At 39.6% G+C, this 288358-nt stretch overlaps 1 protein-coding gene across 3 annotated transcripts; it reads right to left on the reverse strand.

Moving 5' to 3' along the window:
• Positions 1-22910: 22910 nt before the first annotated feature.
• On the reverse strand, positions 22911-215148 carry KHDRBS3 (KH RNA binding domain containing, signal transduction associated 3). 3 transcript variants are annotated; one of them, XR_012920138.1, is made up of 11 exons: positions 214631-215148; positions 151024-151142; positions 133099-133215; positions 128023-128169; positions 116059-116198; positions 100477-100672; positions 76507-76589; positions 43482-43540; positions 41446-41595; positions 39988-40046; positions 22911-30493 (listed from the first exon to the last, which is right to left on the reverse strand). XR_012920138.1 is itself a non-coding variant. In XM_020289028.2 (9 exons), the coding sequence occupies exons 1-9, from the start codon at positions 214716-214718 to the stop codon at positions 41504-41506; spliced, it is 1041 nt and encodes a 346-aa protein (XP_020144617.1). In that variant the 5' UTR covers positions 214719-215148; the 3' UTR covers positions 40991-41503. The 3 variants fall into 3 exon arrangements, 2 of the variants coding, with proteins under 2 accessions (XP_020144617.1, XP_075861115.1); XM_020289028.2 differs by lacking the exons at positions 22911-30493; positions 39988-40046 and having other exon boundaries at positions 40991-41595; XM_076005000.1 differs by lacking the exons at positions 22911-30493; positions 39988-40046; positions 214631-215148 and adding an exon at positions 213621-214423 and having other exon boundaries at positions 40991-41595.
• Positions 215149-288358: the final 73210 nt, after the last annotated feature.

The following is a 288358-nucleotide window of genomic DNA, read 5'->3' on the forward strand; positions in this document are numbered from 1 at the left end:
AAAGAGATGATTCTCTCTCTCTCTCTCTCTCTCTCTCTCTCTCTCTCTCTCTCTCTCTCTCTCTCTCACACACACACACACACACACACACACACGTGGTAATAGTGACCCTTGGGTAGGAGGGACTGGCATATCCACCTGCTGGTGCAGGAGGGGGTTTGTTAGCCTGGACGATGCTTTCATGGGTCTGGGAAGGAGCAGATAAATGGGACCATTCAAAAATACTAAACCATCTCTAAGTTCTTTTCTATTCTAAGATTCTAAAATTCTCAAAGATTTAATAACTTAGGTGTCAGGAGTTACTGGGGCAAAACACTGTAATCTTTCTTGGATTTAACTGGAAGTCCTCCCCTTTCATTCCTGTGCTAGACAGACTTCTAAGATGAGCCCTAAGATTCCTGCTTCCCGGTGCACACCCAGGTCCTTCTGATGTCAAACAAAGGCCGGGCTATTTTCAATTCGCCCCACACTGCACAATTGTATAATGCCATTGTCCTAGACTCCCATTATTTTCTTTGAAATGCTATTTGCAGGTTTGCATTAACCTGTTGGCAATCATATGTTTAAAATTGTAAAAGTATTACAAAGTCTTTCTGAAGATCCTACTTAAGCATTGACAGAAATGTTAGCATTGATCAAGTGCTCACAGCTTGGTGGGGTATCATTATTCACACACTCAATCATATGTACTGAGCACATACTACATGCTACACACTATTGAGGACTGGGAAAACCTTCAGAGACCCAGAAAGACAAGGTCCTGGTTTTTCAGAAGCCCGTGGTCCAATGGAAGAGAGAGATAAGTAATCCCACAATGAAGTCAGGACGTGAAATGCCAGAGAAGGGCACACACTGTGGGCTCCAGGGCTCAAAATAGCCTCAGCAAGGTGAGTGAAGATTTCACAGAGGAGGCTCTTGGGGAAGAGCTAGGAAAGGCTGGGAAGAAGGGCTATTAGGGCAAGGGAACAGCACAGGCAAAGGCAAGGAGGTGTGCAAATATTTCAGTGTTCAGGGAACCACAAGTGGTTGTTATGCCTGAAACTCAGGGTATGAGTAGAGGAAACTCAGAAGATACCCTGGAGGCCAGGCCAAGAGGACACAATCTTACATATGAGAGACATATTTGGCTAAATTTACTGTGTGTCTTCTAGAACAAGGGTCAGTAACCTTTTTCTGTAAAAGGCTAGATAGCATTTTAAGTTTGTAGGCCACAGGGTCTCTGTTCCAACAACTCAACACATAGCACGAAAGCAACACAGGCAGTATGAGGACGAATGTCCTTGGCTGTGTGGTCAGTAAAATTCTATTTACAAAAACAGGCTGCAGACTGGATTTAGGGGGCAGGCCATTGTTTGTCAACTCTTCTAGAAGTATTAAGCTGTTTGGGAGCTTTGCCATTTTGATATGCAGGCCCAATTTCTAACAATGAATGAAGATCATTTACCTGAACACTCTGCAAGCAGCTTCTGTGATTTTATGATGGTTTTTCAATTATATGATGATTGTAATTACTCAATTGCAATCCCATCCCATCCTGCTTGACTTTTGTTATAACAGAGATGATCAGGCACTACTGGACAGACAGAACTATGGCATGTCAGGGCAAGAAGGGAAGTGTGACTTGTGCAATCCCATGCACTTCACAGATGAGGAAATGGGGATCCAGAGAGTGGAAGGGACATCCCAAGGTCACAGAGCTAGCATGATGCACACAAAGTGGCCAGGGCCTGGCCTGTTGGCATAGGTCCCTTTTCAAGAGAAGGCTCAGGCTCCATCACAGCATAGCAGATGTGCCCCCTGGACAGGTGCAGATTAACTCATCCCGACCTTCACTGCGGTGTGTCACCTTCTTGTGGGCCCTGGGTCCCGCCCCTACTTGCATTAACAAGACTTGCATCGGTGTGATGCCCACCTGTGCCAGGGACCGTCACCCACTGTGCAGCCTCTCCTGCAGATGGTTCTCAGAGAGTGGGCCTCAAAGGAACTCTGCATCCTAAGATTTGATTGATCAGTGGAAATGAAATTTCCACATAAGATATTGGGTGGAAAAGTGCGTATGCCAGAGAGGCACTGGAGGAGAGCAGCCTGTCTGAAGGCCAACTGAAGTGCTTAGCACCCAATTCTGGCATTTTTGGGCAGCATGATCCAAAAAGGGGATTTTGCCTCTCTGAGACTAATTGTCTTCATCTGCTCATTGAGAATAATGGAGTCTATAGCCATATCACTCTGAACTCACCCAATCTCGGAACTCACCTGATCTTGGAAGCTAAGCAGGGACGGGCCTGGTTACTACTTGGATGGGAGAATAATGGAATCTATCATGTATGGCTGCTCTGATAGTTAAGGAAGGTCCTATACACAGATCTCTCCTGCTGTGCCGGACACCCTGGAGCCACCACCCCCAGGGACAGGGACAATGATGCAGCCTAGGGAGCCTGTGACATACATGATGTTCAGCAGCATCTTCTGTGCTGGATGGTTGAACAGCTAGAAATTGTTCGGTGTGAATATGGGCCTTCAAGAACTCCAAATCCATCTAAGCCAAGTGACTTAGGAAGTCCCTCCTTCACCCACAGAACTCTTCATAGTGCACTTGCTGAATGTCAGCCAGGTTCGGACTCAGGCTGGGGACTGTGAATTTCCCACAGTTTAGAAGTGCTCTGGCAAGATGGTTTCATAAAGGATGCTCATAGGATGTGGGCATTGATGCCAGCCTGGAGGTGTCAAGAGGGGCTGGAATTATCGGGCCAGGAAGGACACCGTTCATCTCTCTTGGGCTGGTCTTCTGCAGCCTGAGGTGCCTGCAGTGTGCTGAGAACTCTGCAAACCTTATCTCCTCTGGGCCTCATCATCCCCTGAGGGTCAGTGTGATGCTTAACTTTAGGTCTCAACTTTACTGGATTAAGAGATGCCCACATAGCCAGCAAAGCATTATTTCTGCGTGTATCTGGGAGACTGTTTCTGGAGGAGATTGGAGTGTGAGTTTGTGGACTGAGTGAAAAAGATCCACCCTCAAAGTCGGTGGGCACTATCCAACCATCTGGAGGCCCCCATGGAACAAAAAGGCAGAGGAAGGGTGAATTCTTCCTCTCTTTTGGAGCTGGGATGCCCTCTTCTCCTGCCCTTGGATGTCAGAACTCCAAGTTCTTTGGCTTTTAACTCCACAACTTGCATCATTGACCCCACTCTGGGGCCTTTGGCCTTGGACTGAGATTTACACTAGGCTTCCGTGGTTCCAAGGTTTCAGAATTGGACCGAGTCACACTACTGGATCCCTTGGTTTTCCTGCTTGCAGATGGCCTGTCATGGGACCTAGCCTCCATAATGGCATGAGCCACTTCCCCTAATAAATTCTCTCTCACACATCTATCTAGCTACATCAATATATCCTGTTGGTTCTGTCTCTCTGGGAACCCCAACTAATACAGTCAGACCAAAGAGGTTGAACAACTTATCCAAGGCTATAATGAGCACTAACTGAGGCCAGCTTCAGGAATACACTCCACTTAGGTTCTTGGAAAACAAGAAGGCATGAGATACAGTTCTTCCCGCAGAGGAACTCGAAGTCTAATGTGAGGGGCAGACACAGAAGGATTTTATGTCATTCTAATGGAGTAAATAGGAATTGAGAAAAGGCTGCTCTATCTGCAGGTGCAAGAGATCTTCGTGGAGCTGGTGGCACCTGAGATAAGCCCCGGCATCCAGGGAAAGGCTGGGGAGCTGTTAGAATGAGTGGTGTGGCCTTGAACTTGCTGGACCCACTAATCAGCTGAGTAACCTTAAATGCATAAACTCTGTGCTTCAATTGCTGTGACTGTAAAACGGGCTAAAAGTATAATCTGCCTCATAGAGCTACTGCAAGGATTAAATGAGATAAGAGTTGAGAAGAGTTAATCCATGCTCGTTGTTTCTGGAGAAGGGGTGGAGCAGGGGCAGGACCCAGGGCCCACAAGCAGGTGGCACGCCAGGGTGAAGATCAGAAGGAGTTAATCTGCACCTGTCCAAGGGGCATGTCTGCTGTGCTGTGATAGAGCCCGAGCCTTCTCTTGAAAAGGGACCAATGCCAACAGGCCAGGCCCTGGCCATTTGGTGCCTGACTATGATCCCACTGGCTGCAGGTAGGTGGACGGCTGCCAGTCTGGGAGCAGCCCAAGACTCCTTGCAGCCACTCGTGTCCAGAACCTCTGCTCTGCCACTCTGCGACGCCTCCCTGTGCCAGCCACCGCACGGGGCAGGCGCTCTGCATGCAGCATCTCGTTGAACTAACAGGGACCTCCAGGCCCCGTAGACTCCCCTCAGCTCAGTGCTGCGGCCAGGTCATCCTTCATCATTACAGACTGGCTGTCCTGCCCTCTGAGGCCCTGCTCTGGAAGCTTCTGAAAGGAGCCGGACTCCCGACTCCTAGATCGATTCTGCAGCCTTGCCTGTTCTTTCTAATAGAACAATGCTGCACGACACCAAGTCCGCTCTTCTTACAGCACACGGGGCTTCTGAAAGGTGCACGGATGATGATGAATTGGGGCTCCAGCCCGGCCTAATCAAGTCCATGTGTCTTCATAACCCGGGAGCCGAGCGGAGAGAACGGGCTGAGCACACGCCTGGAGGCAGGACCCGAGTGTGGGACCTTGGCTTCATCAAAGGTAAAAAGAGGAAGATAATGATTCTACTTAACCCAAAGAATGATCAGGATCAAGTGAGCTAATTCAAGGAAAGCTCTTAGCCTGGTTCCTGGCTTACAGGCAGGGCTGAACAAGTTTTACTTAAGAAAGAAAAAACAAATTTAGTGCCTACATAGGTGAGGAGGCCTGTGGAGAACACAGACTTCCCGCATTTTCTCTCCACTGGGGTATGTACCAATGCATCAAACGTCCTCATGTGAGCTCTCGCATTTTGTTTTCACATCAATCTTGCAAATAAACATAATTAGCTCCCCTGTGACTCAAGAAAGGCAAGCTGAAAAGTGTGAAGTGACCTGCCCAAGGTTACCCAGCAAGGTCCCTCCTACAGCACAGTGGAGACAAACCTAAGGGAACAGCTCGAAAGTAATTCATGGTAGATTTAGGGTTGAAAATCAACCACAATAAAAATGGATAACTGTAGCTATCATAGAACATGTTACTGCCGACAAAATAATTATTATTATTACAATAATCCCACTGTGTTATTTGACTGAGTCCTCCCAACAATCTTGGGGACTCTTAGAATTAGATGCTCCACAAATGCTTAGTGGGCAAATTTGACTTGAGGTGGTTTCCATGACACACGGGCAGGACCCGAGTCTGAGAGACCTAGGTGACGTGCTCAGGATCACCCAGCCACCCAGGGTGGGAGGCAGGACTCCAAGGTGGGTCTGTATGGGTTCTACGCTCAAGATCACATAAAGCATCCAGCTGAACTCCTGTGGAGGGCACTGGGGCTTTGGCCTCCTGGGACTTCTGTTGCCAGCTCGTGGGGACGAGCCCAGGAGTGTGTGTTGGCACCAACAGCCTCATTCACTTCTGAGCTCATGCCCAGCCTTGGGCTGCCCTGTGGGTGTTTTAGAGAACACAAGCTCTCCCTGGGAATGGTCAGCACGTAACTGTAGGGAAACCTGCAGGGAATTTTTCTTCACTGGGCAAATTCTCACACTTCCTTTCTTATTTTTTACCCTCTAAGTACTTTTTAAAAATTCTAGGAGCTAATTCCGATGTAAATATTGGAAAGAGAGATGCATCTGAGTTCCAGTATATTGTCCAGCCAGGTTTTGAGCCCTTTCCTTTTGCAGGTAATCGTCAAGTCAGAGCTGGGAGAGCCTGTGTCATCCTGCAGTCCAGCCTTATTGTGCAGGTGAGGAAACTGAGGCTCAGAGCTAAGGGGACTTGACCAATATCACACCTTTGGTTAGTAACTGACACCCCAGGCTGTACCAGTTCCCTCCTCTCTCTCTATCACAAACTCACACCCTTAGCAGGCACAGAGGATAACACACCTGATAAATGTAAGAGACTGACAGTTGTCTGCCCAGTGTCCATGGCGTCCCCCCAGTGGTTCTCCAAACATTGACCTTGGACCAGCAGCAGCAGCACCTGGGAGTTTATTTGAAATGCAGATTTTCAGGCCCCTTCTAGACCAGCTGAATCTGAAAGCCTGGGTGTGAGGCCCAGCTATCTGTGTTTGAAAGCTCTCAGGTGGTCCCAATGCAGAGAAAGTTTGAGAACCGCAGTTGACTAGGCAGCTTTTTGTGTCCCCCATGGCTTCTTGGCCATCTAAGGTTAGCTATGGCTGGCTGGGGGTTTCCCGGCAGCTTCCCATCTCCCATGCCGGCCACAGCACTCAGCTTGCCAATCTCTGGGGCTTGTCCAGAGCTGCAGCTGCTTGTCCAGGGCTGGGCAGAGTATGGGGGAGCTCACATCCCTGGAGCCACCTTCAGCCACTGAAGATAGGTGTCCATGCTGCATGTCCCAGCCCCCAGCTCACAGCAGCATCAACTGAGACACGTTTGTGCCACCCATGCTCATGCTCCCCCTGCCCTCGCTTCTCCCCTCAGGAGACTGCCAGTGCTCACATCTTTCTTGGATCTACTTTGGGGGAACCCAGGCTAAGACACCTGGCCGTAGGTAGCAGAGCTCAGGATGGGATTCTAGCATCAGGTCACTGGTTGGTCAGACAGTAACAAGCCCACAGTACTAACATAGTGATGTGATCTAAGATGAGCTACCAGTAGAAGCACGAATGTTCTAGCCATCTACTGCTGCATTAAAAACCATGCCAAACCTCAGCAGCTTTAAACAGGGGTCAGCAAAGCATAACCCTTGTGCCAAATGTGGCCCTCCACTTGTTTCTGTCAATAAAGTTTTATTGGAACACAGCCAGGCTCACACTGCTTTCACACTACAATGGCGAGTTGAGTAGTTGTGACAGAAACTGTGTGGCCTGCAAAACCTAAAATATTTACTACCCTGCCCTTTACAGAAAAAGTTTGCTGACCTCTGACTTAAAACAACCTTTATTTTGCTCTTTAATCAGCAGTTTGGGGATGGCTCTGTGGGGACAGCTTGTCTGTGTTCCACACAGAACCAGCTAGGTGACTCACAGGCCAAGGTGGCAAAATAATGGGTGCGGGACTGTGGGATCTACTGGTCTCGCCTCACATAGCACCAGAGGCAGCCGGGCTCAGCTAAGACAGCAGCCAAGCAGCAGCAGGCCAGGGCTCTGTCCTGCAGGCTGCAGTGTGTGCACTGAACCAGCGGCCGATATGCAGGACTCTGAGCCCAGCTGCTGGAATACGCATTTCCAGGTCCCTTTACATTACTCCCAGTGAACTGTTTACAGAAATTGACTTCCTGTCCCTGCAGCTTTTCTGTGTGCTGGAGTCAATATACTGTTCCCAGAGAGGGATGCTCCCACCAGGGGACATGGTAAGGTTTCTGCCGAATCTAAACTGTTCCTGCCGCCTGGTCTCTTCGGGGCCTCATGCTGGCGGGCCAGCAGGCCGAGGAAAGGGTTACCATGTGGTGTGGACGGACAGCTCTGAGGACCATGAGAAGCTAGGGCTGGCACACTGTGCTGGGAAGGGGTAAGCATGCGGGATTTGGTACATTCACTGGGGGTTCCCTGACACTTCCACGCCCAGGGATAGCAGGGAACGTGTGACCAACGCCTGAGAAGGACAAGGCCACCAGGACTCAGCCCACCAGAGAGGGGAGGTCTGGGGCCCTCCACCAGCTTGCCTGGTGATCTGAAGTGCAGGGCAGCCCCAACCAGCAGATGACGGCCATCACCTCTGGTGGGACAGCTCTGGAATATATCCACCTCCTAGGATTGGGGAGGGACTCCACCTACAGCCAAGTCTATGTGTGCAGTTCTGTTTTGGGGGAACCCAAACTGAGAACTCAGACCCCACTGGGCCTGCACTGTGCCTGTCTCTCTGGCAGCAAGGAGTGGTCCATTGCGTGCTCTGGCTACTGGACTGTAGTTAGAAGTTAGGAGGTGCGGCTTCCAGTAACGCTCTCTGACGGGGGCTGTCTCGGTCAGCAGACATCCTTGGCCACAGGACCTTCTCCCTTTCCCAGCTCAGACACAATGGCCAAAGCTGCCATGGCCCTTCAGAGACTACCTTGAGACCACCTTGAGAACAGAAGCCACCTGCCAAGGACTGTGGAGCAGGGAATGGAAGGAGCCAGGCCCTTTGAGCACAGTGGAGCAGCTGCGTTTGCAGAGTGGATTCTGGAACCCAGAACCTGACCACTTGCAGCAAGAACCTCAGCTCCTCGGTTAGCAGCCAGGTGGCCTCTGAGCATCCGTTTCCCCACAGCAGAGCGGGGCTTACAGAGTGGGGCTTCGAGAACCTGCTCGAAGAGTGGTTTGAGAATTAAATCAAGTGGTTAAATATCAGAGCAGCCCAGTGCCAGGCGCACAGCTAGTGCTCTCTAGGGCTTATTGTTGTAACTGTCACTCCACTTCTGGACCAGGGACCTCCAGGGGCAGCACTAGGAGAGGAAAAATGACTAATTTTTCCTAACCTATTTTTCAGGTTTCTTCAAGGCTAGCAGATACAGCTTCTTACTTCTTTCAGGAGCTTATTCAAAATGTAAAATGCATGTGCATTTTCTGAGCACCAGGTCTTTACAGTTACCATCATTATGTTCCTCTCCTAGACAGTAGGGCTCCATGTCCACATGGCAGAGGCTGCCGTGGGCCTCTGCTGAGGCCACCCAGCAATATGAGAAGAGGCCAGGAGAGTGGGAGGCGCAGGGTCTCCCGCAGGAAGATGCATTCTCCAGATGGACAGAACTGTCCTCAAATGCCGAAAGGGCTGCCTGGGCACAGGCTCTAGACCCACCCTAGCAGTCCTGCCAGGGACAGAAGCTCCAAGGAGACAGCCTGGCTCTCTGCTGACACGATCACAGGTCCTTATTAAAATGTTTTCATAGAGGGAGTGTGTGCAGAGACGCCGGCAGAGTAAAGACACCGGTAAGAACTGCTAAAGCCCCTGGGGACCAGCAGTAGCCAGAAGCTGTTGCCAGCCCAGAAGGAGGAGGCCAGAGGAGAGGGTGTTTCCAGAAGCTGGTGAGAACTGCAGCCATGGAAGAGCGTGCCGGAAAGGAACAGTGGCCGCAGGTGGAGGGCAGCGCACAGATCACTGCCCAGGGGGTCCGAATGGGGGCTCCCACTGGTGGTACGCAACCAGGAGCCGCACACGGCAGCTTCCCAGGGGAGGCAGAGGAGCAGGGAGAAGGATCCAGGGCAAAAGGAAAATAGTTCGCCTGTGATTCCAGTGGGATGAGAGCCTCAGGCACAGCCTGGGCCATCTGAGAGGCAGTGAGCTCCCCGTCTCTGGAGACTGTCAGCAGAGACTAGGCAAACACACTGAAGAATTAGCAGGCTGGAAGGATGCGCAATCTGATGGCCCATCAGAGTCATCTAGAGAACCACCGAAAAATACAGATGCCTGGGCCCTGGCCCAGACCCCCTGCATCGGAATCGTGTTTGAGCCAAGCCCAGGCATGTGCATCTGAACAGGCTGCACAGCCGGCCCTGCAGCGGTGACAGGATGGAGACCCCTGGGTCAGAGGCTCGGGTGGGAGTGCTGTGGTTTAATCCAGGTCCTGACTGGGACACGGAGGACAGGTGTCCCAAGCAGCTGTCTTGGGGGCTTGGGACGTTCTTTACCCTCAGAACCTCTGGTTCCTCACCTTCTAACTGAGGGCTCGCAGCTCACGCTCAGTCGGGGTATCAGGAGCCTAAGACACCGGGGAAGGAACAAGCCCAGTGCCTGGCAGCTCCTGCCCCACCCCTCCCTGAGTCCAGCTGTGGGGACCTAATCCCATTTCTACACTTACTGTGACCTGGGGCACCCTCTCACCCTGTCTGTGCCTTGCTCACTTTCTCATCTGCAATATGGCGGCAATAATGGCCTCTGACTTGTCATATCATGAAGATTTCCTGAGTTCATGCCACGAAGTGCTCAGAGCAATGTGTGGCACGGAGTTGTCGGCTATCATTGCTGCTGCTGTTCCCGAGTTCCCTTTGATCCGCTTGGGCAGTGGTGGAGGTCAGGCACTGGGGGAGCCTTAGCCTGGAACAGATTTGGGGGTGGGGGCCCGATGGTGATTTCACCTTCCAAATCTGGAAGGGTTTTCAGCAGAGGAGAGGTTGGATCTGCCCTCTGCGGCCTAAAGAGCAGAGTAAAGGCCAGGGGTTAGATGCAACAGGAAAGTGAGTTTTAGGCCAATATAATCCCTGCTTCTTTCCTCTTCTCCCCCCTCCTCCCACCCTAACTTCTATCTGCACACACATGGGGAATGTGCGCTGTGTGCCAAGCAATAGCTGTGTCAATGGCTGGCGATGTAGATACTGATGAGACACACTCCCTGTGCTCAAGTTGTCCACTGTCCAGGTGAGGAAGACAGAGCTAAGTCAGCTTCCTCCTCTGGTTCCCTGATCTTCCATGTCAGCCTCTGTCTTAATGCTCTTCACACTGTCTTGCTAGGGCTGTCCAACAAGAAACGAGCTGCCTTGGATAGATAGTGAGTTCCCCATCACTAAGGGTGTGCAAGCAAAGGCAGAACCATTTGTCAGTTTTAGGAGGAGGGGTAGGAGAAGGGTGGCATTTTCACAGGGCTTCAGCCATGTGGCTGGAGCCCCACAAGGGGAGAAGGTCATTCCGCAGCACTTGGAGGATTGTTCCTTCTCTTCCTCCTCCTTTTCTCCCCACCTGGATGCGAGGGAGGCACCCATGCTCACCCTCCCTGTGACACGGGGCTGTGCGTTTGGGAATTGGCCGCGCTGGCCGCTCCCCAGTGCCGGCGCACCCAGGGACACAGGGAGGAGGAGCCTTTGCCAGGCCTGAGACAGCGATGCTCTCAAAGCCACTCTCAATCATTTTAACAAAACAAATAAATTCACATACTGTGATATGCTAACTATTACCAGTCCCACATTCTTTGGGGCACATTCTCCCCTGTAGCAGATTGTGATATCACTTGAGAACCGCTGGAGTAAGCATTTCACGTCTGGGCCAGAGTGGGCAAAGCTGTGATCCTCCTAATTCCTGGCATGACGCCAGGGAGGAGGCTGCTGTGTGGTGTGGACGGTGTGGTGTGGACGCTGCCAGCCAGCATAGGGGAGGGAAGGGGCAAGAGGGTAGGAGTGTCCTTTCCCCTCGACCCACCGCTGAGCTGAGCAGCCCAGGTGACCCAATGTGTTTCTTTCCTGCTTTTACTCCAGTACCTCGCAGCTGAACAGGTAGCTCGGGCAGAAACAACATCAGCCCAAGTAGCTGATACATGTATTTTTTTTTCTGCTTCTTTTACATGATCTTTATTTTGTATAGGTTTTTTTTTCTTTTATATGTGTTTTAATATTGTAAGACTTCTCAAAGTCTTGCCAAAGGGTAGGCAGAATGTAAATGATGAATGAGTAAACACATAAATAAGTAAAGAAGACACAAGCATTTTTTCCAAAGCAATTTTTCATTCCTTCGTGGGCGTCTGTCATTCGAGGCAAATGCACTGCTCGCTATCTGGCCCCAACCACTGGCGCCTCCCAGGCCTTTGCCCACGCAGTGTGCATGAAGTGCCTACTGTGTGCCAGCGCTCCCGGCCCTGGGTGTGCACAGCTGCCTGGAGACATGGAGGCACCAAGTGAGATGTGGAGATGGGAGGGAGAGGCTCTCCCTGGGGAGGCAGCGGCCCCCATTGACGATGAGCTCTGTCCCGAGCTGGGGGGTGGGGAGAGGCATTCCTAACCGGCCCTCCTGCTGGGTCTTTTCTGGTGAAAAGATTAGAGGTGGCTGAGACCCCAGGATCCCCAAGTCTGTGCTCCACAAACCTCCTCTGCCAGCCCACCGAGATGACCACGGCCAAGGGAAACCAGACGAAGACAGACGTGACCACGACTAGAGCTTGGACTGCAGCCCCAGGGCTGGATTAGGGAGAACCCCAAAGCCACCATTTAGGAGCAGACACAAGAGCCATGTCAGGCTTCACCTTCTTCCTAACTGGCTTCCAAGTCGGTGGGGTGGGGAGGAGGCCACCTTCTCTCAAGCTAGAGGGGACCATGAGGACAGGGGCTGCCCAGAGGGCAGACAGGGATGTAAATGAGGAGGGGGCCTCGGTGGACACTGTGGCTTCGAGCCCTGTCCCTTCTCACAGTGGGGAGAGATACCGGCCCACACACCGCTCTGCCTGCAGGGCTGTGCTCTGCTTGCCTTTGGCCTTGACCCAGACTCTGAGTGAGGGGCGTCCTGAGCTCCCCTGGAGTGTTATCCTTTAATGACACTCAGTTGGGCAACAGTGAATTCCCAGATCCAAAGCTGCACCTTAAGGGATCCCCTAACTCTAAGCAGGGCACCCCAGGATAGACTCTTCCAGAAAGCTGGTGGCCTGTACCTGAGGTCACCTTGGAGAAAGGAGACCCTGTTCACCAATCTTGAGAATTGTATGGCCTCAGAGCAGGAAGGGGCTTCCACAGTTGGCTGGTCCCATGGTTTCCAACTCTGTTCCTTTCAAACTAGGGGCTTGCCAGGGCCCAGCACAGAAGGCTGTCCTGGGTATGTTCCAATTTCATCAGTTATTCATATTGGTAAGCTTTGTTAGGAGAAAGGGTTAGAAAACTGCTGGTCTTATGCAACCAGCATGAAAGGCAGGTATCCCTTCCCAGGCCAGAGGGAATGGCTGCTGCCACCTGCTTGAACTCCTGGGTGATAAACTGAGGTAAGCCCCCAGCTCACCCTGTCCAAGATCAGAGCCTATTGAGAACTCAGAAGGCAGTTGAGTGGATATCAAAATGGTACCTTCTGTTACTTACAGCAGGGATGCTGGGGGTCATGCGACATCCTATCTCTTTCTTCCTAATGAAATATTATTTGGTGCAGATTATGTACTCCTTTAAAAGACCACATCATCCAGTCTCCTTTGCAGCCAGGAGTGGATGCTGAGCAAGCCACCCAGAAGATAGAAACTAAAATGTTGTGCCAGACTTTCAAGGAGGCTGTGGGAGAAGAGCTGACTTATGTGGAATGGGGCACCGCTTTTGCCTTTCCTGCTGCCAGGATGGAATGTGGAGGTAATGGCTAGAACTCCAGCAGCCACGTTGGCCTGTGAGGTGACTCTCAAGATGAAAGCCTGCATTTTGGGTGGTGGAGAGGAAGGCTAGGTACCCAATGGCCCTGAGGAGTCACCATATTAGCCCTACATTATCTGACTTATTTGTGGACATCCTTGTGTGTGAGACAGAAACACACTCCTGTTTAAGTTGCAATTATTTGAAGTTTTCTGTCATCTGCATCTAAGTCTGTTCCTCATTGATAAGCTCCATTAAAGGAGCCTGATACTTAACAGTACAGCCAAAAGGACTGGTCTACGCTTTTGCCTCCCCATTATTCAAGTTTAGACCTTGGGACAGCTCCGTCTCCCCAGGGGCATATGTGGTTTTCCAAGGATAGCATACTCTCCCAGATTACTGCTACGCTCTGGTCACAACTGGGGATGAGAAAAGAAAGAATGTTCCAGCACACACAGTTTGTCTTCTAACAGATGAGCTCTGCTCAGCTGAAATAGTCCAAGGAGCTCAAATTCTGCTGGGAATTTAAGTGTCCCACTGTGAGGCAGGGCCCCTCCCTCCTGGGGACTGATGTTTGGGCCCCTGGACAACTCTGACTGCTGCCAGGTTGCTGCCCACTCTGAGCTGGGGGTGATGCCCGTGGGTGTGAGGTCTACAGGGATCTGCACAAACACGTCTAATCTCTCTTTGAGAGGTCTGAGGATGCTTCAAAACAAAGAGAGCCTAGAGTGTAGGGTTGCCCAGTGAAATATGGCACATCCAATTAAGTCTTCGTTTTAGATAAACAATAATTTTTTATAGTATATGTCCCAAATATTGCAAAGGACATGGTTATACTTAAAGACTTACTTGCTGCTTATCTGAAATTCAATTTGTACTGGGTGTCCTATATTTTTATTCAATAAATCTGGCAACTCCAGCCTAGAGGCCCCCAAGTTTCCTGCCCCAATGGGCCTCACTCGTGATCTGAAGTGACTGCAAAGGTGGCTCATCTGTGACTTCCATCTGCGATGTTCTCCTCTCTCCTCTCCTTGGGCCAATTTTAATCTTGACTTGCTCAGAAATTCATGGCCTCCACCAAGCCTTCTCTGTCTATTCCAGTCCACAGCAATCTCCAGTGGCATTTGTGCCCCATTTCTGCAGCTGGTGTGCAAGAGCTCCCCTCCTCTTCCTGCTAGGGGCTGCAAGAGACCTGGGCTGAGCCCATCACAGTCTTCATTCTCTGGATACAGCCATTGGTTGGAGGAATGGCATGTGACCCACACCTGTCCAATCAGAGTGAATCACAGAGTTTTTTCTGGTAAGGGTCTCTGACTACAGTGATTATTGGGGGGCTGGCATGTGACCCAAGCCTGTCCAATGAGAGTGGATCGCAGAGTCTTAACTTGGCTGGGGAAGGACACTAAGCTGTCTTGAGACCCTGAGGGAAGAGCCAGTCCAGGAATGGCACTGGTGCCAAGAGACCAGATCTGAGAGACTAGTGAGCTTTATCCTCTGGACTTTTCGGCTTACTTGAATCAATAATCCCCTTTGGCTGACAGCCAGCATGTTCTGGGTTGTCCTGACACTAGCGAACAAAAGGCTCCTTCCTAACTGGTACGAACCTCAAACACTGGCACAGCAGAGCGAGGGAGTCCAGAACGCCTGTCTCAACCTGACGTCCACAGGGTGCCGGGCACGCCGCTGTTCCCAGAGACTGTGGCTTCCCTTGCCCCTTCTGGGGTTCCCAGGGTGCGGCCCCTCACCCACACCGCCGCTGTTCCCAGAGACTGTGGCTTCCCTTGCCCCTTCTGGGGTTCCCAGGGTGCGGCCCCTCACCCACACCGCCGCTGTTCCCAGAGACTGTGGCTTCCCTTGCCCCTTCTGGGGTTCCCAGGGTGCGGCCACTCACCCACACCGCCGCTGTTCCCAGAGACTGTGGCTTCCCTTGCCCCTTCTGGGGTTCCCAGGGTGTGGCCACTCCACCCACCGCAGCTCCCATTGCAGTCAGGCAGGAGAGGGAAGCAAGGCACTAACCGCAGCGACAGGTGCTGGGCCCGGGTCCTGCAGCAGGGTCGGTGCTGGGCATCTTTCACTGGTCACCTCCTTTGGTCCTCACACTGGTTCAGAGTTAGCTGCTGTTTCACACCCGGGCCCTGCAGACGAGGACACAGAGGTCCACCGGGAAAGGCATGACTTGCCCACGGCAACGTGGACAGCCCTGAGGTGAAGCTGGGATTTGAGTCCAATTCCAGAGCCTGCACTTTTCATCACAAGTTGTCTTTGTTTCGGGTGCCAGGGTTGGCCAGGGCAGTGACAGTGGCTGCCAGCTAGGACAGTGGAAAGAGCCCTGCTCCTGGAATCCTAGGGACAGGTCGGCGCTCCAGCCCACACCTCCTCTCCTGGCCTCAGTGTGCTCATCTCCTGATCGGGGCCTCAACACCCACCTTCCCTGGGTCAGCAATATTAGCGGCTTGGGGAGGAGGCGGAGCGGCAGGCAGGGGCCGAGGTGACGGGTGCACAGGAAGAAGGGAAAAGTGCCCAAGAGTGCGCAGGGCTGGTGTGAAGCCACCACCAGCCTGGCCTGTCTGGGAAAAGCTCCTCTGGCCACCCTGACTCCACTGGAGAAAGAGGGGTGATGCTCCTCTGGCCACAGGGAGACCGTGCTCCTCTGGGCAGAGCATCCTGGGCACGAGGGGGTTGCAGCTTCTGGGCTGGGGTTTCCAGGTCACACGTGTTGCTGGGAACCTGTTTCAGGCTCCATCTGCCACCTCAGGCTGGGCCTGAGGCACGGAGGAGAAACTGGCTCAGGGGAGAACCTCGGCCCCAGGGGCTGTGCCAGTCCTTGCTTCTCTCTCCTTCCTACATGTCCTTTAGATGATTTACCGCATGGCCTGGGGCAGTGGGAAAGGAGCAAGCTGTGATTCAGACAACTGTGTTCTGTCTCCTGAATGTGTTGTGAGAGCCCTGAACTGTCTCCAGCCACCCAGCATCCCCTCCATCCAGCAGCTGACCTTCCAGTTTGGGGATCTCATGATGTCACTTCCCCAGCCTCAAACTGCTAATGGTCCTTTACTGCCCACAGAGCCAAGTTCTAGCTCCTGGACATGGCGATGAGGTGCTGTGGGACTTTTCCATGGGCCCTCGCCCACATTCCAATGTCATTTGTGCCCTCCCCTAGTCTTGAAGCCTGCTCGTGTCCCTTGCACATGCTTTCCATTTCGTCACCATGCATGGCTTACGATATTCTCTTTGCCTGAACTGTCTTTCACTCTTCCTCTAACTCTCCTCAACCTGCAAGATGAAGCTCAGGCATTGCCTCTTCCAGGAAGGCTTCCGGGTCCCACCTTCCTGCCATTTGCACCAGACACTCCTTCCCACCCTGCCCTCTCAAGCTGGCAGGGTGCCTGTGTATTCGTCCACACACCCTGAAGGATGTATCTTTTGGATGCTTGAGACTTGCAGTCACCCTCAGACCTTTTTGCCTTGGCTGCTGGGATGCTCAGGAGCCCATGGTATGCATAATGTTTTCCAATCCCACCTTCCTCTGACCATACCTCATTTCCTCAACCCAATTGCTCTTCCCCCACACTACCTCATCTTTTCCTTCTACTCTTGTGTGTAGCCTGCATGCATTGCCAGAAACCATCCCCACATCCTTTCATGGGGGAGGAGACAAAGCCCAAAAATAAGTAAATAAAAATGATAAAAATCCACCAACTTCTAGGAATTCAATTACATAACTAATAGGAGCAATAGATTTCTCTCAAGAGGCAATGAGATGGTGTGTTTTCTCCAAGCAGAATATAAAGTGTTGTTAGTATTTAAGGGAAATGAAAAGTAAATTTCTCTGGCTTCCTCCCACTACCCACTCCATGCTGAGTTTTCTCTTAAGCAACCTTAGAAATATATCAGAAAATCCAGGCCAGAGAATTGAGAGTTAGAGAGGTTGTATAATTCACCTAAAGGCTTCCAGCTAGTTAGCAAAGCCAGGTCACTTTGCAGATCAGCCGTGTTCTGAAACCTGAGCTCTTCCTGTCACACTCAAGAACTGCCTAAATTGTCTTAGTTCTGTGTATGAGTTTCTTATTGCTACTGTAACAAATTGCCACATGGCTTAACAGGCCAGTGGCTTAACACAACACAAATGTGTAATCTTGAGTTTCTTTTTTTATTTTATTTTATTTTTTATTTTAGTGTATTATGGGGGTACAAGTGTTAAGGTTACATATATTGCCCATGCCCCCCTCCCCCCTCGAGTAAGAGCTTCAAGCGTGTCCATCCCCCAAACGTTGCACATCTTACTCGTTGTGGTTGTATATACCCATCCCCTCCTTCCCCCTCCCACCCTCCCAACACCTGATAAATGTTACTCCTATAGTAATCTTGAATTTCAGTAGCTGGGAAGTTCAATATGAATTCTCTGAGCTAAAATAAAGGTGTTGGTAGGGTTGTGCTCCTTTCTAGAGGCTCTAAAAAAGAATCTGCTTCCTTGTCTCTTCTAGAGGGCACCCACATTCCTTGGCTTGTGGACCCTTCCTCCCTCTTCATAGCACATCATTCCCACGCCGGATCCATCCTCACATCTCCTCTCTCTGACTTGACCCTCATGCCTTCCTCTTACAAGGCCCCTTGTGAATGCATTGTGTCTACTCGGATAATCCAGAATAATTTCTCATCCCCTAATCCTTAACTAATCTACCTACAAGGTCCCCTTTGCTATGTAAAGTAACATATTCATAGCTCATAGGGATTAGGGCATGGACATCATTCTGTTGAGTAGTTTGGGTTTCCCCCAGAGCAGACCCTAACTCAAGGATGCAAATGGTTCCTTTGGGAGGTGATCCAGGAAGCACAGGGGAGAATGGGGAAGCCAGAGGGAAGGTAGAAGGGGTGAGGGTGGGTGTATTAACAACTGGTCACTGCTGAGGTGTCTGGGGCTCAATCCTGCTGAGGCCCCTCTGAGAACTGGGGTGAAACATGCTTCCAAATTCTCCCACCAAGAGGCAAGAAACCTGGTGCATTTCCCCACTAGATGCCATTCCTCATTGGCTGAGACATTCTCCTGGGGGTGTCAAGTCCATAGGCACACCCCTGTGGCAGAGAAAACCGTGGTACTTGAGGCAGGGAGGCATTGATGTGAGAAGGGGTGGTCCATGGAAGCTTCTGGTGACCTCAAGAATGGTGACAGAGTGTCACCTGGGGGTATTGACAGAGTCTGCGGGATTTGCAATGAGGGACCCAAGCCTGGCGAGGTTACATGACGGGAGCATGGAGACTGGGGTCTCTGCAGGGGGGACCAGCCCCGACTGGCCCTGCGGCCCCACCTTCCCCATCCTCTCCACGCCCATCCCATGGCTTCGGGACGCAGAGTGGTCCCGAGTGCCACAGAACCACAAGGGGCAGTGGCTTTGAGCAAGTTTGTAGTGATCTCTCAATTTCCCACATGAGACCGTTGAGATTCAGAGAGTGGATGAGGGTCACCTAGAACTTTCCTATGACCCATAACCACACAGACCCCACAAGTACTGGCCATAGAGCCCATATTAATGAGGACAAAGAATCTAAACCAAACATGAAAAGCCCTCCTGGCTCAGTGTTGTCCTCGTGAAGCTATTCCTGCTTGTCTTGGGGTCTGGGGTGGGTTGCTGGGTGCTCCTGGCAGCTGTTCAGCCCCGGGGGGCAGACTTGACCTCCTCACCTCGGCCTGCTGGTGGAGAGTAGCTGGGCAGAGAAGACACACGGTCCCTAGCATCGGTGAGGGCCAGGTGTGGCGCTGGGGCCTGTGACGTGACCCCTCTGGAGGATCAGGGCCCCAGGAGGCAGAGTGACACCAGTCCCTGCCGCAGAGCCACACGGGGAGCCCTGGATCCCAACCCTGCCCCTCGCTCACTGCAGATCTCGGGCAGGTCCCTAGCATCTCAGCGGGTCAGGTCCTCCAGGAGTCAAACCGGGACACGGCTCCCGGCTCTCAGGGTCTGTGGGAGCCGCACGTCACAGCACACAACACGTGTATCCGGCGCCCAGCACGGCGCCTGGCCTGCGGATGTGCCTGCGGGGCTCAGGTACCTCCTCTTCCTCAAGGATCTTTGTCTGGTCCTCTCTTTATCATGCCGGGCTGCCTGTGTGACCACATGACCCCTCTTCCCTCACTTTTTGGCTGCATTTACTGCAATTGATAAAACCGAGCAAACAACTTCTGTGCAGCGTGAATGCCCCAGAATGGCCCCAGAAAAGGAGGCACAGCCTGGGCCACCGCTCCGCAAGTCTCCTCCACTAATTGATTTTCTCCCAGCTCTTCACTAGGCCCCAGTTCTTATCTCAGAGAGAACAAGGAGGCAGAGCCCCTTGGTGCCCCCGTCTCCCGCCCCCGCTTCTCCTCTCGCCCCACAGGATGGCCCCAATCTACTCTGCAAAGCATCTATTTACAAAGCAGGTCACAAACAGGCAGCGCTGCCACCTAAAAATAGAAAGTCATTACGGAGCAGACCAGTGTCTGCACTTGTCCTGGGAGAGCTGAGGCGACTTCTGTTTTCCTTCTTTTCTCTCCTTTCTGCTTCTCTGCACCTCCCTTCCCCTCCCCACCACTTCCTATGGCCTGGGGGGACCAGGACACTTTTCAGAGACAGGCCATTGCCCAACGGGGTACTGTCTGCTCTGAGAGAGGTGTGCCAGGACCTGCGCCAGCTCTACCCAGGCTTTCCTTTCTTTCTTCCCACAAGCCCCACAGGCAGATGCCATCATCCAACTTGTCAATGTAGGAAACTGAGGCTCAGAGGGCTCTGGGACTTCCCCCAAGTCACAAAGCCAGAGGTGGTAGAGCTGAGCTGGGCACCAGGTGCACCGCACCGCACCACACCCCTAACGCCCACAAAGACATCACCTCCCGAGACATGTGCCCTGTGCCTGGCACCTGGAAGAGCTGCCGCAAGTGTGGGGCCCCCACTCTCCTTCCCTTCTCCCATGAAGCCAGTCCTCGTGGTGCTGCCCCAGCCAGTTCCTGAGCTGAGGCGCGTCTCCCCTGGCACAGCCTGCACCGACTCAGAGGCTGTGCACCCCATTCTCTGCAGAGTCCTGGCCCTGCTCTTTGCAGAGGCGGCACAGTGCTTGGCGAAATGACACCATTCCCAATGCACATTGGTGTCTGGGCCTAGCACAGCCAGCACCCGGACCTGAACCCCCCTCCCAGCTCCAGCTCTCTGGCTGCTATACACATCTTGACTCTTCCCTTCAGGGCTCTCCCTCCCCCAGCCTCCGCTTCTCAGTAACAGTAACCAGCTATTGAGCACTGCTTGTGTTCTAGAGACATCCTGCTGCCTGTCTAGGTGTTACCAACAAGGACCTGAGCTCAGAGCACTAATATGGCTCCTCAGGGACACAGTTTAGGGAGCGGCTGGTCTGAGGTTCTAACCCAGGTCTCTGTGATGCCATGTGCTCACTGTGCCCCTCCGGGCTCCACTGGCCATCTCTGGGCTTGCCCCTGGTGGGGGGCCTCTCCACCCTGCAGGCTATCAGCCAGGGGAGGGCAGGCAGCTGCTGGGGAACCGAGTTGAGGTCTGGAGTCTGCCCCCTCCCTTCCCGCTTACTCAGGGGACCCAGGAGAGCGGTGTAAGCAGTACTCTGTACTGACAGAGGCAGAAAATTGGGTTGCAACTTTTTCTACCTAATTTGACTTGCTTGTGCCACTCAACGGAGAATATGGGAAAAGTCCTCAAGGCTTAGGCCATTGATGTCAACTACAAATGGCACATGAGCAGAACAGTTACTAGCAAAGGCCTGAGGGCCGGGCGGCAGGGAATGGAATGGTGGGGACCTGGCAGGGCCTGGGCTCCACGGCTGCCGCCCCGCAGACCGTGGGCAGGCGGAAAGCAGGATGCAGTCACAGACATCTGCTTTCCCAAGAGAAGCCAGAAATCTGATGCATGTGGGGAATTATCTGGCAGTAAATGAAAATCATCTAAAACACTGTGTGGCCCAAAGAAAACATGTCATTGGCTACATGGAAGCAGAGAAATAGGCATATTGCTTAATGCCGTTGAATGGGAAAGAAAAAAAAAATTTTGAGTATGTACAATTTGACCTCAATTATTCAGTATAATAGATTTTTAGGAGAAAAAGATCCAAGGGAAATAAATATTCTGTAATATGGCTATACCCCTTGGTTTAAGATGAAAGAATTAAGGGGTGGAAGGAACATCTCACCCCAATCAAGCTTGTGTGGCGGCAGGAATGAGGGATGCAGCGTGTGTTCTTCAACATGAAATGGCCTGTGGCCTCCACTCTGAACACTGCATCCTCTCAACTCAGAGTACCCAGGCGGAGGGCCCTGCCCCGGCCCAGCGCTCCCAGAACATCTGGATTTTAAGCCTCCTCTAGGGGTGTTTGGATGTTTCACAAATGGCACTGCTGAGGCCAGAGGCTGGGGAGGCAGGGGACTCCACTGCCTGGGTTGTGGTGGCTTTCACTTCTCTCTTTGGAAGATTTCCAGTCTCGCCTCTATGATTGTCTCTCCCTCTTTTAGTTTTTTTTTTTTTTTTTTATAGTCAAGCGTGGTATGATTATCTCTTGACATCTTTGGAAATCATGAGTTTATAGAGTTGGTTTGTGCTCAGGAAAGGAAGAAGACACAATTCCCTTTGCACAGTGTTTTCCTTGCAGGGATGAATCTCTTTGGGCAGGGACACTGATCTCCCTCAAGGGCTGCAGGATGCTTCCCCAGGGTGTGGTTTTGGAAGCTGGAGGTGGAGAATGAATGAGCACATCGAAGCATTTTGTTTGAGGAGAGCATCCTGAATTTTGTTCAGTGGAAACACCACATTAAACTAGAGATCTAAACGCTCTTTGATTTCTGGTGTTTAGAAAGTGTGTGTGCTTCTAATCCTCCTGTCCACCTTCCCGTCCCCCGCCCTTGCCACCACTCCTTCCTTCCCAGTCTGGGAGCTGCTTCCGGCAGGGTTCGACTTTCCTCCCTCTGCACCCAGCACAGGCCGATGTAGAGCAGGTGCTCAACCACGTTTGGTGGATGGCTAAGTGAGCCACAGTTGAATGTTTTGTTTTCTACTGTCCATGTTCCAGCTATATTGTTACCAATGCCCAGCTTCTGAGAGTCTCTCAATGATGTCTGAAGCTGTTTACTAAAGTGTCTCCATTTCATAGACGAAGGAACCAGGCTGAGCGAAATGGATCCTCCACCGTGCTTAGGTGGCGGGCGGGGAGGCTGAGGACACAGCCCGGCTCTGGAGAGCCCGACCAGCAGCAGCACGTCACAGGCAGCCAAGACACACCACGTCTGACGCTGCTGTGGCCGGTGCTGGGAGAAACAGGAAAAAGAACTTCCTGGGTTTGGGCTAGTTGGACAGTTGAGGCAGGGCCCATCAAGTGGCCTTGCAGGGGCTGGAATGCTGGAGGGAAGAACGCCAGGAGGAGGTCGGGTCCTGGGTGGGGGAGGGCTCTGGAAGCAGCAGGTGCAGAGACAGGGATCCAGCCAGGGACACAGAAACCAACCCTGGCACCACACAAGGTTTAAGGAAGGCTGTGGTCGACCTGCCGCGAGGTGAGAAAGGCTCAGCGGGCAGCGCGAGGCGGGTGGGCAGATTCTCTGCCACACTCGCTGGTGGGAGGGGACAGATGAGAAGCTGCCCAGAATCCCCCAGCCCGCTGCCGGGCTGCGGTCTCTCACCTGGCATGTCACACAGCGCCTGCTGATGTGGCGTGTGTGGGTGGTGAGGACAGGGGTGAGCCCTCGTCCTGCTGCGGAGGTCACAGCCTGGGAGGGGACACACCGCCCACCACCAGCTCTGTGCCAGGGTTCCCCAGCAGAGACAGGCCACCGACTAGCTTGAGGGAGCAGGTAAACTTAGGGGAGCGGGTTAACCCCAGTGAGCCACGCTCAGCACGGAGGGGACGTAGGTGAAGAGGGGAAGGTGCGGCACAGAAAGGCACTGCCAGGGAAGGAGGGGCAGCTCCCAAAGGGATCCCTGCACGCCAGAGAGCGAGGAGGGACACGCTGTGCGTCTGCAGAATCACAGCCGGTGGCAATGCGGGGTGCAGGGTCTCCTCCCCACAGTGGCCACCACGCGGCCAGTGGGCAGAGCCCCCGCTGCCAACCCCAGCGTGAGTGCTGCACTCGTGAAAACCCCATTGCTCCAGAGCAGCTTCTGAAATGTAGTAACAGTTGAGAAAGCTCTTGGCAGTGAAGCACATGGACGAGTACCAGTCCTTTTTGATTTTCTGTATGTACCTCTTGTATTTCTCCATCCCTGTTTGTCTATTACCTAAGAAGAAAGATATCTAAATACTAAAAATGCCACCTGAACAGAACAGACTTGCGAGCCCTCCGTTCGTTAGCGGATGGCCGTGTTTTACGGGAGAGTTGGCTATTTTGTGGACCATCGAAACAGCCCCTCTACCCGCCAAGGGCGTCTGGGAGTTTGAAAGGGATTCTCTGCAGAGAGTAAGCGCTGCCAATTTCCGAAGCTGCAACATCTCTCCCATTTGTAAAATTATCTAAATGTCTTCAGGGGACACAGGAAGCATTTCTCTTGTCAACAAAGGCATCATATTAACAAAAGTGTACTCCTTTGTGCTATAAAGATGTGTCTAGACTGCATGCTGTTGAGGGCCGTGACACTCCCAAAAGCTAGTCAGCAAACCAGCCCAGGGCCCTGGAGCTGCCTGGGGCTCAGACCTCACCAGCCTTCAGAGGCGCTGAGGTCTGGGGGAGGCTGCTTCGCTGCCAGTGGATTTTCCATCTTCAAGTTAAGGCTACACAAACCCACCTTGTGTAGTTCTGGGGAAGACGCTCCTACTTCAGTGGGTCTTAGAAGGTGCTTATCAAATACAAACGCCTTCCTCCTCACTACCCCCTGCAATCAGCACCCACCACCCCCGAGATTTCCACCTCTCCCTGTGCCTAGACAAGGGGAAGTGCCTACAGAATGCAGATGCCGGGGACCAGCGACAAGGAGTAAGGTGGGTGCCAGGTGTTCGGGTGAGGGAGGGGCAGCCATGCAAGGCAGCCACTTCCGAGTGAAGCCACCACTAGATGGAAGTCCCAGGTCCTTGGGGAGCACGGAGGAAGGAGTCCCTCTGAGAGGGGCCAGGGAAGCACTCACTGTGGAGTGAAACTGCAGGTGAGAAGCACCCAGACTGCCCTGGGAAAGAATAGCACACAGGTGTGTGGGCTGAGCGGTGGTGTCTGAACTCACTAAGTCCAGTGTGGCCAGGGTATGGGGGCAGAGCAGCGGCCAGAGAGGGAGGCTGGGCCTGGAGGGGCAAGCCAGGCAGCTTGACCTTTACCCTGGAGGCAATAAGGCAGCATCTAAAGGGTGTAAGCAGTTGAGAGGATGATCTGCACTTCAGGAAGATATGAAGTATATAAAGGGCAAATGACAGAGAGATAAGACTAAAGACCCCGAGGTACATCACTTTTGCCACAATTATTTTGCAGAGACGACATGGCTTCCAGGTCAAGCAGGTTACAGAGGAAGACGTGGATATGACGGCTGAGGTCTGGGGAGCAGTGGAACTGCGGAGGGGAAGGGTGGCTTCCACGTTCTGTGCTGGCAGCGTGTGTGTTGTGGGGAAGCACTGCCATGACCGTAAAAGCTGACACATGACACATATCAGGTGTTTACCATGTGTCAGGACTCATTTTAGGGGCTTGGCACGCTGGTCACTAAATTCTGGCAACTTCTTGAGGTAGACACAACTATCCCCCTTCTGCAGGTGAGGACACTAAGGCACAGATGTGTACAGCACCTCGCCCAGGTGGGAGCCAGCCTCCAAGATGGGCCTAGTGTTTCCCCTCCCCCCAGCATCCACACCCGTGTAGTGACCTCCTACATCACCCAGCAGTGGTGTGCGACCTGTAGCGTGTGGTAGGAGTGGAGCTATGTCACTTCCGAGATTCGGCTGTAAAAGTCTGTGGCTTCTGTCTTGTGCTCTCTCACTTGTAGACCTCTCCTGCACCACTCAGGGGAAGCCAGCTTTCACGTGGTGAGGGCTGTCTGGCAGCGTACAAGACCCACATGGCAAGGCATGGAGATGTCTGGCCACAGCCGTGCCAGTGAGTTTGCAAGTGGATTCCCCAGCCCCGGTCAAGCCTTCAGATGACTGCAGGCCCAGCTGACAGTTTGACTGTCCCCTTGTGACAGACTCCGGGTCAGAATGGGTCCCAGATTCCTGACCTCAGAAAACGTATAACACCATAAAAGTCTGTTCTTTTAAACTGAAGTTCTGGAATAGTTTGTTACACAGCAATTTATAATACACAGATACCAGCTCAGGATAGTACCAGTCTGATTCCAGAGGCTGCACTCTGGAGCACCTGGCTGCATTATCTCGAAGAGCTAACATAAGGAATGCATTTTGAAGAAGAGTATTTGGGGCAAGGGGAGAGCAATGAAAAACTCAGCCTTCTGGGCAGGCTGAGTGGGACCGTTGACCTGCCGACATGTACCTTTAGGGGCTGAGTTGGACCACCGAGGTGCACGCTTAGGGGCTGTCTGAAGGCAGCTAGGTGGGGACGCAGGACTGGGCATTAGGAAGAGGTCAAAAGTAAGTATCTAGTGTAGGGTTGACACTGAATGAATACATTGTAGGTCACCACTGAGCGAAAACATGGGAAGAGGAGCTGTTGGATTCTGCAAAAACGCATCATTTTGCCAGAGCTTCCAATTGTTCTATCTGGCCTGGGTCACTTTGTAGAAGATTTTAGTCACACTGAAGGGCAGAATTCTCAGATTATGAGAAAGTAGAAAATCTTCTGGCAAGGTAGTAACCACAATTTTGACTTTATGAAGGCATCACTTTAAAAAAGATAGCTTTAGGGTCTCCTATAGTTAAATATGCTGTGAAAAAGCATCAGCTGTTATTTTTAAAGCCATAGTAAGTCTATCAGATCCTTTAAAATCAAACACTACTGGAATGGTTATATTAGCCCGCCATGCTTGAAAGCTGTTGACAAGTAAGTAGATGTTAGGGAAAAACCCCAGTTCTCTGAGACCAACCAGAATTAATTTAACCAGAGAAAGGTAAAATTCTATTTCAAATCTAAAGGCTTCTTTTGTTCAGTTATTCTTCCAGGCTGAACAACTCCTTCTTGCACTTTTCTCCCCCAAAGCTACGAGTGGTTGATCACATATCTGTGTAAACATTCAACGAGCACTTGCTGTAGTCAGGCTGACAGTTGGGAATGCAGTCACCTAAGATAAAGTCCCTGTCCTGCAGGGCTGCTATGGTATAATGTGTTGGTGTCCCTCCAAAATTCCTATGTGGGAACCTCATAGCCATTGTGATAGTACTAAGAAGTAGGGCTTTTGGGAGATGACTAGGTCATGAGGCCTCCACCCTTATGAATGGGATTAGTGCCCTCATAAGGGGCTTGAGGGAGCTTCCTTGCCCCTCCCACCCTACAAGGACACATAACATAGAAGGTGCTGTCTCTGAAGCAGGGAGCAAGCATTCACCAGACACCAAATCTGCTGGTGCCTTGATCCTGGACTCCCCAGCCTCCAGAACTGTGAGCAATACATTTTTATTATTCATAAATTGCCCAGTTGAAGGTATTTTGTTATAGCAGCCCTAAGGAAGTGCTGTAAAGCCTAGGACAGAAAAGGAAGCCAATGACAATAAGTAGCTGATGACACAGGTATGGGTGCCGTGGGTTAGAGTTTCTGGGTCTAAGTCTTAAAGGATGTGTAGGAGTTGCCCAGAATCTCAGAACTACGGCATCACTGTGCGGGAATGGGTCCTGGGTGTACAAAGATGGTGAATCCCTCAGCTTTCAGGGCAGCTCAGTGGGGCTGGGCAGCTCTCGGGCTTCACTCACCCCAGTGAGTTCTGTATGTTATGATTTTCTTTATTTCCATGTTCTTAAGAAGTTGGGAATCGCTGGGTTAGAACAAAGGAGTGAGGTGGACTGGCTAAAAGGACACATGTGAGGAGGTAAACAGGAAGACCAGCCAGTCTGAAGGGCCACAAGTAGCTGCCAGTGGCCCCAGTGAAGAATACCTGGGGGTGTGGAACAGTGTGTGGTGGCAGCAGCCAGTGGAGAGCCGGGGCTTTCATGTCCACTTGGTGGCAACAACATGCCCTGTAGTGTCAGTGGGGACCACGCAGGGAGCTTGGACGTCCATCTCCACCTGGCAGCAGGAAGAGCCCCACTCCTCCGCTGGGCCGGTGTCAGAGAGGCCTTATGAGCGCTCAACACCTGACCCTGACCAGCAGTAACGAGAACACCCTCCCTCCCCTTGTCAACAGAGGCCAGATGGGGAACATGGACACTTCTTCCCACCTGTCAGGAACAAGGCAGGACCTCCCTTCCCTCACCAAAGTGATATCTAAGGCCAAAAATCAATTTAAATAAGATCCAGAATCTCCTAACACAATACTCAAAATGTCTATTTCTGAAAATCACTCATGCTGCCAAGACCAGGAAAATCTTGAATAAGATAACAGATGGCAATGCCAGGATGACAGAGAAATTAGAATTTACCTGGTAATTACCACAGTGGGAATTTAAGGTTTAAGAGGTAGGCAGAGGGCAAGTCATGAAAGAACTTGGGTGATAAGCCAAGGAAGTTAGCCTATAGGGATCTTCTGAGGATTTGGGTCACAGTGGAACATGACATTTAATGGTGGTTACCAGGCGCCACCAAGGGCAAGGACATCTGCTGGCGTGGTGAGTGCACACACCCCAGGCTGTTACTGCACCCACTTTCCTGCATCTACACCCATCAATGTCTCCTGTGTTGCTACTGCCCAGGGCTAGGCTGATGCCTGTGCGTGGACCTTCTCACGGCCACCTCTCCAGCTACCCTCACCTGTCTCTCCCACATGCTCACATTTTCCATTTCCACTCGCCACGCCTCTACAATTCCTTAAAGCAAGATACTTGAAAGAACTGAATAAACAAATTCCTTTCCTCCAATTCTGTCTTGAATCTATTTCAAGCCTTCACTCTATGAAGTAAATTAAGGCTACCAATGACCTTTTCTGCTGTTCAATCTTGTGTTCCATCTTTGGAGCTCATCTCACTTGACCTATGTGCAGCAGGGACCTATGTGTCCCTTTTCTTTGAAATCCTTTCTTCAGATGCCTTCCAGGGCACTACTCTCAGTTCTTTCCTTGCCTCATGGCAACTCCTTGGTGTTTTCTGGTTTCTCTTCAACTCACTGACTTGTAAGTGATGTAACATCCCACGGGTCTGTTCTCTGATCTCCACACACTATATCTTTAAATTACATCTATATTATAATGGCTCTCAGAGGTCTATCTCCAACTGAGATCTGCCCCCTACTCCATGTTTGTGTCTCAAACTTAACATATCACCCAGTTCTCCTTCATCTTCCCATCCCAGAAAGAGGCAACTTTATTTTTCCAATAGCCCTGGACCAAAATTTTTGCATCATCCAACTTCTTATTTTGTGCATCTCACAACCAATCTGTGCACTAAATCCTATCGGCTCTACATTTAAAGTACATAAAAGTCCGTAAGTTCTCAACACTTGCATGGCTGCCACACTGGACAATGCTAGCATTCCCTGTTACCTTCGTAGCAGTTGCCTCTAATGTGTCCCTCTACCTTGCTCTGTAGCCTATTTGCAAGTCATTGCCAGAGTGACTCTATTAAAATATACATTAGACCATTCTACTCCTCTACTCAACTCCTCCCCAAAAGCTCCTATTAAAGCAAAGCCCCAAAATGGCCCTATGTGCTCAGATCCCCAGTCAGGCCAGCTCTCTGATTTCATTTTGTTCTTCCTTGTTCCTTGCTCATCCCATTACGTCTGCACTGGCAGCCTTGCTAGTCTCAAGCACCCAAGCAGGCTCCTACCTCAGGACCTTTACACTTGCTAGTCTCTCAATGTAGTTCACTTCTTCCCTTTTCCAGGTCCCTGCTAAAATGTCATCTTATTTTTCCTCAATCCCTCAAATTAAACCTAAACCCTCTTCCTGAATGCCATAGCTCCCTGGCATTCTCATTGTCTGGGTGATGGCCTGTTCCCCCAATGGAATGTAAGCTTCTCTAGAATATGACTTCCTGTTTTGTCCTCTGTTCTCTCTAGTATGTAGGACAGTGCCCAGCATATAGGATGTTCTCAATAATGTGTTTACTAAATTAAATAATGTAGGCAGTAAAATAAGAAGGTAAAATTCAGGTAGTAACAGTGGATCAAAAAGAAGGGGACAGACAGAAGATGAGTTGGAAGGTTTAATCCACGAAGTTTACTTGCAGGTTTGTGACTTATATCAGGGACTCAACAGTGAAAAGGATGCATGTAAAAAGAGAGTTTAAATTCTTTTCCACTTTATAGTCTGGCTTATGTTCTAAAGTTATTATTTGTTTAAAATTAATTCCAAACCAAAGGGTACACTGAGCTGCTGCTCCCCAGCTGCGCGCAGCCTTCCCAAGCTTGCCCTGTGATAGAGTCCACACCCTTCACTCTCACGTGTGCCCAGCTCACGGCAGGCAGCCACTGCTCCCTCTAACACGGGGGCTTGTGTTCCATGTGTTTCTGAGATGGAGAAATGTGTACTGGACAAATCTAAAGGTGCGAACAAATTATGTTTTAGGATGCATCATGAGAGGGTAAGAGAAAGCTAAACTATTCAAAAGTCATTCTGTGGTTAACACAAGGCTCCAAACGTGGTACACAGTAAAAAGTAAATGCCTTGAGAAAATGTAGCTTTGAAGTAAGAAAGTGACAATTTAACAATGCATAAGACTGTTTTGAATTTCCAAGACCAGGAAACATGTTGTGCGAGCTTCTAACAGAAGGAATAAAACACATCCTCCTGGGGTGTATTGAATTAAAATCACAATGCACCAGTAAATGATGAAAAGAGAATGAACAGAGTAATACTGTCCACAGGGATTATGACCTTTATGTTCCATAACAAATTACAGAGAGGCATGGAAATCAGGTTTCTGGTCTGTCAGTGCCACTCTGCTTCCCGCAGAAGCCTTTATAATTAACCTTTTATGTGACAGAATGCTTTTGGCATAACACTTTCATATTTATTGGTCCATAACTGAGATGGATAAATCACTTTCGAATGTAGAATTTGTATAGAATCTTGACTTCTTGCAATGAGTTGCAACTGTACATAGTTCTCAAGTGTGCAAAATTTAGAGCTATGCTGAAATAACAAGACTTTGTTTTTTAGGTTTATATTGAAGTAGGAGAGATTTCAATAGGCAGCCTTTATTAACTACTATACAAATCATTCTTTTTTTGTTATTAGGAGACAACAAAATAAGACTGATTTTCTTTCCTTTTCTTAAAAATAGGCTTTTGAAATTAAAAAGCATACCATTTTATAAAAACATTTCACAGAACACAAAATCGTGCAAACCAAAATATTAATTAAGATGATTTTCAAATTTGCAAGTAGATTCATTTACGGACTAGGCACGCTGGTGAGTTGACTATTCTTAAGCAGTCCATAAATAGAAGAAAAATTCCTGAAAGAGAGGAAAATGAAATATATTTGTATGCATCAATAAATTAATAATAATTATATGCTCTGTTGAGAATGGCAGGGTTTAGAGGAAGCAGGTAAGTAGAAATTTAATAGAAATAGGGATGTTTATGGAAACCAATGCAAAACAGAATTGTTAAAATTAAGGACATAAAATGTGTTCAGTAAAGACAGATGAATGATTAATTAGCATGATGATTACAATAGTGTTCCTTATATGACAATTATAGGCTTGGTTTCAGAATGGCAATGACTTGTTTTACATGAAACCTCTGATATTAAAATATGAAATGAGTTCATATGGGTCCACCCTGGCATAGTTCTTGCATTCTGGTCCTCTGATAAGAAACTGAACTTTCAGATATATTTAAAAATTTTTTTTACCACCTAACCCCAGATAATTTATTTTGATGTGCTATACAAAGCGAAACTTCGTTATTTCAGAAACTGGGTGGTGATCAGAAAGAAAAAACTCCACTCACAGTGAAGTATCCACCCCAGCGTTTACTTCTCACAGCTCTGGTCACACGTGCCCCACCCCAGGTAACTTCTCACCCCACAAAGTGTGCCCCAAGCAACTCAATACATCATTCATGGCTCCGCAGGACCTAGCGCCTTCCTATCTCTACAGTGACATCTTCCTTCATTTCTCTCCTGGCACCTGCATATCTGTCCTCAAACACATAACACCATTTCGTGTCTTGGCCAACGCACCCTTCTCCCACCAGTATCGGCATATAATGAGTAAGTAACGTTTCTTTCTTCTCTATTTGCTTGCAAGATTTTGACTTTCAAAATCCCATTTGGGTTTCATCTCCTCCCCATTCCTCACACCGAGTTTGTCACTTTTTCCTCTGCACCATCTCTGCATTCATCCAACCTTTCATCACTGCAGAGTGCCAGGGACACAGTGAGCATCTCAGTGTCACCTGTATAAAGCATCAGTACTGCTAGGATGAATCAGATGCAAACTGTTATTTTAAAGGATAATACTTAAAAAAAAGTTAAACATCTAATAGTAAACCTATTGATTAAGGTATTGCTTTAATTAACCACTGAATATTTCTTGGATGGCTTGTGACTGAATACTTTAAGGTTTATAAAATATAACAGACTCATTTGTGACCCTCAAGGAGCTTATTGGTAATGAAGCACAACCCACACAACATAATTGGCAGTTCAGAAGTAGTAGCTATCTGACAATTGAGTTCCACCAGCCAGGATTCTCTGAGGGAGAGAAAAGAGAGCTTTTTTGGCTGAAGGAGAGAAAAAAGATCTTGAAAACTGGCAGGATCTGCATAAACAGAGAAGAGGAAAAGGTGGGCATAGACACTGTGAAGGGAAATGCCAGGGCAGGTCTTGTCTGGTCCCTCAAGAGATCCTGAGCCCTGAAGGAGAGAGGTCACTTCCTTTACCCTGGTGTGGCCACCACGTTTAGCACAAAGCCTGCCTCATTATGGGCCAGCCCTTAAAAATATATCTGCTAATGTAAATAGGTTCTGGGAGTGAGAGGAGACCACCACAAGTCTGAAGAAGGGCCATGGGACTTTTTGCTCTCCCCATAAAACACAGAGATGAGTGCCCAGGGTGTAGTGCTGGATCAACACACCCTGTACCCCTTCACTCATTCACACATGTAACTAGCCTATCACAAGCCAGATGTTGTTCTGTGTATTTATAAAAGACCATTTTAAACCAATTTTTGAGCAGATGAGTATTCTGTGTGACCATAGGAGCTAATCTTGTATATAATAATTAATATATATAGCATTTTAAGTTCAAGTTTCCTTCAGAAAATCATATTAAGATACATAGTAAGAGCTCTATGTGCAATAACAGAGCAACATCTATTAAAAATGCAATGACCCAGTACCCCACTGACGGAACTGGATAGATCATCCAAGCAGAAAATAAATTAATAAACAGTGGGCTTAAATAGGACTCTAGAGCAAATAGGCTTACATTTACAGAACATTTTACCCCAAATCTACTGATTATACATTCTTTTCATCAGCACATGGAACACTCTCCAAGATTGATCGTATTTTAGGCCACAAATCATGGCTCAACAAATTCAAAAACATTGTAGTTGTACCATGTATCTTCTCAGATCACCGTGGAATAACACTAGAAACCAATACCAAGGCAAACACTCAATTTTGCACAAAGTCATGGAAATTAAACAACCTCCTGCTGCACGATTACTGAATCAATGATGAAATTAAGATGGAAATCAAAAGATTCCTCTAACTGAATGACAAAGGGGACACAAGTTATCAAAATCTATGGGATTCACCAAAAAGCAGTCCTAAGGGGAAAATTCATACCTTAAATGCTTACAACAAAAAGACAGAAAGATCCCAAATTATCTAATGACATGTCTCAAGGAACTAGAAAAAGAACAAAGAAAACCCAAAGCCAGCAGTAGAAAAGAAATAACTAAAGTCAGAGCAGAACTAAATGAAACTGAAAACAAACAAAAAATACAGAATATCAACGAAACAGAAAGTTTGTTCTTTGAAAACATAAACAAAATCAATAGACATCTTGCTAGATTAACCAGGAACAGAAGAGAAACGATCCTAATAAGCTCAATTGGAAATAAAAAAGGAGATATTACAACTGATACCACAGAAATACAAAACATCATCTGTGAATACTATGAAAATCTCTATGCACATAAACTCAAAAATGTGGAAGAAATGGATAAATTCCTGGAATAACACAACCTCCCAAGACTCAATCAAGAAGAAAGAGAATTCCTGAACATATCAATAAAGAGCAATGAGACTGAAGCAGCAATAAAAAAAGCCCTGGATCAGATGGATTCACAGCCAAATTCTATCAGACCTATGAAGAAGAGTTGATACTCATACTGCAGAAATTATTCCACAACATTGAAAAGAAGGAAGTCATTCCCAACTCATTCTTCGAAGCCAGTATCACTTTGATACCAAAGACAGGAAAGGACACTACAAAAAAATAAAACTATAGACCAGTATCCCTTATGAAAAGTCCTTAATAAAATACTAGCAAACCAAATTCAATAGCACATCAAAAAACCAATCTACCACGACCAAGTGGACTTCATTACAGGGGGTGCAAGGATGGTTCAACATATATAAATCAATAAATGTGATTCACCACATAAACAGAAGCAAAAACAAAGACCATATGATCATCTCAATAGATGTAGAAAAAGCATTCAAGAAATTCCAGCAGGCTGTCATGATAAAAACACTCAACAAACCTGGCATAGAAGAATGTATCTCAAAATTATAAAAGCCACATATGACAAAGTCATAGCCAACATTATAGTGAATGGGGAAAAGCTGAAAACATTCCCCCTAAGAACTGGAATATCTAAGAACTGGAACAAGACAAGGATGCACCACTTCTATTCAACATAGTACTGGAAGTCCTAGTCAGAGCAATCAGGCAAGAAAAAGAAATTAAGGGTATCCAAACTGGGAAAGAGGAGGTCAAACTTTTTGCTGATGATATGATTTTATTTCTAGAAAATCCCTAAGATTCCACCAAGAGACTACTGGAATTGATAGACAAAGTCAGCATAGTCTCACAGTACAAATTCAATGTACACAAATAAGTAGCATTCCTATACACCAATAATAGTCAAGCTGAGAGTCAAATCAAAGACTCAATAACACTCACAATAGCTACAAAGAAAGCAAAATATCTAGGAATATACTTAACTAAGAAGGAGAAAGAGCTCTACAAAAAGAACTATGAAACACTGAGAAAGGAAACTGCAGAGGATACAAACAAATGGAGAATACTTTAAAAATCTATTCTACAGATATATACAAATGTGTACAAAAACAGATGTAAGGCTGTTTCTAGTACTGCCTTTAATTAGAGCTAAATATTGGAAACAGACTACATGTCAGTCAGCAATTGTTTAAATTATGGCTCATTATAGAAATATTATTCAGCCAATAAAATAAAAAAGATAGCTTTATTGTATAAAATAATAGAAAATGGATTCTAAGATATACTCTAAAACAAGGAGAGGAGAAAACAGTATAATGTTTTATATGTAAAAAATAGTGATAATTAAAACTATGCTTTACTTATGTACAGACTATTTTGGAAAGACACACACACACAAAATTACAAACAATTGCCTATCAGTGTTGGGAGAAGGGTTGGGAATTATGACCAACTTTTCATTGTATACTCTTTTGGAAGTTTTGGATTTCATACCAAGCACAAGTATTACCTATTAAATAAGGGACACATTTTGATTTTCCAACTTCACATTTCCCACTGAAACAAGCCAATGGTTATAGGAGTGTCTCATATCTCATTTCCATTGAGAAACCAAAGTAATACAAATGCTCCTCAACTTACAATCTGACTATGTCCCAATAAACCCATCATAAATTGAAAATACTGTTAAGTTGAAAATGCATTTAATACACCTATCGTACCAAACATTGTAACTTAGCCTCACCTACCTTAAAGTCCTCAGAAGACTTATTAACCTACAGCTGGGCAACACCATCTAACACAAGGCCTATTTTATAATTAATATATGTCTTAGTAATTTATTGAATGCCTTGTTGAAAGTAAAAAACAAAATGGCTCACTGCCACTGCCTGGCATATCCATAAATTACTATATTGCATATCACTAGCCTGGGAAAAGATCAAAATTCAAAATTTACAGTATAGTTTCTACTGAATGTGTATCACTTTTGGACCCTCATAAAGTCAAAAAATTGTAAGTCAAACTACTGTAAATATGTGACTATGTGTACTGAAAAATGCTCACTCAGTGTTAGTGCTGGAAGAATTACAGACTTGTTCACTCACTCATTCCTCACTGAACACCTTGTCAGTTCCTACTTTGTCTAAATGCCAGGTGGTATGCTACAATTTGGAAGTACAAGTCAAATAAGACATGGATCTATCTTTAAGGAAGCTAAAGTCTTTCAGTTGGGGGAAAGACAAACACATCAACAAGGAGAAGAGATCTATCTTTAGAAACAGCACCATCCCTGCACACTTCATGGTGGTATCTGCCAATTTATTCCATCTCCCTGTTTTGAGTGTCTGTTAGGTACTAGGAACTGTGTTATGTTAGTAACAGATGCATGGATCCTGCCAGTAGTGGTTCAAATGAGATATTACACATACATACACAGCTTAATAACCCGCTATCTTTGAATGGAAGGAGGACTAACTTGATCCAATAAGGCCAAAGAAATCCCAGTCCATTTTCCTGTAAGACAGATAGGACACTGAGCCACCTCATTCATTTTATTTACTCACATATTCAACTACTTGTTCATTTAACACTCACGTGGCATAAGACATGATTATCTGCACTAAAGATGTTTATATTCTGGTCAGAGGAGAGGAGGGCACCTAGCCAGTCACAGGGCATTGTGTTGCAGAATTCATAGAGTGATATGAGGGTCCTTGAGAAGAGATTCTACTAGGCTAGATGTGAAGACAGTGGGCCAGAGAAGGCCTCCTGGGTGAGGGTATGCTCCAAGTTTCACTTCCAAGTTGGGATAGACCAAGAACAACTAGCTAGATCAAGAGTTGGCTGAGTGGGATGAGAACTGTGATTTTAAGTAGCAATGAAAGCCCTCAGAAGGGTCTTCAATCCAGCAGGGCAGGAGCAAATAAGGTTAGGATCAGAGCAGTACTGTAGACTGCGCTCTACCTGCAGAGCCAAAGAGGGATTCTTGAAACAGGAATCCCAGTCAGAATCAACTTCAACTGGGTATGACTTTTCATTATGTAAGGATGGATGAAATTCAGATTGATAAATGATCCACAGCCTTTCCCAATCAAAGATGGAAACAGATCTACCCCTATAAAACATTGAACATTAACATAAATAGCAGACATTATTTGTGTAGAAACAAACACTATTTACATTCGTCACATATATTCTATAAATGGGTTATATTCTGGATTAACTTTTGACTCTATATTTTTATTTTTTCTTCAAGTCGTTAGTTTTAAATTCTGGGACCCATCTATATGCTGTGACTAGTCTCTAACTTTGAGTTAGAACAAGGTACCTGGACTACCTGAAAAACAATGTTATCAGCACGATTGTGGGGGTTTTCTGGTGTCATATGGGTAACACTGACAGTGCCACTGACTTACTAAACCCTTATGTCAAGTACTGTGTGACGAGATGGGGACAAGAGGATGGAAGAGAGAGGGCCCCTGCTTTTTGAGGCACTCACTGTCTGGCCACAGAATCACTAACCAGTGCAAACAGAAGTTTCTACAAAGTTCCTTTTAGAACACAGACCAACAAAGGCAGGATACCCGTCTAAGGCAGTGAAGCAGGTTGAAGACAATGAGGATGTCGTATCTGGAAATGCCACATTCTATTTAAGCTCCTCAGCAGAGCCTACAAGATACTTCATTATGTGTCCCTTGCCTACCTAGCCAGCACCATCTCCTGCTTTCTCTAATTATCTAATACAATTGAAATTTTCTAGACAATTATTTGTTTTCTTGTAATTGTAAATATTTACATATAGCAACAAACAATAGCAAACACATTTATTTGTGACAGGCATGCATCTAATCTTCACAGCAATACTAAAATAGGTATCATTATTGTGCCCATTTTATGTGTGGGAAACTGCAGTTTAGGCTTCCGTTTAGAGAGGTTAAGTCACTTACCCAAGGTTACAAAGCTGGTAAATGGCAGAACTGGAAATATGAATGCTCCAAGAATATCCTCCCTATGTGGTTATCTTCCACTGGTCCTAGTATCTCCACTGGCACCTTCTCCTACCTCTAACCACCTGCCCATGTTACACATCTCTCTTCCATGCGCCTGTAAAGCACCACATGTATCTCTGTCAGATGTCCACTGACTCTTCCTTGCCTACTTCCCCAGTAGGCTTTGGCAACTTCAAGGACAGGGACTATGCCTTTAATCATTGTCTTCCTACTGTCTGCAGCATAGCAGATGCTCAGGAAGTATATCTGAGTGAATACTGATTCTGATTTAACTTGGAATACCTTGAGTATAAGATTAAGAACCTAAAGTCAAAGAATCTCTCCCTGAAGGAATCTGGGGCAGGGGTGAGGTAGAGACAGAGAAGGGGGCAGTTATTGATCATAATATCTACCAAGGCTCACTCAGTGGGGTATGAGTTACTCTTAGAGATACAAGGTAACACAAACTAAAGGCTCTTTATAGGAAGCCACTTTAGCACAGAGAACTGACAGTATAACAATATGGTTAAGATCAAAGACTGGACTAAAGTCCATGGGTTCAAATATTGGCTCCACCAGTTACAAGGCATATGAGCTAATATAAATGTGAGTTTTCACCTCTAGAAGCTTAAATTTATTCCTTTCTAAAATATAGATGATACCGTCTTATAGTTATAAGGATTCAATAAAATAATTTATAGACAGTGATAAGCATATGCTTGATTATGGCAATGTGCAACCAATGTAAGTGATATGATAGTAACACTAAAATGAAGAAATATAAACTAAATATGCTCTTCAGAGAAGGCAGAAGGATCATGGCCTGATTTAACTGGTGAAGACATCGTGGAAGAGAGAGGTCACTGGGCCAATTCCTGAAGGGTGGGCATGGTTTCTATGGGCAAAGGAACAGGAGACAGCAAGTTTATCAGCCTATCATTTCCATTAGATTTTGAATTACTTGAATGTAGGGTTCCATGTCTTACAGACCTTTGTCTTCCCAGTGCGTCTGTTGTATGCAGTATGGAATTCATGTTTGATGAATGTTGTCATATGAGAAAATAAATGAATTCTAAGGGGTAAAACAAGACTAGGAGAAAGAGATTTTGGAACAACACAATGTGACTGGCTTGTCTGCAGCAGGGTCTTCCTCCTGAAATAGGAAGAAATAAGGCTTGGCAGAGTACCAGTCAGAAAAGAGAAGACCATGAAAGCAAGCAGGAGAGTTCCTGTTCAATGGTGTTCCTGACCTCTCTGAATCATAATCCCTTTTTACAGTCTGATGAAGCTATGGATTCTTAAAATGAAAATAAACCTAAAATTGTACAGTAATTCCTACAAATTAGTGCTGAAGGCCATCTGAGGGCTGACCCTCTATCTATCCATAATTCCTGATTTTTTATGTGTGAATTCTTAAAAACACATATTATTAAAGAGAGAAAAGAGTGAAAAAATGCAGTAACATCAGATACTAAATAGATGTGGTCTATGTTATGTTACATTTCTGTGCAAGAAAAAAGATAAATAAAAATACAATGAACTTTATTTGCTCTATGAAAGTGATGAAGAGAATTACTTTCTTTCTAAAGGTAATCTGTTTCAGGCTAATTTGGGCTATTAAGAAAAATGAGCTCATGTATTTCTCATATATATTAAATATGTGAATTCAACTTTGACAATTAAATTTCATATGATTGTATCACTTTCAGGTTAAAAAATATTGGTCATAATATTGCCTTACTTGATTTTTACAACTACATGAGATTAGCATCATTTTCACTGTACTGATTTATAAAGTGAGACTTGCCCAAAGTCACACAGTTAGGTGGCACAGCCCAAATTGGCTCACGCCTGTAATCCTAGCACTCTGGGAGGCTGAGGCAGGAGGATGGCTCAAGGTCAAGAGTTCGAGACCAGCCTGAGCAAGAGCGATACTCCGTCTCTACAAAAAATAGAAAGAAATTAATTGGCCAACTAAAAATATATATAGAAAAAATTAGCCAGGCATGGTGGCGCATGCCTGTAGTCCCAGCTATTCGGGAGGCTGAGGCAGGAGGATCGTTTGAGCCCAGGAGTTTGAGGTTGCTGTGAACTAGTCTGCTGCCATGGCACTCCAGCCAGGGCAACAGAGTAAGACTCTGTCTCAAAAAAAAAAAAAAAAAAAAAGTAAGACTCTCTAGAAGATCAGGACCTCAGTACTGTTTTATGATGGTTTAGAAAAATACAAGAATATCTGACAAGTGAGACCAATTACTTCTATAATACTTAGAGAAATAATAATTTGTTTTATGAAATTCAGAAGCACAAAAAATTGTACTTCCACAAGACTAAAATAATGGTCAAAAATTTCCAGTGTATCTGTACAATACTTTACTTATGCATATACAAGGAAAAATAAAATTGGGTTGATATTATACATTAAATTTGGCAAACTGCTTTTTTTACTTAGCAATTAGAAAATTTTTTTCATGTTATTGACTAGACTGCTATATTTTTATTAAAGAAAGTAACCTGAATACTTAAATAGTGTGATGAGTTGAGCCTCTGATCTCTGCAGCTTGTAATAAAGCTTCCTGGGTCTGACTTGTTTACATTCAGGAAGATTCTTTTCTGACTTAAGGATTTAATTTTCCATAATCACTAGTGTTGGTAATAGGAAACCAGCATGGGAAATTTACCATGTGACTTTAGATAAGCATGAAGTTGTCTTCATTTTCCATAATACATCAGAATCACTGGAACGAAAAGGCAAACTTACCTTGGTTTGCTCTCGGTGCACAATCAGTTTCTCTGACATTGCAAGATGGCTGACATTTCCTAACAAAAGAAAAGACGTTTTTACTCAAAATAAAGAGAAAGAAATCCCCCAAGAAATAAAAAGTAAACATTTTACATTATCTACAATTAAAAAAACTTAAGCCAAATGATTAAATAATAACTTTATTAAATATTTGTCAGTTTTAAGTAGTGCCCTCAACTACTAACCAAATAATGTATTACAAATAACTAGTTATGAGGTTTTACATTTGTTTAATAGGGAATAATTGGCCCCAATTAAACTGACTAAACTAAAGCTTTTTAGATTACTAAAACAAATTAAACTTTTTAAAATGAGAATTTAGGTGATCTTAAAACCTTTCTAAAATGGATAATGAAACTTGCTAAGTTGTAATCTCCCTGGTTTTATTAGTTATATTAAGATAAATTAAGTGAGATTAAAATCTTATTTGATTTATTTACCTTTGAAAATGAAGACCGTTTAAGGGTTACACATCCTCAGCCTTGGCGAGTGCGACCTCAATTAGTCAAGTCAGAATGTCTTTAAAAGCTTTGTGCTTATTGCTTCCAGCATGGAGCGAGGTGTTCATTAAGGTACCAAAATTCTCATAAAAAATCCAAAGTTGCACTAGTGAAAAAACGCTCAACAAGATGAAAACTGATCACATCTTTTTCAGAAAATCCAGTAGTTATTTTAAAACCAGTTTTTAAACAAGATTTGGTTTTGCGTAGTTTTAACGTGCCACTCAAGCAGCTTGATACCATTTGGACTCTTTAAACAGCATTTAAATCTATGGTGAGTATAGAATGGTACATTTAATTTTATACCATTTTTAAAATAAGCTGTACAATGTTTAGTGTGACCCTTTTATGACAAGCATTGTTAAATGAATTCTTTCCCTGTTTACAACTATTTATGAAGGCCTTTTTAAATAAGAAAAACATGAAATTGTTAGCTCACACACACGAAATTTCTTTCAAAAGTTTATTTAGTATCAAGCAAGAGGAGACTTTGCTTAACACTACAGAACATTTCAAGACTTGAGTTACAAAAGAATACCACATTATTTGCACTTGTAATTGGCTTCCCTTTTTACGCATGTTGGCAAGAGAAAAAAACTAGCATATGGCTGAAAGATAAAATAACTAAATTCTATGGAAACCTTTAAAATGAAAGGTGAGGCTTATGTTAAAAGAATAGATTAACATATTTAGTAAACCTATTTTTTTGTTTAACACTAGTTAATCAAAGTTATTTTTTTTCCCTTTGGATGACCTATTTTTTCATATACAGACTGGAAATAACAAAATTTTACATGTCTTTTTTTTTTTTTTCTGCCCAGGTTGATGTTTCACCAAAGTAGTTTAAAGTTCCATCCATTCAGATTTTAAGCATTTTGATTTATTTAAAAAGGGATTGTTCATAGAAAAAAATTACTTTGAACAGTATACAGGACTGGTGGAGATTGGCTATTTCACAACATCAGACAGTACAATCAGTATCTGCCATATGGCTGGTCTCTGTAGACGCCCTTTGCTGATCTTGCTGAAGGTGCCTTGTGTCTGGAGTTAGTCCACTCCTCTTGTCCTAAAATCAATAAGATGAATCACAATTAGATCACTGCCATGAATCCCAGTGGCTTAATCTTTCAGAATCTAAGTTAGCTCTGAACCGATGGCAGATGTCATATTGAAGATATATATATCTGGTGTACCAGAAAAATCAAAAATAAAAACAAGGCATTTAAAGAAATTACAAACACAACAGAAAATGATCATCTCACTAGCAAAACTTATCAGCATGGGAAGAAAAATGGTTTCTGTATCGTAAATGGGAACCAACTTTTGCACTTTGCAAGAACTTTCCTTGTGGCTATTCATTTAACAAAAACTCAGAAGCTCAAGTAGCAAACAGAATTGTCTTTTATAAACATAATGGCACTTATGAGTGGGAAAAGTAAATGAGAAAAGCATCACTTAGATTTATTTCATCTAACAACAACAACAAAAAAAAAAGCCAGAAAAAAACAAGGATAAAAATCTGGGAAAACAACGGAGAAAAAACGGGAGAACAAAATGGGAATAGGTAGATTGAGACAAAGAAATGCTGTCTCATACTTCACAGACCCTTTCATAGACTAAAGGACAGGCGCACTAGGTGGAAATTCACACCTCAGTACCACTTCATGAATGTGAAATAAAACTTAATCATATAATGTCAAATTTCACTCATCATAATACCAAAGCTATACTGGACAACATTAATAATAAAGGATAAGCTATCATCTTTATCTCTTGAAATTAAACACCTGTTCAGTCTGAAGATAACTTTTAATATCTACAGGTCTTTGACATCAAACAGTTAATGTCTCTGCTGCAACATACAACAATTTAAAAGCTATGTGCCCACAGAGACCAATTTAAAAAGCTGTGAAGGAAAAATGCTAAAAATGACCTCTTTCTTTTGATACAAACATGCAATCAACGTCATTCCCTCAAGCTAACTTGCATCAATTTAAGTAGACAGCATTCAGCAAACCAACATATTTCTCTTTAAGTGTTTGCTACAAATAACAAATAAAAATTCCAAGGTACAGTCATGGTCATCACAGCTTTAGGCAGGTGATACAACAAAATGCACTTCAAAAGGTTTAACACCAGGAAATGGTTTTTCAGTTCTGTTCAGAAAAATGTCCTAACATCCATTAACCACAATCCTGATTCACTTGCACTGGGTACCAGGCATTCATCAGAGCTTTGCAACTGATTGAAGCTTCTCATTCTCTGATCTCTTTGCCCTGCGGCAATGGCGCTTCTTACTATCATTATGTTGCTGCCACCAATTCTTTTAATTAAACCTGTCATCATTTTGCATACTGAGACTTTGGACAGTGAGTCCCCAGAATCTCTGCCAGCTCCCACTGAATTAAGAGGGGTTTAGTTTCTCCCTGTAAGCCTGACAGATCTTTGAATCTACTCCCTGGCTCAGTGCTTTCGTAACCTTTATGAAATGACTCCCAAAGTAATTTTTTCAGAGAATTTAGGATTGGAGATGAATTAAAATATGAAGATGGAGGCGGGAGAATCACTTTACAGCTGTAGTGTCAATTGCTTCATTTCCCTTTAATGTCAAGAAGCAAAGACACTTCAAAAAGACCCATGCTATCAAGTGTTCGCAGTTTGGCAAACTATTCTATCAATGAGAAAATCAGCATATGACAACCAACCCAAACATAAAATCTAAATTCAGAATCTGAATTCATGCAATTTTCTACAAGTCTTTAGTCTCTTTCAATATTAAATTTAAATATTAAAGGAGCCTCTGAAAATAGCTAGATATGCACAAATGAAGTGAGAGGAAAGTGCTGTTTCATAATCAAAATGTCTGTATAAATTTTTCTTCCAATTAAGATCTTTAAGGTCTTTCTATGGCCATCTCCCCACTCTTCCTATATATTCTGGCTACTCACTCACCGTAGGAATCGTAAGTCTCCTCACTGAGTCCATGTCCATAATCATAGTAATCAGCACCACTGTATTGAACAAAACAAAACACAGTTGGTACAAAATTATTTGGCTGTAAGTATAAGTGATATTCAGTGAAGTATTCTAAAACTTAAAAATAATTAATACAGAGCAGAGCTAAAAACTGAAAAAAATTCCTACTAAGATCACGGAGCCCAAAGACTGAAGCCTTAGACTTTAGGATTATCAAAGGCCCCTGACCTAATTCCCCAATTTGAATAAATAATAAGTATGTTTTAACAATTTAACCACAATGGTTGGCCACTCAACACATAGTAAGTGCCTAAGTGCATGAGTGATGACAGAGACACTTACCCTGACTTGGAAAGATAGGAGTGTGTAGTGAAGGATGTTTGCGTGAACTATTCTAGCACTGTATGCCAAAAACTAAGTAAGGATGTACTTGTGGAAGGCACTGTGGGGGCAGAGGTGAACACCACTCCTTCTTTTCAAGAGATGGGAAGTTACAGAAGGCAAAGACTTTATTTCTTCTTTAACCCTCATCTACCAGAGAACTTGGTACTGTATGAACTGTGGGTACTACACTTTATAATACATTGAAAACAAGGACCCAGATTAAATGTTTTCTTTCATCAGTGCTGCTGCATTACCATCAGGAATCTTCTGGCAAAGGTGACTCAGCAGCACTGATCATGTGGGACAGGAGAGCGCTCGAACAAGTCTCTGCAATCTAGTGGCAAGTCTGTGTTACAAAGGCCGAGGATCCTTCTAAAGGACAGGCAAATGCATGTTCCAATGTACAACGTCCTTGAGATGGCAAGAGGAGGGAGCCTGCCATCACGGCCATCTGCAGCTAACGCAAGACAGGTACACATGCACGCTATAGCTGAACTAGGCATAATTTTTTTATAGGAGCATATCTGTGAAAAATCTAGATTACTAAACTATACGCATTTTGAGTATCTGAGGAAGAGTTTCCACTCACCCCCTCAGGCTTTCCTCTTTCCCACTTAGTTTTGTAGGGAAACAATCATCCTGAATTTATCTTAGACCGTCATGGAAATAAATATCCCCATTATTCCAACTTCACATAATTAAAAAGTTTCTAATCAAAATGAAAACTGACCTGGCTCAGCTATTTAACACCTTAGGAAGTCACAATATGAAGAATACAAAGCATGCCGTGAGTGCCTACTGTACGCCAGCTGCTGAGATCCCACATTACAAAATCCCCGGCCTGAGGCAAGTGAAACTGCCGTGCCCACTTTACAAATGAGCTATTGTAGATCAGAAAGGCTAAGAAGCCAGCCTAAAATCTCACAGAGAACAACATAGCTGAATCTATTTGACCACAAAGGCCACACCTGTTGGTTATCTGTGCACTTGGTACTGCCCTTGGGTTTCTTTTCTCAGGTACATGACATAAAAGACTAATCAAATCATCATATCCAATGACTATAGCACAGCATGGCAATTCCTTTGAGAAAACCATAAGCAACGGAGCTATGTTCTTTTCGCCTCAAGCCTGTGGGGATGGGTCTTCACATTTGCCATTCCTGCCAGAAAGGCTCTTCTCTCTTCTCCAGACTATGTCCTACTCCAGTCTTTAGCCTAAACGTGACCTCCATGGAGAGTCCCCCACATCTCCCAGGGTTGGGTGGGTTTCCCGTGACAGCACACCTCCTTTGCTTCTCCTCCTCCTAGCCTGGAACAGACCCTACATTAGCGTGTAGAGCGACTGTGATGCCTGTGCAGTGCTGTAGTGTTCTGCAACACCAGGACAGGGAAGGTGAAGAAGGGCTGAGGAGAAGGAATGGGCAGAGGCAATGGCAGCAAGGGCCTTCTGGCAGAAGGAACAGTGTATGCAAAGCACAGAGGCAGGAAATAGGTTGAAAATCTGGGTGTCTACAAGTAGTTCTAACAAATAGAGTTAATAATTATTGATAAAATGCCTAGACCAGAACATTCCTTAGTATAAAATGCTTCTTCCACGTACAGAATATAGGCCTCACCTTATTATCCTGGTTTAATCATATCCTTATGAGTTAACTAAATACAGTGTAATATACTGGTTATGAGGTGAGCTCTCTGTATTGACATGAGCTCTCTGGAATGTGCTGCGTTAAACTCCACTGGCTCTTTTTAAATGTTGCCCAGGAACAGAACAGTCACTATCATAGCTGACCTTTTACACCAAGTGGCAATGTGCATTTTTTCCACAGAGGCATATGTAGCTACGGAGTTTTAAAAAACAGTCTTCTTCAAATTGAGGGCTGGAAATCCCTGAGAATTTGGAGGAAAGGAGGGAGAGAGAGAAGAATAGAACTATTGTGAGCTAGACCACTGCCCAACTAAGAGCGTCTCGTGAGCATGATCTCAGGGTCACACAACTTGTAAGTGGCAGCACCTACACTCAAAGTTCAGGATGCTACCACTGCCAGGTGCTCAACACAAATGCTATGTGTGGGTTTTGCTCACCATTTCTGACCTCATGTGTGATTAGTTCCCCCTTTACTCGTACCTGCCCCTTCGGTTCTTTCAGAACTTTTCTTGTTTGTTCTCCCTGGGGGGCTCACATGATCCCTCCTCATTCTCAGAAACAGAAGTGAGAGTCCACCGGAAACTTACTTCTACATGATCACAATGATTTGTAACTGCCTTAGTTCTCTCTCTGGCCTGAAATTTCCCCTCTCCCTTTCTGTAGTCCTAATTTTCCCTCCAGGTATAATATATATTTATGGTGAGAAGAAAAGAAGAGGGACTAGAAGAAAAAAAAAGAAAGAAATTTTCATATTCAAAAAAATTCATCTAGCATAAACAAACAAAAGAAACAGATGGCTTTCCGATTTCTTAAGATATAGTTTTAAATATAAGAGTGATATTAAGGCCGGGCGCGGTGGCTCACGCCTGTAATCCTAGCTCTCTGGGAGGCCGAGGCGGGCGGATTGCTCGAGGTCAGGAGTTCGAAACCAGCCTGAGCAAGAGCGAGACCCTGTCTCTACTATAAATAGAAAGAAATTAATTGGCCAACTAATATATATAGAAAAAATTAGCCGGGCATGGTGGCGCATGCCTGTAGTCCCAGCCACTTGGGAGGCTGAGGCAGAAGGATTGCTTGAGCCCAGGAGTTTGAGGTTGCTGTGAGCTAGGCTGATGCCACGGCACTCATTCTAGCCTAGGCAACAAAGCGAGACTCTGTCTCAAAAAAAAAAAAAAAAAAAAAAGAGTGATATTAAAGTAGAATATTGTTCTTGTCTTGAGAAGAGAAATTCAAATTCACTCAAAGCTTTTGATAATACATCAGTGTTAAATATCGGTCAAGACATCTGTGCCTAAACTTGGGCCTTCACCTGGCTGTAACCCTGGGAGTGTGACTCCCACTTGCTGGATCTCCTGCTACACCTGTTAAATCAGGGGCTGGTCTAGATGCTGCTCAGCTCCCCTTGCAGCTCTAACATTCTTGATGGCTCCTTCACAGCAGCTGGCCCCAAAGTAGTCAAAATAACTTCTCATTTTGGTGAAAATAAATTGGCTAAAGCTTCTTGGAAACTCAGTACTAAATTAAATGAACCTTAGTCTTCTTTCCAAAGATCAGAAGTTACATCATAATGGCTCCTCAGACAAATAAAACCTTGATGTTCTTGAGGATTTTATCTCTGTTGCACAGATAAAATGAGAGTAACTTCTTCATAAAACTGAAAAGAACACTGAGACAGTTCCCGATTGTTTAACTTGGAACTGTAAATGACAGGTACTGAGACTAATAAACAGAAGAGTCTAACAACTGCTTTCTGACCAAACTAAGCCTCCTTTATTAAATGAAGTGAGCAGTAATGAACATCAGTGCAGATTGGAAATTTGTCTGTGAAGTGCTATAACATAGTTGAGTTTAAAAAAAAAATAGGGGTAAAGAATGTTTTCCAACAAACAGGAAGATAAAAGGTAGCATAATTTGGTCCAGCAATGGTTTGGTGATAAGACAATCTTAGTTTTGACAAGTGAAAACTTTAAACTGACATTTGCTATGATTTCACCGAGTTTCTGATTATTTATTGCAAGACTGTCATCAAGCAGAGGAGCTGGGAGCAGCTGAGCCCCATTCTCATACCTGTCAGCTCCATCTGAATTGCTTTCGCAGCATTTCATTTCGTGCACCTCAAATGTCTATTAACCAAAGACATGTCCTATTTCCCAAGGATAAACTAAAAACCCAACATATGGCAAGGGGTAAAAAAACACTAAAAATCTCTTAATTTATGGATACAACTTATAATATTAATAATAGGTAAGAAAACACATTAGGCTGAATATTTCTCAATGCCATCTAAAGGGATCCTGGGGAAGCCCCTCCCCTCCCACAATAGAACAATAGCGGGCTTCTCTCACTGGCGCTGAGACCACATCTCCCTAACCCGGCCACTCTTCCTCCATGCTCCACTCCACTGTCAGGGGTCAAAGGTGCTGGGCATCATTCCTGCTCTTCCAGAGGTTTTCGATTTCATCGACTAAAGTAAATAAATAGCAGTGCTCTTATGATAGGAGTTAACGAATAAACTGCAGTTCTGTGACCAAGTTGATGTCCACCCAGGCCTTCCACCCTCCTTCTTCAGCGGTCAATGGGAGGACCACAAACTCTGAGCAAGCACACCAAGTGGGATGACAGCCACCCTTCCCCAGATCACCCTATGTCTATGAGCAGGATTAAGAGAGACTTCCTGACGTTTATCTTTGCTCTGCTCCATTCGACTCTCTTTACATCTTTCCACCAATTTCCACTTTAAATTCACTGGAACTAATCTCATTAGGCCCTTTGTTTGTATTTATGTCAGCTCAGGAAGCTCTAAAACATTGAGTTACTCTTTATCCCCAGCCTGCCTAAAGTTCTGCACACCCCATCTGTCCTAACCCACTCTGCAACTCTTTAACTATGCCCTCTGGAACTCATGGCCCAGCCCTAGAAAAATCCCCTATATAGTCTCAGCATCTTCTTTGAAACCTTTTTGCTCAGTGCATACTTGATTCATCTCTAATGACACTTCTTACATATTTGTGAAATACCCTGACTTAATGGATTACAACAAAATTGTTGAAAAACAATGTGTCCAGACAATGAAGAAAAGGCAAAGCATCATTTGTGCACAAAAGTGAACAAGAAGCTATACCCCAACCCCACCAATTCTAAAGGCATAAGATGGGAGGACTCAAAGGCACTTAATATATATTTTTAATGTTGAATAGGTGTGAAGAAATAAAGTAAAAACAAAGCACCAAACTCAAGTGTGGTTATATATTCAGCAAAAATCTGGGGGCAATTACTATGTGTAAGATATTGTGCTGCAACACAGAGATACAGAAACAAGTAAGTGTGAGCTCTGCTCTCAAGAAGCTAGGTAAGACAAACATTTTAGTAGAACAGGGTATATGTATGAGCATAGAACTGTGTCCAAAATACCTTGGGATCAGAGTCTAATTTTGGTGGGAGATGGGAGGAAGCTACAAAGGAGGAGGCTATTCAATGAAGGTGACACACGAGTAGCTGAAGGATAGAAAGAGGCTGAAAGTGAAAGTAGATGTGAATGGGGGTCAGACTGTATACAGTATTTCATGAACTCTTAAGAAGGGAAATTACTAATTCACCTAGTACAGTCACCTTTCAGTATCCATAGGGGATGGTTCCAGGACCTCCCTTGAATTCTAAAATCTGACAATGCTCAGGTCCCTGGATATAAAATGGTACAGCGTTTGCATATAACCTATGCATATCCTCCTGTATACTTTACTTCATCTCTAGATTACTTATAATATCTAATACAATGTAAATACTATGTAATTAGTTGTTGTACTATACTGTTTGTGTAATATGGACAAGGAAAAAAAGTCTACACATGTTTAGTAAAGACAAAGTTTTTTTTCCCCCAACTATTTTCAATCTATAGTTGGTTGAATCCATGGATGCAGAACCCATGGATACAAAGTACTGACTATACACAGGGTACTGCTAGCTAATGCATAATTATATGTATGCACTATATATAATGATTGTATTTTAAAAACTAAAATATAATTATATATAATTTTATATATGTAAAATCTCATTTAATCTCATGACAATTCTGTGAAGTAGATATTATTCCGTCTCCTTTATATATGAGAAAAATGAGGCTGTCAGAGGTTAACCGAACTATCTAAGAGTGATCAAGTAAGGACCAAGGCTATCAGTCAGGTCTGTCTGATGCCACAGCTGATCCCCCCCCCCCATACCAGGCTGCCTCTTCCTTATCTGTAATGCTAAGAAGTTTGGAGTTTATCCTTTTGATAAAAAAGCTATAAAAGTTTGTTTATTCACAGTACTGTTGTTTTTCCCTTATCTCTTCTCTCTTTATTCTTGGTATACAACCTGTTACACTCACACCTCTTTTGGCACTTGGTATGTGGACAATAATCCACATCTTTCTTTAGCTTATGCTTTTTTCTTCTTTGTAAAAATTCTCTCCCTCCACCTTAATTTGCTTTGTTTTCCCTTTCTGGTAAGCCCAGTTAGGTGACTTTTGAAGTTTTGGGCCCTACCTTCCCCATCACTCAGTTTTCCTATCATACTTTCTAGTTCTTCCTCCTCTGGCGCTGTTCAACAGCCTGTTTATCCATCTATTAACTTTTTCATTCTCAGCTCCCTGACTGGTTTGGCCTTTATGGATGCCATGTCTTTTCATCCACCTGAAGCTTTAATTACTTATCTTGTAATCATCTTCTATTCTGTGAGCTCTGTTTACTCAAGGAGTTAGTTTTTCAGTTTGTTGAGTCTGATGTTTCTTAAATGCTTTGTAAATTTTGATATATGTTAACTTTTGAGATTCTCAGTTTGCTTGTCTGCACAAGCTACTCCTTATGTAGAAAAGTTTTTTTCTGGTGGTTATGGAAAAGAGATAGAATATATTATTGGTAGGATACGCAAATAGTTTATGTTCTACTTGGGGTCCTCTGGATCCCCCTAGAGGGAGCTACTACCTGAGGTTTGACCTTGCATTGTTATAGCTTTAATCTGGGAATGGACAATATTACTCTGCCTTGCTAAGCACCACTGAGTCCGCGGAGGAGCAGGCCAGCCTTGCTGTTCCAAAGACAGCTCTTCAACCAATTATAAGAATGCTCTGAGCTTCTTAGTACTCCTTGCTTATAGCCATTGGTTCGGGGGTTAAATCTTCTTTAAACCACTCTACCATTACAGCACTCTTCTCTTGAATGGATTTGGTGTGATTTTGTTTTTTTCACAGACCTGGTTTCATCTGCTTCCTCTTTCTCAGAAATCTTTCAAAAGTTTTTCTGTCACTTTTCAGGATTTTAAGAAGGAGGGGTGGGTGACACAGGCACAGGCTTTTAGCCCAGCCTCTTGATTCAATCTTCTATTTTTAAAAGTCCTTTTTAGTTTACAATGCATTTAGATAGTCTTTTAATTCTCAAAACCCCTGTTTGAAGTACAGATATTATTTAATTTTATAGGTAAGAAAAGTGAGGCAGAAGATAGGAATTGTGTCTCATTCATAGTTGTTCTCTATAGTATTTACCCTTAGCATATGGTAGCATTCCAAAAACAAAAAGATAAATGGAAGACTAATATGAAGACTGGGACTGAAAATACGCTCTATGTCTCAGTGACTAGTCTGTAATAATAAGGTTTTGTTGCTGTATCTGTGACAATGTTTTGGGGGGGACAGAGAGGAGTAATGAATTACTTCAGAAGTCAAATTACTAAGATATATACTATTGGAATTTAATACAAAAATTTTTCCTGCTTATTTTGGCCTATTCCTTTAAGAAAAATCTTATCTGTAATCATTATAATAAAAATTGATATTTTAGCAAACCCTGTCTATTATGTGACAGGATAAACTAAAGGACTTGGCATGCATAACCCAGGTCACTGCTCTAGGCTGACTGCCCCAGTCTAGTATTTCCATTCTACTTAGAAGCCTTTAATTCTTATCCATTAAGATTTTTATAGATAAAGCAGAATAAATTAAAAGTAATATTTAAAATCAAATTTTGATACTACCCTTGTCTTCTCATTATCATAGGTAACTGAAGATTTGAAAGTCCTTCAGGGTAAATAACTAAAACAAATTCTAATCTGCTTTCAATGAGAGCCTTACTTATCTAATAGTTCTTTCATAACATTCAATACTATTTCCCCAAGGGATACTGAATAATTTCTAGAATCGGGCCGTACAAGTTGGATGGAAGAAGAGCTGCAGCCAAAGAGCAGTCACGTGACTGCACCTCCGCTACACTTGGGCTCCTTCCTGACCTAGCTCACGGGACCGCCTCCTGGGAGCTTTTCCACTGCCACAGCGACTGTTATCTGCCCTGAGAAAACAGATGGCAGTGACTTCACTTCATTCTTGTCTTCTGTGTTTTGCTAAATGTGTTTAGACTAAATCCATGAATATTAATCTTATGTCCCTCTTCACCTGAGAACTCTGAAGTTAGATGGGCCGGTTTTGCTGTGTGAGGGAAAGGCTCAGCCTCTCTTTGTAGGTGCATACACACTGGCATTCAGAGTACTTTCGTGACACGGCAGGCAATAAGGAAACTTCTGCCCTCAAGGAACTTATGCTGTGAGGACAAGGCATTTGATGGCAAGGCTGCACAAGGTTTACAATGTTTTAAACAGCTTGCTTTATTATTCTCTTGTGTGGCTGGACTCATTACTAATCCACCTCTCCCCATGGCATGAATATATCTTACATCTTCAAAATGGCCTAGAGTGGGGGTTTTCAAAGGGTGGCCTGAGGACCCTTTGGGGGTCCACCAAGTCAAAAGCTTGCACAATAATAAGATGTCATCTGTCTTTGTCACTGTGTTGACACTTGCACCAAATAAGATGGGTAAAACTGTTAGTGTTTTACCAAGAATAAAGGCAGTGGCACCAAACCGTACTAGTAGTATTTTTTTTTAAAGGCACTTTTCACTTAAGAATGTCCCTGATGAAGTAATAATACTTACTAATTTTATTAAATCTCAACTATTAAAGACATCCCTTTCTATTATTCTGTATGATGATAGGAAAAATACTTTTAAAGCAGTTCTGGGGCAAAATGGTAATCTCAAGGAAAAACACCTGGGCAATTCTTTACATCGTTCGCCTAACAGCTGCTGCTTTCGAAGAATATCACTTTTACTTCAGAGAATGTACAGCAACAAACTATGCTTATTCAGACTTCAGTGTCTGGCAGACATTTTCTCAAAAATGAGTGAAGTGAGTCTGTCACTTTGAGTAAAACAACTGGCACTATGTTACCAGTGACAAAATTTGAACTTTCATGTAAAAACTATTTTTTTGAAAACTAGTATTTGCCACTGTAAACTGATAGCAAGCCAATAGTTGAAGACTTTTCTGTTAAGATCGGTGGTAATTTTTTGACATTGCATAATGAAATGTGTCTCAGCATTGTGAAAATATGTATGACTCAGTGAACCAGTATTTTTTAAATGATGTATGCACAATGTCACAAAATTCATCAGGTGTGAGACAGACCAAGGTATTTTAATGTAACAGAATATGAAATGTTTACTGATAGGGTTTCAGAGTCCACATTACAACTAATCTTTAAGAAATTACTACCTTCCAAGTTTTGGTATAGAATCAAAGAAGAATATCAACAACTATCTGAAAAAGGTAACTTTCCCCTTCCCAACTACCTATATGTTATTCCAGCCACTTCAACCAAAATGACATATCCACATCAGACTGAATGCAGAAGCAGATATGAGAATCCACAATGCCACAATTACTATTTTTTTTTTGTTTTATAAAATAGCGATTTTTCATAAAAATATATTTATGTTAAGCAATGGGTTGCTATACTTAATGATCAACACATATTTTTAAATGTTTGTTTTAATTTCTAATATTATAAATATTAATAGATACAAACCATATACATATAAATAGATATAAACCATATAAGGCACATTGTGGTCCTCAAAAATGTGAGTATAAAGTGGCTGTGTGACCAAAATCTTTTAGGACCACTGACCTAGGATGCACGGCTGCAGCAACTTTTAGGAGGATGACAGAAGGAGTGTTATACACTCGCCTAAAGAATGATTCTTTTATCTGAAAAATTGTCTCCTTGTCCATGCAATGAAGAGAGAGGAAGTACTTACTAACTAGAGCTAGCTAGAAGGACAAAGCCTGATGTCACAACTGCTTAGTCTCAGAGCTCACATACCATGATTTAAACATTCCTGTCTTCTGGGGCAGATAGACAAAAAAGTCAAGAGAAACTATTTCATATAAGCAATGCAAAATATCTATATTTCCCCAAATCATCGGGAATAGTTTTAACACGGGGATAGCTTCAGTTCTCTAACTGGTAGGTATTATTTACTAGTGCCAAGAATAGAAGAAAGCAGAAACAATCATAGGTTTAAAATAAATAACTTTCTTTAGGAATTAAAAATCACATGCACTTGCCAATATTTAGAATATTTCAATAATTTTCAATTTAAAAGGCCAGATCAAATTTATAGTTTAATCAGAGAATCCCTCTCTCTAAAAGAAAGGTTCAGCAATCCTATCAGTTCACAAAAATTGAAGGTCTGATTTTCTAAATTACAGACCTTTCAGAGTTGATATCATTCACCTGACTGTTAAGACATTTCATTGCTCAGGAGAACATCCATCACAAGGCTGACATTGGAGGGAAAACAAAGGCAAATTTAAAAAATAATTTTACTATGTTTCTTGTTAGTAAATAATGTTTGGGAAAAAGAATAAGTAGAAAGTGTGGCTTAAAACATCTTGAGGAATTATTCCTGCTCCCCATTTAATTAAGAGTTAACAAAAATTCTAGTTTACAACATAACTCTATTTTAAGAAATGGGTTGATATCAAATGCATACACCATAAAAATATTTTTAAAAAAGTAACTGAACCATGTTGACAGGGTTATTGGGAAGGGAGGGATGACAGGCAGAGCACAGAGGATTTTTAGGGCAATGAAAATACTCTCTATGATCCCATAATGGTGGATGTATGTCATTATACATTTGATCAAACCCACAGAACACACAACTCTAAGAATGAACCCAATGTAAAGTAAGGACTTTAGGTGATTATGATGTGTCAGTGTAGGTTTATCAGCTGTAACAAACATGCCACTCTGGTGGGGGATGCTGGTAACAGGGGAGCTGTGCATGTGCCAGGCCAGAGAGTGTCAAAAATCTCTGTCCCTTCCTCTCCATTTTGCTGTGAATCCAAAACTGCTCACAAGAATAAAATCTTAAAAAAAAACCTATAACTGAAAATTTATCCCCTATTTTTTTTTCAGGGACAAAATAGGATTTTAAAATAATAGGTAAGCAAACAGATCCATTCCTCTTTTACTAATAAATTAATAGTTTAAAAAATAATGAAATTGGTTATATTTAAATATTTAATAGTCACCTAGAAGCAATAGGCTATGCCATATAGCCTAGGTATGTAGTAGGCAGTACCATCTGGGTTTGTGTTAGTACACTCTGATATTCGCACAATGGACACATTTCTTAGAATGTATTCCTGTCATTAAATAATGAATGGCTGTATTCACATATACATACAAACATACATACATATACATAAGAACTTTATAACTCTTTGAGGTAGATATTGTTATCCTCCTTTTACAAACTAGAAAAAATAGGATTTGGTAAATTAAGAAACTTTAAGTCACACAGCTGGTAAGTAGTGAAGCCAGAATTAGAAAAAACGTCTGCTTAAATGCAAAGCATGCTCTTAATTTTTCTGAGACTAAAGTTTATATGTTACCAAAATTAGCAACATTGGACTACCCAGACACTCCCCCCAGGGAGTCAGTTCCTAAAACCCTGAACACCCTAGGAACCCAGACCTCAGGTTCCTTCCCTAGGAAAGCACAGTCAATGCTCCTCCATCAAGCTCAGCTGGGACACTGCAGGCAATCATTCAATGTCCTCTTTCAGTAGCTTTTCTAACCTTGCTGACCCAGTCATTCCTTACTTCGCCCCTCACACATATGCATGCCACTGTAAATGCTGGCTGGTGTCTCTTAGCTCCCACAATCTCATATACACCATCTCCCAACTGTCTGGGTCCAGGGGCAGAATGCATTACCACTGAGGGTGTTTCTACTCATTTCTACATAAATGCAGTTGCTAGACTTTATTGTTGTTGTTACCTTTCCCCTAGGACTCATTCTGGGGGAGTCCAAGATGATTACTCTTTTTTGTAATCTTCCATAAAGTTATCATTTGGGTAGAGTCTGCTGCCATGAAACAGTGAGAAGCCTGACAGGAGTTACTTAGTTTAGTGGGATCTGAGCATTTGCTAGGCACAAGCTCAAGACATAGAACGTTGGTTTAAACAGTGCAACAGTATTCTAAATGGCCCAAATCAGTAAGTCTAGTATTTCCTTGGACCTCAAACTGATGCCTCTCCGTCTCACACTCTATCTGCTTCACCTGACTGTTGGAGGATCAACTAAGATTGCAGTGAAGGCATTTTATGAACAAAGTCGATTATTATAGAAATCCAGTACAGTGTAGCATAATTAAAGATTGAGAGCCCAGAGTATGAATTAAAGGTTCATTTAGTTTTGAATCTTGTTCTTCCATTTAGAAGCAGGATAATCTTGGGCAGGCAGCTAAATCTTTTGAGTTCCAGCTCCTAAAGAGTCTCAGACATAAAAGGTGCTCAATAAACATACAGCAAGAAGGAATGAATAAGTGAAGTAATCTGGTTTATAGTTACTGCTCAATATGTTATTACTGCAGCATGATAATGTCCTATAGCCAGCACAATAATGAATGAGCAATAATGAAATGAGTTTACATACACCACTTTCCATTGGCCTGCCATGTAATCAGTACAAAATAAATGGTGACTATTATTCCTAACCCAATTGTTCTAATTAAGTCTGTGAAACTTTATTTCAGATGTAACAATCACTTTGTCAAATAAAAAGATTTTAAATACTAATACAGATTTGCCAGAGAATCAGAGCCACAAGTTTGGCTTTTACAGCAGATCTTTCGTCTCTCTACTGTGAAATACTTCTAAATTTCACCTCCACTACAAAGTGCAGAAACTTACTGGTACTTTGCTGAATCAAAGGGAAGAAATGGACCTTGAGAGGTCACGCAGCTCATCCGCTGGCCTGCAGGCTAAACTGTCTTAATCATCTGAGAAAAATGATTACCTCTCTCCTTTCAAAGACTTGCAGAGATGAAACCTGAATAACCTGTCACAGTAGTATACTCGATCAGGCCTGCCAGAAAGTTCTTGTTTTATGTTTAACCTTAATCTCTCATGAGAAATCAGAATTCTTTTACTCTTATTCTGTTCTTCATAGAGAATACCTGTGTCCAGAAGACTCAGGAAGACAGATTATTCAGAGAAAGCAATAGGGAAGTGTGTGCCTTGGAAGTTCTTGGCAAGTCTAATTTAGAGAAGGACCTACTGCAACTATTACCATTTGATGCTAGGGGTTGAACATGTAAAGACAGTGAGTTCACGGTCCCAGGAGACACAAAGACATGCAAACAAAGATTTAATATAACACGAAGAATAGAGACCACTTATCAAACGCCTATTATCAGCCATGTATTGTGCTAAGTATTCTACACAACTATCTTCCATTTTTAAATGTGAAATACAACTATTATCTCTATTTTATAAAAGCAATTTTAAAAACAATACTTTTATACCAGTAAAGAGGAGAGAAGCTCTCACCTCTTATTTTATCTTTTGTGAGATGATTACACTGAGAATTTAGGAGGCTCAGATACCACGTTTTTCATTCACTATTTGTTCAGCAGATATTTATAAAGTACCTACTATGTGCTGGGCCTTGGGAATGCAGTAGTGAACAAGATTTAGTCTTTGCAATAAAACGCAGTCTAGTATGCAAGCCAGACAAGGGTAAACAGGCAAATGGCGTACTGTGACACTGAGAAGCCCTGAGTTCTGTAGAACACAGAGGTAGGGCACCTGAAACAGTTTTAGGGGACATGTGAAGGCTTCCCGGAAGAAGAAAAACTTAAATCGACAACTTAGAGAAAAGCTAGACAAAGATGAAGAAAAAAGCATTCTAAGTAGAACAACAACATTCAATCTGGCTTAGTAATGAGAAAGCAGCTAATCAGAGCCATAAAGGGATTTGTCTAACTAAAGTCACATGGCTCAGGATAGGAGTCTAGTTACTCTGACTGCCAATTGTAGATTCTTTCCACAGACCACCTGCTTTTCACTACCATCTAATTTAACTATCAGTCACTACATTCTTGGAATAATAAGACATATGTTTGGGTACTTTTTGAAAAAGCCATGTAATTCAGGGAGACAAAAGGAAATGACTTGAAGTGTGATATCTCATAATCAAAGTCTAAAAGAGAGAGCCAGAGAAACTTCTGGGGTGCTGGAAATGTTCTCCTCTTAGTTATGTGGGTGTATACATATGCACACATTCACTGAACTATTTATTTCAGATAGGTGTGAATTTATGCTCTGCTGTACGTACATTATATTTCAGTAAAAGGAAAAAATCTAAAAGAACTAATTTATATGTTAAGAGGGAAGAACCAACAGGCATTTGTTGCTTATTTAACATGTATTTTCACCTTCTCTTATCAACCGACTCTATCTTACAAGACTAAGGGTGAAGTACCAGTGATAATGTATTAATCTAAACAACTCCATTGCATAGCCACTTTTGCAGATTATGTAGCCAATGAGAAAGAAGCAAAATTCATGGAGTGAGATTTCCAGTAAATTTCCTAACAGAAGACTGACTCACCTGGGAGACATGGATTTCTACTCTTCCTTCTCCCTACCTGAACCCCAACTTGGTGGCTGGAACTATAACAGCCATTGTGACTGAGATGAGCCTCCAGATAGATGCTGAGGTGAATGAGGGTGAAAGACAAAGGCAGAGAAAGCCTGGATCCTTAGTAGAGGAGTTTACACATTAGCCTGAAGTTACCTACATTCTTGCATGTGAGAAAAATAAACCTCTAATTTGACTGAATTTATTGTTAATTCAGAGCTTAACCCAGTTCTAAGGATATAGCAATGCATTCTGAAATAAGGGATCCTGAGTATTCCTACATTTTTCTGATACAGAGATTTCTAACCATGATTTCTTATTAATATTTTAACAGAAAACAGCTCTATCCTGCTATTCCTTAATACTGAAAAGTTGCTTAAAAGGTTGCAGATGGTTCTACATAATTGAAAAAAAACTATGAATTTTTATTAGATTCCAAGAAAAAGTAAAGACTAAAAGAAAAACAATGTTTTGTTTACAACAATCTCCTCAGTTCACACTGTGCCTTTTTTCTTTCTCCAACATATCTGGCTCACCCATGCAAAAGAAGTCTCAGGGTATATGTTTCACAGAACACCTACTGATGTTGATGCTGTGATGTCTATGCAATGCCATATTAACTTTCCTTATATGTTCATATTTTCAAGCAGGTTTCTCCATCTTATTTCAATAATTTTAGAAAATGGTATAGAATTAATAGTTAAAAACCAGGCTTTTGGAACCAAACAAACATATATCAGAATCTAGCCTTCCGCATTTACTCTGTGTAAGCTTGGGCAAAATTAACTCAATATTCTCATCTGTAAAATAGTTTTAAAAATATCTTTCATAACATTGTCATAAAGCTTAAATGAAATGATGTGTCACATATACATATATTAATTCGTATTCAAGGACAGCTGTTGTGAATAATATTAAAGAAGTCCTTTCTAAATGAGTTATATTTTCCCCAGAGTGCTTATTTTGATGTCATACAATCTATGCAGCAAACATTCATTCTTGCCTAAGAGTGTGGAACTTATCTCTAGTGATAGAAGCCTAACAAAAATACCAATAATAACTAACAGTTTCCTTACATTCGCACAATTCCTCAATTTGATAAATTTTCTTTTCTTTTCTTTTCTTTTTTTGAGGCAGAGTCTCACTCTGTTGCCTGGGCTAGAGTGCCATGGTGTCAGACTAGCTCACAGCAACCTCAAACCTCTTGGGCTCAGGCGATCCTCCTGCCTCAGCCTCCCGAGTAGCTGGGACTACAGGCATGCGCCACTGTGCCCGGCTAATTTTTTATGTATATATTTTTAGTTGTCCAGCTAATTTCTTTCTATTTTTTTTAGTAGAAACGGGGTCTCGCTCTTGGCTCAGGCTGGTCTCGAACTCCTGAGCTCAAATGATCCGCCTGCCTCGGCCTCCCATAGTGCTAGGATGGGCATGAGCCACTGCACCTGGCCCTCATACATTAACTTTTAATAAAGTGAATAATCACTTTATTAAACATAAGTTTTCATAAGTTTACCATGTGGCTTGTTCAGGGTCACACAATAAGTGACAGAGTGAAATTCAAATTCAGACATGTCTTTTGACTCAAGCTTCAGTATTTCTACTATAGCTGTTAGTTAATTTCAACAATGAATTAATTTCTCAGAAACACTAACATTAGAACTAAGGTTTCTTATGACAACACAAGGAAACAGAACCATTTTTTTTATTATTATTTTGTATTTTAGCATATTATAGGGGTACAAATGTTAAGGTTACATATATTGCCTATTGCCCATGCTCCCTCTCCACCCTCCCATCACCCGATAAATGTTATTCCTATATGTCCATTTAAGTGTTGATCCATTAATACCAATTTGCTGGTGAGTACATGTGGTGCTTGTTTTTCCATTCTTGAGATACATCACTCAGTAGAATGTGTTCCAGCTCTATCCAGAAAATACAAGAGGTGCTACATCACCATTGTTTCTTAAAGCTGAATAGTACTCCATGGTATACATATACCACATTTTATTAATCCACTCATGTATTGATGGGCACCTGGGTTGTTTCCACACCTTTGCGATTGTGAACTGTGCTGCTATAAACATTCGAGTGCAGGTGTCCCATTTGTAGAGTGTCATTTGTTCTTTTGGGTAGATGCTCAGTAGTGGAATTGCTGGATCAAATGGTAGATCTACTTGTATCGCTTTAAAGTATCTCCATATTGTTTTCCACAGAGACTGAACCAGTTTGCAGTCCCACAGCAGAGTAGGAGTGTTCCTATCTCTCCACATCCACGCCAACATTTATTGTTTGGGGACTTTTTGATAAAGGCCATTCTTACTGGAGATAAGTGATATCTCATTATGGTTTTGATTTGCATTTCCCTGATGATTAGAGATGTTGAGCATTTTTTCATGTTTGTTGGCCTTTATTCTGTCTTCGTTTGAAAAATTTCTGTTCATGTCCTTTGCCCACTTTTTGATAGGGTTGTTTGATTTTTTCTTGCTGATTTACCTGAGTTCTAAATAAATTCTAGTTATCAGCCCTTTATCAGATGTGTAGCTTGCAAAAATTTTCTCCCATTCTGTGGGTTGTCTGTCTGCTCTCTTGACAGTTTCTTTGTCTGTGCAGAAGCTTTTTAATTTGATCAGGTCCCATTTGTTTATTTTTGTTGATGCTGTGATTACCTTTGGGGTCTTCTTCATAAATTCTTTGCCTAGGCCAATGTCTAGAAGAGTATTTCTAACGTTTTCCTCTAGGATTCTAATAGTTTCACACCTAATGTTCAAGTCTGTTACCCAGCATGAGTTGATTTTTGTGAGAGGTGAAAGGTGTGGGTCCTGTTTCAGTCTTCTACATGTGGTTATCCAGTTTTCCCGGCACCATTTATTGAATAAGGATTCTTTTCCCCAGTGTATGTTTTTGTCTGCTTTGTCAAAGATTAGTTGGCTATATGAGGATGGTTTTATATCTGGATTCGCTGTTCTATTCCACTGGTCAATGTCCCTGTTCTTGTGCCAGTATCAAGCTGTTTTAATTGCTATAGCCTTGTAGTATAGTTTGAAATCTGGTAAATTGATACCTCCTATTTTGTTTTTATTGCCTAGGATTGATTTTGCTATACAGGGTCTTCTCTGGTTCTATACGAAGCGTAAAATTATTTTTTCTATATCTGTGAAAAATTTTTTATAACTTGTTTTCCTGGCAAAGGATGATTTAAAATATACTCTCAATTACATATACCGTCACTAGACATCATGAGTAATTTTAATGAGAATTCTTTGTATGTAGTATTGAAGCTATCTATTAGAATTTGATAGAACAGGTTGACGTAATGGGAAAATGTCCTAAGGAGAACTGTCACCACAGACTGTGGCAGTGGCAAAGAGGTCAGGATTAGTTCCCAAGCAAGCAGGAGGCTGGGAAGGTGAGTGAGAATGAAATATGTACTGATAAGTTCTCTCTGTGGGGGGAGAACAAGATCAGGTTTGGGTTCATTAAGCCTATTTATTTCTACTTCTATTTCTGATTCCCAAGTCCAACTACATTGGGTGCCAAGGCATATAATCTTTTGGTATTGGATTCTTTGGCTCTTCCAATAACATTAGAAATGGTCTATCAACATTTTATGAGCCAGTTTATAGTATTTCTTTGGATCATTTGTTAATCTTGCATTTGTTTTTGCAGCCAGCTAGTCCTTCCATCTGCTCTATTGAGGTATCTTTTCAAGGAGATTTCTGATAAATACACTTGATATTTGTATTTCAAAGTCATATCTATTACTTTTTAAGAAAACATTGATTGTGATCTGCAATATTTACATACGTGAAATAATTAAGTCTGGAAGAAAGCCTCATGATTTTTTATGGGATTGTCAGCATTTTCCTTAGACAGAATGTTAGACTAGCAAATGGTTTTCATTGTTTGTGGGGAATCTGGCAGCACATTGACTTGCATCAATTTGCATATCAAATTATACAGACTCACTTCTTCAAATACGCAGAATTAAAATAATTTTAACTACACTACCCATAGCATTGCATTTGAAATCAATGTTAAGAAATTGTGATAAGAATACCTACTTTGTTTTAAAATTACTGATGTATAACAAAATTCTACCTCTTAACATTTATTCAATAAATATTTATCGAGCACTCTGTATGTTTCGGTACTGTGCTAGGCACTGGGAGATACGACCGAACAGATTTAAAAAAGAAAAGAGACATTGATTAAAGAATTGCTTCAATATAAAATTGCAGTTGTCAAGGAAAACTGCTCGCTATTATGAGAGCATAGAATCACATGGGAAAACATCACTCTGGCTGCAGAGCAGAGCAAAGACAGTAAGGAGCTCAGGAGTAGAGAGAGGCAAGTGGCAGGGGCAGGCAGGCTGAAGTGGCTCCAGGAGCCGGAGGGCACTAGCCTGGACCCCCTTGGTAGTGATGGGTATGCAGAGCACTTTAACTTAGAAGGAGCAAAACAAGGTTTGAAACTCCTGAACCTGGTGTTCAGGTGCATTACAAAATGGCCTCTACCCATCTTCTCTAGACATTGTGTGCACCCTCCTTCCCAGGCATTCTAGGCTGTAGCCTCACTGAAGGACTCCTGACTACCAGCGCACACCAGGTCAGTCCTTCACAAGACCACTGCACATGCTGTTTGTGTATTTATATTACTTTGGCCAAGATGATATGCATAGTTTTTTTTCTATACCTAAAATGTCTTATCAGGCTATATACCTATACATATTTTTTACTTTCAATGTCTCTAAAATTTAGGAACATCTTAGAGTATATCCAATACTTTTTATAGTATTAATCAGTTAAAACATATTGCAAATGGATTATGTAAACTTATATTTTGTAAACTTATAAACAACATAAACTCATTTTCCTGTGGTATGTGGCACAGCAATCCTTATAAACAGTAGATTTAGGGAATGCATGTAAGTTTTGATGATTAATTCCTCTACTTTCCCATGTATATGTCTACATTTTGGTCCTTTAAAGAAAACTAAAGAAAAGCATCAGAGTAAGAAGCAACCAACAAAAAATAAAAACAATTATTCCATTTAAACTTGTAGTGTGCTTCCAGTTAGGCTGGTGATATTTCGTATAGAAAATGATCAGCCATGAAGTGATCTGGAGGCAATCTATCACATGGCAATGGTGACAATACCTACAATCATCCCACCATAGTCACTAGTACTTAATGAGCACCAGTGAAATGCCTAGCAATGAAAACTAAATAAAATACAGTACAGTTAAAAAATTTTGAGTGCTATATGTTAGTCTCTATCCTAAACTGCTTAAGTATATTGTCACTTTTTACATCTATCCTATGAGTTAGGTGCTATTATAGCAGACGAGGAAATTGAGAGTTAGTCAAAGATTACATACATACATGGCTCTAATTGGAAAGGTCAGGTCTGACTCTTAAGTGTATAATATTTTCACTCTCTCTTGTTTAATATACTCGTGGGATTGATCAATCTACCCCTAATTTCTGGTAGGACGATTAAGCATGTAAAAATATTGGGTACATACATTTTAGGACACTAATAAAAAAGAATACCAAAAATAAAAGTACAATTCAGTTACCTAGAAAACTGGGGTAAAAATCTAACCATAATAGTACATTTTGTAATTACTGAAAAAAATTGGGGTAGAATAATAGTTACCATTTGTATAAAGACTTATTACAACATAAAATATTTCTATGTCAATTATTTAATGTAACTGTTCAAATTCTGTGGACACCTGGAATTCTACATTTCCCAAACAAACTTATTAACTTTTCCCTAAATCTTATTACCCATTTTAATTAATTATATCATGATCCACCCAACAGGTAAAGTGAGAAACTTGATTCATCATCTACCCCTCTCTTTCCTTGGACTCTGCCAGAAACCACTTATTCTTTTTAAAGAGCTCTTAAATATATTCACACTGTCAAACAGTCACTGTTGTACTACTAAGTTCAGGTACTAATTGTAAAAATATTAGGCCATAGGTTACAAAGACTTTTAAGGCTTTCAATGCATACTTGTAAATTACATTCCAAAAGGAACATATCCCTTCATTAACAAATACAAGAGAAAATACAATCTGTATGTCTACATTATTTCCATTTTTAAGGTAATGAGTCCAATAAATGTGGTTTAAATAAGTTCTGAGAAATTCAAGCACTGACATTCTCTATTATAAATAAACCTTAGTCAGGTAACTTCAAGCTTTGACCTCAAGCATATGCTTTTTGTTATTGTTGTTAATCTATGCTTCTAACACATTTTAGGACTAAATCTAAACTAAATGAGCCTTTAACAACTTTATATTTAAAAAATGGGGCATCAAAATGGCATGCATAATTTTATTCAGATTGCTTATTTGTTGGAATTTTATTATCTGGAGACTTCCTCAGAAAAGACTGTAACAGTTTCTAGATGTAATAATTAAATAATAACAATAATAACAACAATAGTATGTAGAGGAGTAGTATAGCAGCATGCTTAGACTGCCTAGCTTTGTTTGCCAGCTCCAGTAATTACTCTCCATGAACTTAGGGAAGTTTCATAATCTGAGCCTCAATTTCTTCATCTATAAAAAAATGGCAAAATAATAGTATCTACCTTTACATGTATGTAAATTGCTTCGAACAGTGTGTGGCACCCATTACATGCTACTACAGTAAATTTATTGAACGACTGCTACGAACACTATACCTGCTATCTCATTTAATCATAATATTATAAGTCAAATATTACTGTCATCATTTTATAGATGAGAAAAAACTCACGTAACATGGTCAAAATCATACAGCTAAGGAAATGGAGCTGGGATTCAACTCCAGGTTTGTGCAGACTTAAAGCCACTGTCTTTTTTTTTTTTACTAAATCATGCCACCTAATATTAAGAGTCAAAAATTACATTGTCAGAAGTTTTATTGTTCTCTTTGAACAAAAATAGACTATACATGCAAGATTTTTAAGGACAATTCTTTTAAAAGTCAATAAAAATACATTTTAAGAATGTATTAATATGAAACTTGGGGAAAGAAAACATGGGGAAATTTACTGAGTGGGTCTTTATCTTAGGGACCTTAAAGTTCTACAGTGAAAATTTAAAATTAGGGTTTGATTACCAACATATCCACTTTTTAGAAACCCTGTCACATAATCTACATTTTAGTAACAAACCTCCTTCCCTGGTAAGCTCACTCTCCGCAGCATCTGTCACTGCTATGAATGGCTGATCATAAGTACTGCTGTAGTCTTCTCAACGCTATTAAGCAGATGGCAGTGCTAAATCCAAATGATGTAGTACATCTCCCTGGTGGACTTTGTTTTCATTTACTACCATTATTCTACAATTCCTCAGTGATAAATCTCATGTATTCTCAAGAACATTAAAGAGTGAACTGACAGTGGCAATTGATTTATTACCACTAGCATGCCTATGCCCTGCTACTGTGTTTCTTTACTCTTGTGGAGATCATGCATGAAGATTCCACATGGTGAGTATAGGAGTTCTGGTCTTCTCTACATTTATAGGAACATATTTTATTTCCTAGTTGCCTTCAAATTAAGCAAAAGAACACAAGCTTGATCTTGAAGAGAACTGGGTATGAGGACTAACTGTTACTAATTAGCTCTGTGACTTTGATCAAGCTCAAATTCTCTGAACATCAGTTTCCTTATTTGTAAAATTAAAGACTGACAATCTTATACAAATTCTTGGGAATTAAATGAAAAGGTAGGCATGAGAGCACCTAACATAGCAACTAACACTTGTTAAGTACTCAATACATATTTGGTTCCTTCTAAGTTTGTTAAATTGATGGGCCTGAAAAAATTTTTTCTTTCTTTTTTTATTAGTTTAATTCTAAGGAAATTCCTGAAGAAGCTACAAACTTCTTAGGTTATTTTCAATACAATTGAGGTATCCAGTTTAGTAGAAGGACACTGTAACTCAGCAAGAAGCCCAATTGTGGTTCTCAGATTCAGTTGATCAATCTTTCAATTTAAGCAGTGCTACATTATAGCTGGTCTATTAACTGGTGACACAAATGCTGTAGTGCTGCCAAACCTCTGCCATTCATGTACCACTCTCAGGATGTCTGTCATCCATGTCTACGCCTATCCTACTAGTGAATTAATGTTACTCTATATTGAGACTTTCTTTGAATTTAAATAAATTTATAATTGAATTATTTCAATAATCATAAAATAATGGGCTTGATATGCTGATCATACTTTTCCAATAACTTTACAATCTAATCATCAAAAAATTTCAAAAAGTCTGCCCATGTACCATCTGAAATCCCATTGTGGGGCATCAATATGTGTACTACTCTTGAAAAAACACTAGTATAATGGAAAGAAAATGGACTTTGAAATCAATAGTGCCACTAAGTGTGTAACTCAGGCTACTTAATTTAACCTTTCTCTGAGTCTCAGTTTTCTAAAGAATAGAATGAGGATGATGACATTTACCTTTTCAGGTTAAAATTAAGATCAAAGGGGATCTGAATTTTAAGGACACACATCATTCTGAATGTGATTGATACACTATAGTAGGTGGCCAACACATAATAATTAGCAGTAGCAATATTTATACATGTTATTAACACTTTAGTCTTGTGTTGTTCCTTCCCTTTTCTGTGCCAGGATTGATAAAGATTCTGTGTTTGGCTAAACTTTAGTCAGGCTCCTAAACCTTCTCCTAGGCCCCTCCATATCTTGTAAAATACAGTTTTAACAAAGAACCTTGCTAAGTCAGTTTAGCAAGAACCTGACAACCTATGATACCTGAAAAAGTTCCTCATCTTCCACCACACCCAGGGGATGTCTGATCACCATGGACTGTCTTCAGCAAGCATCCTGCTTGGTCAGTGTAGCCAAGATCCTCACTATCTCCCTAGATGTTTCTTCTCAGGAGTTTTCCACCCACTGACCCTGCTCTGCTCCCTGTCTGTTAACTCCTGCTTGCCCATGTAGTATTTGCAGTTGAGCCCAATTTCTCTCCCCTACTGCAAAGTTCCAGTGCCATGTTCCCTATACCTACTGGATGGTCCTGATTCAAGTCTTTTTTTCTGTGCTTCAACAAGCACTGCTGAATAATTCTTTTCATTAATAGAGTTGTAGCTTCACTTTTTACTATTACTCTCCCTCCTATTTTTCTTCTTATCACAGGGTCCTTGACTGATAATTATGTTATTTACAGGTCTATAGTATAATTTGGGTTGGTATCTTTGCTTTATATCAATGTCTACACAGTTCTGTGATAGTATTTGTTTTTTGATAGTTTATAATTCTATCAACCAATAATCCAAAGCTCTCCCTCCAGCTGACTGAATGGACCTACTCTTGGCTAAGGATATACCCTAAAACTGAGTTGGTGGCCATGAGAAGAGAGGTCAGACATGCCTCATCATGCCCCCTTCCTCCTTGCAGATTTCCTTTGTAACCCATTAACAAGCCTAAGGCTATGCAAGACAAACCTGTAGGTCCTCAATTTACATAACAAATCACTGAGTCTAGGTATATGGCCAGTGGCCTGTCTCTGACTCCCTTAACTTAAAATATTCATTTACTTAACCAATTACAAATCAAAGAGTCTTTACATCCACCTATAACTTACAAGCTCCCCACTTTGAGATGTCCCACCTTTTCAGGCCAAACCAAGGTACACATTCCATGCACTGATTTATGACTTTACATGTAACTCCTATCTCTCTGAAACATATAAAACCAAACTGTAATCCAACTACAGCAAGTCCACTTGCTCAAGGCTTCTTGGGTGTGGCTCTGGGCCATGGTCCTCAAATCTGGCTCAGAATAAACCTCTTTAAGTTACTTTACAGAGTTTGACTTTTTTCCATTGACAATGCTCAGTTTGTGCTAAGAGGTTCCTTTAGCAGTTGTGTAGCAATTAGCCAAAAAACCAAAGGGTCATCTACGTAAAAGAACACTTGTCAAAAATTTTACAAGGCATAGTTAGCAAACTTCTTAATCTAGACCAAATCATTATTACTTTTAAAAGTCTAAAATAGCTGATCCTGATACAACAAAGCACTATTTTCCAAAAGACACTTTTACTGATGTTTAAATGGCTACATCTTAAGTTAAACAACAGGCCATCATTTCCAAAGTGAAAATCCCAAATTATTTCTAGACCTACACGGGTCAGTTCTTGAGAGGACATTATTGGACACATAATGCTAAAACTGCTGGTAGAAACAACAATAAACATGGCGACATTAATTTCTATCTCACTGCTTTTCTTGGATGTGACATTTGAAAATACACCAAGAGGACTCACAGTTTCTAAGAGCTTTCATCACTCTGTATATCGGCATAAAGGGGCTTAGGTGTTGTTTTGTTGCAAAACAAGTCAATGATTTTCTAATTAAAAAAAAAATTCTCTTAGCTGGATAATGATTTTTAGAATCAGGCAAAAACCTAGGCTCCAATACTTTTCAGTTTTGTGTTCTTGGGAAAGTTGCTAAACATCTCAATTCTCAGTTCCTTATATGGAAAACCATACCATGTAGGGTCATTCATTATGAGAGTGGGAGATAATATACATAAAGGATATACTGAGTTGGGTGCCAGACTTCCTGGATTCTCTAAAAGTGACAGTTGTTATTTTTAATTCCTTTTTCAGGAATTTAAAAGTATTTTCAGGAAAATCATAGAAATTTCGGGGGATGAAATGAAATATGTACTTGAAAGTATAGGCTAAATCACAGAGTGTTTGGGAAATCAGCAGATCATCAATAAACACATCCAGAAGCTACATATTTCTACTGTGCAGTCATCCATATACCTTCAGGGGGTCATTAGCACTTTTTTGGATCCCTTTTTGTACCACTTATTTTATGATCACTACAGGAGTCAAAGAGTTCTTTGGGGGAATTTATAAGTATTAAAAAACACAGACTAAAAATATATAACTGTTATTAGGATTATAAATAAGATATCATATGTAAACTAATTCCACTTGATTTAGAATAAAATGAATACATTTACAAAAGGTTTTCGTTTTCAGGAATCAAAACTATAGGTATCTGTGAAGGCTCAAGTCATGTCAGAGGCAGGGCCCTGAGGGCTGAAGCCATTTAGTACCTGTTCTTTTTTATTCATTAGACTATAATAGCTATTCAGAAGCTGGGTATCCACAGGAAGTAATCAATGACTATTTTGAGCCAATATGTATTAGAACAATTCCAATATTATAAAGAATAGTTTATACTTCTCTTCACAGTAATTGTGTTAACATCTTGTTACTCATTAAATGTGAGAATTAGATAAACAATGTTTTTGTTTTGCACTACAATACTAGCGTTATCAAGGTCAGTATAAAATCAATGGGGAAATGTAGCTGAACTACACTGAATTTTCTATCACTCTACAGGGATTCTCATTTGTACCTTAATTTTAATACAAAGCATTTGAAAGTTGGGAGAAAAAATTCCTAATTTGTAAAACCTCCTGGGAGAAACTTGTTTCTGCAACAAAACAGTGTCAAAACGATTAGGATTAAAGAAGTTTCAAAGAGGGCACCACACCACCCTGGTGCCTTGTTCTATTCTCGGTTCAAGTGGGCTGCTTGCTATTCGCCCCACTCACTCCCAGTGTGCAGTGCATCGGTACTAACCTTCCAGGTGGGGACAAACCCTTTGTCAGGTACCCCTCTCATTAGAAAACATTCGCTTGCACAGTCCTTCCAGATTTACCAGTACCTGCACTTCGCAGCCATCCTTGTGTGAAATAAGCAGCAGTTTAGAGCTGCAGAAGGAAGGCGGGGACTAGGGTTGACTCAGCGGTCCACATGTGCTACCTTCTTTATATAAGTATCTCACCTCCTCCTCTGGCAGAAAGAATGGCATTGGTGATGTTATCACCCTCCACACAGTTTAGAGAGACTACCTGCTGCCTCTAAAGCAGTGTCCCTAACTGCAGGGGCCTGTTAGGGATCTTCACCCTCCCCAACTACTTAGGGGAGGGGGATAGAGCAGGAAGTGAGTGAACAGCAAAGCTTCATCTGTATTTACAGCTACCCCCCATCTCTCTCATCACAGTCTGAGCTCTGCCTCCTCCCCACCTCTCCTCTACCTCCCCTCTACCTCCCGGGGAGAAGCTGTCTTCCATGAAACAGGTCCCTGGTGCCAACAACGTTGGGGACTGCTGCTCTGAAGTTGAAATTAATAGTTACATATTTGATAAACTGAGCCTTAGAGAGGTTCAATAACTTGCCCCAAATCACAAAGCCAGGCAATGTTAAAGTGGGTTCTGACCCCAGGTCTGTCACTCTTAACCAAGGTAGCATGAGTCTTGGGAATGTTTTTGATAATACAACTGCATCAGAAACAAAAACATTTTTTTAACTTGTAACTATGTACTTATGTGTATTATAATATTACAAAGTTATATTTTAAACTACAAAACATTAAAATACAAATTTAAAAAGTATGAACAAGAGTTGATGCTCTCTAATTATCTTTCTGTATCTACTTAATTGTCTTGCTTACTCCTGAGTGTGTGCCCTAATCTGGAGACCACTACACTATGTTGTAATGACAGAGACAAACAAAGCCAGAATCATTTACCTCAGCACTAAGAGAAATAAAATGAGAGCCACATTTGTAATTCAAAGCTTCTTAGTACATTACATTTTAAAAAAGTAAACAGAAACAGGTGAAATTAATTTTAACAATATATTTGTTTGACATTCTTTCTTTTAAACAAAGCCTCTGGAATGTGGTGTTTTACACTTTTAGCACATTCCACTTTGGACTAGCCACATGTCAAGTGTTCCACAGCTACACGTGCTGTGGCTACCACAGTGGACAGTGAGCTTCACTCTCTGGCTCAGTGCTGTCCCCTACACCAGGACATGAAGATGTTCAGAGCAGCTTTGTACTCTCAGAGGAGACCAAGAAAAGAACTCCACAGTAATACTAAACTATAGCTATAGCATAGAATGTACTTTCAAATTTTGAATTGTGAGAATGATTTAAATATGAAATGGATTTTATAGAACCTGAAGTGTCAAAGTCGAGACATTTTAGACTACAGACACTAAGTGTTACATGTTATTAGCTACTGGTGAGAGTGAAGACTGTGTGCTCCTGGAGAGCAGTGGCAGTCAATATATTCCTAGGAGATCCGAAAGCATCACAAAGTATTAGATTTTTTAATGCTATATATGGGAAATACAAATAGGAATTAGTCCCAGCAAGTAATTTGCTTAGACAAAACCACAACAAAAGGAGAGGTAAAAGGCAATGGGGCAGAGTATAAAGAGAATGCTTTGGGGGCAAGGTGGATTTATTTGTACCACTGCGTGGCCTTGTGAGTTTGGATAAGCAATTTAACCTCTTTGAATCTGTTTGCAAGGGAATGTTTAGACTTGAATTTAGCAATATCACAGGGGATGATAAGAGGAGAGAAATAACTTATGTCAAGTCCATGAAATAATGTCAAACACACAGTAAACACCACAATGAAAGTGACAATGATTTCCTTATTAATTATTTGATCCTGGGAATGGTCCATAATTTTGCTATCCTAACTGGTTTATACTAAGTTCCTAATTCTGAGACATATAGTGCTGTGCTTAAATCAATGTTATAATATGTGCATGTTATAGGCTATACTGTGTACCCTGCCCCTTTCTAATTCAAATCTTGAAGCCCTTACCCCGGTATCTTGGATTGTGACTATATTTGAAGACAGTGGTGCCTTTAAAGAGGCAGTTTATGCTGAAATAAGGTCCTTAGGGTGGGTTCTAATCCAATCTGACTGGTGTCCTTATTACAAGAGAAAATTTGGATATACAAAGAGACACCAGGGATGCATATGCACAGAGGAAAGGAGCAAGAGAGGACCAGTGAGAAAGCAGCCACCTGCAAGCCAAGGAGAGAGGCCTCAAGAGAAACATAACCCACCTTGATCTTGGACCTCCAGCCTCCAGAACCATGAGAAAATGAATTTCTGTAAGTCACCCAGATTGTAGTATTTTGTTATGGCAGCCCTAGCAAACTAATACAGTGTATAAAAGCATTTCACCCTAGTCCATGATTCAGCTGCTTCATTTCAATTTATAGTAAAGCCGTCATTTAGTTAAGTTTGAGAGTGCTGAAGTAGAAAAAACACAAGCTTACAGTCACACAGACTGAGGTTCAAAGCTTGGCTCCTTTGCTTATAACTTGTATGGTCTGAAGCAAGTTACCTAATTTTTGGGAATCACAGTTTTCTTCTTTAAAAGAGACAGATGTTTAATTCACATGTTATAAGGATTAAAAATGAACATCCAGAGTACCTAACACACAGTGGCTTCTGCATTTGCTAATATAAGTAATTCTCACACAATTCTCTGTACTCCGCTAGGTAAGACAAGTTGGTAGCATGGAAAAGATTACCTCAAAGAAGGTAGAATGGTGGTCATATAAGATGTTTCTTTTAGTGAGTCTTTCCTGATATTTATAGGGCTTATAATTTATAATATACTGGCCTCTTGACTGGTCTCTGCCTCTAGGCTCACCACCTGCCAATCCAGGCTCTACACTCTCATCTAATCAATATCTCTAATTCAAGGCTAAACACATTCCCTTGCAGGTAACTCTTCAATGGCTCCCTATTACTGTCTCCAGTACAAGCCTCAGCCCCTTGAGTGGGAAATATGCCGTCGCTCCTGCTGCGGCTCATCTCTCTCCCCACAAGCTCCTGTGCAGCACACATTCTAGCCCTAGAAAAGTAGTGTAGTTGCTACACAAAACTTATGTTTCATGCCTCTGTGCCCTGTTAGACTTGCTTTGTGAAATGCCCTTCCCTGTTTGTCACCTGGTGACTGCTATTTATCTTTCACTTTTTCAGGAAAATGTCCCCAGTATTCTGAACCAGAATTTAGCACTGTTATCTTACAAAAACAATGAATTTCTCCTCAGACCTCTCACATGATTACCATATTGCATTGCATTTAAATATTTATTATTTGTTTCCTTCTAGATGGCGAGCTTTTCAAGGACATGGTCTCTGTCTTAATAATTTTTGTGGCGAGCTTTTCAAGGACATGGTCTCTGTCTTAATAATTTTTGTATCTCAAGCATCAAGAACAATGCCTAGCAAAATATGGACATTCAATAAATACTGACTATTCTAATAAATGACCATAGAAATGAATACCTGCTACCAATCATATTAATATGCTTTATAAATTTACATTCAGGATTAGTCATTACTTCTTTGAACTTCAGTTTGATCACATATATTAATTCTTGCTGTTGTCATTTAGATTAAATAAGACACGTAAGTAATGGATTAAATTCCATATCTGATTTAGAGTAGGCTATAAATAAATGTGGGCTCCCTCTTGTTTGCTATCAGTTTATCAGGGGTTACACTGTGTTATCTCTCTTCTTAATAGGTCATAGTATTTAACAGAGTAAATGCTTTAAATTTTGTTCTTCATATCAAATATCAAAAAAATAAAAGATTATTTGAACTATAATCCTATATTGCATATACTCTTCATTAAAAAGCTACCTCTCAGTTTCTACATCTACTAACTGGAGGTAATTATATTTATTGCATAGGATTAGGCTGATGCCCATGAATATCTACTGAAATCAAATATAAAAAGCACTAGCATAGTATTTGAAACACAGTAGGCACTCAATAAAAATTAGGTCCCTTCTTTTTTTTTCCCCCACAGAATCAATCAAACTGTAAACATCACTATACTGTGCATACAGTTCAAACAATAAAATACACCTGCATCTGAAAGTCCAACACACTGAACAGTCATGGCCTGCATAACTGTGTTTTGGTTAACAAGGAACAACATCTACAATGGATGTTCTATAAGATCATAATGGAGCTGAAAAATTCCTATCATCTAGTGGCATTTTGATGATCCTGATCCTATGTCTAGGCTACATATGTGTTTGTGTCTTAGTTTTTAACAAAATAGTTTACAAAGTAAAAAAATAGAAAAAAGCTTATAGAAAGAATAAGAATACAAGGAAGAAAATATTTCTGTACAGCTACATAATATATTTGCAATTTAAGCTGTTATTACAAAAGAGTCAAAAAGTTAAAAAATTCTAAAAGTTTATAAAGTAAAAAAGTTACAATAGCTACGGGTAATTTATTATTAAAGAAAGAAATCCATTTTAAAAATAAATTTAGTGTAGCCTAAGTGTACAGGGTTTATAAAGCCTATAGTAGTGTACAGTAATGTCCTAGGCCTTCATGTTCACTTACTGACTCACCCAGAGCAACTTCCAGTCCTGCAAGCTCCGTTCATGGTAAATGTACCATTTTTTAGCTTTCATAACATATTTTTACTGTGCTTTTTCTGTACTTAGATATCTTTAGATACATAAATACTTACTATTGGGTAACAAATGCCTACCATATTCAATATATTAACATGCTGCATAGGTATGTAGCCTAGGAGCAAGAGGCTATACCATCTAGGTTTGTGTAAAGTACACTCTGTGATGTTTATGCAATAATGAAATTGCCTAAGGATGCATTTCTTTTTAGAACATATCCAATTTAAGCAGCCCATGACTGTATTATAATAGATATGGGGACAGAACTAACAGAAATGTGTAATGAGACACTAGTCCTAATGTACCAGGGTGAAGAACTTGGCAGTCACACACTTGAGTTGCCACTTATCAATTGTGTAGTCATAGCAAGTGCCAGAATCTCATGGCTATTCAGTCTCCTCTTCTACAGTAATACCACCTGCCTCATAGGACTGTTGTCAGGAGTGATGTGTTCATACGATCTAGACTGCGGGCCTTACAGAACTTAAAGAAACTGCCAGAAATATATAGTATGCACTCAGCAAATGTTGTGGGGGTGGGAGACTTGCTTTGCTAGGACGTTTAGACTGCAAATTGAAATATCTGTGGATATGTATGTCTTTAAACAAACTATGAGAAGGACTTATTTATAAAGAGTACAAATCTTTGAGTTTGAATATCTGAATCAGAATTTCATCTTTCTACTTACTGTGTGATTTCTGGCAAATTAGTTAATTTTATGCTCCTTTTCTTTATTTATACAATGGGAATAGCACCACATACTTCATTAAGTTGCTGGGAAGTCCTGTCTAGCATTCACAATGTGCCAGTCACGGGGCTCAATACATATTAGAAGCTCATCTACTCCCAACACACTCAAGGGACACAAACATGATGCATAAGGCTTCCACTATAAATGACCTGTTGAGAGCCAAAGTTTGAAGGCTACTTAAGTGTTATAAGTTATATAAGGTAATAACCTGGCATGAGCAAAAATGAAGTTTTTTATATCCATGTCCACCTCAATACTACAGTGAACAAATAAGAGAACCTATGTGTTCAAAGCTTGACTGGCACCACATGAGTTCAAAAGTGAATTTAGCTTTATCAAAATAACTACATAGTCCATATTGATTTATGCTTCATAATTACTCCAAAGCCAATAATTTGGTGTGTGTCTATCTTTGTCTTCCCCTTAGAATTTTGAACAAAAAACAAAAGGTTTCTAGGCATCAAAGGAAAACATTCTCAACAGAATAAATACTGATTTTAAGTATCAGTGAACATCAAGGTATATTATCAGAAGAAGTTAACTATAAAGCTCTGTTTTTTGCCTCTGATAACAATTATTTCTGGGTAAATACTTCTTTGGAAAATGAACTGGAACTAACTTATTATTCACAAGTGAGAATTTGAAGTTATTAGAAACAGGAGCAATGCTGCTAAGAAATTGAAATGTTCTAGAAGTAGGAAACAAAACTTTTGACACTTTCTTCTCGAAGCACTGACAATGTAGAATATTTACACATTTCCAATGTAATTTTTGGCCTTGAGACTGAATAGTCACACACTTTGAGGCTACTGTTCTGCTTGAAAATATATTGAACACGTAAGTCAAATTTTTAGCATAAAATTTCAGGGTTTTTTTCCCCGAAGCCTGATTTGTTTAACATTACAGTAAACCTGGGTGTGGTAATACATGTTATTTGGTGGAGCATACAGTGCGTCTCCAATTAAAACAAATGACAAACAAAACAGAGCAAGCCAAATTATCCTCACTAGCTGATTATCATGCTTCTCCTAGAACACATGAATATGGAAGGACACAGTATCTGTTGTGGGAGCTGGTAATAAAGACTAAATCTTACCTTTGGGCTGGAGTGCTATAGCTGTTATCATAGGAATCGTAACTCTGTTCATCATAAGCAGTGCCATATCCATCATCATAGTCCTAAAATATAATAAGAGAAGTACAAAAACATTCAGAGAAGTTTCTGGAAAGAAAGACACATTCTGCTATTAGTGAATTTCTATTAATTCAGCTAGCATTTAACTATATGACTAATTATAGTGCAAAGAAAAATATAGGAGTGACTTCAGTGAAAATGGTGATATAAGAACTTCCAAACATTCCTTCTATAAAAGCAGAGAAATTGGCAAAAAACATGTCAGAATCAACATTTTCAGAACACTAGAAATTAACCAGAGGATTGCAGAGATCTAAGGAGCATTTTTTTCATTGGCTAAATCCTGGTTAAAAATAGTGAGGTTTGTGCTGTTTTAATTTGTGCTATTCCTGTGGCCCACTCCCAATTTTGGCAGGAGCATTGAAAACTGATAGCCACAAACACCAGGAGTCTGGAGGCCATAGAAGGGGGCAGAACAGAATGGAGCTCTTTCAAAACTCCATTCTCAGAGAATTGCCTTTGTTTGACCTGACTAGACCTTCCCTCATGCAAAAATCCCTTTTTCCTGGGGGTATCTGAAGAAAATAATTTGAGGCAATTGTTTGAGATTTTTGCTGCCTGATGTGTTGGAGAAAAACTGGGCAAACAATAGGCTAATTAAAAAGCTTCAAAGGAAAAGTGAGCAATGAGATATCGATATAGATTGAGAAAAGCTCTGGAATATCCCCGGCAATCTAAAAGGGCATGAATAATGCCACACTCATGCCCAGGAAAGACCTTGGAAGGTCCTGGGCTATCTCTTCTGGCTGACCCTGAGGTGTAGCACATGCAGGAAGTGAAAGGCTAAGACTGATTAGTTGTAAATTAACTGGCTGAGTGTGAAGCCCTTGGCAAAGATTAGGCAGTTTACAGGCATTTACAGAAATCTGTCCAATCACTAGCTGACTACTAACTAACACAGATGAGACTTCAGGGGCAAAAGAGAGTAATACAGACTTTATAAAATTAGTGCGGGAAAGTCACTAAATCAGGCGTCCTCAAACTACGGCCCATGGGCCACATGCAGGTCTTTTTGCCCGTTTGTTTTTTACTTCAAAATAAGATATGTGCAGTGTGCATAGAAATTTCTTCATAGTTTTCATTATACTATACTCTGGCCCTCCAATGGTCTGAGGGACAGTGAACTGGCCCCCTGTTTAAGAAGTTTGAGGACCCCTGCACTAAACAAATAACAAAAACAAATAAACCCTGGAAGAATTTGATTTCTAGAGTTGAAACATCCTATTAAATGTCCAGTTTTAAACAAAAAATTAAGACATGAAAAAAAACATGAAAGCATGGTCCCTTTACATAAAAAAAAAAAAAAAAGTCAATAAAAACTGTCCCTCAGGAAAATGAGACACTGGACTTACTAGACAAAGACTTTAAGTCAGTTGTTTGAAATACAGTTGAACCTTGAACAACATAGATTTGAACTGTGTGGGTAGACATAGATGCAGATTTTTTCAACCAAATGCAAATTGAAGATACAGTATTTCTGGGATGCAAACACACTGCATATACCAAGGGCAAGCTTTTCAAATATGTGGATTCCGCAAGGCCAACTGTCAGACTTGAGTATGCACGCATTTAGGAAGGGCAGGGGGTACAGGAACCAAACCTGTACATATATTGTGGAACAGCTGTACAGTCTAAGAACTAAAAGATACCCTTTCTAAAAAACTAAAGAAAAGCATAAAAACAGTGCCTCACCAAAAAATAGAGACTATTAATATAAATATAGAAAACAAAAAGAACCAAAAGAAATTCCTGAGTTGCAAAGTTCAATAACTGAAATAAAAACAATTCATTAAAATGGCTTATCAGCAGATATAATTAGGCTGAAGAAAAAAAATCAAATACTTGAAGACGGATGAACTGACATTATCCAGTCTGAGGAAGAGAAAAAAAAAATGAAGAAAACGGAGCACCAGAGACTTGTGAACATATGCATCAAATGTCTGAACATATGAAGATTGAGATACCCAGAAGGAAAGGAGAGAAAGGAGTAGAAAGAATATTTGGAGACACAATTGCTGAAAATTTAAGAAGCTCAACAATCTCCAGAAAGGATAAAATCAGAGACCTACACGTAAGACATATCATTGTCAAACCACTGAAAGAAAAAGACAAATAGAGAATCTTGAAAGCAGTGAGAGAAAAAACTTATCACATGCAAGATCCTTATAACAGCTGATTTCTAACAAATACCACAGAGACCAGAAGACAATGGGAAGCCATATTATAAGTACTTAAAAAAAACTGTTAACTAAAAATTTTATATCCATCAAAATTATCCTTTAAAAATGAAGGAGAAATTAAGACATTACAAGATAAACAAACACTAAGGTAATTCATCAATAGCAGTCATGTTGTATGAGAAAACTAGAAAGTTATAAGGGGAAGTGAAAGGTCACTTGAATATGAAAAAAATAAAGATGACTAGTAAATCTTCAGGTAAATATAAGAATAGTGTAAACATATTTTTTGTTTGTAACTCCTTCCTTCTATCAGATTTAAAAGATAATTGCATAAATAATTGTAAATATGTGTTGATGGACACACAAAGTATAAAGATGCATTCTATGACAGTAATAAGACAGTTGTGAAGGAAGCGAATGGAGCTATAAAAATAGCAAAGTTTTTGTGTACTATTGAAATTAAGTTGGTTGAATTCTGAAAAACTGATATAAGTAGCTGAGATATAAATTATAATTCTCAGGATAGGCTAAAAAATATAAACAAAAATGTAGAAAAAGAAACTATAAAGAAATTAAAATGGTTTAGTAAAACTAAAACAAATGGTGTATGTGTGTCTGTGTATTTAACACAAAAGAAGACAGCAGGTACAAAAAAGACGTAAGACATGTAGAAAACAAATTACAAGACAGCAGAAGTAAATCCTACCTTATCAGTAATTACATTAAATGCAAATGATTTAAACACATTAATTAAAAGGTAGAAATTGGTATTGTGGGAAAAAATGATGAAACTACATGCTAACTACAAGAGATACACTTCAGATTCAGTTGAGAGAAAAAGTATGAAAGAAGATATCCCATAAAAAAGTAACCCAAAGAGAGATAGAGTAGCTATAATACAAATATCAGACAAAAGAGATTCTTAATACAAAACTTGTTACTAGAGAAAAACAACATTTTTAAATGATAAAAAGGTCAATCCACCAAGAAGATAATTAATTATAAACATGTATGTGTATATAAAAATATATTTAACAGTGCTTCAAAATATAAAATGAAAACTAACAGAGTTAAAAGGAAAAATAGGCAACTCAATAATAATAGTTAGGTACTCCAATACCACATTTTCAATAATCAAATGAATACCTAGAAAGAAAGTCACAAAGAAAAGCAAAATTTAACAACAATACAAATCTACAGAACATTTCACCCAATAAGGGCAGACTAAGAATTCTTCTCAACTGCACATGGAACATTCTTCAGGATAAACCATATGTTTCTCCAGTTTCAAAACTGTATACAAAGCTACAATAATCAAAACAGTGCGGTACTGCAATAACTTCAACTTTGTAAAATAAATATTAGCATTAAAGGATAAGTATTGTCTTTGTAGGAGTAAGACATAATTTATACACGATCACCTATATTTTTAAAATGTTTTTTCACAAAGAAGGAACTGAATATTTGTCAAAGAGCTACGTGTTCTGTACTTTGATGACAACATCCAATATAAAATGAATAGTCATTCATTGGAGGAAAAGGAGGAATAAAAGTCAAGAACATAGTTACAACACAATATGCAAGCCATAGTGTTCTTCATGGTAGCTGAAGGCAGATTACTAACTTGGCTACCATTTTCTACTGGCCAATCCAAAGAAAAGAAAAGCTATCAGACAGCAAACACACATTTTGAGATGATTCTGGTTATCAGGGAAGTTAGCAAAATACACACCATTCTTAATATTCTGCCAAATTAATACATTAAACTAACCTAGTGTCTCCCAAGAGAAGGAACATTCCTCCTATTAAATTAAAAAACAATTTTCACTTAGCACCTACCTCATTTCTGGCACTCTGCTAGACAGCATGGATGGGAAGGAGCTTCCTCATCTACCGAGTACAATGCCATGAGGTGGAGTGGGAGAGAGATGACAGACAGCTAAAGGGACAACTATTAATATAATTCAAAATGTCAAATGAAGTGTCAAGATAAGCACTGAAGTGAGACAGACTAGCCCAACTGGGAAAGGGAAGGGGAAGGAAATTTCCCAGCAGTGTCAATGCTAGAACTTAGTTTCAAAGCATACAAAAGTAAAAGTCGCCAGAAAAAGCCGTTAAAATTTAAAATTAGGCAGAATGAACAGGAGATGCAAAACAACTCTTCTCATCCAGGGAAGCAAACTGCTTATTGTGGGCACACTGTAAGATGCAAATGGAAGAGGAGAGAATAATGAGGCCAAGAAACACATAAACCAGATCTTGAGGGACCAAGTTGAGGACTGTAGATTTGGATTTCGAGTGATATCATTCATTTTGTGTTTCAGAAATGTTTCTCTGGTTATAGTGTGTGGGCATGGGACAGAAAGGGTAAATCTGGAGGGCTAGACTTGCAACTAGGTCATTGTGCTTACAGTTTGGCAATGTGTAAAGTACATGTTTTCTTTAGTAATTTGTTAGTAGCCTGAAAAGAATGCGGCTTCTTCAAATGAAGAAATCTATTTCTGTGCTTAAAGAATCAAGATTATAAATGACTGAAATTAAAAAAAAAAAAACTAAAATATTAAGCGCTATACTATTTTAACCTTACAGTTATGTCATCCATTCCTTGTTCAGTTATTCTTCTAGATATTATAATGCTTGCAATTCACTTGACTTTCAAATTGCTTATGTCATTAAATTACTGACCATTATATTTTTATACTGAAGATTGATTAAATTTGCAATTCTTACAAGATTTCTTTTATGATGATTTCACAGCTGGATTTGGCCATAGAAGTAAGTATTTTGTATCCCTCCCATTATAACAAGTAGTATCTGTTCAATGAATAGCACTTGGAAAATAGGGAAGCATAAAGTAGAGCATGACAGGAGCAAAGGAAGAAGAGCTGAGTGTGACTCCAAATCAATGTCTGAGTTTCCAGGCAGGGACTAGAGGAAATTATTGTTGATAATCCACTTATTTTTATTATAAAGTAAGAGATGAGATCACTGGCAGAGAACAGGGGGAAATTTAACTAGTAAATAAATGATTGAGCAAATGATTAAAATGAGGAATTATAGAGCAGAGCAGAGCTGGGTAAGAGCCTCTAAACCTTAGGGGTTTTTTTGTCTGAGGACTGGGTGATCTGAGGGTTTAGCAGTCCTCCCTGTTTTTATTAATGCTCTTATCTTCCAGTTTTCTTCATCACTGGTTGCTTATGTGTTTTTTTTTTATTTACATAGTTTTACATTATACAATTCTTTTATAGATTTTCCTGAGGCTAAAATATGAATTTCAAAACACAGTGAATACATTACTTCTACAAGTTAACATGTAATTGAGTAGAATCACAAAAATAAAGCATAGAGGGGATGTTAAAGATTTAGTTCCAGCCCATATCTAAGCTTAGAATCTGCTCTTACAACGCTTCCTAGGACCTGCGATGGGGAACTCATTACACTTTACTGTTGGCATTGCTCAGATATGCTGAAAGATTTTCTTTACATTTGAAATCTTTGTGTCATTTCTCACATTTCCATATTTTCTCCTACAGAACATTCCCCATTGTAACATGGCCCCAATCTACATGTCAGCCTCATTTTTTGCAGTGTGTCCTCTGCGATACATGCTGCAAGGACTTCCAGTGCACGTGCTGTTTTCTACAAATCTGTGCCTGCCCTTTCTGCCTTGTGAATTTTCAAGATGAAGCTCAAATGACAGCCTTCAATTGCATTATAACTTCTCAGTCCCATAAAAACAGAGTCTATGCCACCTTTGTTATGCCAACAGTGGGCCTAACACATATACGTCTATTACTATACTGTATGGATATGACTTGCTTTTTGCCTCACCTACTATGAAAAACATGGATTGTGTCTTATTCATTCTTTCACGCCAGGCATAGAGTAAAAAAATGCTTGGAACACATTGAGGACTCAGTATGTTACTTAGATTGCTCTACTGAACCTCCCCCAGAGGTCAAATCCTTCCCTGCTCAGTCCTCTCACCTCTGCTCTGAGTTCTCCTCAGCTGGTCTATACATCTTTAGAGCCTCTAGCCATTCCTCATATGACCAAAAGTGAGGAAACTAGGTATTATAAATTTATTTTAAGGGACCTACTAAACTTCCTCTAGTAGAAGCTTAATAAAGCTCCCTTCCATTGTCAAAATGTGCCGCAAAGATGTTTTATACCTTTCTTTGCACTTTAAAAACATGGCTCTGCACCTGAAGTGAGGCAGTAGTGGACATGCACGAGATCTCTAATAAAGTGGTAAGAAGCCACCACCCAACCCAAGCCCATGAAGGTACTTTTGTCTGGATACAAGCAATGCTTCCTGCTTTACCATCCCACCATCGTTCCAACTAGCCAGTTAAGTCTATTTTTTTAATCTCCTAAATCCCTCTCACATTCATCCCTTCCTCTACATCCCCAATGTGAATCATTAGATTCATTCAGAATTATGTGATTTATCAGAATCATTCAGAATTTCTCAACTGGACTAGTAGGAGATCCTAACTGGTCTTCTCTGCCTTCTAATGTTTCTTCATCTAAATATTCTTCCAGAATGATCTACATCAAATGCAAATTTGAGTTTGTTGCTTCCCTCCCTGCATAAAAATTTCCACTTTCTACCCTTCTCTCCTCCTTACATTGTCAAGCCTCTCACAGTCTTGCTCTTAGCAACTTACCTAGCCACGGTGCCTGCCACTGCCACTGTGCCCTGTAAGCGATGGTACCTTGGTAAGGGCTGTGTTGTTTCATGCTGTAATTTCTCTTCACAAACTATTTCCTTATGACATCACCTTTTTGATCAGCGACCGGAAGACTTCAGGCTGAATTATCACTACCTCCTTAATGTCTCCACAATAACTGGTAACTTGTATATACACGGCACTTGTAATTACTTACCTGCCTCCTTTCTCTCTCACTAGTCTGCAAGGTCCTTGAGGGTAAAGACCAGGACTTGTTCTCTTGCATTTTCAATGTCTGGCACATAGAAGGCATGTAGTAATGTTTGTTGAATGAATGAAGAGAACTAATTAATGATCAAATGGCAGGAAATGTAATAAGCACTTCTTTGAGATAAATGCAAATTGAGGCGTTATTGCAGAACAAAATGCACTATTAAAATGTTGTAAAATTTGATAATGAGACTTCATCTGTATAATTTTCTGTCAATCATTAAATATCAGTCTTATATTCCCTGCTCTCAGCAAAATTTCCCTTTAGAACTCTGTATTGTATTTTGGAAAGTCAGAACGACATTATTAAAAATAGTGAGCAAACATGGACAAGAGATAAATGTGTATTATTATACTTTTTTCCCCTCATTAAAGAGACTTGCTTATTCATCAGGCTACACGTTTGAATTTTTAGTTTAGAAATGACATTGAACCGGCAGTGGTGAGCTAGACACTTGGCGGATGCCAGGCTACGGTAAGGGCAAACATGTTCTAACACAGGTAGAAATTCTTCATTTGTCATTCTCGACCTATAAAACTCAAACGGACATAAGGCCAAACACCAGACAAATCTTGCTTTGAAAAGAAGGGACTTTCCAGGATAAAGGAAACAGCATGACCTATTTAATTCTATTTCTGTCACAAGTAAAATCATGCATAACATTTAAACTTGGGAAAACCATTTTAAATGAACAGAGGAATTTAAAAAAGAGTGATTTTAAGAATATTGTTTCAGTTTCAAGTCCCCCTTTTAAAAGGAGATAATTATGCTATATGACACTTCAATTGAATTAGGGTGATAACTCATCATTTCAGAATATACAAAGTTTTCATACATAATACAGTGTTAAAAACATATTTAGTTTTAAATGATTATTTTGAGTTTGTAAAACAAACATCAGTTAAAAATAGTTTTTCCAAAATTCATTTTCACTGTGGTTCTGGCTTATAATATCTTTGTCCATATAGTATTACCTGCAAGTTACCATTAATGACTATGAGTATATAACATAACTAAGTTACAATTAAAGACAAAAATAATATTAGTAATAATTCTAAGAATCTTTTCCATTATCATTTAAATCAAACATCATTTATTTAATAATCAAATCATATGTTCAGCTGTTTATTTGACTATGTTCAAATTCTAGCTCTGCCACTTAATAGCTGTGTCGTTTTGGGGAAATCACTAACCTCTCTGAACTCTAATTTTATAACTTGCAACATGAGAATCATAATATACCTCCTGGCTGTTTACATGGTTTTGTGACGATTACCCAGAAAATATTTATGAAAGCTGTTTGGCACACTTCATGCTCAGTTCCAATTTAATTAAAGACCTATTGCTTTTAACACTCTCAAGCTGTGAGGCCAGAGAAAAATCAAAGCTATCCAGGTACCTGTCTATTGTAGAACATGACAAATTCTTAAAACTTTGTCTAAAATGAAATGTCTGCATTTCCATTCTGCAAATACTTATATTAATGACTGTGGGTTTTGGATAAAGAAGTCACTGATCAAGATTTGCTGCCATTCTATCCACATGTGAATACAGCCTTTAAAAGTTATGTCTATTATTCATAGAATGTCTAGAGTTACATTTGTTTGGATTTACCAAGGTGCTCAAAAATACAGCAAAAGGAAAATAAAATAACAACAAAGTTAACCCAGAAAACCCACAAATAAAGGGAAAAGTAACTATAAATAAAAAAATTAAAGAAAATGAAATTAAACCAGAAATCTCACAAATATAGACAAAGGGGGAATTAAGTAAATTTTATTGGGTCCATATTAACCTGGCTAAATCATGCTAAAGATTTTTATATAGCGGTTTCCATTTTCCCTGTGAAGGAGACTTCGCTGAATACCTACTATGTGTCAGACTGTTTTGAGCACTGGGGATATAGCATTAAACATACAAAAAACCCTCAACATCTTTGTCCTCCTGGGGAAGCAGATAAATCCAATCATCAAAATATATCCCACGTAAGACAGTGAGAGTGTTGGGGAGAATTAAGATTTTAGATAGGGTAGCCAGTGAAGTCCTTACAGGTAAGAGACTATAAATGTGAAAGAAATAAGGGAAATGGCCAGGCAGATTTGAGGTATTTGGAGAGCATTTCAGACAGAAAGAACAGCAAGTACAAAGGCCATGAGGTGGAAGGGGGCTATGGCTTGAACATTTGTGTTCTTCCAACATTCATATTGAAACTTAATTCTCATTTTGGTGGTCTTAAGAGGTTGGGCCTCTTGGCAAGTGATTAAGACATGCAGGCTCTGGCCAGGCGCTGTGGCTCACACCTATAATCCTAGCACTCTGAGAGGCTGAGGCAGGTGGATTGTTTGAGCTCAGGAGTTTGAGACCAGCCTGAGCAAGAGCGAGACCCCGCCTCTACTAAAAATAGAAGAAATTAATTGGACAACTAAAAATATATAAGAAAAATTAGCCGGGCATGGTGGTGCATGACTGTAGTCCCAGCTACTCAGGAGGCTGAGGCAGAAGGATTGCTTGAGCCCAGGAGTTTGAGGTTGCTGTGAGCTAGGCTGACGCCATGGCACTCTAGCTTGGGCAATGCAGTGAGACTCTGTCTCAAAAAAAAAAAAAAAAAAAAAAAGACATGCAGATTCCACCCTCATGAGTGGGCTTCATGCCTTTATACAGGAGGCTTCAGGCAGCTGCCTGGCCCTCCAGTCCCTCGAACACCTGCTGCTCTTCTGTCCTGTGAGGACACAGCAAGAGGTGCCATCTGTGAAGCAGAGAGCGAGCCCGCACTAGACACTGAATCTGCCAGCCCTTTGGACTAAACACCTTCCAGAAATGTGTGAGAAATTAACTTCTAGTATTTATAAATTATCAGTCTAAGGTATTTGGTTCTAGCAGCAGGAACAAACTCAGAGAAGAGGTAAAAGTGGAGTGAGGAAGGGGAGAGGTGCAGGGGCCACATCATGTGGGGCCTTTGGGCTGTGAAAGGGGTGACCATGGGAGACTTTGTGTTCCATGCTATTTTTTATGCGGTCCAGTCTCTTACCTCTGCTTCACTGATCTAACATCTAGTATATTATTTCTTTAGCTGTGTCTAATTTGCTATTGAACCCATCAAATTTACTTCTTTTCAGTTCTAGAATGTCTATTTTTTCTATATTTTCCAGTTCTCTGCTTAAATCAACCTTATTTTTTAATTCCTTGGTTAAATTGAGTATGATTAGTTTGTGTTTACTATCTGGATATCTTATGATCTGCTTATATTGTTTTTCTCAGTTTTTTATTATGTTGCTTTCTTATGACTGTTATTTTTGATTATTTGCAATTATACATGAAAAATTGTTTTTTATATTTCTCCAGGGAGAATTTATATATGATTTTGGTAGGGGATAGGTAAATTAGCAATTCCAGATTAATCTCAGTCCCACAGAGGACAAAGATGATTAGAAGCTGACCTTCTGTATTCTTCTGTACAGATTTTTTGGGATCCAATGCAAAACCTAGGGGATTTATTAGCCTCTTCATCCAAACTCAGTAGACTTAAATTTAATTTTTTTTTTAACTTCCCCAATCTCTGGGTTTATTTTAAGGCTCAATTCAGCTTCTCAGTTACCTCTTAGGAACTAGCAGACGCCCACAGCAGCCTTTCTCAAGCAGGGCTCCACCAGAGAATAAAGCCTGATGCATTAAGGTACCCACTATATATAAAATGAATCAGCTTCTCTCATGTACCTATAGAATAATACTACATCCTTGGGACAACTGAGGAAATATTCACACACATCAGTTTTTATATTATATGATTCAAATGAGGAATCCCTGTTGAGAAAGGATGCCCCAAAGGTAAATCTGCCAGAAATGCTGAACTTATCATTTTGGCTTTCATTTTTCTCCAAGTTGTTAGTCCAGTAATTTTTTTTTAATGTTTTTAGTTTTTATGCCTTCATCAATTATCATTACTATTATTTTGCTTGTTTTTTCTATCACTTTCTGTAACTGCTCTCGGCAAGAGTTTGGGGCCTGATTCTCATCAATACCCAATATTCACTTGTTTATCACCCATGTCTCCCACAGGAAACATTGTTGCCATGAGAACAGGGCCTTCATATACCTTGTTTACTGCTGTGCTCCCTTTGCCTGGCACGAGCAAGCATTACCTTAGTAATGGATTTATTTATACTGATTTGCCCATTCTTTCAATGGGAAAGAATTGGCCTTCCTTGAGAAGAATGGCCCCTGTCTGAAAGATGACTGGTCACACAAAAGATGTCAAGTGTCTTTAATCCCACCATGAAGTTCGGGAAAGAGCTTTTGGCCCACCAAAATGCACATCTAATTCACAGTGCAGAGATTTCTATACAGTGAAAATGGTAAGTACCAGGCCATCAGTTTTATAATATTAGCATTAAGATTATTCTTTGCTCAGCTTTTGGACTCACCGAAAAAGCTTCAGATTATTACCTGGTATAACAGCAGTTCTGCTTGAAGGAAGATGTGCTGTTCTGTTATAAATGAGACTATCTGGTCTACTTAGTAGTACAATTCTCTTAATTCACAAATTGGTCATATTTTAAAACTCTTTAGTCAAGCATAAAATAAGTCATAAAAAGATATAAATCCTAAGTGCAGAGCTTAGTCAATCTTCACCAAGTGAGCACAGCTGGTTACACAGTGGGAGTAAACAGTACCAGGATTAAGAAATGGAACAGCAACCATCCACAGAATCTCTCTTATACCGTCTCCTGATTCCCCCTAAAGTAACCACCATCTTGACTTCCAACACTACCAATGAGTCTTATGGGGTTTGAGCTTTATGTAAATAGAATCAGTGTAGCTATGATTTTGTGCCAGGTTTCTTTCATTCAGTATTATGTTTGTGAGATTCACATATGTTGTCATGTGTAGCAACAAATTATGGCTCCTTCTCATGGCTTTAAAATATAGCTCTACATCATTACACTATGAATTTTTTTTATCCATTCTACTGTTGACAGTTATTTTGCTTCTTAGGCTGGGTGCAGTGGCTCACGCCTGTAATCCAAGCACTCTGAGAAGCTCAGGTGGGAGGACTGCTTGAGGCCAAGAGTTCAAAACCAGCCTGAGCAAGAGCAAGACCCTGTCTCAAAAAAAAGAAGTATTTTGTTTGTATTTTGCTTCTTTATAGTTCTTGCCTATGAAGTTCTTACACATAGGTCTTCGAGTGTATCTACCACATATGTATCTCTGCTGAGGAGTCACCCAGGAGTGGGGGACTGCTAGGTCCTGGGAGGTGTGTGTGGGCTCTGACAGATAGCCAAATGTGCCAAACATTTTCCCAAAGTGGTCGTATCAATATACATTCCCACAGCTGTACAGGAGAGTTCCTACTGTGCCTCATACTAGCCAACACCTGAAACTATCTTTTTGATTTTAGTCATTGTAGTATGTGTGAATAGTACTGGATATTACACTTTTCACATATGAATATCTGAGACACAATCCCTGGAATATAGAACTACAGTGGTAAACTGAGAATTAGATTTCTGAGCCAACAACAATAAAAATACTTACGTATCAGTATCACTTTTTGTGTGTCAGGCACTATACTAATGACTTTCCATATTTAATTTATCTAATCTTCATAACAACCCCATGTGCTAAGAACTAATACTCCTGTTTACAGATGAGGAATGGAGGCATAGAAGAGTTAAGCATCTCTATCCACTGAGGTCACACCACACACTGCAATTAAAGGCAGAGCAAGGATTTGAAAGTAGTTTGGCTCCCAGCTTTGCTTTTAACCACTATGAGATAGTTCCTGTTCCTATAAAACTGAAGGTCAGGTTTGTGCTACAGTAAACTCCCCAGGAAAATGCAGCATTATGAGGACATTAGGAGGAAGTACCTAGATGGCCAGCTGGCCTTCCACTTGTTTCACCCAACCTGACAATGTGGTTCTATTTTAAATTGCTTTTTAATTTTATTTTAAACTACTATAGCCATGGAGTGTCTTCCAAGATTCCATGTCTTGTTATGTACCTCACATTCTACTCTACCTATAAACAAACTGAATAGAATAAACACAATGTCAACCGATAATAATATACCATCATCATCAATAATATACCACCACCAAAATTCTCCTGGCTGTTTGTGGTATACTAAGATCTTTCACGTGTCTAAGACTTTGAATACTCCCAGCTCTGCCTGAGTGCTACTAGCCCCTTTTCCTGTTTGGTTTAAAAATTATCTCCGCTAGAAAGTCTTTCCATATTCCATCAAACGGTCTTTCTTCTTTCTTTCTTCCTTTCTAAATATTTTCTGTACTTAAGTCAATTAAAGGTATTCTTATCCTGAATGTAGTGTTTTGTCTCTGTATCAAGAAATCAAATACTGAGTACAAACTATACACTGGGCCCTGTGAGTGAAAAGGCACGGCCCCACCATCATTAGCATAAAGTATAACAGGAAACAATAAAGCAAATAAAGGAATGATTACATTAAGATAAGTACTCTACATAAGATGTATGTGTGTGTGTGTGTGTATGTATATATATATATATATATATATATATATATAAACTTAAATAATAGAGACTGGCCACCTAAAATACAGAAGGGATATTATGAAGGATTCAAAGTGAGGGTGATAACTTATAGGAGTGTGGACATGCCACCACAAAATACGCTACTTTAGCATAGAGCTGAAGGCAACTGCAAATAGCAGAAATAAGAAAAGTTCTCTGCCATCTATTTGCCTAAAAGCAAGACATAAATTTATAAAGATAAAGGTATCCCTCCCTGCCCTCTCTAACATGAGGGGTAAAAGCTAATGGGCAGGCCGGGCGCGGTGGCTCACGCCTGTAATCCTAGCTCTCTGGGAGGCCGAGGCGGGCGGATTGCTCGAGGTCGGGAGTTCAAAACCAGCCTGAGCAAGAGCGAGACCCCGTCTCTACTATAAATAGAAAGAAACTAATTGGCCAACTAATATATATAGAAAAAATTAGCCGGGCATGGTGGCGCATGCCTGTAGTCCCAGCTACTTGGGAGGCTGAGACAGAAGGATCGCTTGAGCCCAGGAGTCTGAGGTTGCTGTGAGCTAGGCTGACGCCACGGCACTCACTCTAGCCTAGGCAACAAAGTGAGACTCTGTCTCAAAAAAAAAAAAAAAAAAAGCTAATGGGCAAAAGCTAATAGAAGACAACTTCAGACCCCAATCAGCCAGAGATAGCATCAAAGCAACAAATATCCACTGATTTGTCCTCCCACAATTTGTTGCTCTAGTGACTAAAAGTCCTTTTCCTTCATCTAGTCACTTGCCTAAAAATGTACTGTCCTTTGTTGATGATGCTATATAAGCCAGAGTTCTAAGCCACCTCTTTGAGATTTACTCATTCCCTGGTTTCTCTCAGTATATAGGGATTACACATGTTAATAAACGTGTTTGTATTTCTTTTGTTATAGGGGTTGATCCCAGCTAAGAACTCACAAAGGTAGAGAAAAATCAAAATTTTTCCTCCACTACACTGTGCTCTTTCCTATTTCCTAGACTTATAGGCAGAAAATGAGTTCTATGAATGCTGATTAAATGCCCAAGAAAAATGATAAAACTAAGGCAGGTTCTTGTAGGAAATCTAATACAACAAAGGACTAATCTAGTGATTCCCAAGTTCCTTTCCCTGCCCCAGCCCTAATTCACCTGAGGGACATAATACACCTGTCATATTAGCTCAAATACAACCATCATTGTCTAACTTGGATAAGCAAGCCCAATTATGAAGTCGAAATTTGCTTTCCATGACTTAGTGACGTTATTTTAGAGCTTTCGAATCCCTCGATAAGGATCTTTTTTGTTGTTGTTTTTGTTTAAGGAAAGGAGAAAAAATAAAAACAAAAAAACCCTCTATACGCATGTAATTAAAATCTGGACTTATTTCCTAAGGTTTTACATTTCTAAAATAAGTCAACCTTTCAAGCAATTTAGGAAAAAGATTGACTTGTGAGGCTCCTGACAGACATTTCAAGCAAATTGCATACCACTCTTACCCTGGCTTCTGGTAAAATGAATATAAAAAATTATACAACCTTCATCTTTTTATCTAAAATAAAAAGGTGTCCCTAGGCTTTTCAATTCACATTTAAAATGCATTTTCATAAATAACCTTTTCACAATCTGTACTCTGTTTTAATTAAATTTCTCACTATGGAAAACAAGATAATTGAAGCAGTTTAGAGATTAGTTAACTGTCAGAAATTATGCCAGTAGTCACCGCATTGGGAAAATCTGCCATCAGTACAACCCTCATCTTTACAAAAATCCCCAAACTAGTCATATAATTAAAGATTCAGGTGAGTGCTAGCTTTCTCAAAAGAATGAGAAAGATGACGATTTCACTGAATCTTTTTTAAAAAAATCTACATTAAAGAATAACACGTACATTTAAAAAATATATTTGGTTTTCCCTAAAGGCCTTAACTGATGATCCCAGTCATCAAAATTTCAGGAGTTTATTCTTATCACAAAGGAAGAAGTGGTGGTCACTTGTATTCCCATGTTATAGATGAGGAAACCATTTGTGGTAGTAGCAGTGTTTTTCTTTAAGAAAACTTTCATCATATACAGATAGCCTTAATGAGTCATGAAGCTACAGTACCAGGCAGAGGCAGGACGCTTGCTCTCAGAACACAAGGTTTCAATCTCTGCTCCTATTCAAAACTATCTCTTTGACTCTGTAATCCTGGATGATGTTAAGCAATGCAGATGTCCTATGAGGAAGTGTCATACCCTGTAACAGTTGGAGAAGGACTGGTAAAACCATGTACTCCTTAATCATACACCACTTGCTCCAAATTATATATAGCAACCTTTATGCCTGAGCAGACTAAATAATTTTTCCCACTGATTTGTCAGTTTCTCCATTCAGGGGTGGGGAACCTGTGGCCTTCTAGATCCTTGAGTGTGGCCTTTTCACTGAATCCAAATGTTACAGAACAAATCTTCACCCCTGCATCAGCAGTGTGACTTTGAAAAGGGACCTTTCTCATGGTGGTGTTCTATAGATAAAAAAGATGCATGTAAAGTGCTTAGAAAAGTGCTTGCAAGGAAGTATGGCCACATGAGTTTTATCACTTACTAGAAATGTGATTTTGGGAAAATTATCCTCTCTAAGGCCCTAAGCTTCAGTTGTCTAGAGGTAGTACTATTTTACACCACAGGGTTGAAGTGGAGACTGAATGAGATAATGTAGAAAAAGTACCCAGCACACTAATACTTTGCAAACAGTAAATACCCAATAAATGGCAGCCGCCTTTTCTTCCATTAACTTAAAAAATTTGAAGAGTATACTGCTTTTCTGTGATTACAGAATCAGAAAAAAAAATTATAAAAGAGGGGTACACTGCCCTACAATTTTGTGATGGTTTCCAAATGTCAGTTGTTTCAGGTATCGTCCTTCCAAACTTATAATAAATTAAAAGCAATCATTTCTTTACTGGTGTTAAGACTGTAGTTGATGATTTTACAAAGAAGCATCAAGGAAGCTCAGGTAAGATATACTAGATCAGGGCATCAGTTTAGAAAAAGGTCCAGTTAGTAAGATATACCACATCAGGGCATCAGTTTTTTAAAAAAGGTCCATGACCAGTTATGCCTTGCTACATGCTTACGGTTGTGTCTTTAGCTTACTTCTTGTAGTCTTTCCTCAACTACTTATTTTCTTATTTCTTCTAGCCCACAACATTACATAATTTAGAATGGTGGGAATAAAAGTTTTAGACTAGGGATTAGAGAATTTGGGATCAAGATCTTGGTCCATGAATGGCACTGGCTGGTTACTTTCTCTATCATAGGCTTAGTGACCATGACTCCCCCTTCCAGCTGAGAATACCATCTGGCAACGCTGCTGTGAGGACTGTATGCAACCACATAAGTCAAAGTGCAGCAAGACAGTGGTCTCCACTGTATATCAAAGTCCCCTGTGGAACATTCCGACATATAGATGCCTTTAGGTTACCTCCTACATATTCTGACCAGAGGGTCTGGAGAGAAAACCCACATGGGTACTGTAGTTAGATGCACTTGACTTGGCTACTTTCGAGTCACACAGCAGCCTTAAGTGGCCTCCAGTATCTCATTTAGAAACATGTATCTAAGGCAAAGTGCAGGCTCCGGTGTCCTTCATCAGCTTGGCCTTCCCTTTGCCTCCCTCTCTTAAGTAGGCACCACCATATCACAGGAGGTGATTTAAGGACAATTCCACATTCTATTCAATAAATATCTTGTGGCTGGATAAGCAAAGCATATCAAATACCTGCTGAAGAAAAAAGGTTGTATATTCTGATGAATCTGCATGATTTCATCTATAATACCTTATCACAGTTATGTCTAAAGCATCAGCTCTGCCTCAAAAATTTAGGATGATTATACAACATTGAGATATTAAAAGATATTAGTGAATGATAAATACTTCCTAAGAGTAGATAGTTAATACAATCATAATTAAATGAGTTAGAGGATAATATAATTAGAATTTTTAAGACAACTTTAGTTTATATATGTTAAGGGATGTCAAGTCTATTTTTTTTTAAATCTCATTTTTTAAAACATTTTTCAAAATTTGTTTTAGAATTCAAAAGACTCACAATCATTTATAGCTTGTTTCTATCATCAATAAAATGTGTGCTTTATTTTGCAACTTACTTTTCAATATCAATGTTACAATCTGATGAAAATACAAATTTTTACTACAAAAACCATCTCGATGATAGTGGAAATCAAGTTTTGACAAGAAATAATCAATCCATTATAGAATTTTCAAGTTGGAAAGAGGTTAATTATCATCTGGTCTAACCTGCTAAACTGCTAGCTAAATATCATCATCACCATTTTGCAGATTGAAAAAACCCAAAAAACAACAACCACAAAAACTAAGGCCAAGAAAGGTTAAATAATGTGCACATGAAGACAACAGATGGTCATAATGAAGGGAAGGATAGTAACTAGTACAGCCATGTGTTTCAGTCAACTGGGAACTGCATATCCCAATGGTGGTTCTGTAAGATTATACTATATTTTTACAGTACCTTTTCTATGTTTAGATACACAAATACTTACAATTGTATTATAATTGTGTACAGTATTCAGTATAGTATTAAGCTGTACAGTTTTGTAGAGAAGTAGCAAGAGGCTATACCCTATAGCCTAGGATACGTGTAGCAGGCTATACCATCCAAGTTTGCATAAGTGCACTCCAAGATGTTTGCACAAGATGAATCACCTAAGGATGCATTTCTCAGAATGTATCCCTGTCATTAAGTGACACATGACTGCATAATACTCAGAATAATACTCTTTATTAAATAGCATTATTTTTCATATTTATTAGCTTACTAAACAAACCATGTTATGTTTGCTAAAACTCACTTAAGATATTCAATTTTACTTCAGTAAGTATGTTGAAAAGCGTACATGAAACATGGCATGACACATAATTCATTGGCATTAACAAAGGCCAAGTTGTCCATCTTCCACACATTTATTTGGGATCTCCAAAATGCCAGGCCCTAGGCAAACTAAGATAAAGACATAGCTCCTACCCTAAAGGATCCCACAGTCTACTGGGCTCAAGGACAAGTAAGTAAACACAGAGGTGGGTACAACGTGATAAAGGGACATGAAAGATCTGCTACATGTGTCTGATTAGGTCCAGAAGTCTCCATGATTGAAGAGTAAGTAGAAAATAGGGTTGGTGTGCACAAAACAAGAAAGAGCACCAGAAGAGATCTTGAAGCACATGGATAGAGACAGTATTAAAGTCCCTATGTGTTTAAGGAAAGTCAGTTTGTGTAGATGGAATGTAAAATGACAATCTGGGCAGAGAGGAGGCTGATGAGGCTAACAACAAGTAGACAGGAGGACGGTCAGGAAGGTCCTCAAATATCATATATACAAGTTTTTTAACTTCATCCTGAAGAGACTAAGATCCTACTAGAATTCTAAACTATTTTTCTCTCCTTATATTGTGGGGGGACTTAGGAGTAAAAGCATATCAGATTTTAGATACTAGAAAGTACACTAGAAGTAGTATGAAGGATAAATTATTTAAGGAAAGGAACTATGGTTGGAGCAAGACTACAAGGAAAGGTGCTACTGAGGAGACTATGACAATTGTGCACGCATCCTTCCAAACAGCCAGTATTTACTGAGTGACTATCATGTGTTGGCTGCTAGGAATAAATGAGTGAACAAAGACAGAATCATAACTAAACCAGCTTCAACACTGATGAACTAGAACTCAAAGAGTTATTCATGAGGAAGAAGTAAAAAGACCTGGTAACTGCAAACAAAGAATGGAGAGGCTGGAAGAATGAGATCTTGGGGTCTGGGTATATGGTAGTGCCATTCATCCTAACAGGGGACTCTGGAGAAGAATAAGGCCTTTTGCACTATGTCTACACCATAGTTTTCAAAGTGCTTACAGGCCATTCAGGGAGAGAGGGCCATAGGAAGGTGATAATGGACATAGTTAGAGATTTAATTTGGTAGTATTGATACTGTGATATAATAAGAAATATATATTTTGGTCTTCTACACCTCCTAGTTCACCAGTCCTAAACCTCTTGGAATTTCCTAAGTGACAAAAGCCATAAAAACTAAAAGAAGGGCCATAACAAGCTCCCTCCAACTAAAAAAGCAGAGTTTATGTTAATAAGGTGACTTCTGCAAAGTCTCTGAGGATTGACGGAGAGGTAGCGGGGATGGTGTTGAGGACGGCTGGCTGTCACAGGAACCAACACTGTAATTAAAGGGCTGGAACTTTCTGCCCCATTCCTCACCTTCTGGTTGGGGAGATGGAATGGAGGTTGAGTTAAGCAACAATGACCAAAGGTTTAATCAATCATGTGTACATTATGAAACCTCCATTAAAACCCCAACTGAAGGGGGTTGGAGCATTTCCACGTTGGTGAAGAGTGGAGGTGCAGGTCATCAATTTACTTAATAGATCATGGGTGTGGGTATATATATATATCTGATGGCTTGTTTCTGATTAACAGACTTCTTTATCTTAATTTAAAACATCCAAGCTTTTAGAAAGAAACTTAATTTCTTTAGCCAATCACAAATCAAAGAATGTTTAAACCCTCCTATAACCTGGAATCCCCTGCTTCAAGATGTTCTGCCTTTTCGGGCCAAACCAATGTACACCTTCCATGTATTGATTTATAACTACATGTAATTCCTGTCTCCTTGAAATGTATAAAACCAAACCATAACCCAACAACAGCGAGACCACTTGCTCAAGGCTTTTTGAGTGTGGCTCTCCAGGCCATGGTCACACATATTTGGCCCTGAATAAACCTCTTTAAATTGTTTTACAGAGTTTGGGTCTTTTTCCATTGAAAGCAGGATTTGAAAAATCAGCATTTTCCCCCATTTTTGTTTAAATAAGTAACTGATCTGACTTTTTTTTTTTATCTTTTATTCTGGAAATAATAGCCTCAAATAATAAATATTAAATGAAAGTTAAAATGAGTTACTTAGAATCGAACAAGCTCTATAGAAGTCAAACCTTTATCACTATAAATATATTCCAAGGAGATCTTTATAAATTACATGTCTGAGTTCCAAAGGAATGACAGGCCCTTCTTAGAGATATAGATACTTGAAAATTCTTAAATAGTGAAAATGCTACTTTTATTTTTGCCAATAAATGTGTGAACTAAAATAAAATCTAAAGTCCCTCAGCTGAATGAATGGACCCCCATTGGACAAGCCAACTCTAGAAATACCCTAAAGCTGAGTTGCTGGCCATGAGAAGGTAGGTCAGACATGGCTCCTTGTGCCCCCTTCTGTTCTTGGAGAGATCCTTTGTAACTCATTAACAGACCTAAGGCTAAACAAGGCAAAGCTTAAACCATACCTGCAGGCCATCAATTTACTCAACAGATTACTTGAGTTTCAGTAGCTTGTCTGGGCTTAACAGACATCCTTATTTTAAGTTAAAACATTCCAAATCTTTAGATAACCTCCATTTCTTTAACCAATTATAAATCAAAAAATCTTTAAACCCTATCTATAAGCTATAAGACCCTGCTTAGAGATGTCTGCCTTTTGGGGCCAAACCAATGTACGCCCTCCACATATTGACTTGGGCTCTTCTGTGTAATTCCCATCTCCATGAATGTATGAAACCAAACTGTAACCCAACTTACGTGGGCACATTTTCTCAGGATTTCTTGAGGCCATGTACTCTGGGCTGGTCACACACATTTGGAACAGAATAAACTGTTTTAAATTATTTTACAGAGTTGTTTTTTTTTTTTTCCCCTCATTAACTGATGTAATAGTAGAGGTCTGCTCATTTGTTGTCTGTCTATTTTTTTAATCCTAATGCCACGTTATTCCATCCTTCCTTAAAGTTCTCCATTTCCATTTACTTACTTAGGGTAGGTTAAAACCACAGAAGTAGTGAATTGCAAGTGACACAGATGTTATTAAATTCAGTGTCCTATAATCTCTTCCATGGCATTCCTGATGAGGCAAACATGTAATATCTGCTGCACTTTCTCTTAAAGTGAAAAGATTTTACTATAATCTCAGCTGGTAGAGCACTCTTTTTTGTTTTTAAATAAAGCTGTGATTTTTTTTAAAGATAGAAAATAGGCCTCGAATGTTGAATCCTGATCTGCTCCTTCTTTACTTTGGGGAAGACACTTACCCTCCCAGATCTTGTATTCTCATTTGTATGATGCAGAGCATACTATGTCACTGCATGGTTGTGAGAATAACATGGCATATTTCAAAGTGCCTTGTGGAGAGCAGTTTCTCATGAAATATTACATCCTTCTAGGAAGTTCCTTTTTATACTGCAATGAGATTTACAGCATGTTACTCTGTTTCCTTTAGGAGCTACACAAAATTAGTCTTATTCCTTTATAACCTGTGACTGCCCTTTGAACACTAGAAGACAACTTAGCGAAGTTATGTTTTCAAATGCCAACTATCACATTTCTTCCCACCAGATGGTTTTAATAATGACTTGGGAAAAAAAATCAATGGTAACCTTCATTAGAACAACTTATCAAGTCTCTGTTTAGGGTTATTTAGTCCAGCAAACATTTACTAAGTGCTTACAATGTGCCAAAAACTATGCTAGTAGCTAAAGATTAAACTAATTAAGAAATACAGTTTTTCCCTAGAAGTTAATAATCTTTTAAAAAATAGATAATACCACAAAACAGTTGTACATATAGCTATATGCTAATAATTATGTCATATGAAAATTGCTATGTAAGTAAAACTGAAAAATCATAGAGAGACATCTGTGCTGGGTTCTTCATAGACGGCAATTTTTAAAAGCTCAGTCTTGAAAATATTCATTAATCAATTCATTTAGCAAATATTCACAAAAGACCTACTGTGTGCTAGATATCATACTAGTTGCAGGGAATAAAAAGGTGAATTGGGGGGGGAGGAGTGCCCACTGCCATGGAATTTAGAATCTAATTTATGACTATTCCAGTTCAATGTCATAATTATTTTATTATATTCTAAGAAGACCAACGTTTCTACTTGATACATGAATGAATAACCATTTCTTTGTGTTACAGGATTCTTTGCTTTTTAAGTTTGATATCTTATAGTGCACCCACCCCATCTAAAATTCTAGATAGAAGGAAACAGACAAAAAATTTAAAAGCAGAGCATACTTTCCTCTCCCTTATCATGCTACAAAGATAAGTGAGGTATGTGAGTGGTCTTTAGAATTTTAAACAGTGAAGACCAGTGACCAATGTCTGGAAGTATCCCAGAGACTGCAAAGCTGTACCAGAGAGGCTAGAAGTAGGAAATTCAATTAAAAGTGCGTCAGGGGAGGAAGATGAGGTCACAAGAGCATATCTAAGAGGCAGTGCTACTAATGGCAAGCCACTTCAGGTGAGGTGAGGGGCTTTATGTACTCCTTATACCAACTACCAGCAATAGTTTGTTATATATAGTGTTCAGCTCCTGAAGTTTTACTGTGTCAAGAGGGCTTACAAAATGTTAGGCTAAATGAGGAAAATCTTTTTTAGTTATTAATCTTAAAAGGTATTCCTAGGAATAATAGATACTAAGTAGAAAAGTACAATATTTATAATGCAAGTCCTTAATGACAGAAATTCAACTTGGGGAAAGAAGTATCTACCATAATAGTATTTCTTTTTCTCTGTTGTCCCACTATACTCCCAGAGCATATCTGGAAAACACACAGTCGTTTCATGTATGCAAGAGTTATTACTGTATGAAGTTGATGAAATTGCAAATGCTGCATTTCAGCCATACTGAGACAATGATGGCAGATGTGGCCATCAGTTATTTGAAGGCAACACTATGGTGTGACCAAAACAGTACTGGCCTTGTGTTGAAACCACAGCTGCTGTGTCAACCAGTGCCTGGAAGCATGCCAGGTGGAGTGAGCGTGGGACAGAAGCAATGCTTCTGATTGAAGTATTCAGAAGAGTAGAGTATGAAAGAATGCTATGTTAAACTCTTGTAAGAGCTTGATAACACGTCTCCTGGACTCCAGCCTGGCACCTATCCCCACTCAAATTTTTCTGCCATATTTTAGATTTAAGCTATTTGATGAAAGAGGTCATGTCATTTTTGTACGTCTAGTAGTACTAAGTACTTATTTAGCATTCAATAAATGTTTGCTAAACTAAGGTAGAATTATTCAAGAGCTAAAGCAAACCTAGGGAGGGTACTTGGTTACAATGTCCAGTGCCACTATTTGACACCTTCACTTACATATTCTCCATAGGTCTCTTGTGTTGGGGGTGGCGGTGGAGGTCTGTATCCAGTTGGAGGGACTCCTCTTGCTCTCGGAGTGAGAAGTCCTCTTCCCCGACTCACTGGCCCTCTGGTAGACAGGACTCCCCTGGGAGTCGGTGTCCCTCGTGGGACACCAACTCCAACCGGCCGGGCTGTGACTCCTCCCCTTCCCCTGCAAGCAAGAGGGTCAAATTAGCAATATGTATCATGTTCTGTAATATTCCTTTATTCATATATGTTTAAACCTCAGAAAAATCAATGTGCTATATTTCTGTAAAAAGGAGTAAGGAAATTATAAACAAAATAAAAACTAAAGCAAACAAGAAATAGTTATCTACCAAAAGGAAGTTAAGTCATTCAGGCAGTTAGTCCAGCAATGATATGGTAATATCAAAGAAGTTCAGACTTAATTTCTGGCTAGTATGCACAGCAGGAAGCTATGACATCTGGAGAGGCTGTGTGCACTGTTGACTTCCACATGATGACGTGCCAGGATCACACCATCAAGTGGGCCTTACCTTGCTTTTCTATGGACAAGGAAACTGAGGCTTGGAGAGCAAAGTCAGGGACCAAAATATATGCCACAGTTCCACCAGAGAGAGAATAAACTGTACTTTCTCAAATAATGTATCACCTACATGGTAATATAAAATAGCATTCTTAAGTTAAATAAATACAAGCATTTTCTAAAATAGAATTCAACATATTCATGTATTTCTAATGTAAAACATGAGACTTCAAGTCAAAGAGGAAGAAAGGAAGTGGCTATATGAAGAATGGCCCAACTTAAGCAAAAACCTGAGAAAATGGGCAAGTTCTATTTGAAGAAATAAGTACAGAAAAGGGTGTCCACACCAGAGAATAAAGACACAGCCTGATCTGCCACACCTATAGAAGGTCCACTAAATAAGAACTGCAGCAGATAATGCTGGTTGTCCACAGATCAGTTCCCTCATCCATCAGTGTGTTTGGAATGGCAAATACACAGTTAAAAACTCATCTTACAAAAACAAAAGAGAAAATTAACAAAACCAAAAACTGTCCTTGAAAAGATCAATAACCCAACTAAAAAATGAGCAAAATACCTGAACAGACACCTCACCAAAGATGATATACACAGATGGCAAATAATCAAATAAAAAGATGTTCAACATCATTTGTCACTAAGGAATTACAAATTAAAAAAAAATGATACCATTTCACACCTATTAAAATAACTAAAATAAAAAAATAATTAGATATACCAATTGTTGGTGAGGATGTGGAACAAAAAGGAACTCTCATTTATTCCTGGTAGGTAATAATAAATAAATAAATGTATGGTGACAGCAATGTTTTTCCGGTTACAGTGGATGTTATAGATAAGCAAGGGAGAGACTACAATGATCAATGTGGTAACAGATGAGAATCAGAGACATCAGTATAAACTCATGTTCAGTTTACTATAGATACAGATGGTTAAAGAAATAAGCATAGTTATATATATATAGATATGGGTTATTATACACACATATATGTCCTTGCTCTGTCAGCTGAGAGTCTAGAAGCAAGGATATTCCAGTAGCAACAAACAGAACTAGCATCCCAATTTTGGGTCCTAAAACCACTCCCCAATAAACAGAGTTAGAGTTCCTTGGAGAAATGTCTGATTCTAGGACTGGAAGTAGAAATACATACAAGATGAGTGTGGAGCAACTGGTAGTGCCAGAAAGTAAGGAAGTGCTAAAAGAAATAATAAATAAATAAAAACCCCAAATCATGGGGATATGTCAAAGGAACAGAAGAACCTACTGAAAGAATTCCCAATGGCCAACACTAAAAGAAGCTGGGCAAGAAAATACAGTAGTATTGGGTTATAACCCAATGTGTAAAATTAATATTTATGAGTCTACATTGATATAAATAAATCACTGAATCAATCAATAAATAAGGGAGAAGGGATAAATCTTCCAAATAATTTTTGTAAATATTCCACCCACCAGGTGAACTGTAATTCCTCACTTCTTAAAGAGGGATTCTCCATAATGACTCCCTTTTCAAAGATGCAGTGGACAGTGAGAAAAAGGAACAATACCCTTATGGTGGTGGAGAAGCCTGACAGATACCACCTCAGCCAGGTGATCTTAACATAAGCAGTGAGAAGTCATGTACCTTGATATGATGTGATGAAAATGGCATTCATTCCCCAAACCATAACCCAAGGCTAATCATGACAAAAATACATGACAAAATCCAACTGAGAGACATCTTACAAAAGATCTGATCAACACGCTTCAAAATGGTCAAGATCATTAAATAAAGTAAGTCTCAGATACTGTCACAAGCAAGAAGAGCCTGAGAAGACATGACAACTAAATGTGATGTGGCATTATGTGGAAAAAGGACACTAGATAAAAACTAAGGAAATCTGAAATGGACTGTAGCTAATACTGGGTCAATGCTGTAGTTAATAATGTGGCAATATTGGTGCATTAATTAAAAGAAACGAGCCATACTAATATAAGATATTAACAATAGGGGAAACTACACATGGGTTATGTGGAAACTTTCTGTGCTATCTTGGAAGTCTTTCTGTAAAACTAAGGCTGTTTTAAAATACCAATAACATTAAAAAAAAACAACAACAAAACCCCCTCAGTTTTGCAGCTTTCTTGCAACCATGGGTAGCTTGTGATCCAGTTTTGGCCAATGACACATTAGCACTGAGTGAGATTTATGGGAAGCTCTTTGAAACTATAGTTGGCATTCTCCTTTCCCTTCTTCCTGCATGTGATGTGGACATCGTTGTAAGATGACAGGCTTACAGACAAAAGTGACAAGCTAAGAAAAATACAGCCAAAAGCTAGAGGAGGCCAGGACCCAGAATGGCAGTGTGGGGTTGCTGATAAAATTTCTACTGGGTGAAGCCACCATAAGTGAATATTTGGTATTAGCAGTTGAACCTAATTTTAACACAAGAAATCTGAAGCAATTAAAAGAAATACCATTTTTTTCTCCATAAATTAACCTCAACCTTACATAACCTTTTCATGAGTAATGTAAATTAGTTTTTCTTTTATTTTATCCTAGGCCATAAATATTGCTAAAGTACAAATGTTGGTCGAGAGTCAAGGGCACTGGAATCAGATCTGAATTCAATTCCTCATGTCCTTGCTAGCTTAACTTTACCTGCCAGTTAACATTCAAACCAACCAAGAGTCAGAACTTTCCAAGCCAGTTTCCTCAATTGTGAAATGGGGATATAGAACCCCTTCTTAGTGTTATTTTGAGGGAAAAATTACACAGTACATATAAAGTATTTGAAATGTTTTTTGACTCAATAAAGATCAACAATTTATATATAAATTTCAATCATTTTGAATATACTGACAGAGACACTATAATTTCTGTACTGCTTTACTTTGTATCTCCAGTATATATCAAGAAATATCTTCAATGTGATGAAGAAGTAGTTTGTAGATATAGTACATCTAACTCTTTTGTGCTACTTCAATTAACTAGCATATACATAAACTACTAAATTCAGGTTTCCTGCTTCCTTATCCAATACTCCACCACTGCCATCCAAGGTACTACATGGACCACAAAATATTCAATATGCTTCTTGAATATACAAATGTATGGCTTTCATCAAATTGAAAGACATAAATTTATATATTCAAGAAGTTCAGAAATATTTTCCATAATCATCAATATTCTTCGTTATGTGTCACTGGGTGTATGGAATCATAGTAAGGTATTATTAGCTGCTATAGAATTTGAGACAAGTCATTTGATATATCTAGTCATTCTGGATATCTAAAAGATGCTTTGAAGATTAATTTTTTTAAGTGTTGAAATTCCACAGGAATGGTGTTAAGCAGCATAGAATTAACATTGCTTTAGATGACACTGGTGGGTGAATGGCATGAAGAGTGGCTTGCTAACATAAGAATCTTGTCATATCACAAAGCATTCATTGAGTGCTATAAATGACATTCAGGGTAAAGTGGAACAGCTGGACTGACAACATGGCATAAGAAGAGAAGAAGTTTCTGTTGGATGACATTTAAATTGATAATCAACATGATTTTTTTTAAACTTGAAAAGTAGATCCAAACTGATACAAATAGGGTGCCACACTGCTCAGAATGAGTGTAAAAGAAGAGCAAAGTTTCAAAAGCAGATGAATGAATGAACTGTAAGGGGTCTTTCTGTCTGCGTGTTTTAGGTGGGTAACCATGGTTTTTGGTCCTGAAATTCAGATATGAAAAAAAAAATCTATAAAAGATTTTGTAGTGGAAAACTCTCATAGGAATACATACTTTGAATGAATACAAGGAAATACTGACTCATCAGAAACTACTTAGTTTATAGATGAATAAAGGTATTAAATGTGATGAAAAAACACATGCTTTGGGTTTCAACATACCCATACTTGAATTTAATTTTGTCACTTGATCTCTTGAGCCTAAGCTTTCCCAACTGTAAGATGGGGTTAATGATAATGCTCTCTTGCAGAATAGCTCTGAAGTTTATGTATAAGGTATGTAAGCCTAGCTGTACATACCCTATAACAGGCACTTGGTAAGTGGGAATTACTATGTATACTTTTGCTTCTATAGACTTTCTTTTGGCTGCTTACTGAAAGACAAATAGAGCAGACAGAAGGTACAACTCATGTCAGTTCTCATTTTATACATTTAGCAACAGTAATGCGGTCTGGTAGAGTAAGAGTTTATAAATATATACTAAATCATTTGGCTTTTATCTATAACTTGTATAAGCAGCAGCAAAGTATAGCAGGTAAAAGAATGGGTTCAGTGGCAGAAGCCGGGACCGCTAACACTAGCTCCACAGCATTACTAGTTTGGTGTCCCTGGGAAATACAGCTGACTCCTGGGGCTCGCGAAGGGCAGCGCCCATGGCTGACTACAGAGTGGGACCTGTGACAGGGTCCTAACCTGATATTGCTGGTATTACAGTGACGAAAATCTTCTCACAGATCCATCTGAGATCCATGCCCTGATGCAATAACGATGAGGGATAACTGCATTTTTCCTATGGAATCCTTAACACATTTGACAATCGTTCTTGATTCCTGACAGTGCTTTTTGGTGAATAAAGCTTAATCATTCTAAGGTCTTTTTCCTTGCCTAGGGTTGCTACGGGAATGGGAGAACAGACAAAAGGAAAAGGTGAAAACCGCCTACAGCTGGAGTCCCTCAGAACACACTTAAGAACCTGTCAGAGCTGATAAGACAAAAGTTCCCACACAGATGATGTTGGCAGCTCTTATTCTGAGCACCTTTAGAGACACCACCTGAATTGTGGTTCTACGGCAGTGCTTCTCACACGTTCATGTGCATCCACATCACCCAGGGGCCTTGGTACAGGCAGAGTCTGAGTCAGCAAGTCTGGGTGGGATTGAGATTCTGTTTTTCTAACAAACTCTCAAGTGTTGCTGCTGGTAATCTGAAGACCGTCTTTTGATTAGCTGAGTTTAAGATCCAGAGGCTACAGCCCTGTCATGAAATAGGCTATTGGTTATCTCTTTTTGTTGTTCTGTGTTCCATTCAATCTTCATTGCAAGTAAAAAATTAACTGAGCAACTGCTTTGTTATCCCACAGTGTATAGAGTATAAAAGAATTTCAAGGCAATTTATAAGTTATAATTTAATTCAAGTTACAAACTGGTTAATAGTAAAACTGTTGACAATATAATATAAGGAAGTATGCCCTTTTATAAAGCACAAGAAAGTCATTTATCTTCTCTTTGGATCCAATTAAGTATCCCCTAATGACAGAGACCTCCTTCCTCACTTCAAAGCCTATATCACTCACTGTCATCCAATTCTGATAGTTAGCATGTGTTTACTTTTTTAATTTAATACAAAAATAACAAAAATCTTTCTCTATGATTTCTATCAGCCTTATTTCTGCCTTTTGGAAATATGCAGTACAAGCTTCCTTCCCTTCAGAGAACAATGGTGTTGACAAAGGAACTTCAAGAGAGAGCTTTGTCAAAATCCTATGCTGAGTGATCATCACATTGTCACCACTACAGGAATTTAATTTTTAGTGTAGGATCATTCTGAGTAATCACAAAAGGAATTGTGGTAGAGTCTGAGCTTGAATAGGACATTAAAAAAATTAAATAGAATTTGGATAAATTTGTGCTCAATTTTCTATCTCCATTTTATCGATGAAGGGACTATGGCTTGGAGAGAAGTAACCTCAAGTTCCTCTAGGCCATATAGCTAGTAAGAGCCAAGAGTGACTCTAGAAACGCTAATTTTCCAGTGCCACACTCTAATTTCAAGCCACAAACAGCCCCCTTCTTTTCTGTTTCTAAGCCTCCCTCTGCTTAGAAGAACTACCCTCTGGCACTTTCTTGCTTGATTCTCTCACTTTCCGTCTAAGTTTGTTCAAATCTGTTCTCTCCATTCAGAATACTCATACCCTCATTTCTATTTCCATCGTACTCTTTGTTCATCTCTCTTTCCCCTATTTATACCATTCTGTCCCAGTCACTTATCTCTCTGACCTTCCTCTCTTACATTCTAGACTCCCTGAGGTCAAGACAATGATTTAATCATCTCTGTAACTTCAATTCTTGACACAGAAAGGACTCAAGGAAATTTGTGATATTAATAACCTAACATCAGAAACAGACTGATTTCAAAGAGGTTTTGAAGAAATTATTAAAACTTCTGAAAAACCAAAGTATGGTGGGGAGGAGTTTGCCACTGTATGTGAACATGCTCCCTGGATTCCTTCTCCAGCATTTGCACTGGACATGTATGTGCTGGCCGAGCTGTAGCCAAGAGAACCAGGCTTAGGCTGCTTTTCTTGTTTGTCCGTCCCTGCTGGCATGTAAATTATGAGTTTTTGTCATAAGTTCTCAATAATTTGTAACACTATTTGCTTCAGTAATTGCCTTCCTAAAGTCTATTAATATTAAGGTGATTTTAAAAGAAACCATCAATTTTTCTCCTTTTGTCTCCCCTTCATCAACTCCAGGGTGGCTGGTCACTAATACACTATCAGAGAGTATTTCAATAGAAAGTAATTTGATACTGAGTACTGATTTCAATAGGAGCAATTCAGTGGACCTTATAGTAGGAAATAAAAACAAACACAGAGAAACTCATTTTCAACCTAAGTCCTCTAGAGTTCTGCTTCGGATATGGGGCATACATGTCAGGCATAGACACCTGAGTTGTATTAAAGGCACAAACTGTATAGTAACGACAGAGTTGGAAGGAAAGAGAAGAGGGTGACTGTTGTCATAGTTTAGGTGGAAAGTTGTCCTGAGCACGTTAGTCTAGTAGAGAATCAAATAATTTAAAAAACATCCCAATAAAAAGTTTTTATTTAAAATTTCCATAAATTTGTCCAGTTGAGGAAGAATTATCACTTTCTTTTATCTACCCTTTCCTTAATAAAAAAGAAAGGTACTTTATAATATTGATTGGTACATTAATATAAATCATATCATAGACTGGGTGAAACATTTATGGCCCTAATATTAACTACTCAAGTCTTCCTGATAACATTTCTCATAACTTCATATACTAGAGGGGGAAAATATACTATTTTCAGTTATTAAGACAATCCTTAGCAACTACGATATCATTCTTAATCCATTTTAAAGAGAATATCATTTAACATTTCTACTTAACGTGTAACACTTTGTTGTTTATCCTTCTAAAAATAAAAAAATATTTTTTAAATAAAGGATTTAACATTTCAAATGGCAGTAAAATATTTTGTTTTTACATTATCAAAATAAGGTATTAAATTCCTAAAATACATATGCATTAAAGAAAGTTTTGCCAAAATAAATACATTCTGCCTTCTAGTCATACACATAGATACAAATTCATAATCAACAGATACATAATTGCCTTATAAAGCTACCTTATAAGAACCATAACTATTTTTTTTAATAGAGTAAGAGGCATGGAGGAATTTTTCTTTCTCATAAAAAAACCGTTTGGAACTAGGTTAGGTGTTGGGGTAGAAACATGGTGGGCAATGCTGGGTGAGAGGAGCAGAAAATAGTTCGTCTCTAGCCTGGCACTCCCCACTGAGTAATCCTTTGCAAAGAGTGCTCATTCCTTCATCCATCCACCAACCGGACTTTACTGGGTGGCTGCTGTGCACCAGGCCCTATACCCTACTTTGTGCAGTGGGAATGTAACAATAGGAAACAAGACAGGAGAGTTTCTGAGAGACCTCATGGAACTCACATTCTAGTAGATTTGTACATTCAATAGGCTAAAAATATATTTTTACTTAGGAAAGAAAAGTATAACTGCTTCCTATAACTGTCTAACTTTTGTTATAATTTCAAATTACTAACTACTGAATTAATTTTTATTTTAAACCAAACTTCGAAAACCTTTTGGTGAACTTGATGCTGTTGGATAATTTAAAATCTCTAACTTGATCTTTATCTAAAATTCTTCCTTAATGACAATTCTGTAAATCTCTTGCCAATTTGCCTAATAATTTTATAGCAGCCAATTTAACACTGCATTTTCCCATGTATTTCGAATCCCGAAATGTGAGTTTCTTTATCTCAAGGCTTAAAATTAATGATCTAAACCTTTATTTCAGTGAACATCAAAATTACATACCGGTTTTTATTGTAAGTACTGCATTAAATTTCAAAAGCTGAAATAATTTATGAATTCAGAAAACTTCTTTATAAGAAAATAAATTGATTCCTAATATATTTTGCTAAAATTTTAAAAAATTATACAATCAATAATGAATAAAGAAGGTTAGGTTATCATTACTTTTTAAACTACATGGCTCTTAATGATGATAAAGTTTAGAAGACACTACTGTTTAAACAAACAAATATAAACACAGAAAAATATAAAGTTTAAAATCTAAGCCCAGATTTTAATATGGTCCTTTAATATAAACTGATGAAAGGCTGCTCATAGGCAAAATGTTATAAAATTTAGGCACCAGTTATGGGCGGAGGCAGGAGCATAGGGAAATGGTCACTCATTAGTTGGTAATTGAAAAGAGAATTTATACATATTCAGATTACCAGTCAAGTCCTCTTCAACTTCCTAAATCATTTCCATTTACTGTTTCAGAGAACAGGTTCATTACTTTCACTAGTTCTTCCAAATCTTTATATTTGGACAATGGCATCCGTGCATATCTGTTTTCTTGTCATTTTTAAACCCTCCCCCCACCCACCCATGTTTATTTTGTTAGCTCAGAGTTTCTTTGGGGCTCTTTTAGGAACACTCTTATATCCCTAGCAGCCATTTATAGTGTGTTTCCTCTGATATTTATTTTAATCTTATCATTTTTTATCTTCCAGAAATATCTCTAAATTACTAGTTTAATAAATTTCAATACTTTATAAATTTTAAGGCATTTTTATTCAGTAATTTAGTAAATAGTTCAGTACCCAAACTGGAGTTATTACATGCTTTTGGTAAAAGTATATCTCAAGGGGAGAGAAAGTGAAAGAGTATGTATCTCTAGAAGTGAGGCTCTTAATATTTATTTTTTGAAGAAGCCCCACAGGTCCCCCAAACCTGAGAACAGTGAGTTACCCATTTTTTGAAGAATAAACTCAATTTTAGCAGCCTTGTATCCATATAGTATTTATGGTACAAAGGTGTTATGATTTTAGGCTTTGAAATATTTCCTAAAAGCATATAATGGCAAGAATCAAGATAGCATAAATTAAAATATTTTAGTATTCTTTAAATTCAATGTTAGATGAGAGAAATGAAAAAGACAGAAAGCAGCTTTTCTGGGTGGCTGTGTGTGCGGCAAGTGGGATGGTAATCATATTACATATGCATTTACTTCTCAGGAGAAACGTGTAATATTGGCAGTGCTATCCCTATTTGACTAAAATATAGAGAAGTGAAGTTGCTTTCCTGTGCCACTTAAATAGTCAGGAGTGTCAATAACTTCTGAACTCAAATTTATCTAATTCTAAAGCTCTATTCTATGAGATATCCTTCAGGGGCAAAAACAGACCTAAAGATCACCAAAAAAACTGTTAGAACTGATAAATGAATTCAGTAAAGTTGCAGGATACAAAATCAACAAACAAAAATCAGTAGCATTTATATATACCAACAGTGAACAATCTAGAAAAGATATCAAGAATGCAATACCATTTACAAGAGCTACAAAACATATGAAATAGCTAGGAACCAATCTAACCAAAGTTATAAAGATCTAAAAATAGGACTGCCATATAATCCAATAATTTCACTACTGGGTATATACCCAAAAGAAAGGAAATAAATATATCGAAGAGATATCTGTACTTCCATGTTTATTTTATTGCAGCACTATTCACAACAGTCAAAATATTGAATCAACATGAGTACCGATCAATGGAGGAATGGATAAAGAAAATGGATAAATGGAAATATTCCATATAAAATGTAATATTATTCAGCCATAAAAAAAAAAATGAAATTCTGTTGTTTGTAGCAACATGGATGGAACTGGAAGCCATTATGTTAAGTGAAATAAGCCAAGCATGGAAAGACAAATAAAATATCATGTGTTCTTACTCATGTGGGAAGTAACAAAAGTGGATCTCATAGAGAGAGACAGAGTAGATTGGTGGTTACCAGAGGGTGGGAAGGGGGTTGGGGATGAAGAGGAAAAATAAAAAAGAATACAAATGTATTTATTACAACTGAACTGTACACTAAAAAAGGATAAAAATGGCAAATTATATATTATACCTTAATGAAAAATAATAAAAAATTTTAAAAAAAAAATTATAAATAGGTGAGGTGACGGATATGTTAATCTGCTTGATTTAATCATTCCATTGTGTAAAAATATAGCAAAACATCACACTGTATACCATTAATATATACAAGTTGTCATTTGTCAATTAAAATAAATAAATGCATAAAAAACAGAAACTTTTAATTCCAATAGTCAGTGGGCATGCAAATTAAACTGGCCAACATCCATTCAATTCAATACTAAATTAGAATACGTTGCCATTTATGTTATGAGTGATGAAAATATATGATACATATAATTTGTGGTGTTGGGTGGTGGTAAATGCATTCCTATATAAGCGATTAGCAATTTCTTAGATTTTTAAAAACCTGATCTCCATTCATTTATTTCTTCAGTGATTATTTATTGAACACACCCTGTTTCAAGACTGTGCTTAGACCCAGGAACACAAAAGGCAAAAGGTATCCTATGAGCTCAATCTAGTCTGGAGATAAAACAAATTTAGTAACTACATTGCCACATGGTCCCAGTAACAGCAGAGGTTAGCACGGGTGCTAGATGCTCAGAAAAATAGTGCAGTACCCAAACTGGAGTTATTACATGCTTTTGATAAAAGTGTATCTCAAGAACTCAACAGAGGGGAAATACACTTAACTAATGTGAAATAGTCTAATATAATCCCTCTTTTGAGGCCTCCAAGAAGTGCTTATGTATGAAGGTATGAATTGATGTGTTTTTAACATCTGAGAACCCCTTTATTCTTTCTTTATAGGTAGGACAGAGTTTTATTCATTTGCCTCCAGAATCTTCTGTACTGGACCACTTTTAGCAACACTGTAATGATTACAGGGGAATAGCTTAAAACGTCTTTGGCACAGCACGAAACACAGTTCCTTATCAACTTCACATGTGGTCAACTCCAACTATAGTCAACTACTACAGGTGTGTCCAAAAGAGTTAATATGCAGGCAGTTAATTCAGAGGCATTTAGAAGTGATTATGCAGTCAGTTAATGAAGATTACCACTACTCCGGGTCCATTTAAAAGATCTGTGCTGCTTTCTTTAGCACAAATCTGACTGTTCCTTCTATTAAACTGTTTATTACTCTACTAGCCAAAGCAATGTCTTTGTATCATGTGTATTTGAATTAAGACTACCAACTGATGATATACTAAGTTTAAAACTTATATAAAATATAACTTTAATAATAAAGGTTTGTTTTTCATTCCTCTCTATCTTGGTATTTCTTTCATCAACTGATTTATTTCATCCTCATCTGTTTCTAGCTTTACATTCTTCGGAGATTTGAATTTACAGTGTTTGAATGATGAACATATTATAATACTTTGGCTTTGGTTTATTGTAACACTTCTATATAGAAATGATTTCAGAAGGACTTCAATTTTGATATTACATTTATATTCAGAGAAAATGCTTACTTATAATAAATTTACTGATTTTAGCAAACATTTGAAGTGTTATTTTTCAAATATAAAAACATAGAGATAACAAGGGATAGAAGAGCATGAACTTTAGATTAAGGCAGGTTGATACTAATCTTGACTCTACCAACTAACTGAAAAATACTTCAAGAAGATGTATAACTGCCATATTTCTAGTTTCTTCATTTTTAGTTTCCTCATATTTCTACTTTCCTCATTTATAAAATGGGGATAATTATAGTTTATATGCAGTTGTTTTGAGGCACAGATATGAAATTTCTGGCACACATGTGTTCTCAAAAAATAGCCACAACATTCCACTTCTAGTTTAGCAATGTAAGCTCCAACCAAACTAACCCTTGGATAGATAACCCTAAACTTTGGCTAAAATATTAATACAAAAAAAAGTCACTTGAAGGTACTAAATAAAGATTAGAAGCAAGCAGATTCTGGACTACTACTGACACTTGGAAAAAGGTAACTGGATGAGGTGCCTTCTTAGGGTTTTAGCATGAGGACAGGCTACAGGAGGCACACACAGCAGCTACAACTCTGACTGAAGACCCATGGTTTTTGTGGTCAGAAGGTCAAAATTTGTAGCAACCACAGATGCTGGAAAGTGAGGAAGGAGCTGCAGAAAGAAGAGAACTAGAGCCACAAATTCTGTGTATGAACTCTGGCCAAATCTTTGGTGACCACTGAACCATAAATGCACAGGGATGAAAAGGATGAATGATTTCAAATGAGATTTGAGCTGCTTAGCAAGAAATATAGTTTGCAGTTTGAATCAAGTCAAGCCATCTAATAAAACAAACAGTTTTTTTGTTTTTTTTTGAGACAGAGTTTCACTTTTGTTGCCCGGGATAGAGTGCCATGGCGTCAGCCTAGCTCACAGCAACCTCAGACTCCTGGGCTCAAGCAATCCTACTGGCTCAGCCTCCTGAGTAGCTGAGACTACAGGCACACGCCACCATGCCAGCTAATTTTTTCTATATTTTTAGTTGGCCAATTAATTTCTTTCTATTTTTAGTAGAGATGGGGGTCTCCCTCTTGCTCAGGCTGGTTTTGAACTCCTGACCTTGAGCGTCCGCCCGCCCTGGCCTCCCAGTGTGCTAGTATTACAGGCATGAGCCACCATGCCCAGCCTAAAACAAACAGTTTTAAAAAGTAAAATACAATCAACACTCTTGGGAGGAATATAACAAATTCCAGTTTTCACAGAATAACATTTACTCTAAAATAAACCATATTAATTAGCAGACAACGAATTAAAAATAGCTTTCAAAAAATTTATAATGTATAAAAGAAAATAGGATAGTAATGACCAAAAAGATAAGACATCTCAGCAGAGAAATAAAAATTAAAAATCAAATGAAAATTTGACAACTGAAAAAATACAGTATCTGAAATAAAAATATCACTGGATAGGCTTAATCACAGGATAGAAAATACAAAGGAAAGAGGCAGCTCAAGACAGACTAGTTTGGAAAAGAGGACAAAAAATGAACAGAGCCTCAGAGGCCTACAGGGTAATACATAAGGATAGTTTCCCAAACTTTCTCAGTTCACAATATCCTTAGTGTCTCAGTAATTTCTTCCATGGTATTTACCCCAGGCCCAAATAATAAGTAACAATTCTGGTAACTGAATTATGAGGCCCAAACAACTTACATATGTATTTCCTAACAACTTTGTAGCTGTTAGAAAAAAAAAAATACACATCAATTGAAAAGAAATATGCCTTGATTGGGAGGTGTGTATCTGCTATAGCATCAATAAAGCACATATTATGAACACATAACTATTTGCTTCATACATGTACAAACAAACAAATATAAACTGGTAATGTAGGGATAGGATGAGTTTGAAGACTTTCCAAAAAGCTTCTAAAATATATTTTTGTTCTTTTTTTCATATTTTGGTAAATTGTACTAGCTCCCATCACAATAAAGATAAAAGTAACATGGAAAATGTGGTATGAGGAATAATACTAGGACTCTCAAAATTATACTGTCCTAATCCCAGGAACCTGTATGGTTACCTGACTTAGAAAAAAGACTTTTGCAGATGTGCAAAAGGATCCTGTTATGGAAAGACTACCCTGAGTCATTGAAGTGGGCTCTAAATATAACCACATGTAGCCTTGTAAAAGGGGAGGCAGAGAGAGGAATTTGAGACAGATAGAAGAGGAGATGAGAGTGTGATGGGGGACAGATCAAAGTGATGTGGCCACAAGTCAAGGAATGCTGGTAATCACCAGGAACTGGAAGTGACAAGGCAAGGATTCTCCCCTGGAACCTCCACTGGGAGCGTGGGCCTTCCAACACCTTGACTTTGACTTAGTGGTACTGATTTTGTACATATGACCTCTGGAACTATGAGAGAATAAATTTCTACAGTTTTCAGCCACTAAATTTGTGGCAATTTGACATAGCAGCCACAGAATACCAATATAGCAGGTAAGTAATTTCTTATGATTTCAAGTAAATTTAATGGGAGAAGAAATGGAAATGAAAGAGATTTACCACTTATAATATGATGTTGAGATATTATTAGGTCTTTTTTAACAGAGAAAATATGCCTATACTACGCCCAGACCTATGCTTATTTTACATGGCAGTACCATTTATAACTGTTCTGACACTGCTCTGATCAGTAATACTCGGCAGAGGAAGTGACTTTTTGTTTTCTCATATGAACTTGGAGATATACAAGAATGCAATTTTAAATTATTTCAATATAAATTTTATCTAAAAAAATATATATGGTCACTAGGCTAATTGAAAAAAAATTATGTTACTTCTTGCCAATGACTTAATAAAAATTCTGTGTTCCTGGCCCAGCTCAAGAATTTTAGATACCACAGAGCATTTATAGTGACTAAAATGATAATAGGCATTTGGACACACTCCTGGTGCCTGACACTGTGCTTAGCATTGGTAGTGTGGCCATAAACTAGCCTGAAGCTATACTTAGTGGGAAAACACAGAAGACCATTATCCCAACCTGCATATCAATGTTATCACTTCCATTAAAAATAAGACTCATTTTAACAAATTAAAACATTAATGTTGTAAAAAATTAATGCTAAAATACATATTTTTAGAAATAGGTTGCCCAGGCTGTAGTACAGTGGTTATTCACAGGGGCCATGATAGCACACTGTGTTCTTAAACTCCTTGCTTTAAGCAATCTTCCTGTCTCAGTCTCCAGAACAGCTGAGACTACGCGTGTATGCTAATATGCTTGGCTGAATACAGGTTTGTACAGATATGCTGATAGAGCTGTTTCTGGCTATTAATAAAGAAAACACTCAAACTATTGCCATGGTACTCTAAACTACCAAAAAAAAGTAAGTCAATTAATTGCACCTACCTGGTTATTGTTGGCGTTGGTACACCTCTTGTACGCAAGGTAGGTTTTCCTCGAACCACTGGAACATCTGCATTTTCTGAACCACCATTTAAATATGTTAATTCTTGAAGCTGTGCTTGCCTAATCTCATCATTATAGTCCTACAAAAAGAAGATAGCATAATTTATCTCATATCAGAAATATAAAAATATTTTGAATAAAAAGCTAATAATTTATGATAGAAAAAAAGGTTAGGAAAATCGTTCAATTCACAAAACAAGATATGAGTTTTGTAAATTAAAAATGTGTCAGCAAATTTTTGTAAAAAGGGAAAAAAGCCACAGTATTTTTCCCCGAGCTAAAATTTTCTCTTTTTTTTAATTTTTTTTTATTTTAACATATTATGGGTGTACAAGTGTTAAGGTTACTTATATTGCCCATGCCCCCCTTAAAATTTTCTATTATCACTCCTTTCCCTGGGCATACTTTCCAAGTGAAACATTTATTAAAAAAAAATTAAAATACCATATCACTGATATGTGGGCATTGTTATTTACAACTTAATTCAACTAGCAGTTATTGAGCACCTCTGATATTCCAAGTAACAGAAAGACAAAAAGGAGTAAGCCACAATTCCAACAGCCAAGGACCTAGATCCAGCAAAAGAGAAGGATTTACCATGTTTTCCCGAAAATAAGACAGGGTCTTAAATTTATTTTTCCTCAAGAAGACACTTATATTCAGGTTTATATTCAGGGGATGTGTTATTTTTTTTTTAAGTACTATACAACAATCTACATTTATTCAAATATAGTTAAGTTGTCTTCTTCTGGAACATTAATTATAACTCTCCAAACCCTGAATTCCATCCTGAATTTCTTGCAACTCTATTTCCTTTAGAACCACTGGCCCCAATCTCTCACGTCAAGCAATAATGCTCTCATGGAGCAGATGAGAAGGACTACTCGCTCCGTGACAAAATGTATGGGTTGTGCAGATATGCTGGGTAGCCATGCCCATCAGTAGGTCTTATTTTCAGGGTAGGGCTTATATTGCGCAAATACTTAGAAGTCCTGCTAGGGCTTATTTTATGGGTAGTCTTATTTTTGGTGAAACATGGTACATAAAACAGGATAGCTTTCCTGAAACTAAGAACCATATTTACACATTCTTTTTGTACATTTTTATTTATATATTGTACAAGTTATGAACTTCAACATTTTTTAAATTGAATACATAATATTATTCCTGAAAAATTCCTCTTTTTCCATCTTATATTACTGTCCAAATACCTAACTCACAAACTTATGGAATCATCCCAGATGCCTCCCTCTTTCTTACCACCCTCAACTCCATTCAGTAATCATCAATAAAGACATGGAATAAATAAATGTAAGTGTGATCTGCTATACAATAAAAAAGAAAGTTCAGGTCTAAAGGATCAAAAAGGAAAGTTATCTAACTCAGCTGTCAGTAGTAAGATAGGTTCTCTACACAAGTGTCATCTAAGGATGAGTGAGAACTATTAATAATTAATTACCAGAAGAGGGGTGGCAGCATATTCCACACAGAAAGAAATACATCTTTGAAAACCCAAAGTAATGTTGAGTATAGGGAACCAAAAGAAGTTCTATATGGCTGAATTGTAAAAACAATTTGGGGTGGGAACAGGGGCTTAAAGTGGAAAAGAAAGCAGAGGCCAAATCACACAAAGCTTTAGGTCATTTTCAAGATAACTTGAAATGTTTAAAATTAAGGGTACTAAGAAGTCATTTATGATTTTAAGAATGTGAGTTACATATTTAGGTTTATTTTTTGGAAAAATCATTCTAGCATTATTAAATATAGATAACATAAGACTGAAAGCAGGGATCAAGACACCTCAAAACATACATGCTTCTCAAGTATACATGGAACATTTTCAAGAATAGACTATATACCAGGCATTGCATAAGCCTCAATAATTTTAAAAGGACTGAAATCAAATAAAATGTATTTTCACATCACAATGAACTAAATTAGACACCCACTAAAAAGAAATTTATGAAATTCACAAATATGTTAAAAATGAATAACATAATGAACAGTATCATTAGATCAAAACAGAAACCTCAAGGAAAATTTAAAAATACCCTGAGATGAATGAAAATAAAAATACAACACACCAAGATTATAGAATGCATCCAAGACAGTGCTCAGAGGAAAATTTACACCTTTAAACGCCTATATCTTAAAAATAAAAGATTTCAAATCAATAACCTAAACTTTCACCTTTAGGAATAGAAAAGAAAAACTAAACTCAAAGTAGGAAGAAAAAATAACAAAAGGGCAGAAATAAATAAAATAGAAAGCAATACAGAAAAAGCAACAAAATCAAAGAGAAAAGACTCAGATTATTAAAATCAGGAATGAAAATGGGATACCACCTGGACTTTTAAGAAATAAGAAAGGATTGTAAAAGAATACGGTAAACACTTATATGCCAAAAAATTAGATAACATAGATGATATGGATAAATTCCTAGAAAGACAAAAGGTACCAAAACTGACTCAAGGAGAAATAGAAAATCTGAACAGATGATAATGTGTGACATAGTAAGAAGTATATATTCAGTCTCTGTCCCAGGTTCCCTTCACAGAGATCCCAAACCTCTAGGAATCTAGTGAGTAATAGAGGGGAGACAAGCATCTTTTGTTATTCATAATAAGCCCCTTTCAACTACACCAGAGTTTATGTTAATGAAGTGACTGGAGGATGAGGGCTGGTTGCCAGAAAGAGCAAGGCAAGATTAGAGGGTTGGAAGTTTCAGCTGTACCCTCTAGGGAAAGGAAAGGGATTGGAGATTGATGCAATCACCAATGGCCTATGATGCAATCCACCATGCCTAAATAATGAAGCCTCCATAGAAACCTTAAATGATGGGGTCATAAGAGCTCCCAGATAGAGGAATCCATGTGCCAGGCAGGTGGTTCATCGCCAGCTCCACAAGGATAGAAGCTCCGGCACTGCAGACGTTCACACCTTGTCCTGTGTATCTCTTCATCTGGCTGGTCTTCTGTATCTTCATATAATAATAGCTTTTATAATAAACTCATAATAGAAAGTGAATTATCAAACCCAAAGGAGGTTTGTGGGAACTCTCCATATGTAGTCAGGTTGGTCAGAAGTACATAAAGGCCTGAGAATTAATACTGGCACCTGAGGTGGGGACAGTCCTGAGGGACTGAGTCTTTAACCTGTGAGGTCTGATGCTAACTCCAGATAGTGTCAAAATTGGAAGACATTGTAGGACACTGAGTTGCTGTCTGGAGAATTAAAGAACTGGTGGTGTGGGGAAAAACACACGCACACATTTGGTGTCAGAAGTGTTGTGTGTAGAAAAATAGTTTTTTATTTAACAAGAAAAAATACAAAATTGGTACTCAAAATGTTTCTTGCAAAGAAAAGCCTATACCCACATGATTTCAATGGTGAATTCTAACAAACTTTTAATGAAGTAGTAATGCTAATCTTTTACATATTCTTCAAATATTTAACAGACAGGAACACTTCCTAGCTCATTCAATGAGACCAGTATTGCCCTGACCCAAAAACCAAAGACATCACACACAAGAAAACTACACACAAATATCCTTATCAGTACAAATGTTAAAGCTGTCAAATAAGAAAAAATTAAGAAACCAAATGCAGCAGCATAATTTACACAAAAGAACCAAGGTGAATTTACCACACAATTACAAGTTTGATTTAATCTGAAAATCCATTAATGTAATAAAATAATAAGATGAAGGACAAAAAAACACATGATCATTTCTATAGACAGAAAGAAAACATTTGACAGAAGAATCCAACATAGTTCAATGATAAAAACATTCAACAATCTAGGAAAACCCACAGCTAACATCAAATTTAATGGCAAAACACTATGTCATCCTAAGACAAGACAAAGATGTCTATTCTCACCACTTCTATTCAACAATGCACTTGAAGTTCTAACCAGGACAATTATGTAACAAGAAGGAAAAGTGGCATCCTGACAGGAAGGAAAGAACTAAAACAATCTCTGTTCACAGGTGGCATAAACTAGTATACACAAAATCCTAAGAAATCCACACACATACAAAAAAAATTGAGCTAGTAAGTTAGTTTAGCAAGGTTGCAGGATACAAGACCAATACACAAAACTCAGTTCTTATTTCTTTATACCAGCAATGAATAACCCAAAAATGAAACTAAAAATCAGTTTCATTTACATCAGCATTAGGAATAGCATACTTAGGAATAAAATAACAAAATAAAAGCAAGATTTATAAACTTAAAATTACAAAACATTGTTGAAAGAAATTTTAAAAGATCTAAGTAAATGGAAAGATACCCAATTTTTACAGACAGGAGGACTTAATAGACGGTAATAATCTCCAAACTGATCTACAGAGTCAAGGAAATTTCAACCAAGATCCCAGTCTGCTTCTTTACAGAAAATAGACAAGCTGATTCTAAAATTCATATGGAAACGCAATGGACCCATAATAGCCACAACATTCTTTAAGAAAAACAAAACTGGAGGAATGGCATGTTCCCATTTCAAAACTTACTAGGAAGCTATAATAAACACTGTGTGGCATAAGGGATAGACATAAATATCAATGAAATGGAAGTCAGAGCTCAGGCATGAGTTATGGTCAACTGATTTTTAAGTAGCTTCTTTTACAACTGGTACTACAACAACTGGATATTCATATAAATGTAAATAAACTAATAAATGAATGAACTAATGAACAGATAGAGTGGGACCCCCTCTTCATTCCATATATAAAAATTAGATAAAATAGATCATAGACCTAAATGCAATAGCTAAAACTATAAAACCCTTAGATGAAAAAACATAAGGAGCAAATCTTCACAAAGGAGACTGAAAGGTGTGGCAAGAAACTGAGAAAGGTAAGAAGAAAATTGTATTATGAAAGCCACAAGAAGTCAGTGTTGTATTCACATTCTGTCAAATAGCCAAGTCCTAATTCCCTGGGATTCACTAACAATAAAACCACTACTGACTTCAGGAACCATATTTTTGAGGAAGGGTGGAGCTGGAATCCATTTCAGTGGGATGAAGAGTAAATAGCTGTAAGTCATAGACACAGTAAAGGCAGGCTGCTTCTTCCTGTTGTATGGCTACAAAGGAGGGAGAAAAAGTGTCATAGTTTGAAGGAAGGAAAGGAGGATTTTAAGAAAGAAGAAACATGAGCATATTTGAGTGTGAATAGAAGATTCAGAGGAGATAGTTGCCTGAATTATTCATAATTTAGAATTAAAGATATGAAAGAATAATTTAGAAACTTTATTGAAAAATACTGTCTCTTTTCAAAAGCAGACTACAAAAAAATTACTTGAAATTTGTAGTAGAAAGCATTGTGGAATTTTTAAAAAATAATATTAACAACAATCAAAGAGGAAGCTGAAATCATAATTAGCTAACACTTGCAAAGTAAGTAGATAGGAAGACAAATGATGACCAGTGCAAGTCACTGTGATTAACAGGAGAGGTTCTTTCCCTGACATATTCAGGGTACTGTGACCTCAGAGGAGTCATTTGAATCTTTCCATTATTTCAACCTTTCTAGAACAATCTTATTAATGTTCTAAATCACTTTACCAAAAATGTGTGAAGATTAATAAATGATATGTAAAGCACATTCTAAATGAATAATTTGTAAAGCTCTAAATAAAATGTGTTACATAAATGCTAAATATTTGCACCGCTGGGAAGTTCTAGGAGCTGTGATACTAATTGTGTGTGGTCAAAAATAGATTCAGGGAAAAAGAACATGGCTGAAGCCCTATTCAGAAACACCATTAATTTTTTTTAAAGCATTGCTCTAAATAGGATTAGAGAATTATAACCGTATCACAAAAACTATAAAGTCCATTTAAAATATCATTTTTACAAAACTGTATCTTATAGAAACAAAGTGTAGTAGAAAAATGCAGAATTTGAGTAAATCACATCTGAGGATAAACGTGAATTTAACCAACTGAACTTGGCAGCTAAGTGATTTTACACAATTTTTAAAAACTTTCGGTGACTATTTCTTCTAATATCAGATGGACAATATTGATATAATCATTATAGTTACAATTTTCTTGGTCATTGAAATAATGCTTTTAAATCAATAGAGAAACCAATCATTGATGATAGCTTACAGATTTATTTTTATAATTTTACATTTTGAATTTCATTTTAACTCCTCATCTGAAAGTAAAACTATTTCAACATTAATATTAACACCATTACTAATTGTGAAGGGTAGAAAGGCAATTAGAATGCTAATTAATTATGTGTAAGCAGTACTTTCCTATCTAGTGAGTTTAGAAATATATGCTAGCCTGGAGAATGGGAAAAAAGTTAAATGAAATCATTAAAAGTAACCTATTAAAATTCAGTGAGTCCTCTGCCAGAAATTTACTCTTCAGATATATTTGCTAAAATATAACAATATTTATGTCCACAGTTAAAACTGAGACCACTGTTTGCATTATAATCCATAAGAAATAACCTCAATGTTCATTATTTGAGGACCAATTAAATAAATTCCAGATCATGCATGTAATGAAAGATTACACAGGCAGTGAAAAGAATGAAGTGAAATTTTGCATAGGCTCATATAGACAAAGGTCCAAAATGATTTAAGTTAAAAAAAAAACGTAGGCCGGGCGCTGTGGCTCACGCCTGTAACCCTAGCTCTTGGGAGGCCGAGGCGGGCGGATTGCTCAAGGTCAGGAGTTCAAAACCAGCCTGAGCAAGAGCGAGACCCCGTCTCTACTATAAAAATAGAAAGAAATTAATTGGCCAACTGATATATATATAAAAAATTAGCCGGGCATGGTGGCACATGCCTGTAGTCCCAGCTACTCGGGAGGCTGAGGCAGGAGGATCGCTTGAGCCCAGGAGTTTGAGGTTGCTGTGAGCTAGGCTGACGCCATGGCACTCACTCTAGCCTGGACAACAAAGCGAGACTCTGTCTCAAAAAAAAAAAAAAAAAAAAAAAAAAAGGTAATGCGAGGACATGGGACTTTGGTATAGCTAAGTGGGGAACTCGGCAAAGCCTCCCCACAAAAAGCAATGATAAAAATGACAAAATGGCTCAACCGTTTTAGGAGTCTGGAAACTAACTAAAGATATAAAACAAAATGAAAGTACAAGAAATATATTCATGAAAAATTACTAAATTTCAGGTAAGAAAAGTGAGAGTCAATGACCTTCCTGCCTGGGGATGTTGCCAGTCCTCCTCCCCAGCCTAGCTGGTACACTACTCTCACTAGGGCAGGGAAAGCCATGAAAACCCAAAGCTTTGTTGTACAAAAGGATTGGCTTAATTTGGAATAAAATGTGAAACACTCCACACCCAGCTGTAAAACAGAGCATTTCTGGTAGAAAAGGCATAGGGATGACCTGTGAATCAGCAAGCCTAAGATTGCATTCTGGTGAGGGCAAGTAAGAGGTCAGCAGACCAACCAGACATTTAACAGAGGGCTTCAGGAAATGAGACGGCCATGGAGGACCTCCGTAAGCTCTCCACATGCCTCTGGCCAAATGGAAGCCTATGCGTAAGTACAGCGAAGAATGGAAGGTGCCAAGGCCCTCCATCCACCCTTTCCTGATGGTATGTATGGGCACATGCAGGGGAGCCAGGGGAATCTGGGAGGAAAGTAAAAGCCAGGGCAGGTATGAAAACAGACTCCTTTGGATACAGTCCCCAATGCACACACAGCCCCATTGGCAGAGGACAAAGCCTCACTAACACAGGTGTGTGAGCAATGCTGACACAGAGAACACTCCTAGCTGGCCAGGCTTAAACATAAAAGTAGAAAAATAACATTAAAGAGAGATATTATTAGCTGTACCCATGAGGGAGATAGACTACACAGATCCAGTCTAACTAAATTATTAAAGAAACAGAAGAAAAAAAGAAAAGGAACAATATTTAGTAAACATATCAGAATCTAGATTTGCTATGATGTTATCTAAAATGCAGAGTTTTCAACAAAAAACTAAGAGATGTAAAGAAATAGGAAAATGTGACACACACTCAGGAAAAAAAAGCAGTACAAAGAAAATATCTTGGAGAGGGCCCAGAGGTTGGACCTGCAAAAAAGAGATTAAAGAAAGTACGATAACTATAATGAACTGTTCCTCTCTTTCACTAGAGGAGCTCAATGGCAGACGTAAGGTAGAAAAATTAGTGAACTTGGAGAGAGGTATAATTTTAATTAAAATTTTTCAGTTTGAGGCACATTTGGAAAAAAGCATGAAAAAAAATGATACTCACTCATCTATGAGATGCCAGCATGTATACCAACACACATAGCAGAAGTGTGGGGAGGGAAGGTAGAGAAATGTAAAGAAATAATCACCGAAAACTTTCCACATATAAAGAAAAACATAAACCTGTAGATGCACAGAGCTTAACCAACAAGATAAATGTACACATCACAGCATATTCTCACTTATAAGTGGGAGCTAAATAATGAGTACACATGGAAATAGGAAAGTGGAATAAATAGACACTGGAGACCCAGAAGGGCAAGAGGGTGGGAGCGTTGGAGGGAAGTGCGGGATGTGAAATTACCTATTTGGTACTATGTACGCTAACTGGGTGACGGTTGCATAAGAAGCCCCAACTTCACCACTACACAATATAGCCACATAACAAATCTGCACATGTACCCCATAAATCTATAAAAATAGAAAACCACATCACAGCTAAATTGATGAAAACCAAAGGCAGAGAAAGTCTTGACAGCAACAAGAGAAAAACAACAGATCACGTACAGGAGAACAACAAAATGATTAATTATTCTCTTGTCATCAAAAATAATGGAGGCCAGAAGGGACAGCGGCATATTCAAAGTACTGGAAACAAACCAATTAACAAAACACAAAAAAACTGTCAACTAAGAATTATGTAATCTATCCTTTAAAATGTAGGTAAAATAAAGACCCTGCCAGAAAAATAAAACATTTTTTTCTAGTAGACTTTGGTTACAAGAAAGTCTAAAGGAAGTCTTTCAGGCTAAAAAGAAATAATAATGTATGGCAACTCTAGCCACAGGAAATGAAGAGCACCAGAAATAGTAAATGTGTGGGTTAACATAAAAGATTTTAGAAAAATATTATACTGTAAACCAATATTCCCAGAATTATAGATGCAAAAACTCTTAACAAACTATTAGTAAACTATATCCAGCAACATATAAACAAGATTATATACCATAACTGAGATTTATCCTCAGAATGCAAATTTGGTTTCATATCTGAATATCAACTAACGTAATATGTTATTATTAACAGAATAAAAGAGAAAAAAATCACTTGATTATCTAAATAGGCAGAAAAAGTATTTGGCAAAATCCAGCACCCATGCATACACCATTTATTCATAATACACACTCTCACCAACTATGAATGGAAGAGAACTTCAACATGGCAGCAATAAAAAATCTGCAGCTAATGGTGAAAGACTGAATGCTTTTCTCCTAATTTTAGCAAAATACTACCTTTAGCATTAGAGGTTCCAGTCAGTGTAATAAGGAATGGAATAGAAAGGAATAAAATGGAATAGAATAAAATAGCATAGTAACATAAAAAGATTAAAGTCATCTAGATTGGAAAGGAAGAAGTAAAACAGTTTTTATTCACAGATGACATGGTCCTGAATGCCATCAAATCCTAATAATTCACTAATTAGGATTCCATTAAATAATCCTAATGAGTCTATTAAAAAACAGCACACTAGAACTAACAAACATGCTTAGCAAGGTCACAAGTTTAAGCAAAAGATCAATATATAAAAATCATTTGCATTTCTATACACTAGTAACCATCTGAAAATGAAATTTAAAAATAATTCCATTCACAATAGCATCAAAAGCATAGAATATTTAGTAATAAATTTTATAAAAGAAATGCAAGGCTGATACCCTTTTTAGAGAAATAAAAGAATATCTTTTTTAAAAAGTGGAGAAACATTTTACCTTCATGGATTAGAAGACTAAAAACTGTTCAGATGAAAATTATACGCAAATTGATCTACAGATTCAATATAATATTTATCAAAATCCTAGCAGGCTTTTTTGGTAGACATTAACAAGCTGATCCTAAAATATATATGGAAATGTAAAAAAGTCAGAATAGCCAACACAATTCTAAAAAAAGAACAAAATTGGAGCAATTATACAACCTGGATTTCCAAATTTACTTAAAGGCTAAAGTAATAAAGACTATACTACTGACATTAAGGACAGGCATATAAATCAACAGAAGTGAGAAGCCAGAAATAAACCCTTACATTTATGTTCAGTTAATTTTTGACATTGGTTCTAAGGCAATTCAATGAGGAAATGCTTGTCTTATTTCAACATATGGCGCTAACACAACTGGATATCTATATAGAAAAAGACAAATTTAGATCCTAACCTCACACCTTACATAAAAATTAACTCAAAATGAATTAGGAACTTAAATGAAAGAATACTAAAAAGCATTGAAAAGGAAACAGCAGAAAATCTCTGTGACCTTGGTTAGACAAAGATTCTTTTGGTAGCCCAGATTCAGGGTGAGGGAAATTAGATTCTACCTCTGGGTGGAGGACTGTAAAGGTCCTGGGGTAGAAGGTACCACTGCAGCCATCTTTGGAAAATAGAACCTGTCCTACCTGGCTAGACCAGCATTGCTGGTCCACACTGCATGCCCACTAGAACATAAACCTCTGCTTAGTTGTGGTATTTCATAGTTAAAATTTTGTAGTCATTTATATGAATATGTGGTTATTATATGACTCTCCCATTAAACTATAAACTCCATGAGGGCAGAGATCTTGTCTTTTATTAATTCACGTATGCCTATCACATAGTAAGTTCTCATAAATTTTATTTTTAAACTAAATGTCATATTAAATGGACTGTCCCATTTGTTTGTGAGAATTCAGGAAAACAGTAGCCATTTTCAGCTCTCAGGTTATTAAATACTTAGTTGTAATTCCATGTCCCAGCTTTCTGAAGGCAACCCTGAGTTAAAATATCCTTTCCCTATAAATATAATTATTTTCCTCAAAGATGATATCAACACAATACATGTGCTACAATACATACATCAATCTATCAGAACAACCTAAGATCAATGAAGATAGTTTTATCTCAGAGTTTGGCAGATGTGTCAGCTTCTCTAAAATAAATTGTCTACAGAACCCAAGTGCTGAGTGCTTTCATTTTTATCAAGAGCATACAAATCACATAAAAGAGTGTGTAAATCAAAAAATTACAATAACTTTTATAACAGAAGTAGAGTAGTAGTCCCTTTATATTATCACATTCTTAGCAATGTCAAGGTGTCTGAAAGGGTTAAAACAGACTATCAGTTGTCTGTCAGATGCTAGTTACATATTAGCTAGCAATAGCCCTTCTCCTCTGTGCTCATTATGGTTAAGTCTGTTATTATATTTATCACATTGTACTGAAATCACCTGTTGATGTTGCTCTTTTCCCCTAAATTACATATTGTTTGAGGGCAGGGACAACTTTTATTCATGTCTGCATGCCCAACACAACGCACAATGTTCAGCACATGGAAGGCACTAATAAGTCTGTGTTGGAGAACAAACAAACGGTTTGTGAAGCGTTTTCAGTGTCACATAAAATATAGGACTTGAAGTCCCAAACCTGAATTAGTGATTCTAATCTGCAAGATTTTTAGCCATGAAACCTCAGCTGTACTATTTAATTTCTCTAAAAGTCCAACGCCTCATAAAGAAGGAATAGTGCCAAGTAATTCACAGGGACACTTATGAGGTTTACTCAAAGTGATGTACATGGAGCTTTTTAACAGATAAGGAGCTATGCAAATAACAATTACTGACAAGAATTGTCAAGGATTAAAGTAAAGAAAGGACTTTAAAGTACAAGTTAACTATCAAGAAAAACTGTACTAACAGGGATGAGGAACTTTTTGATTTCTTCCAAAGCATGTCCCATCCGAGCATAAGCTTCTGCAGGTGGAGCAAACACTTCAATGAGAACGTGGAGATCGTCATTAAGGTGGAAGTACTTTGCTTCTCCACTTTTCCTCAACTCTTCTTCCTGAAAAAAACAGAAAAATTGCATTTAAAAATGCATCATTATAAGAAAAGAAAAAGAAAGTAAAAAGGAAAAAGGTGTAAACTATACATCTGATGCTGGATATTCCCAGGCATTTATAAACATGCCAAAGGCTTCCTACTGTGCTGGAATAAAGTCTCCTTTCCTGACGCTGGTCTACGAGGAGCCCCATGGTCTGTCCACTGCTGCCTGCTGTGGTGCCTTTGCCTTCCTGTCTCCTGAGTTTGACTATCTGTTTAGCTGCTGCACAGGCCTCTGTTGTGTTTCTCAACCTGGCAAAGCTCCCAAGCTCACTTATGCACTGACTATGCTACATGCCTTTGATGCTATTACAAAGCATTTATCACTATCAAAATACCAAAATACCTTATTTTTTTACTTATCTATTTTTGATTTTCCCTCACTGGAAGGTGATCAGAGCAGAAAGTGTTTTGTTTGGTGATATATTCTTCATGTCTAGGGAAGTGCTTGGTATATAGGAGATTCTCAACAAATATTTGTTGAATGAATGATTAAATATTACTTCTATGAATGAATTATTTGCTCATTCACATATTCATTCAAAAACATTTCTACATGTCAGACACTATACGATTTTACACAATTATGATAACGTTTTTTAAACTTTAAAATCATTACATGATTTTACATAATTATGATAAAGGTTTTTAAACTTTTATATTTTGGTTTACATAAAGAAATTCAGGCGGAATTGAGGAGGGGGAAAAAGATTTTTAAGGGACTACTGATTTTTCTCTCCTGCCTTTTCCTAACTAACATTCAATTATAGGTCCAGATTTAGAGAATCTGGGTCATCTATTAATCTTTGTTTCCAATATTAAAATCAAGACAGATTAAGATTAGTAGGAACCTGAAACTAGAGTCATTTCTAAAAGGTAGAAAATCTTCCTAGCCTCTTCAAAAAACCCATCCCATAAGAGACATAACCCCAGGAATTCCTGGCAACATCGTCTTTTAATGCCATTATTATCCAAGAGGCCAATAATGCTAATGCTACAGACATACACACTGGAAGGATTTTGTATCATTATATAATTCCATAGAGTGAGGAACTATTACCAGACTATATCATAGTTTTATGATGAGAGGCAGAATAGTGTTTAGGGAAAAACACAGACTTTGAAGTTCTACATTCAAATCCCCAATCCAACATTTACTGTATGACCCTGGGCAGGTTACATTATCCTCATTTTAAAGGGGTGATTTTCAGCGGGAATAAAAATAGTATAGTACTTATCTCATAAGGTTGTTATATTAACAAAGGAATTAATACACAAAAAGTCTTTAGAATTATGCCTCACACATAATGAACACTCAATAAATGATGAATATAGTAATGATTATTATTATATAACTATAGCGTTAATTATTCTATAGTAAAGAAAGTGTGGGCAAAACATCTAGCATGACGTTTGGCACAAACTAAAGGCTCAACAGATCATAGCACTATCATGACTATTATTTCTATAACCAGCTGATACATATCAGTAATGACTCCCATAATTTCATCAATATAGCATATAAATGAAGAAAATGAGTTAAATTCTCATTAGACTTTAAATAGTGAAAACTCGGAGACTCTAAAAGGATAAGATCTTAATACTAAGTAATGGGAATCTCTTTAGAAATAAATATATTATTAATTAATAATTTCTACAAATGAAAAAAAAACTAGTGGAAAGGACCAACTGAAATCAATATTCATAGGTTCAAGCAGTGAGGATCTGATTATAATAGAGCAGATGGGATACTGGTAGTATCCATTTAGGTAGCAAACTTCTTAAATGATCATCTATGGTCACCTACAGTAAAATGCTTTTGAAGGAATAACTAATGGACCATGAGAGAGGCTTACAGCACAGTATGAGGCATGGGCAAGAGAAATGGAGTGAAATGGGCTCCTTCTTACTGTATTCAAGAGTTTAAAGAAGGAAATGGCAGACTCAGGGTTTTATGTTATGAGTTCAAGCTCAAAGAGCCAGATGTATCCTACCTAGAAGGTTTTACTGCTTGTTGCCACTGGCTGATGGACCCAACAGACAGGTGCAAGTACAAGTCTATGTGCTGCTGAATGACAACGCAGATACCCAGCCATCTCTTATGTGAGATTTGGGACCGTGTCTGGATAATGGTGAAAACCTGAGAACTAAACTGTGACATTTAGAAGGATCCAAATAACTCTGAGTACCCACATACTAAAACCCCACTCAGCCTTCTGTACCAGCAGAAGCCTGTCTGAGGAGGCCTTTCCTACACTGAGCAGCTGAGGTAGTTCCTTAAAAGGAGATGACAATTCTTATGCTTCACTACCCCCTCCCCCTTATTACACCCCCGCCTATGATTAGATCTCTGTTTTCTCAGAGATGCAGAGAATGAGAGAGCTAAATTAAATCCAGTGGTAAAGGCTACTTGCATATAGTTATTATAATATCTTCTAGTGTGTGACACTTCCTCCAAGTCTTCCTAGCAAGGATCTAGGACCTTTTTCTAGAGTGACTGTACACTAAGGAAAAGAAATAACACAGCCGGTTTAAGAACTGACTCTGACCTAATGCCACTTCACTGAGGGCCTCAGCTCACAGTAGAGCTTATGGAATCAGGAAATAAATAGATTTCTGGTCCTAGTCCATTGACAATGAGTTCAGTGGATTGTAAATCCACAGTGTGTGCTATCCCTGATGGAATATAAATAATCAGCCACTTGCAGATTAATTCATTCATTGATCCTTGTGGTTAAAGACATAGAAATGAGAGGATTAGTGAATGGGTGATAAGTGGTCTGGAAAAGAGGCCTAAGTATATAAAAATAGGGTGTCCTATGCAAATGCAGAGAAGGCATTTAGTCAGGTAATCAGGAGGACCCACTGTAGGACATGTTACAATGCCTCATTCACCACCCACCTCAGTGCTACTCAAGGTGTTCATAAATTAAGGTGTTCATAGTAACAGGGAGAGAAGTCATGCCTTACTTCATAACACTGACTGCCCTCAAAAAGGATGACTGCCTACTACTGCAAGTGTCCAATATGCAACAGCAGAGAGCAACCACAAGCCATTGAATATGACAATGTGATGTGAAAGGACCACCAAACCCTGACAGCAAGCTGATAAAATTGAAGATCAGTTTCATTATACAGATAGCCAGGCACTTGCTGTTAAACTTGGGCACATTATCTAGATTAGGGGTCCTCAAACTTTTTAAACAGAGGGCTAGTTCACTGTCCCTCAGACCATTGGAGCCCTGGACTATAGTTTAAAAAAAAAACTATGAACAAATTCCTATGCACACTGCACATACCTTATTTTGAAGTAAAAAAACAAACGGCCAAAAACACCCGCATGTGGCCCGTGGGCCATAGTTTGAGGATGCCTGATCTAGATAAAAGATTTGTCTTCCTCACTTCCTTTTCATCTGTAAAACTATTGATGGATGCCCTGATCACTACCACCGTATGCTATAAAACACTGCTTCTGGCCAAGAACTCCCTTAATGACAAAGTAAGTAGGACAATGGATAACTGCCCATGGGTTTCATTGCTCCTATCATGTTAGTCCATTATCAGACCGCCTTATTAGAGAATTAATTAAGATATCAGCAAGGGTGGAATATTCTACAAAGTATACATAATTTTATACCAACTGACCAATATATGGTTTCACTTTCTCCTACTGCCAGACTAGATGAGTCAGGGATTTAAAGTAACATAATTTAAGACCGTGATGCTTACTGAGTAATTAATAACACCCAGCCCATGCATTAGAATCATTTCAAGCACCTAATGAAAATTGATTTTGTGGTTCTACCCTAAACAAGTTGGAGTATGAGAATCTGTATTTTTAAACTGTATCCCATATGAGTCTGAAACATGCCATGTTTTCCACTGCTGTAGTAGAAAATATATGGGTGTTGGTGTCAAAAAACCATGGTCTTATTAATTGTGTTAACCCAATATAATTAATTTCTCAAATTAACCCAAATAATATACCCAAATTCTCTGAATGTCAGTTTTATCACATGTAAAATAAGGAAAATATTATCTTCCATCATTTTTCCAAAGATAACATGAAAGACTGCATATAAAATGTTTCACACAATGCCTGTCTCACAGTGGTGGTTCAATAAACAAAATAGTGGCTATTTTTATTATAAAAGCTATTATTTAGATAGATTTTTTGTGAGAAGGCTGGATTTTGTCTAAATAACTTTCATGTCTAAAATGATCACTGTTCAACATTTCATGCTATGTGATCACTGAATATGGATTTGGTTCTCAGTAATAAAAGTCTTTCAACAATGAGAGAACAAAGACTGACATTAGAGAACAACGTAAGTGACACATATTATGCTTGTGTTAGAATAGTAAGCAATTACTAAAACACTTAAAATCAATTTTAGTAACCCAATAAAATGTATTTAATATCAAATAAAGGACAAAAAGATGAAATAAGAGTGTATACATTATAAACCCAACTATATGAAAGATATGCACAGGGAAAAAAGCAGCAAAAGAACAAATTAAAATGCAAACAGCGATAGCATGTCTGTGGATGGATTTTACTTCTCTTTATAACTTTAATATTACCATACTTCCTACAAGGTAACATATTACTACTAGAATAAAAAATATAAGTATTAGGCTTTTATATTACATATGAACATAAAGGTTACAGATACAGGATTAAGATACTACATATTCCAAAACTGGCCAGAATGACTCAATTTTCAAAACATATCACTTATATATAACCTTATATAACATTTTCATATAATTCCATTTGAGATCCTAGTTAGCTTATAGATATATATGTATGTATAAATACAATGGCTAATATTAAAGTACAAAACATAACTTGACTACAAAAATAGCCATTGTCTACAATGAATATTACCTTTGCTTTGTCTCTCATGGAACCTTTTCCAAGGATGGACATTTTTGTCAAAGTTTCTTCTTGTAAACGCTTCAGAGAATTGCCACGTGGACCCAAAAGTTTCCCCACAAAGTTGAACTAGGAAAAATAAACAGACCAACCAAATTTGTAACATTCATATCTGAAAGTAATTTATTAATCCTGAACATCAGGAGACATTGTAGTATGCTACACATCATTAATTAATGACAAATATTTAGGTTGCTACTAAACGCATCACACTGTGATGTTTCCCACAAACCACATAAGATGCTGCTAAAAACTGTAAATTTATAAAAATGATATATTTCTTTATACCAATTCAGCACTGGCTATAATTCACAAATTGTGGACAAAGTTAATGTCCCAGAATTCCTAAGTTGCTATGCTGACAATTTCAACACACATTAAATACCAACCATGAATACTTCTGGTATTAAAATGTAGCTGAGGAAAAATGACACCACGTTATTATAATATGTACTAGACTGGTCATAACAGAATAAGTGGGTTCCTCCACCTGGTCAGCACATAGAATTGGTTATTCAACTAGTGAGTGGACTGGCCTAGATGAGTCAAGCATTCAGTGGCTGACAGAAGCTTTACAACAAAATCATTTACATCTTCCAAAATAACTAGCTATAGGAATGTGGACAATTTATTTAACCTAGATGCCTAGGGTTTTTTATTTAACACACAGACTGGAAGGGAATTAATTAAGCGCATGTCCTCTGTATTTAGAATACCATGGTTTACAACCTGTTTTTTTCTGTTACCAGCTGAGTAATCCTAGGAAGTAACCTCTCTGTACCTTAGTTTCCTCATCTGTAAAATAGGAATGGACATAGGACCTATCCTCATAGGGCTGTTCTGAAGATTAAATGGGTCAATATAAATAAGTCATTTAGAACAATGCTTGGCACATAATAGACACCCAATAAATGTATCCTGAATGAAAAAAAAATTATTATTAGGAATTTCTCACAACTTTTAAAAGCCTTACTATGTAATTAAGGTAAGCCATGACTACTTCTTGCTCCCAAACAGAAAAACAGCAGGGAGGAAACTGTTCCCTTTGGTGAGATTGATTACAAACTCATACAGTTGCCACTTCCCCCATGATCTATGTCACTGCTGTGCTGTTGCTGTTTCTAAGAGAAAATTGTTCCTCAATTTATCTAACCGTAGCAATTGAAATAATTTTTCTAGAATACATAGTTAGCACTTTAAAAAATCAAAATGGTATTTTTTCATTCCCACTTTTAATTTTACTGGTCTTCAACCAAAACTCAAATAAATATTTTTAATCTTTGCATGTAATTATTTTTTGCTTTTTAAATTTTAAGTACTTTTTAAAAATATAAAAAGTCATTCTTACAGAATTAACAAAGTCAACTGCTACTACAAGGCAACAAAAAGAATCAGTGTCCTGAACCCTTAACCCTACACTACTCGTGTCCCCCATTTTCTCTGCTTTTGTTTTCCTGTAAATTCTATTTTTCTAGTATCTGGAAATTGGATATCCTATGTTGGATCACTACATTTTTCTCTTATTTTTCCTGTTTGTTTTACTTCTGGAATATTTAACTACATTTCCTATATATCTATCGATCCATTTCTGCTATCAAATGTTTAACCACTAACAGGACTTTCTTATATTTGTTCCTTTTAAATAGTATTTTGTCTACATTTTGTGGAAGAGATTGATAACCGTGGCCCCTTCCTGCCTTGGAGTTTATAGTATCTGCTTCTTCCAACAGTTTTCCCTTCCCTGTTTTGAGAGCTGGTCTAATCTTTCTATATTATGTGCTTTCCTCAGATGTCAAGTAATCCTCTGCTATCTGTTTTTAAAGATTTAAGACTGAAGCTCTACAATGCTGACTGGGAAGTTCTGCTTTCACACACGGGACTTGACAACTGGTAGGTTTTATGGTAAATATGGCAGCCCAGTGTTCTCATCAGGAGCTACTCAAATATCAGTATCTACATTTCTTTTCTCTTGGGTTAGGCATTTCCCAGATGGGGAGGGAATTCCCCAATCTCCTAAGAGGAGTATAAGCCTGGTTGCCAGAATACTGGGAATCCCATTTTTAAGCATGTACACTTTCATTTAAAGGAAATAATTCCCTCATTTTCAGGGTGACATCTCATACTTGTCCTCAGTTGTATCTATCTCTATCACAGAGCCTAATACTTCAACCTCTTCAGGAACTCTCTGGTCTTCTGCTAGGGTGTGGAGTGGCAGATGCCTGGTTGGGAAGAACATCTGGTGGTCTATTTCTTATGCAAACTTCCAACCAAATCTCTTTTTAGTTCTATCCCGTAAGTCCACCTTTACAGTAACCAACATCTACAATACCTGTGTGTTCTAAAGTCTCTCCATGGTAATGAGCATGTTTCTGGCTGAATTCCTCTCACCCTTTCAGCTCAGGGTTCCACTTTCTCTGGTCTCCATTACCATTTATCCATCTATTTTGCAGCTACCAAATTTTTACTGACATCATTTTGCTATTGGCTCACTCTCCCAGTCTTTTTGTTTTCATGGAATTGTGCCTTTTTTATTTGCTTATGTTCATTTTAGTAGGCTTCAAGGATAGAGTAAAAATAAATTTGAGGTAAAACTACCATATTTACATTACATTTGAAATGGTCAAATATTTTCCAATTGATAAAAAAATTAAGTGGCTTTAAAAATCATCTGATCCAAACATCTAATTTTACACTGAAGAACTGAAATTCAGTGTGATGTGATTTATTCAAGGTTACTTGATAAAACATAAAAATATAAAATTCTCTGTTAAAAAGAAAAGCATTTTAAATAATTTTATATGTCTTTAGGGGTTTCTTTTTCTATTTAACTACCATTAGTCTTTTGTTCACAAAGAGTATATAAATGAATACTTTGACAACCAGAAACACTTTTATCCCCTTCTTTGTTCTTCTTAACTCTGTTCAACCAGATATGGTGTATTAGTTACATCTCCCTAGTCAAATCAGTCCTTATGACTCTCTAACTCTTCATCTATAATACAGGGACCATACTACCTACTGTGGGTGCCTGCTATATGAATTAAATAAGAAAATGTATAAAAATCACCTACCACAGCAGCCAGTAAATTGTTATACTTGATGCCAAATTAGTAAGTAATAAATTGAGAAATTTAACTCCTGTGGACATATGTAACTTTATCTGAAAAACACCCACCTTCTCCTGCAACTGATTCCCCTTTATCCACAAGGTTATCAGGGGAGCCACCACATTGAAGATGACATGACCAGGCCCAGCCTCCCCAGTTGGTCAAGGAGCTGGCCTCTGAATGGAAGTCAAGGGAGGCTGAGGTTTAGAACTGATTGTGTGGATACTGAATATCCTTAGAGCTGAGTCACAATAATGGTAAAATGCTTGGTTGCTTGGTCAGGTTCTCATACTACAGTTTGCATCACCTCCCTATGGGGCATTTGGAAACATTTAGCATGTTTGTTTGGTTGTCACAATGACTGGGGTCACTACTGGGATTTAGCAGGCAAAGGTCTATAATGTCACACATCACAAAAAGATAGTACTGCCGTTCACAGTAAAGTATCCTGTGTAAAATGTCAATTATGCCTCTGTTAAGAAATACTACTAGAGAGAAAAGCTACAGATTTTCTATTTCTTAGGCTTAAAGCCCTTTTAGTGTCCTCTCAGTTTGCAAGTTCAATTGCTCCATGGATTCTATAGGATATCCTAACGTAGTTAAAAAACAAGACCAAAAAAATCCCTTAAGCTAGCCACAGTTGGCACTCTCAACAAGAAAAGACCTAAATAATAGATGGACTGAGTATTTTCCGGACTCTCTAGATGATGTGAAGAATAAACAACCAAAGCAGCACAGTTCTCTTATTTGCCATTAGTCCTACAACACCTCAATTTCCACTTGCTATGGACCTCTGAGTGAGTGCCATTATTGGAGGCTCCCTCTTACCAGCACCATGAACACAGCAGGTTTCTTAGATTCTCCAGCCCTCACCATATTCACCATTGTGTGGCTTATAAACGTCATTATGTTTCAGGGTCATTATGAACATTGTAAACTGAAAATTCTAAGCTCCCTTCTCATGGAACATACCCCTCTCAGCTAAGGAGAATGCAGAGAAACCCTAAAACTGAGTTCCCAGCCTTGATGGAGTGGGAGGTTGGACATGTATCACTTTACCCCTTCCCTTGATGATGGTAATCAGGCTTTTTTTTCCTTAAGGGCCAGACTAGCATTCTTTCCTGATAAGACCACCAATCATGAAATAGTTTTAGCAGAGCATGCACCCAGAGGGTTTCTGTGTCCCTGTTTCACCTTTTTGATATAGAGGACAGCCATTTCTGAACATGGACCCTATAAAAGGGCAGAAAGCTCCATTGCACAGGCACTTGTTTCTCTTTTCATAAATATTCATGACTCCTTCCATAGCTTGTTAAATATGTATATTTGGCCATCCCACTCACTATAAATTCCTGTTCCCATTGTACCTGCCCTGAAGAACATGTTCCTGGCTTGTGGCTGGGGGCCTGCTTTCCAGCTTCCTAGAATGGCCACCATGCAACACTTTTATGAAAAATAAAGTTCTCCTTTTCAAATTATGAACCTTGTCATTTCTTCACTTAACAAGATTAAAATCTCAGATAATGTGCTGTGACAATGTTGAATTTTACCTGAGGCCTGTGCTCCTGACAAACAGTGATGATTAAGAAATACCCCCAATCCGTCTGTGTTCCCAGAAATAGCTTACTACAAAGGACTGCTCTTCCTCATTATGACTTAGCGAAGACTCACAGATGACCCCTTATTTACCCTTCACAAACCCTCCAAATTCCCCTTCTTTTCCCCATTAAAGATTAGCTGAACTGTTTGTCTGCACTGATCAGTCAGAAAAAGCCACATATCTTGACTTGATTAAACTTCACTTCAGCTTCTCTCCTTTCTCCAGGCCCCTGAAATTTGACCCACCTTCAATCTGAGCCAGCAGACAAGCCCTCTCCAAAGGCCCCTTTGGAAAATGGGCCAAAGTTAGGGTAGAATGTCCTTCGATCACTGTCCTTTTCTGCCACTGCAACCCATTCATCCCACCTCCCCATACATCTCTGGCCTCCTTCACTTCTCCCCATAAGACAAAAGCCCTTTTCTGTCTGACCTCTGAGATATAACTTACAGGTCAGTGCATCCTCCCTACTGCAAAAAATCCCACTCTCCCTGTTGCCATATCCCTTTCTGTGTTCTTGCAATAATCTTCTCAAATAAAGCCCCTCTTATTTAAGTCTATTTGACAACTATATCTCCAACATAGAAAGAATTTAAGACATTTTAACATTCACTTTTATAAATAATTCCATTTATCCAAATAAACTCATTTGTCCATTAATATTCACTTATCAATAATTTCATTTGTTCATTTACACAGAAAATAAAATTACTATCATTTCTAAGACCAATGATATTTCTCCAGATGCCAATTATTGTACCTCTCTCACACATACACAAACAACAAATGTTACAATTTTAAACAAGAAATAAGTGATTATGAAGATGGCAGAACAACATACAGTAAGTATATCTGAGTTTCACTAAAAAATGTACAAGCTACAATAATTATATTCTTCATTGGTAATGACCAAATGCCTTTCTGAACTAGCTTTAATTGATCTAAACTATATTTGTGACATGACACTGTTCCTTGGGGAACAATTATAGTTAAGCTGTCATTTCATAAACAACTAAACCTCAAGAACATGTCACAGTTGCCATTAAAGGGTTTCCCTTAATTGGGTGCTCACCAAAAAGTTGATTAGTCTAACAAAGGGATGTTTCTTGACTTCTAATTCAACACTCCACACGGAATTTGTAACCTCTGCCACCAGAGCTTCAAACGTATTCTTCTTACGGAGTCCCTTAGCCAGCAAATGGCACCACCATCCACGCAGTGACTCAAGCCTGAAGCTTGACACTTACTTCATGGAGGCCTTTTGTATTCACTGCTTTATCTCCAAAAGGTGTGCAGGGAAGGCATTAAATAAATGTTCAATGAATTAATGCGTTATATCTTAACAGTATTATTTTCTAAACATCTCTTATCTGTCCATTTTCTTCAGCCTACCACAATCACCCTAGTCTAGGCCCTCATCTCCTCTCACCGGACCACCAGAGCCCTTTCTCTGCATTCACTTCTACCTCCTTCAATCAACACAGAAAGTCTTTTAAAACACAAGAGGACTTTATTACAATTCTGCTTAAAATGCACCCAGCTCAACTATCCTTAGAATCTGAGTACAAATGTCCTACTACTACCATGAATGGTCCTCCCTGAGAATACTCTTGCTCACCTCTCTAGCCTCATCACATTCCTGCTTTTAATGTTAGCCACTATGGATTTCTTTCCATTTGTCAAAACTATCTTACTCCAAGAAATGCCTATTCAGTTCAGATGTAGAGAGCTAAAAGACAGAATGCAAATTAATACTGAAGTCCCAGGACAAAAACTAACCCAACATCTAGAGAGAGGCACCTGAAGGGAGAAAGAAAACTCAAGCATTTGATCACCAAGGGTAAACTAGCATGAGAATATGAAGCTCTGGAAGCCCCCCACACAAACCCCCCAAATTAGGAGCACTGACAGCTTCTTAAAGGCTTTTTCTGCAAAAATCCCCCTAACTCTCAGGTATTCACAGGGAAAATCAGGAAGAATACTGAAACCACTTCCCCTGGGGAGCTGGCAGGGGAGAGGAAAGCAGCCACTACTGAAATCTGACCAGACCCACTTACCCTATGTCTCCCTCTTAAATAAAAGCCTTACTTTTGTTTACTGCAGGAGAAGCAGTATTCAAGGCACCATCTTATAGGCAGAGACCCGAGCCCTCACCGGACAGTGAACCTGCTGAGGGCCTTGATCTTGGGCTTCCCAGCCTACAGAATTGTGAGAAAACAAATTTCTGTTCTTTATAAATTACCCAGTCTCAAGTATTTTGTTATAGTAGCACAAAGGGACTAAGACACCTTCTGCTATTTAAAAAAAAAGGTCACATTCTGTGTAGTTAAGTGATCCATAGGACAACAAAAGATAATTTCTAACACAGCATTTTGCAATGGAGTTAAACTTCTTGATCCAACACACACATAAATATATAATAACTATTCTACCCCATGGATAATATTTTAATATTTTATTCAATTAAAGACACAAACTTTTCGCAGGAAATTAAACAAATTATATTCTAGAGAAATTATGAGTCTCTATTTGTGAGCAACAGGTAGAAACCACATAATTTTCACACAGCCTTAATTGACTTGGCAATGAGAAAATCAGGGACAGAAGAGTTCTCCTGACTTTTTTGAATTTATGGTAGTGCAAAAGCAACATATATTCACCAGAAACTGTATATCTAGTACCTATACAACCATTCCATTTTCCACTCTCCGTACAGTATTCGATAAATTACGTAAGATAGTCAACACTTATTATTAAATAGGCTTTGTTGTAGGTGATTTTGTCCAACTGTAGGCTAACGTAAGCATTCTGAGCATGTTTAAGTAGATCACACTAGGCTATGATGTTTGATAAGTGATGTATATTAAATGCAATTTTGACTTATAAAATTTTCAGCTTACAATGGGTTTATTGGAACATAGCCCCATCATAAGTGAAGGAACATCTGTATATCACTCAAATTAATTTAACAGCTAAGAAATTATGAGACAGGAAGAAGGCCAATGAGAAGCAGGTCTATTAGTACATGCCACGGTGACGGCAAACGTAAATGTTCTCTATTGATCACCACCTCAAATGTTTCAAAGCCTTAAGTTATGTATTGTAAGAATTATCCCCATCCATATTCACACCTTTGCACCTTCAATGTGTGTCCATACACACACACATTTATCTGGCTAAAATTTCTATACTTGTATCACTGGTTAATACTGCACTACTTGCATAGGGCAAGAAATGCATCATTAACATTGTACATTCTGGATGTAGACAAATAGTTCCAATTGAGAAGTCTGCTTTTCCTGTCACATTCACTTGGATCGCAGCTGTTTTTAACCTTATTACAGGGCTGACCTTGTACTAGGCACAGGGGAAAGATCAGCTCTGCAAGTTTCTCACTCATTTAGATTACATTTGTAGTAGACCCTTAGTTCACATTGTTTTTTACAATAATCTTTGCCCATTTAATATAATCCATACATCTGTAACCATGCATACAAACAGCTATATGCCCCCCAAAATGAAAGCAAATAAAAAAAACTCAGCATTATGGAATTCCTCCTTTTACTTCAGGATACTGTCTCAAAGCGAACATAATGGTATGGACCTACATGAACCATGTACAAAATATTAACAAAGTTTATTTTCTTAACTAAGAGCATGGGCTTTGGAGTCACAGACTTCTGGGGTTCCAATGCCTGCTTCTTAGTAACCATAACTTTTAGCAAGTTGCTTCTCTGCTGCTCAATTTTTTCATAAATGAACAGGAGATAATAATACACACTTCATAAACTTGTAAAGATTAAATGAGTTGTTACTACATGTAAAGTGCCTAGAACAGCCTAGCATATAGAAAATGATATGAAGTGTTTGTACACACACATAAACAAGTCTACATATAAACAGAAGCGCTAACATATTTTTCTAACACAAAAATGATGTAGAATGCATGCACCTCTCTTTGGAGAACATCACCCAAATATTTGCTTCCTATACCTTACTGGGGAGAAAGAAACTGTCAAAGAACATTTTTAGTTCATAATCTACACTCACCTATTTCCTGCCCAAGGGCAAGAATACAAAGGGAGAATAAACTAGATTTATTTTCCCTATATTCCCTTCAAATTAAAGAACAGATCAATAATTTTATTAGCTCAATAGGACATTTTAGATTCAATAACTTAACCACTAACATAATCATTACTTAAATAAATCCACATTTTAGTTGTTATTCAGAATTCCAATCTTATCTTATCTTACCTGAATTATAGGAATGTCTCCTAAATGCCAAACTCCAAACAATAGTAAACCTAATAATAGACTTGGGACTGTGGCATTCACATGAAATGGTGCAGCCTCTTCATAAACAAAACGTGTTTCCTAGCATAGTTACTGAGTCAAATTTTGGATTACTGACTATAATTTTCAGGATTCTAATAATCACCTCTAAAAATAACAGCAACTTTTTACATGGGCATTAGAATTTCCTATTAATAAGTCATTACAAACTTGTGTTTAAATCAATCGTTACTCAATTTTAGAAGGATTTTTAAATAAAAACTAACATCATTTTTAATACAAAATACCTTCTCTCATATATTCTAGTTGCTTATTTACCTCAATATCACATATTTTAGGGCTCTCTACTAGTTATATAAAACCCCATGCCCAAAAAAAGAACAGAAGATATTCCAGAATATGTTCCTTAGCATTTCAATGAATGTTATAATCTGCCATTCCTCATAAGTAAGTCATTCTAGCCCAATAGTTATTCTGCTCTTCCACTTCATTTTTATTTATTTTTTAATTTCAGCATATTACAGGGATACAAGCATTTAGGTTACATATATTGCCCTTGCCCAACCGGAGTCAGAGCTTCAAGCGAGCCCATCCCCCAGACGGTACGCACCATGCCCATTATGTGTGTATATACCCAACCCCTCCTCCGCCTACCTATCTGCCCAACACCTAATGAATGTTGTTACTATATGTGTACTTTAAGTGTTGATCAGTTAATATCAATTTGATGTTGAGTACATGTGGTGCTTGTTTTTCCATTTTGGTATACTTCACTTAGTAGAATGGGTTCTAGCTCTATCCAGGACAATACAAGAGGTGCTAGATCACCATTTTTCTTTGTGGCTGAGTAGAACTTCATGGTATACATGTATCACATTTTACTAATCCACTCATGTATTGATGGGCACTTGGGTTGTTTCCTCATCTTTGTAACAGTGAATTGTGCTGCTATAAACATTCCAGTGCAGGTGTCTTTTTTATAGAATGTCTTTTGTTCTTTTGGGTACATGTCCAGTAATGGGATTGCTGGATCAAATGGCAGTTCTACTTGTATTTCTTTGAAGTATCTCCGTATTACTTTCCATAGAGGTTGTACTAGTTTACAGTCCCACCAGCAGTGTATGAGTGTTCCTATCTCTCCGTATCCATGCCACCATTTATTGTTTTGGGACTTTTTGATAAAGGCCATTCTCACTGGAGATAAGTGATATCTCATTGTGGCTTTGATTTGCATTTTCCCTGATGATCAGAAATGTTGAGCATTTTTTCATATGTTTGTTGGCCATTAGTCTATCTTCTTATGAAAAGTTTCTGTTCATGTCCTTTGCCCACTTGTTGTTTGATTCTTTCTGGCTGATTTTCCTGAGTTCTATATAAATTCTAGTTATCAGCTCTTTATCGGACGTGTAACATGCAAATATTTTCTCCCATTCTGTAGGTTGTCTGTTTGCTCATGTGATAGTTTCCTTGGTTGTGCAGATATTCTCCTCTTCTTGCTCTCTGCTTAATAGCCTGAATTTATTTTTAAGAACTAAATTTAATTTCACCCATAATTCTTTCTCTAGAAATATCTCATCCAAATTCATGTTGGAACTTAATCCCCAGTGTCCTGGTATTAAGAGGTAGGGCCTTTGGGGAAGTGATGAAGTCATGAGGTCTCTGCCCCCAGGGATAAACTAGTGCCTTTTAAAAGGACTGGAGGGAACTATTAATAGCTAAGGCCTTTTTTGCTCTTCTGGCTCCCATCATGTGAGGATGCAGCAATAGGGCCCTCACCAGACACCAAATGCCAGAGCCTTGACCTTAGACTTCCTAGCCTCCAGAGCTGTAAGTAATACATTTCTATTCTTTATTATTATCCAGTTTTAATATATTGCTATAGCAGCACAAAAAGACTAAGACACCAGCCACATTAGTTTTGGTGATGGCACTTTAAATATAAAGAATGTACACGTACATTATTACTTTATTTCTATAGGTAAACTATCAATTGAACACCAAAAATACCATTTTCATATAAATTCTCTGGAAAAAATACTATATATCCCTGAAAATCCATTAGGAGCTACAAAAAAGGCAACATTTAATACACCTCTATGACTGCAAAATATTTACTAGCCCAGGAAATTTAAAAACCCATGATCATTTCCATGGAATAGGCTTCCAGCAAGTAGTAAATTCAGAGGGTTTAAATTGTCTCTAACACACTACAAGGGAAAAATGCAAGCCAAATTCAAAAAAGAAAATTTCCCTGAAACTCTAGGAACAAATATGTTTCATTAATACTTCTCCCTCAAAGATCCTTAACCTAAGAGTTTCTGAAAAGAAATATATCACATTTTCAATATTCATGTAACAGAACATTTTTAATATAAGAAACTATGCTAAGATAAAGTTACTGCATATAGTATGTGCACACATTAGAATGCTTAGCGATTAAGGTAATTATCAAATTAAGAAACTTAATAAGCCTAATTTAAACCTATAGATTTAACACAGTATACTAAATCTTGAAAAACACAACCACAGTACAAAGGTACTTCCTAAATTAACAGCCTTAGACATATTTTTCCTCTAAAATGGAAACCTTTTTTTATACTAGTTATAGAAGTCATGCTCAATTATCATTAAAACATTTGTGTACAAAAAACACATAAAATAGAAAACAGCACAAAACCTATCTTTCAAAAAATAACTGCTATTATAATTCCCCAACTCAAATTCTGTATTTTCTATACCATGCTTTTTCTTCTTTCATTTAATAATATAGAAATCTTACAATAGATCATTATACATAGATATAATTTATTTAATTTTATATTACAACTAACTTTTAAAAATGGTGTATATGCATTCTTTCACCCCAGCATGACAATGCATATGGCATTCTCTTCTTGAAATAGTTTCTCATCATTAAATATCCGGAGAAGCCTCATCCTCTAAAACAGCTCAAATGTCATTTTCTATTTTAACTTTGCAGCCCCTTTGGCCAACACCACCCCACACTCTGCTCCCTTACCACTTCATTTATGTCTTCTGTAAAAATCTATACATTATACTGAAATTACTTTATCCAAATAAAATGGCTTATAATTTCTCAAATGCCTTCTGCACTACAATGCAGGGCCTCTGCCATGGCCACCCCTCAACTCACTATCTTATTTCCAAACCCTTACTCAGCTATCCTCTTCAGAGACAGCCTCCTTAGAGTAGCCTTCTCTAAGTGTGTCCAAATGATCCTTTTCTCTATTTCCAGAGAACCCTGTATTATACATTTAAATAATACATTGCATCATCATATAACTGAGAGTTTCTTGAGACCAAAGACTGTGTCTTAATCACTTTGCTTTTCTCAGCATAATGCCTGCCTCTAAGAAGACCCTCAATAAATGTTAGGTATATGCATGGACAAATGAATGCACTGACAAACAGAAGAGTGAATAAAAAAATGAATGTAAATTCTAACCTACCATGCACCTATAGGTCCTCACATATAGGATACCTCATTCCAATGTTGATGTGACATTTGCATTAACTCTGTTCCACCTAGGCACAGCTCAGCACTGGAGGTTAGGGCTTTTTGCAAAAATAAATCATGGAGAACAATTTCCATAGCTTCTTAAAAACATGGGAAAAATCATAAAACAGTGTTTAGAGTTTTTCACACTTTAGAAACTCATATAATGTAACTACAGAGAGTAAATACACACTAAAGTTTGAATACTAAACGACTCATGTTCAGTGCTGTGCATTTAAAGAGTGTTGAAAATGATTCATTAAGAGAAGAAAAATTATTCAATTAATGAAGTCACTTTATTAGATGGAGTTTCACAAACTGCAGTTCTCATGCCCCAGAAGCTGCAAGTGTACCGTCAGCATCAATTCCTCAGCACGCTGTTCTCCATGCACAGCTATTCCAGAGGGGTAAGTTCTGCCAGCTTCCTCCAGCTCAGTCTATTAACTGACATGAGCATGAAAGCTTCTTTTTAGAACTGATGTTGGCAATGCTATATTAGCTTCTGTACAAGGCTGGCTTAAAACTTGCATGCTCCATTATGCTAAGCAGAAATATTCTCTTTCAGTATTCTGAAAACAGTAGATTTCTAAGCTGCCTACTTTAGAAGTTATAAGTATTTGAAATGGACTCTATTCTCTGTTAGACACAGAAGTTATCATTTGCTGTCCCCGACCTCATCGAAGCTGACAATGAAAAAAATATTTGAGATTTTATTTAATACACTTTATTCAAATACAGTCACGCGCCAATAATGATATGGATATGTTCTGAGAAATGTATCATTAGGCAATTCCTTGTTGTACAAACATCACAGAGTGGATTTACACAAACTTACATGGTATAGCCTACTACACACCAAGGCTATACAGTGTAGTCTATTGTACTTAGGCTACAAACCTGTACATCATGTTACTGTACTGAATATTGTAGGTAACTGTAACAAAATGGTAAGTATTTGTATATTTAAACATACCTACACATAGAAAAGATGCTATAAAAATATATTATAAACTAATGGGACTACTCTCATATATGTTATCCATCATTGACCAAACATCATTATGCAGTACATGATTGTACTTTATTTTATTTCATATACTAATTCACAGACAACAAAGTATTAATTTAAATTAATCATCATCTATTAGACTGAACTACTTAGAGAAGGGGATCATATCTGTTCATCTTTCTATTGCATACTGAGTATATAGAACATGTTGAGCATGAAGAATCAATCTATAAAGGTTTCTATCAGCCATGTTTTGTTTAGTAATGAATCTGTCTATGAAATGTTCATAATGTAATTTTCTGTTTACAAAAAATATATATGCCCAGTTTTTGCGTATAGGCTGACTATTTATAGGTATCAAGTATAAACTCCTAAACGCTGAACAAAATATAAAAGTCAACTATCTGAAGCCCTGAACAATGATCAAAAACAGGCAGATTCTGAAAGAGATTTAAGACTTAAAAGAAAGTAACAGCCGGGGATGCAGTCAGTAATTTTAGAGCTTTTAGCCTGAGTAGTAGTTTGAGGCAGCCATAGTGCTAAAATGTGAGGGAGAAATACTAGAAAAGACAGAGTCAGAATTAGGGATTATCAAATTTCACATATAAAATCTGCCAAAATCTCTGGCTAACACCTGAATCATGTATGCCAAAAATTAAACACAAAAGTTAAACTAAGGAAAGAAATGACTGAAGCTTCAACTCCTATCCAGTAGACAAAATTTGCAGTCTGAATCCAACCAAGTTAATTAACTGCTAAAACAAAAATATCTACATTCTGCAGAGGAATATCATGGAATCCATAATGTACATTCATAATGTCCAGCATACAATCTCAAATTACTCAACATGCAAAGACCGAAGCAATCAATATGACTCTTTAACAAGATAAAAAACTATCAATGCAGAATGAATCTAAGATGATCAAGACTTTGGAACTAGAAGAAAGAGACTTTCAAGCACCTATTTTAACTATACTCAATGACATAAGGGAAAATAACATTTGCAATAAATTTTAAAAAAAATAGAAAATCCCAACAAAGAATATTTTTACATACACATTATCTCTATATGAATCAAATATAAATTCTGAAACAGATAATTATAATACCTGAAATAAAAAATATCCCTGATGAGATTAATAGCAAAATGAAGATGACATAGTAAGGAATCAATGAGTGTAAGAGAGCAGTAAAAATTATGCAATCTGAAGGATGGGGGTGGGAAAAAAGTAAACAGAGCCACAGGAGCCTTTGCAAAAGGCTGAACATACATGTAATTGAAATTTCTAAAGATGGAGAAAGGAAAAGGTCAGAAAAGTATTTGAAGCAGCAACAGCTGAAATATTATTATAAAATGAACAAATCTGTTAAAAAACAACAAATTCTTCACAAAAGGTAATAATAAAAAATCTTACTAGTGCCATATCAATCTAAGGTATGGAATTCATCATCAAACTCAAGGCCTAGATGGCTTCACTGGTGAATTGTATCAAATATTTAGAAAGAAATAATACCAATCCAATATACATTCTTTGAGAAAAAGGAAAGAAACACTGTCCCACTCATTTTATGAAACCACATTAACATCAATACTAAAATATTATAAAAATATTACCTCCCAAAATTTATAAGTCAGTATCACTCATTAACATAGATGCAAGTGAAGCCAGCAATATATAAAAAGGATAGTATGTCTTTGCTAACTAGAGTTTAACTCAAGAATACAAAGCAGGTTTAATTTTTAACAACTAGTCATTAAGATTCACTACATAAGCAGTATAAAAGAAACATCCTGTGTTTATATCAACAGATTAAAAAAAAACATTCAACAAAATTTGTCATTCATCGGGATCAGAACTCTCACCAAAGTTGGCATGGAAGGGAACTTCCTCTACCTAATAAGTAACATCTACAAAAAACTTATAACTCATATTGCTCTTAATGGTAAAATACTACATGCTTTCCCCCTCTTTGGGAACAAGGGAAAGTATTCCTACTGTCACCAAGGTTTCCAGCCTTATACTGGAGATAACAGGCAATACAATAATGCAAGCAAAATAAGACACATAAAAATTGGAAAGGCAGAATAAAGCTGTTTATACAGATGATATGATTAAGTATGTAACAAATCTTAAGGAATGTACGATTACTAGAACTAATCAGTGAATTTAAATTTAGCAAGGTAGCAGAAGACAAGGTTAATATGTAAAATTTTAAATTAGAAGTGAAAAATAAGAAAAATTAAAAATATTCAATTTACAACAGTGTCAAAAAACAAAATATTTAGGATAAGTTTAAACAAAAGATATACAAAAACCCTTACGCTGAAAAGTACAAAACATTGCTAGTAGAAATTAAAGAAGATTTAAATAAATGGAGAGATATACCATATTCAAGAAATGGAAGACTTAATATTAAGATGTCAAATCTCCACAAATTGCCCAACAGATTCATGCAATAGCATTCATAATCTCAGCAGATCATTTTGTAGTAATTAAATTCTTGAATTTATATATAATTGCAAAGGATCTAAAATATCTAAGCAATCCTGAAAAAGAAGGACAAAGTTGGTGGAACTAAATTACCTAACTTCATGTCTTACTAAATAGCCTACATTAATCAAGACAGTGAGGCACTGGCAAAGGGGTCCATAAATCTATAAATAGATTAAACTAAAAGAACAGAAAGCTTAGAAATACACCCCCACATACATGGTCACCTTATTTTCATCAAAGGCACCAAGACAATCAACGAATAGGTAAGCATCTTTCAATAAACAGTGCCAGAAAAACTGAATATTTATATGGAGAAAAGAATAAACTTGAGCCTCTAAAACACCATAACCAAAATTCATTTGGGATGTATCATAGACCTAAAAGTAAAAGCTAAAATGATAACACTTTTAGAGAAGGCCCAGGAGAATATCTTTATCACTTACAAAAGTCTCTTAATATTTCCTTGAGGTTGGCAAAGATTTCTTAGTCCACAGAAGGTAACGACCATAAATGAAAAACCCAATACATTAAATGCCATCAAAATTAAACACTTCTGCTTAACAAAAGATTCTATTGGGGCAATAACAGTCAAGATAGACTGGGCCAAATATTCACAAAACATATATCCAATAAAAGAGGTATATCCAAGATGTATAAAAAGCTCCTACAATAATAAAAATACATACAGCCCATTTAGAAATAGGAAAAAGATCTGAACAGACACTTCAAAACAGAAGACATAAGAATAGCCAATAAATACATACAAATTACATAAAATCATTAATCATGAGGGAAATGCAAATTCATACCACATGAAGATACCAATACACAATCAAAATGGCTAAAAGAAAAAAAATCTGACAGCACCAAATATTGATGAAGCTATGCAGCAACTACAACTTGTACATATTGTTCATGGAAACGTTACAAAGTACAACTAATTTCAAAAAAAAAGGGATGCCAATTTCTTGTAAAATTAAATACACAGCAATTTACCAAAGAGAAATGAAAATGACTTGTACAACAGTGTCCACTGTAATTTACAATAACCAAAAATTTAAAACTGCCTAGGCAAATGGATAAACTGTGGTATATTCAGGTAACTATTATTCATCTACTAAAAGAAATGAATTACTGATACAACAGTATGTATGAATTGTGTAGATGGACACTTGAAAGACAAATCAAAAACAGGGTAAGGTTTAACACATTAACTGCCATATGAGTTGTATTTAACTCATGCTAGTTTTGAGCCTATGGCTTCGTGAAGCATATGTAACTCACACATCTCTTTATCTTGGGAACCGTGTGTACTATTTTTTAAGCTGCATATAACTGATGTACAGAAAAGAATAAAAAATAACAAATTTCATTAAATTGGTGAGGATCATTTTGTTTTCAATTTTATACTATTCGTAATAAAAACCTATGGCCCCAAGGAAAAAAAATTTTCTTCTAGTATGGCAGTCAATGTGTTAAATAAAATTAGAACAGATATTTTTGAACTTTTGTGTGACATGCACTATACTAACCATTTAACATGCATTATCTTATTTAATTCTTAACCGTCCAACCTCATAATACAAATGAGGAAAATTAAGTGCAAAGAAGTTAAATAGATTGCCCAAGGTTCTATCACTAGTAAGACTCATAAGTATATTTTTTAGGGATCCATAACTTACAATCAAGTCAAACAGAAAAGACAGAATCCCTAAATACACTAAATAAGTTTTTAATTAACTTAAAACGTGGGGGAGGGGCTACTAAGAGAAAATATCACACAGAATATAAATTAAACATCTGTTCCTCTGTAATTAAGGTTCAAATATCTGCAGTGTGGACCTCACTGTCTTACCTTAGGGAACTGTTTTACAGGAATTAATACTTTCTGTCCCAGCTTCATGTTCTTATTAATCACCACGTCGATGTACTTTTCTTCATCCTTGCTTTCTCCTTTTTGAAATTTTTCTATTTCTGTGGAGGCAAAAAAATAATCATGAAGTGTATGACTCAGAACTCCTGAGGTTGTGAGTTCTGGTTAGCTCTGTTGTGATACAAAATAAAAAACTACAAAAATATGGATTATTAAATTGCTATAATTTTTTTTCAAGTAATGACACATTCTCCTGTTTTATTAAGGATTCTTCATAAATTAAAAAAATGTATATACCATGGCTCTACAAAGTCAAATCTCAACTGCCCATGCTAATGGAAACGAAAAATAGACTAGATAACACACATAAAAAAATAAAAATAAGTTACTTAGGGTCTTCTAGAATCCTAGATAAAGGCTGATCAAATAAAAGCCATAAAGCATTCACAGCTTACTATTACAAAGCACTGACACATTCCTATTTATCAATCTTGCCTGTCTTTCCAAGGCTCCTACAATCAAGAACTGACTCTAAGATGACATTAAAAGCTCTTAGACAACCTTCCATCAGCCTACCTCCCTCAACCAAATCTTACCACATGACACATATCAACTACACACTAATGTCTTTCCTAATGCTCTTTGCTCTACTTGTGATGTTGTTATAACGTTACTTCATCTTCATCTCCTTTTAAGACAACCACATTAAATCTCACTTTTTCTGTGCAATTGCCCCTTTCCTCAATGGAGCAGAAAGAATAGAAGAATCAATCACTCCCACTTTGATACTCACAAAGCACTGTATGTATAACTCTACTACTACCCTTAGGTGGAAAAAGAATTATGTGGTAAGTCCACTAGAACATAAATTTCTCTTAGATAAAATCTATTTCTTCATTCAATAAACATCTACAACTAAGTACCTACTATGTACAAGTTCCAGATCCTAGAAAATACTATTATACAGTTTCATTTACTTTATGGCTTATGGCAGCAGTCCCCAACCCTTGTGGCACCAGAGGCCAGTTTCATAGAGACAATTTTTCTACAGACCAGGAATGGGGAGGCTGGGGGGTGGTGAGTGATGAGGAGTTGCTGTAAATACTAATGAAGCTTCGCTTGCTCACTCACCACTCACCTCCTGCTGTGCGGCCCAGTTCCTAACAGGCCAGGAGTTGAGCACTTGGCTGTCTAAGAGGTACATCATTAAGTGCTTGCAAGACTGCTGAATGAATGAGTACATGAACTATTACCTCCAAACCACTAGACACCTAGGTTCAGAGAAGGAAAACAGTATGAAGAAGGTACTAAAGATGGTATCAGTTGTACAAAGGGATACACAATTTATCCATTTTGCTTGTTGTGCTAGGAATATTTAAGAACTTAGTATGTGCCATCTCTGGACTAGGCACCTCATATTCATGACATAATTCAATCCTCAAAACAGATGACAATGAGTAAGTTCTGGGAGGTGACTTTACTAATAAAAAGCAAAGGTAGGATTTACTGCCAGGTTTTTCTGACTCTAGAGTATGCCCCTGTCTCTCCCACTGTTTTATAAAGTCACATCAGACAGAAAATAAGTAAGATTTTTATAGCATCTTGAGATAAATGGAGGATATATTTAAAGCTGGAGGCTTCAGGCCTGGGGATTAAGACCACCAAAGAAGCCAGTGTTTCTCATCACCATAACCACTGAGGAAATTTTGCTCCATCATACTATATTGCTTCCCATCTCTTAATAAATTATTATCTATTAAACAAAGATTTTGAATGAATAGCAAAGAATTATTATACTTTAAAGGACATTGAATGGGACATAAAGATTTCAAAATCCCAATCCCAGATCTGTTTTTAACAGTCTTCATAATTCTTAAAAAGTACATTCGTTAGATTAGGATTCAGGTTCTCCATGTTTAAAATGAAAAGACTGAAATAGGGTATTCAGATTTAGTTCTAAAACCTTAAGATCTCGGGTGATTTATGAATGCCGAGAAAGTCTCTCTCTCTCTCCCCTTAATAAACTTTAGTAAGCAAGGTATTTCACTGAGTTCCATGACTCATTATAGCATATTATGAAACCTGAAGGGAGATGTAGAACTCCCTAATTTGTAGTCAGCCAGGGAGAAATGTGGGTAGCCTGGGTACTCCATTTGTGGCTGGCATCTAAAGTGGGGGCTGTCTTGTGGGACAGAGCCCTTGATCTGTGGGGAGAGGGTGGGTGGGCCTGATGCTAACTCCTGCTAACAGAAACACTACACAATAGGGATTGACAGTGATGGTGATGTGGGGCATGGAGAGAAGCAGGAAGGGACCTGAAGATGAGGACAGACAGCTGACAGAAGGGAACAGTAAATTATATCTGCAGCTTCTAATCAAAGTTTCTGAAAAGAGATGAAGACTGTGTCACCAAATAAACGAATTAGTCCTTTTGTCTGTCTTCTTGTTCTACACTATGTTTTGATCCTGGAAAACAAATTCTAAATGGAATCTGTATTGGGAACCATATACACTGAAACAGAAAAATATCTTTAATTTATATTGATTTTTTCCTATAAAAATAACATAATTACAAGGTAAAAATTTAAAACAGTAAAACAGGATATATTTTTTAAAAGTTTCTATCTCCCATACTCCAGAGGTGATTGTATTTCAACGATTTATATATACTCTTCAGAAATTTTCCATGAATAAAGACACATATACACAAAGTTTGAAAATGGTAGCATTAATGCTATAAATGAGCTTAAATTAGTTTTGTTTTCTTCAGTAAAGAGCAGTAAGTCATACGTCAGCTGCTCCATCAAGTATAATTCATGACTTCAGCTTTAATTAGAAGAAAATAAATCCCATCTTTCATTTATCAGTTTATGCTATAATTGGAAATACCTTTGGCACAGTTAAAAGATGCAAAAAAATGAGGTACAATGAAACTTTCTTTAAAAAAAAATTAGGGGTGTGTATTAGTATGTCAAAATAGATTTAATTGCCTACTTTCTTTTCAAATAAGCATTTTTATAATTTTTTGAAAACTCACACCAGATATACAATATATTTAATTTCATAAAAATCAGAATTTCAAATGCTCTTCTTTGTATAAGTAACATTTAACATTTTGAATACATAAAGTCATATAGGTAAGATTTTAAAAACTAGGAAAAATTATGTATTTTATCATATATTATACTAAATTTTGAGATATAGCTATGATTTTAAAGAGGAAAATAAAAGAAAATCTATATTAAAATACTTAATTTCCTCTCTAAATATATGACAGTCCACTTCACAAATCTTAGGTTGCTAAAATACATCGTTTTTATCTTAAGTAAGCTTTGAATTCTGTCGGAGTATTTCACTGTTTCAGATTTGTTGAAAAAAATGTTTGAGTCTGATACCATATTAAAAGCATGTAGGCTTGCATTTCCTAGACCTGAAGCACTGCACAACAATGAAAAGGAGCCCATCACTCGAGTCGAACAGACCTAGTTCAAATCACGACTGCTGTACTTTTCTCAGGCCCTCGTACCCTCCAACTATAAAATTCAAAACTGGTCAAAGCTTTCACTTTTCTAATCCATGCTGTTCAAACAACAATTTTGTATTTTCTACTAAATTGAGGATTACAAGTAGCTCAATGTTTTCATAAAATCCAATAAAATACAATGCCAAAAATGGGGAAATGTACAAAATGACCTATGAAATCTTGAGATGGCAGTACTTATGCCTGCCCCTAACTTGGAGCTTCATGTTCCAAAACTCATGCTACCACTCCTCTGATCTTCCCTGAAGGAAGGAAGGAAACAGACATGTCCCAAGATGAATGTGACCCTTTCATTAACTATAGCAAAGTAAGATGAACCAATAGAGAAAACCCAATCAGATTTTCAAGGTTGAATGCATGGAGGATTTGACTTTCACTAATCCCCAGATTACATTTGGTACCAAACAGCTTAATGTACCAATACCATCTCCCAGCTCAGAAAGAATAAGCAAATGTGTGATTAAGGTTTTAGATAATATAGGGGATTAAAATGTGATGTTTTCAAACCATAGACACCAAACTCTGTCAGCCCAGAAATCTGGTTGCAATAATAATGTCTGTTTTGATTTCTGTTTGTTCACTTGTTTTTGCCTTGGTCCAGTACAGAGCTTCCTAAGCAATGGCCTCTTTCCTTTTTAATATACCAAATATAGTAATCCACTAATCCTCTAAAAATAATCTTTGGATTAAATGAGTTAAATTTCCAGTATTAAAAAAAACTGCTTAATTTCTCTTACAGAATCAAACACACTTAAACTGATATTTTTCCCTTGTCCTAGTAACTTCATTTCTAGAACTTTACCGTACAGATATAATTGGATGGATATAAAACATTATCCAGTGTAGTTATCCACTGCAGCATTGTCTGTCATAGCAAAACACTGGATACCACCTAAATGTGTACAAACAGGAGGCTGGTTAAATAGGCTAGTGCACACCTACACAATGAAATAGCATGCAGCTACTTCACAAAATGAGGAAACTCCTCCTGTTCCTATATGAAAAGGTCTCTACCAAATACACTGTTTACTAACCCACCCCCCACATGGTGAAACAATGTAAGAAAAAGAAAATATCTCCCTACTGATATACAGTCATGCACCACATAATGACATTTCGCTCAACAATGGACTGCACATATAAATGACGGTGATTCCATTAGATTACAATGGAGCTAAAAAATCCCTATTGTCTAGTGATACCATAGCCATTATAAAGTCATACCGCAATGCATTACTCACATCTGTGGTGATGCTGATGTAAACAAATGTACCTTATCGCTAGTTGTATAGAAGTGTGCAGTAACATTCTGGGCCTTCACATTCACTTACCACCCACTCACTGACACACTCGAAGCAACATCCAGTCCTGTAAGCCCCCTGAGTGGGAAGTGCCCTATGCAGGTACACTATTTTTTTTTCCTTATCTTTTATCCTTTATTTTTACTGTACCTTTTCTATGTTTACATGTTTAGATACACAAATGTTTACCATTGTGTTACAACTGCCTAAATATTCAGCACAGTAACATGCTCTACAGGTCTGTAGTCTAGGAGTAGCAGGCTATGCCATACAGCTTAGATATATAGTCTACTATACCATCTAGACTTGTATAAGCACACTTTATTATGTTCACACAAGGACAAAAACACCTAAGGATGCATTTCTCAGAATGTAATCCCATCATTAAGTGACGCATGCCTGCATAAAAAATCAGTAACAGTGGCTATGTATTCGGCATGGAGAAAACGAAGTGGATAGGATACAGAATTAGGAGAGAGACTTCTCACTGTATCTCTTTTTACACTGTTTTAAATGTTTGAATCATGAGAATATTTTACCTATCTAAAAAGGTATGAAGGGGCAAGGAAAGAAGAAGAAAGAGACTCTATGGAGAGGAGCAACCTGATAGGAGCCACAGACTTCGCAATAGGAAGTAACAACCTGTGGTGAAAAAACAAGAAACCCAAAGAAATAAACACTATAATCTCACTTCTCTCTCCTGCCAAACTTCTGTTGGTGACCATTTTTGGAAATAGAAGCCCTAGAGTAGGGTGTCTGCAGATACAGGCCTTACAACATCCGTATCAGCCTCCTGGGCACAGAGCAGGGTAGAAAAGGGTGGAGAGAGGACCTCATGAGGAAAAAAAAAAGAAAAAGAGCTCCAATCCAACCCTATATCTTTACCAAACTGAGGGAATCTTTAACAGTTTCTAATGTTGCCTTTACATACAAGAGAATCTATCTGAGCTCACCACACAAAAAATTACACAAAAAAGACTAATAAATAATGAAAATTGTTTCAGAGGTCACTTACTATACCATTACTAATTATTACTTTATTGCCAAAGACACACCAAGTACAAGACTGTTTCATTTAAATTATCTCCTTATCCTAACAAATATATGATAGGTCACCTCCATTTTATGGAATAAGATCCTAAGGATTCACATGGTTAAGAAGCTTGCCAAAGTTAGACAACTAATAAGTAGCAGAGTCAGGATTCAAACCCAGGTATATCTGACTTCAAAGACCACACTTTTCCTTTTCTTCTTTTCTTTAATTGTTGTAAAAGACACATAACACAAAATTTATCATTTTTAAGTGTACAGTTCAATAATGTTTATATTCACATTGTTGTGCAACAGGTTTCCATAACTTTTTCATCTTGTAAAACTTAAATTCTAGACCTATGAGACAACTCCTCACTTTTTCCTCCCCTAGCCCTTAGTAACCCCTAACCTTAACCCTAACCATTCTATTAATATTTTCTGTTTCTATAAATTTGACTACTTATATACCTTATATAAGTGGAATCATACAGTATTTGTCTTTTTTGTGACTGGCTTATTTCATTTAGTATAATGCCCCAAGGGTCATCCATGGTGTAGCAGGTGGCAGTATTTCTCTCCGTTGTGAGACTGAATAATATTCCATTGCAGGTATATAACACATTTGGTTATCCACTCACTGGCTGATGGACATATGGGCTGTTTCCATTTCTTACCTACTGTGAATAATTAATCTCTATCATTTTTCCTTCCTTCCCAAAGTGAGATGTGAAAATATTCTATAAGCTGTAAATCACAAGTGTATTAGATTTTCTTAATGTAGCCACACCTGCTTATCTGTCTACTTTATTCTCCTATAATAAAGTTATTCTGTGAGAAGCTCTGATTCAATGTAAAGAAAGCAGCTTGAAATTACTGAACCTCAATATTGGTGATTTGTAATAAGGTTTGAAACTGAATTTAAAGGAACAGTCAAAAGAATTTTGTATGACATTAGGGATAGTTCAAGACCCTAATCCAAATGAAAAAGTAAAAAAAGTTTTTGACTATTGTCAAAACAAAAAAATTACAGAGTTAAGTGAACAGAAAGGAGCTAAAAAGAAGCAATCTTTGCATATAGTAGCTGAAGCCAATAAAAAAGAGAGAGAAGGGGGGAGGGAAGGAGGGAGGACAGCAGATATTAATATAGTTTCTAAGCCATGTATAGATGCTTAAGCCTACGATAATTAACTCAAAAAGTACTCTACAGTCTCTGCATAGTTCTCTCATTATACAAAAGGTCAGTTTCTGTGGTTTTAAGGTTAGGTAAAAATTGATACTCTGGCCCAAGAACTAAAGAGATAAAAATGACAAAATGGTCCACTTTCTGTCATCCAAGACACCTTAGTACACTGCTTACTGCTGAATTAACTGCTGATTAATAATAAGAATTTTTCAAGAAAAATCTGAAACATAAAATCCTCCAAGTGAGAAATAATGTAGCCAGACTCCAATTACCTGAATTTGAAACCAGTTATGTGGCTGCCAAAAGTAACTTAACCTCTCTAAGTCATGATTTCCTCATCAAAAAAATGCAGAAATAAGAGCACCTACCCAATAGGGTTGTTATGAGGATTGAATAATTTAGTATTTGCAAAGTACTCAGAACACGTGGTAGAGATAAGTTTTATATAAACATTTGCTAAATAATGTTAAGTGCCCATACTTGAGAGTAAGTTCTTGAAGGGTAAGATCTTATCTGATTTAACTTTATATCTCTTGAGCAACAGAGAAATTGCAAGTCTGTATCCAAATCTTAATTAAGACATCAACATGCCCTTCCCCCCACAAGTGAATTGATAATGTTCTCCAAAATGACCTGTTTCACTGTATAAAACTTGTACCACAGTATGGTTTATTATATTCATTATTCACATTCTCTTTATCCCCTCCAACAAAATTATAAACCCATGGAAGGTAGAAACTTCTATTTATTCATCTTTGTTATATTCAACACCTAGCATAGTGAATTAGGAAGGGCTCCATAAATGTTACTAAATAGTTGAATAAGTGAAAGAATGAATGTTTTAAATTAAATGAAATGGGTACAGTGAGTTTATAAATACCTAGTAGTCACTGTTGAAAAATGATCTTCTAAAAGCTTTAACTTGTTAGTTTTTTTAAAATCTATTTAATAAAATGTCATTAAAGGGTCAGAAAAGTATAACTGAATAATGCAAATCAGCCTGCATAATAAAGTATTAGCAAGGAAATTAATATAGTCCATAGACCTTCACTTTTTCCAAACACCTTAACTCTTATAAAAACTTTCACTAAAGGTAGAGTCTTGGCTGGATCTCTAAAAAAAAAAAGAGAGAGAAGCTCATATAAGACAAAGGATAATACCTACATACTCAACATTCAGTACTCTATTTCAATACAACATTCCAGTTGAAGTATTTAAATTGATTTTAAAAGAAATATAGTGTTAACAGCCATTGTAAATTCTATTTGACAGATTACTAAAATGTCACTGTAGCTGCTGCTCTGAAAAGAAACTTTTAACCTCCAACATGACAAATGTTTTCACTAAGGAATTATTTTATTTAAGCAATCCAAACCTAACTGAATACCTATTACATTCAAACCAGAGTGGAATACACTAAAATCTACCCAAACTAGATTGATTCATTCAGCTCACAATCTTGCAAATAATGTTCCATAAACAAATAAATGGCACAACAGAGTAGAGATACATATCACTGTCTAATAAGGATGAATAAACTCGTCATAAATATACCATCTAGGGAGAAAGAAACAATCAATACTCTAAATATTAAAAATACTTGTAAGTATACTATTTTTATAAACATAGAACAAATACCTACACACAAAATGTCCTTAAATATACACACAACACTTAAGAGTAAAATATACACACAAGGAAATGACAGTCAAATTCCTCCAGCAAGGAAGAAAGGCAGAAAATAAAGAGGGAGAATAAAAGGAAGAGGGAAGGAGGAAGTAATTAATAAATTAATTCTACTTATCATGGATAATTAGCAAAAATATAATATAACTATGATATCAGCAGCTGGAATTTATTTAATGACTATCTTCCAGGTAATTAATCCTTGTAACACTGCTACAAAGTAGACACAAGCTTCATTGCACAGAAAGAAACACTTAAACACATCCAGCAACTTAACTAAGGTCCCACACCTTAGCCACAGAATCTTCATCACCCATGTGCTAAATAAGAAACCTGACAATCAGTTTTGATTTCTCCCTCTCCTTCACCACCTGGAGTAAGCCTGTTTGTGGCCACCAAGTATCTTGTGAACATGCATTCTACATGCATGCCATGAGTCTTGGCCCCCTTCAAAATCTATGTATAGTACCCTAGCCCCAAATGACACATAAAGACATCATCACAGAGAGTGAATCTTACAAAGGAATACTACAAGTCCTTGTCCTCTATGTCTCTACGTCTAGGATTCCAAGCTGAGTTTATTGACTTTTCAAGTCCTTGCTCCCAACACTTTGTTGGTATTACTGTATTAGAGGGATCTTGATTTTGAGTGAGAAAAAAATGCTTTGAGTTATTATTACATTTTGGGGGAGATTCATCAAACTATTACGAGTATCAAAAGAAATGTCTTCCAATGTGCTTTGAAAACTACAACACGAAATGTAAACATAGGTTGTTATTGCTTACTTAATATAATTCCTGACTTGTGATGACTGATTTATACTGTTAAATATTAACTGGGAGGCCACTAGATTGAGATGGCTTCAAAGCCTTGGGTTCATATGGAAGCAAACTGAAATCCAACTCAGAGTGAATGCTCATAGCCTAGGAAAAGGAAACTTAAACAGCTAACTAACCTCCAACTAGAGACTTTACCAACTAGAGACTTTACCAACTAGAAACGACCAACTAACCTCTAACTAGGGACTTTCCACTTGAACCAATCAAATAATTTCTTTGCCTTGCTTCCATAAATGCTTTATAAAAGTTTACCCTCACTCCCCTTCGGTGGAACCCTGAACTATTTGAGCTCTGGCAATGCCAGATTTATGAAGCCCTGTCTGCTCACATAAACTTATTACAATTTTAATATACCTAAGTTTATCTTTTAATAGTTCTTAAATCATAGATTTCAAGAAGGATTTGTGAAACCAAGATAATTCCAGAGAATCAAATCCAGATAAATAAAAAATTCCTAACACTATTCAGAATTATCACTAAAATTTTGTCAAATTTTTTGAAAACAAAGAATTCCAGTGCCCTGCACCTTACATATATGCAGTTACTCAGCAAGCAAAAGGCATTATGGCAGAAAAGAGAAACACAAAAATAAGACATGGTCAATCAATGCCTCAATCAAACATAAATGTATTTCTTAAACAAGGGGAAATTTAAAAGCCTTCAGAAATGAGTAGGTTACTGGATCTGGATACTAAATTCTAACAATTTTAAATATAAACTTTTAAATTTCAAAAGATTTATTACAATTTTAAAACAATAAAGACCAAAGGATAGAAGTTAGAGATGGATGTTCCCTAAAACTAGTAGAGGGAATCTAACAAGTTGAATAATTACTACTTAAAGATTATACTGGATGTTTTATATACATTTAGTCCTCATAACTTCTCAGAGTGTTGGGACAGAAGGACAGGAATTATCACCCCCCTTTTCTTATACCTAATAAATGGCAAAGCTAAAATTTGATTCTATGATTTTCTCTCAAAGTTTTGCTTACTTTCACAAAACATCGCACCACAAAATACTGGCTTCAAAACAAAATGAAACTTTCCAAGAAACAAGCAAACAAAATAGAGTAACTTTTGCCTCTAATAAATATATAGAATTTTATAGGGACAGTCAGTCAACTCTATTCACTGAATGTTCCCTATTTACTAAGAAATATAATAGCAGCAACAGAGGAAATGAAAAACTTCATAAATATACAACCATGCAAACTAATTTCCACTATACTGTTAGGCATAGTGGTGAAGAGGACAGATGATTGGGGCTCAAGTTCACCTATAGTTTTACCAGTCCTAATGGTGAATACTAGCAAATTTCTCTTCCATTCGCCCATTTTCATGATAGTAAGGAAAGTTTTGAAATAAATATTTACTGAAGCTGGCTGGAAAGATTGCCTTAGCTTTTACTTGAATCATTCAAAATAAAAAGCAGGAAAGGCAGACCTAGGCAACAGAAAAAAGAGGTGAGGAGTTCCTGTCTTCCCAAACAGACCAATCATTTGGCTATCCTAAATGACTGAGGATTATTCTTAATATAACCCAATGCATTTATCAAATAAATATTCAGTAAACTCACAGACTAAATAAAGTAACCAGTCACTGGGTTAATTCAAGTTAATAAGGACTTAAGTCAGTAACTATTGGGAGAGGGGGAAAATAACTATTAAAGACCGAGAGAAGAAAATCTAATTTTTAGTTACACCTAGGGTTAAATCACATTTCTCACTTTTAATTGTGAATATCATTAAGTATACTGCAAAAGACCAGCTACCTTAAACAATTATCAGGCTTCAGAGGTCACCAATTAGAACCCTGCAAGGATTTGAATTAAAAAAGGTTTTATGATTAGGTGAAGTAATGATCCAAGAAAGAGATTAGTTCTGTTCAGACTGCACTCATTATAAAACCCATTTCCTTTGTGTGAAGATTCAATGTCTTTCTCATTTATCCTGCTGGCATTATCACACTTTGAGATAGAAATATGACGGTACTAATGATATTCTATAACAACCATATAATACAAGCATTTTACTCTCTATTACTTTCATATCTAATAAGACTACAAATGAATATTTTCTATTGGTTAGATGTGCAATAATATAGTGACAGAATATTTAAAATATATTCAAAATAGGATTATCATTCTATGGCTATACATTTTTAGGTCAGATTCATAATAGGTAATAATTGTAAATAGGTCAGTTCCTATTTACAAAGCAAACAGAATAAATTGGGGAAGGGGGTAGAACCTTAAGAATTTAAAGCAGTTTTTGGAAAATGATATTATAAAAAGGGGTCATTTGTATGTAAAGAATTCTAAAGATAAATAGTATGATCAAGGATTGCAACTAGATCCCAAAGAGCCACGTCTATTCTGGTGCTGTTTAAAAGACATATCAGCAAAATTGCACAGGCTAACACAATGAAAAATGTCTTAAAACAACAACAACAACAAAAAGAAAAAGCAAAAAAAAGCAGCTTAATGTTAGTACAAAACATACACAATGCCTAAAAATACCATATTTCCCTCCTCAATGTTCTTCTAAGCCACCTGAAAACTGCCAAACAGGCATAAAACACTTTTTAAAAGCAAAATATAATTGAAGCAGAGACATACATCCTGTCACTCAAATTTAATCATGACAGAAAATTACGACATTGATGAAAAATCAATTTACCTACACTTTAATAGTCACAGCCTCTGTGGACGTGAAATATCTCAGCACAGAGCTACGGAATTATTGAAAATGAGGAGTGTCTTCCCACATCAACTTAAAGCCAGGGAAAGTTATCCATACTAGGTCATTCTCCAGTCACATGTTATACATCACTCTGCCTTGGGAGTCAGATGTTCTCTCTTCGCAGTGGACATTCCCCCTGGGGGTTTTCTTTAAGGAATGTTGTCAAGTTAGGTATGCATCTTCACATTCTAGACCAAGTTATACATTAAAAACATCTAAGGATCTTATAAAACAAATAAATAACTACTCCAAGGCCAGTCAATGAAATTTTGTTTTCATTGTGTGCTTTAACCATTATTTAGTTAAGCAATCACTCTAACGAAGTGGTCCCCAATCTTTTTGGCACCAGGGACCAGTTTCAAGTCCCTTCTAATTTGATTCTTCTAGTCCAATATCACTTAGAAAACCAACAGTTAAACTTTCTTAGATCTGTGATTTATCAATGGTAATAAGGGTCTAGAGGAAAAGCCAGACAAGCTTTCCTGGGCATACAGTATATCTGTGCAGCATCTCTCTGGCTCCTGAGAGTGCTTTCTTGCTTAGATCTTCAGTCTCAGCTATGTCCTGGAGAGTTGAGAGCAGGGGATAACTGAAGTACTGCTATAGTGGTGTGTGTGTTTTATTACCTATGCCACCCCTAGTGTGTATCATAATGATCACCATCAGAGTTGAAGAAAATGGCATCTATATAATGACATTAGCATAGATGTTCTCTATACAAGGAAACCATAATGAATATTCCTGGAGGCTAAATTATCTGAGCTAAATTTCTGATTTCCCCTGTGAAAAGCACGGGAAGACAATATAATCTGGGAATATGCAACTGCAGGTGATGTTTACCTTGAGAAGCATACCTATCAGCATTCTAATTTGAGTAGCATAGAGTAAATGTCTATGAATATATAACCATTCAACACATTATTCAGAGGGAATGTGTTTATCATCTTCAAAACATTTGCTATTCCAAGAACTAATTAAGTTTACAAACTGTGTTGTGAATACCAGAAGGCAGTAGATGTACAAATCATATTGTTAATTATGTCTCTGACAAAGAAACTGTATTACAGGTATTACATACAAATGCTACAACCAGCCAACTCCTTTAAATTCCATGATCTTAAACTTGGGAACAAATGAAGGTAAAACACAGCAATAAGGTTAATGTAAAATTAAGCTGCTGAGAGGAAAATGCAAAAATAGCCCTAAGTGAATGCTTAATCGGGCTATTCTGTCACCTGTTTTTGTTTATGGCATTCCCAAAACAGCATATTAACCTGCAGCCTCCAGACAAGAACAACTGTCTAGCTTTTTGACACTTGCAATAAAAGAGTATAAATTAATGATAATATGGAAAGAGAAGCTTAATTTCGCAAGACTTAAAGAAATAAAAACTAATAAAAACATGGATTCAAATCACAGAGCAGCACTTACAGTATGACACATACACACACACACACAAAAAAAAACAAGCAAGTCAGAGGGCTCAGTCCCCTTGACTACAAATTAGGGATATGACATCTACACTCCTAGAATTATGAGGATTAACAAAATGCAATGCCTAGAAACCACATATAACAAATTCTAACCTCTTGCACCCTATATTTCTGCATATTTATGTGAGCAGAAGTATATATATATAAAAGCTAATAAAAATTTAGTAAAAAATGTGAATTATTAATATAATTAGAATTATAATTGAAGATAATAATCACAAAAAAGGAGTAAGGTGGCGTCACAGTAATTCCAAATTCTCTTGTAGTCAGAAAACCAATCAATTATGGCAGATCTACCACTGAGAAGAGCATGAGTGTGGTACAATTAACAAGAAGTTGAAGATTCCAGAATTCTTCTGTTGTAACTTACCCTTTTGCTAATTGTTTATTTGGCCAGTTGCTTATCTTTTCTGAAACTCAGTTTCATTATCCGTAATACGAAGATCATCTATTACCTCCCTGAGTTGAGGAGGAAATTAAACGAGACCACGTAAAAAAAAAAAAAATGCAGAACCTAAAAAGCTACTCAAATAGTAGCGTAGCCAAAGCAAGGGTCCCAAGGCAATTCCCATCCAGGAAGCCACATCTAAGCAGAAGTAAGTTACAGAACAATGTGCCTTTTACAAGGAACCTTTCCAACTACTATATAGCTGAACCAGAGCTACTGAGTTAGGCCTCACTTTTGTCTTTTGTAGCTTGGCCAGCTCTTTTAAGCTCAGAGCTACAGAGGAAAAACATGTCTGCTTCCCTCCACTGAGGAGTGACGGTGATAAGCCGGATAAAGCAAAGTTTTCCCAAAGCAGTTAACAGAACTGTGCATATGCATAAGATGTATAGAAAACTCTGCTCCTGGAATAATCTAACAAGGAAATATCAAAATAGAAAGTGTTTTATTACAGCATATATGGGCATATTTCCATATAACACTGTCTACTATGCTACTCCCATCCTAAAAATACACACAGTAGTACCACAGGTACTCAGGGATTGCCCAGATTGCAACTGAAACCATCTAGGCCAGTGCTTCCAAAAGAACCTTCTGTGATGACAGAAATGTTCTTTGTCCACACAGTCCAATATAAAGTCACTAGCCACGTGTAGTTCTTGAGACTTGAAATGTGGCTCACGTGACCAAAGAACTGAATTTTTAGTTTTATTTCATTTTGATTAAATTGCCTACATGGCTAGAGACTACCAGAGAACACAACTTTAATACAGCTAAAAACCACAAAGGAAGTGAAAAAGACATGTGATCAAAGGAAAGAGATGCCACTGGAATTCAGACATTTATTCTTTCATTCAACTAGAAGTTACTGCTGGGCGAAGTGGCTCTCACCTGTAATCCTAGCACTCTGGGAGGCCGAGGCGGGTGGATAGCTCGAGGTCAGGACTTCATAAACCAGCCTGAGCAGGACTGAAACCCCATCTCTACTATAAATAGAAAGAAATTAATTGGCCAACGAATATATATAGAAAAAATTAGCCAGGCATGATGGCACATGCCTGTAGTCCCAGCTACTCAGGAGGCTGAGGCAGCAGGATTGCTTGAGCCGAGGAGTTTGAGGTTGCTGTGAGCCAGGCTGACGCCATGGCACTCACTCTAACCTGGGCAACAAAGCGAGACTCTGTCTCAAAAAAAATAGTGTCCACAACATACTATATTGATGCTCCTTAATTCAGAATGACTCTGCGCAGCAGCCTGACAGAATGGAAAAAGCACACCCGGACTCTGGAGACAGGCAGTCCTGAACTCAATAAATGGTAGTTAAGTTACTATATAATGTTGACCCTACTCATAAGAAATATATATTTTAGTAAAACTACATGTGAATACTCACAATGCAAAGTATAAATTTTAAATACTTTAAGAAAAGTACAAATAAAATATTACAAAATTTATAGGAGGCAGTAAGAACACTTCTAGGTCAAAAAATCAAGGGAAACTTCTAAACAAGTAGTACTTTAGCTGAACCTATGCATATGGACCTGCATATGTAGAGGAGGGGCCCAGGCATAGGGAACATACAGAGTGAAAAAAAACTTTGGAGACATATCCATGGTAATGTTTTCAAAGAATACAGAACAGCAGAATGTGACTAAAGCATAAGGTACAAGGGTGGAGTATCTGGTGATAAAGCTGAAAAAAGGCAGACAGAGTGGGAAGGACTTTTAATGTTATGCTAAGTTTCTTTATGGCAAGATTGGGAAGCTAAAAAGACATTTGTATAGGGTAGTAGCAGGAAAAAATTCATGACTCAGAAAGAGAGAAAACTGCATCTAACAGGAATGCCCTGTGAGTGTTCTGACTATTTAGTGTCCAATGCTATGTGTGTTAAACTACTTTAATAAAGATGTCACAAAAAGATTGCACAGGAATAAGAAAATGTATTTTTTTAAATGTGCTTTTAAGACCCTCTATAGGCCCTTGTAACTACATCAGTTGAGTGAAGCAAATTAAAAGGCTTCAACAATTTATGCGAAAAGTACAATATGTGCTGGTATGAATTTCAGTGAAAACATTCATACATTACTTTTTATGTTAAATCTAAGGTCATGGGCTGAAGACTGCAAAAAGTGAAAATACCCCCAAAATGTCTTCTTGTGATTACAAGGTCACTTTATAAGAATAAACCTACTCTGAGATTAAAAATAAGATATTAAAGAAAATTCCATTATATGGTATTTATGAAAGAACAACAAAAACATCAATACACTGTAACTTTTCAACACAGGTAAAAAAAATATTGATACGCTACATTTTTGGACAACTGGGAAAAGTTATAAAACTTACTGAAGAGTGGGCATAAAAGTACGACCTTATATTTCTTTTCCTTTAATCTTACTTTCAGCTCAAATCTGTTGAAGCATTCAGATCTCTTAAGTATTATTTGACCTTTTATGTTTCCTGCTTACAAACAGCTACATTTGATTCTCTAGGAAATTATTTTTACAATTCATAGGAAAAAACATGCTAAAGAAAAAACTTTGCCTGAAACAATAACCACATCATGACTGGTATTTTATGTGGGCTTTTAAAAGTCTGAATGCCAAAGCACCACACCTTTATATATGTTCATGAGTCACCAACCAGTTTGTTCAAAGGCCCTAAATGCTAAGAAAGAAAACTTTAACAGAATAAAGAGAAAACGAGCTCAGAATTCAGCTAGTTTTGTTTCTTTCTTTTTTTTTTCTTTTTGAAATAAATTAAATATCTGTTTACCCATAAAATATAATGGATATAGTTTAAGGACAGGAGGAGATGGGAACCAGCATTGACTGAAAGCCTACTGACCAATAGACAAATGTATTTTAGGCACTTTTAAATATACTGTTGTAATTAACTTTCGAGGAGTAGGACAAATGCAAAAGGGTCTTTTCATTCCTAGCAAGTTAGTAAGTGGAACAAGTAGATACTGATTCTGTATCTAAGGTCCATGTTTTTAGCTATAGCAATGGTTACAACAATCTTCAATGAGCTGCATATTTAACTCAAGCATGATATACTAAATATAAATTTCCACTAATTTCTAATCATTTTGCTCAATCTTTCCAAAGCATTCACCCTACTATGTAGTATTCACCATAAATTGTTTAGATCTGTCTTGCTCGTGGCTAAATTCCAGCACTCAGCATAGTGCCTTGAGTGTAGCAAGTACTGAATGAATAAGTGAATAAATAAAGGAATTTTAAACAATTTAAGATTTGAGTTCCTTTTTGGTTTCTGCTATGAACTAGTTAAGTGACCTTAACTAAACCAAAGTTTTCTGAGCTTTGTTTTTCATTTCTTCTAGGAAATACTTTCTGAGCTCCCTACCCCAGCCCAGCCAAGGCCTATACTTAAGAACTAACTGTCTTCTCAGAAGAGTGAGGTGGACTTCTGCTTCCTTTTGAGACAATTCCTCCTCAGAGTTGCCTTTGTTCCTACCCATTTCAAAACTTACTTCCATAATCTTTCATCACCTCTATGATCTCCTCAAATCCTTTGATAAATTCAAGGTTTGTTGTTTAGCTAAAGTTAGTTTCTATTCTTTGGAAACAAAAGACTTTAATAGGCACAATATGAAGTATCGTCCATATATTATATAGTAAGTATTCTATTACTTCTAACTCCTTTATTAAAAAACAAAAAACCTATAACCAAACTACCGGCTCCTACTTATAGCACTTTGCAATGAACTGCATTTTCCCTCACTGACCACTGTACTGAACTTTCATCTCTTCTCGAAATCCTTATTTCTGTGTTTTTAGGGCTAAGTCTATCAGCAGCTGCAGTGATTTTGGGGGGTCAGTGATATGCTTTCTTCAATTAAGTCACAAGGATGCAGAACATTAAATTTGAGAATGTGATTTTCTATTAGAAAAATCCTGAAAATAATTATAGTCATTATGTAGTTTTAAATACATGATAGGACTAACAACTGTAAACTTCATTTTAAATTAACAAAAGTTATTTTTCTATTTCATTTTAATGTTGTGGTTATAGAAAGGGGAAAGAACTCTAGCATGGATCAGATAAAAGAAAAATGAAATTTTAAAAATATATTTCATTACCTGCTAATATAAAGTTTCTTTGATCAAATAAAAATCCAGAGCAAATCTCCTGCCTCCTGGGAAGCTTAAAAACTCAGGAAGAAAAAGTAAATAAGGTAAATGAGTTTAAATCATTCTGATGTGTTTCTAGAGTAAAAATTAATAAAGAATACAATGAAAGAACTAAGATATGCCGATAACATGCCATAACAAAAATATGACCTGCTGACTATCCTGCATCTAAGATTTTATATCTCCAAAAATGGGAAATTATATTGAAAGATCAAGTTCCAGGCAAGGAAAGAGCTACATTTGCATTTTCTATAGGAAAAGGAAAACCATACACATACAGACAAGTTTATTAGCACTAATTTAATTAGCACTAATTTTAATAGCACTAAGGTGGATTAGTAGAAAGATTGATTCAAGAATAGGCAGAAGTGAATTTAAATTATAGCTCCATCACTTAGCAGCTGCATTACTTTGGCCAAATTACTTATTTCTAACATTTCCATTTCTTTATTGGCAAAATATAGATAATAATGCTTAATAGGAACTAAAAGAGAAAATAAATATAACTAATGCCTGATAGTCAGTAGATATACGTACTACTGAATAATACTATCACTACATTTCATGTGTACATGTCAAAGTGACACTCACGCCTCAAGAAAATGGACACTGAAAATGTCTACCTACCCTTCCCAACCACAACTGCAATATCCTATGCTTTTTGCCATCTTCCACCTCTTTTTCCTATACAATCAGGTGCCTGACCACTAGAATAGGTACCAAAACTCACTTGTAGGTTGTAGTAAGCAATATCCTTAAGTGAACACATTAGCATAAGAATCAAACCACAAACCTAGGTCCACAGGGCAGCATAAAGAAGAGGACAGAAGTTACAATCATGCCAGAGTGATGAAGTGTAAAAGGGCAGCACTGTTTCCTATTTTACCATCACATGTAATCATCTGATAGTGACCCAATTACTAACAGAATAATAATATATTTTTGAGAAGTTAGATGGAATAATACAAGAATATCCAATTTCTAGCTCTATGACCTCAGATAAGTAACTTATTCACTTGGTTAACACTCCTCTGTAAAAGGGGAGAAAATGCTTACTTTTCATGGTCACTGAAAAACTTAAATAAATTCAGTGTATAAAGAACACCTACTAAGCACAGTGCTTCACATATAGCAGACAATACCTGCTATTTCAGAGACATTTATATTAAAACATATTATCAATTTCTTTTGATATATCACTTTATTTGTCCTAATAACCTTACGAGTTGTGCCTACAACTCCCCCTTGACACCTAAGAAAAGAGCTTTCAGGTGTGTCGCTTCCTATTAACAATAGATTGCAAAAGATGATTGTGTAAAAAGGTAATACGGCTGAATTCGTGTAGAAAGGAAACATTTACAAACCCTAAAAGCCTTGGAAACAGCCATTAAAATGTGGCAATGAAGAAGAGAAAAAGGGCTACTGAGGTCATAAGACAGTATCTTCCTTTCAGAAATCCTCTCTTAAACCTATCTTCAACCTAGGTAGCATTTCTGGCATATCCACTGTTGACAGTATAGTTGATTTTCTGAAGCCCCCAACTGGCACTCTGAGCCACGTCTGGGAGTGACTGGGAATATCCAAACTAGAAAATACCACTGTTCTCTAAAGCCCAGTTGTTTTGTAAAATAATGAAAACTTGTTTGTGTTCATTACAGTCCAAATAATAATGATGGTTACAATTTCTCTGCCACTCCTCCCAAGAAGAGATGGTGTTTAATTCACTTCCCTTTCAATCTGGGCTACTTGAGTGACTGACTTAACCAACAGAATGTGGCAGAAGTAGCACTCTCAGACTTCCTGTGCAAGCCTCTGGAATTGCTCACACTTGGGACAGTCCCTTGGAGAATCCTGACCCTGTGCTCCAAGAAGCCCAAGACATGATGAGGCTGCTACAGGTAGGATAGCTGGACAAGAACTACAGCTAAGTTTCCAAATGAGTCCCCAGCCACTGACCACCAGCCACCAGGAAGCCATGGAATGAACCATCCAGGTAGGGCCTTGGGATGACTACAGCCCTAGCTGCTCTCTCACTGTCATATATGAGAAAGACTACAAGTGAGAACCATCTAGCCAAGCCCAGTCAACCCACAGATTTATGCAAGTTAACCACACACTACTTTAAACCACTTTCAAAGGTTTAGGGTAGTTTATCACACAGCAATAGATAAAATATGTATCAGGGTATGTGGATTTAAGTTAAGGAATTGCCAAGGCAGTCACTTGCCTCAGTATTAACCAGCCTCCCCTAGGTTCAACCTTGTGTATTTTTTCCCCAAACGCCAGTACTTGTTTTGAAATATGCTTCCAAAGAGTTTTCTTCAATTTATTGATCTATTTTCTTGCTAGGCTCTTTTCTTTCATTTTTTTTCTTTTCTCTTTTTTTTTTCTTTTGCATGACCTATTCATTTCTCTATAGAAATCCTCCCTACTTCTACTCTCTAATCCCATATCCATGTCCTCATATCTATATATCTGCAGTTAAATGTGCCCATCAGCTCAAGGGTTCAATGCCAATTATCTCTCCAACTTGGCCCTTAGCTCATCTGCAGAATCTACTCTTATTTCCCTAGAAAGGGATACATTTCTCTATAACATATATTTACATTTCAAAGGGAATATTTACTTGTTTAAACTATACTTCTTAAAATATTAAAAATACCACACATTTACACTTAAAATACAAGTAACCTACTTCCATATCTCAGAGATTCATTCCCCAAATTCTCTAATCACCTCCCTAGAGCCAAAAAATCATCTTTTCACACACCACTCTCCTCTAATCACTCACTCCCTCCTTCAGTTATCTATCCATCTGTCTACAGTGATTGCCCACATACCCTAGACTGTACTACAGCTAGGGAAACAATGATTACAACCAGCCCCTGACCTTAGAGAATTCAGATTTTGGTAGAATAAACAAACTTATAAAGAAAAAAATCATGATACATGGTAAAAGAAATATTAAGTCACAAAGGACCACGAAACACTACAGTGAAAAGAAAGTAAAAGTGCTATTTATTGGCACAAATTTAGCAAGGAGACAATATCGCCTTTCTGACTGATACAATGCTCTGACTGACAAAATGGCATTTTATCATGATATACTTCCTCTACCTCTAATTCAGCTATTCCTTGGAGTCCTAGAGGTAATTAACTGCTTACATTTAAAAGCCTGGCAGGCTGAGGTTCAACTCCTCCTTAGGATTTAGAAAGCAGCAAGAGAACACTGCTTGCTCTTTAATAATGACAAAAAGTTGGATAATCTACAAAATAACTTGTGAGTTCCTCAGAAAACTGAGTCACAAAAACAGGTGGCGAATTGAATTCTAAAGCCCGTTCAAAGAGAGAAGAGACTCAAGAAATGTTTCACCTTTGGCAGAGCACAGAAGTGACAACCATGATAGAAAGTAGAGGCCGGGTATCATGGTTCACGAAGCCTGTAATCCTAGCACTGTGGGAGGCTGAGGCAGGAGGATTGCTTGAGGCCAATGAGACCATTCTGAGCAAGAATGAAACCTGTCTCTACCAAAAATAGAAATATTAGCCAGGCATAGTGGCATACAACCTGTAGTCCCAGCTATTCAGGAGGCTGAGGCAGGAGAATCACCTGAGCCTAGGAGTCTGAGGTTGCAGTGAGCTATGATGATGCCACTGCACTCTAGTATGGGAGACAGAGCAAGATTCTATCTCAAAAAAAAAAAAAAAGAAGACGAAGAAGAAAAATAACATTTTAACAAATTCTCCAAGGCTGAACATGGGCTAACATCGGAGTTTAAAATGCCTAGAAGAACACATCCACTCTCCAACTATTTTCCACATGTCTCCACTTGAATGTTCACAAGCAACACTAGGGCAAGAGCAAGAGATGTAAGACAGCTCCTTTAGGTGGTAAAAGTAAGATGCCACTGGGAGAGAGATTTAAAAACCTGCTTGCATAACAGACCCTCTCTAGCAAAGCAAAAAACAATCTGCCACTGGAGCAAGATAATTAACCCTAACAATGTGTGCCTTCGTCCACTTGCCTTGGTTCTACCCAAAGGGTTAGAGACAAAGTCATAAGTCATCTGAGTGAGAGGCTGGTAGCATGGTAGGTAAGAAGACACTTCCCTGGACTCACTGTGGAAGATAAAAAACCTACCTTCCACATACTGACACTAGGCAAAAACATATCTGCTACTGTAGGAAGAGCAGGAAACCAGCTTGCTCAGGATCTTGCACTGATACAAAGCATTCAGCGCTTATATTAGAAAGAAGATGTCAATTCTCCCAAAATTGTTTTATAAATTTAATACAATCCCTATCAGAGGCACAGTAGACTTTTTTGGCAGAAATTGGTAAGCTGATTCTAAAACTTACATGCAAGCGCAAAATCACCTAGCATATAAGGTCCTTATATGAACAGAGAATAAAATACTCAAAGAAAAAAAAATAACAAAGTTGAAGGATTCACACCACCTGATTTCAAGAACTTACCAAGAAGCTCCAATCAATCAATAGAATGTGGTACTGGCTTAAGGAAAGACATTTAGAGCAACAGAACAGTGCCCAGAACTAGACCCACACATATATATATGGTCAACTGATCTTTAACAAAGATTCAAAGGTTATTCAGTGGAGAAAAAATAGTCATTTCAACTAATGGTGCTAGAACTATTAGATATAGTATTTAAACTAATGAATCTTTCTTTTTTGTTTTTTAAATACAGGATTTCTCTCTGTCACCCAGACTGGACTGCAGTGGCATAATCATAGCTCACTATAGCCTGGAACTACAAGGCTCAAGCAATCTTCCTGCCTCAGCCTCCTGAACAGCTTGGCCTACAGGTGGACACTGCCACACTCAACTAATTTGTCTTATTTTTTGTAGAGATAGGGTCCTGCTATATTGGCTAGGCTGCTCATGAACTCCTGGCCTCAAGCAATCCTCCCACACCTCAGCCTCCTTGAAGTGCTGGGATTACAGACATGAGCTACAATGTCAGGCCATCAATGAATATTGATCCCTACACCATATACAAAATAATTAACTTAAAGTAAAACAAAGATTTCAATATTCCCATTCTGCATCCCATTTTCTTTGCTACATCTTACCTCTTTTCTCCGGAGACAAAGCTTTCTCTAAGTAGATCAATCCCACAGATATACAAGTATTTTGAATTACTGTCATAAAGTAAATCTAAAATGCATTTTGCTTTAAGATACAAAAATTTCAGCTGAAAAAATATAAAGTGGAGCTAAGTATTATAACCCATATATCTAGTGCCAATAATCCTGTATACCCGATCAGCATAATTTACTACTCAAAGTGCTTTCATCGCCATTATCTCATATTACTGTATCATAGGAATCCCTTGCTTTTGGCAAATAATTATCAATATTCTATTTGGTACTTTCCTGGATACAACTATCTACTATTCTGGTATCCACAAGAAGTAATGTATATAGACTTCCCTTTTTGTCATAAAAAATATTTTTTTAAAAGTACCCAGAGAGTGACATTCAATTAACATTAATAATTTCTATTGCTCCAAGGACATTTTAAAACTTCATTAAAAAAACAAAAACAAAAACAAACAAACAAAAAACCTGTCAGCACCAGGCAGTGAAAAAGAAAATTATTACCAGTACTGTTTGATGCCACTGTCTTGATTTCTGGCTAAGAGGCCAGGTTTACCTACCATGCTTTTGTATTGTAAGTAAAAAGGTTATAACAGTGAAAAGGCTAAAACAACATTATCTTCTTTAAAAGTACTGTTTTGACCATCTTGTGAGAGTCCCAAGAACCTTCACACTGATAACTACTATACCACATCAACTTTCCCCTGGTTCTTCAACCAAGACAACCACTGCCCCTTACTTCCTGGGGTTATATAGTCCTTAGCTTTACAAATCAAAGCAATTTTCTTGTATCTTAAGTTTAAAATGAAATACACACACACACACACAGGAAATGTTTATTCATTCCCAGCACTAATTATTTACCTAAATGGTGTAAAGCTTGGTTAACTGAATGTATGAATTCCAGTTCATTACTCTATCTCTCCTATTTTTTAAATTTTTTTTGGAGAGGGGAATGTTTTGTTTTTTCCTAAAACCTAAAGAATTCTCCCTAGGTACCTAACAGTGGTTGGAGAAGTAGGGGACCATGCATACAAAAATAGATCCATCACAATTATCTATGGATATATGACTGCAGATAGCATATCTTTCCATCAATCTTCCTCCAAACAAAAGTGAGACAGAAACATATAACCATACAAAAATCCAGACTCCCAGAGCTCACAATCTATCCAGAGAAATGAGGCAGAGGGAAGCAATACCACCAATACAAATGATAAAGCAGCAGCACAGAAAAAGCATTACTAAAATTAAGCGAGTGGAAAAGAAAAACGTATGAACTAAGGCAGAATTCACATCTTCAGCAACACAAAGAAATGGACACCTAAATCTCTAACTAACAAAGAAAAACACATCTGTATCTCTGACTAGCAAGAAATGTTTATGAAAATAATGCCAACATAAAATTACTGGTTCCTAAGTTAAATGCATTATCAAATCAATCAAGTACCCAAAGTAGAAATTCATCCCACAGAGCGGGTTCATCTGGCTAGGAACAGAGGATAACAGTTTAATTTTAACAGTATGTTGCCCACTGACTCCAATATTCAACTGTTATCCTCTGTTCTGTATTACCTAAGACTTGTCTAATCTCTTTAATTATAAAAAATTACAAATTGGTTTTGTGATTCATATTCAGAAACAAAGAAAGATTTAGTCAAAACAAAAAAAGAAACTTTCACTTTTTTTTAACGCCATAGTATTCTTTTAAGTTATAACTTTTATCTGAAAAGGTATTATATATTCCCCTAGAAGATACAGACATTGATTACCAACTGTCCATACTATGTTCCCTTCTAAATTTTAAACTTGAGGACAAAAACTGATTCTAACCTTTAATACACACCAGCAGCCTATAAAAGTGCCTCTGAAACTATTAAGACAGGAAAGACAGGAGCTTCTCCTTGCCAGATAAGAAGTAGGTAAGGAGGATAAAAAAGAGGATCTGCTCTTAAGCTGAACAAATTTACTTCTCATTCGTAAGGTACCATGAAACCAAGAATTTTCTTCCCCTAGCCACAAGAGAGGAAGGGGAGTCAAGGTAAAGTCCAAACTGGTAACATACAGTTAAGCACGGCTTAATGATGGGGACACATTCTGAGAAATTTGATTTCACCATTATGCAAATATTACAAAGTGTACTTACACAAATGGTACAGCCTACTATACTCCTAGGTTATAGGGTATAGCCTATTGCTACTAGGCCACAAACCTGTACAGCATGTTACTATACTGAATACTTTAGGCAACTATAACACAATGGTAATAATTTGTGCACATAAATCTATTTAAACATAATAAAGGCACAGTAAAAATACAGCAAAAAAGATAAAAAATGGTACACCTGTACAGAGCACTTACCATGAATGGACCTCATAGGAATGGAAGTGGCTCTGGGTAAGACAGTGAGTAGTGAGTGAATATGAAGGCCCAGGACATTACTGTATATTCCTATAGACTTCAGAAACACTGCACACTTAGGCTACACTAAATTAATTAACAAATATTTTTCTTTCTTAAACAATAAATTAACTAACCTTAACTTACTATGACTTTTTTTACTTTTTAAGCTTTTTTATTAACTTTTTAACTCTTTTGGAGTAACAGCGTAAAAAACAAACACATTATACAACTGTACAAAAATACTTCCTTTCTTATTCTACCAGTTTTCTATCTAATTTATTTTTTTTTTTAACTTTTTAAACTTTTTTGTTTAAAACTAAGACAAAAACACACATTAGCCTAGGCCAACACAGGGTTGGGATGTCACTAAGTGATAAGAATTTTACAACTCTGTTATAATTTCATGGGATCACCACCCTATATGCAGTCAGTCACTGACAGAAATGTCATTATGTGGTACATGACTAGTTCATTTACACTCCTCGGTTAAACAGACCAGTCAGTTTAGAAACTAAGGGAGAGCAGGGAAGATGATTAACATTTACTGAATATTTACTATGACCAACATATTTTGGTTTCAAGATCTCATTTATGGCTCACATAATGAGTGACAGACAATTGATACACATCAAGATGTATCTGACCCAAAGGCCGATGGTGACTCACACCTTTAACAATATGACTTATATTGAAAAATATGGCAAATTCCCAATAATGATTTGATTTATAACAGGATTTAGAAAACTTTCTGTAAAATGGTCATACAGTAAATATTTTAGACTTTCTGAGTCATAAGTCTCTGTCACAACTATTCAATTCTGTTGCTGTAGAGGAAAGCTACAGTGAAACCATAGACAATAGGTAAACGAATGTGGCTGTGTTCCAACAAAACTTTACTTACAGACACTAAAATCTGAAGTTCATGTAATTTTAACATGAACTTTTTAACAAGTAATTTTTAATATGTTAAAATATATTCACCTTTTATTTTTTTCAACTATTCTTAGCTTCTATGCTTTACAAAAACAGATTTGGCCTACAAACCAAAGTTCGCTAATCTTAATGAATCGTTATAACCTATTCACAGGTTAGAGACCTATGTAGGTATTTTATTAAAAACAAGTGTATTACTTACACATTCTTCAGATCTTCAAAACATTTTTACTTCATATTTTAAGCTAATAACTGGTAAAAAGTATCATAAGCAAGAATAAATGAACTTTATTTCTAGTTGTGATAATTTCAAGAAGATAATTTTATATTAAATTTATTCACCATTGTGATCAAAGTTGCTGCTAAGGAGAATAAAGTATTTACATTAAATGTTTCTATCAAAAAGAAACAAACTTGAACATATTTTATAACATATTTGAAAAAACTACAATTCATTCTTCAGTTTTGAAATGTCAACTTATTAGTCATTTGGAAAAAAAACCTAGACAAAAACTCTTGAACAACCAATGATAATATATACAGGTGTGGAAGTATTTACTTCATTGAGTTATGAGAATTACATGGAATAATGCACTAACCGTAGTGCCTAATACATAAAGATATATTTAATGCTTATTATCAGATATTGTGCTTTATAATTACAAAAACAAAGGGTATATTATATTCTAAAGAAATTACCTGAATTGGAGTTAATTTTTTATGTACAAAGAATTTCATTACAGTGTTATTTATAAGAAAAAGTAGAAATCAATTTCATAACATGAAAAACCATTAAGTAAATTTATCTATAAAATGATTAAAATACCACTTACAATGACATTTTTAAAAATTGAGAAAAGTTCAAATTTAAAATTTGAACAACCAACAGAAGGTATGTTGGAGATTGCACCCTGAACCTAACCACGGACAAAAGAAGGTTGTGATTCCAGTTCCTGTTAAAGTGAAGTTAAGCCCATTCTACTGGTGTTTCTCATATATGCAACCAAAACCTGGGCAGAACACATGAGGCAGGCATCTGAGGGCTCTGAAGGTAAATGGTAGCAGGCAAATCAGAGAAGCAAACCAGAAATCAAAATAAAATCAACCCAGTGATGAGTTCCCTGATTTTTTTTATGTTCTTCACTTTCTCTTACCCTGCACTCAAATGCAGCCCCTAATCCAGAACTCTGCATATGTTATGAACAAAAAAAGAGTCAAGAATAGACTTCTCTTTCTGGTCTGAGCAGCAGACAAGAGACTGGAGAAAGAGTCTGAGGAACACAAAGGGCTGAAGAGAGCTGGAAAAGTCCCCTGGATTTGTTTGTGGACCCTTTCTCTCATGCCCCAGCTATCAGGCAAGCCCCAGACAGTGACGGTAATTGCAGCTCTGTCCAGAAAGTAGTTTAAAAATTTGAAGGAGTGTGTCTCTTCATTTTGACTAGAGAACTATGATCCCAAGAGCATGAGGAGAATCTCTACAACCTTTAAAAAAATCTATCCTCCCACCACTTGGCACTGAGGACAGAAAAAGCAGGAGTCACAGAAAGTGACTAGTACAAAAATAGAACCTAGTACAAAAATAGCCTAGTACAAAAATAGAACCAATGCAAATAGCATTGCAAACACTTTGAAAACAGAACAACAGCCAATAGAAGGTACCTTGCAGCTTGCAGCCTGAACCAGAACAAAACTGTCTGCTAAAAAAAAACATGCAAAAAATCAACATGCTCCTTTGGAATTAAACAAAATCAAGAGTCTCATAAAACAATATTCAAAGTACGTTTCAAAATTATTTGACACACAAAGAATTGAGAAAATCTCAATAACTTGCAAAAATGAAAAGTAGAAAGACAATAGATGCCAAACCTGAGATAACCTTATACTAGCTCCAAGACATAAGATTGAACACTGTTGAAAAGAAATGGAAAGATAAAATGTCTCAGCAAAGACACAGATAATATAAAAAAGAATCAAAGAAAATATCACACACCCACATCCCCCCAAACACACCCTAAATTACTGAAAATGTTCAATTGCATAATGGAGATGACAGGAAAAAGCATCATTGAAGATTGTTAAGGTGAAAAATATCCAATCAGAACAACAGAAAAGAAGAAAGATTGAGGGGCTAAAAAAATGAACAGAGACAGAGGGACCAGTGTAACAATACCAAAATCTAATACTTTTGTATCAGAAGAAGGGGAGAAAAAGTGGCTGCAGGAAAAAAGAAAACAAAAAAGTTGGAAAAGCTAACTGCTGAAAGCTTCATAAATTTGGTAAAAGATATAAATTTACTGATTAAGAAGCTCATAACCCCAAAGAGAAATCTACAGGCAGACACATTATAACAAAACTGCTGTAAACCAAAGATAACAATTTTTCAAAGCAGCCAAAGCAAGCTGAACAATCCAGGGAACAATAAATTTCAATGATTATGCATTTCTCATCAAAAACCACAGAAGTCAGAAGGTAGGAAAAGTACTATCAACTAAGAATTCCAGATCCAATGAAATATCCTTCAGAAATAAGGGGAAATAAAGTCTCAGATGAAAGCAAAGTAAGAGACTCTGTCACCAATAGATCTCTTATAAAATAAAAGAAAATAAATAATACCAGAGGAAAATTCAGAACTTCATGAACAAAGGAAGCACAATAAAAACGGTAAATATGTGACTAAGTATAATTTTTCTCTTAAGTTCTTTAAAATATGTATGATAGTTTAAAGCAAAATTACATGGTTTGATGAGATTTTCACTATACTAATACATATGACAATTTCAATACAAATGGGGGATATTAAAACATGAAGTAGTAACATTTAATTCTAAGTATAAACTCTAAATTAAATGCACATACAGTAATCTCTAGATAAACAATTAAAAACACTATAGAAACACAGACAAATTAAAATGAAATAATAAAAAATATTCAAATGAATGCAGGAAAGAGGAAAAAGAAGGAACAAAGGGAAAACAATAAGATGACAGGCCTAAAAGCAAACATATTAATAACATTAAATGTCAATGGTCTTAGAAAGCTAATTAAAAGAAGGCAATTATCAAAACAGATTTTTTTTAAAAAGACTAAACTATATGGTTTCTAAAAGAACTCACTTTCAATATAATATATAGGAAATTAAAAAATAAAAAGATAGAAGAAAATATAAAAATCACAAATCAAAATAAAGTCAGAGTGTCTATATTATTATCAAAGTCTACCTCAGAAAAAGGAAAATTACCAGTAATAAGGAGGTATGTAACATAAAGGTAAAGGGGCTAAATCAATAAAAAGACATACTAATGTTTCTTCTTAATAAATGTGTACATGCCTAACAGCAACACTTCCAAATATACCAAGCAAAAACTTGTAGAACTAAAAAAAATGGACAAATCCACAATTACAGTTGAAGCCTTCAACCATTTTCTCTCAATAGGGGATAAAACAAGTAGACAAAAAATCAGGATATGTAAAAGAACTTAATAATATCATCAGTCAATTAAATTTAATTGGTATTTCTAGAACTCTCAATCCCACAGCAGCAGAATATATATGGTTTTCAGTACATTTGGAATAGTCACCAAAACAGCATATCCTAGATTATGTAACAATCCTTAACAAATTCAAAAGAACTGAAGTCATACAAAATATAGTCTCTGAATATAATGGAAATAAACTAGGAGTCAATAACAAAAAAGGTAACAGGAAAATCTCTAAATACATGTAAATTAAAAACACATTTATAAATCATCTTTGGGTCAAAGAAAAGTAACATGAGAAATTGGAAAGTAGTTTGAACTGAAAAAAGTGAAAATACAACACATCAAAATTTATAGGATGAAGCTAAACCAGTTATTAGAGGGAAATTTGTAGCTCTAATACTTATATTAGAAAAGAAAGGTCTCAAATCAACAATCAAAGATCCATCTTAAGAAACTAAAAAGAAAAACAAAATAAGCCCAAATCAAGAAGAAAGTTTATAATAAATACAAGAGTGGAAAGCAGCGAAGTTGAAAATAGAATAGAAAATATCAATAAAATGAAAGCTGTTCTTCAAAAAGATCAATAAAATAAATAAACTTCAGATTCACAGAAAGAAGGAAACAGATTCACAAAAGAAGGGGAAAAAAAGGAAGAAAGAGTGGGAGAAAGGAAGGATACCACTATCAAAAAATGAAAGAGGAGATATAACCACAGATGTTAAAAGTATAATAAGGGAATATTGGGTGACAAACATCCCAACTATAGCAACACCATTACCTCGATTTTAAAGATGAGCAAGTGGAAGCTCAGAGTAGAGCAGGTAAGTAATTTGTAGAGGTGACAAGGTTCAAAGGCAGGCTCCACCCTAGCACTTTGGCAGGAAGGAGGGCATTTTCCTTTTGGTAACATTTCCTGAACTGCACTTAACAAAGGATAATCAATTTCCTAGAGCAAAAAGCTACAAACTGACATTGCAGACAAAGTATACCAAAACACATCCTTTTTTAGAGCTGGACAGGATATGCACTAGACCTAAGTATCATACCATCAGCCAACACTACTGAGAGTATTTCCTATGCCCAGTTTATAGTAATCATTCTTATTGAATCTTCACAACCCTGGAGAAATCATCAAAACAGTTATTGGCCCGGATTATAAGGCACTTGACCTCCACCTGTAGGTTACAAATCCATGGCTTCTCTCTCCCAAGTAAAGAAGCCCAATCTTTTCCAGGTACAAGGGTCAGTGCTGATGCATCTGCCTGGTGGGGAGGTGGGGGTGCGGTGATGTTGGGACCATAAGTGCTCTTTAATTACAAAATGTTAAAATTCTTCTTCATCTATAACACTAATATCTATAATAATAAAAAATATTTTTTATAACAAACCTATCATCATATCCTCATTTTGGTCAAGGTCATGCAACTAGTAAGTGGCACAGTCAGAATAGAACTGCCATAAATATGCAGAGCCTGGCTGGAAGCAGCACTCTACGCCTAAGTGGAAAACAGCACGGAGTAAGCAAGCATTTCACTGAAGCAGTGTACACGGGAAGGCTGAATGCTTCTGAGGCCTCAAATATCAGTACAATGCTGGGAAGACAGAGCAGTGCACAGTAAAGACAAAAGACGTCAACAGCACATGCCAAAAGTACAGGGTACCCTCGCAGATATTCAATACATCCATTGAGTGTGGAATAAATGGAATCCTGGAATCCTGCAATCTATCTGTCCAGCATCATGACAAACAGGCCCTGTCCTCTTGGAGCTTACAGTCTAGTAAGGGATACAGACTTTGCAAAGGAGTTGGGGTGGCAGGAAGAGCTGGACATAAGTACCTAAAAAAAGTCCTCTAACTATATTTCTAGTTATAATTTGATAATAATTTTAAAATATTAATCATAATAATGGCTGCTACCATTTACTAGATGGGCATTCACTACCTGCAGGCACTTTATGGGGCTTTTATACATGATATCTCCTTTAATTTTCAGAACAACAGAGAATGCTCAAAAAAGTTAAGTAACTTATTTAACACTGCACAGCTAATAATCAGCATTGCTGGGTTATGAATCCAGGAAGCTAGGCACAATCACTCCACAATATCCACTCAGAAAATGTTTATCAGCAGATGTACACAGACGATCAATAATTAAGTATCAACTATGAACAGAAACTACTTACTGAGTCTATAGTAATAATTGAGACATGTCTCCTCTTTCTAGTTAAGTTACACTGCCATATAATATTCAAATCATGATGCTATGTAGTAGCTGCAAATTGAAGAAGTGCTGTGTTTCTGGTAATAGCCAGACTCCCTATCAAATATGAAATCCACACTATGAATATCAATAGTCTTGCTTCCTCACCTTGGTCTATTTCTCAATACTCCCTATTATTAAGGATGCTATAGTTTTTCAAAAGGACTCCTGCAACTAGACTTGCTATCCTTAACTTTTTCTAATCTCTACATGTTGAATCCAAACACTAGTACAAATAAGAACAAAAATTAAGCCTTTTTTTAAAGTGTTTTTTTCTAATAAGCTGAATTTGAAGTGAGTATACAAGCTTCATGTCTCTATCAGGCTGCAGTATCAGTCCACAATAAGAAAGTTATTTTAATATCTCAATTCAAAGAAATATGGTTCCTCTACAACCTATCATGTATATCTAATAAAGCTACTTATTCAATAATTTGGCAATTCAATAATTTGGCAAATAAAAGATCTAAAAAAATTCATTTTACCCTTAGTTCTCCTTCTGAGATCAATATGATAATAATCTCCCCTTCAAGAAAGCATGATCAGTATCAGCAAGTGTACAGGTTAAAGTCAAATATATATAACCACATAAATACATTACTTTACAAAAGATTACACATGCAATTTTACATACAAATGTTTTTATATACTATACAGGGATTTTTTTTTCCTGAGGATTGATATACTATGTACACACACATATATACATACATATAAATTACATGTGCAACAATGCACATGCACACACAGTAATAATTTCTGAAAATAGTAAGATATATTCAAATTGAAATTCTTAAGAATGACTTTTAAAAAGATAATTTTTGAAGCACTGTGTGACAAGGTCCAATAATCTTAAAACAATCCCTTAAGCCTAACAATTAAGAGTTATAAAGTTAAAAGTTATATACTTGTCTTTAGGGTAACATCCATATTCCATCAATCGGTACAAAGTTGAGCCTTCTCTCTCATTCTCTTTCTTTCCTTTCCTTACAGTAAACATCCACCCAGAACTCTTTACCATTTTGGAATCTACCACAGGCTATCCTGGCTCCATGACTTTTACTAGTGCTGTTATCCTTTCTCACCCTTCTCCTACTTTGAAATGCAATCTCAAACATTCCATTTCCATGAAAACTCCCTCCAAACTTACTTATGAGTTATAGTCTCCATGAGCTCTTCCAGCACTTGGGCCACACTTCCACCAAGAGAGTATCAGTACACTAACTCTTCATTCTCTTCATGTCTTTTTCATGCATATGTACATCTTGAAAGCACAGTATATCATCTTCTTCTCCTTCCCTCCCTGATATACAGCTCTGGCATAGTATCTAGCACAATAGGCATTCAATAAGTTAGTTTATTCCACAAACATTTAAAGCCCACCATGTGCTAGAAAATCAACAGTAAGCAGAAAGAGATACAACACTGGCACTCTCTGACTTTAAATGTTAACTTTAAATATATTAATAACCACTGATTGACAAATGATGTCAAATTACAAATATCCTTTAGACACTGCATGTAAAATATAATATTTAAATGATTTAAAGTGCTAGAAAAATTAAGGAAATATAAAAGAAAAAATATAGAAAGAAAGTATTTTAAATAAATCTAAAGGTTTAAGGTCCAAATACCAAGTAAAAGTAAAAAGTAATTTCATCCAAATGGATTAGTTCAAACCATCCTCTTTAACAAGAGAAAATAAAAGAATCAACTTGCTTTTCTTTCATCAGAGATACTTTTGAAATAAGTATTTGTGTTCAATATGATTCATGTTTGATCAGATCTAATATCAGTATTTTTACAAATCAATTTGTGTCATAATTAAACATGCCAATTTATAATGAATGTGCACAACATCAAGGAAAGGGTCTTGCTGCACAGGTAATTATCACTGTTATTATTCAAACTGTGTTAATACATTGGAAACATCTGGGAGACAAAACACAAGATATATATATATAAATATACACCAATTCCATATAATCATACAACTATTAATAATCCTTTCTAATGAACCTGAGGAAGCCATTCAAATTGGCTTCTAAAGACCTGGGTTTGAAAGTATTAATATTTCTGCCACTTAGCTGCCATATAACCCTAGGCAAGTTATTTAACCTCTCTGAGCTTCAGTCTTCTCACTAAGAAAAATGAAGGTAACATCTATCCCACCTACTTGCAAATTTCTAGTTTCTAGGGTGTGTGTAAATTTCCCTAATCTCCTCTTTAATTACAAATAGGAGCTCAAATAAGAGGGTAGGGCAAAATGGACTACATATAGACAAAATGAGGCTACCACCTATTTAGTATCCATTCATCCAAAATGTTTGTTGAACATTTTCTACATGTCAAGCACTATTTTGGCTATTTGGAATCAAAAGTCAGTAATACAAAGATCCTGCCCTCACTGAGCTTCCATTCTGGGGAAGGGAAGGTTCCTTCAGAGAGAAAAATAAAAGATTATAAGTGGTACTGGAGAGGGACTTGGGCTCCTCAACCACCATCTCTTTTACTTTGCTTCTCACACCATGAGGGCAACAAACTGATGATGAGCGGAGAAGAGCCTCCAGCTTGTAAGATAAGTACCACCACTCTCAGAAAGCTAAGCGGGACCCAGAATGGAATACACAAACCAGATTTCTCAGGCATGCTGCTCTTTATGCACTGGGCCCAGGACTGCTTTACTGCCTAGCACAAGTCAGTAACAAAGACACCAAGCAGGAGCTAAGGCCCTTGGTAGTTATAAAAGGATCTTTGACTAGTCTATCTTTGCAAACTATATATTTTGAGGCCCTAGGCAAATGAAAACTATATGTAAAAACTAGAGATGCCAATCAATCCCACATACCTCATAGTGTTATTAAGAGGCTCAAGTGAAGTAACAAGTGAAAATGCTTCAGTAAAAGCACTATAAAGGGCTCTGCAAATGCCACCACCATCATCATCATCACCATGATCTTCATCATTAACTTATTTGTGCTTGATCATATCACTGAGGAATAGCTGGTATTTTAGAAATTAACATCAGACAAAAAGATGAAGCTATCATATGAAGCCTTACATTAAAAAAAAAGAATTCCTGCAATAAGCAAAGCAAACATTTAGATAAAAACATGGGATGCACACAAAGTAACCAAACAGAAAAACTAATTCCTATAATTTCCACATAAACTGCCCTCAAGTTATCTGATGTGACAATATGTGTGACCCAATCCCTTCATGGCACAGACTTTCATACTGTATCTCTAACCCTCTGTTCTTCTGGCTGAAATGTCCTTCTCCACCTGTAGATAGCTGGAACACCCTTATCATCTTTCTAGGTCCAACTTAAAAAGTACCATCTCTCTGTGGTTTTCTTTGTTTCATCCAGGTTAATGCAGTGTTTTCTCATCAGCACTCCTCCAGAGCAGTTTCAGTATTCATTCATTCATATCTTTTAATGAATACCTACTATATGTCAGTCACAGTTACAGGTGCTGGGGGTACAGAAATGAGCATGTTTACATGAAGCATATTTACATGTTGTTTACATGGAGTTTATATTCTAGTAGGAAAAGACATGATAAATGGATTGTGTCAGATGGCAAAAGAGTGCTCTCAAGAAAACTGAACTAAGGAGGATAATTGAGATGGAGGTGTTTTGTGTTTGTGTGCGCACAGCATTTATCACACAGTATACAATTCTCCTGTACATATCCTAGTAGACTGCAGTTTCTTACGTCAGGAACTATTTTTTATTTATCTTCACACCTTCAGCAGTTAGCACAGCACTTTGAAAAAATAAGTTATAAAATAATAATAACAGGTCACATTTATTGAACGTTACTATAGTCCAGGCAATGAATGCTTTACATATTTTGGCATATCTAATCTTCACAATAACCCTTCCGAGGTAGTTATTTTTACCATATTTCACATTTCACCTCAACTGAGGAAATTTAGGTAGTTAAAACTACTTGCCCCACGACATACAGCTAGTAAGTGGGAGTAATGAGATATACTGAAACTTACATAGTCTGATTCCAGAGGTCTTGTTCTTAATCACTATGAAATACTGTCTTCCAAAAATAGTAGACATTCAAAGTCATCTTACATCAAAACAAACTGGAATTCTACATTTACGCTCTAAAATATATCTAAAAATATTCTGTCCAGGCCCATAAAACACAGAGTTTCTGTTCTCTGGATAGGGAGAGAGAATGAGCAGGTCATGACTAGATTCATATCAAACATCAGGTCTCCAGATCTGGAAGAGTAAGGTCAGCTCTGCAAGAGACAGTAAATGAGCAGCAGGAAACTAGGCACATGGCAGAATCAAACACCTCAACATGATGCCCTCAAATCAGAGCCATTCATAAAGTAAAAGTAAAGAATCTCATAAATTCAGAGTATGAATCTGATTCATATGCTTTACACTATTTAGTTCCAAAGACTAATTAGCTTCAAAGATTCCAAAGTACAGAAAGTGCCCTCCACTTTCCCCACAGCCACTATGACAACGTCTTACTACACCACAATCTGACAGCAATAACAAGCCAGCGTGGGCAGCTGCAAACCACAACAAATGCACTAATGACAGCTGAATGTGTTTACTTGCCACAATCCATCATGCTTTGGGTTTGCTGCTGTACAACAATGCAACTATAATAATTACTGGTTTGAAAAGAAGGTATTTTCAGACAGGTCGAACCATTGTGCCACATGTTTAATGTGAAAGAAAAGAGGCCATAAATACAATCAGCAACTTTCAAACATGGGCCAGGTGCAAATAGTATTTAATTAGTAAATACAATATTTCAACAGAGAAACCCTATCAGTTTTTATATTTCTTTTTAATGGGAAGGGGGAACAGAGAGGGAGAGAGAGGAAGAAGGAAAAGGATTTGATGTCTAGAAATGCTACAGGAAGAAAAAAAACAGAAAACATGATATAAGACTCCAGGAATTAGCATGAGAACATTAACAAAGCACCATCTTTTACTTAACACACAGAATTCTTTTCTAGATGTTCTGATGGGAAGACCCTTATGAAAAAGAAAGGGATAAATATTTGTTGGGCACCTACTACTTGCCAGGTACTAATTTAATTAGAGTCCTCACAAATAATTTACCACCGCTGCTGTTCACATGGACCTACTTCACAGATACACTAAGTGCTGCAGGGATGAATTAACTTGCCCAAGTCCTAACAGCTAACAGCTACCCAGAGACCATTTTATATCTACTCTATTAGGCCTGTGGGCCCCATGCCGTGGCCCACAGAGCAGTACCAGTACTCAGCCAGTTAGGAACTGGGCCGCACAGCAGATGAGCAAGCAAAGCTTATCTGTATTTATAACCACTCCCATCCCTGGCATCACCACATGAGCTCTGCCTCCCGTCAGATCAGCGGCAGCATTAGATTCCCATAGGAGAATGACCCCTACTGTAAACTGCACATGCGAAGAATCTAGGTTGCCTGCTCCTTATAAGAATCTAATGCCTGATGATCTGAGGTGGAGCTGAGGCAGTGATACAATTGTTGGGGAGCGGCTGCAAACACAGATTATCATTAGCAAAGAGGTTTGACCGCACAATAAATGTAATGCGCTTGAATAATCCCAAAACCATCCCCCTCAACTCCTGTCAGTGTAAACCAGTCCCTGGTGCCAAGAAAGCTGGGACCACTGTATTAGTGAAATCATAATCTCAAACAGCAAGCTTCTCCAAGGTGCTAACGCCACTTTCCACACACCACAACACACACACACACACACACACACACATATCCAAAAATGTAGAAAAAGAAATAGACATTAGGAAAAAAGATGGCACACAGATGCATTTGGATCCATAGACTTATAAAGACAATCTGGGCATATGACCAATAAAGAATTATTTCAGCCAAGGACATGGGTTTCTTCCAGAAACCAGTCTGGTAACCAAAATCTCATTTCTGCCCTCCCTATTCTCCAGTACTAAGGCTTACAAAGGCAATATCAGACTATTTCTTATTTCCCAGGGCAACACAGGGAAATGCTCTGTAATTCTACTGCAGGTTTTATCAGATGCAAATCCAAAGACTACATACATCATTGCTAATTATTTTTTTCTCTGCCTATGGCAACTTTAACCATTACCAGTTCATCAGCCCAATAAGCAACTCTGACGTTATGTATTAATGTAATGTCCAGTGACATTAATGACATATTTTCTTTTAAGCTTCACAAAACCAGAAAGAGACCAGAAAGTGCTTCTCCAACAGCTTTTCCAAATTCTGCAAAGCATTTATTCTGGCAGTATGCCTATTACTGTTCTGATCATTATGTTGAGTGCCAAAGAAAGCTCTCTGTCCATCTAACCATATCAAGGAACAACAAATTATATTTGAAAGACAACCATACACGAGGATAGGAAATGGAAAACCGTATTTCCAGTTTTCTAGTTTGGTACATTTTGTTCCCATTACCATGTACTCATAAAAGCTGACAGACTGCAAGCCCACCAAATAAATGTTTTCTACTTGATATCTTCCTAAAGAGCCATGGCCTAAGCAATAACAGCACCAATTACCCTAACAGATCTTATTGCAAAATATTATTTAGAAGGCTCCATCTAAGTGTTCACATACACTGTTGGCAGAAAGTGTAACTAGTACGATTCATCTATAAATCAATTTAACAATTGTGAGTCAAAACCTTTAAAATGTTGATTAACTCTGACCTAGTTGATTAACTCTGACCAAAACTTCTTCGAAACTCTCCTAAAGAGCAGATTTGTATACAAAGGGGTTTGCTGCAGCATTCACTGAATAAATCTTTATGAAAGACCTATTTTGGTCCACACACCATGGATACATGGTCCCTGCCTTCAAGGAGCTTACCCTCTACAAGGGAGACATAAATAAGATTACAATCTAGTGTGATACAGGCTATGACAAAGGTATGTAGAGTGCTTTAAGAGATCAGAAGAGGACAGAAGAGGGTACTCAATCCATAATTTAAAGTAAGTGGCAAACTAGATTCCTCTAGGTGGTGACACTTGAACTGAGTCTCTAACATGACTTAAGCAGGTAAGATAAAAATGAGTAATTGTGTTCAAAAAAACAAAAGACAGAATAAAACAAAAACAGCACGCAGAAGCCTCACAAAAAAAGTGGCTTTCATGAGTCAGGTAAGAAATCTATCATGTTTGTAACCTCAGGATTAAACAAAGGAACAGCAGAAATAAGACTAGACAGGTAAGGAGGGCAATGATTCCATCCTGAGAAATTTATCTCAAGGATATGATAACCAGTGAAAAAAATTTAAACAAAGAAATAATTTGATTGGATTTGCATGTTGCCCTACCACCTTTTAAAATGCAAATCTTAAAAGGAAGAGGAACAGCACTAGTGGTAAGGAAGTATATTCAGGCTATCACAGTACTCTAGGTCAGAGTGGAGGTGGACAGAGTGTGTAAAGACAGAACAGACAAATCAGTTGACTCCTGTAATCCCAGCAACTCCTAATGCTGTGGTGGGAGCATCTCGTGAGGCCAGCAGTTCAAGGCTGCAGTGAGTTATGATCTCCCCACTGCACTCCAGCCTGAGCAACAGAGTGAGACTGTCTCTCTTTAATAACAAAACAGACCAACCAGGATTATTAATAGTTCTAAAAACAGAAAACACTCATTAGTAAGGAATCAGCTAATTATATGATGACGTATATAACACAGCCATGCAGTATTCACAACTTTCTGGTGACTTAAAAAAATGACCATGACAGAATATTATACTTAAAAACAAAACATAAAATTTTATATGGAAAATGAAATTTAAGGAGATTGTCTAAAATATTACCAATGGTTGTATTTCCAATCGGTTGCCCTCTGGGAAGTGCAATTTTCTTTTTTTTCCTTTTTTCTATTTCCTATTTTTCCTATAATAAGCATTCATTCAAAGAATGTAAAGAGTGCCTTCTACATACTAAGCATGTGTGCAAGTGCTGTTATACAGGGTTCCACAAAAACAGATATGAACTTTGGTCTCATGAAACCTATAATCCAGTAAAACATATAATAAATTTATTTTTAGAAGAAATATTCCATTTTAAATTTAAATACAAAAGGGGAGGGGCTAATTTTACCTCCTCCTTTCCAATCTGAATGCCTTTTATTTTATTTTCTTGCCTAAATCCCCTGGCTAGAACCTCCAAGACAATGTTGAATAGGACTGGTAAAGAAGACATCCTTGCCTTGCTTCTGATTTTAGAGGAAAAGTCTTTCACAACTAAGTGTGATATTATCTGTAGGTTTTCACAGACTGTATTTTACCAGCTTTTTGAAGTTCCTTTTTATTACTAGTTTGGTGTTTTTATAATGAAAGGGGTTAGAATTTGTTAAATACTTCTTATTTATATGCTGAAATGATTATGACTTTTTTTTTCCCTTTATTTTTTTGATATAATTTGGGTACTAAACCAACCTTCTACTTCTGGGATAAATCGCATAGACACGGTGTGTAATCCTTCCTTTTTATATGTTTCTGGGTTTGATTTGCTCATATTTTGTGGAAGATGACTGCACCTATATTCATAAGAGACACTGGTATGTAGTTTTCTAGTGATGTCTTTTTCTGATTTTAGAATCAGGGTATACTGTTCTCAAAGAATGAGTTGGGAAGCTGCTATCTAAATAACTGTGTCCCCTAAAATGTATATGTTGAAACTTGCCCACCAAGGAAGGTGATGGTATTAAGAAATAGAACTTTGGGGAGGTGATTAAGTCATGAGGGAGGGCTTTGCCCTCATGAATGGGATTAGTGTCCTTTTACAAAAACAACTTGAGGGAGCCCAACTGCCCTTCTCCCCTGGACACACAGAAGATGTCATCTATGAAGGACAGGCCTCAGCAGACACTGAATGTGATGGCACCTTCATCTTGGACTGTCCAGCTGCCAGAACTGTGAGCAATAAATTTCTGTTGTTTATAAATTACTGAGTCTAAGGAACTTTGTTATAGTAGCCTAAATGGACTAAGACAGCAGCATTCCATCTTTTTCAATTTTTTGGAGGAGTCTGGGAAGAATTAGTATTAATTCTTCTTTAAATGTTTGGTAGGATTCACCAGTGAAGCCATCTGGATCTGGGCTTTTCTTAGTAATTTTTTATTCAGCAATTCAATTTCTACACCAGTATATTCAAATTTTCTATTTCTTCTTGAGTAAGCTTGACTAAGTTTCAGTTATTTGTGTCTTTCAAGGAATTTGTTCATTTCATCTAAGTTATCCAATTTACTGTCATGCAATTATTCACAGAATTCCCTTCTAATACTTTTTGTATCTGTAAGGTCAACAGTAATGTCCCTTTTTTCATTCCTGATTTTAGATTTAACAGACTTCTATGGAACATAAGTCTTCTCTCCTTTCTTTTAATCAATGTATCCAAAGTTTTATTTACTTTGTTGATCCTTTCAAAGAACCAGCTTTTGCTTGTTGACTTTTCCTTATTGATTTTCTATTCACTATTTCATTAATTTCCATTATAATCTATATTGTGTCCTTCATTCTGTTTGTTTTCAATTATTATATTTGCTCTTCTTTTCCCAGTGTCTTAAGAGGGAAGGTTTGGTAACTGATTTGAGATTTATCTTCATTTTAAATATAGGAGTTTACAAATATAAATTTTCCTCTTAGTACTGCTTTGCTGCATCTCTTAAATTTTTATATGTTGTACTTTCATTTTCATTTATGTCAAGATAATTTCTGATTTCCCTAGTGATTTCTTTGTCATATTGGTTATTTAGGAGCCTGTGTATTTCCCAGATTTCTTTGTTATTGATTTCTAATCCCATTCCACCGTGGTCCAAGAATATCCTTTGCATAATCTCAATCCTTGAAAATTTATTGAGGCATGTTTTATGAACTAGCATACGGTCTATACTGGAGAACTTTCCACATGTACTTGAGAAAAATGTATTTTCTGTCATTACAGGGAGGCATGTTATATATATATGTCTGTTAAGTCTAGTTGGTTTATGATATTGTCCAAATCTTCTATTTCCTAACTAATCTTCTACCTAGTTGTTGTATACATTATTAAAGCAGGGTATTGCAGTATCCAACTATTATTATTAAACAGTATATAAATTATTTAAGGACACTGTAACAAATATAGTGGCTTAACACAACACCACAAATGCATTCATTATCTGGAGGCCAGAAATCTAAAATGGGTATGCAAGGCAGTAGCATTTGATGGCTTGTAGCCACATCATTTCAACCTCTGCTTCCGTTGTCACACTGCCTTCCATCTAGCTGATTCCTCCTGCACATCTCTCTTACAGGAATCAGTGTGATAACACGGGTCCCACCCAGATGATCCAGGATAATCTCTCAATCTCAAGATTCTTCTTCATATCTACAAAGTCCCTTCTGCTATATAAGGTAACATTTGCAAGTGGTAGGGATTAGGATATGGACATTTTGGGGAGCCATAATTCAACTCACTACAGTCATTAACTGAAACAAATTGTTGAATCAAGTCCTAGTTTGTTCCATGTCACTGAACTCAGCAGGGGAAAGACAAGCCAAGCACATTTTAGCCGTATTTTTTAAATACAAAAACTTTTATTCTTTGAGCATTCTTTGTTTAATTATTACATCAGTCACTTTTAGTTTCTTTCTCTGTATTTCCCCATATTTTATGAAATTATTTCAAGTGATTATGTTGAATGAATACACAAGGCTGAAGCAAAAATCTGCAGATAAAACCTTTTACAGTACTGCAAAGAAAAAGCATAAGTTTTAAAGTCAAAACAGAGCTTGCTTTTTAATCTTGCCCTACTACATATTAAACACTAAGGTTTAACTTTTCAGGATCAGTTTTATTTTGTATAAACTAGGGGTATTAATACCTATCTGTATTAGGTTGGTGCAAAGATTAAATGATATATGAAAAGATCCAAAAAATGTTAATATTAATAGATCCTGAAATTGTATGGGCAATGAATGGTAGCTACCACTGTCATCATTACATTTTCTATTTCTGAATATGAAACATCCAAAACAAATTATATGGAAATTAGATAATCTCTTCTCCTTCATAAGCCATCACTAACTACCACAGCCTAAAATGATCTTTCTCTTCTAAACTTCTATATCAACTGCTAGTATAATTCATCTGGCTAATACTTATTGCCTTTCAACATTTCCTTGACTGACATCTTTAAATGTCATTTACCTTTTTACATTTATTCTAATTATTTATCTTATTTACTCACTTAATGTGTGAATTTTTTGAGGCCATGAGCTATAGAGCATTGAAACCAAATGAACACAAAGTGAATTCAGTTTTGGCTCCACCATATACCATGTGACCTTGAGAAAAGTCATTTAGCCTTTCTGATGCTCAGTTTCCCCATCTACTCAATGTAATAGTGGTTTTACCTAAAAGGAGCCATTATGAATATCACATGATACCACCCATCTAGCACAGGCAGAGGGAAAAGCAAGTGCAAGGGCCCTAGACACTACATAATTGTACACTATGATGCCACACAAATAATAAGAAAGAAATACACAGTTGGTTTGATAGGAAACCCTTCAATTTTTAACATTTCATAGATTTTCTTTAAAGTCAAGGACACTGATTTCCATGTCATGAACTGCAGTATATTAGGATTAGAAAATGCCGTTTTGAGTAAAAACAAATGCTGTAATTAAATAACAGCACAATACTTACTAGGGTTGGTACAGTCTATTGATAGATAAAAAGTGAGATGGGGTAGAGGGAAAGAAGGAGAAAAGGTGTCAAGTTGGTTGATTAACCACCTGATCATTTTTGCCATGTGATGCCAAATAACTCTTGACAAATATCCTTACAGGCATGCTGAATATTATCCAGATAAGACTTCATTGTGATGAGGGAGGCAAGAAAAACCAATTCCCTAAGGCCCTGACATCCACTGTAATTTAACATCTACTGTAATTTAAGAGTATACATTTGGGAATCAGACTGATGAAGTCCAAAGAATTCAGTTATCAGCTAGCCATGTGACACTGGGCCAGTTACAACTTCCATGAGAAGTTTTCTCACCTGTAAAACAGAATTTATGACACTCATCTCAAAGGGCTGTACTGAGGGCTGGAAAAAATATGGACTGTGAATCTCCTGACACAATGCCTAATGCTTAGCAAGAACTCAACAAATGATAGCTCATTATTATTAATAATTATGTATGACAGTGATGAGTCATTTAACTTCCCTAGGACCCCTGATATATAATTTGATATATAATACATGCAAATCCCTAAAACCAAGCTGAAGATACACTAAGCACTTGATAAACATCAGTTTTGTTACAGCCCCACTCCTCTGTGATAGGCAGAATAATGGCTCCCCCAAAGATGTCCACATACTAATCCAGAACCTGTAGATGCTAAGTTACATGAAAATGGAGAATTAAGGTTGCCAATGGAACAAAGGTTGCTAATCAGCTGATCTTAAGATGGAGAGATTATCCAAGATTACCCAGGTAAGCCCAACATAATCACAAAAGACCTTACAAATGGAAGAGAAAGATAGAACAGAGAAAAGCAGAGAGATGGCAGAGTGAAGGCAGAGTGAAAAAGATTCAGCCTGATGCTGCTGACTTTGAAGATGGAAGAAGGGGCCCAGGAACGTGAGCAGCCTCCAGAAACTGGAAAAGTTCAGGAACAGATTCTCCCCTAGAGCCCCCAGAAAATAATGTAGTGCCTGTATCTTGATGTATGTAGCCCAGTAGGAAACATCTCAGACTTCTGATCTCCAGGACTGTATGATAATAAAGTACTAAATTTGTGGCAGGTAGTTATAGCAACCATAGAAAATACCCCCCCTTTTAGTTTTTCAGTTTTCTTTTAAATAGGCCTCAAAAAACATCTGAACCTGAAAATTGAAAAAAGAAAAAGCAAATTTCAGTTTGTTTTCTTCACAGAGATGCACCTCATTTTAAAATGAAATATTTTTCAAAAAGTACTTCTTATTGAATTAAATTGAATGAGTGACTTCGTAACAGTGTTTGATTCCAGGGTCTTGCCATAAAGAACTTAGAGGATATGAAACAATATAAACCGACTCATTAACATTTTACACCAATGACGTTAAATAAAATAATTAGATGGAACACACAGCATAGAAGTACCTAAGTTTATGAGGAGCCGCCAACCCAAGTCTGAATTATGAGCAAGTGAGCAAAACATACTGCATGCTTCCCTTGGGCACATGGCTCGCTCCATGCATATGGTATACGTTAGGTTTCAAGGCCAAGTTTGTGGTCTGAAATCTATTTTGAATATTGTGATTTTGTTTAATAAGAAGAAATACTATTTCCTTTATGAATATGTGATATCAGCTGAGACTAGTATTTTCCCTCCCAACAAGAAATCCAAATCAAGGTACTTAGAAAGGTTTATTAGTGCTTTTTTTCAAACTGATGGCAAAATTATTCTGGAAAGGGGTCCTTTAATGGTTACTCAGATATAAATTGACAACTTTAAAGTGAATTAAATGAGACAGTGAACTATGAACTGACAGAGCATGGTCTGCAGGCAAAGGACCTAGAAAAATGTCAGTGACATACTCATGTCTCTAGAGGATAACAAGGGTCCCTGCTCCTCCCCCGGACTGTAACATCACCACCAGTGAGAAAGAACATGGCCATTCTAATGGCCATTCTAATGGTGTTCTCCTCTGGAACACCATACTGGGCCAGAGCACCAGAAGGTGGAGCTTCCTTGTGGGAGTAGGCAAGAGGCTAAAAAGCCATCTTCTAATTGGGGGCAAAAGGGGTGTTTTCTGGGCTTTTCTGCTGGACATCTCCTTTTTTGGCCCATTTTTATCATGTAGCTGTTGCAATAAAAAGCCCCTGAGCTCTTCCCATTTTGGATGAGCTCCTAGCCCCCACTCAAGAAAATAGAAAAGAACGAGGGTGAGACCCAAGAGAAAAGCAGACAAGTGGGTCTGCTCTTACCCAAAGTCCTAATGAAAGGACCTAAATAAAAAAATCTGTTGTAGTTCAGAGGTCAAAAGTTCGTGAATAATAAAAAGTGTATATCTGCCTAGAATGCTGTCTTTGCACTCTACATACAGCCTCAAGGAACCCCAGAAGCATAACACAGGCACTCATTAGGCAGCAGGATTCACATTCAAGAAAATGAAGGTCTGGGCCCTAGCACTGTCTGATGATGTAGCAAGCCAAACTGAAAACACTCAGAATAAAAGCAGGAACTTCAACATGCATATGCTGGTGAGGACTGGAAGCCACAAAGATACATCATTTAAATTTAAAGTCGATTGGGAAAGCGTGAACCAACTGAGTCAATTTGGAAAACATGTGGTCACTGATGAAGAGAAACCCTGAGCAGCCATTATGGATTGCCAACAGATTAGCTGGGGATAAACTGACTATTCCATCACACTGACTAAGCTCTCTGTACCAAAGCGATCTTTTCCAAATTCTTATCAACTTAGGGTTCAAGAATCATACAGGTAAGCACTGCTTGCAGCAGTAACAAATTTTCAGATTCCTACTTGAAAAGAAATGCATCAAACACACACACACACACAAAAGTTTTCAAATAAACATTGTTAAATGTAATTTACATTGATAGGATTCCACACTCCTTCTGAAGTTAGTCACCTTAAGTAAGAAAAGGAAACAACTGAGGGTTTCTTTTCCTTGGCCCAACACTTCAATGTGGACAGTGCCATAAGGATTCCTTCCTTTGTTCTTTTCTCTGTAGATCCCACACACTTCCTGGATGATCTCATCCTCAACCAGGGTTTCAAATACAGGTAGTGCATTTTTAGTGAAAGTTTAAGTCCAGAAAGACCACATGTAATTCTCCACTTAGATGATTCAAAAACACTTCAACCAGCATTGTTCAGGAACCCAAATGATATTTCTAAAACACAGAGCTGACCATGCCATTTTCCTGCAGTCCATCCTTCAACTGTGTTCCAGAACCTTAAAATACATCCATATTCGTTAGCCATTTGTAAGGCCTTTCATGTTCTAGTCCCTGCCTATGTCTCTTACCCCATTTCCCAACACATTCCTGCTTTCCCTTACACTCTAAACAGACCACTAGGAAGTGTTTTCACATACATAACACATTCAACAAATACTGAGTGTCTATTGTATGTTAGGCACGGTACTGAGCACTGGAGGTTCAGCAGGGAATAAAAGCCCTAGCTCTCAGGAGTCTGGAGTCTAGTGATACCCATTCTTGATGTATGTCACTGAATCATCATAGTAAGTCAGGGAGGTAGTGCCGTGCCTGTTTGACAAACTAAGACACTGGGAGTTTAGAGAGATGAAAGTATGTGCCCAGGTCCAATAACTCTGAAGTGGCATACTGGTCCTCCCCACAAGCTGTTAAGTCCTAGACCCAAGGCTAGTGCCATAACAAGGACCACCTGGCATACTTGGCTGAAAAATGGCAGATCTCGCCTCAAAAACAGTAGCTGAAAACACTCTTTTTCAATCTTCCTTCACCAAAGTATCCTGAGAGAGTGAATTCATTGCCTTAATCCATAATGAAGAAGCTGAGACCAACTAGCTATTCACTCTACAAATATTTACTGAATGCTCACTATCTCGCAGGCACTGTGCTGAGCAGGAGAAAAGGAATCAAAGATCCTGAGTCAGATTCCCTATCTGTAAGGCACTTGGATTCTCATGGGAGAAACAACTTCCAACAAATCATTATGCTCTAAGTGTAATAAATGCAATGTTGGCTGCACAGAGGAAGGCACTGAACTAGGTTCCTGGAATTCAAAGAGTGAAAGAAAAGAACAGGAACTCATTTGATGCACACTATATGCCAAAGAGCCCTGCAGTCTTCAGAGATGACATGGTTTTAATACTGAGCAAAGAGACCCCGAGATGTTAACTTACATCACAGTTAAGTCATACTCTGGAACCCAGAATGTTTCTACTACTACATCAGTAGTCACACATAAGTCCCTGTTCCCTCTCCCAATCAGGATAACATACTGCTCCTATGCAGTGCCATAGTACAGTGTGCTTGTCTTTATTACGCCACTTACCACCCTACAATATAAATGTCTTTTAATTTGGCTGCTTCCCCACTGAGCTGAAAAGTCTTTAAGCAGGGATAAAGTATTACCTAGCTCTGTATCCCAGCACTTAGCCCAGCCTAAGCACGTGATCATTACTGAATAATGGAGGAATAAGAACTGAACACTCCTCTAGTCCAGGGGGAAAGACTGTGGAAAAATATACATCCTACCAGTCTCCTCTTAAAGGTGTTTCCACCAGAAGTCTAAACAGTGATTTCTGCAAGAGTCTAAAAGTATGAAGTCTGAATAGTAGATTATGATACTTGCTTGCCTTAATGCTCACTCTCCAAACCTAAAAAACTACTTTCTGCTATGAATCCTTTACTGGAAGTAATATGGTGCTCTACCAAAAACAGGTGAGCCCAGAATGCACACTTGCTCCTCTAAGTAAATATTTCTAGAAGTACATAATGAGGATTAACTCCATGCCTAGTACTCTGTGCTGGGCTTCATGAAGGAGGAAACCAAGGAAATGTGTCCTAATTAGCCAAATAAACTTTGGAGAAAGAGGTGACTAACTTTTGAGTCCCTAACAATATGCCAGGCACATTTCAGGTTTTCTCATGACGATTTCATAGATGAAGAAAATGAAGCTCTTGGAGCTTATCATTACGAAAGGTAACACATTTACTATTTAATGAGCAAAATCCTGACTGAGAGAGAAAGAAAGGAACTAGAAAAATACAGTCCAAAATACAATCAATGGCTAATAAGTTATATAACTTTTTATTCCTGTCCCCTTATTCTTCGAAGTTATTGTAAACTGTGTAAATACAGGGCAGGGAATTATTGCTTCCTATTTGTTCTGAATTGATAGTATACAAAACAATGGCCAATATGGCAAAAAGGAGAAATTCCTTTATCCACGGGTCTCTGAGAGAGACAAACACTAAAGAGTAATTTCCTTGATACGTTTCATATGAAAACAACAACAAAACCCAAAACAGTAAAACTTATTAAATCAAAACCATACAAGGAACCTCCAGAACTAGAAGATAAAAGCCAAGTAGGGGCAGGAAGCCTGGTCAGTTTCCCCTTCATCACCACACCAGGACATTCCACAGAACCAGAAATTGTTTTGTGACCTGGAACTTTAAAATCACTCCTTTGGATTCAAGAAAACAGACTGGCCAAAACTTCATGCTGCTTCTAATAAACAACAAGATGGCCTGCTGAAAAACAGAAAAACAGCTCACCAAGTTTAAAACTGACTGAACTTTTGAAATTTAAAAACATGTAAGCAATAATTAAAAGCCTGATTTATTTTAGAATCAGCAGAGACATTTTAAATTGATTAAATTTGCGTCTTTATGTGCAAGCTATTGATACTGACTGTGATGTACTCTGGTGCTTGGTTTCTTTTCCAGTGTCAAACATCACCCTGATGGCAGTCACTGTGATCAACAATAGGTGGTCTTTCTTAATGACACACTTTTCTCTGAGAATAGGATCACTCCCTGATAAAATCCATTTGTCACTGCTGTAATAAAATCCTTTTTTGAATAAATTAGAGCAATAAATTACATAAAGAAAACTGTGAAGAAACAAATCTATTCTGAGATAATAAAAGGAGTATAATTTTGAAATTTTTCACCCAATTGATTGGTACTCTGGCCTGGCATTTCAGCTGAGACTATGCAGAATTCAAGTAATGCTATATCACAGCAGGGGCCACATGCTAACGCCTGCAGGTATGGCTCTGCCTTAAGATATGCTTTTATATTAAGAAAAAGGTAACTATTCTATCATGACAAGAAAAATATACTCACGAGTATATAAAATTATTTTTCTCAGTATTATTTTGCATATTATGTTTTTAAAAGACTCCCATCTTACAAAGACCCCGGCAAACTGATAAGTCACAAGACACTGATGTCCAAAAGATCCATATGAGACAAATGAATGGCATGCAATAGAAACAGCCCATAATTATCACAGTTTCTTTTTTGAGACAGGGTCTGTCGCTCTGTCACAGAGACTAGAGTGCAGTAACACCATCATCATAGTTCAAAGTAACCTCCAACTCCTGGGCTCAAGTAATCCTCCTGCCTCAGCCTCCTGAGTAGCTGAGACTACAGGCACAAGACATCATGCCCAGCTGATTTTTAAGACAGGATTTTGTTATGTTGCCCAGGCTAGTCTCAAACTCCTGACCTCAAGCAATCCTTCTGCCTCAGAATCCAAAAGTGTTAGGATAACAAGTATAAGTCACTGTGCCCAGTCAGCCCATAATTATCATTAGTTCATTCATGAAATAATTTTTAGTGCCCCCTATTCTGCCCCTATAGTGGATGGCATTGGTAAAAAAAGAATTTTATTTTTTTTTTATGATATTGGTAATAAAGCCTGGTCCATAGTCTCTGCACTGAGAGCAAGGAAAGGCAGACAGATTACAGCCCATGGCCAAATCCAGCACATTGCCTGTTTTTATAAAGTTTTATTGGAATACAACCATTCTTATTCATTTGTATCCCATCTATGGCTGCTTTTTTCTGCTACCACAGCAGAGGTTGAGTAGAATGCACATCTCAGCTAATATTTCTTCTTTAGCTTTTACAGAAAAAGTTTGCTGGTCCTAGGCTTACCATTTCAAATAGACCAGGGGTCCTCAAACTTTTTAAACAGGGGGCCAATTCACTGTCCCTCAGACCATTGGAGGGCCGGACTATAGTTTAAAAAAAACTATGAACAAATTCCTACGCACTCTGCACACATCTTATTTTGAAGTAACAAAACAAACGGGTAAAAACACCTGCATGTGGCCCAGGGGCCATAGTTTGAGGACGCCTGAAATAGACAATGAAGATACAGCCACAGATACCTATCTATTGCCTAGCTGTCTGAGGAAACGGCCTTCAAACAATGACACACAGCAACCCAGATCTTGGTTTCTAAATAGCATGCCACGCTAAAAAAAACCAGGGCACCTTAGAAGAAATGGCTGATTCCAGCAATAGGGCACAGCAAGTACAAGATGAGCCTGTTAGAAAGAAAGAGAAAACCTAAACAAACATATAGGATGATCCTGTCAAAAGGACGCAGGAGCCAGGGCAAAGGACCACCAAGCCAAATCTGGGACAATTTGAACTTCAATTTATATAGTGACAGTAAAGGATTCTAGCCCATTGAACTAAAGAAAAATCCATGAATTTATATTAATAACACAGGTAAGATAGACAGAAAGAAAGAAGGGGAAGAGGGATAGGAAGGGGAGGGGAAGGGAAGTTCCTTTTTAGTAGAATACTAGCCAATAAGTATAGATGGAATGACTGAGTTAGAAAATTACCAATTTACAACCACTATAGTAATAATTCAGGTAAGAAACATTAATGGAAGCCAAAATCTGTGATAGTTTAATGAAAAACAGGATTATTTACATAGTCTCAACGTATCTCCCCACAAAAGTACTAATTAATTACAAAATGAAAAACTATTTTATCTCTTTCACAAGTGAAGAAAACTAGAACCACCTTAACTAAGTGATCAAATTTAACATCACCAAAATGGGATAAGTGACACTGACATTATGCGTCCCTGGTATGACAGACGAAGAAAGACACGTCATCACCTCAGTGGCACTCCTGCCAAAAGAGTACATAACTTAAATCCAATTTTAAGGAAACATCAGACAATTGAGGGACATTCTACAAAAACCTGGCCTATAATAGTTTTCCCAAACACCTATCATGAAAGGCAAAGGAAGACAGAGGAGCTATTCAGAACTAAAATATTAAAGAGACTTGACAACTAAATGCAATGTATGATCTTGAATTGGATCCTATAAAAGACAAAACTGGAACAAGCAAAATTAGCATATGAACTGTAGATAACAGTACTGTATCATTCTTCCTAATTCTGATCATTGTACTGCAGTTATAAATGAGAAGGCCCTTATTTTTAGGAAATAAAAGCCAAGATATTTAAGTGTTTAAAGGTAAAGAGTCATAATACATGTACCTTAGTCTCAAATGACTCATGAAAATATACATATACTTAGAATAACAAAACAAATGTGACAAAATTTTAATTGGTGAATCCAGGCAAACAGGTATACAGGGGTTCGTAGCACTATTCTTTTAACTCTTCTATAAGTTTAAAATTGTTTCCAAATAAAATTTTTAATGCCAAGAAGAATAAATAAAGGTCTTAAAAATGAGAAGGTGGAGGAAGAGAGGAGAAAGATACACAAATAACCACAATACTTGTCGCAACTCAAGTTTGTTTGGAGTTCATACAGGAGATGGAATTAATAATCTGGAGGAGTCTAGAAGTTATGTACCATTGCCCAAGTTGCAATGTATCTGGCTAATACCTCCTTGAACAAGACTCCTCAAGAAAGCCAATCCTGGTCCTGAGATAAGCTAGATGTCATTCTCTGAACCCCCCAAACCTCCATGCATTCTTCTACCATAGCCCTTAACATATTCTTAAAATTATTATGCCTACATGTTTATTTCCCCCACTGGATTACAAATTATTAGATAAAATATGGTGATAATATGATGACGACAATGGCAGCAGCGACTATTTACTCTGTATGTATTACATCCCAGGCATGACACTAAATACCTCTTCACATACATCTCCTTTAAACCCCAGAAAAACTCCAAAGGGGATTTCGCTTTTCTTTTTTAATCAACATTTTCCAGACATGGAATTGAGGCTGAAAGGGTTTAATATATCCAAGGTCACATTACAAAGAAGTGGCAGAGCTGAGATGTGAACCCAAGTTTGTCTAAGACTACATTCTTAACTATTCTTTTTATCACATGGTCCGATTTCAGTATCATTTTCAACTAACTGTAGTGTACACATGGTAGGCAAACAAAGGCGAGAGGGATTTTACTAAGTGTTTTACTTCTGTTTGTATTTTCTCAGCACACCCAAACTGAAAGCAAGGACAGAAGAGGCACAGGTGGCAGGAGAAGCCAGTCTTCAAAAAGATTATCTACTAATGCAATGGCAGATAATCCACTGCCCTGACAGATAACCAAAAGCTGAGGAGTAGAATTTAGACATAAAAGATAACACATGAGGAACAGAAATATATAATGTGTAATAATCTCAGATACGATAATTATATTTCCATTTTAAAGCTTTATAGTAAAACTAAACAAATATGAAATCACTGTCATTTCATGTTAATGATGACCAAAGGGGAGGCCTCGCTGCCATGTGCAGATGAATGAGGGATCCAAGGCCCAGAGAAGTAAAGTCATGGTCCAGAACACACAGTACAATTTAGCAGTTCAACAAATGTTTGTTGAATGTCTGAATAAAATGGAAGAAACCGCAACAGTATAAATTTTTAAAGCAGGGGTGCTCAAACTTTTTAAACAGGGGGCCAGTTCACTGTCCCTCAGTCCGTTGGAGGGCTGTTGGAGACTGCGGCGCACATTCCACACATGAGCACTATGGGCCTGGGTTGAGTTGGCTGCTAAGCAGGACAGGCAGCAGCGGCAAAAATACCCGATGGGCCAGATAAATGTCCTCGGTGGGCCGCATGTGGCCCGCAGGCCATAGTTTAAGGATGCCTGTTTTAAAGTCCTGAGGACTTTTATACAGTATTCAGCCCTGCTAAAAATTATTTAAAATGGAATCAGGGCTTTGTCCAAAATTCTTCCCATGTCTTGTACCTGGTACTGATCAAGTCCCCCAGCCCACTCAAGTCAGTAGGCAATAGAAGGCAAGAGGAAGCAGGAATTTCCACACCTGCTGACAAACCTTTTGTTACGACTGGTTGCTTCCTTAGACAAATCAAATTTGAGTTATACACTCCAATGAAAATTAACTATGAGGTCTACAACCCCCTCCCCCAAAGTAACAAATTATAATGACCAGTAGCCATAAGTCAGACTAACCTAACACTTTCTTTGAAAATGCGTTCAATTCAATACCTCAGAATATTTTTTCTTTACGGCACAATGATCTCTGTAAGATCGCTGCATAACCTGGAACAAATTATAAATCCCTCGAACCTCTATTTCTTTACCTGTAGAACGAGAACAGCAAAACTAAATCCACATGGCAGTTGCCTGGATTAAATGAAGAAATATGTGAAAAGGAAGCTAGCAACAGTATGGGACACAGCTGAGGCACTAAAGAAATGGTGGCTACAAAACAAAAACAAGTTATGGTTTTATGAAAATACTGATTAGAAAGTATGCTTCTTAAGATATTAGAATTATGAAAAAGTAATATCAGTGCATGAACACCAAAAGCAATGCAATGCAAGTTTGTTGATCAACTCCTTTCAGTTCAGAAGTAGCTACCAGTGTGGACGAAGAGGGTAACCTACCTACGTGGAGCGCCATCTAGTGGAAGAAAAGCAGAGCACAAGTGGTATAAATACAGAAAGGGAAGAATAAGGAAAAATGATGAGAATAAAAACTGTCCCTTCTCCTCTTTATTACAATTTCTCCATAGGAGCTCGAACCAACAGTGACCCCAAGTGTAAGATTTATAGCTAAAAGGAAGATCAAAAAGAGTAATCTCACATATTCATGCCCTTTATCATACCAAGGAAGAACATCAATAATATGCTAGAACACCTTTTAAAAATCCTTAAAATAGCAGCAGGGGCTGATTGGTGAAAAATTATGGAAATGTGAAAAATTATGGAAATTTACAGCTTACCAATTCAGAGTAAGATATCTTGTGCTTGTGGAGAGAGGCTGCTGAGTGTCCAGACGTGTTTTAAGATGTGCAGTCATAAAACTGTTTATGGAAGCTTCATTTGTTAATTTAAGTTTCAGGTGCTGTATCTTGAATAGCATAATAAAAATCAATCAGAGGTGCTGCTAATTTTGTACATTATATTAATGAAAGAAGTTTCCTAATGAATTTCTCCTTCAATATTTCCAGGGTTGGAAAACTAAAATCAGTCTAACATAAAATTACTCTAAAAAATAAAATTACATGATTTATGTATTAAATTATTATTATATACTTTATGTCTGGAAAGTGATGCCAATTGTACTCATCTGTCTCAAACCATTCTACAAAAATAGCAGGTAATGTTTATTAAGCACCTATTATGTGTTAGACACTGTACTTATATCTAAAACAGCAACCCTACAAAGGTACAAGGTCCTCAATTTTACAGATGGGGAAAACTGTGGCTCCAAGAAATCAAGTAATTTGCACAGGGTCACAGATTAGAAAGTGGTCACCTTCCTTAATCACATGGCTCTTTCTGCACCAGCTTGTCCCTTTGTTAAAAAACGCTGTTTCCCAAGTAAATGCCATCCACCACAATGACCAAGCTGGCCTTGGTCAGACAATTCTTATGCCATTTTGCCATGACACTGCCTGTCCCTCTGCACAGTATGTAGCTCACCAGATGACTCATCCAATACCAGGCATTTAACTTGAAGAGCTGCATAATAGCAATTCCTCACAAAAGTTAAACATGTAAAGCCAGACACAGTGAAAGCTTCTATCTGGTGCTCATAGGTAAACTGCATAGGGTCCTGGAGTTGGGCAGACAAGGCTCTGAATTCTGGCTCACCACTTACTAGCAATATGACCTTGAGCAAATTATTTGACTTTCCTGACCTCAGTTTTCTCAGCTGTAAAATATGGTAAAATGAATTACTCTTTTAAGACTGTCGGAAAAATTAAATGAAATAATGTACATAAAGCATATAAACCAGAAAAGGCTCTTGATAAATGATAGCTATTATTATTATTAGCAACTGCAAGGTAAGTGTATTTAAACATATTCCACTCTTCCAGAAAGCCAAAACCATTATCAGTAGGACTGTATTTTTTTATTTTCTTGACACTTTTTTTCTTCTTTGACCCTATATTTAGAGAATGGAGAGTTTCTAAATATATTGTAAACTGACTACAAATCCCGGATACCATACTCTCGACCAACTGTTTCTGTGATAAACAAAGTATTAAAATACAAGGAGCTCTGCACCTCTTCAAGAAAGAACTTTACCAAGAATTTCACTTATGAATTCCCCATACAGAATGTTTTTCTATTTTCTCTTTGACCATTGAAATATATACATAATTAAAACTCCTGACCTTGATGCCTACTGAAGACTGGAAAATATTGCTGGAAAGCACAGGAAAAAAAGTGAGCTTGCCTTTTTGGTAAAACACATTTTCAGGAACTTCTTTTAAAAAATTCATCACCAGTAAAAATTCCTAAGGGGCTTCTGCTATAATGAAACTTTTATTTAAAAACAACAATGTTGAGTTCTGTCCTTTAATCTCTTTTCTTAAAGTATCTTATCAAAACACTGCAGACTTGATTTAAAATTTCAGCCTGAAATTTCAACTTACAAGCTGTGCACCTTGACTGGGCGAATTACATTATATTTTTGAGGCCTCATTTGGAAAAAAACAAAGGAAGTAGGCAGGGGAGAAAAACCACCTACCTTGCAAGATCTTGTGGGGATGAGAGATAATGCACAGAAAGCACCTGGCACTGAAGAGGCCCTCAATTTGGTAGCTTTTATTATAATCATTATCCCCAATGCTAAGGAATACTCTAGTTCTATTGTTTTGATAAAAAAAATGTAAGCCATTGTATCTTAACTCAGTGGGACCGGTGACAACAGGCAAATGGGTCTTTTGATATCAAAGTTAATGTTGGCATTCAATTTGCAATTTCAACTGTTCCTTTGGCTTTGGTTTCCCTTTTGTATATAGATTGCAGATTAACTCCTTCAGGTAAAAGGCTTATTTGGCATGTGACAAGGGCCTCCAAAATTTTGTTTTTAATCTATAATAAGAAATCTCATTAGGAGTTTAGAGAAGGAGAGCTAATTGTATTAGACTACACTGACTTAATAAGTTCCTCAAGAAAGAATAAAAGTAAATAAACATCTAATTCAAAACAGATCTGACAGATCCTTCTCATTATCTCCTAAAGAAGGACCCCTACTGTTCTACCACATTTAAAGAGCACTGGGATGTTCTGCTTAACACTGCATTTCACTCAAAACCTTCTTCCACTGATACATGCAGAGCTGTTAGAGACGTCATCCCCACCCCCAATTCAGGTGCTCTAAAGTGTTAAGGAACAAAGCTCTTTACTGACTGGTGAACTCCAAATATAGTTTCTAATTCTTCTAACTGTATGATGATTACAACGTAATATTGAAAGGAAGAATGGAGTTCCCAAGGGCTACATGCCAAGAATCAAGCTAGGTGCTACAGATACACACAGATGAAAGACCAGGCCTTGCCTCCCAAGAAGCTCACACCGGACCAGGGAAGACAAAGAGATCCAAACAAGATCACACCCTAAGAGGTAAGCACCCAGTGATGCGAGAGACCAGAAAATGGACAATCTAACCCATTCTGGAGGCAGGGAAGAGGTCAGAGGAGATATCTCAGAGCAGACTGAAAGGTGAAGTATGAAAACAGATGTTCTATAATTTATCTTCCAATTTAGTACAGGCTACAGAAAATAACGAACTGCACATTACCTAAAGGCCCAGGTTTACATTCTCCTTCTGTCATTAACTATGTACATCATTACAATGTACCATCACAGTTTGACCAATAACTTTATACCTCTAAGGGTCAATATGGCATGGTGAAAATAACAGCGGACTTGGAAAAGAATAAGGCTTGAACCTTCACTCTGACACTTTATTAGTATGTCACCTTGGGCAAGTCACTTTAGTTGTCAGAGTCTTGGTTTCTACAACTGAAAAATTGGGCTAATAACCTCTCCATCTCTGCGCTGTTACCCGTACTAAGATTACAAACATGACCTAGCACAGAAAAGTGCCTCAAAAATGTCCATAGGCTAATTTAGGAAATCTAAAGCATCTAATAAACTTAAAACTCATTCTCAAACTAACCCAGATGAGAGCAAGAGTTTCTCAGGGGTGGAGGGACTGTGGCTTTCCTCTCTATCCCTAGCACCGAGCACAAATAACTGGCATTGCAGGTGTTTAATAAGCATGTCACTAATGTCCAAACATCAAAACACTGTAACATACAATCACTATACCACTTTGATTCCTAATACACTATACAGAACTCAGAAATGGTTTATCTGAAATTGTGAGTCATCCCATTCATTTTACAAACAAACAAAAAAAACTGGCCAGGCGGGGTGGCTCACCCCTGTAATCCCAGCACTCTGGGAGGCCAAGGCACGAGGATTGCTTGAGCTCAGGAGTTCGAGACCAACCTGAACAAGAGCGAGACCCCATCTCTAATAAAAATAGAAAGAAATTACCCAAACAACTAAAAATAGAAAAACATAGCCGGGCATGGTGGTGCGTGCCTGTAGTCCCATCTACAGGCTGGAGGCTGAGGCAGGAGGACTGCTTGAGCCCAGGAGTCTGAGGTTGCTGTGAGCTAGGCTGACACCACAGCACTCTAGCCCAGGCAACAGAGTGAGACTCTGTCTCAAAAAAAAAGTGATAAGCCAAAGAAAAATAATTACAAACTAAAAACTAAATAACCACATCCTCATCTGGAGGAAGCAGAGACTTATACACTACAGCATGAAGGCACCTCACCTAAATATAATTCTGCAACTCTCATTCTTACTATCTCACTTTACAGGTCTGATGTCATTCAAGCAAATCAGAAAATTTTCCAAAAGGAGTCCCCAAAATTGGAATTTTAAACCATCAGGGTTTATGGATTTCAAAGAGATGCACATAGGGTAAAGAAATGATCCTCCCTTAATACATCTGCATCTCTCACATATATCCTAAGTCATGCTAAGAGGCCTGATACTTGAAAAATTGATACAGTGTGAATAATATTTTGAAATACCAACAAAAAACTTTATCAATCTGGACACAAATAGACCACCTTAATATTGAATCCTCTGCTCCACTTCCTCTTGTAACCAACAACTAAATATAACTTGGCAGTGCACCAGCCACCAATCCATACATTATACCAGATAATTAAAAATATAGTGTTATATAATCTTATTTAATGATTACTTGGCTTAGATTGAAAACTATCCAAACCAATATCTATCGGAGGGCTAGATTAAATTATAATGCACAGGACATTTCTGAAGATGTTTTTCAGTAAGAGTCAGCACATCCCTTACTAGCAAATATAATATAAAATATGCAACACTACTTTCATCTCCAATTAACCTCCCTGGCAAGAAACTGCAATATCAATTCACCCTACAGGCACTAGTGGGGGGCTGGGAGGAGGGCGAAGGGAAGAGCATCAAAGCCTATTTTCTTTGAATTTTAACATCAAATACACAATGACCCATTACTTTTGTTAGAGAAACAAATTCAATATTTGGGGTCTGAGAGAAAGGGAACCAGTTATCTTAGGAAAATAAAAATAAAATCAGTAACTAATGCCTACCACAAAACACACGTCTGCAAAAAGTATAAAAGCCAATCTACACTATATAGGAGTGTACCTCTTTATGTCATCCTAGCTCAAGTTCTTATTAAAGATTATTAGAAAAAAAGTAATTCAGCTAGGAAATTGATCACTGTTTACAAATACTGAACTTTTAAAGACGACTATACCTCATTTATAAACTGTTTCATTATTGTAATGTGTTGATTATTAAGCTTATATACTGGTCACAGGAGGGCTTTAATTCAAAAGTGTCTCTTGGTCTGCCCATTAAAATCCTGTAAGATAGGCCGGGCGCTGTGGCTCACGCCTGTAATCCTAGCTCTTGGGAGGCCGAGGCGGGCGGATTGCTCAAGGTCAGGAGTTCAAAACCAGCCTGAGCAAGAGCGAGACCCCGTCTCTACTATAAATAGAAAGAAATTAATTGGCCAACTGATATATATATAAAAAAAAATTAGCCGGGCATGGTGGCGCATGCCTGTAGTCCCAGCTACTCGGGAGGCTGAGGCAGAAGGATCACTGGAGCCCAGGAGTTTGAGGTTGCTGTGAGCTAGGCTGACGCCACGGCACTCACTCTAGCCTGGACAACAAAGCGAGACTCTGTCTCAAAAAAAAAAAAAAAAAAAAAAAAAAAAAAAAAAAATCCTGTAAGATAACTCTACCAGGAATGTCTGCTTCTTCAAAGAAGACAAGTAGAGAAAGAAACTTTAAAAAAAAAAAAAAAATCAAGATAAGTCTTCCTAAAGGAAACATATTATTTCCCTTATATTTAAGTCAACCAGAAATAATCACATTAATTATATTTTTTGCAAGGTTTTAAATCAGCATGTGAGAAGTGTTTCATTCCATCTTTTTGGGAAAGCATAAGTAGAAAGAACAATGGCCTCAGAGACATAAAACTTGAGTTCAAATTAAATCTCAGCTGCCTATAAGCTTATGTAGCTAGGGTCCTCAGTTCCCTTCCTGAAAAATGGAGACACCAATATCTGTCTCAAGGGATACAAGTATGAGGATTAAACTAGTGCCTTGGAAACTTCCAAATACTATGCAAACATAAGGTACTGTTAACCTTGGGATGTATTAACCATACAATATAGCCATTACATGTCATGCTACAATAAAATAAAGGCTTGTAATACTGACCCATCATCTCTGTGCAGTTTAGTGCAGGAATACCAATTCCAGTGCCGAGATTCAGAATAACCTCTGAAAAAATAGTTTCCTTATAGGCAAATAGTCACAAAGATAGAGAAATAAGAATAAATAGCTTTCATATAGCAAATAACAGGATGGTTATCAGATTTAAAATCAAAGCTTCCTCACAATCACTTAATTTCAGACTTAAGACACTATGTTTTGGAAAGGCACTTGTAATTTTGGAATTACATAACAGAGCATAATTAATATTTTAAATGATAAAGCTCTGCATTCTCGATATCAGCCTGTGATTTAAGAAAAAATCATTTTAGGCTGAAGTAATCTAAACTAACAGTAATACAAGCATCTGATTAACACCTTTCTTCATTCCCATGTTGAGAAATGTACTTCATTTTTTATGAAAAGTAAGGTAATCAAGTTTAACATCCAAAAAATACTAAATGGCAACATTTCCCCATAAATATCTATTTCAAGTAACTACAAGTCATTAACACTAGTAAAAACACAGATACCAAAAGAATTTTGAATGTGTTAGCAATACAATACTACGACAACATGGCACAAAAATAATTCTGACTTTTAAAATAAGATAACTCTCTACACTTTTAGTTAAACTGCTTCCTTAATTGAGCACAACGTAACTTTGATTCAGATTCTTTATTAGGAAAAATGCACTTGATTCCATAGTCCAGAATATTTCTAATACCACTGATTTCACACAATGTACAAAGAAATTTCTTTTACAGAGATGACAGCCCAGCAGGCAACAAAAGATATATGTAAAACATGAAGAGCAAAGAGTACAAACCTAACTGTAGAACTGTTCAGAAGAGCACGTGAATAAAACTCAAATTCCTTTCCCTTAATTTAGGAACGAGTGCTCATTACTTTTTCAGAAGCTTATTTTATTAAAGAAATGAAAATAAGCATGTAATTAAAATAAGATGGGGGAGCTCTGTAAATCTATTTCTGCTCAACAATTCAAATATGCTCAAATTCTTGGGAACAGTAAGAGTCTCTCCACCACCACCACCATCAGTCGACAACACACACACACCCTACTCCAAAGAACTGGTTGCAATAGGCGAATACCGGAGGTCGCTACTTTAAAATATACGTATCTATATACAAATAGAATATGTCTGCCTCATCTTTCACTTCCAACAATAAAAGAGCCAGGGCCAGCATTAAGAGCAGCAGACAGGATTCATCTAGGGAACCTCAGACTGTCGCTGCACAAAGTGATTCATGCAAAAGGTAAGAGATCTGACCAGATAATGTTTCTGCCATTTCCCAGAGAAAAAAACAGGCCAGTGGCCCCCAAACCCATCTTCCTCTGAAACACTACTCCAGATCTAGGAGTAGAGGACTGCTCCCAGGAAGAAGGGCTTAATTTACCGTCCATCTCAGCAGATTATTCAGGAAGCCAGAGGAGACGCAAGCCAGGGGAATATGCCCTGGGTAGGGTGCCTCCATAAACCCCTGTAATCCCTGGGGTCTAGTACTTCCCAGGACCTTTCACACCCTGAGCTGGTCGGAGTAATGTGAAAATGACAAAGACTGCTTCACCAATGTTCTGAACCACAAGTCAGCCACCAATGAGGGTCACCCGCCCAGCGCTTCCCAAAGAGAGGACAGGCAAGCCAAGAAAAGGGCTTTTTTGCCAGTCTCTTCTCCCCCGCTCACTTTTCCGACGGCCAGCAGGCAAGGCTTGGCAGGAGCTGCCCACCGCCAAGGAGGCAGAGCGCAGGGCTGGGGCTCTTAGAGCTTGAACATAAGAGAAACAGATGCTGGGAGAGGGAACCGGGCTCTTCCCCTGGGACCGCTGGGTTCTTCTCCTCGGAGTGCTGGGGTCTGATCCCAAACCTCTTCCAAGGTCCCCAAACTTCACGAACAATCCAAGCACCTGTTCCCTTCACCTCTTCTGCATCTGATTCCCTCAAGTCCTTCCATTTTTCCGCCAGCTCTTTCGCCAATTCCTTAGACAAACCAAACACCCTAGTTCCCCAGTCCCCCTACTCTCCCCTCCAATGAGATAATTCAAGCTCCTCTCTAACAAAGCCCTCAGATCTTCACCGTCCCCCATCCAGAAGTTTCCCCTGGGTATCCCTGAGTCCCCAAAGGTCTCCTTCAAGTCCCATCCATATGCCCCAGCCTTCTCCTTCCTTCCCAAGTCCCCCAAATGCGCATCTCCGTCTTCCCCCCAGGTGTCCCACATTCTCCCAGGTCCCATCCAAATGTCGCCGAATTGCTACCCGGGAACCTCCCGTCTCCCCATGTCTACTTCCAGTCAGCCCCCACAGCTGCGTCCCCCAAGCCCCTCGCACTTCCACCCAGTCCCCGACCCTCCTCCGTCCCCTGGCCCCAAACCGCCGAGGGCCGGCGGTTAACGGCCGGCGCGCCCTCACCTTGGTTCACCAGCCGCAGAGCGTGCGTGAAGGAGGGGTCCAGGGAGTCCTTTTCCGCCATCAGCTCCGGCAGGTACTTCTCCTCCATGCTCGCCGGCCGCCCGGGGCCCGGAACGCGGACTCGAGGCGCGCGGGCAGCGGCCGCCCGGCAACCCCCGACCCCGCCCGCGCCCCCAGCAGCGCGGACCCCGGGGCCAGACGCCGCGGCGGCGGCCAAGCCGGGCGGGCGGCCGGGCGGCGGCGGCGGCACAGGGGCGGGATCCGGCCGCTCAGCCCCGATCCCCGGTGACCGCCGAGTGCCCAGCGCCGGCGGCCCCCCGCGCTCCGGGCGCGGGCCGAGGAGGAGCGGGCGCGCACCGGCTCGGTCAGGCGGGCCCTCAGGCCGGACAGCGCGGCGCGCTCGGCTACCCTGAGGCAATCCCGGGCGAGCCCCGCCAGCCCGCGCCGGCGCCGGAGCTGCAGCCGCCACCCGCACGCCGCGCGCCGCCCCGCGCACTCTGAGCCACCGCGCCAAGCGCCCGGTGCCCGCCGCCCGTCCCGCCCCGCCCCCGCCCCCGCCCGCGCGTGCCCCGCCCCGCCGGGCCGCGCCTGCGCGCTGGCGCCTGACCGCCGTGGCGCGCGCCGCCTCGTGGGGCAGCTCCAGGCTGCGCCCTGGTCCTCAGGGGCGCGCGGGGTACGCGCGGGGAGCGGGCGGTCCCGGGGCGCCTCCCGCGTGCCCGGCTCCCTTTTCTGGCTCCGCGGGTCGACTGGGGAGCCCCACGACGCTATAATGGCATTGCCCGACGCACAGACTGCGAAACTGAGGCCCAAAGAGGTCAAGTGGCTCGCCCAAGGTTACCCAGCGAGCGATCCTCGGAAGAGGGGAGGAGGACCGAGCCAGGAAGGGCGACCCGGGCTCGCCCCAGCCAGGCTCCGGGGGAAGGCAAGGGAGCGAACCGCCCTGCTCTTTAAAGCTCCCCGGACTTCTCTAACTTAAGTCGCGTTGCCTTTCTCTAGTATTTACACGAAAATAACGCTGGGGCGCCGTCCTTCCTCGGCGCGCGAGCTTTGAGCTCCAACCTCCCGAGACCCTCTTGCTCAGAGGTCGGTTACATAAAAGCGCGTGCCCTTCTGGGCGTCTTTGTCATCTCGACTTGCTACTGGATTGTCATTCTCTTTGGCCATAAACCGGCTGTGCCTGGACACGGATGAGTGAGCCGTGCAGGAGCCCGTCCCCTCCTGGGGGAGTCCCCTGGACACACCGCGTTCAGGTGGCGATGCCCTCTGTCCCTCTCCGCCTCCTCCCCAATCGCCCAGCAAATGCTCCCCAAGCCCTTTTCAGATTTCTGAAAGCAGGTGTAGTAAATGTCCCCCAGCAAGCCAAGGACTCAAAGTGTTTGTCTTGCCTTTAAACTCCCACCTCAATTCCTGTCCTCAATGTCACCTTCCCTGGACAGCCTTCCAGGACTTCCTCAGCAAAGCTGATCACTTCTTTGCGGCCCTCAGCAATGTAAGAGGTCATTCACAGCTGCAATTAGGCCATGAGCATCTCAGGGGCAGAGTTGGAGTTTTGTTTTTTGGGGGGGAGATCCATGGAGCCTGGTGCATGGGGCAGGCAGGTGTGGGGGACACCAGAAATGTTCACTGAAAGAATAAGTCAATGGCATGCCACTCAAGCCAATAACCTGGAGTCAAGTCCTCACAGTACCCCCCTCCAAAACCAAGCAACCACCTACTCTAAATGCAAATGAAGGCAGCTCTACAACCAGAGGTGGTGAAAGTAGCAATGTCAGGAGCTCTAAGTCCCAGGCCCTGTACCACTGACCTTACTCTCAAGCACTCACCTGTACTCCACCTCAGACTGACCTGACTCCCACATGAAGTGCCATTTCAGAGTCCCAGATAAGAATCTTCCTCAAGTCTCTCTTTGGTCTAAACTTGCAAGGGCAGTAAAATGAAACAGTTAAATGCATGGCCTCTGGACTTGAAATTCTGGCTCTGCTACTCACTAGCTGTGATCCTTGGGCAAGTTTCTTCACCTCTCTGTGCCTCAGTTTCCTCATCTTTCAAGTGGATATGACAATGGAACCTATTTCATCAGAGGGTCATTAGGATTAAGTATGTTAACTCATGAAAAAATGCCCTAACAGTATCCAGTGTATAATAAATACTTAGCTGTTCTTTGTTTTGGGTTTATTCCCCCTGCATGGCTGCTTTCTGGGCCTTCTGAACCTTGCTTGCCTTCTCTTCAGCCATAGCTACCTGGGACAGCTGGCAAACACCAACCTGTGGTATCCTTGCTGCTGGACATGGAGCATAACCCCAGCATACTGAGTGGACTTGTCACCAACATACCTCTCTTTCTGACCTGGGACCCACAGTCAGGCTGGTAGAGCAGGATTGTGGTTGACTGCATTCCCTGCTGCCACCTGACTCACTGTGTCACCCCAATTACTTAAGTAAGCTTACAAATCCACACCTCCAAAACCAGGATTATACCAGCAGTCCTGGAGGGCAGTTGGAAGGATTCATGGGGCAATGTCTTCTTTTACAACTGAATGGAAGTACATACCTCTGGCTTATGTTCTTGCATCACATGCTAGGGTGTGATTTCCTATAGCTGCTTAAAAAGGGAGGAAGGGGATAGGGAGTATGTGGGATGAGCCCAGGGAAACAGAACAGGGCCCAGGAGCTCCGCTGCTCCTTCTGAACACTTGATCTTGGGCTCTCTCCTTTCTAACAGCTCTTCTCCCTTTGCATCTTCCATTCAGACCTTCTGCACCAGTAACAGTGCTAACCTTGAGGAATCACTGTCATTGTTAAGCATTTACTAAGTGCCAGGCTTCATGCTCACAGCTTTGCATTCACTACTGTTCTCTCAACACTGTGCAGGGAAGATTCTATTTATCACCACTTAAAAACCAGGAAACTGAGGCTCAGAGTAGTTTAATATGTTGTGTAAGGTCCCAGAGTTGTCAATAGAGAAGCCCAAGACCACCTGATTGAGACTCGGCCCCCTTCTCTTCCTTCCTGGATCTGCCTTCCCAGGTAGTGATCTGGGACACTGGTGACTAGCTCTCCATCCCTCCCCTAATCCTGAGCAGTTGGCAGAGATGCCCTGCCAGCAGCTGGGGAGGAGGGCTGTACATTGAGAAACTGACAGCAAAGGCACTGAATCTTCTGTTCTGGACCTGCCTTCTTCCAGAACCTTCCAAGAAGACAGGTGCTAAGCACTGTCAGTGCCCATGTGAGGTCCTCTGGGGAGGAGGGAGATGAATGTCTCTGTGAGATGCTCAGGAAATTGTCCCCACCCACCAACCTGGCTGAGTCCTTGGCTGTGGGGCACTTCCACACCTTGCTACTCACTCTGCTGGTCTTCATGAGATCCTGCATGGTGCTAACCCTCTGCTCTTTTTGAAAATGAGAAAATCGGGTCTTGGGAAAGGTGGTGGTTTTTCTGCAAGCAGCTGCAGATAGTGCTCAAACTCAGGTCTTTGGGATTCCAGGCCAGAGATCTCTCCAGAATATACCAGCACTCACTGAGCACATACTGTAGAGACTACTCTGGGTACAGGGGACATAACCATGGACAAAACAGATGTCTCCAAAGTCCCTTAAGGCCAGGGGCATCCACATAGTGTGTGGCTTCCCTGGACTGAAGGCCCTGAGCTGCAATAAGGAATTCTATCTGCTCTTTCCCTTCAAATCCACATCTGTGACTGGCTTCTTAGCCCCAGAGACAAAAGGCACTTCCCAAACTAACCTTGCCCAACACCATAGAGCCATCTCAGGAACCACTGCAAGTCCCTGCCGCTCCAGCCCACTACCATCATGGCACTATCAGAGTTCCCACCTGATTCCTCTCTGCCCACCTACTCGCTCCTGGGGAAAGACAGATACTTGCCTGACCTTTACAACACTAACTTCAGTAAGGCAGTCGGTGCAACTCAGTGTCATCAGGAGACACACAGAACATAGGGAAATGTAGGAAAACAAAATAGTTTTCACATTTGCACAGAATTGCTGCTCATGCTACAAGTTTCACCTTCCTTTTCAAATTACCCCAAGACCTTGCAGTGCCCTGATGTGAAGTCCAAGTCTGACTCTGCCAAGGGCCAAAGAGACCTTAGTTTGGCCTAAGGTTCTGCTGCTTACTAGCTGGGCAATCTTGAGTCAGCCACTCGACCTCTCTGAGCACAGGGAGAGGAGGATGCCAACTTCACAGGATGATTGTAAAATTTAAACTGAATTATAGGCACTAGTGTATTTTTAAAGCTTTTTGACTCTCCCTCCTGTCCACTCCACCAGTGTTGTTTGTGCTTCTGTTCATACTTAGTGCATCAGGTCCTGGTCACCTATGGACCCTTCGCCTCCATTCTGTCCTCAGCACCTGCTCACCTCCACAGCCCAGGTGCATGGTCCGGCGATCAGTTCAGAGCAAGCACTGAACATTCATTCTGGGTCCATTTCTCCTGAAATGCAGTCCCCTAACAGCACTGCTCCCCAGTTACCAGAGGCCAATGAGTTTGTCATGGAAGACAGGCACCAAAAGATGGCATACCCTTACCTAGAAATCAGTCATTTATGTGTCAAGGAGGAAGACACCAAGAATGTTCACTCTGATCCCTGACTCCCATCAGTTACAGCAGGAAATACATTTTCAAAACTTGGGACTATGGCTGAAAAGGCTTAACACAAGTCGGGGAGGGGAGGGAGACACTCTTCAAAGCTGGGAGCCTTCACAGAGTGCAGAGGCCAGCGCAGACCTGGAATGCCTTCACAGAGGACTACGAGGACTACGTGATCTGTGAGTGGCTCTCTCTCCTGCATTCAAGGTTTAGAAATATAGCTGGAAGGAAACTCAAAGATCAGGTAGCTGACAAGCCACGAGTTTTTAGAGATGAGGAAACTGTTTCTCAGAAACTTTAAGCGACCCAGAGGTATGAATACTAAGTGGAAAACTGGACGCCTGTGCACGTGCGTGCGCGCACACACACACACACACACACACACCCCTTCCACCCAATCTGAGGACCAGCGGAATCGGACCTTCCAGCCTAGCCACTGACATACCTGAAGACACCTATCCTTCTGTCCCTGAATCCTTATGCCTTGCAAGTCTATACCCCCTTCTTGCTATCTGGTGGGTGGAAAGTTCAGTTCCTCTTGTTCGCTCTCTTTTTGCAGCAGAGAAACGGGCCATCCTGGTTCTGTCTTCCAGCAGCTAAAAAACCCTACAGACATTGCGCACGCACCCCCTAGTGGCCACATGTGGAAGCGCATGCCCCCAAAAGTTCCTGTCGGGGTTGATAAACCACGTGGGTTTGAGCTGGTCTGCCCCCATAGGGAACCCCGGGGAGGACTGACTGGAACTGCATCTCAGGAAGGAGAGTAGTGAACTATGATCCTAGGTGGAAGAGGGTGAAAAGAGAGGAAGGCAAAGGAAAAGGGGGAAAGGAAAGAAAAAATGAGAGGGAGGGAGAAAAAAGAAGACAGAAGAGAACAAAAGGAGGAGAAAGAAAGAAATATAGAACAGGAGAGAGAAAAGAGAATGAGGAAACTCTGAAGGAGAAATGTTTCTCAATGTTAAGCCTCTCTCTATTTCAAAGACAAGCACAAGAAAATAATAATGGGAACTATTACAAGAATTGACATGTCCAGGGTTGGCTGGCCATCCTGTAGCCCCGTCAGGTGGGGACAGGTATGCCAAGGATGAGAGGGGACAGGGACCCCATATGTGTCCCCCGCCACTGCCTGACTTGGTGATATTTTCAAAATCAAAATCTTCCTCGGTCTCTGTTTCTAAGCTTGTAAAGGGTAGCTAATAGCAGTTGTTCTTTTCCTATTTTATTGAGATCTGATGAGAGCAATAAAGATTTGCAGAGAAAACCCTGAAAAGTGCTCCGAGCCCTCAGACATAACCATCACAGAAATGTGTTTTATTATTTTCCTTGATGCACAGCAGCCCTCCATCTTTGCTTCCTGGTCTAAAAGGTTATATGTGATGCTGGGCTGCCAAAGTACTTGCTGTATTTCAACAATGCATCAAGTTATCACCACCTCTAGTGCTTTGGAAGATGCTGTGATTTGAAAAGCGCTGTTGAAATGTAAAACATTATTGCCACAATAGTAAAAATATCTATGTCCATCTCCTAACCCACTATTTCTTGTCAGGATGCATAGGGATAAACACAAAACTGTTCCATCCACATTAGCAGAATTTTTTATAGCAAAACCGCACATATCTGAGTTTGGCAAAATAATCAGAAACAAGATATTTGGGGCAGTTTCAAGCTACCCTTAGTGTCCAAATAGCTACCAAGGGGCTGATGACGTTGTCAGAGTCCACCACAAAAGCGAACACATTCCAGTCTCATATAAAAACACCAGCTTGAGCTTGTGTTTTTCTTTAGTTTAAAAATGGAGAGACAAGCTTAACCGAAATGGCTGTGGAAAGAGAATGGACATAAAGCTGAAGATGGGTACTTGTATAAGATCGTTGAATTACAAGGGAAACATTTCATCTCAAGACAAAAGTGAACTTCTGTCAGTGACCCGTCTGTGGACTCCCTGAGTGTCCCTGTGAATTTCACTCTTTGGGTTCTCTATAATGCGGCACTAGCCATCTCACAAATCTCAGCTGTCATCACCGCCTTGTCTGGATTAACACCAGGACCATATAAACACCTCAAAATCCTCTACTGGTTGTTAATGGGGGAGTGAGGTAGGGTACTTGGTATACTGGGCAAACTCGATCGACTTCATCCTGCCTCTGACCACAGCTAGCCTGTGGGAATGTTACGGCTTTCTCCGGCAAATCTTTTTTTTTCTTTCTTAAATCCACTGTTGAGATTTTTCTCTGGCAAATTTTATCCTGAGGATGAATTCTCTCTCAGTCTTCCTAACCATTTTTGTTGGTAACTGGTCTGCAGAACATCAGCAGCTTGTTTGTACAAACCATCATGATCTGTGCACAGTTCTACATGGTAAGTTACCCTTGAGCACACCACAAGCTAAGGAGCTACTCCCAGCTGTGGCTCTACCTCCAATCAGCTGGAGCATGGCAACCTCTTCAGGCCTCTCTTTCCCCACTTGTAAAATGAAGGCACTACCACTCCCCACAAACACTCACTTTAAGGTATCCACGAGCTGAATGTATATAAAGTGCTTAGCACAGAGCCTGCACTCGACGTCCACAGAATGTGTGGAGTATCAGTAGAGCGGCACTGTCCAAAAGAAATATAATGTGGGCCACATGTGTAATTTTAAATTTTCTAGCAGCCAATTAATGACATGAAAAGAGACAGGTGAAATTAGTTTTAGAAGGTCATTTATTTAATCCAATATATCCAGAATATTATTGCAACATGTAATCAATCATTTTAAAATATTAATAAGATTTTACATTGTTTCTTTCCTCTTAGTCTTTGAAATACAGTGTGTATTTTGCACCTATAGCATATCTCAATCCAATGCAAAATTTTCAGCAGGTAAAGTAAAATGTGGTCCTGTCAAAACTCTAAAGTTGTGTTTGATGGAAAAATATATTACACTGCTTCCATTTTAAAATTTAACTTTAATTAAAATACATTAAAACCAGCTCTTCATTAATGCTAGCCCCAAATCTAGTGATTGTTAGCCACATGTAGCAAGTGGCTGTGGTAGTGGGCACTACAGAGTTAGAAGATGGTGTTCAGGGAAGTGGAATAGAAAACCCAGCTGTTGGTGCTTAACCAAATAGATGTGCCCCAGTCTTACCCCATATGAAGTTCAAAAGTCCATTGTCCAGGGCTGGTGCAGAGGCTGCAAGGCATCATTAATATGCCAGGATGTTTCAATCTTTCTGCTTCTCCAAGCTTAAGGTGGCAAAATGGGATGAGCCCCTTCCACCCTGGGCATCATGAACTCATTCCAGGCAGGAACAAGGAGAAAGGAGAGAGCTACAGGAAAAATAATCATCACCTGTTGAGTGTGCTCAGCTGATAGGGTGCTTTCTTGGAGGCTCCATCATTTGGCTTTTGCTCAAATGCCATTAACCAAACTGTATTACTTGTGCTCACCCTTATTTGCATGGTAACTGTAGTGTTTTACCTGGGCACATGGCATTCTCCGGTGAAAGTAGAGTTCCTCAGGAAGGAATGGGGGACAAAGGCAAGCAACTGATAGCCTGTGTCAGAAGTGGCATCTGCAATCGTCATTACCACTTCTACTGCCATTATTATTATATTACTACTGCTACATGACTACTGCCAATGACCTCTCAGATGATCTGGAAGGGGTACACAAAGAATCTTTAAAGAAATAAAACAATAGAGTTGTGTGTGTGTTACTGGTTAGAGAAAACAACTCCCCCAATACTTATTGCATCACATCTTAGAATTCAGCTGGGTATGGCCCAGGGAATCAGGACAGACAGGGAAGGGGAGAGAGGAGGACTACACTGCTTTCCCGAGTGGGGTGTAGACACCAGGAGAAAACAGAGTCTTCTGGGTAGAAGGTGGTATGTTATGGGCAGGAAACTCCTCCTTCATGGGGCTGAGGTGGAAGCTGTGGTCCAAGTTGGAGTTGGATGGTAACTTGCCTCAAGTGACTGGGAGAGCAGCTGTGTGGAAGGCAAGTGTGTGTCCCCTGTCCAGGGTCCTTCTTTCCTACAGGTGCCAAAGATGTTTCTATGGGTTCATCTGCAGTTTGGAGGTCTTTGTGGGATGCTGACTTTCTGTGCCCTAGTCTCCTTACTACACTCCTGCTTGTCATTGAGCAGAAACAGATGTACTGTTAACTTCAGTGTCACCTACATGCAATCCTGTTTGTTCTTGGAGAATTACTTAAAACCTAAATGTCACAATGGGATCAATAATACAACCACTTCATAGGCCAATTTTGAGGATGAGATGAGCTAATGCACACAAAATGCTTAGCTCAGCCCCCAACACATAGAAAGTGCTCAATAAATTATTATTCTGAGTTTTCTTTTGTCTACCCTATTATTTGAAACATTGGTCAGAATCCTGGCAAGAAACAAATGGTGCTCTCAAAAGGAGTCGTCAAAGAGAATGTCATAAAGAGGTTACTTACAAGGCATGGGTGGGGCAAAGGGAAACAGAGGAAGAGGTAAGCAGCCTGGGCCAACAGTGGGAGAACTTTCCATCCTGTTCCTGAAGAAGCCAGGGGGAGAGCAGGTCCCAGAATCTGTGAGAGCTTTAGAGGTGGGAGGAGGCCTCCAGGAAGAGCTGAGGCTGAAGATAGAGAACACAGCCCCCACCAACAGTGGCATTTCCAGGAAGAACCAGGGCCCCAAACACCCTGACCTCACTCTTCCACCCTCTGATCTTCTGTAGGTGCCTCTCACTGGCTGAGTTCAAACAGAAGCCAGAGATCAGAGGAGCCCTACTCGTATATTCCATAGACGTAACTTCCCAGGGCAGAGAATGAGGTTGAAAAAGATGAAGAATAGATCCAGAAGGGCAAAAGGACAATGACCAAACCACTTTGTAATATGCTATAGTAGAATATTTCACCTTAAATATCTGGCAATGACTTACTGTATTTCTATTCTGATTAATTTTCTCTTCTCCTTGCAGTGTTTGGTATACTCATTCAGGTTATGTGTAGCCTGACATATGGTTTCTAAGGTTGAGAGTCCAAAGACAGAGAGGCATCCTAGTGCCCTAGAAAGAGCACAGGTTCCAGACTCATCCAGAATTTCACACCATGCCTCTTTCACTCACTAGCCATGCAACTTTTGGAAAGCTAACAGGCCACTGTCAACCAATCCCTCTAATCAGGATTGTGGGAGGAGAAGTGGTTGTCTCGCTGGCTGGTTGTGAACATTAAATGAAGTGGCATGTGTTTCCTGTGCCTTTGCTACCCTGCAGAAGCTGGAGAAACAGTGGTTGAGAGCTCAGGTTCTCAGGGTAGAATGGGTGAGTTCAAATCCAAGCCTGCAAGTTTTCAGCTGTGTGTCCTCAGTCTAATTACTTGAGCTTTTAGTGACTCAGTTTCCTCTTCCACAAAACGGAGGAAAATTGTCCCCACCACATAAAGTGGTTATGAGAACTAAATGATCAATAACATGAAAAGTGATTGGAGCAGTATGTGGCACTTACAAAAACTCATGGTCCCCTGTGATACAAAAAGTACCGAGCTGCACACAATGTGTGCTCAATGCATGTTGAACTCTCTTCTTCCTTCCCATAAGGGAAGCGCAGGGGATGGTCAGCACCAGACATGTGGACAGCACCCTCCTGGCCGCTCCCAGGGTGAGAGTAGGAATTTCCTTCTTCACCCTCTTAGATATGAGAGGCCCACAGATGGTGGCTCCTGGTATTCAGGTGAAGGAAATCACAGAAGAAACAGCCCATGTTTTTGGCCAAGAAATAACTGGGCTTTGTCCAAGTATAGGGCCACTTAATATAGCAGTTATGATCAAGGAGCCAGCTTCTCTCTAGCTGTGTGACTTTGAGCCAGTTACTAAATATCTCTGCTTTTCAGTTTCCTCATTGGTAAAAAGGGATTACAGCAGCACCTACCTCACTGAGTTGTTATGAGGATCAAATTAGCAAATATTTAAAAGCAATTAGAACAGGGCCAGGCACATTGTATGTATTTTATAAAGGTTTCTTAAATAAATAGAATAATCTCAGTTAAATAAGCAAACTTTCCCAATCAATTTCATTAGTGTTTGTTACTGGTCTGAGATACTGTCCTCTCTTGGATGCTGAGATCAAATAAAAACTGTGTTTGTCCAGGAAAGGATAGAAAATGCTTAAGTCAGCAAAATTAAGAGAACATTCATTGATACAAGTCACTCAAATCCACTGTTTAGCATTCTATATCCTGAGAATGATTTGATGTTTTTTAATGTCATAGACAAAACAAAGCCCTGCCACTACTTCCTGATCATGGACAAAAAAATTAGCTAACTGAAAATAAAATTCTTGCTCCTCCCTTACTAGCTTGTATTTGTGACTGGTCAAGTTATTTTACCTTTCTGTGAGCCTCCATTTTCTCATCTATGAAATAGAGATAACAATTCCTATGTCCAATATTCCTATAGGCACATAGCAGTTACTTAGAAAGTAGGAGTGGTTCCATTCTACCTTTCATCTTTGACGATCAATGAATATTGGGGAAGTCTAGAAAAGAACTAGTTAGGGAGACTGAATTTCACAGATGGCATCAATTAATTAAGCATCAACAATCTTGAAATCAAGTATTCAGTAGGGTTTGGGTTTTTTCTAACCAAGTAATGTGCAGTGATATTTCTTGACTACAATAATCAGAAAGAAGGTTCTGTTCTACTTTGAACGAAAAATCTAATCTCTCAGAGGCATAGCAGGAAAGATATGGACTTTGGAGCCCAGATTTTCAAATCCAAAATATATGATAGCCTATAGCAAGTGACTTAACTTTCTAAGCCTTGGTTTCCTCAACTGTCAATACCTACCTTACAGAAATATTGAGATTGATTAAGCAATGTGTACATGAATTGCCTGTACACAGTAGGGGCTTAGTAAATGAAAACTGTTATAGTAAGTTCATGTCCCTCTTGAAATAAAATTAGGTTTCTCATCATATCAGACTGTGTAAAGTAGATAAAGAAACACAAATCCACAGAAATATCTCTTGCATTGATTTATTTTCCAGATTTCCTAAAATATAGTGAGGAATAAAACATTATACTCCAAAGAAATAATGCCACTTCTGCTGAAGAAGCTATTCAGTTTTAATGACATGAGAATAATTTGCTTCAAGTAAATCAGACACCCAATCCTGGAGATGTTGCTTCTAAATAGGCCTTTAAAATAAGCTGAGAATCTGAACCTGTGTGGAGATCTGATGTTGTTAGTCATTGAAGTTTCTCCATGATGTCAAGTAGGCCCCTCAAATTAGGCTACAACCCCTTAAAACAAATGAACCTCTGGTTAAAACATGACCATGGTCTTGGTTTGCATCTGTATCTTTGCCTTTCATAAAACAGTTGTCCATCCTCTTACCAATAGCTTTTGTTTTATTCTTCTGCCCCCAGAAAGAGACTATTCTTGGTCTCTTTCAGTTTTCTCTATCTCAGTGAATGGCTTCTCCATTATTCTGGAAAACTGAGTGCCAATCTACCCCTTCACTCCCACAGTGATGGTGCCAACAATGCCTGGTGGTTTTTCCTCCTAAATATCTCTAGGTTCCTTCACACCCCTCCCCTCCTCTCTCTTTTCTACAGTCCTCTCATTGGTCTCCTGCCCTCTGGCCTCTTGTCCATCATTGACACTGCACCAGACTGATCTTTACATAGGTACTGTTATTTATTCCTAGCTTAAAACCCTTCAGAAGTCTCCAATGCTGTTGGTTCAGATGAAGGCCAAATTCTTTATTTAGCCAGAAAGGCCCTGCTGATTTGGGCCTACCTTGCCAGTTTCTTTTAATATCACTGCAGCCACACAGATCTTTGGGTTTGGGGAATGTACCATAAATGAATTGAATGTACCATAAATGAATTGATGCTCCAAAACCTCCAATGGCTCATAGCATCAAAATTGAATATTCATCTGACTCTGACTACTAACCCATTTTCCATCACTTACCCCTCCCCCATTCTACTCTTCCTTTGTACCAAGAAAATAATTCCTTCCATGGCTGGCCTTTCTCTCTGGGGGTGGCATAAGCAGTATAATTTCAAGTTCTGGTCCCTCTGCCACAACTTCCCGGTAGTGTAAGACTTACCTGATCTTCCACAGCCTTGACTCATCAGCCCATCACACATCTATCTATATGCTCATACGTGCCCACATGCATTTACACATGTGTACACATTCATGAGCACATGTTCATGTGTGCTCATACATGCACACTGCTCCAAAGACTACAACACCTAAGCCAGTACCTGGACATTGAAAAGCAGTCAGTGAATCTGCATACTCAGAGATATAGCAGCTATTTCTGAGCACAAAAGGAAAATATCATCACTAGCTTCATAACTCTTTTGTGTTCTTTTCCCTTGGTATTCTGTATCTCTGTATTGACTCAGTGTCTAATGACTGTATATGATGTGCCTACTAGTTCTGGCTTTGGAATAGGGTCCCTGCTCTCATAAAGCATGGTGGAAGGGACAGACATACTACTTACTAGCTCCATGACCTTGAGGAAGTTACTTAACCTCTCTGTGTCCCAGGACCATTATCTAAAAAATGAAAATATCAATGTCATCTCCATAGTGCTGTTGTTATGGAATGAAATAAACTAACATATGTCAATTGCTAAGTGCTGACATTCATAAGATTGATATCCGATATAAAGAGATAATATAAGAAAAGTGTCTGGAATAATATCACGAAAATGTAAGTCTTCAATAAATAGTAGTTCCATATTTTTATTATGTGAACAAAGGAATGTAGAATTGTAGGTTGTAATAAGTCCTGTGCAGGAGAAGCCCAGGTACGGTGATAAAGAATGATGCAGGGACCTATGTAGGTGGAGTGGTCAAGGAAGGGCCCTCTGAAGAGGTAACTGTTAAGACATGAAGGGACCAGCCATGACAATCAGTGGAGGCAGAAGGTTCCAGGTAGAGGGTGAGGTCTGGGATGTAGCACAAAGAACATGGGTCTCCTAGATCTGGTTCAAGTGCCTTCTCTGCAGCTCTCCAGCTGTGTGTCCTTCAGACAGTCACATCATCTCTCTGAGGCTCGGTTTCCTCATCTGCAAAATGAAAACTAGAATGACAATTATAAAGAGAATGAGGGTAATGAAGGAGATAATGTCAATGTAGCAGAGTTTAAATAAATAATTCATATAAGTCACCAAGCAGAGTTTCTCACACAGTAGGCATTTAATAAATAATGGGTTGCTCTCTCATTCTCTGTCTGCTCCCTGATGCTAAGCATGCTCCAAAATTAACAATTGCCTCATCAGACCACTCACATAAACGGTAAGCCAGGCTTCAAAGCCATGCTGAACTAACTCCAAACCCGGGTCCTTCCCACTTCACTGCTCAGTCAAATCCGGAATCATCAAGACGGCTAACCAGCAGGCAGAACGTTTATTCTAATCTGGGCCTTTTTCATGAATTCTCTCTTTAATCCTCGCAGTATCTCAGTAAAGAAGATGCTATTCTTCCCTCCATTTATAGTCGAGAGAGAGACCTAAGGATGTGGTAAGTTGTCCAGTTACAAGGCTGTACAGCTGGTTGCCCAGGGCTTGCTCTACCCGTGTTCTGTGCCCCTGCCCCAGGCATAGACTTCCTTCTAGGGGAGAGCATTCACCTGTCTTTCCTGTCTCCTTACACTTGTCAGGCTAAATCCTACTCTTGATTAGTGTCCACCTCTCTCGGGAGGGTACTAAATTGCCCCAGGCCATATAGCTCTGAACTTATCTGAAAAAATCAAGACCTCATCCACACCTATTCTTAGATCTCTCCTTGTTAGCTTATGAAAGATTTACATTTTCAAGGGGCCAGAACTATATCCCCTGTTTCCCTCCCTTCATGTCTTCCTCCTTCCTTTCTCCTCTTTTCTTCTTTTTTTTTTTTCTGCTTTATCTCCCTTTGTGCCTTGCACACGTCTTGGGACTTGGTAAATTGACAAGCCCCGACAACACTGAATGAGCAGTGAGGGAGGGTGAGGATAGAGAGATGATTCCAGCAACGCTAGCATGAGTGACTTGTGCTATTTCCTCACAGCTGGAAGTAATGTCTGAATAATCTCTGAATTAAAACAGCACTTTTCCTGAAGAAGCCATATTTTCTGAAACAAGAATTAGGACACATTTCTGATAAGGAAGCTGAGAAGATGTGAAGAGGCCACAACGTTGGAATTGTTAGGATTGGATTAGGGACTGGGAAAAAAAAAGTTGGAATTAGTTTTTTGTGGATTGTCTATCAAAGGATATTATCATTCGTATTTCACAGATAAAGAAATTGAGGCCAAAGTTTATTCGGCTTCTAAGTCGATGAGGCATGGTGACTAAATGGTGAAACTTTTTTTGCCTGAGAATCATCAGTATGTGTATTCACAGCCTGTCTTCCCAGGCCCATTGCCAGACTCCCAAGGCCATGTAACTGGTCATTTGAGCCAGGTCCACATATGGCCATGACCTCCCCCCATCACATTTCAGAGCCCCTCCTGGGTACATGCTAATACCTTGAAGTTCCCCCGACAAAGCCTTTATCTTGTAACAATGAAATTGTCTGTCTACTTGTCCCTGTCTCTCTGGACTGTGAGTGAGCTGCCTGAAAGTTTGTCTGTTTTGTGCTTTTACTCCAGGATCTGGGATAGCCACACTTTCCTGCCCTTGTTCTCCTCTCTACAGCATCACATTTCCTGTCCCCCAACCCACAGCATACCCCGCCCTTCCTCCCCCAGCTCCCTCACATTCGTACTTGAGAGCTCATCTTGTTGGCTTGCCCTACCTAGATGCAGTGCCCCTCCATGGGGCTGGCAGAGCGCTGGGCTTCCTCATGGCATGGCGGCCCTCTGTTCATTTATCCACCCCTTCTCTGGGCTGTGGCTTCCTGGAGGCCAGAGGCGCTCAGTAAATGTTAGTTAAGTAGATGAACAAATGACTCATCCCTGATGTAGCCATGAATTCCTGGCAAGTCTTTCCATGTAATAGGCCCAAAATATACATTTTAATGTGAGCTACTTAAACCATCTGCATGCATTTCGTGTCCCACAAATTTATACTGGGCTGATTCGTTCTGAGCTGTGGTTGTTTCAAATACAAAAGAAAAGGAAAACTAGTTATAAATAACCAGTTTTCAGCATTTAGGAAAAACTGCTTATAGCTATTATCTAGAAAATTTTTAAGGAGGTGGAGATGGAGAGGGCTTTATAGGCGTAGCATTCTTTTCCTGCACTCATGAGAAGCATCAAGTTTCAGGGCCTTAGCAGCTACAAGTGTGAAAAGGAATGTAAAATTACTTAATAGTTTGTTATATATCAGGTTTAGAAAGCCAATTATGTAAAAAAAATAATCCACATCCATTTGAATAAAATTGAAATCTATGTGAACCATATGTTTCACTATGTGAAAGCATAGAGAAAAACAAAAAATTATGTGGGATTTTTTTTTCTCCCTTAACTGGTATTCAGAAAATCCAGGTTGTCATTTTTACCTTACTAGGAGCAGATTGTGTTGAAGTCATTCATTCATTTATTCATTCAGCAATCATTGAGTGCCATGTGCTGGGCACTGAGGAGCCACAGAGAAATGGCTGAGGCTTCATGGGTGGGCCCCTCTCCTCCCAGGGGAAGACATAGATGAAATGGACAAGCTCACACAGCAATATGGAAATTACAAGTGGTGATAAATGCTCTGAATGAAGAGCAGCAGGTGACCCACATAAATCAGATAATCTGGAAAGTCACAGCCTAGAGGGAGAGATGGGTAGGGAGAGGCCTAAGGGCTTATGACCCATTGAGGAAGGCCAGGGGCAGAAATGAAACCAAATTCAAGTCTTCTCTTTCCAAAATCCATACTGTCTCCACTAGCCACCTCCACTGTGGCTTGCAAGTCACAGTCTTCTTTTGCTTAATTGGTTTATCTTCACAAAGATGGAATAAAAACTATATTATTTCTGAGGTCTTTCTCCCTCCAACAGTATATGAACTTGTTTTATTAAATCTACTCAAAGAGACACCCTTTGTAATATTTTCCTTTTTTTCTGATCCCATTATGAATCATTGACAAAAACCAACCATGGTGATTCCACTGGGAGAATTATTTTTTATCATATATATATATATATTTATCTTACACATATATTTTTTCTTATAATATTTGAAAACTGTTCTTCCACAGCATAATTTACCATTGAAATGGAACTTTGTGTTAACAGGTACAGACACAAAACAAAACAATTGATTGAAAACCCAAGAGGGTAAAATTTCAGGGAAAGAAAAATATAGCCAGGCAGTCTATTCTTGTTTTAATATCTGTTTAATCAGCATCTATCTATCTATCTATCTAAAATTCTGAAAAAGCATAAAATAATATATATTTCATTAGGTAGTGATGTCAATAGAACAAAGTCTTGTCACAGAATAAGTTCTCTGCAATCTACAATTAATTAAGCAAAGGGACAAATTGCTTAAAGATCTGTTGAAAGGATATCAACACCATTATTTTTCTAATACAAAGAGATTTTCCCATAATGCATCTGATCCCTCCTTTTTTCCCTCTATGATACGTGGCTGTAAAGAAATTCTTAAAATAGGCAGAATCTTTATATGATTTTCGTTATCTCTGGAATGTGTCTCAGATCCCTGAATACTGTCTCCTTTCACTAACTGTTCTTCAAGAATTCACCATGGTGGTTTCATTCTTTCTATCTAAGGCTTTGTTTTAAATAGAACAGAAATTCTGTGGTAGAACTACCTTTCTTCCTTCCTTCCTTCCTTCCTTCCTTCCTTCCTTCCTTCCTTCCTTCCTTCCTTCCTTCCTTCCTTCCTTCCTTCCTTCCTCTGTTCTTTCCTTCCTTCTGCCCGGTTTCCTTCTCACCCCAAATATAAAAACATTTAAATATTTCTGGTTAAAATAGAAGTAGGGAGCTTAGTAAGCACTTCTCCTATCCACTCAGAGCAGACAAGGCACCTGCAGGACTCAGGGTGACTGTAGGGCTCCCACTCAACAAGACATGACATCATCCACAGAGGGTTGTCTCTTACTTGCCTCTGCACAGAGCATGGGGCAGCTCCTGGTGCCCTCTTGTTTAAACATCAAAGCTAATTGAACTGAATTAAATCCAGACTTGCTAGCTGGGAATTAAAGAATTTGAGTATGGCCCCACTGTACTCATCTGGTGAGGAAATATTGATTCAAGTGGGAGTAAGGTTTTTCTTGTCATGATGTAATAAAAAGTGTCAGGCTGACATAGGTCCAAATCTTAACTTTGATTCACAGCAACTGTGGGACTGTAGGCAAATCATCTAGCTTATAGCCTCCATGTCTTCATGTTAAAATAGGGATAATAATACTTCATTGGACTGCTGTGAGGATTGGAGATAAGATCATAATCAAGTTTCCTATAGTGTCCGGCACATAATAGGCACCTGACACATGTGTACAGTCAGTGAGAACGTTAGTCCTTCTCCCATCTGCAGGGTGAAGCTGTGAGTTGTAACTCCAAGGCTTGGCATGGTTCTCTGACACGCTTGCTAAATGAACAAAATTCCACCCATGTATTTGTTAAGCACCTACTCTACCTGCACAAGTTTGCTACTATGTGGGATACAAGAGAAAACTAAGACAGGACTCTAGCCCTTAAGGAAGAAACCGTTACCTTTGAATAGATCATTTAATCCATCTCATTATTTGGTAACAAACTGGGCCAGCTGCAAACTCCCCTGGATGCCAATGAAAAGAAAGGTTTAAACAGTTTAGTCCCACAACTTGCATTCTCTGTCTGGAACATTGGCTAAGAAATAAAAAACAATTGCTGCCTGTCTTCATGGCCCATCGTCAAACAAGGTAGGACAAGAAACTCACCAACGACTTTGCCATTTTCTTACACATGTAACATCTACCATCAAAGTGCATCTTTGTGCAGAATGTTGGCTGAATTAAGAATCAGAGCTTCCTACAAATTTCAGATGGTTTTAAATGCAGATTAGAGAAAGGAATGAGTGAACGCCCAGTGTACATAATTCTGTTTCCTACTTAACTGTCACGTCCACACAATTTAGCTCATTCACTCATTCTTTCATTCAGGCATCCATTCCGCTAACATTAATCAACCATCTCTTGTATGTCGGGCACCATTCAAGGTGCTTTACCAAATTACTGCCAATCTGTACAACAAACCTGTAAGGTAGTTACTGCAATATTATTCCCATTGTACCAATGAGGAAACAGAGCCTTGGGACTTTAAATTATTTGATCATATTTATACCATTACTAAGGCAGAGCACAATTCCAATTCCCAAACAGCACCCCTGTAAATAACAATTGTCTTATTTATGGTGAGGGAGTTATAAAAACCTCCTGCGGTTTTTTTCCCATCTCAGTTCAACGAAGAGTCCTATTTTTCTGTTTCACAGGCTGAAAAGTTTTTCTCTCATACTCCATAACCAATCCATCAAAAAATCATGTTGCTTTACCTTCAGAATAAATCCAGAACTGACCATGCCCCTCGGCCTCAGTTGCCACAGGTCTCTGAACTGTTCTGCTTTCACCTTGTTCTGCAGCCAGAGGGCGCCGTCGCAAACAGGCAGCAGACTGTCTGCCTCGATGGCTCCCACCTCCCTGGGAGGCAAGGCCACTGTCCTGAAGAGGCCTCCAGGCCCTTCCTGGCCTGGCCCCACTCCTACCATCCGTGCTTTCCTGCCCTGGCATTGCACAGGCCCTTCGTTCTGACCTCGGGCCTCTTTGCCAGAACCTGCTTGGGCTAAATTCACCTCTTTTAAATCTTTGCCTAAATATCATCTCTGGGTGACACCACTCCTGAGTTTTTTAGTTAAAATTGGACCCCATCTCCTTTCCCTGCTATATTTTTATTCACACCTTATAGCAACTATCACTTTATAACATATTACATCATTTTCTTTATTGTTTTGCCATTGTCTTTCCTCTCCCCCTAGGATGAGGCTTGCGATTTTCATCTTCTTTGTTCTCTGATGTATTCCTGGGGCCTGTCACATAGTAGGTGCTCAATAAACGTGTTGAATAAAGGGATAAAGCTGGGCGTGGGGTGCTATTCAATGGCATCAAGATGATGTTATGGCTAAGGAATACAGGAACAACTGAATCTTAGTTCAGACCACAGACATCCTTCCCAGTGAGATCCATAAGGACAGGGGACACACACACGAGAAATGATGTGAGACAAGAGTTAATGTGATATTTTAGTGCCTGCTGATCTGGGCTCCCACCTCCAAAGCAGAGCAGAAACTGTCTTGATGACCATCTATCTCAAATCCTGTTTCTGGAATGACCAAAGGAAGCAGAAAAGGTGGCCCTGCACAGGGTGGGTCCTAACAACCAAGAAGAGGGTAACATTGCAGTTCGAGTTTCCAGGGAAATGTGTCTCAACCCTAGGTTAAGGACGTGGGTCAAGAGAGGCCATAAGAGGGAATGGGCTGGGATTGGGATTGCCACGAATGTCAGAGGACAGGAGGGGACTGGGCCCCTCTGCCTCCAGTCCAGCTGCCTTGGGCTTTGTGTCCATCAGTTGGGACAGTGACAAGGGATGGAATCAAATGAGTACAGAGCGCTTTAAGGAACACCTGATGCTGAACTATTTGGTCCCACAATTCATTGAGGTGGCCTCATAGAGGGCTGAAAAATAAAAGAATTTCTGTGGGTGGAAGCCAGTTAGCATGCACCCCTCAACAGGAGGGAAGCTGATGGCTAATTTGATCAGTGTAGATAATCCAAGAGATCAAATATTAATTCAAAATGGAAATCTGGCCAGGAGCAGTGGCTCATGCCTATAATCCTAGCACTCTGGGAGGCCGAGGCAGGAGGATTGCTTAGGGCTAAGAGTTTGAGACCAGCCTGAGCAAGAGCGAGACCCTGTCTCTACAAAAAATTTAAAAATTAGCCAGGAGTGGTGGGATGTGTGTGGAGTCCCAGCTACTCCTGAGGCTGAGGCAGGAGGCTCACTTGAGCCCACGAGTTGGAGGCTATAGTGAGTTATTATGACACCACTGCACTCTATCCCAGGCAACAGAGTGAGACCCTGCCTCAACAAAGGGCGAGGAGGGGAAATCTAACCTACACCCTCAGTGGGCCTCAGTCACTTAGCTTGGCGCTCTCTACTGGGAGAGCATGGCAGTGTGCTGGGCAGGGCACAGCGAAACACAGAATATCCTCCTGGAGTATGGGCTGTGTTTAATATTAACGAACTTAAGATCATTGTTAAGTTAAAGCAAACATGGAGCTATTTTGGTCTAGTGTGCAAACTTTAAATGTTTAAGATTAAACTTGACATTCCAAAGATTTTTTCCACTTTGGCAAGTTGTTTGGTACTGAGCCCGCAGAGTCCCCCTAAAAGGAGCTTCCCGGGAAGGTTTGAGAGGCGCCTTCCCTGACCAAATCCCGCTCATTAGTAGATGGTGTGCTACTTGCCACTTATCACTCGACCCAAGTGACCCAGTGCAACAAGCACTGGGGACTAGCTGGAGCAGTATAGTGCACTTATAAGTGCACCATATGCACTTATAAGCACAGGCTCTGGGCTGCTTCCTCGAATAGCTGTGCGACTTTGGAGTGGCCCTGGCTTGATTCACATCTCTGAACCTCAGCTGCAGGGTTTGTGTTTCCTAAAATTGGGGTTAATACCAGGACCTTTTTCATAGGTTGCAGTGAAAAATTGCACAGTAAATGGCTCAATTATAGTCTGGGAATGTCATGCTTTGCTCTCATGCCTCTGAACTTTTGTACATGCTGCTGTTTCTGCCTCGACTGGCTTCCTTCCATTGTATCCTACCTTCCCTTAAAGCTCAATTCCTGTGTCATGATCCCAGGAACATTTCCCTAACCTCCTCTTCTCTGGGGACAGTTTGAGGTCAGGAATTCTCCAGGAAGCCCTCTGCTTCCTTCTCTCCCAGCATGTACCCTCCAGAACTCAAAGCAGTGATTGCTTAACACACACACACACACACACGCACACACGATTATCTCGAGCTCTAGAGCTTTGGGAGGCAGGGAGACCCACCTTGGGCAGTCAGTATCACATGATAGTTGAGAATCTTGGGAACCAGACTGCCCGAGTTCAAATCCTACCTCTGCCTCTTAGTTTTGTGACCTTGGGCAAGTTACTTAACCTTTCTGTGCCTTGGTTTCCTCATCTGTGAGGATGGAGACAATGATAGTGACCTGTACTACCTCAGACCAGAGTAACCTGGGCCCTGTCTTCAGGGTAGCCCTGCCCTGGCCACACCCTTCCCAGGGATGGGGAACATTTCAGTGGAATCCTCCACACTCTCTTCTGAACCATGTTCTAGGTACAGGGGACTCTGAAATTCCTGGCCCAAGCAACCTCTAACCCTTGTGCTTGCAGGACCTCCAGGACTTCTTCCCTGGAGGGAGATGCCATGACACTCCCAGGCCTGTAGGGTGGTCAAGGGGATACTGTTTGCAATAGGTTTCTGAACTGAGCTTAAATTTATGACTGGAGAGTCTGTATCCTGAGCATGAGGCCCCTCGTGGTGAGAGACAGACTGAGGACTGAGAGAGAAGGGGCAGGGGCTCCCTTCCTGCTGTGACCCCAGGCCACTGTATAGTGTTGTGAGTATCAAATCAGATAATTCACAGGAGGTGGGCTAGTGCACACCAGCCTTCAGTGTTGCTCTCCACTCCCACATGCAAGGCTCCATGTGTGCATTTGCACATCTTCCTGGAGGGCACTGGCTCGGTCTGCTTTCTCATCCCTGGGCCCAGAAGCCATCACACTTTATTTCTGCCTGGCTCCCCTGGAAGTTGACTGTCTTCACAAGCACCAGTTCTGTCCTTTCAGAAGGAATCCACAGACCCCGCTTTCAGATGTCCATTCTAGGAAGGTTCAAATCTGGATCCCTTCAGGAGTGATTTTTCCCATCGTCAATGTTTGATTTATTTTGCAAATGGTTCCCCACAACATCCTTAAAACAGCAAACTGCCCTCTGCACTTTTCGTCTGGTCCAGGAATGAACACAAATGCTGAGAAAGGCCCTGTGTACGGTGCAGGGGAAGGGGCACAGATGTGTGGCTTGGCCTTGCCCAGCCCAGGGCCCCTGCAATCTCTGCCTCCCTTCTCCCTAGGCTGGGCTGTTTGATGCTTCCACCATGGTCTTTGTCCTGCTTGTTGGTGGCAGATTTCCCAGGCCACCTGCCTGCCACGTCCAGGATACCCTACCACTCTTCTCTACCGATCTATTGCATTATTTATGCAAGAACCTCCAAAACCAACTCTTGTTTGTTGCATCTGTCCTCTGGACACTGCATTTAGCCTGTTCAGTGGACCTTCAGAGCCCCTGCCAACTGCTCTGAGGACTCCAGGGACTCCTTCCAGCACCAGGAGGAGGCAGAGTATGTGGAAAGTCGTGCTGAGGGACAGGCTGAGATGAGAGCAACACCTTGATTGTGGAAATCCCTGGTACACCCAATGCTCCCCTGTAGTGTATCAGCCAAGAAAGTTTGAGGGGTTTAATTGCCAGACAATGAGCTCCCAGAGAATAAGCAAAGGCTGAGTGTTCTCCCCACTGCACAGGGAGAGCCCCACTATCTCAAGAGCACTGCACAGGGCTGGCACATAGAGTAAGTGCTCAATGAATGAATACATGAGTGTAGCAAGTAGAAGAATACATTTTCCAATGTAAAATTACAAGAGTTGTGTGTGGAAGGTGAAGTCGTCATGTGGAAGGTCTTTGTGCTCTGCTTGATGGGTTTGACAAAACAGGTTTGTGAGCACATGCAGGAGGTAGGAGCTGAATTGCTCTTCATGATAGAAAAAGAAGAATTTGGAGTACCCTAGGTCAATTCTGGGGAAAGGTATAGGAAGGAGAGATGGCAGGAAAGTGGAGAAATAACAGAGGCAGGACTGTGTGGTGTGTGATGTGATCCCCCCTGTAGCACCAAATCTCCCGTAAAGTTTACCAAACCCATGGATGCTTATTCCAAGTGGAGTGCGTCTGTGCTTGTGTGTGTGTGTGTGTGTGTGTGTGTGTGTGTGTGTGTGTGTGTTTTAGTCAGGGTTCTCACAGAACCGTTAGAATATAGAGAGATATATAAGAGGAGATGTATTATGGGAATTGGCTCACACAATTATGGAGGCCAAGCAGTCCCATGATCTCTCATCTGTAAGCTGGAGACACAGGAATCCTGGTGGTATCATTTAGTCTGAGATTGAAGCCTGAGAACTTGGGGGCCACTGGCATAAATCTCAAAGTCCAAAGGCCTGAGAACCGAAGAGCTCCACTATTCAAGGGCAGGGGAAGATGGAGCTACAGCAGAGAGAAAGAGAATTTGTCCTTCCTCAGCCTTTTTGTTCTTTTTGTCTAAGCCCACATTAGTGAGGGCAATTCTTCTTTATTCAGACTACTGATCCAAATGCTAATCTCTTGCAGAAATGCTCTCATAGACACATCCAGAAATAATATTTTACCAGCTATCTGGGCACTCTTTAGCCCAGTCGAGTTGACACAAAAAAAGTAGCCATCACAGTATGGATGCATGTGTGTACGTGTGTGTGTGTGTGCATTTGTGCATATGTGCAGAAGTTGGAAAGGAGCTTGCTTTCATGTTGAGGTTAGCATGGTAGAGAACAGAAATAGCACACAAAGTAAGAGCCTAAGATGCAGAAGCATCTGAGGCTCTTGAGAAAAGTAGCCTCCTGGACTTAGCAGAAATTGCACTGGCAAATGCTGGATTTCCACAGGGCAAGGAAAGTAGTAGGAATATGTCTGACTACTGCAGCAGGTCTCTCTAGGTTTCCTGAGTAGAGAAGCCAGGACTGATGCTCAGAGTTAGTCTGGACCCTTGCAGACAGGATGAAGATGAGCTCATGGAGCCACAGTCTCAGGACACAGTTGGAGAGCATGGAAGAATGGTGGGGAGATGGTGGGGTAAGAGCCTGGTGAGAGGGGTGGTCTAGGGTGAAGAGGAGAGGAGAGACTGAGGAAGAGTCTTGTCATTGCATAATTTCCTTGGTCATCACTGTTGGCTAAGGTCTCTGCTTTTCAAAACAGACATAGAATCGAATTCATTTCTGTGTTCCCAGGGTCTTTTACAGTGCCTGCTGTCATGAAGGCACTAATAAATATTTGTTGAATGAACAAATTAATGGAGATGTTTTTGCATATAAAATACGATATGTTGCTTAGAAATTCAATTTGCACTCAGCTTTGCAGATGCACATTTATTTTAGGAGTTGGTTATTTTAATTACATTCAGCTTTTTCTGTCCAGCGTTTATGAAGTGGACTGTGGCAGTAATATAATTGAACTAATCTGTGTAGAAAGCTAAATAGGATTATCCAAGGTGGATTTTGACCCTCAATTACATGATATGGCTACCAACATTTAGAACATAGTAAGCAGCAATGAGGTCCAATGGGATGATCATGTCCCTTAAAACAAACCACCTAGGTTTGAATCCTAGCTATGTCCCTTACTATTTGTGTGCTAATTTGAGCAAGCATCAAATTCTCCCCTGTTATATGAAGAAAGTAATATCCACTTCCTGGGATGTGAGGTTAGGAGTGATGGGTGAGTATGTAAGTGGCATAGTCAGTGAGATTACTGCAATTTCAGGTCATGCTATTCTTGAATCCGAATCATTAATGCTTGTGAACTCCAGGCGGAGAAAGGTAAGTTACTTTAGGAATCAGCTTCCAACTTGGAAACCAAGTATCATGAATGACAAGAGACCTGGCTCTGTCTGGCTTTAGTCCAAATCCCATGGCCCAGTGTTCCTCCAGATTCAATATGAAGTCTGATCCTGAGCACTGAAACAATATTTAATACTATCCCATTGTGCCACTGAGTTCTGCCATAATCTATTTTCAGATTTGCTGAAGTTTTCTTTCTGATTTTATCAGCAATTATTCCAAATGAAATTGTGGCTAGACAATTGGATTACTGGATCGTTGACTCTCATATCCTGGTAGACGGTGAAAAGTGAATGTGATTTTCACCAGGTATGTGCCAACTACTCCGTGTTGCCATAGGGAAGAGAAGGCTTGGCCCGGGGAGATGGAGAGGGAAAGAATCTGAATGGGGGGGAAACCTGGATTTGAGCTCTCACTTCAAGTATTGCTTTATGTTCATAAGATAGGAAAGACCTGAGAGTTTGAATAAATCAGCTTTTTATTGTTTTTGCAGTACATACTGAGATCGATCAAACTTCCCACTGCTAATGGCGATTTGTGCTTATGTAGTAAATGTCAATCCTTTAAGACAACATTTCAGCATGCCTTATCCTCCCAATAATTCTTCAGGGAAAAAAAGATCAGATGAAGGGCATGGACTTTAGGGCCAGAGAGAACAAGATTTAATTTTCACTCCAGCACACAGTTGCTTCAATTGCAAAGTAGAAACTACAAGTCCTTACTGGCAAACTTGTCGTGAAGATTAGAGGAGTGCACAGAGCCTGGCCAACCACTCCCAACACTTCCCTCCTTTCTGGATGCAACTCATCCATCCATCCATCTGTGCAATGAATAATATTTGTGTCAGGCATTATCCTAGATGGAGTAGATTGTATTTTTCTCAAGTATTTGATATTCTCCCCCCGTAAGAGAATTATACTATAGGCCTCTGCCATTGTCTGGATGTATGACTGAAAACATGTGGCTCAGACCTGGATCCAGCCTGCAGCATTAAAAAAAGCATCATAACTGGTTGAGCCATGACTCCCAGTCCTGTGTGCTTGGGACTGAGAGAAACAGCCCCTGTTTTCTGCCTCCTGGAATTTACAATCTAATGAGGAATATGGATATTAGGCAAGTAATTATACTAAGTTCTATTGGGTGGGGTGGGGAGTTGTACTAATCAGTGGTCACTAGAGAAACAGAACCAACAGGATGTGTGTTTCTCTATCAAGAGATTTATTTTAAGGAACCGACTTAACCAGCTAACCTTAAAGAAATCATCCTGCAATTTTCTGGATTATCTGGGTAGGCCCAATGTAACCACACGGGTCCTTTAAATGCAGAAGAGGGAGGCAGCATGCCTGAAAGTGAGTGGCAGAGTCAGAGAGAGAAACTGGAAGAAGCCACGCTGGATGTTTTGACCATGAGAAAAGCAGCTACAAGCCAAGGCCTCTGGGGCAGCTGGAAGGGCAGGAGATGACTGCTCCCTTGGAGCCTCCTCAAGGAACACAGTCCTGCCAATACCTTGCCTTTGTCCAGCGAGCCCCGTGTCAGACTTGTGATCCTCCAGAAGTGTAAAATAATCAACCTGTGTTGTTTTAGGCCACTAAGTTTGTGGCAGTTTGTTAAGCAGCAAGAGAAAACAAATATAGATCTGACTCTTTCTATCACCAGAACTCCTTGTACTCGGTTTCTGAGGAAGGACTTCTTATTTTTTCTATGATGTGCTTTCACTTGCTCTGAGCCCTCCTAGGGTAATAATTTTAATTTGTCTTAAACACTGAGCCTACTGGCATCAGAGGAGCCACACTGGGTGGAAGCCTTCAGTGCAGTGTCCAGCTTGTGATTGTGGTACCAGGGAGAGAGAATCCATAGTGTGGGAGGGGCCGGCCACCGGATGTCACCTGGGCTGCCCCCTCATTTTACAGATGGGCAACTAAGATTCAAAATAGGGGAGAAACTTGCCCAGGGCTGCAGAGCCAGGGGGGAGCTGGGCTGGGCCAGAAGGGAGTGCTTTCCTCGTGCATGCCGTGCAAACCACACGCATTCCCGTCACTGGCTCTCCCTTTCAAAGCCACGCGTGTGTCTCATGACGGTGGTCATCTGGAGGAGAAGGGAGGGGGTCATTGTCTGAAGGCTGCCTGAGGATGCTGCATCCATCAGAGCCTTGGAAATGTGGGGAGCATGTCCAGGAGGCAATGTTCCCTTTTGTAAAGGAACAAGGTGGAGACGCGGTGGTGTGGTGGCGGGGGAGGGAGGATGCCATCCTTGGGTGGGCAGAGGCTTGTGCAAGCTGCCTTGAAGGTCCCTTCAACCCCACCCTGCCAATCCTTGGTGAACCATGGCTGCAGGAAGGTCCTGCTCCCCCACGGCGTCTTTAGAGCTCAGGGTTGTCCTCCTCCCTAAACCTCCCCACCCTCCCTTTTGCCAGACCAGCAGGAGCAGCTGTCCACTTTGTGCTTTGTCCTTCAGCCTTTGTACCTTTCCTCCTCCATCCCAGGCCGCTGGGAGATATATTTGTCTTACATCAAACAGCCCCTGGCAGTCAGTGGCCATCGGGTGAGTGGCACCATGCGTGGCTCCAGCTCATTTGCGAGCAGCCCCTCTAGGGTTGCAGATCTGGTTTGCCCAGCTCCAGCCAGAGCTGCTGGTCCACCTGCTGTGCTGTCCTCACCCCACTGCCTGTAATCACCACCTTTCTCTCCCGAGGAAGAAAGGCTCAGCAACGTGGCCCTGTCACCAGGAGGCTAGGACAAAACTCACTGATCATCATACCTGCACTCCAAAGGGTTGTCTCCCAGCCTTCTGCAAAAGTCTCACCACAGCCTCCTCTGAAAGCTCTGTGATGTTCTGCAGGGGAGGAGGAAGGTTAGGGACCTGGAGGACTTCATAGAGAACATGCAATTAGCATAAACCTCCAGCCTTCAGGGCCCTCCAGCCAAATCTCCCCTTCCCCCGAGCATATTAACATGCAGTTAACATGTTTTACTTACCTCAGGAGAACAACAATTATGACCTTATTATCCTGTTTTTTTTTTACAAGAGAAATTCTTTTGTCATGCAGTGGGGAGTCCTGGGGTGGGTGAGAATGGTATGTGGCTCCCCAGAGGTAACAGCTAGTTTTAATAAAGCAATTCCCTCAGTTTTCATCCTCCCCCCTAACCCATTTTGGAAAGAAGGTACCTGATCCTAGTTTGGATTTCAGTGTCTGTTTCGTTTTGCATTCGGGGCCTTTTCCAATGTGTGATTTTCCTTCTTCCCTTTCTGTGTCACCAGTGTGAGAGAAAAGAAGACAGAGACAGAAGGAGGACACAGCAGGGACCTGATTCCTTCTTATTTCTAAACAAAGTCTCCGGTATGGTTGGGGGTGGGGGGAGCTTTTCACATTTGTAAATTGCAGCTGGGAAAAAAGTCCCCATAGGGAGGGAGGGCTGCGAACACTGTCCAGCAGTAAAAAATGAAGAGAAAGATGTATTTTTTCCCAGATGCTCTGAGTTTAACAAAAATAACCTGGGCTTCCTGGTTGTTTATATGATATGAGGAAGTCACCTGAGACCTGGATGTTTTAAATTTTATTTAGAAATTACATTTTATTTTAGGACATGGTCCTTTTCAAGGCATTATCCTGGACTAGTATAATGTGAATAGCTGTCCTTTCTACTTCATTACTACCATGCTGGGCTATGAGGGCTTCCCTACCCAAAGTGGCTGCAGTTTATGCTGATTCTTGCGACCTGGAGGGAAAGTGGAGGGAAAGAGGCTCTGTTGAATGCATGTATGTTGGCAGTATTGGTTCACACTTGCACAAGAAATCTCCATGTTCTAAATGAGGAAAGTGAGGCTCAGAGACGTTAAATACCTCACCCAGGCCACACCAGGGATGGATGAATGAATGAATGAATGAGTGGGTGACCTGGGTCCAAGAATGTCTGTTGGGTGTGCAAGTCAGTGCTTCACCCTACAATCACAGCTACCTGTGGCACAGTGGCTGATGCAGCCCAGGACTCTCCTCAGCCTCTCCCTGCAGCTGATGCAGCCCCAGGCTCCCTGCAGCCTCTCCTTGCAGCAACAGCCTCACTTCTTCAACTACCTGTTGACAACATCATTAACTTCAACCTTAACAAGTTTACAAGTGAACTCTTGATTCTCTCTCCTAACTGTTCCATTTCCCCAAAATAGATTTTTTTCCCAGTGCTACAGTTATCTATTAATGTGTAACAAGCTAGTCAAAAACTTAATAACTTTAAACAACAATCATTTAATTGTATCTTAAAATTCTGTGGCCCAGGAATTCAGGCAGGACTCAGCTGAGTGATTCCTTCCTTCCAAGTGGTTTTGATGGAGGTCACAAGGGGTATATGTTGGCAGACGGGGTGTTCTGGAGCTTCTGAGATAGCTGAGTGGTTCACACATATTGTGCCTTGGTGGGGACAGCTGTAAGTTTGGTTTACCTGGACTGTTGACCAGAATGTTAATACATGTCCTTTCCAGTGTAGCAGCCTTAAGGTAGGCAGACTTCTTACATGGCCATAGCTATATACTTCTTATGCAGACTCTGCAAGAGGTGGAGTTGAATTCCCTCCGTGCTGTGGTTTGAATGTTTGGGTCCCCACCAAAGTTTGTGTTGAAATCTAATCCCCAATGCAACAGTATTAAGAGATGGGGTCTTTAGGAGGTGGTTAGGCTATGAGGGCTGAACCCTTGTGGATGGGGTTAGTGACCTTATAAAAGGGCTGGAGGGAACTGGTGAGGCCCCCTTTTGACCTTCTGCTCTTCTACCATGAGAGGACACAGCATTTGCCCCTTCTGCTGTATGAGGACACAGCTTCTAGACCACCATCCTAGAAGCAGAGAACAGGCCCCCACCAGATGCTGACTCTGCCTGGGCCTTGATCTTGGACTTCTCACACTCCAGAACTGTGAGAAATAAATTTCTGTTAATAAATTACCCAGTCTAAGATATTTTGTCATAGCAGCACAAATGGACCAAGACACTCCCCTTGACTATGGGCTGGCCTTAGTACCTTGTTTCTAATGAATAGAAGTGATGCAATGTGACTTCTAGAACTAGATTAGAAAAGTGATCTAGCTTCCACCTGTCTTACTCTCTTGGAGCATAACTTGGAGTACTGTACACATACACCTGGTGACCCTGAAGCTGCCATGCTAGAAATGACACATGGAGAGACTATACAGAGTTAGAGCTGCCCAAAGGGCCCCAGCTATTTGCATCTTCCCAACCCAGGCCCCAGGCATGTGAGTAAGTAAGACTTTGCATCAGCCCAATCTCTGATCTTTGAGACACCAGGATGGCTAAGTGGAGATGAGCAGTCTTGACTGTGTCCTATACAAATTTTTGACCTTCAGAATCCATAAGCATCACATATGGTTGCTTGACACCACAAAAACTGTGTAATTTGTTTTGTAGCCATAATAACTGGAATGTGACATGTGACAACTCAGGATCCTAGGAGTGTGTGCTCCAATGAAGAAGATGGAGGCTACCTGGTCTGTTATGACCTGGCCTTGGAAATCACAGAGTCACTTCTGCCATATTCTATTTGTCAACATAGTCACAAGCGTCTAGGGAAGAGGACACAGAATCCACCTCTTGGTGGGGTGGAGGTAACAATTTGCAGCCACATTTTAAGATCTCAACAAACCATGCCTATCATCTTAATAAATGACAATAGCTGTTCAAAGTTAGAAACCTGAGAGTCACCTGTCACTCCTCCCTCTGCCACATTCCCACATCCAATCCACCAGCAATCAGCAAACTTGGATGAGTCTCCCTCCAAAGCATTTGCAAATTCATCCATGTCTCTCCCTCTCTCTCCTATTGCCCTGGTCAAAGCCACCATCATCTCTTGCATGGGGTGGGGCCACAGCCTCCTGACAAAGCCTCCTCTCCACTCTCATTCCCTACAGTATTGTCCACACATCACCAGACGGGTCTTTTAAACAATCTGGATTGGATCCCATAATTGCCTTACTGGAACTCCTTAGTGACTTTCCACTCTAGTTACAGACCATATAAACTCATTACCAACGCTTAGGAAGACTGAAATAATCAGCTTCTTTTTGACATCTCTGATCCCACATTGCGTCACTCATCTCCTTCCAACTCCTGCTACTCATGCAAAGCTCTGAGTGCCGTTTTGCAGGTTGTTCTTATTTCCCAGAATCCTTTTTCCCAGGTTCTTTGTGTATCTGGCTCCTTCTTGCCCTTTAGGTTGCAGCTTAAATGTCACCATCTCAGTAAGACCTGCTGTAACCATACTAGCTAATGTCTACCTCCCCTTCCCATTATTCTCTCTCTCGATATCTTGTTCTTACTGTAGTTTACATAGTGGAATGGGAATGTACACACTACAACTCAGATGTGCAAAAATGATAGCTTAATTTTTCTCTTTAGGTGATATCATTCTGCCCCAGAGCCGTCCTCGTTATAGCTGTTAAAAACAGTAAAGGGTAGTGGATGGTGGGGAGAATATAAACTCAGTCTCTTACAAACCTAAAACAAACTTTTTCAGGTAAATTCAGTCTCTTTTGGGAAAATACTCTATCAATTCCAAGTCAAAACTCTTCATCAGAATTGTTCCTTCCCTCTTCGATTGCTCTCCCTGCTCCGTTCATTTCCCGGAGACTGTCTAGGTTCTCAGGGAAGCTTTGCCTTCCCTGGTGGTGGGACAAGAGAGCCCTTGTGAGCTTTCTGTCTTGATGTCTCCACCAAACTGGTGGCCAGTTTGGTCCAATACTGGGTGATAAATATATAGCCTAGTGTCCCCTGAGGTATGGCTGATCCACCTGGACACCACGGTGAGACCTGCTCCAGAAGTCCCTGCCATTTACTCTAGCCGTGAGGGCCCAGCTCTCAGTGGCCTCCCCCTCCAACCTCCAGCCCCTTCCTGTCCATTGTCCACTCAGGACATCAGTCACCAGCCCCTGCACCAGAGTACATAGAAGCTTCTCTTAAATAAAAACTGGGGGATTAGAGCACCAAGTCAAGACTACCCATCCACATGCCTCATTCTGCTCTTGCTGCCCTACCAGCCCAGCCTTAGTGACAGCACAGTGGAGAAGAGGTGCCTTCCCTGCCTGGGGACCCTGCTGCACTACCCATTTGTGACTGAGGCTCCAGGGTCTGGGTATTAGGAGACCAAGACATCTCCACCCTGGATAAGGGCCCTCCAGAGCATACTAACTCCTCCTGCTACAGACAGTATAATATTCCACCACTTCTTCTCCACTGCTGGAAACTTCCTTTGCCTGACATCCCCTAGTCTCTTCATACTCTGAGTAACAAATTTTGAAACTCTAAAGCCCCATATGCATTCATTTTTAGTATTACTTCTTTAAGTCTCCTAATCTTCCCTAAGGCAACAATTCCTCTGGCCAAGTGGGGTAAACTTAATGTACAAGGAGCCACCAGAACATCAGACAGGCAAGGGAGGTTGTGTGTGTGAGTGTGTATGTGTATGACTGTGCATGTGTGTGTGCTGTGTGCATGTGTGTGCATGCACGTGTGCTCCTGTGTATATTGGCATATGGAGATACATAAAATTGCCACTGCTGTATGTCCTTCCAAACACTTAACATAATTTGTTTACTGTCAGTTTCCCTTACTTGAATCTAAGTGCTGTAAGAGAGGGGCCTTGCCTGTCTTATTCATTACTGTATTCCTAGCACCTAGAGTGGTTCCTAATGCATAGTTGATGCTCAGAAAGTATTTATTTAATGACTGAACGAATTGGGATCCTATGGCTTTGAGAAAATGTCAAGCTTTCCATTTAACTCCTGTATTTTACCCTTGTCACTTAGATTTGTTAATTTCTCTAATGCTCAAGGATTGAATAAATTTATGAATACAGAAAAAAGCCAATTTTGATTGTTATGTCCTGTATTGTACTAAGCACTTGTGTGCCAATCTCCTTTAACCCTCACAACTATGAGACACATGGCTTTATTATTTTCATTGTACATGTAAGAAAACCAAGGCTTAGAGAAATGAAATGGCTTGTCCAAGGTCAAAAGACCAAAAGGTGACAGAGCTGAATTTGAGTTCATGTTTGTCTTACCCTAGATCCCAATATAGTACCTTGGAAAAATAATGCTTGTGGCCTCATAGTGAGGATCCAATAGTGAATGATGTTTGGCACAGAATAAGTGTTGTGTGTGTCAGCAATTATAGTTATTGTTGTTTTACTTACCCACCAACTTAACCTCTTCATAGTTTCAATTTTCCCTTCAAGAGAATAGAAATATATAAGATTCACATCTCAAAGGCTATAAGACACTTTTAAGCAAAGTTTTTACCTTCTCTCTTTCGTTGTATTCTCCCACTTTCTTCTAGATAGAATCAGAGAGAACCAGGTGAGAGCTTCACTTCAGGTAATACATTTGAAATTGGAGGGAGTTATCTGACAGGTTCAAAAGCTTATCATCAGAGGTGAAGAATGAGAAAGACATCATGCAGAAATCAAGGTCGTAGTTGTGGAGACTGCATTGTACGACCTACCAGATAGGAAGGGAGAACAGACCTTTCAGAGTTGGGCGAACTCAGAGCAGCACAGAGGGTGGGGGTCTGGGGTGTAGGCCATGCCTCTAAGGAGGTGCTAGAACTCCCAACCCACGCGGTGCCCAGGATGAGTTTGGGGTGGGGTGGGGGTCTCCTACTGTGGCAGGAGGACCAGTGCCCCAGATTTGGCCTGTTTTCTGTGGGTGTGGGGTGGAGTTGCCCCACATAGAGCAAAGGCAGTGTCCAGAACAAAGTTGGAGGTGAGAGTTGAGCTGACTCTGTGGCTGAAGCAGCATCCAGAGAGAGGCAAGTCAGATCTGGGACAGCAGGAGAGAAATAGTGGCGCAGGTGACAATGTTCAGAGAGGAAGGCTGGCTTTGGGGCCTGGATAGGGTCTGCTCTGAGGCAGTCTGTGCTGTCGATCCTCTTATAGGTGAGGAGGGATGGTCTCACCTTCTCTTATCTTCTTCTGTATTCTTAAACTGAGTAAAGGCTTTAATATTACTTATGGAAACTATAAGTGCTACAAAAATACAGGACATGGTTCATATTATCATCTTCTTTGTTTCTCCCAAGTGGGAACAGGGATGGGGGTAGATCCAGAGAGGCTGAAGGACATATTTCTAGGTCCTTAAAAGGACCCTGTCTTTAGATTTGAGAAAAACCAGAGATGATCTGACTTTCGCAAAGCAAGAGCCATGAGAACAGGTGGCTCAGGGCCCTGTGCTGGGCAGGGAAACCACAAAGTCAAGAAACAGTGCAAGTCACAGAATATCAAAGCTCACAAACACCTGAGAGATGATCTGTGCTGAGTTCTGCAGAGTAAGAAATGCTGTGGAGCTGCCGGGGGCTGCTGAATTGACTATTGGGGGTTTCTCCTGGTCCTTGTTCCTATTTTGACCTAAATAAACATTTCTACTTTTTTTTTTTTTTTGGAGACAGAGTCTCGCTTTGTTGCCCAGGCTAGAGTGAGTGCCGTGGCGTCAGCCTAGCTCACAGCAACCTCAAACTCCTGGGCTCGAGTGATCCTTCTGCCTCAGCCTCCTGGGTAGCTGGGACTACAGGCATGTGCCACCATGCCCGGCTAATTTTTTATATATATATCAGTTGGCCAATTAATTTCTTTCTATTTATAGTAGAGACGGGGTCTCGCTCTTGCTCAGGCTGGTTTTGAACTCCTGACCTTGAGCAATCCGCCCACCTCGGCCTCCCAAGAGCTAGGATTACAGGCGTGAGCCACAGCGCCCGGCCCAAACATTTCTACTTTTACACTTTTTATGTTGGATTTCTGCATAAGATTTTGCTTGAAAAGTGGATCCTGCTGTTGCTGCAGAAAATGTGCAAAGCACCCTGTGCATATCCCCGCCAAGTGCCAGGGGGGAAAGAAGGTCCTCTCTCTAGGACCCTGAGCCTAGTGCCCGCTACCCTTAGTGTCCAGAAGGGAACAATCCATTTTCTCCTGTGGCAATGGATGTATTTCCTGAGTCCCAGCAAGTGGTTTGGGAGGACCTCATGGGCTCTCTGCCCACAGCCAGCACAAGGCTGACCTGCCATACCAACTCCACTGAATGTCATATCTGATGAATGGCCCTGGGACAGAACCAGGCTGCTTCAAATGTTTATTATCTCAGCTACAGAAGGTCTGACAGGCAGAGAAAAACACTTCTTCATACATTTGCATCAAAATGCTCAGCAACCTTTTAGACCAGGGCTGCCATTGTTAGCCCAAGAGCTCTATTATCAACTTTCTATAAATCTGGCAGGCTCACTTCATTTGCATATGCCCATGTAGGCTCTATCACATTTTCAGGGCTGTCTTGACATTCAGAGAGATGAGGCAGAAACAGCATACCATTCACTGGGTCACAGTTGAGGCTTTCTGTCTTCATCTGTGCTCATGGGCCCAACCTAGGTACAGGTGCAGGTTGGATGAGGGAGGGGCCACCATTTGAGGAGTGCCTGTGAGATGTTGGGCACTGCCTTAGGCATTCTGTATGCTTTTGATCTTAAGGACAACCTTTAGAAGTAAGCATCTATTTGGTAGAACGGATCTGCTGCAGTAATGCATAAACCCTGAAATCTCAGTGGCTTAGCATAATAAAGGTTTACTGGTCATGTAAATCCAGGCTGGATTGCCATATAGATATAGTATGGGGTACTCTTCCTCTTGGCCATAGCAAGGTCTCTCCTAGTATATCTAACATCAAACTCATCTTGCTGCCTCTAGGATTGATTCTTTCCTCCTTACTATGGTCTAGTACACAGAAGACATTCATAATTGTTCTATTAATGAAACTTTTACTCTATTTCTTGGGAAGTAATACAATAGCCTCATGATGCTAAAGAGAATGTAGTTCCTTTCTGCCCAGACTTAGAGTACAAAACATTCTACACTGCAAATGAAATTAAAGAATATTATAGTAGAACTCCTTTTTAATACCTGCATGAGAAGATTAGAAGTCTCATTTTACCCAACCACGAATATAGCTGCTTTATAAAAAGTGACAACACTTATTTCATTCATAACATATTAAGAAAGTGAGAAACAAATACTTCCGAAGCACAAATTATGAGGTTTAGTAGGTTTGGTAAAACTTCTTATTAGCTATAAACAATTAGGTTTAATGAAGCAATACATCTGCTCGTAAAAAGTTTAAGTAATTATTAGAATTGTAGACCAAACATTCCTACTCACAGAAGGCCTAATGGAATGAAAACAGTAATTACATTGCCAAAAATATTTTTAGGTGTTAAAATTGACACCAGGAGAATGAAACACTTTGCTTAATTTTTGATAGCATTACATGTTGAGACACGACATGCATACATTTCGATTGACACAAAGACTTATTTTTCTTAGCTCTAATACACCTCATACTTTCACACTTTGATTTGCAATATGATTTCACAAATTTTGGCCAGGCTCCTGCTGATTGCAAAGTACCACAGACCTAAGTTATATTTCCCTTCATCATGTGGATTACTAAACTCAAATGTTAGGTTTTGTTGTTATTGTTTTCCTTTTTAAATGTGAGTTTAATAGCGTGATCTGAAATAGTGTTGCTTAAAAATAATAGCTCTCTTCCCAACAGAATCAACATGGTTATGGAGAGAAAGTATAACTCAGACCCCATAGAGATCCGTGGAACTTTATTTATACAGTGCCCATCTGCCATCTGATTTGACACTAAGCAAAATGTAAAGTGGGAACCCTTTTATATTTCGTCTGACATTTTCTGGACAATCAAAACATTACTGAGCAATGGTTTACAATTTCTATTTTAATACACTGCCTGTAATATATGCAAGTTCCTACAAACAAAAGGAACCCTACAAATTTCAGCAGGTCGACAGTCTGAAAGGGCCATCTTCTCAGAGTGCTGAAATCAGCATCATTTGAACAAAGCAGACTGTCCTTTTAAGAAAAATCCCTCCATAGAAATGGTATAATTTCCCGGTTACAAAGGAGCCTTTTTCTGAGCACGTAAAGTGCCAGTTTGTTCAGCGTGACCTCTGCTTTCATTCTATCAAGGTTGTATCTGATTACAATGTAAGACAGATGAAGGGGACGCTGTTCTAGGCAAAGAAGCAAAAAAGTTTTAGTCTTGGGTCACTTGCAAAAGTGGTTCATCACTTTTGTTGGCAATGTTTTCAATATCTTCTGGGGTGGTTCTATGTAAATCTGAAAAAAATTGTCTGGGATATATTTTCAGGAGCATTGATGTGTTTATTGAAGGTTGACCCCCAGGGGTGAACCCTGGGCTGTGTTGCTGCTTTCCTTCTGGAAAACAAGAAGTGGGACAGGCTGGAGTCAGCAGACCTCTGCATCAGCCCTGCCTCCCGCTGTCTGTAGGGCGTCTGGTCACATAAGCCTGAGCTGGTCCAAATCCTACAGGAGTTGATGTGACTTCTGAAAGAGATTGTAAATAGTAAAGAACAATAAAATGTTACTTGTACATCATTGAAGATTGAAAATCGTGATGGTGAAGAGCCCAGCAGAGCTGGGTTTTAAAGCCTGGTTCTACTACTCAGTAATTCTGGCAAGTATTCCATATTATTTGTATTATGCAAGGTCACTTGTAAGTGACCTTGGGAAAGGTCACTGGGCTTTAATTAGCTCTCTGGGCCTCAGTTTTGCCATCTATGGAACAGGGTTGTCAAAAGTTAAAGGAAATACTGTACATCATTCTTTGGGCACAGAGCCCTGTATGCAGTAAGTGTTCAGAAAATGTCAGCGATGATTGCTATTCCCACTTATAGTACTTTTAGGGAGGAGATAAAGCCCTGGGAGTTTCTACCTCACTGAGAACCGTGGGAGAGGATATAGTTTAGTGTAACTGAAATGGCAGAGACATTGGAGTTAGACTCATATCCTGCCCCTAGTTCAGGGATTTCGGCTAAATCCTTTCTGACGTGGAGTTTCCCAAGTATTGAAGCAAACATAATAATTCCTACTTCCTGGTGCCTGACCTCTAGAATGATCCATAAATGTTTTATAGATGCAAGGATGACATAACAGATATAAAGCACTTGCCACGTAGTAGATGCTTTGCAAATGCCAGCAAGTGTTTAGGGGCTGGATTATCTCCGTCTCAATGGGAAACTGTGCTCTGGTCAGCTCTGCCTTGAAAACACATCCCAGTCCCTGTGCCTTTGTCCAAACCCTCAGCCACTCCTCCCTGGTGTCCTTGTGGCCACTCTTAACACTGCTGCCCATTTCCAACCCAACAGTCTGGAGGGCTCGTTCTAAAATATAAACCAAACCATGTGGCTGCCCTGCTTGAACCCTGCAATGGCTCCCTCTGTTCTCAGAATGAGGTCATGGCTCCCGGGCTGGCTGGGTCCCTGCTGCCTCTCCAGCCTCGTCTGCTGCTGCTAGTCCTGCAGCTCATTCCAACCTGGCAACTTCGTTCTTGCTGTTCCTCTGATGCAGCATGGACCCTGGCTGTTCCCTCTGCCTGGACTTTCCTTCACCCAGCTCCTTCCTGCTCCCTCTTTCTCTTCATTCAGGGTTCCCACGTTCTCCTTCCAGGAGGCTCCTTAACCACCCAATTTCCCAGCCACTCCCATTCCCCTATGACTGTTGCCACCGTGCTGTCTCCATGGCAGTTGTTACTCCTGGACACTCCACTTTTTATTTTTTGAACATATTTCTTGTCTGCCTTGCCCCTGAACTAAACCTCTTTGAGATTAGGTGCTTTGTGTGTAATCACTTTGTATAACCTGTGCCTAGTACAGGCACTGGCATATGTGGGCACTCAATCAATATTAAATTAATGAATATTGATTGCTCACTGAGTGCTGGGCATTGGTTAAGGTGTCCCGGATTCAGAGATGAATAGCTGTTTTGTTCTCAAAACAGATAAATATTGCAAGAGAGATAGCTTCGGATATTAGGTGAGAACAAAGGAAAGGCAAAGGCATCTAAATAAAGTGGGGGTGATGGTATAGGTGGCAGAGTTTTCCCAGGGTGGCCAATAAGATCTGAATCTTGAAGACCACATAACAAACTATTTAATATAATGCCCCCTTCCCCAAATTGTAGGAACAGGTAAAAATGGATTACATAGGAAAGTGCTTTGTAAATAAACACATGCTATTAATATCATTGCTGCTAGTAATCTCTGTGTAAGGATATGCATTTGTCCTTGCTCCTCTGAACTTCAGAGCTTATTTCAGAATGGTTCATTTCTTTCCCTACCCATGCAAAAAGGCCCCAAACCTTCAAACTCCATGCTCAAGCCTTTACATTCATGAAGAGACTATGGGTGGTGAGATTAGGGGAGCAGAGGAGCTGACTATGGGCACAGTTCTGGAAGTAGCTGCTGCTGCAGCAAGAAGGACAATTCTGGCCTTCTGAGCCCTCTGGCCCCTTGCAGTATCAGGGGAGATGCTGGTGAGAGGCTCTCGCAGAAAAACAAGAAGAATTGCTATTAAAAATATTGTGACAAGTTATATGAAGCACTAAGGGATATTCCTGAGTTTCTCAAGAGTGAGGCAATCGTTCCCATGGTCATAAAAGTGCTTTGGCAAGCAAGGACAGTCAATGTAATAAAAAAGGGGGAAATGTTATCTGAGCTCATAAAGGAGGAGGGTGATTGTGTAGTTACAGTCCTTCATAAAATCCTTCAACACAGGAGAGGGAGAGAAATTGGGTCAGCAGACAAGGCCTCCGTCGTGCTTGCTAACCTAGACAAGACTGACCAGCTAAGAAAGAACAGGACCCTGTCATTATTCTAGTGACTAAAGATGGACCTTGGGGGAGTGACCTGTCATTTTAGGATTCAGCATAAGACATGGTCCAAGAGAAGAAAACTTAGTAGAGTTGGACTTGGGTCAAGAGACCTGGGCTTGGGGTCTGTTTTTTCTGAGTTGTAGTGTGGCTTGAGATAGTCATTTAATGTATTTATTAGTCAGTGTAATTAACTCTAGTTGCTGTAACAACTCTATAATATTGGTATCTGAACACATTAAATGTTGAGTTCTCTCTCACATCACCATATAGTGTGGGTAGGCTGAGAGCTTTGCTTCACGTGGTCATCCAGGGACCCAGGCTCATGTGCACTCTCATTGTCAGTGTGTGTCTCAAGGTCATCCCAAGTGTTAACCTCCACCCTGCAGGGGGGGAAAGAGAGAAGGTGCATGGAGGACCACATGGTACATCTTAGGGATCTGGGGACTTATAAACTAAAATGACAAATTATTTATTTTCTTTAATGTACAATGGTGAAACAGGGACAGGGATGACACAGGAAAGTCTCCCATTCACAAAAGGAGAGAAAAGAAGGCATGAGAGTCCCAGATCTGTAGCAATGTGGGAACCCTGAAGTGCAGACTCTGGGAAGCTTTCTTGTCCTAGCAAAGTAGAGGCTTTTTGGACTTCTGTCTGCTCTTGGGGTAGAACGGCCATGCACATTTCCCTCAGTGGCCCCAGCTTAACCCTCTGAGGGAGTTTTCTTTGCTCATTATCTCCCATGACCACATATGACAGGTGTTGGGGAAAAGCATTCCTTGAGGGATATACAATTTTTTGAACCTACTGTTTGTTTATGGAAGGTTGGAAGACCAGTGATTGTTTTAACTTTCAAATTGCCAAGGATCTTTTTCTATCTGGACTTGTAGTCTCCTTGGTAATACCATTCTCCCAAAACTTTACTTGGCTTCTTAATTTTTTGCTTTCAGTTAGTTCCATGTGACAATCACCACAATCAAAGATCTTTCCTGGACACATTTTTCAAACCTACCTTATTTCTTTGCTTCCTCATCCCCACACTTTTCTTTCCCAATTTATGATACATTGAGACTGTCAGGGTTGAGTGGAAAGGCCACGTTCTTAATCTGATCTTTGTTGCAAGGTTTGGACTGACTATTTGCTTATTGGTTTTCTGACTCAGATGAAAGGTTTTCTCAGTTGTATTTTCTGCCATTTGGAGTTTGATCACTCAGCTTTTCTGATCCTTCAAGGTCTCACATTTCTGGACTCTCTCTTTTCCCTTTCATTTTTGCTCATAAACCAGCTAATGGTCCCTCGAGCACACCCTGTTTTTGCAGTGCTTTGCCAAACAGCCAATATTAGCCAAGCACTCCCAACATTCAATTTTCTACTGGAGATGAGGCCATTACCACCTTCCCATCTAACTGATATCAGATGTCCTATTTCTTGGACCCATTCCTATACCAAATACTGAAACTGGGTATGTTTCAAGAAAAGAGAAATCCCTCCAGGTATTCCAGACAGGAAGGGATTTAATGCAGGCTATTAGAATTTTGCTCAGTCATTGGAAGTGCTACAGAGGAAAGTTCAGTGATCCACTGAATCCTCATGCAAACCCTCAGTGTGGGGAGACAGACATAAAAAATTATGGTTCCTGTTATGTAAGGAGCAATTCTCCAGTACGCAGAGAGTATACAGCTGGGCAACCTAGCGTAATCTGGGGGATGAGAAATATATTCCTATTTCCTTTGCTTAGGCTTCTGTAGCATGAACTAACATTCCACATATCCCTGACACTGGGGCATTGTACGATTGGCCTTGGTAAAGCTACACTGAGCAGATGCTGAATAGTAAAACTTACAGATAACTTATAGAGTTCTGACTGTACTATAGTATCTGGATTCAAAACTAATAAGTAGAATGTTTGATTCTCCATTACTTCCAGTTAATACCTGAACTTTGTAGCAGAACACATGAGAGTGTTCATAATCTGTCTTCTTACCTTTTAGTCTTTCTTCTTGATGGGCACCCCTCCCATATTTTATTGTTGTCATACAAAATTAATGTGCATTTTATAAACATGACACATTTTCTCACTTCTCCTTGCCAGGCTGTGTCTCTGATCCAGAATGCCCTCACCTTGAGAGTTCCCCTAATCTGAAGAAAAAAATATTAAAAAACTATTGAACTAAATGAAAATGAAAATATAGCTTAGAAATTGTTTGATGCAGTAAAAGCAGTGCTATGAGAGAAATTTATAGCATTACATGCATAAATCAGAAAATAAGAGAGATTTAAAATCAATAATCTAAGTCTCCATCATAGGAAACTAGAAAAAGAATAGTAATTTAAACTCAAAGCAGAAAAAAAATATATAATAAAAATTGGAGCAAAAATCAATGAAATTGAAAGCAGAGGAACAATAGAAAAATAGCTGATTCTTTGAAAAGATCAATAAAATTGATAAACCTCTATCCAGGTTAACCAAATGAAAATAAAAGAGAGAAAACACAAATTACTAATATCACAAATGAAAGAGAGGTCACCGCTACTAATCTGAAGGCTGTTAAAAGATAAAAAGAAATATTAGAATCATTTTCTTTGATGATTTAGAAGAAATAGACCAATTTCTTAAAAAGACATAAGCTACCAAAACTGACACAAAAAGAAATAGTCTGAATAGGCCTATATTTATCTATTAGAGAATTTGAATTCATAATTAATAACCTTTCAAAAAAGAAAGCATCAAGGTCATATGATTTTACTGGTGAATTCTACAAATGTTTAAGAAAGAAATGATACAAATTCTCCACAATCTCTACCAGAAAATAGAAGCACAGGAAGCACATCCTAATTCATTCTATGAGGCCAGCATTACTCCAGTACCAAAATTATATGAAGAAATAGCAACAAAAAAGTACAGATCAACATCTGTCCTAAATGTAGGTGGCATGATTCTCAAGAAAATATTAGCAAATAAAATACAACAATGTATCAATATAAACAGAATTATACACTACAATCAAGTAAGCTTTATTCCAGGTATGCAAGGCTGGTTCTACATTTCAAAACAATCAATATAAACCACTTAAAGAAGAAAAATCATACGATCATATCAATTGATGCAGGAAGAGCTTTTGACAATATCATTCATGATAAAACTCTCAGGAAACTAGGAATAAAACACCAATAGCTAACATTGTACTTAATGGAGTGAAATTAATGTTTTCCCCCTAAGATCAGGTGAAGATGTCCTCTCTTACCACTTTTATTCAAGGTCACACTAGAAGTCCTAGCTAGTGCAATACAACAAAGAAAGACCAAAAGAATGGAAAGAAAAAGTATACAGATTGGGAAGGAAGAAATAAAACTGTTTTTGCTCACTGACTACGTATTTGTCTATGTAGAAAATCCTAAAGAATAGCTAAAGTTTCCTAGAAATAATAAGTGATTATATAGCAACGTTGCAGGACAACAGATTAATTTACGAAATCAATTGCTTTTCTGTATACCAACAGTGAAAAATTAGGCTTTGGAATTTAAAAATTAATACCATTTGTCATAGCACCCCCAAAATAAAATACTTAGCTATAAAACTAACAAATATGTACCAGACTTCTATGTGAAAAACTACACAATTCTGATGAAAGAAATAAAAAAGATCTAAGTAAATGGAATGATATTTTATAATCTCAGGTTGGAAGATTCAATATTGTTAAGTTGTCAATTCTTCTCAACTTGATCTATAGATTCGACATAATCTAATCAAAATCTCAAGTAGGTATTTTGTAGATAGCAACAAAATAATTCTAAAGTTTATATGGAAAGGCAAACGACCAAGAATAGTCAACACAATTCTAAAAAAGAAGAAAAAGAAACTGGAAGGACTAACAACATCCCATGTCAAGACATACCATAAAGCTATATTGTGATATTGGTGAAAAAACAGACATATCAATCAACAGAGCAGAATAGGTTCTGCAAATGGACTCACACGAATATAGTCAACTGATCTTTGACAAAGGAACAAAGGCAATTCACTGAAGAAAGGACAATCTTTCAACAAACAGCACTGGAAAAATTGCATATCTATATCAAATAAATAAATAAATTAGACATACCTTACACCTTTCACAAAAATAAACTTAAAATAGATCATAGAACTAAATATAAATACAAAACTATAAAACTTCCAGAAGAAAATATAGGAGAAAATCTATATTTATTTGGGTTTGTTAATGGGTTTTTAGATACAACATAAAAGAATGATACATGGACAAAAATGGATAAGTCGGACTTTCTTAATATTAAATAATTATGCTCTGAGAAAGATAATGTTAAGATATAGTAAAGCCAATCCACAGAATGGGAGAGAATACTTATAAAACACATATATAGTGAAGGATCTATATCCAAAGTATACAAATAACTTTTATAACTCAATAATCAAAAACAACTCAATTTTTTTTAAAAAATGGGCAAGCAATGTAACAACAAAAACTACTTAATTTTTTTTAAAGTAAATCACTTGAATAGACATTTTTCCAAAGAAGGTATACAAATAGCTAACAAGTACATAGAAAGATGCTCAGCACCACTGATCATTAGGGAAATGCCTAAATCGTTAGAGAAATCAAAGCCACGATAAGATATTGCCTCACATCCATTAGGATGGTTACTATTGGGAAAAAAACCCAGAAAATAACAAGTGTGGTGAAGATGTGAAGAAATTGGAAATCTTGTACACTCTTGGTGGGAATGTAAAATGGTATAGCCACTGTGGAAAACAGTACAGTAGTTACTCAGAAAAATTAAACATAGAATTACTGTATGATCCAGCAATTCGACTTCTGGATGTATACCCAAAAGAACTGAAAGCAGGGATTCAAAGAGATGTCTGTACACACATTTGTAGCAGCATTGTTTGCAAGGCCATAATGTGGAGGTGATCCAAGTGTTGATGAACAATGAATGGACAAACAAAATGTGGTATATATGTACAGTGGAACGTTATTGAGCCTTAGAAAGGAAGGAAATTCTGAATGCGCTGTGACACAGGTGAACTTTGAAGACGTTATGCTAAGTGAACTAAGCCATCAAAAGGACAGATTATTTTATTATTCCACTTATATGGAGTTTCTAGGGTAGTCAAATTCATAGAGAAATTAGAACGATGGCTACCAGATGCTGTGGGGAGGATAGGATGGGGAGTAGTTGTTAAATGGGTGTAGTGCTTCAGTTTTGGAAGATGAAAGAAGTACTAGAGACAGATGTTGGTGATGGTTGCACAGTGATATGAATGTGCTTAATGCCACTGTATGCTTAAAAATTATTAAAATGGTGATTTTTATGTTACATATACAGGTGGCCCCAGGTTACGGGTGAGATTATATTCCTGAGAATGTCTTTAGGTCGGATTTGTATGTAACTCAGATCGCTGGTGAATAGTGCATAAATGGTAATAATAATAACAATAACAACAATACTATTAATATAATGGCTCATACGTGGCAATAATAATAGAGTGTAATACTATAATAATAAGATCCCCATGCTGTAATAATAAGTTACAGAAACTATTGTGATCTTTCTTTTAATTCAAACAGAACACAAAAACAAACTTATACAAAAATTTTAGATAGGAGATAGGAGAAATTTCAAGAAAGAATATTAAAGGTTAACACTCGCCCAATGTTGCATCAATAGATATTTGCACAAATAGACTGGAAGGGGAATTTTTGAGGCATGAAGACAGGGTAACAGTAATCAGAAGATGACGATGGAGATGGTGCTGGAGAACCGGAATTTGGTTCTGTCGATGGAGGAGTGGAGCTTAACACTGAAGTCAGTTTCTTGAGAAAGGTATCTAGGGCTGTTTGCACAGCCTTATTTTTTTTTTCATCATAAATGGCCTTGTAGCAGCTGATGTTCTCACTACACAGTAAACCTTCATAAACCACTCAATATCAGAATCTTGCTCCTCAAGCTTAGCAAATAATACCTTAATGAGACAGATGGAAGGCTTCAGCTAATTCTTTCGTCATAAACATTTTTGAGTCTGGATCTTCTGATTCTTCCTGTTCCTATGTTTCTACCAGTTGATTCTCTATCTATCTATGAGACTAGGAAGAGAAAAAGGTAATTAACTAAAAACCAAGGAAATCTGAATGAACTACAGACTTTAGTTAATAATAATACATCATTGCAAAATAATTTCTTCAATAAGTGCTTGCGTGGAAGGCTGCTATAAAAAAGGAATTAGAGCTCTGCTTAGAGCAAGTGGCCCTGGAAAAGACTTGGTGGATTCCCTTGTGATCCTTGAAGTACAATTTGAAGTTTCTGTACCAGAAGGTTTTCACATTCCCTTAGAGCACTGCAGATTACAGAATTAACAAGATAGAAGGTACTCTGATCTGCCCAGTTTACCTCCTGAAAAATTTCTTCTGGTCTGTGCAAAAAATGAGAAAATAAGGGCAGAATAGCTCTAATGAATGGTATACCTCCAACACAGGAGTTGTACAGTGCACAACCTGTACAACCATACACAGCAGCCCTGAATGGGATGTGCATCAGTTTAAGATTTGAACTTTTCTATCTTGCAAGGAATGTCCTTTATCTCATATTGAGTTCTTTCTACTTTTTGGGGGGGTATGGAGGAAGGAAATGCTGACATATCCTTTCTTTGTGATATTATATGCTAAAGTTTTTCTTGTTATTTGTTTTTTATGTTCTCAATTGGCAAAACATAAAGTTGGCAACCTTATGTTTCAAATACTCTTTCAAATCTTATTGATCCATCAAATTCCAAAGCCTGGGAACCCTTGACCTAGTGCAGCCTACAACGGGTGGGGTGTAGGATTCCTTCTCCTCCACAGCGTCCCTAATGGAGGGCACTCAGGCTGCAGCAGACATGCCACTGCCAGCTCGCTTCAGTGGCACAGATGGTGAATTCTTATTTTAAAAGTTGTATTAACGGATCAACACCTCAGTGGACATATAGGAATAACATTTATCGGATGTCGGGCAGGTGGGAGGGGGGAGGGGATGGGTATATACAAACGCAATGAGTGAGATCTGCACCGTGTGGGGAATGTCACGCTTGAGGCTCTGACTCGAGGGAGATGGGGAGGATGGGCAATACATGTAAACTTAACACTTGTACCCCCATAATACGCTAAAAAAAAAAAGTTGAACCTGAACTAGCTTGGCGCCTGTCTGTACTTTGGGCACCATCAGAAAAGAGGAGGGATATATTTAAAGGACAAAGATCTTTGGCCTGAGGTGCGGAAAGTCTTGATTAGGATTCCAGATTTGCCCCTAAGCAGCTCACCTAACTGGTCCTCCATTTGCAAATCAACGAAAAGAAAAAATAAGACCAGCTTCTGCTCACTTGCTAGGGTATGGTGGGGTTCAAATAAAATAATAGATATAAGTGCCCATTGATTGTAAAACCTAGAAATGTAAGTTAGGACCCAATTGTCAAAAATAGCAATGATAGTAACGTTGTGATTATTACTATCAGGGTCCTTCCTGCAGGCTCCAGTGTGACCTGCTGCCAGAATCCCCCAGAGAACTTCTCTCTGCTGACTGTGATGCCACCAAGGGCTTCTGAGGCTGGATCTGTCTCCTAGACCTACTCAGTGCCCTTGTCTCTCCTTCTGCAAAGTCAGATGTTAATATGCTGAGCTCCTTTGTGCTCCTTGTTAATAGAAGTCCTTGTCTTTCAGCAGTGGCCTTGTTTGCTGTCATCAGAAAGGGACATGTGGGGACATCTTGCCTTACTCCAAGTGACAGGCTGGAAGCATATCCCTCCCCACACTAGCCTTGAGTTCACTTTCTGGCAAGAATAGCTCAAAACATGAGCTTCAGGACTTTCCACCCACAGCTGCATTTTCCAAGCAAATGGCCCTGTAAACATTAAGTAAGCTAAACAAATACATGAATGAACAAATATTGATGGTGATCATGAGCACCCACCAGGTTCCAAGCGCTGTCGTAAAACAGCGTATTGACTTACATGTGTTAACTCATTTCATCTTAACCCCAACTCTATCAGGCAGGCATGACATTATTCTGATTTTATTCTCATTTTGCAGATGAGAATGCGGGACATGATAAGATCCAAATTCATACAGCTAAGAAGCATTGGAACTGAGATTTGAACCCAAGAAATCCCTGAGTCCAAACCCTGGGTACTGAGCCACTAAGCTATATATATTACGTTGCCTTATACAGAAACAGAAATGATTTTGAAATGGACCAACTGCATTTTGGATTTCTGTCTGATCACCACCAGTTCCTTTCCTCAATCCTTCTAGTCCTGCTTCATCAAAAATTTTAGAAGATGCTGGTGTGCTTACTTTCTTGCACCCTGGGTCTCTCTGCATGTGGTTTTCCCTTAGTCTCAAGGGCCTCTGTCCAATCCACCTGGCTAAGTTCTAGTCATCCTCATGACTCAGCCTGAAGAAGGGCTCTTCCTCTAGGTAGTCTTTCCTGAACATTCTTCCCCTCTGGGTTCCCACATTCCCCCTAGCTTTGGGTCTCATAGTACTCATCCCAGTGACCTGTCTTTGTTTGTTTGCATGCTTGGTGACAGTTTTCCATGACTAGACTCTGAAGCTACATTCCATGTGTTCAAATCCTGGCCCCGCCACTTAATAGCTATGTGACCTTAGGCAGTTTACCTAAACCTCTTTGCCTCAGTTTCTTTATCTTCAAAATGGGACTGTCAATGTTGTGTTAAGTGAATTTGTTCCTGTAAAGCACTTAGAACCATGTCTGGCACATAGGTTTTTATGCTATTCATCACTAAGACACAAACACCTTTAGAGGTGAGACCACATTTTATTTATGAATCCAAAGTGCGGGCATAGTGTCTGGCATGTAGTAGGTGTTCAACACACGTTTATAGACTAAATAAATACACAGGAGCAAACAGCTCTTGGGAGAAGGCACAGGGACATGAAGTCATGCATAAGAGACCAAGAGCATCTCTTTCCTGAGCACAGAGAGGAGAGGCAGAGTAAAAGAAGCCCCAGTTGAGCCTAGGCAGGTGGGTGGGTATGGGACAAAGCAGAGGGCAGCACTCTAAAAAAAATTGATATTAATAATACAAATTCTTGTAAGTATAACAATTGCACAGACAGGAATGGGCATTGCTGCTGAATGCCAACATGGCATGGCAGAGAAGGACTGGGCTGGGACTGAGCAGGCCTGCTCTGATGTAGCCAGCTGGAGCCAGGAGCAAGCTTATGACCTTCTCTGTGCCTTAGTCCCACATGGTCCCCTCTGCCAAGTAGGGGTCCAGAATTGGTATTGTTATGGACTGAATGTGCCCCCCTAGATTCACGATGAAGCCCTAATCCCAAAGATGATGGTATTAGGAAGTGGGGCCTTTGGGTGGTGATTGAGTTATAAGGGTGAAGTTCCCATGAATGGAATTAGTGTCCTTATGCGAAGAGACACCAGAGAGCTTGATCTCTCTCTCTCTCTCTCTCTCTCTCTTCACACACTGAGGGAAGGCGAAGTGAACACACAGTGAGAAGGGGGCTGCTGACAAACCAGGAAGAGAGCCCTCACCAGCCTCTGACCATGCTGGCACTCTGATCTCAGACTTCTGGCTTCCAAAGTTGTGAAAATATATAAATTTTCTGTTATTTAAGTCACTATTTAAATAACCTGCTATTTAAATCACCCAGTCTATGATATTTTGGTGTGGCAGTCTGAGTTAACTAAGCCAGCAGTACAGCCTTTTTTTTATGTCTTTTTGTAACCTGCCTTCTCCCCCCTCAGTAGTAAATGTTAAAATGCACCTGTGCCTCCACTTGCATATCAGTGCATTTTTTTTTTATCTTCCATGTACTATTTCATTGCACTACAAGGTCACAAATCATTGATGCATTCCCTTATGGAAGGACAGTCAGGAGCTTCCCACGTGTTTGCTTTTACACAACCTGTGGCCATGAACTTCTATGTACATGTCTTTTATGCCCATGTTGGAGCATTTTTCTGGGCAGTATACCTATGAGTGGACAGCTGGGAATTGCTTGTGCATATGCTTTATTAGAGATTGCCATTGGCTCCCTAGTTTGCACCAATTTACACTCTCAATCTGGGAAGTTTTTAGGACATCCTTGGATGCTGATATTCTGTGATTTTATTATCCTCCCACCCCCACCACCACCATAACTGTCTTGCATTCTCCTGGAAGACAGACATCCGGGACCTTAGGAGGATGCAAAAGTGTGACGTCTGTTTACCAGAGCCCAGAGAGAGGGATACAGCTTGGGAAGGAAAGTCATGAATGCCAAAAAGGGCTTTGTGTCCAGCTCTGTCATATCCCAAATGTGAAGAAGACTTAACCAATGGCAGTAGTGTAAGGAGGGCCATGATGGGCAACCACAGTGTGCCCTGGGCATCTACAGTCACAAGGCTTTTTAACAATCACTGGCATTTCTCTAGACAAAGACACAGAATGGGCAGAAACCCTGGAAACGTGAGTACCAGAGGCTCAGTGACAAGTGGAATTCAAGATGAAGAGTTCCACATTATCAGTGTGGGCCCCATCCACTTGGGGTTCTCCAGCCTTTCCGTGGTTTTGCCAAAGCAAGAACTGGTCTTGGAAGAAGCTCAGGCTTCTGGCCAGGCTCCTTCACACACTGCTACCCATCATGACCTGAATCATTCTCTCTTTCTGGAGACATTCATAATTGTGGCAAAGCTTCCATAAGATAGTGCAGGGGAGATATTGATTGATAAGCTGATCCTAAAATTCACAAGGAAATGAAATGTTCCCAGAATAGCCAAAACAATCTTGAAAAGAAACAAAATGAAGGACTCACACTTCCTGATTTCAGAAGTTACTATGAATCGAGAGTAGTTAAGACTGTGTGATACTAGCATAAGGATAGACACAGATCAATGGAATAGAATTGAAAGTATAGAAATAAACTCATACATTTATGATCAATTAATTTTTGATAAGAGTGATAAAACAATTCAATGGAGTAAAGAATATTCTTTGAAAAAAATTATGTTGGGACAATTGGATATTCATATGCCAAGGACAGAATTTGAACCACTATTTTATATCATATGTAAAAATTTACTCAAAATGGATGATAGACTGAAAATGAATCAGATCAAAATGTAAGGGCTAAATCTATAAAACTTTTAGATGAAAACATAGTTGCAAATCCTTGTGATCTTGAATTAAGCAATGGTTTCTTAGATATACCCAGTCAAAAAACACAGTGAGAAAAGAAAAAAATAGATAAATTAGACTTTATCAAAATTAAAAACTTTTGTTCAAAGGACACTGTCAAGAAAGTTAAAAACAACGAATAGAAAGGGATAAAATCTTTTCAAACCACATATTTGGTAAGGGATTAGTATTCAAAATATATTAATAACACTTAGTTCAACAAACAAAAAGGCAAATAGCCTGGTTAAAAATGGGCCAACGATTTAAACAGACACTTTTCCAAAGAATATATACAAATTGCCAACAAGCACATGAAAAAATGCTTACCATCATTAGCCATCAGGGAAATGTAAATTCAAACTACAGTGAGATATCACTTTATGCCCACTAGGATGGCTATAATAAACAGACAATAACAAGTGTCGGTGAATATGTAGAGAAATTGGAACCTACATAATTGTTGGTGGTCATGTAAAATGGTGAGTCCACTTTGGAAAAAAGTTTCGCAGTTCTTCAAATTGTTAAACATAGAGTTACCATATAACCCAATAATTCTATTACTCAAAATAATGTGAAACAGGTCTTCTAACAAAAACTTGTGCATGAATGTTCACAGGAATATTATTCATCCCAGCCAAAAGGGAGAAACAACCCAATTGGTAAATGAATAACACATCAACTGCCACACTAGAAAAAAATTTTTCACTAGGGCCATGGTGTTTTATTACAAAAATAGAATAAAAATTTCAAAAACAAAATGATCCTTTCTAATTTAATAAAAATTTTGGAATTGACTTCTATTAATTTAATCCACATTTTTAGAATTAAATCATCAGTATTAATCACAACAATAAGAACATCAACAAGTAAGATTTTCATGGACCGACTGTAGGATTTTGCCCAGGTTTTGCTTCAGAAGGCCCCAGGCTCAGAACTAGCATGAGTTAAATATAACTTACATTGCAGTTAATGTGATAAAATGTGGTATATTCATACAAAGGAATATTATTCAGCCATTAAAAAGAATAAAGTACTGGTACGTCATGGAAGATCCTTGACAATATTATGCTAATTGAAAGAAGTCAGACACAAAAAGACATATAATACATAATTCCATTTATATAAAATGTCCAAAATAAGCAAATCCAAAGAGATAGAAAACAGATTGGTCCTCTCTGTCAGAGGATCAGGGAAGAGAGAAATCAGGACTGACTACTAATAGTATTAGCTTTCTTTTGGGGTGGTGGAAATGGTGTAGAATTATATAACGGTGATGATTACACAACTTAATGAATGTACCAAAAACCACTAAATTGTATACTTTAAAAGGATGAATTTTATGCTGTGTGAATTATACCTTGATAATGAAAGATATTGTAGAGCAAAGGTGCATGAATCCTTGTTTGATGAACTTTTGATGTTTCAAAATAATTTTGAGACTGACATGGTTTGCCAATGTTTTTAGTTTGCTAAATAAGATGTTAATAGTGAGATTTTTTTTCTTTTACCATCATTGTGTTTTAAAAGAAAATATATTTTCATATTAGAAAGTAGAAAGGACAAACTCTTAAAATGAAGTTTTTAAACTAAGCTTAGCTTTATGAAAAACTTTCTACATTCATATATTTATTCCAAAAAATGCTAATAAAGCATTTGGTATACAGCAGGCACACTGTTTGGCTTGGGGTAGGTCTGACAGTCATGTGGAAGCCACTGGTACAGGGTTTGATAATAATGATGGTGACCTAGCACTGGGACCTGCTGTGCCATACAAGCTGTGATATATTCTGAAAATCATTCTTCACACTGGACATACAGAAAAGAACAAAACAAACATAGTTTTCTCATGAAAAGTACAGACTTCTAGGAAGACAGATATTAAATAAGCAAACATACGCATGAATACATAATTAAAGGCTTTGACAAGGACTCAGAAGGACAAGAATTGGAATTGGACACATTAATGGTAGTGGTAACAGGAAAGGGCTTTCAGACACTTTTTCTCGTTTCACCTTTGGGCTGGTGAAGACGTCACAGATCTGCACCTGTCCGGATCTGGGAAACACCAGGGTAGGTGAAATGGCTCCAGGAAGAAATGTGTGAAGTGTCAAGTGTTATATGTTATATATGTCAAGTGTTAATGCGGGATTAGGACTGAAGCTGTTTGCTCTGAAGTGCAGAGGTGTCACTTTGTCCTGTGAGAGCTGCCTGAGGAATCTTGCAAAGCGAGAAGCCAATCTGGTGGGAACAGGTGGACAAGAAGGTGTGATCTGTGAGCTCATTACATTGCTTGTCACTCTCCAAAGGAAGCCAACAGACCTTGCCTGACAGCCATCACTGCTCTCCAATCAGACCATCTTCCTGGCAGGCGATGTGTTCCTCTAGCTGATGATGGGAGAAAGAAGGAGAGAAAGGAAAAGTGGTAGAATGCTTTGCAGGTTGTACCAGTGCTTGATATTAATACTTGCTAATGGCCCCTCTCTCAACTACATTCACCTACTCTCCCCTTTGATGGCCAGGGGGAGTGGGCTGGGCCTGGGCTAGAGTCCCAAAGGGCATCTGCTTTCTCTGAGCTGAAGCTTTGGCGTAGGGTTGCTTCCTGAGCTCAGAGGAAAGCTAAGAGTGGCAAGAGTAAACCAAGGCAAGTCTGCGAGGAAAGTTGAGGTCTCAGTATTGTTTAAGCACAGAGGGACACCACTTTCTTTTAGGTGCTTGTGTCAGAAACTGAATTGAGAGGTGTGAAGTAGATGGACCGTGTCCTTGCTTCACAGAGGATTAAATTCTCTGTCCAGTAATCCTTGTAGGCCTATGTAATTCAGCAAAATAACTGGTTGACAATGTATAAAACATAAAACACAAGTAATCAAACGTGATAGCTTGTTCAAATTAACAAGACAATTCTTTAAGCTAGGGAGTCGGCACACTATGTCCCTTGGACCAAGTCCAACCCACAGCCAGATTTGTAAGTGGTGTCATTGGAACCCAGACACACCTATTCATATGCGCGTTGCCTGTGGCTGCTTTCTTGTTACAGCGGCAGAGTTGAGTGGTTGTGACAGAGACCATATGGCTGGCAAAGCCTGAAATATTTACTATCTGGCCATTCACAGTACAAGTTTGCCAACTCCTGCTCTAGACCTTTGGTGCATTTAATTTTATCTACCCAGACATACTGCATTCATTCATTGCACAAATTCATTCAACACATGCCAGTTGAAAGCTTACTATGAAATGTCCCAGGGAGTGGGAACGGAGAGCTAGAAGACCCAATTCTTGCCTTCAGAGAGCTCTGTGTTTTGTGCAGATGCAGATGATTGCTATGTAGGTGGTAATCACTATGGAACTGTAAGCAGGGCAGGCTGCCGGTCCAGGTCAGGGTGGGAGGTCAGGGTGGGCGTCCAGGATGGTGAGTCTCTGGCTGACTATGCCTGGAGATGGGCTGCAGTGCTGCCTGTCCACTCAAGTGAGGGCGCTCAACCAGTGGCGTAAAATCACCAGAGTGCTCCTTAGAAATGTAGAATCTCCACCTCCTGCTGATCCCCTCCCCAGACGAGAAGCTGTAGTTTAATAAGCTTCTCAGGTGATTCATTTACACATTAAAATGTAAGAAGCTTGATTTAGGCAAAGCATATGCCAATTACATTCACTTATGTCTCCACCAAATGGCTCACACAACCAGCCTTTAGAGAAAGTCCTGGGTTAGTGGCAGCATTTTCTCCCAGTGGGGGCTCAGTCTTTGAGGGACTGGCAGGCTCCACAGATGGAGCAGGAAGGGCTTAGGAGGGGCTCACCAGGGAAGGAGAGAAGCCAGGGAGTTTTGTCTGAGCCAGAGTCCATATTGATGCTGCAGTTCAAACTGAGATGACCCCGATCCATCTTCAAGGCTAGAGGCCAGACACGGGAGATGAAATTAAGAAAGAGGAGCTGGTGGGACCTGAACAGGGATGGGGAGAAGAGTAAGGCAAACAGGGGCAGGCTGACCAACTTCACCTGAGCTGCAGCCACCCCAGGGCTCCTTCCTGATGTCAGGTGATGCATGCAACTATGTGGGGCTGCCTTAAGGAGAGACTCAGGCTGGATGTGAGAAACATCCCTGATGGCTTGATTATCAGGAAGAACTTAGGCATCCTTCCTCCGCAAACTGACTCAGCCTCCACTCCAGAGAAGGCTTCCAGAAGGCTCCTTGCTCCTGAGCAGTAGTCCCCCAGATCTTCCTGCATCTTCCTTTCCTCCTTTCTGCAGTTCTAGGTATTTGCAGCGGTGCCTGGTGGGGACTGATGGCTCTTGCCTGCCCCTGGGATCCTGACACCCAGGGAGGGCCAGATGTCCCCTCTCTCCTCCTGCCCTCTACTGGCATCAGTGCACATCTCTCAGATCCTCTTCTGTACTGTCAGTTTTGGTCTAGGTGGTTCACTTTGACAAACATCATTATTTCCGGATGTTTTCCAAACTTTTCATTATTTCCGGATGTTTTCCAAACTTCCCTTCAGATAAGAATCACCTGGAGCTCTTGCAATATTCTTAACATGGAAATTTTTGTCAATTTGATGTATGGTGTCAATGCAATTGTAATCAAAAGTCAAGCAAGGTGATTCTAAAATTTATATAGAAATAAAATGTACCTATGATATAAAAAAAAAAAAAAAAAACTGGCAGCCTGCTGGGACCCCCAGCGGACAGTTCCTGGTAATGTGTGTTTGTCGAGCCCCTCAAGCGATTTCCTCAGGGAGCCTGGGGAGTGCGGGCCACTGTGGTTACAGCTGTGGGGGCTTTAAGCCAGATCCCTAGTCTGATCCTGGCTTTGCCATTTCTTACTCTGCAACCCCATTGCAGAATTATAGGATTAAGTTAAGCATTAGCTTTCTCCCGTGTAGAAAAAGGATAAGTTTAGTGTCTCCCCGTTAGCTTCCTTTTGAAGATAAACTGAGGCATGTTTATTGAGTACCTAGCAGAGTACGAGGCATAGAGTAACCCTCCAGTAAATGTTGACGTTTAGACATTTGCCAAGACTTTGCCAATGACTAACTGGGCAAGAACCTTGTTAAGTGCTGGGTAGCAAGAATTAAATAAGGTAGATTTTTTTCCCTTCACCCCTTCCCTGTGATGAAGGCCAGGGTCGTTCTACGCCTCTCACTCGACTTTCACCTGCTGAAAGCACTCTTATGGCTCAGGCTCCACTCAACTCTACAGTTTCATATCCTACCTGGCCTCTCTTAAAATGTCTTAGCATTTTTCTACATGCATGCATTTATTTTTTTCCTTGCTTCCAGACCTTTCTCCAGCTGTTGCTTCTGTATGGAACCTCTGCACCTCCTTCCATGAACCTCCTCAACAGATGGCCCCTTGGCGAGTGTTACTGCTCAGCTTGTCTGTTTCCTTCCTCAGGATGAGAGCCCTGATTCTGAGGCTGGGTTGGGCTCTGCACATCCAGAGGAGGCCCACAGGCTGAGAGAGGAAGGGTTTTCCTGGTGGAGAGCACGCTGGATGCAAAGGCAGGTGGGTGGACGTGAGCCTGGAAGGCAGTTTATGACAGGCCTGGCAGTGGAGTGCCAGGCAGTGGTGCACTTTGATGGGAAGAAGATACTTCCAGGGAAGAAATGGAAATTCCCGAGAAATGGAAGACACCTACCTCATGGGGTCCCCAGCAGAGGTCCCTGATGTCAGAGAAACACACTGAACACTTGTTAAAAGTGGCAAGACAGACTTTATTTAGTTTACTACGTTAGAGAAGGCAGACTCCAGTATAAACTGAGCTCAGCTCCAACTAAGACAAAGGTGACTGAGGTCTGTCAAGGGAGAGCAGAGAGAGAATAAAAAGGGACTATGGAAGGAGAAAAAGGGAAAGCAGAAAAGGGACTAGGGGTTATGTAGAAATGGAAAATTGTAGGAGGAGGCTAAGTGGAGAATTGCTGAAAATGGTTCAGCAATGTGGGTTGGGACAATGTACATCTTGTGGTTTGGCCGCGTTGCTTTTCTTGAGCAGAGACTTGGCATGGGGACACTTCAAGGACTCAACTTAGTACATGCAGAAGTCAGGCTAGGGTATGGTCCAGTCTTTTAGCACAATGTTCAGGCAAGTCCTTTGTGCTGTGTGCGAATTTATAGTTCAAATTGGAAGTTCTCACCTATATGAGAAAAAAGCCCCTGGGAGAAAGCTCAGCTTGGCTTCTACCTGCCAGCAGGATCAGAAGTTAAGGGGAGGCCAGGTTAGCCTATTCAGAACAAGAAGAGATACCTGGAGCAAGAATGTCCAGCAGGAACCAGCTCATTGGGAACCAGGAGCTCTGAGCTGGGCATCAGTTGGAGTGTGTTTGAAGGATGTTGAATCCTTATGTCCTGCAGCAGGTGATTTCCCCACACTTGTCCCCAGCCCCGAGGTTCCTTGTGACCAGTAGGTACTGGAATAAGACAGTAACTCTGCAGGAGCAACCCCAATTCTCAGCGGCTCACAATAATGAAGTTCAGTTTTTGCTACTGCTGTCCTCCTCTCCTGGGCCAGCTCAGACCTTGTTCCTGCTGCTGCTCTCTTACCATGGTCTTTGCAGGATGAAGGGATGGCCACTCTTGGGACAGGTGCCAGGGCACAGGAGGTTCTGGAAGAAGTGGTGTATGTCACTTCCACCCACGTTCCACTGGCCACAGCCAATCTTGTGGCCAAGGGTGGAGTCAGTGCAACAGGGGGCTTTTCCTACCCTGGTTTTGCATAATGTGCAACTCTTCCCAGCTGCCACAATTCTAGGTCAGATATTGCAGATCTGTTTATGTCCACATGGGAGGGAGTTTTGAGGTTGACAGCAGTGTGGCCACCGGGCTCATCTGCATGCCTGTGTGTATACAAGGACAGAGATGGCACTGAAAACATGGTGCCCATCAGAAGTGGAAGATCAGTCTCACATGCTGTTCAAGAATCACAGACGTCCTGAGCCTGGATGGCCTGAGGACTATGGTCAATCTCTTGAGTTTTCCTTTAATCCTCTTCTTCCTCTTCCTCTCCTTTTCCTGGTCCTCCTTTCTGTTTCTCCTTTTTCTTTTTTTCCCTCTCCTATTCTTACCCTGATCTTACTTTTCTCCTCTTTCTCCTTCTCTTGTCCCCCTACTCCCTCATTTCTTTCAGAAATGATGTCTAAATATGTTATATGACTTGCCCAAGGTTAGCATTGAAAACTGGTGCGATACAACCTTATCTAGAGCCTTTGCATTGTTTTGCAGAGCTGCAATTGAACAACGTTAAGCAAAATTATTTATAAAGCAAAGGTCCCTTTGGCAAAAAGCAAAACAAAACAAAAAAAGAAAAAACACTATAGAAACAAAACAAAACGAGAAACAAAACTACAAAACAAAAATAACAACCAAAAAAAAACACACATAACTGTCCAGCTACTATTTTTAAGTTGCATTTCTATCCGTAAGTTTGACTTCAAGGGGAGCTCACCTAGGCAGGGTTGATCTTGATGTTCAAAGGTCTAACTGTAGAAGCCAATGCTGTGACTGGCAACATCCCCCTGGCGAAGGCCTTCTACAGGCATCCCTCCACTTGGTAAAAGTAGTAAGCATGTCTGATGTTTGCTAAAGGTAATTTGTGCCACAGCAGCAGTTATTATAAACCAATCACAATTTCTGTGGGATCCAGGAAAAAATAATTTGAGTAACAATGCTTTTAATGAGTTCATTAATTGTGTGTATATTTTGGGAGCTGACAGTCAAAGGAACAAAATTAAAACCTTCTCCTACCACAAAATGCCCTTTCTTTCAAATAAGTTACTCCTGTCATTCTTACCAAAACTCAGGAGAGGTTGTTTTAGAATAGATCCAATGTCATGATGGGTGATGGATAAGAATCGATTGGAGGGAAGAGAAAGGGCACTGGAATCAGACAGATGTGGCACCACTGCTGATGGGCTGTGTGCCTTTGGGCACCTCTCTAGGCCTCTGTGCCCTTACCTCATAGGGATAGGACACCTACCTCAGAGGATTCTCAGGAGAAATAGGAGGAACCATTTATGTACTAAGGTGTTGAGGTTTAGTGTACCACCTGCTGCTATGTGGTTAATGCATCTCTCTTAGCCTCCTTTCCTTCTACAGAATGAAGCAAATGATAATATCTACCCAGGAGGGTTGTTGTGAAGAGTAAATGAGTTAATATATGTCTAATGCTTATAATGCATTTATCTTATAGTAAGTGCTCAATAAATGTAGATACTTGAACACCTGCTATGTGGTGGAGAGAATTATGGAAACCCTTTCTGAGGTTACAATAACCTCAGAATAGTGTGCATGACAGCTATGGCATTCATTGTACAAATGAGCAAATTGGAGTTCAGTAACCGTTTACTGAGCTGGTAAGTAACTTATCTTTAAGTAGGAGTCTATTCGCTTATTTAAAATTAAATAAATCAATATGTGCTAAAGTGTGGAGATGCGAAGATTTAAACAGGAACAGAATGGGATATGTTTCATATGGAAGACTTCATTTGGGTTTCCCCAGAGAAGCAAGCCACAGAGGGTACATTTTAAAGCCTACTACCATAGCAAGCACTGAATCTTAATCCCAGGGGTAAACTCTGGAAAATGATGAAGAACAGATACCTCAGCATTATATTACCTTGTGGAGTGGGGAAAGCTGGGATATTTATACACCAAACCCCAGAAGGCACTGGGCAGAGCAGCCTTCCAAAGTCCTAGAAAAAGCCATCTACTCACATGCTGGCAATTGGAAGTTGTCTTCTATGCTCCAAGGCACAGAATAGGGCACTGCCAGCACCCCTTGGACTAATTTTGAGGCCTTTTGTAGACAAAGTCAAAAGCCGTTTCTGAGTGAGACTGGCTTTGGAGACTCTGGCCCACGCAGAATTAGCATGGGGCCCCAGGGTCAAAGGTAGTTCTGCCTCTGCACACCACGCAGAACATTGGAAAGGTTGGGACCTTCAACAGCCAACCCTTGCTCTGGACATTCAAGTCCTTAGGAGGGCCAGTGGTGCTTCTCTGGGTGTCTTTGCCAGCCTTACACATGGGCAAGTGTGAGACAGAGAATACAACAAGCGCTAGCTATTTTAATGATGTGTTGCTATGTAACAAACCCCTTCAAAACACAGAGGCTTAAAACGACTGTTCCGTTATCTCTTATAATTCTGTGGTGTGATTGAGCTCAGTGGGATGGTTCTTCTCCATGTGAGACCAGCTGGGGCTGGAGTCACAAGAGGCCTCAACTGGGCTAGAATATCCAAGACGGCCCACTCACATGCTCAGCTGTCAGTGTGGGCTGTCAACTGGGGGCTTGTCTAGGGCTGATGTCTGGAGGGACTTGGCTCTCTTCTCTGTGGCCTCTGCAAGTGGCTTGGGCTTCACGCAGCAATGGCAGCTGGGTTCCAAGAGAGAGCATTTCAGGAAGTAATAGAGAAACTGAAGGTATTATATCTTAATGCTCATCCTGGGAATTATATAGCATCCCTTACGCCACATTCTGTTGGTCAAAGGGAGTCACGGTGGAAACCCAGGTTTAGTTTTAGAGGGGACTTCTGCAAGTGTGAAAATATCGAGAGGTTGTGACCATTAGAAGCCCTCTTTGAAGACTGGATATGATACCAAGTAATGACTGTATCTGACAGACTGGTTTGTGGAAAATTGTGAGGATCATTTACATGGGGATCAGCTTTCATGCAGGGGTTGGGAATGAGGCCCTGAGATCCTATGAGCATGAAAGTGGGTGCCATTGAGCTCGTGGACATTGGGGTATGCCTCTAGTATGCAGGGTTATATATTTCTTCTCCTATCCCCTTGGCATACAGTGAAAACAAATGTTTATTGACATTTGCCGAACATTCTCTGGGTACTAAGCACTTTGCACCTATTCATTTAATTCTCATTCTGCGATGTGGATGCTGAGGCTCAGAGAGGCTGACTGACTTGTTAAAGGTCACACAACTCAAAATGCCTGGGCGAAGAACTGAATAAAAATCCTCTGCTCTCAGGTTCCAGGGCTTTTTCCAATCTGACATTTTTCCCTTTATGGTATTTGTGGTAGTACAATAGTAGTGGATAGTAGGATAGAGGCAAAATCTTTTTTTTTGAGGGATAAAAATTATCTGATAAATTTCACTCTTAGAATGGGAATAGATATGACTACCAACCTCTCTGTGATTGAATAGCAGCTGTAGTGGGAGTGAGAACATGGGTAAGCTAGAAAGGTGTGAGGTTGCCAAGATGTGCCTGTTGACCATGAAATCCAGGAGATATGGCTTTGTCAGTCTCTGGTCTTCTTGAATGAATGAATGAATGAGTGAGTGAAATAAATCACAGAGGCCAAAGATATCAGTTTCTACCTCTTTGGGACTGTCCTCTCCCTGCTACCGTCCTTCCCACAGTGTCCTGTTCCCCAACTCTGCGTGTACACCCCACGCTGCAGGGACATCTTTATCAACACCCACGCCCCTGCTGAGTCACTGGCCTTTTGCTTGTCTGTCTCCCCAAGCTGGATGTGGGAGGCGGCCGTGGCTATTTTTACGTCTACCTCCAGCACCTCGCATGGCTCTTGGCAACTGATGGGTGCTCAGCACATCATCGCTGAAGGAGTGAATGAGCACACCAACCACAGCACATCGAACTGGCTTTGAAGTTTTTTCATGGAGACTCTCGCAGATCAAACGAAAACCAAGGCTTAAACATTTTTTTAAAGGAAAAACATGAGTGTCTTTTTCTTCCAGGGACAGATCTCTACTCATATGAATAACATCTCTGCCTCGCTTTACCCACCGCATGGAAATGAGCCCAAATGCTAATTTGGGGGCTGGCTGATGTGCCTCCCCCAAATTAGTGCATCCTGCTGAGAAATAAGTTTGTAGCCCAACTGGAATAATCATGTAGAATTTCACAGCATGTTTTTCTGCTTGAGGACTTTTTAAAGTTTTGTTTTCATCTTGTTATTCCAGCTTGTTTTCTCTTTGGCCCAGTTTTTAAGTTTATTTTTATTTTCTATCTTGCTGTGTTACGTGTAAGGACTTCCTCCAATTATTTTCAGAATGAGGTTGGGTTTAAACAAACACACAACAAATAAATGTGTCCTCCCAAATTTACAATAACAAGCATTCATGCTGTCAGCTTTTCTTATCATTGCTTCCTCTCCATTCCCCAGGAAGACATTAGTTAACCTACTGACAAAGACTCTTTGGTTGGCCAAATGTTAGCCAGGCTTTTGAATCTTCTGCTAGGCCCATCTGTGCACTTCCTTGTAAAATCCAGTTTTAGCAAAAACTCTGCTAAGATAGTTTAGCAAGAACCCCAGCCTCCATCCTTGCTATCTGATCATCCTCATTATTTGGTCAGGTTTCTCATCCTCCCTCCTCCAACCCCCAGTGGGTATCTGATCACCCAGGCCTGTCTTCGGCAAGAATGGGTTTAGCTAGAATCCTCCTTACCCCTGATGTTTCCTCTAATCTTCTATCCACTGACCCCCACCCTGCTCCTTGGTTATAAATTCCCACTTGCCCGTGCTGTATTTGGGGTTGAGCCCAATCCCTCCTCCCCACTGCAAGACCTCTGTATCTGTGGCTATGTCCTGAAAAATGTCCACCTTGCTGTGCTTTCACAAGTGTCATTGAATAATTTTTTTCTTTAACACTACCCTTGTCATTCCAGATAAGTTCCTCATACCAGTGATTGCCTTTGTAGATTTCAAGGTCTTGTGACTAGCCATGAATTGGCTTATGACAACACAAGAATATGTCAGTGGGAGGTCTGTTCCCGACTTCTGAGTCCCAGATACCTGAAGGAATTGCTCAGCTATGGATGCAAGCTGAGAGACTAAGAGTCTTATCCATTAATAATTTGATAATATATTGGAATGGTCTATGAAACTGAAATATATTGTCATTTTTTTTCCTTTTTAAAATTTCATTGGAACCAAAGTAATAAGCATTATTTATAAAAATTAAATGTTTTAAGATTTATTTTAATTATCTCTTCTGCAACTGCAGTCTTACACTCCCTATCATGGAAGAAAGAGGTTGTATGTCCCATAATCAAACAATGTCACTGTCAGCCTGTCAGACATAAGATGAATGGAGGAAAATTCTTACTTGTTAGAAGAAGAGTTTCTGTTCCCTGAAATCTCTCTTGTTTCTCCTCTATTGAAGACTTCAGTCCACTTAACCTCCTTGTCACTCCCTCCCTCCCCAACCCTCAGAGGTATTCAACTTCTGGTGTGGATTGGCATTTATTTAGCAAGCAGCAAGTGGACCGGGGGTCTTCTCCTGGGCATAGGAGGAGGTGCCCAGCCCTTGGTCTAGTTCTGGATAGATGACTTAAAAGGCAATCAGACACCATCAAAATAAACCTAGAGCATTATCCTTCAGTATGCTAAAAGTTTTTCTGTCCTCTTGTTCTAATCAACTTTGTACATGCCAAACAACAGGAAACGTGGAGAAGAAGAGAGAAGGAAAAATCCATATTTAAAATTTAATTTCCTTATCTTTTGGATTTTGTGTATTATTATGAGATTTTTAATTAAAAGCTCATCTCAGATTCAATTTCTCTATCAAAAGGGGTAAAAGGAGATGGGAAGTGTGAAAAATATGACAAGTCTGTAAAGATACAGGTTTCGTTAACTATTCCTTTCTCAACTAATGTGCCTTGTGACCACTCCAGGCCCCTCTCACTAAGCGGAAGTCAGCTTTTCTCTCCACGCAACCTGGGAGAGATGAGAACATCTCTGTCCATCCGTGGGACCAGGCTCCTTCTCTTTCCCCATTTGAGGACTGCCTGCAGACACCTCTCCCCTGTTTTCAGATCTGCTCTTTCCAGAGAAAGCCCACCCCTCCTGGAAGGCTGGCCCCGCCTCATGTGGGGAGGCCTCCTGCTGCATCTTCCAGCAGGACGATTCCTTCAGAATCCTGTCGCCCCACCCCAAACAGTACAACGCACCTTGCAGGTGATCTTCATTATGGAATTGGCTGACTCTATTTTGTCATATGTATGGCATCGGAATCTAACTGCGGGTTTCTTATTGCTAAGGATAGCGCCCAGGCACTCATGTCGTTCCTGTATCTTCAGGGTCCCCATGCCCTGTGAAAAAATGATCACACACATGCACCTGAGAACAGATGAAAAATTTCAATTCTATAAGCCATATAGAGAGAAGAACCTTTCTCTTGCAAATACAAGTTGTAGAATTTCAGCTCTGCCCATGATATAACCATCTTTTCATGCAGATTCGGTTAGCTGCTAGGACCCAGAGCATCTTAAACTCTCCATTTGAGAGGAGGATCTTGGCTTTTTGCTCTGCATATGCATAGCCATGGGCAGCAAGGACAAGGTGGGTTTGAAGGGCAAGGGGCTCTTCTTTTCCCACCTGCAAGGCAGATTTCCCCAGCAAAATAATTGTCTGCTCCAAAGGTGTATTGAGTTGTCCATGTCTTATAACACAGAATTTCTCAAAGCTTTGAAATGAGAGATTTCAAAGACTTTAGGACAATGATTTAGTTAAATCTCAATATATGCATGCCTCTCTCTGTCTCTGCAAGATGGGACTTCCTCACAAGCGCCCACCTAAGGGTGGAGGTCCGACCTTGACAAGTGGGGTGGGAGCAGGTGGAGGTTGTGCTTCTCCTTTTCCTGATCTTGCTCGGAGACTACTGCTTCTCCCCCATACCCTCTCCGTGTCTCCCCTCCTCTCTCTCTCAATGTGTATGTTTGTGTGAACAAGAGAGCAAACTGAATATAAATTTCATCAACCATCCAGATGTTTTCTGAAATCTGTCATCCCACATTTGATTGAAGGACATTTTCACTCAACACCTGGTTTTTGTTGTCGTGTCAACTCAGAGTAAGACAAATCAAACTTTTAGAACTGGAAAGAAACATTTTGGTTCAAATGTTTTAAGTCAATCCAAGATTATTTACCACATATAATGCTCAGACCCCTTCATTCCCTGGCTGGAGTCCTTGCTTGCCCCAGCCGTCGTGAGGTGGGCAGTGCCATGTGGGCTCCAGCCCCTAGTGCTGGAGCTTCTCTTACCAGGCTCATGTCATGCCTTCTCCTCATCCTCTGAGGACCTGATGCCAGTGGGCTTTTACTCAGCAAGATCTTATGGACAGCCTGAAAACACAAGGGGGTCAACACCCACGGGGAGACTCTCAAACAGCGAGGGAGCCTGCTTCTCCTGGTCAGCCCTTGGGGGAGAAGCCCTCGGAGGTGCTGTGAAAACTCTTCAGCAGTGCTCGGGAAGGAAGGGGCCCATAGTGCCCAGCAGTCATCCCATAACACACTTGCTGTGGCTTGTCCTCCTTCCCTTGCTCTCACTGGCTTTTCACTCCTGCCCACTCAGGCTCTCTCTCAACTGAACTACCTGCTCACATGCCTTGTCTCACCCTCTGGTTTGGGGGGAAACTGAAACTAAGAGAGTTGGCACCAGAAGTGGTCCTAGAAGCAGTCCCTCAGGATGAGCTCTGGAACTGGACAGCTCGCTGGTGAGATGAAAGTCCCAGCAGGAGCCAGGATGGGGGTAACCACAGGTGCACAGAAGCACCACAATCCCGGTGATTCACTCTGGTGGTGGGTCAGAGTGAGGTGCAAGGGAAGGTGAGATTGTGGATTATGTGGCAGCCAATGGGGCAATAGTAATTTCAGGGCCTGGAAGTCAGGTACTTTTCTGAACTGCTTCGATAGCTTTGAAGAAAGGAAAGGGCAGGCTCAGGACAGCTGCTGGTCAACCCAAGGCTCACTGTGAAAACTGGAAAGTCTCCATACTCCATTGAAAGAGACCCTCATCTCTTACAGCTGTAGGGAATACTGCACTGACAATCAGATCCAGAATTGATCGTAAGGACAATAGATCTGCAGGATCACAGCCTCAGCAGGTCTCCTTTGCCAACAGGAGACCCTGATACCTAAGAACTGTGAACCTCTAGATTTCCATGAAACCCCTGGGCTGGCAGAAGCAGCCCTCTCTCATTGTTAGAAGAGAGAAATCTCCTCTTTGTCTAGAGACCCTGAAAACATTACATTACATGCAGATGCCTATAAAGTAATGGTTGTTCTCTTCAACAACCTGCCTCTCATCATTGCTCCATATTAGTAGCTAGAGGAATTCAGCCTAATATTGGACTAGGAGGAAATAAAACACATGCAAGAAGAATGGGAGGAGGCAGCCAATACATCAGTTGGAAGAAATCTTGGGAAAGCAAGCAGGATTGGCTCAGGGAGGGCAGAATGTAAGGCTGGACAGGGGAGAATGTATTGAAATACAAGTACTCACCTGTGACTCAGGGTTTAGCACCCTGGAAAATACACTGCAGCTGATGCTAATACACTGGTAGAAGTTTGGATATCATGATGGGCTATATAAAAATGGGTGGAGATTATGGAGGAAAGGGCAAAAGGCTCACTCACAGAGGAGTAGTGTTAGCATGGAGTAGAGAACACACCATCTGACTATATTACTTAAGAGAGGCAGGAGGACACTCCTTTCATTTAGGCAACAAGAAAAACCCTGGGGAGGGGGCACTGGCTTTGTTGAGAATCTCAATGCTGGCTGTCCTCTGGGTTAGCGTTCACCATGGGAGATGCTGTTATGGAACTAGGCTTCCTGGTATCAGTCGGGATGGTCAGATTCTGGAATAGCAGAAGTCAGAAGGCAGCACTTACACATCAGAGCGATTATGACAATCAAAGTAACCATAACCATTGCCATGGGCAGTAAGAGCAGAGGACAACCAGGATGCCCTGGCTACCAGGGACATGGCACAATGGTGAATAGATCAAGGTATCCCTAGTGACAAGATATACTGGCGGCTGATGGGTTGTTTCTTGATTCTTATATTCAGAAGAAATAAAAAACTGGCATGCACAGTGGAGACATCATGATCACCTGCCTAGTTTCCAGATCTAAGCCAGTTCATAGGTTCAGGATACATACACATATACTTGCAAAATCATCCCAGGTATATACAACCAATATTCCCCTGATCTTTCCCCAAAGAGACTTGTACCAGAGTAATTGGACACTGGGGAATGGAGAATACCAATATTTTTGAGGGCTATGGGTATGAGCTTACACTCATCTCAGAAGACTCAAAATACCATCATAACCACCCCCATTAAATTCTGGGCTTACTGAGGCCAAGTAGTGAAGAAGTCTTGGTCTGAGTCCCCTTGGTGGTGGTGTAGTGGGTCTGCATGCCCACTCTCTGGGTTATTGCTCTGGCTTCTAAGTGTGTAATTGGGGTGGAGAACCCTAACAAATGGCAGAACTCTATACTCATTCCCTGACCTGTGTAATAAGAGCCATTACAATAGGAATGGTGAAGTGAATGTCCTTAAGGTTACTCTCCAGAAGTCGGACTCTCTGAAACTAATCTTCGAGAGGAAGCTCCTAAAGTCACAGCCCCTACCTACCTACAAGAGTAATCAGAAGCAATATCACATTACTGGTGAACTACGATGTTAATGCCACTATCAAAAACATAAAGATGCAGGAATCATTTTCCCTAATAGATAGATCCCATAGATCCCAAATTCAATTTACTAGTAAAATGTCTGGGGAAAAAAACATATTGATTGTGTGGCAAGGGATAGAAAATTTAACCAAAGGGTCGCCCCAGTTGCAACTCCTGTATTGGATATATTATCTTTACTGGAACAGAAAAGCCATGGTACTCGGCAAGAGGCTAGTAATCTGGCATACATTTTTTCAAGCCTGGTCAATAAGGAGAATCAAGAGCAGTTTATCATAATATATTCTTCATGGACCTCTATCACCTTGGCAGTCCTTAGAACATCACAAGAGCTCACTATATTGACAAAATCATATTGAGCTGTGTGAGCAGGAATTAGTAATTCACCTTGACCCCCTGAAAAGATGCATGACTACCAGAGGGTGTAAGGTAAACTTACAAAGTTTCAGGGATCTGCTGCATCAGTGAAGTCTTCAGGGGCTTAATGGTATGGGACGTATGAGCACATATTCTCTAAGTTAAAATCAACATGTTCATCTTGTACTACAACCCCAGCACACAGAGGCCTCATTGGTGCTGAAAGGCAGCTCTGACTGCCCTTGGGAAGACTTAAATGACTCATTTATTGCATGGCTCAGGGGCTTCTAGCTTCAAATGGTACAATAGTTGCAGACTGTTGGGTGAGCTTCCCTATTAGGCCTTGTGATCCAGCAGATCACATGGTGCTAGACTTTTCCAGTGTGTAAGTTTGAAGTCTATGGAAAGCCCCGATGGAAGAATTGCATCTCAGACCACCATGGTTCTTGAACAAGGTGATGCCTTCAGAGAACTATTTGCCATTTGAAAAAGCAACTCCTGATGGGCTACAAGGGCCTACTAGAGACTGAGCAGCTAACCGTGGGACTTAGGTAAACACGCGAGTGGAGCTCCCTTCAGGAGGTGGGCATTGTCAAATTCATTCGGCCTTGACGCAGGCAGGAGGGATAGGCACCCATCACACAGCAGGAGGGGTGAATTTGGGAGTGCACCTGGTATGAGTGGCAGATCAGGGAGAAGGTAGAAATAAATTTTAGCCTCAGAACCAGTTTCAACAGTGGGGACTAACCTTGGTGTTGGAAGACTTTTACTGAGATTGTGGCTGACCATCACCTTGTGAGCTCAGTGATGGATTGGACTTAATGTAGTGCACAAGCAGGTCTAAGTGCTGCAGTAGGTAGGCTGTACCAGACATTTCTCATGCCTTGACTCACATCCTCCCAGACTCTGGTTTTAGCTTTGATGATGGTGGACAGTTTCCTGCAGGCTTCTACCCACTCTAGGCTGATAACTTGTCCTCCCAAGTATGCACAGTATTTCTTTCATTTACTACTTCAAGATCTCTCTGGTGCTGCATGTGTTGGGAAAAAAACAAAAAAAAACCAAAAAAACCTCACTGACAGTTGTAGAGGCACAGATGACAGGAGACAGGTGCATGTAGAGAAGTATTTCTCCCACTCCACCCTAAGGGGACAATTCCTAGAGGTAGTCTACACACTGCTCAGGGAGCCCCAGATAGATCCAACCTGTTTCCCACAGTGGTATCCTCATTCACGCATCCCATGTCAGGTTTCCCTCCTTTCCTTACTCTCATGTTTCCTCTCTCCTGATGACTCTCCAACAAATTACCTGAACAGGGTCTTTGTCTTACCATCCTCTCTGAGACTCAGGTGTCTCAGAAAAATCTCCTTCCTTCAATCCCCTTAGCTTCTGCCTTAATTCAAGTCCTTACCACCTTTTATGTGGACAATAATAATACCACTTACATGGTCTCCCTGACCCATAAAATGCACCCTTTTGATCTATACATTTATAATATATAGCTAATCATTACACAGTCCTACAACACAATTTTTGATGACTCAGAGCTGGAACTCATGTTCCTTCTTGTGGTATTCAAAGTCCTTTGCTATCTGTATTTCTTTTCCAATCATGTCTTCAACCAGTTCCATACTTCCTTGTACCTTACATTTTAGCTCACCTGTGGCTTCTACTCATCCCTCAGACAAGCTGAAGTGAACACCTTTAGATCATCTGCCCAGTACCCCTCTCCTGGGAACTGACTCTCACTCATTCCAGCAGTTACTATAGGAAAAATTGTGTTTATACAATATGGACTAAGCCCTCTGGCCACAGCTGACATGTTCAAAGATGAACAAATAAATCAAGACAGTCCAATTCCCATCTCTTCCTTGAAATTTTTGGGATTTGGTCCGTAGGTATAATTAAGTAAATCTGTAACTAAGGATGTAAATTTAAGGGGACTGTTCACATTTGAGTCTTTGGTTCCAGTTACTCTGAAACACCTTTCCTGGCTTGGCTAGTAAACCATAGTTTGGATTTTGTGAGAAAATTTTTTCCCCTCTTCATCTAACTTGATTTTTTTTTTTTTGATCACTTGTAATCAGAAGAGTTTTAAGTAAAACTCACGTCATGTATTTTTACCTGCTATGCATTTATTCATTCAATTCAGAGGTGTTTCCCTCTCCCTGTGGTAGGTTACACAGGTGACCTAAATTAACAACCTTCCTATGTCCACACCCTTTGTTTTCCATGTGACTTTATGGCCCCTCCCATCAGAAAAGGAGTGCATTTTCTCAATTCTGGAATCTGGTTGGTCTCATGACTTACCCTGGGCAATATGACATATTCTTTGCTATTTTAAGTCTAAGCCTTAAGAAGGTACATGTACTAGTTCTTTCTGTCTTGGAACCTACCGCTGCCCTGTGAACCAGCCCAGGCTAGCATGATGGAAGGTGGGAGACACAGGAGGGGGGCAGTTCTAGTTGGTAGGGAGAACACTTCCTCACCAGCCTGCAGCTGACCATAGACACATGAAGGAGCTCAGCTCATATGAGAAGAAGCGAACAACTCAGCCCCACCTAAATTGCTGACCCACAGCAACATACACTACATAAATAACCATTGTTTTAGGCTATTACATTCAGGAGTGGTTATGCAGTAATAAGCTAAATGATACAGTTGACTTCATTTTTTCAGGTGAGGAAACTGAGGCCTCTAAAAGATTAAATATCCAACTCCTATTAGTAAAAGAACCAGGACTCAAACTCAGGATTCCTCTTTTAGTGCAGTGTGCTCTTTTTAATGGACCTTTGGCAGAAACTAAAAAAAAAAAAAAAAAAAAAAGTGAATAATTATGACTGCCCTTTACTTTTTGTATGTTATTCCTTCAAATCTCACATGAACCACATGAGGAGGATTTTATTAAATCCATTTTAGAGACTAAGTATTAATATGGAAAGAAGTTTACAAAACTAAAATGTAAAGTGTCTGGGACTCCAACCCAGGCCTGTTTTTCTGCAGAATCCTGCATTTTCTACTCTTCTTCCAGAAAACCCACATTTTTATTTTACTCATCACAGTTTCTTCATTGCCATGGACCATGATATGGCACTGTTGATTTTTCTCCTACTATAAACAATGGTTTTATTGCATATGTTATATTTAATACTTGCATATTATAGTAATAACGTCCTTGCTACATGCCAGATACTTAGTGTTTTTTACTGAAGTATCCTTTTTCATTCCCATGGCCATTCTAAGAGATGAATCTGATTATTGGCCAAAATTAGCAGAGGAGAAAAGCGAAGTTAAGGTGTTTAAATCACTTGCCCAAGGCTATTTCTTATTCTAAACCACATCTCTTTATCCATTATGCTATGTGCACCCTTTAGAAGCTGTTCATATTGAAAGGAGCACTCAAGGTGGAGTCTCTGGGAATAAAAGCTGAAGACCAGACCAAGGGTAACCCCACTGAGTACGTGAAGTATGTGGCTATGACTTATCCCTTTTTCATGGGATAAATTGTGCTTTTTATGTCACTATTTTGTCATTCTTTTCTTTTTTTTTTTTTTGCAATCACACAAGAGGAGGTTTATTTCCTGGCTAGCCAGGGTCCAAGCCTCAGAGCACCAATGCAGTGGCTACTCTGGCAGGCAAGGACCCCGAGCGGAACAATGGCATGCCTTTTATCCTCATGGTGCACAAGCTGCGCACAAGCTGACTACGCATGGATCATGTGTTGACCTTTAAAATGATTGGGTGCCCACTATTGCCTTTTGAAATAATTGGCAGGTTGGTTGCCCTCTATTGTCTGATGGGCCAGTCGCCCGTGCTTCAATGACCTCATCCCATAATTCCCCCTACAGCAGTGTAGCAAGCAAGCAATGACCAGAAGCAAAAGTTTGCGGTTAGCTCATTGCCCCACCCAAGTAAATTCCCGACAATTGGAAAAATTCCTCTGCCCTACAAATTCCTCTGCCCTTCCTCTGCCCTACATTCCCCCCTTTCTCTAGGTAGCAGACAAGCACTCCTGCTCGTCCTCAAGGTCTCTTAGGTGCTCTAGTTCTATAGCACTTGACCATAGCTGCTGATGTTGTTGTTGCAATACTAGTAGCTGGACAGTGTTTATCCGTTCTTTCACAAAAGCTACTAGTCTATTAATTACACACGGCCCGAAAGTAAGGACTAAGATTAGCATAATGAGTGAGCCTAGTAGGGTGGATAGTAGTGTTGTTAACCAGGGGGAACTGTTAAACCAAGACTCAAACCAACCTGCTTGCTGTTCATATTCCCGCTTGCGGCGGGCAAGCCCTTCCCTGACCTTAGCTATAGATTCTCTAACAACTCCCGTATGGTCTGCATAGAAATAACATTCTTCTTTGAGGGCAGCACATAGGGAGGTTAGTGACTTTTCTAGGTGTGAGATTGAATCTTTTATCTTTGCAATATCTTCATCAACAGCTGCCCTCAGAGTATTAAACCCTCTTTGCTGCATTGCCAGAGAAGAGATACTAGTTCCTGTTCCTATTGCCCCTAACCCAAAAAGAGTAGCCAGGGTTATGGTTGTGAAGGGCTCTCTTTTTCTTTCAAAAATTAGGTTGATGACTCTTCTCCCTACTATGCCCTCATACATTGTCTCCTCAGTGTGGTATATTATTTTTGGGAACATTAACACCATTATACAGTAATCTTTAGACCCATGTAAGGTTATGGGGTTGGTGGGGGTTCGGGGCGGTAAGTACAGCTGTAGGTCTCCATCCCAAAAACATTAGACCCACAACAACCAACCTCCACCTCGACCCGTCCATGCTGTCACCCAGTTCAATCCTTAGATGCCACAACCCCAGTCCAAGTCTGTATCAGTAGTCCTGGGCTGGGCTGTCGCCGCCACTTGGGTCAGTCTGGTCTTCAGAGGATTCTTCGGGTCTGCAGTTGCTTTCCACTGGTCCTGGCACCACTCCTGGTCTTTTTTATTAGCAGGTCTCACATGGGAGTGCTGTATCCAGGTCGCTATTCTATCGACCTTAAGAGCAGTGGGGGTAACAAGAATAATTTGATAAGGGCCCTTGCACCTCGGCTCGAGGGTTCTGCTGTTATGCCGTTTCACCCACACCCAGTGCCCCTGCTGGTGTGGGTGAAACGGGTGTCCGGCACCCTCCTCCTCAGGCCAGTAGATAGCACGGAGGGCTGATTCTACCAGGAACTCTGCTTTCATCTCCCTCTTTTCATTTTCCTAAGTCCCCTTGTTTGGGTAGAAATCAGATCTGAGCAGAAAGAGTTAAAGCATCCTAGAGCATTTGTTATGTAGACAGTTGTAGTTGGAGGTGACATCTATTAGAAGGGAAACATATTTTCTGGATGGAGCATTTTTTTTTGTTGTTGTTCAGAGAGAATTACAAAATTGTGAGAATAAGACATCTGGCTATTTCACCTTGTTGACAAGTTTTCAGGCATGATTGATAACACCAGCTTTGACCCCAACATACACATGTGCTAATACTATAAATTCTTTTTTAGTCCATATATCTTGATTAAATTCTGGACATTGCTGGTACACTTGGTGAACAAATACCAAGCACAAAAGCCCAGTGAGGGGTAAACCGGGAAAGTAAATTGAGTTAACATAAGTGAATTAGGCACATGCCTTGAGAAAGGAACATTGTGATGGGCCCATCATGATTGGAAGATGAAACATGGGCCAGGGACCCCCAGAGGCCTCAAAGGACTTAAGAGGCAAGCAGAGCTGCAAGGTT

The sequence above is a fragment of the Microcebus murinus genome, chromosome 7 (genome assembly GCF_040939455.1).
Source record: "Microcebus murinus isolate Inina chromosome 7, M.murinus_Inina_mat1.0, whole genome shotgun sequence".
Taxonomy (NCBI): Eukaryota; Metazoa; Chordata; class Mammalia; order Primates; family Cheirogaleidae; genus Microcebus; species Microcebus murinus.

What these genes read in the sequence shown, in the direction of transcription:
- KHDRBS3 (XM_020289028.2), bottom strand. Translation starts at nt 214,718, where the DNA reads ATGGAGGAGAAGTACCTGCCGGAGCTGATGGCGGAAAAGGACTCCCTG. An exon ending in CTGTAAAACAGTTCCCTAAG is followed by an intron (nt 133,216 to 151,023) that starts GTAAGACAGTGA and finishes TATTTTTCCTAG; the next exon opens with TTCAACTTTGTGGGGAAACT. An exon ending in GGAGACTTACGATTCCTACG is followed by an intron (nt 41,596 to 43,481) that starts GTGAGTGAGTAG and finishes TATTGATTTTAG; the next exon opens with GACAAGAGGAGTGGACTAAC.